General features: G+C 46.6%; 2 protein-coding genes, 4 long non-coding RNA genes and 1 pseudogene across 13 annotated transcripts in view; 3 read left to right on the top strand and 4 right to left on the bottom strand.

The window, feature by feature from the left end:
* The first annotated feature begins 22701 nt into the window (after positions 1-22701).
* On the top strand, positions 22702-213024 carry HDAC7 (histone deacetylase 7). Of its 5 annotated transcripts, XM_081898110.1 has the most exons (26): positions 22702-22789; positions 92818-92892; positions 153577-153785; positions 155275-155365; positions 167594-167696; positions 170461-170576; positions 171516-171638; positions 172956-173065; positions 176830-176952; positions 177681-177864; positions 179455-179666; positions 180805-181002; positions 182704-182926; positions 183529-183662; positions 186379-186499; positions 187049-187098; positions 190202-190309; positions 192644-192699; positions 193922-194009; positions 194449-194568; positions 199263-199360; positions 205180-205298; positions 205955-206088; positions 210406-210490; positions 210952-211084; positions 211994-213024. In XM_081898110.1, exons 1-26 carry the CDS (start codon positions 22771-22773, stop codon positions 212034-212036), a joined length of 3075 nt encoding a protein of 1024 aa, XP_081754236.1. In that variant the 5' UTR covers positions 22702-22770; the 3' UTR covers positions 212037-213024. The 5 variants fall into 5 exon arrangements, with proteins under 5 accessions (XP_081754236.1, XP_081754237.1, XP_081754235.1 ...); XM_081898111.1 differs by lacking the exon at positions 92818-92892 and having other exon boundaries at positions 22716-22789; XM_081898109.1 differs by lacking the exon at positions 22702-22789 and having other exon boundaries at positions 92491-92892.
* LOC309362594 lies at positions 55974-62640 on the bottom strand. The gene is made up of 2 exons (XR_014165019.1): positions 62501-62640; positions 55974-56092 (listed from the first exon to the last, which is right to left on the bottom strand). It is a non-coding gene; the product is annotated as an uncharacterized lncRNA (long non-coding RNA).
* On the bottom strand, positions 167369-169598 carry LOC309362598. 2 transcript variants are annotated; one of them, XR_014165024.1, is made up of 2 exons: positions 169480-169598; positions 167369-167661 (listed from the first exon to the last, which is right to left on the bottom strand). It is a non-coding gene; the product is annotated as an uncharacterized lncRNA (long non-coding RNA). The 2 variants fall into 2 exon arrangements; XR_014165025.1 differs by lacking the exon at positions 169480-169598 and adding an exon at positions 168648-169214.
* Positions 213025-218377: 5353 nt separating the features above from the next.
* On the bottom strand, positions 218378-241433 carry LOC309362571 (twist-related protein 2 pseudogene; annotated as a pseudogene). The gene is made up of 2 exons (XR_014173433.1): positions 240684-241433; positions 218378-221345 (listed from the first exon to the last, which is right to left on the bottom strand). The product of XR_014173433.1 is annotated as a twist-related protein 2 pseudogene (transcript).
* Positions 233532-263901, top strand: LOC309362591. Of its 2 annotated transcripts, XR_014165014.1 has the most exons (4): positions 233532-233597; positions 236321-236437; positions 255573-255689; positions 263880-263901. It is a non-coding gene; the product is annotated as an uncharacterized lncRNA (long non-coding RNA). The 2 variants fall into 2 exon arrangements; XR_014165015.1 differs by lacking the exon at positions 255573-255689.
* On the top strand, positions 263897-264942 carry LOC309362597. Its single transcript, XR_014165023.1, has 3 exons — positions 263897-263929; positions 264039-264130; positions 264705-264942. It is a non-coding gene; the product is annotated as an uncharacterized lncRNA (long non-coding RNA).
* A 7035-nt stretch (positions 264943-271977) lies between these two features.
* SLC48A1 (solute carrier family 48 member 1) overlaps positions 271978-287559 on the bottom strand; it is a 15947-nt gene continuing 365 nt past the window's right edge. Inside the window, exons 2-3 of the mRNA XM_081898214.1 lie at positions 276696-276863; positions 271978-275317 (exon numbers count right to left, since the gene is read on the bottom strand). Coding sequence (XP_081754340.1) covers positions 275181-275317; positions 276696-276863 — 305 coding nt within the window. The 3' untranslated portion in view covers positions 271978-275180. The remainder of the gene's footprint in view (positions 275318-276695; positions 276864-287559) is intronic.

Genomic DNA, 287559 nt, shown 5'->3' on the forward strand with positions numbered 1-287559 from the left:
GTCACAACAAAAGCCTTTGAGCGAGGCTTCCTGCTGGGAGAAAAGAGTTTTTTGTTTTGTTTGGCCAAAGTCCTATCCAGAAAAGGGAAATGCTCTCTGTGTCATTGGTTTATCTGAGATTCCTGTCTTTGTGGCCCAGGATCTCAACAATCCCTGGCTTTGCTAAGTCCCATTTCTTTTCTGGATTCACTTATACACACAAACGGAATAATCATCATCATCATCACAATACCACAAAGCAACTATGCAAAGCCTGAGTAAGGGCTGTTGCAATCCTCCAGTGTCCTTGTGCCAAATCCCCAAACCCAGGAATGGAAATTCACTTAAGGCTCCGGCATTCTCTCGAAAGGAGCCAGCCAAATAAATTGCGATCCTCCTTGCCAGCTCATATGTTCCCCTATAATCCCACATACATTAGCTGCCACTTTTATCATCACAAACTACACCACAGTCATTTGCTCTGATCAGGCCTCTAAATCAGAGAGTTCAACCAAAAGAGCTTCCCAGAGTCAAGAGCTGAAGCTGCCCAGTACCCAAGGCCTGGGGCGTCTGAGGCAGAAAACCTCACAAGCAACTGTCCCAGGGAGTAAAAGGAGTAAAAAGGAGAAAGTTAAATAAAGAATGATCTATTTGCTACCTTTTCTGCATACTCAAAATCAGCTGCATTGAGGGGGTCACAAGGAATGACAGAGGGATTTATCAAATTTTATTTGGCAGGGGGGGAAACCCAAAATAAAGCATAAATTATTAACTGATATTAAGGATAGAGGGGGGCTTTGCATTGCCAGACTTGAAACTTTACTATGAAGCATCCTGCCTATGTTGGATAAAAGAGTGGATAATCTTGCAGAATACAGATTTATTGAATTTGGAGGGATGGGACAATAGATTTGGATGGCATGCTTACATAGGCTATGAAAAAGTCAAAGTACACAGGAGCTTTCTGAATCATATGATAAGGAAATCATTATATACAGTGTGGGATAGGTGTAAAAACCTATTAGAACAAAAAACACCTTGGTGGTTATACCCCTAGAGGCAATTTCAGTAAAGAGGAAAAATATGGGGGGGGGGGGACTAGGCAACCTATAAAGAAATATTAGAGGAGGAAGAAAACCAATTAAAATAGAGAAAGTTTGAAGAAATCAGACATCATTTCATGGATTGGCTGCAGTACCATCAAATAAATGACATTTTAAAATTAGATAGAAGAAAAAGATTTGCGACAGAAGTTTTAAGGTTGGGAAAAGACTTAATACAAAATGAAAGGAAACTATCTAGAATGTATAGACTCCTGCTAGATTGGGAAGTAAAAGAGGAAGAATTCAAGGAAGCAGTGATTAAATGGTCAAAGGATTTTGGGTATACCATTCAGATGGATGCTTGGGGAAAATTATGGACTAAATTTCTAAAGTTTATTGTTTGTTACACACTAAAGGTAAACTTCATGAAAATGTTTTATAGATGGCGCATGACCCCCAGCAAATTGGCAAAAATGTACAAAACAAATTTAAACGTATGCTGGAGGTGCAAACAGGCTGAGGGAACAATGTAACACATGTGGTGAGGAATTTTCAATTTTTTTCAAACATTTGCAATAAGAGAAGGGTAGTCCTGTACACAACAGCAGCAGCGAGAATGTTGATTGCTAAGGACTGGAAGGGAGAGAAAACTCCAACAAGAGAAGAATGGCAGATAAAACTCTTTGAGTATTTGGAACTTGCAAAGATGACAGAAATAATCAGGAATCAAATAAACGAAAAGTTTATAAATGAGTGGGAGCGCTATAGAGGGTACTTTAAAAAACATTGCTCCCAAATAAAATCTTTAGTGTGCTTCATTTAATTTTTGCAAATTGCATGAAAGATGGATAATGTATTTTATTTGATGATGGTGATTGATATGGTGAAAAAGGATGCAGTTAAAAAAGAAAGAAAGATCCTGCAGTGAAGTAGACGCAAGTCACATTAGAAAAGTAGATGATTATTTATTTATGATTGAAAGTTACAGAGATACATGGTGTTGAATATTTTTAATAAGTAGAGGTGTTTCTTCATGATTTTTTCTTTTCTGTACTCTATGATATTTGTTGATGATGAATGGAATAGATGTAATATCTAATGCAACCAATAAAGAGCCATGACGAGAGAGAGAGAGAGAGAGAGAGAGAGAGAGAGAGAGAGAGAGAGTGAGTCACCTCACCCTGCCAAACAGTAGAGCTGGACTCGTCCACCTTCCCCCCACACTGAATCAACAAGAAGTTGGTGTTTCCTTGGCAGGGGGTTGGACTCGATGGCCCTTGTGGTCTCTTCCAACTCTATGATTCTATGATTCTAAGTTGCATGATGCAGCAAATGTGTTGTGTCACATAAGCTTCTGTGAGCCAAAGACCACATTATCTGGGGTTGCCATACGCCCGGAATTTCCCAGACACAGCTGGAATACTGCAGTCGGAAGCCATGTCTGGGCAGAAATAGCTAAAACTGTCTGGGGAAATCCAGACATATGGCAGCTGATGTCAGGAGTCTACATTTTGGAGAATTTTCTTAAAACTAGCTCCATTTTTCACTTTTTGAAATATGACAACCCTACATCATCAGATGCATGAAATGGTCTCAAACAAGTACAGTAGGTGTGGCAAGTGGAGCCAAAATAAAACTTAACCATTCGTTTTGGTGTTGTTTTTATAAAGGAGACCAGAGTATCATGCAATGCAAGGAATATTGGTCTGGTATGTCACAATCCTATTGGGAGCATACAGCATTCATGCATCCAATCACATGAGCGCAAGATCCTATCAGTACAGGTGCCACCCACACCAATGAGCTACTGGCATGAATAGACAGAACAAGATCCACAGGGTAATCCAGTGTTTCCTAACCTTTTCCCAAACATGGCCCTCTTCTGATCTTGTTTCTTTCCTGTGCCCCTCATGGGTGTAGCTAAGGGGGGGGGCAGCTCCTCCCCATAACTACAAATCAATAAAAATCAATACAAATATGAGGTTCTGCCCTCCCTAACAAAAATCCTGGCTACGTTCATGCTCCCCCCATCCTACCAGTAGAAAGGTAGCCATATAAATGTTTTGTTTTTTTGTAAATAGAACGTTTTATTTATAATTTTAATACGATTACTTAAAATGATAGGACCATAGTGAAATATTGTTGAAGCAGAAAAACATAGGATCATGGAGCTGGAAGGGACCCCGAGGGGCCATCTTCCTAGTCCAACCCCCTGCAATGGTGGAAACTCAGCTAAAGCATCCAAGACAGGTGGCCATTCAACCTCTGCTTAGAAACCTCCAAGGAAGGAGAGTCCAGAATCTCCTGAGGGAGATCCATCTTCCATGTATTATAAAAAGTAAACAGCACTTATTTGACCCCAGTTATTTGACACAGCGGGGGAAATCTACAGATACAGCCCAAAAGTGCACAGGGAGTTCTGTATGTAAGGGAGAATTTTAAAAAGCAAGTGGTCCTCGCTGACCTGGTGCAAAAAGACTTTGTCATCCGGAGGAGCCCTGGCTGCCTACATTAAACACTATAGCCCCCCACACCCTCACCTGGGAGTAAGGCCCATTGAAACTCACTGAACAAAAATGGAAGCTGAACCCGGGGACGGCAATACAAGGGGGGGGTAATGATGTAGTGAAGACATTCTGTAAAAAGTGAGTAAACAGAGTGCTGTTATTACCCAGAACGTATCCAGTGCATAAACAATCAGAAGAAGTCCTGCCAATAATAATAAAAGAGGCAACATTTGTGTCAGGAGCAGAGGGATTTTGACAGAGCTATTTGTGGAATTGCTCAGAAACCCCACGCTGCCCAGTCAATGAAGCCCTAAAAGATGCAGCGCAGCCACACAGAGCACTTTCCCAAGCCTTCGAGCTCTCTTGATCACATATGGATGTCTCAGAATTGTTGGCACACTTCCACACTACCTAAAAGTGTGATTCTCAGAGAATATAGGATTATTAGAAAAGTTTGTCAATTGTGTGGGTGTTTCCCTCAAACGCAGCAACGAGGCCAAAACTTTTTTTAAAAGAGCAGGCCCAGAACACAAATTTCCCCAGCTCCTAATGGCCAGGTGCGTTCAGAGGAGAGCTCCCTTGCCTTGAAACTCTTTCTCTGCTTGTACTTTAAGACAAGAATATTGCAAACCTATGTGCATTTATCCTAGTAAGCACGCTAAAGCTGGTAGCCATTGCTCCTATGTAGCATCACAGAATTGTAGATTTGGAAGAGACCCCAAGGGTAATCTGGTCTAGCCCCCCTCCCCCCACTGCAGTGCAGGAATCTCTATGCCCAACATGGGGCTTGAACCCACATCCCTGAGATTAAGAGTTTCATGCTCTACCAATGCTCAGAAGAGAGTTTGTTTTATCATTTATGTATTTTATTATATTTATATCCCTCCGCTTTCTACCAAGGATGTTGAATGGCAGAGAATGACTAGCCCAAGGCTATAATCCTATACTCACTCACTTGGGAGCACTGCAGTTGATGGGGCTTATTTTAAAATAGGCATGTATATACCGTATTTTTTGTCCCATAAGACACACAGGCCCATAGGACGCACCTAGTTTTTTGGGGGGGAAATAAAGGAAAAAAAATTCCCTTTATTTCCCCCCCCCCAAACCAGGTCGGGAATCCAAACCAGGTCGGGGAACACCGGTATGGCGGCGCTCCGCCTCCCTGCTGTCCCCCGAGCTTGTGGGGCCCCGAGCACGCTTCTCCCCAGCGCCAGCCTCCAAACCAGGTCAAGGAACAGCGGGATGGGGGCGCTGCACCTCCCTGCTGTCCCCCGAGCTTGTGGGGCTGCCCGATGTCTGCCCAAAGCGCAGGGCGCTCTGCTTCAGTGCGCCCCGCGCTCCGTGCAGCAGGCTGCTTTCCGCAGCCTAGGGAGCCCTGTGGGAACTCCCGCAGGCTCCCCAGGCTTGCGGATAGCTTCCTGAAGCCTGGAGAGCGAGAGGGGTCGGTGCGCACCGACCCCTCTCACTCTCCAAGCTTCAGCGAAAGCCTGTATTCGCCCCATAGGATGCACACAGATTTCCCCTTCATTTTTGGAGGGGAAAGAGTGCGTCCTATAGGGCGAAAAATGCGGTAATTGTTTTGGTTTGCAGGGTCAGTCAGGATGACATCTGTGGATCCCTTCCAGGCCTTTGATCCTATATCCAGTGAGGTTAGAATCTACACTGAATGGATCAGACAAGTCTCTTTGTAAGATACTGGCCAGTTAAGAGCTTCCATTTACATGTCCAAAGAGGGTTCTCCATTGCCATACAGACCAAGGGTGGGCCTTTTCTCACCTTACCTGGCTGGTTGCCACATCATCCTTGGCTGGAGAACAACAGGTGAAAAAGCTTCATGCCAGAGGAGGGATGTGAACCCAAGTCCTCTCCTGTTCTAGCCAAACACTCCACTAAATCACCCTTACAATAGCAATTACAAGTTGAGTGATTTAACCCCCTACCCTAGATTAAATTGTAGTTGATTTGACTAACATTTGTTGGGAATCCCAACTGGAGAGAAGGTTGTTGCACTCCTGTCCTGCTTGTGTGCTTCCTCCAAGCACTGCGAGGGCAGGATGGTGCACGAGATCAATGCCTGGCCTGACACAGCAAGGCTCTTCTTATTTTCTTAAGTTAGAACTTTTTAAAAGGAGTATGTCACTCACAGAACAGTGTGTTGCAGTTGGTCAAGGAAATTCAAAATTTGGGGAGAAAAATCAGGTGTGGCCCCAGATCATGCTTTGCCAGCGTGCAAGCAATTGAATCATGACGGGATCTGTGGGTGCATAGAGCCATCTGCTTGGTTTCATTTGGGTGACAAGGAGCAGGGAAGGGGGTTAGCAAAGAGGGAAGGAAAGAGAAATAAATGGAAAGAAAGGGCTGCCCCTGCCCACCTTTGGCCCCACCCACTTTTTACTCCAGCCCCAACCGGGAAGATGGCTAAATCCCAACCCTAGGATAGGTAGCTGTTCAGGTGGGGTCCTGCCCTAGCTAAGCAAAAGACCCACAACCGAGCAGATGAGGCCAATGCAGGGGTCAGCAGCCTTTTTCAGCCATGGGCACGTTCACTATGTTTTGAAGGGAAAAAATGAACGAATTCCTGTGCCCCAAAAATAACCCAGAGATGCATTTTAAATAAAAGCACACATTCTACTCATGTCAAAACACGCTGATTCCTGGACCATCCGTGGACCGGATTGAGAAGGTGAATGAGCCACATCCAGCCCACGGGCCTTAGGTTGCCTACCCCTGGGCCAAAGCCCTGAGTATGTGGGTCAGGGAGATGTCCCAAATCTTGCTTACTCCACCAAGGAAAAGATTATTGTGCATTAGCTTCATAGAGGCTCGCTTATGTCATTCCTTTTGCAGGGGGTGGGGATGAGCCTCCCATTTTAGGACTTGGGTGCTCAATGAGTGATCCTCAGCCTAGTCATCTAGGCAACATGCTGCTTCCATGCTAGATGCCCCAGGCAGCATTGTAGGGACTCACAGACACCCTGGAAAGGAGGGTGGTGTGCAAAGAACCCAGACAATTATTTCATACTCCAAATATTCATAATTGCCAATTCGATTCTGGGTTGAAGGGAGTTTGCTGCTCAACACTATTATTCATCATTACTTAAAACAAAGGAACTGAAGTGTATGTCAATTATTTTTTCAGACCATCTGCCTGACCCAGAAAGTTGAAATTTAGGACACATGTTAACCAAGATGCCACAATTACTCAGCGGAGTGCAGGGGAGGTCTGAAACTGGGGTGCTTTGGGCATCATATGGTCAGAAGGCAAGAACCAGAGCTTACTTCATTACAGAGGTCAACACAGTGAAAGCCAAGCCATATATGGGGCAGTAGGCACACTATTATGGGACGCAGGTGGCGCTGTGGGTTAAAGCCTCAGCGCCTAGGACTTGCCGATCGAAAGGTCGGCGGTTCGAATCCCTGCGGCGGGGTGCGCTCCCGCTGCTCGGTCCCAGCGCCTGCCAACCTAGCAGTTCGAAAGCACCTCCGGGTGCAAGTAGATAAATAGGAACCGCTTACCAGCGGGAAGGTAAACGGCGTTTCCGTGTGCGGCTCTGGCTCGCCAGAGCAGCGATGTCACGCTGGCCACGTGACCCGGAAGTGTCTCCGGACAGCGCTGGCCCCTGGCCTCTTAAGTGAGATGGGCGCACAACCCCAGAGTCTGTCAAGACTGGCCCGTACGGGCAGGGGTACCTTTACCTTTACCTTAGGCACACTATTTCCCCATTGTATGCTTGATGTCCTGAACCTCAGCATACCAGGAAATAAGTCTGATAGTGCACACAGTCCCAATGCTAGAGAGGAGTCAGGAAGTCCACTTGGCTCCGGTGGGGGGTTGCTCTGACGATGGCAGCAAGGGCTGGGGTGGCACAGCAGGCTCCATTCACCCTGCGCTCTGTGCCCTCCAGTGCCCACATGCCCCCCCAGGCACTTGCAAACCACTCAATGCTGCTGCCTGAGGTGAGTTCCAAAGTCACAATCTAGTGGTGTTCCCAAAGCAGCCAAGCCATGGTTCATTAATGGAGAAAGTTGAGCAGACACTGAGTCTCTGCCATGCTTCTCTTTTATCCTTCCCAATTTTGATTGATGCACCAGAGTTTGGAGGGAGAGGATATGAGCTGTAGCGATGAAGAAGACATCAATGTCAAGCCATAGCTTTTGTTTGTACAACAGGATCATCTTTGGCCCCATTTCTCCCCAGGCCTGTCATTCTGCCTGGCCCCTTCACAGCTTCTCTCTCCTGGCTTCTGAAATATATCTAGCTGTCCCAGAGCCAAAATTCATGGATGTTCTTCCCACAATGAAAAAGAAATACATAAGGTGCCTGGGTGGAGCCAGGAATTATTTTAGGGGGTGTCAGGCTTTATGTTGTGGGGGGGGGGGGCAAAACCAAGATATCTGTGACACAACTGAGTTCAGTATTTTTATTTATTTACTTGATTTAGTGGGGCAGCTGCCCCCCCCCCCGCACCCCCTGGCTACACCCATGATAAGGTATTGCATTCCCCCTCCCCTGGGAAGTGACTGGAGTGGGGAAGAGATGGGGTGTGGGAGAGAAAGTTGTTGCTCTTTCTCAGAGTATGCCCCCTCAAGCACCCCCAGTTTGACTCCCTGACAACTTGTTCAGTGACATCGCTCCTTTTGAAGAGCTGGCAGGTTGAAATGTCGTATCCGCCTCCTTCCCTCAACATCCATCCACCAGTAGATATGAATCAGACATTTAGTTTCAACCGGCAAGGTGCACAATATTTCACAGGGTTTTTCATAGCTACCACACTGAGAATTTTGGACAGGCAGTATTGAATGCACCAGTTAAAGAATAGGTCTCTCAGGAGGGATTTGTTGGCATCCCAGACCCAGGGACAGGCAAATATCAGGCTTGTTAGATCTACTTTGTTTTTCAAACCCTCACTCCCACTGCATGATCTACCAACCAGAGCCATACCAGACATTTAAAGCACATTGCTTCCCCCAAAGAATTGTGCCCTTCACAGTGCCACAGTTCCTAGAACCCTTCACAAGCTATGGTTCCTGGGATTCTATGGGAGAGTGGTATGTGCTTTGAATGTACTCCAAATGTATGGCAGCTTGTGAACTGGGTTCCTCCCTCAAGCTCACCCCCAATAATCTACCACAAGGAGTTCAGGTTCCCTCCTCCCCATTTTATTGCTGCAACAGCAGCCCTGTGAGTTAAGTTGGGCTCAGAAGGAGCAAGTGGCTCAGTGAGCTTCATAGCTAAGTGGGAATTGGAGCCTGTCCAATGCTCTGGCCACTCTGCCCCAGACTTGCAAAAATGAACGAATGATCAGGGCTCTCTGCCCACAGACCTTCCCAGCAGCCACAAGTCCTTAGCTATTTTTTATTTTAAGAGTTAGCAACCCTAATTCTAGAGCTCAGCTCACTGGCATAGCCATTGGGGATGGAGATCCTGTGGCTCTCAAGATGTTGTTGGATTACGAGTTCTATCATTCATACCACTGGCAGCCTGGCTGTGGCCAAGGCCTCCTCTTTACTCTGGCTTTTGACACCTGGGGGGGGGGAGAGGTTTTAGGATGCACCCTCTTTCTGTGACTGTAAGTTGTTTTCAACTGTTCTCATCATTGTGCTTTAAAACATCTGCAGGGCCACTCTCTGATTTAAGGCATTTCTTACTTGAAATTAAAGAGCTCAACGTTTGTTTGATTCCCTCTCCCTCCTCCCCCCTCCCCAACCCCACCCCTGCTGCCCCCTTCAACCTGGACCTTTATTCTCTGGTTGTCTCAAAAATGAGATGTTAAACGGACAAGCCACCTCCTTCTGCAGGAGCAGACTTCAGGTGTCAAAAGCCTGGAGAGAAAGAAGGCGCCAGCAGGCAGGCGCCGCACCTGCGAGTGACATGGGAACCGTGGTTTGCCTTTTGATCTGATAAGCACCCACACTGCAGGTGCAGAGCGGGAAAAGTGAGAGGCAGGCTTGGGGTTTTTGCATTTTCTCCCCCATGTAACTGCTTCCTGTCTCATTGCTTTCCTTTAACCCTCACAGCACCAAGCAGGTAAGGGATGTAGGCTGTACACTGCAGGGACTACAGGTCAGGGTTAAAAACGCAAGAACAAAGCTGTTGGAGCAGATGTGGGGCCATCTAGTCCAGAAGTCTCTTTCCACTCTTGGCTGACCAGATAAAGCCCACAGACAGGGCACAAAGGCAAACAGCCATTCCCAATGCTTTGTCCTCAGCATTTGGTATCAGGTATACTACCTTTGAGCAAGGAAGATCTATTTGGAATAGAATTATCCTCCAGCATTTTGTCCAATTTTTGTTTTATTTTGTTAAAGCCGTCTGGGCTAGAGGTGATCAGAAAATCTTGTGGCAGAAAATTCTACAAGCTAATTATTTATTTAGTTATTTTATTTCTTAAATTTGTACACCGCCCTTCATCCAACAACCTCAGGGCAGTTCACAGCATAAAAACAAAAGATAAAATGCAAAGTTCAAATAAGAACTTGTTTGTTTCTTCTTCTGAATCAACTGCATCTTTTGCCAACCTGGTGCCCTCTAGATATTCTGGACTACAACTCGGCTGGGGCTGTTTTGCAGGGGGTTGGAAGATGACCCTTTGGGTCCCTTCCAGCTCCACAGTTTCATGACTGGTGAAGCCTGATCTCCTGCCTATGAAGTCCTGCTGTCAGTGCCAGCATTGGGGGATGGGGGTTGGGGGGGAGGCTTTAGGCAAGACACCCTCAGCAGGTCCCATCCATCAGCCTATCCCCTTCTTGCCATTGTTGCTAGCTGTTGCTGCTCCTCTCCCTCACCACTTCTTGCCAGGTGCAGCCACTGAGCAAGCAGGTCCAGTGGTTAGCTCCTCCCCCCAGCTGTTGCTTGGTAGCAAGAGTGAGGGGCAAGTAAACAAGAGGTTGCAATGGAGAAGACCAAGTCCAGTGGGCTGAGTCTTCTCAATGGTGCCCCTGCTCAGATATGGGCCCTTGGCAGGTGCCCAACCAGACCAGGCTTTGATGCTGGCCCTGCCTGTTGTTTGCAATGAGAAACATTCCTCTCTATCGACTTTCTCCCCACCATTCATGATTTTGGAGATCTGTATCACCTCTACCCACTGGCCTGCTTCTTCTTTTCTTCCCAGATTGGGATATTTGCCAGGGCTGCTGTGAGGCAGAATGGCCTGGCGACGCAATCCTAGGCACGTTTGCTTAGAAATATGTCCCACTAACATCAGGGAAATTTGCCCCTCAGCAAGTAGGTTCAGCATTGCAGCCTTCCTATGTCTATGACCACTGTTTGAGCTTCTGGAATTGGTCAAGTGGTCATCCTAGCCTGAAGCCTTCAGATTCCTTCACCTCTCTTTGTGTGGGTGAGCAAGAATTGCCACTATTTTCCTGGCCCTGTTTCAAAACTTTTAATGGCAGCTTGAGACACAGAAATGTAGGAAGCATGAGAAGCATTTTCCAAAACGTAATGGGGTGGCCAGGTTGGTTTCTAGAGCCCACTTTGTGTATTGTTCCATCAGCCTTAGCCACACCCTGGTGTCATCTGCACCAGCTTCTAACTCATTTCCAGACACAATTCAAAGTGCTGGTTCTGACCTTAAAAGCACCAAATGGTTTGGGGACCAGGATGTTTGAAGGAGTCCCTCTTCCCACTGAATCCTGTCCACCCATTGTACTCAACATCAGAGGTTCTACTATGCATCCCACCACCATCAGAGGAATGATGGGCTGGGACCCAGTTTTTTCTTTTGCGGCACCAAAGTTACAGAACCTCCTCTGCACAGAGGCTTGGTGGGTGAGTTGTGAAGGCTGAATAACTTCTAGTGGTTTCATGTAGATGTTAAACAATATGAAAATAGGGAAAGATCTCAGAATTTGTGGCCCTCCAGATTTTTTTTTTGGGGGGGGGGGCTTCCAACTCCTATCAGCCCCAGCCAGCATTGCTAATGGTCAGGGATGATTGGAGTTGTAGTCCAACAACATTTGGAGGACTCCAAGCAAGCTTGCAAAGATCTATCATTTGCCCAATAATAATTGTTGGAAATGTAAGGAATCTGAAGGAACTTTCTACCATCTTTGGTGGACCTGCCCAAAGATTAAGGCCTACTGGGAAATGATCTATAATGAAATTAAGAAAGTGGACATTTGCAAAGAAACCGGAGGCTTTTCTCTTGGGTATGGTCGGCCAGTTGGTACCAAAGAAGGATAGAACATTTTTTATGTATGCAACTACAGCAGCAAGGATTCTTTTGGCAAAGTATTGGAAGATGCAAGAACTACCTACTCTGGAAGAGTGGCAGACAAAGGTGATTGACTTTATGGGACTGGCAGAGATGACTGGCAGAATCCGTGACCAGAGGAAAGAGACAGTGGAAGAGGACTGGAAAAAATTTAAAGTATATCTTAAAAACTGTTGTAAAATTGTGGACTGTTAAGATGCCAAGGGGTATGAAACAGAGAATCACAGCTGTAAATAAGAACGTTAAGTAAACTCTAAGAGACTCTATAAGAATCTGACTGAAGGGTTGCTAAGGGAATATCTTTTTTTAAATAAGAATGCAGTGAAAGGGAGGTATGGGGAAGTCATGTTTTATTTGTATTTTGTATGTTTTATGTGTGTCTTGTCTTTTTTGTTGTTGTGGAAATTAATAAAAATTATTTTAAAAAAAAAAACATTTGGAGGACTCCAGATTCCCCATCCCAGCCATCGGACAGTGGGGGGCAGTCTCCTGGTGACTATGGCTCTGCAGTAACCATCCAACCAACTCCCCAGGTTTCCCTCTTCATCTGCACACAGACACGGTCACCTTGCATATGTCAGTGCACAACTCAGAAGATTTTGTGGGTTGTTTTATTTGTTGGGGGAGCAGTCAAAAAGGCAGCAGCACAGGGCAAGCAGAAGCTGAATAAGAGAGAAAGAAAAGTCATTGAGAAGAAACACACTCAAAATATGCTGGGTACTTATGAAATGGTGGGGTAGAAAAGATACAGATGCACTGGGCAAAATAGAGGTGCCAGCTAATTGGCGGGGGAGGGGAGGCACTGAACCAACCAGGCTTGTTCCTGTACCTTTAAACAGCCACTTAAGATGTACAGACATCAGCAGGGGAGCATTGCAGATTTTCCCCTGCTGATATCTGCTTGCTTAAAGGTAAAGGTAAAGGTACCCCTGCCCGTACGGGCCAGTCTTGACAGACTCTGGGGTTGTGCGCCCATCTCACTTAAGAGGCCAGGGGCCAGCGCTGTCCGGAGACACTTCCGGGTCACGTGGCCAGTGTGACATCGCTGCATCTGGCGAGCCAGAGCCGCACACGGAAATGCCGTTTACCTTCCCGCTGGTAAGCGGTCCCTATTTATCTACTTGCACCCGGAGGTGCTTTCGAACTGCTAGGTTGGCAGGCGCTGGGACCGAGCAGCGGGAGCGCACCCCGCCGCAGGGATTCGAACCGCCGACCTTTCGATCGGCAAGTCCTAGGCGCTGAGGCTTTAACCCACAGCGCCACCTGCGTCCCAGATCTGCTTGCTTAGCTGCGGCTAAATGCCCACCTGCAGCAACAGGTAGAAAAGTTGGCAACCCTAACTTGAAACGAATGCTTCACAATATGCCATGGGTAAGACTAGCCGTTGTACTACTCACCAGTAGAAATCCAATGAGGGAGATCTAGTGCTCTGCCCTGGCCCATTTCCCAAGGCATACTTAAAAGACAAAGAAAATTTCTGGAACTCTGGTATGGCCTTTATGAAACACACCCAAGCGCACACTGTGGGAAACCATTTTTCCTTTGGGGTCTGTGGGGTGGGGGTGAGCATGGTGGTAATGCAAGGGTGGAGAGAATGAAGCCATCAGAGCCAAGCTGCCTCTCCCTGCTGAGTCTCTGTTTAGTTTGCAAAAGTCCATCCATTTCCAGCTTAGTGTGATTTCATAGAATTATAGAACTGTAGCATTGGAAGCCCCCCTTTTAGCATCAGGGTGTGGAGGCTCTGGCTGGCTCTCCCCTAAATCCCTAGGTGGAATCCTAATAAAGTCTCTTATTTTCATTTTCATTTTTTTAAAGCATCTGTGGACCGCTGTCTATTTCCTGAAGTCTGCTGGGCTTTCCCTATAGGGGGCATTTCTTCCCTCCCCTTTAGCAGCTGTTCCTCATTCAACCCCCCCTTCCTGTTTTGTTGGAATATTTGAATCTCCCCTCCAGGGGCTGCAACAGGAAAGGGGAGCAAACAGCTGCACATGTTCTTCGCAGCCTCCTCCTCATGCCCCTCTTTTTTTCCTATTTGGAGCGGCTATAAATAGCTCCAAGCAGACTGAAAAATCATGGATTGTAACTGGGGTTACTAGTCATAAAATGGAGATCAGCTGTTGCTGCCACACATTACAGCTGCTTCAGCTGCTTTGGAGCCAAGCTGTGTTTTGACAGAGGGTGCCAAGAGGTGCCAGGCAAATGCATTCTTGTGCCCCATAGAGCACATTGTTACAGAAAATAGGAGGGAGGAAAGTAACCAGGGGCAATAACATCAGCTGCAAACTTCTCAGATATGAAATAAGGCAGTTTACTTCAGTGTAAGCCACCCACACTGAAATCAGCAGGCTATGTTTTATTGATTTGATTTCTGTACCACTGCTTGTCATCTGTGATCCCAGGGCGGTTTACAAATACAGTTGCTTATTTAATTAACAGATTAAAGCCAAACAACAGAGGAACATTCATCAATTGCAACTGGCCAGAGCAAATCAACCACACCAAAAAACAGGCACACAGTAGAAAGCTGTGCCACTGCTGGGGGGGGCAGATGGGATCGTGGCCCCAGGTGCAAAATTCCGAAGGGGTGCAACCAGGTGTGTCCACAAAGGCATTGGCTGCCATGTGCTGCCCCAGGGAAGGTGGCAGAGCAGTCTGTTGGCTAGCTGCCGCTGCTGCCCAAGCATGTCCTGGCAGACCCTGTCCCCAGTTCCCTGTCTTTCACTGTCTGCTGCCTGCCAGCTGTCGGAGGTTCCAGGCCACACCAAGGCTGGTCCCCTTGCAAAATGGCCACTTGGTCAGTGCTTGCTCACTCTGTGCTTGGCACGCCAAGCTCTCCAGATGGCAGCAGGAGCAGCCCAGGCCCACGGTGAGCAGGCACAAATGGAGGGAGGTGGGCAAGGGGTGACCCCAGTCCTCTCCATGGATGTCAGGGGGTTCATTTGCCAAGGGCTGCATTGGCTGGCCGGGCTCCCCACTGTGGGCAGGTGGCACAGCATGTCCCCGCTTGGCTCTGGAGGGAGGGTGGTCTTGTGGCAGCAGCTTGCCTGCCCCAGGTGCCTGCAACCCATGCCATGCCACTGTGCCAGTGTCATGGCAGGAAGAAACACTCTGAAGAAAAGTGCATCTCATGAAGTGGACTTGAGTCCATGAGAGCTTATGCTGCAGTAACATGTGCTATTCTTTAAGTTGATGTTCATGCATGCAAGTTCTTTCGCAACATCCACAAAATGCCAACTGACAACTCCTCATTTAACCCTGATAATCCTAATCACCATCATTATCATTTGTAGTTTAACTTCTTAGTTGCTTGATCTCCAAGCATATGCATGGGTGAAAGCATGTTATAATATAAACACATTTACATGAAAACATGTCCAGTTCCTAAGATATGCACAAAGCAACCCTCAACAATAGCAGCAAGAGCTTTGTTTTTCTCCAAGTGAGTGGGCCTTTCTTACACATCGGATTTTCCACAGAAATGGTGCAATCTGGATTAAATCATAAAATAATACGGGGTGTCATTTTGATGAGGACTGTGCCGTGTGGGTATTGTGTAAAATTTGCCATGAATGAGCAGCGCGGGGTCCACAATAAACTGCCTTGTAGAAGTACGGTATGTGGGAGACATAGTGGAAGGACAGGGGTGGCGGATTGGGCACGCTGCAGGCCCCGTGGTGAGTGCTGCCCGACATTTTGTCACCCCCCTCAGTGGTGACACATGGGGCAGCCCGCCCCCACCTCCCCCCTTCCTCTGCCCCTGCTGCCGTACGTCCCGGGTATTGGCCACAAATGCCTTCAAACTTATCTCTACAATTTAATGTATGCCACTTCTCAGTGCCACAACTGCTTTGGAAATGTGTGTGTGTGTGTGTGTGTGTGTGTGTGTGTGTTAACACTTGCAAAGGCAGCTAAAGGAAGTTCACACATTCCTAGGCATCATATTTGTGTATGGTTATTATAATGAATGCCTGGGAGAGAAGCGGTGGTTTGGGTGCGTTGGCTCCGCCTACGTAGGCCCACTGCTTCCCTGCTGTAGGGTGGCTGAGTGGGAGGAGGCAGCCAGGCTCCGGAGGCCCTGCGGTGTGCCCTGCCCCTATGGGCGGCTCACACAGCCCCTGGGCACAGTGCCCTGGGTGCCCGAGTGGCTTCCTCTGCCACTGTATGGCGGTCAGCAGGTTGGATTTCAGAACTCGGCAAACCCTTTTGGTCTTTCCCTTGTCCAGCATTGGTTTCTCTGGCTCCACTGACCACTGGCATGTGGCCCACAGAAGGCTGCCCAGAAGGGAAAGTGGCCCTCAGTCTGAAAAAGGCTCCCGCCCCCATCCTTGATGAATCAGTGAGTCCTGATTTTGACCAGAGAGGGGCAAGGAGTTTAGAGGGCACAAATGAAATGAAATATAGGAAATGAAAAAAGAAGATATTAAAGATGGTCCTTTCTAACAATGGCAGCTGGTTTTGCTTTATGGGGGTTTCTTTTGTTGTCTGTTACATATCCCTTACCTTTTTCCCAGGGTAGAACTCAAAGTACCATACAGAGAATTCCTGACCCGTCCTCACGGACCAGATGCAGCCCTGCTAAGCTTCAGCAAAGGGGGTGCTTAATATATCTTCATACCAGCCCCTGGGACCTATTAGAACTTAACCTGTTGTGTCACAATGCTCTAGTTCTGCATCAACCACCACGTCCACCGCTTCACCTCATTGGCTGTTGAAACATCCCAAGAAGAAAGTTCTAGCAGACACTACAGAAGAGGAGCTGGATGTGTGATGTCATGCTTTGCATATAAGTAAACATGTGACCACGTTTACTCACATGAGTTTGGATTCTAAAAACGGCATCTGTGCTGAGGTTTTGGTGATAGGTAAACTGATTTATACTTAGTTGGTCAAAGGTAGACAAAAACAAATATTTTAAGCGGTTGATAGCTTAAATCACCAAATCTATCCAAATGAGATAGATTTGCAGATTTTTATAAGGTCTTAGAATTGCTTCCTCCCATCCCCTTGAGAAAGAACTTGGTAGTGCAGTGTGTATATCTGTTCTTACCTTCCTGCCAACTGTCTCTCTTAGACTCTAGGAGCGTCAATTTCTTGCCCTTGATTGTTCATCCCCAATAATACTGTGTGAGGTCCAACTGAGACAAGGCTCTTTGGCTGGAGATGATACAGAGCCTTGCTCACTGCCTGCCATCTGCAGCCCCTGGTGCCAGAACCCCAAACAAGAACTTCATTTCTGTCAGATTGGGTCAAACTCTTTATCATCTTGCCCTGTGACCAAGAACCAACCCCAGATGCAGGGTGGAGAAGCCACGCGATGCACTAATCTGCTGTGAATCAATCTGAAGTTTTTCCAGCCACAGGTAGCCTGCTTTGCTTGGCTGCTCCAGCCCTAGCTGGCTCCCCTGGAGTTGTTATCATCCCTTCTTTCAGTTACCATCCTGTGTCCAGATGATGTCGCTGCCAAGCCATTGTATTCCAGTGTTTTCCTCATTGCCCTTCCAGTTTTATTTATTTAAAGACCTAGTTTGTGGTGATTGTTCTGGCTTTGAATGCACTTGCAATGCCAGCCTTTCACGTGTGAGCTGGTAAAGAGCTATTGCCTTAGTTGGCCACTGCGAAAACAAAGTGTGAATTTGTAGACAGGACAAGGCCTTTTGGGTGGTAGACTGGTGGCTCCTGTTGCAGCTGAGAACATGACCGGTGATATTTGCTCTGCATCTATAGATCTATCTCCTTACGAATCTGCCTATTTTTTGTTGTCTTTGTTTTAAAAAGTCATCTAGGCTAGTGACCTTTCTCACATCTTTTGGTAGAAGAATGATAAGGTAACACTTGTTGGGGGTGGGGGGAGGGTAAGAGCATCCCATTGTCTGTCGTGAACCAAACAAAACGGCAGTGGCTCTTGATAAGGGAACCTCCCTGGGGTGGAAAGCGATATGCAGCTTCTTCCATGCGGTATTCATGGGGGACGCTCAAAGCTTCATTCATCAGCACAAAGTAGCCTGCGCTGGGGGGCGGAGTGGAAAGGCGGGGGAGGGGGGATTGTGGGCTCCATATTTAGCACTGCAGCTTCTGTTCTGTGCCTGATTGAATAGGCTTTTCTCCAATGCCCTTTTCCCATGAGAAGATCCAATGACCTGTCTGGGGTGGGGGAAGGGAATGCCAAAGACCTTGCTCTGCAGTACCAGGCCTCTTCACAGGAGTGACACCAGAAGTCGCAATGGCTTCTACAGCTAATAGTGATGACTGATAAAAGCAACCCTGTTTGGTCAGAGGTGGGATGCCAGTTACCGGGCAGAAAAGCCATAAGAGAGGACCTTGGCCTTCAAACTGTGCACCATGGCGAGTTGCCATTTTACATTTCCCACCATGTTCCAGAGTGCCTGGACATCATAGGGAATTTAAAATGTTGTTTGGCTGGACACTGCATGGAGGGCACAGCACACACCTGAGGAGTAGCAGTCCCTGTGGTTAAGTCTGCTGCAAGAGGGACCCACAGGAGGGGGCTTCCATGGAGGAAGCTATGGGCAAAGGCATTTTGGGTGGTGATTCCCCATTGGTGGAACTCTCTTCCTAAAGAGCCTGGCCTGGTGCTCAGCCTCCTGTCTCCTCAGCAACAGGTAAATATGTTTTTATTTGCCCTGCCCTTTTAACATTCTAATTTCAAATCTGACATTGGATTTCTTTAATTCTACTGACCCCTTTCATATGATTGCAAGAGCAGAGTTTTAGCTATCTTTGTAAGCTGTCCTGGCAGTAGCATAGGGAGCTGGGGCAGTCTGTTGAGTGCCATGGGGGTCTGTAGGGTGGCACGGTAATCCCTAATGTGGCAACTTTGATTTCCTTTAAAAAAAAAAAGCTCAAAAACTTTGATTTCCCAAGAAAAGCTCAAGAACTTTGGTCCCTGCCCCTCTGCAGCTATGCAGCTGCTGTGTCCTGGGAGATTTGTTGTAAATTGGAAGGCAGGATACTAAATATTTCTCACTCACAAATGATAGAATAAACAAATTAACTAATTGCAATACTTATCCTAGTTTCATTTCCTATATTATGTGATATAATGCTGGGTCCTGCAAATGCTTTAAAGCCAGACTGGGGAACCTCCAGACATTTAGATGTTGCTTGATGCTCATCTTTGTTGTCATCCATTGTCTCAGGAGTCCCTGGAGGAACTCCTGTGTGCCATTGGGGGTGAAGTCAAGCTGTTGGGCGGTTGCAGTGCCTGCTGTGGCTGTAGAGACCAATAGGGGAGAGGCATATTTTAGTGCAGCTGATGCAGATGAAGGTATCCAATTGTGCGGCTGCAGATGCACCATGGCCTTTCTCCTCTCTGCACTCATCCCAGCAGTCATTCCTCCTCTGGTTACTGCTATGAATGCACAACCTGACTGTCTGTCTCCAGGCACTGTGGTCCTCTGCAAGAGATTCCTATATGGCAGGGTTAATGTTGCCAGCCTTGCACGCCTTGTTTATAATGCAGAGTTGGTCTGCCTGAAGCCAGCTCCCTGTAGAACATGTCCTTTGGGGTCCTGTCATCTTCCACTCTGTGGACATGACCAAGCCAGTGCAGATGTTGCAGAGGAAGGAGTCTGAACATGCTGGGATCACCTGCTGACCATTAGCCATGCTGGCTTGGGAGTGGAATCCGACAACATCTGGAAGACCCATTTTCTTCATCCTTATTTTAACCCTCCCTCTTTCTCTCCCCCTCTCCTTCTATCTCACACATATACACATCATATACTTTTTTTCTTATTATTATTTGTAGCTGGTGCTGATTTCAATAAGTATAATCCTATAGACAAGGCAGGCACCTGGTCTAGATAGTTCCACTAACAGATGTCATATAAGTGAATATAATGCCAGCTATATTCTGGCTTAAACTGGAATTTATTTTTAAGTTATTCAGAAGGCAGTAACATCATGTTTTCCTCATGTATTAAATCCAGTAACACACGTATTCTAGCTTCCACACAGCCCTTCCAAATCACCAGCTTATTCCCAACACACATTATTGGGTCATCACAAATATTCCGAAACAAATGTGCAAGAGGACCAAATGTTTGCATTGCATGATGAGATCTGCCAGTCTTGTCTGCTTGCAGAGATTGTTGTTGCTGTTGTTGTTGCTGTGTTTCCAGATACCATATGACGTATGACGTTTCTAACTGAATCCATCCTAGGGCCCCAAATTATGTTGCTCTAACAGAGGCTCCCCCAACCTGGTGCCTCCAGATCTAGTTGGGATACAACTCATACCTTCCCTGGCCATATTTGTCAGGGCTGATGGGAGCTGAAGTCTGACCATTTCTGCAGGCTGGAGATGGTTTCTTCAATGGTCACATCTGCACCACATGCAGTGCGCATTTAAAGCATGTGAATCCCAGAAACTATAACTTACCCCTCACAGAGATACAATTGCCACCAGCCTTAACAAACTATAGTTCCCAGGATTATTTGGGGAAGCCACCGTGTGCTTTAAATGGGCATTGAATATGCTTTAAATGGCTGCGTAGGCTCAGTGATAAGAAATGCCAAGCCATAGACACAAAGATTAGGAAGCCCTTTGGGGTTGGCTGCTGTAGCAGAGAGAGCAGTATCAGATCTTCTTTAGTCCTCAAATCTCTTTACAAAAATCCTGGGGAATTGTATTTTGGCGAGAGTGGATGCTGAAAATTTTCTGTTATTGATGTCTCACAGAACTGCAGTTCCCAGAATTATCTGGGAAATGGGATTGGCTGAAGCAGTTCAAGTCTGTTGTGTGTAGAGAAGCCAAAGAACACAAAGGTAGTTTGTTTTTGTAGAGGCAAAAAGAATTGCGTGGCGAGTTCCCGCCCCCACCAGGATAAATAAAGACACCAGACACTGTATGTAAGGTTAATTGGGCGAATTAGGCCACAACTTTATTGAATTCAGGAATGAGAGGCATTGGCATAGGCATTGGTCCTAACGGCTATCCGGCTCCAACCCATTTGCTGGAGACACGGGGAAGGGTTAACCTTATATCGGGGGAGACTCCCGCGAGGCACGTCGACTAGGAGCTCCCCCGGGTCACCGCTCTGGGGCGTGCCTTTGGCCCACACCTCCATAGGCTTCGGACAGGGCCACGCCCCCCGGGGTCCTTTAACGGACCACCCTTCGCTCGCTGGGGGGAGGTGATGGCGTTCCTCCCCCACACACACATCGTCTTAACCCCTTCTTACCAATGCCTACCGCCAATGCCGAGAAGTTGTGACGAGTTGCTACGAGGTAGGCGAAAAACCAAAAGGCCCGAAATTGCCAATTGGGAAAAATTCCTACCATGCCCCATGCGGCGACAGACCGAAGTCCATAGCAATGTCAAATGAGTGCCTAAGCCTAAACCTACTTAAAGGGAGGGAGGGCGGGAAAAACGTGGGGGCGAGCCGGCGAAAAGAGGGCGAGCCCCCTCCGCGCCGGCCATAAATAGGGCAAGCCACGCCCCCCCGCCGACCAGCTGATTGGCCGGCTGGGGGGGGGGGCGGGCCAGACGGGGATTCCCCTGTTCTCGCGGGGGCAGGGGCCAGCCCCCGCTCGCATGGGTGGGCGTGACGCCCGCAACCCCACCTCCTGGGGCAGGCCCGGAAGTGGCTTTCCCAAATATCACCTGCATGTTTTTACTAAACTTTATTCTGTAAGAATGTAGGATGTGAAGAGTGTTGCCCTCTACCAATCTTAAAAGATGTGTGCAAAAAGCACAGTTGTGAAAATGCCATGTCACACCCAGACTTAGTTAAGATATTATTATTTCAGCTAGAAGTCGCAGGAACTCAAGTCTGGCCCCTCTCAGGTGGACGCCATTGCCACTATAAGAGTGCAAGGGTTCATGCTGAGTTCTGGCACCATTTCCCCCCTAGAAAAATAGCACTGATTGTTGTTGTTGTTATTATTACTACTACTACTACTAATAATAACATGGCACTTGTTATCCAAAGATCTCCAAGCAAAAACACATTTAAAAACAAAACATACATTATGCCACCAGAAAGAATACAAAACACCCCACAAATACACAAACACACAACATAATCATTTGTACTCTGCACCTAAATTCAGAAGAGTTCACCCAGGGACAGAGAAGCTGTTGACAAAAATTGCTCTGAGATTTTGAAGTTTGGTGGTGGGGACCTGCCTGGACCACAAACGTGTCCTTAGCACAAGTTTGGATTGGGCAGGGGTCCGTCTTGATGGGCTGTGCCGCTTGGGAATCCTTTTTTCTTTCTCCTTCAACATATGTGTATGTCTTTTATTAGCTATAAACTCTCTCGGATTCCATGTACCACATTGGTAACATTACGGTAACACATTGCTAACATTTGACTCACAAGATCTTGGAAGGATGGAAGTCGGGGAGAGAGAGAGAAAGGGAGACAGGAGGAGGGTGTGTCTGAAAAATGCTGTTCAGATTCTAATGCTCTCTTTCTCTTTCTCATTCCCCACGTCGCGGTTCTTAAAGAAACTATACCTCATTTTATTATTTTCACATTTATTTTTTTAGAAAGCGGAGTGGACTGTTGCATTGTTGTTCTCTGCCTTGTGTGTGACATGGTGCTTTTGAGAGGACATCTGCTGCCAAGGGAGGGGACCACAACAGCTTGGCTAACTTTTTTCTCTTCTGCAGGATCTCTCTCTCTCTCTCTTTGCCTCTTTTTCTCTCCGCCCCTTGTTCCCAGGGTAGAGTTGGCTGGCTGGTCTTTCTGAGTCTGATAAAGCATTTCCTTCCATTGTCATTCTATACGGCCTCTGGGCCTTTCTTTTCCCCAGCCCCTCCCCTTCTGCCTGCCTGCCCCTCTCTCCCTCTCTCTCTCTCTCTCATTCTCTGTGAACCTCGGTAAATCTTGTGGTTTAAGAAAACTGCCTCCTTCTTAAAAAGGGAGAGAGAGAGAGAGAGAGAGAGAGAGAGAGAGAGAGAGAGAGAGAGAGAGAGAGAGAGAGAGAGAGAGAGAGAAGTTATCTTCGAACGATGAGACGTTGCCTTCGAGGATTTTACTGAAAGCTCCCTGGATGCATGGACTCCACAGGGGTGAGTCGTTGAAGCTCACACAGGTTGCTTTATTTGCCTAAGAGAAGAAAACGGGAACAGGCAGCCTTGCGGGTAGCTGGCTGCTCTTGATGTTTTCTGTGCGTCTTGTCTTGTGACTTCCTACTTTCTCACATTAGGCAGACAGATGCGCCCAAAGGGTTGGTGGTGGAAACCACTAGCTGGTAAGCATGGCCTGACACTATGCTGCCCCTTGAACGTGGTGGGAGAGAAAGAACTCTGTGGCCTGGCTCCTGTGACAGGCCTGGCCATGCCATAGCTGCCTTCCACGCATGCCTTTGCAGCCAGACTCTGGATTTATGGATGTACATTCTTAAAACAAGTCAGCAGCGATTTCAGTCCCCAGCATGGATAAAATGGGCAAGGCACAGTATTGTCTAAGTTGTATTAACTCTTTGTTCAGCTAGCTTTTCTAGTCAGCATTGTCTGTTGTGGTAAATTGGCAGAGTTCTGAGTTACACAGAATGCTACTATTGGGAAGCATGGAAATAGAGTTAAATGCTTGGTGTTGTAACTGTTCCTTGAAGCACTGAATGCATTGCCCATTCTACCTGACTGAAAAGAAAGAGTTGCATGTGAAACGGTCCACGCCTTTAGGGTGAGTCTGGCGAATCTGTGGCCCTCCAGATGTTGCTGGACTACAACTTGCTGGGACTGATGGGAGTTGAAGGTTCTCCCCCTCTGCTTTAGTGAGCCAGCCTCTTTTGTGATTTACCCCTCTTTCAGTGGCACCCCAGCCTGCACAGGCAATGTGCTGCTGTTTTCCTCCTGGCCTTCTCTTCTTGCCCATCCTGAGTGTGAGCTGGAATGCTGTTGCAATGAGGATATCCTTCTGGAGACAAGGTGCCATCCTATCTAGAATTTTAAAGGGGATGATAACAAGGAAGGGAACTTTCAGGAGAGATCTTCAGGCTGGATGAAGGCAGGAAGTTAATAACTTTTAATGGGGCTATCTGTTTAGCCCATTTTAGTGTTGGCTAAGTTCTAAAATCTTCCTGGAAGTTTTAACTGTGTATTGACAAATGTATTTTTTTCTGACTGACGGTCGAATAAAAGGTTGATGATGATGAATAACTTTTAAGTATGATCAATATGTAGCCTGGCCCTGGGCACAGAGCCTTGGCAGCTGAGGCACAGCAGCAGGTGGGTTTGTCTAATGGGCAAGTGGATGGAGGCAGCGGGTGAGGAGCCTGTTGGAGGCAGGCTCTGTTTGCCCTCCACATGGGCTCCACACATGCCCCTGGCACATGCCCCTAACCCAGCTGCCTAGTCCATTGGGGGGGGCACAATACTTGCCCCATCACAGGCGCTAGCAAACTATGCTGTGCCACTGGCAGTAAGTCCAGCTAGGGTTGCAATCTATCCATTGAGTTCAAGGGGGCTTACTCACAAGAAACTGGGTGTACAATTGCCGCCTAATAGATCCAGAGCAGATCACTTTTTCCTCAGTGATGTGCTGTTTGCTCACTTTTGTTACCAGCTTCCTTCAAGAGCTTCTCATAGTTATTTGTTGCAATTGGCATGCATTGGGTTCAGGGTGTGATATTTGGTACAAGGGTTTCAGACAGTGAGGCAAAAGCAGCAAAGCAGGGAGACTGAGGAAGCACAAGGAGTTTTGTGAGTGGAACGAATTCTTAGGTTGCTTAGAAGCATGACTGTGTAAAAAAGAAGAAGAAGGAAAGGCATACATATTTACATTTCTGAGAGTGAGAGAGGAAGCATGGTTTGATGAGAATAAAGTTGCATCTGCACTGGCCAATTTAGCCAGTTCTGCTCTGGACTTGGCATTTGTGAACTGTACTAAAATAGACACACAGGTTAGGCCCCCGCAGAATGGAGGCGGGCAAATGTTGTCCCCATCTTAAAAAAAAGGGGGGGGGAGAAGACCCAGGTAACTACTGACCAGTGAGTTTAACATCGATACCAGGGAAGAACAGAGGGGGTTCTGAATCTGAATTCCATTTCTGAACATTTGAAAATGTTGTGTAAAAAATGGGTTTTTAATTTTTTTAATCAAATATTGTTGGTTAATAAAATATTCAACAACACTTTAGAAATCCAGTACTTTATATCCTTTACTTTTGAAAACATTTGAGTATTTTATATTTTTTAAAAAATAAAATAAAAAAGTACCAGGATGGAAATGAGAATTAGGTGAACATAAATGGTTGTTTATTTGTTCCTAAAACTGATTGAAGCGTTGCTTGAGAATTTCCCCCCATTTATTCCAGTCCTCCTAAATGTGCAAGCACTGCACGGGGTGAATGTGGAAGAGCTTGTAGCAAGTGGGAATTTTACTCCCGTGTGCATGCAGCCACTCAGGGCCTCTCCCTTTTTGATGCAGTCATCATGATTTAGGCTCACAGTAATACCAGGGCAGTTATTCCTGATCCCACTTTCAATGCTGTTTGTGCACATGTTCCATAGCTTCCTGCTGAAATCCTGTCTCTCTTTTATATTCCAAATGCTCCAGGTTTATTTTTCTGCCCACTTTTGTTGTGCTATAGCACAAGAGTGTCCCTCTGACAATAATGCTGCAACATTGGGAAAGCATCTCTGAGCAACCAATAAAGCAGAACAATGTGTCCATTTGCCGATGCAGTGCGATTGCATCAGTGGCATGTTGTAGCAAAAAACACCAGTCTGGAGAGGCACACCTGAGCAGCAGTGGTAAATGTTGCCTTTTTGTCATTCCTACACACGTTCACACATCCCTCTCCAGGCAAGCAGGATATTATTATGGGAGATCAATGATACATTCCAACCAGGCAAAAACACTCCATGATGGTGTGAGGCAGGGCCAGTAGCAGGTGGAGCTGGAAAGACGGTGTGGTCTTGACAGAGTCCTGAGGGCCAGATAGAGGGACTTGGAGGGGTGCATGTGGCCTCAGCCCAGAGGTTCCTTTTTTTTAATAAAATTTTTATTGGGTTTTCACATTTTATATAGACATACACACACATAGAAAGACAAAGACAAAACATGTATAATTTCATACCCTTACTTTCTTTACCTTCTTTCCTTGACTTCCCCCCACCCCCCTTCCTACATCCCAATTTCATTAATTAACTCAGCAAGTTCTTTTCCCTCATCCTTAAAATATTGTTGTAATTTTTAAGCTTAACTCTTTTTACTAGGCCAAATTTTACTTATCCAGTTTTCTTATACACATTAAATCCTTTTTCTAAGGTCGACCTAAGTTCTCTTCCACAAATTTCTCCCTTTTTATATTAAACCAAAAATCATAATAACCAAATACAAAAGTCATAAATTTTTACAATTCTGCTCTCCCCCTCCCTCTCTACCCCGGTTTCTGTCCCTTCCCAAACCAATGTCCTCAAAAAACAATTCCTAGCCCGGATTCCTCACATCCGAGGCCCTTAAGTCTCTGTTAGCCTCTCTCCGTCGGTTTTGTTGGTAATCCTTTTTGTTGGCCCTCAAGTTTCGAAGGAGTTCTATCACAAGCCCAGAGGTTCCTTATCCCTATCCTACTGCATGGAATAGGTTTTCTTGCAGCTTGACTTTTGTTATAAATGCCGTTTGAAGTCCAGTCCTTTCTATCTCTATATGTTCTCAGAAGCCTCACTCTGCAGTGCAGTCCTGCACAACTCACTCAGAAGCGCATCCCATTGCATTCAATAGGACTTCCTTCTAAATAAACCTTAAGTTGCAATCATGTTAATTTCCCTGTAGGGAACGTTCGACTAGAATCACATTGCTAAACTCATCAAACTGTACATGGGACTGTGACCTAAATCATGGCTGACTCTTCATATTGCTTCATTTCTAGTTTTCTTAGGCTAAGGATTGTCTTGTGACTTGTGAGATACCCTGCAACCTGGGGGCAACGAGGCAAGAAGCCTGTGGCAACCAGTCACTTTCCCTCCTAATGGAAAGGCCATAGCTCAGTGGTAGACCAAGTTCATTTTCTCCTGCTCTGGAGGGTAGGACCAATGGCTTCAAGTAACAAGAAAGGGGATTCCAGCTAACCATCAGGAATAACTTTCTGACAGTAAGAGCAGTTTGACAGTGGAATGGACTCCCTCAAGAGGTGGTGTACTCTTTTTGAGGTTCTTAAGCAGATGATGGGTGGCCATCTGTTATGGATGAATCTCTAGTTGAGATTCCTGCTTGCAGGGGGTTGGAGTAGATGACCCTTCCAGCTCCAGAGTCCCACGATTCTATGATTCTCTCTGCTTTGCATTCAGGAACAGCCAAGTTCAGTCTCTGGCATCTACAGGTAGGGCTGGGACTCTCCCTTGTCTGAAACCCTGGAGAGCCTGTGCCAGTTGGTGAGGACACTCTGGTAGCTTCCTGTGTCCCCTAGGCGTCAACTGCAGCATGGGGTTTTTTGTTTTTGCTGCGGCAGGAACCTGAGCAGCTTTTCCTGCAGTCCTGGAAAATTCTTTGGGGACTGACATCCTAGAAAGGAAACTGGACAAAGGGAGGAGGATGTTTACTTCTTTCTTTGTGGTGCATTTCCTGGTGGGCTCCCTGGCTTGATCTTGCTTTGTCCTTGAAGGAGGAGATCTGAGGCCCAGTTAAGAGGAAAGCAGCCCTTAGCAGGAGAAAGAAAGCCATAGACAGAAGGCTACACATGAGACAGTGGGGTGGGGTGGGGTGGGGTGGGGGCAGGGGCACTACCTGGCTGGTCCATTCTTATATATCCCATTGTTGTAGTGGATGGCTAGCTGAGAGGCAAATGTTGCATTACTCAAGGCATCTGGAGCTCATTGTTCAGGTCTGTATGCTCATAACAAAGGAATAGATCAGGGTTGGGGAACCTAAATGTGGCCCTTTGGAACTCTTTATCAGGCCCTTGGTACTCTCCCTAGGCTACACACCCTCCTCAGCCACATACCCTTACCAGCCTTTCTTCACACCCTCATCGAGTGCTGTGTCTTTGTACTCCATACCTGTCAAATGTCCCTATTTCCCCAGGACATTCATGGGATTACAGAAGCCATCCCAGCTTCTGATTTCATCCAAGAATGCCCTGTTTTCTCCGCTCCAGCACTGCCACTGCCAAGCGGAGGAGGAGGAGGAGGAGGAGGAGGTGGAGCCAGCACTTACGCTTAGCAGAGGAACTTTTGTAAAGCAGAACCCTTGTGTGCAAGGTGAGATGGGGCATTTCCCCACCAGAGCGTACATGTGCGCCGCTTATGCCGGCCCCTCTTTGCTGCTGCCAAAGCCACTGCTGCTGTTGTGGTGGTTTGAGGTGCAGTGCAAGTGGAGGAAGCAAGCAAAGAGGGAAGAGAGTGAGCAGTTGCCAGGTAGGGGCTAAAGCAGTGTAGGCAGCCAGCTGATTCACGCATCTTTGGGTGTCGTGCTCCTGCCCAAGCCAGCCGGCACACCAGCTGACACTTGTCCCATTTTCTGCTGGAAAACATTGGAGGGTATGGCACTCTGATAATGCCTCTTGCTTGCCTGCCTTGGGGATAGAAAGGGGGGGTGAGTTTGTGTGGCTCTACTGCAGATACTGCAGGCTACAGGCAGGTCTGCATCATACATGTAAAGTGCATGACTTTCCCCCAAAGAATCTTGGGATGTGTAGTTCCCGCCTCAAAGCTGCAATTTCCAGCATCCCTGGCGAAGTACAGCTCCCATAATCCTCTGGGGGAAAACCATGCACTTTAAATTTGGGTTGAATGTGCTTTCAATATATGTGTTGTTCTGTCCTCCAACTCCTATCATCCCTGACCTGGCTGGAGGCTGATGGAAATTGAAGTCCCTCAACATCTGGAGTGCCACAGCTGCAGGGCCACACGCCCCCCCCTCCTTAAAGCCTCTCCATGATTCCACTGAGAAGAATGATGTCAACATGAGATGCCACGTTGGTGATGCATTGCTTTATTTTATTTTATTAAGAAGATTTATAAACAGCTTGCTCAGAAATATCTCCAAGTGGTTGACATATTTAATTATATATAAAGCAGGAGTAAAATAGACACAAACCAATTAAAAACAATTGTACATAAAATCATGTTAAAGAAAAAGGTGAAGTTAATAAATATCTAAAACAGATGTCTTAGGTGGATAGCTTTCAGCTATGTCTTGATCACCCTACTGTTTTCTGTATACTTCCTGTGTTTTCCTGACTAGGAAAACCTGTGGGTTCTCCAGATGTTGTTGGAATACAATTCCCATCATCCCTGACCATTGGCCATGCTGTAAAACATCTGGAGGGCATCAGGTTGGTGAAGGCTGTGTTAATTTTTTGTGGTTTTCTTTTCAGTTTAGTAGGGCTGCCATACATCCAGATTTCCTGGACATTACCAGGATTTCAAAGGCAGAAATGACGCCGGGGGGGGGGAATTTCTGAAATGTGGCACTTAGGCAAGTCAATCGGATAATTGTGTTGGTGTTTTATCATTTTTGTAAAAAAAGCTCAACAGCTTTCAGGGTGTCCTGGTTTTTTAGACATGTTTTTAACCAACTACGAATTCTGACTTTTAAACAAATTTGGCAGTTAGGCCATAGGCACAAGGACTCAGCTGAGTTGGGTTTCTTTTCTGGTCAGTTGACAATCCAAGCTGAGAAGCAGACTGCAAAGATGCAAAATAAATTAGATTAAAAAGGAAGAGGAGGAGGAGGAGGAAGAGTTGTTAAACTGAATTTACTGTCTTCACAATCATGGACCCAAACTTATGTGAAGAAATGTGTCACATGTCCAAGGGATCACACAGAATTTCCCAAGACTTCTAGGTAAAAACTCACTCATTCTCGTGGTTCTTTGGAGCACCCCCTTGAAGCAAAATCAACGAAGAGTCATGACACCTTCCAGACTGCCAGATTTATCATGGACTTTCATGGACTTAATGCACCAGTGGAGTCCAGTCCACAAAAACAACTTATGACACAATAAATCTATCTTAAAGGTGCCGCAAGACTCCTGGTCACTTTTATTTACAGCAACAGGATAACAAGGCTGCCCCTCTGGAAGTGGTTACCCCTTGGAAGTATCCTGCTCTTTAATCTTCTCTCCTATCTCAGCTCCTGCAGCTGCTTGATTGTTTATGTTGCTCCTCTCTGAACCTCTGCCAGTTTATTTGCCTCTTGATAAAACAGTGCCCAGAACCAAATATTTATTGCAACCAAGCACTGACATAGAGCAATTTCCCCCCTCCCCTCTGATTATTCAGAATAAAAATGGAGTCCTTGAGAGCCTTGTGACGTGGGGAGCATCACAATATCTGACGTTTAAAATGGAAGCAGAGATATAACTCCCTCTGATTTCAGCAAGAGTGATTCTTCATTGAAAAATAAGCGTAGAATAGCAGTAATTGGGTTCTGCAGAACCTGGGGGTCACATCTGGCATCACAAATTGAGCAAGAGCCATCTTGAACCGGAGTGTTTGTGGAAGGGATGGTCTGAGCTTCTTTAGGTAAGAATTGTTAAGTATAATTGATATAATTTGCACAGAAATGAAAATATATGTGCATTAATGATGGCCTAAAATTGAAAATGGCTAAAGCTATATTGCAGAAGGTTTAACGTGGTTTTTCCATAGGGCTATATTAAAGCCAAGGAGAACAAAGCTCCTAAATGGGTTAATGAATACCTGTGGATTGTTTTCTGTTACTCTAAACTTTTGTAATCTTAGATCATGTGATGAAGGTATTGAGTTGCAAGTCTCTATTTTGAAGGGAGTTGCCTTTGAGTCTTTGTCTCCCAAACTTCATGGAGTGAGGATGTAAATGAAGAGAGAGTAAATAGTCTAAGGCAATGAAAGCTGGAATGCAGATTGTGGAGAGAGAGGAACCTTTGTTTATAGGGCTGTTTGGATTATTTCATATTTTCTAAGATACTGAGCCTGTGCACAAGATATTGTATGGATAATTTTGGATGTATCATTTGATGTTCCTGTTTTATTTTGAAGAGTTCTGCTAGTAAAATTTGAGTAATATTTTCATGGGTCTCTAGACAATGCTTCATTGTCAGTTGTTGGTTTTGTTTTGTTTTTTAAAAAATATTTTTCCAAAGTTTTAATACATACAAATTTATATTACCTTCATCTATCTGGTGTGTCTTTACTCCACCCCCTCCCATCTCTCCATGGTTTCCCAATTCCTCCTTGTCCTGCTGCATATCATTCTTTACCACCCTCTTTCACTCAGCTTAGTATCTAATTGTTTATTACTGCTGCTCACAGTTCAGGTCCTACTGGTAAATTTATCTCACTGTTACACTTCTTCGAATACTCTACAAAGGGTTTCCATTCCTCCCTTAACAGTGCCTCCTCTTGGTCCCTGCTTGTAATTCATGTACTAGTAACAGGGTCTTCTTATTTTAAAGTCAACAAATGCAAAAGTAGTTTCACATGAACCTGTTTGCTAAGGGTGAGTATTTTGTTATCCCTGGCTATAACCTGACACCTTGCCTCATGTCCCTTTCTATTGCCTGCTACAGAAAGAGTTGTGGCAACGTGCAGTGGCAGCAAGGCATTTGGGAAGACCATGCCCCACTCCCTTTTCAGAGTGGCCTTTTGGCAAAACTAGTTGCTGACCAAGGTGCTGGTTATTTGGGTAGCTCAAAGAGAAAATTATTTTGTGATGTGGGTGTAAACCTATATACACACTTACCTGGGGCTTACTTCTGAGTTGGCGTGTATGTTGATCTGCTAGTGTGTTGTTTGCTTAGCAGTGCAACTTTGCTATGTTAACAAAGATGGGTAATGTCCAGATCTGGAAACATAATCAGAGAATTGTAGAATTGGAAGGCACCCCAAGGGGAGGGGTGTTATGGGTCTGTTTTGTTTTGTTCTTGTTTTTATTATACATTTTGTGTTTTTACTTTGTATTTTAATGCTGTGAATCACCCTGAGATTTTCAAAAGAAGGGCAGTATACAAATTTAATTAAAAAATAAAATAAAACAAATTGATTGGTGGCCACCCAACCTTTGTTTGAAAACCACCAATGAATCATAGAATTATATAATGCTTTAGTTTCTTTTAAAGCTCAGAAAATAATTTTGAATTCCAGACAGTTCCCTCTTTCCCCAGGCTGGCTGGTTGGACTACATCTTCAGCCACTGCATCACAGCAATGGTGTTCAATTTTTGCATGGGCAAATATGGGAGCCCACTTGACCCAATTTGTGGGCATTTTGAGTGAGATCATGCAGAGGCCAGAGAGTCTGAGGGCTGCTTCATAGATCTTTAGCTATTAGTTGCCACAGTTTCCCAAGCATGAAGTAACTACGTATTATACACCTGGCGTGTGATGCTAGATAGGAGGGTCAGCCACGAGCGGGAAAGTAGTAGGACCCTGCTTGCATCTGTTACTTTTAGGAAGGGGGAAAACAACCATTTCAAAAGCGTGGGCCCTTCATATCTGATTGAATGTGCATGCATTTTTGTTTTCAGGTTATCCCCACCCAAGTGCCAATAGTCATGCATGAAAACAGCTCTTAAATTCAAGCATGGCAAAGGAAAAAGTTAGTGGTAAAACAGGCATACAAGAAAATATTTTGCAAAATGTAGTGGAAAGAGCTGAGAAAGATCAGATTCACTGATGACTTTGTAAAGTGTTTCCAAAGCAGTTTTGAAAATACCAGCAAAGAAAACACAACATTGCCTAGGAATTAGAACCTTAGTTTAGAGTCGTGATAAGATGTTTCAGGAATATGTTTTCAGAAAACCAAGTTTACAGACAGGTAGATCTTCAGTGAATGACAGATATTAGCATTTCTGTCCCTCTAATTTTTTACATGCATGACCCCCAGTTTAACCTAAGAATGGGAATCTTTTGTTTCATACAATCATAATAGGATTGTGTAGTTCATATGATATGTATTGATTGATAAAACAGCACTGACATAAAAGTGTTAAAGCCTTTGGCCTCATCTTTGCATGTAGCGAATGAGATGGCAGAATCTTGAGGGGGCCAAGTGGACTGTACCACTTCAGACTTCAGGAGAGGGATTGCCATTTTGGAATGCTCCTTCACATTAATAAGAAAAAAATCCCTGCATGTTTTTTTTAAAACAAAAAACCAAGAACTATAACTTTGGAGAGAGGTGCTCTAGCTGAGTTTGCTATAGTAGTTTTCTACTTGCAGGGAGAACCCCCCCCCCTTTTGAAAGCAGTAGTCTGAAAGTATTACATTCTGTCATCCACCTCAGTCATCTGCCATGTTATTACCACTTTTTCTGCTCCAAATATAGCTTAGACCCGTGCTTTTTTCTGGGGGGGGGGGGGACACAGGGGTATGCATACCCCTAAACATTTTGTGAATCTAAGTTTGGCATCATTGAGGGGCAGTATTTCACTAAGAGTAGGAAAATGAGAGTACCCCTAAACATATTTTTTTTTTAGAAAAAAGCACTGGCTTAGACTAATTCATTTTTCCCACCTGGAAAACAGCAAATAGTCTCTCTGGGACAGCAGGGGTTGGGGCGGTTTTTTGTTGAAATGAAAAGGGTTTGGCTGACCTATTGACTAGCACAGGGAATTAATGCTATACCCTTCTAGGATATAGCAGCCTCCCCCTCCCTTTTGATCCTTTGAATTAGGAACCCTGCTGCAGGCCTGGGTTAGGAGCTCTGCCAGTAGGTTGGAAAGAGCCTTGCAAACAAACCAGTTATGTCACCTAAAACTTGTATGGAACTTGAATTCAGAAGGTAAGCTTCATCAAATGACACAACAGAATGCAAGAATCAACCACAGGCTTAGCAAATTCCATGGACCATTCTTGGGGAGACCCTTGCCAAGCTTTATAAGAGCTTCAGGGGAGTGAAAGCAAACACCTCAATAGTTTTTCTGAATGTCACAAGTCTTCTGCCAGTAAGAAAACAGCTGTCTTGAAGTTCCTGGTACAGCACTTTTTTTTTGTTAATTACAATGAAGTCCTTCTGTATTCTATACTCGAAAGACAAGCAGCTGCATCTGTAACCACAAGAAGGCCAGGAGGTTAAGTGTCCAAATTCAGCTTCTCTATACGGAAGGCTTTCCAAAAATATTAAGCTGATAGCTTAACTTGGGTGTTACACAATGAGCTATTTATAAATGTATACATTTCTTATGTACATGCAGAGTTGGTACTGTGTTGGAGGCAGCTGAGGCTAACTGTTGTGGCAGTGGGAGCTGTGCCTGAAGTGGTGTGGTGGTGAAAACTGCTGAACACTCCAGCCTGAGGTTGACCATAGGAAGCCCAAGAGCAAGGGTAGCCAACAGGGGGCCATCCAGTCATTTTTGACTACAAATCCAATCAGCCCCAGCTAGCATAGCCAATGATCAGGAATAATGGGAGCTGTAGTTCAACAACATTGTTGGCTATCCCTCCCCCAGAGAGGCTCAGAAGTGGTTTCTGATCATTTTTTTAAACTAGAAGTGCCAAGGATAGGTCCTTGGACCTTCTCCTGGCAAAGCATGTGCCCTGCCACTGAGCCCTCTCACTTCTCAAGTCTTTCTTTAAGAGCTACTTCTGCAGAAGTAGAACCAGGTTATGGCGGAAAAGCATATGAAGCCACCACCTTGCTGAAGCGAAGCAGATCTGGGTCTGGTCAGTGACTGAATGGGTGTGACTGAAGCATATGCAAATAACTAACCGATCAACCCTGAACTGACCTTGGTCCACCAGGTTGACACCTTCCTAGTCCACAGACTTTCCTTCCCCCCTGTTCATTTCGTAATCTTGCCCACTCCTCACAACCCCATCTTGCTTGTCTAGCATGTGTAATAGCTTTTTTTCTGAGAAATGCCCATAACTCCAGAGTCTTCTGTACAACTGCTCAAAGCCAGCATTAAAAATAAATGCAAGCTAATAATAGCATTGGCAATTTATGCAAATGATCACTTGCAAATGAGGAGGTGGCTGCAGTTTGCTGGCACAATCTTAAAATAAACACACTAACGTTCTAAGCTCTGTACAAAAAAGGCTGGGGGAAGTGCCATTAATAGAAGTATTGAATGAGAGTGCCAGGAGGGCTGTTGCACCTCACCCTGTCTTAGCAGCTAAAAACAAACAAACACTCTACACATTACAGTCAAAAAAGAAAAAAAAAACAAGTCATGCATATAGAAAAGATTAATATGAACACCCACCCCACTCCCAGGATTCCAGTAAGCTTGAAGCATGCAGAATGTTGTGTCCAAGCAAGATCTCTAGTGGTGGAGCATATGCCTTGCATGCAGAACTGAATTGGGCTGTTGGTCCATCTAGCTCAGAACTGACTACATTGACTGGCAGCAACTGTGTAGTTCAGAGTCCTACCTAGATGGGGAATTCAACCAGGACCTTCTGCCTGCAGAGCAGGTGTCTGCCCCTGAGCTACATGACCCTTCCTTGGGGGGGACGGGACACGACCTGTTTGAAATTGCACTGCCACTTGACAGTTAGTTCAGACAGCCGTGTGCAAGGGACCATTGGTCTGACTCTGTATAAGGAAGCTTCATCTTATCTGCCCCAGGGAACTCTAGGAATTATAGCTCTGCGCCTGAGGGCCAAGGGATTGTTGTGAGAGAGTTCTCAGCTTCCACAACCTAGACTCTCCAGGGTTCTTTGGTATAAGCCATGACAGTTAACATCACATACAATCATAGAATCACAGAATCATAGAAAATGTAGAGTTGGAAGGGATCCCGAGGCTCATCTAGTCCAACCCCCTGCAATGCAGGAAGCTCAACGAAAGCATCCATGACAGATGGCTATTCAGCCTCTGCTGAAAAACCTCCAAGGAAGGAGAATCCACCACCTCTCATGGGAGTCTGTTCCACTGCCAAACAGCTCTTACTGTTAGAAAGTTTTTTTTTGAATGTTTAGTTGGAATCTCCTTTCTTGCAGCTTGAAGCTATTGCCTTGAGTCCTCCCCTCCAGAGCAGGAGAAAACAAGCAAGCTCTCTCTTCCATGTGACAAGCCTTAAGATATTTGAAGATGGCTATCGTATCTCCTCTCAGACCCCTCTTTTCCAGGCTAAGCATACTCAGCTCCTCCAAGCACTTCTCATAAGGCTTGGTTTCCAGACCCTTGATCATCTTGGTTGCCCTTCTCTGCACACGTTGCAGCTTGGCAACATCCTTCTTAAATTGTGATACCCAGAACTGGACACAGTATTTCAGGTCTGACCAAGGCAGAATAGAGTGGTTCTTCCCTTGATCTGGAAACTATACTTTTGTTGATGCAGCATAGAATAGCATTAGCTTTTTTTGCTACTGCATCACACTACTGACTCATGTGAAGCTTGTGGTCCACCAAGACCCCTAGATCCCCCATCTTATAGTTGTGCAGCTTCTGCTGCTGCTGCTGCTGCTGCTTGTGCAGAACCTTACATTTGTTCCTGTTGAAATTAATTTTGTTTGTGCCCAGTTTTCCAATCTGCTAAATTCATATTGAATCTGGATTCTGTCATTGGTAGTGTTAGCGATCCCTCCCAGTTTGGGAGGGGGGTTGGACTAGACACTCCTCAGGGTCCGTTCCAACTCGACAGTTCTATGATTCCATAATTCTGTAATCTGCACATTTGATGAGCATCCCCTCAATTCCTTCATCCAAGTCATTTATAAAGATGATGAACAACAACAGGCCCAGGACAGATCCCTGCAGCACCCCACATGTCACTTTTTTCCAGGATGACGAGGAACCATTAATGAGTAGTACCCTTTGGGTTTGGTCAGGCAACCAGCTACAAATCTACCTAACAGTTACCTCGTCCAGCCCACATTTTACCAGCTTTTCTGCAAGAATATCATGGGGGATTTTGTCAAAAGCCTTACTGAAAGCAAGAGACAGAAGCATTCCCCTGATCCACCAAGCTTGTAACTCTATAAAAAGGAAAAGAAATGAGATTTGTCTGGCATGACTTGTTTTTAAGAACTGCATGCTGTTTTAGTATCATCCTTTTCTAATTGCTCCCAGACAAACCAGTTAATTATCTATTATAGTGACCTTCCCTGGTATCAGTGTCAAGCTTACGGGTCGGTAGTTACTTGGGTCTCCCCCCCCCTTTTTGAAGTTGGGGTCAAAATTTGCCTGCTTTCAGTCTGCAGGGACCTCACCTATTCTCCAGGAATTCTCAGAGATCATAGACAAAGACTTGGAGATTACATCTGCAAAATGGGTGCAGCTCATCAAGCCCTGGAAATTCGAGTTCATTTGAAGGACAACCTCTTTTCCTATCTTCGGTAAAAAGGGTCCCAAGTCAGTGCAAGCACATTCTTTGGGGGGGGGGGGGAGAATGTAACTCAGCAATAGAGCATGGAACCAGGGGGGGAAAGTTGTGTGTGTGCTTTAAATGGCATCAATTGTTTTTATCAAATGGCTGTTGTTGTTTTTTAAAATGGAACCTTTGACCCTCCAGGTGTTACTGAACTACAGCTCCCATTAGCCTTAGAAAGTGTGGCCAGGGTTGATGGGAGTTACAGTTGAACGGTTGAGTGTGTGTGTGTGTGTGTGTGTGTGTGTGAAGGGGAGAAAGAAAAACTTTCAGAAGCCAGAAAAGAAAAACAAGGAGGAAGTGGTCAGGAGGGAAGGAACTCTGATAGGATGGGATGCAAGGATTCAGGAGCGATTGTATGGATAGTACCCACTTGATCTTCACACACTTATCTGGGGTTGAGCGCCTGTATGACCACCAAGGCTGCCCTGGTGGTTTTGGTGCTGTAAGTCACCCTTTCCCAACTTGGCATCTCCTTAGATATTTTGCTGATGGGAGTTGTAATCCCAAACATCTGGAGGGGGCTGGGTTGGCGAAGGGGCTGTAAGATGAAGCAGCAGCAAAGAAAACAAACATGAAGGATTGTTCTCCTAACAGCACTACAAGCCTCCCACCCTCCCTCGTTTCCCCAGCAGTGGTGTTGACCTGGGCTGCAAGTGAGTCCTGGAGAGACTTTTGTGGCCCTTTTTGTTTGTTTAATCAAAGCTATGCTTGTTTTCTGATTGGAGGCGTCAGATAGGGCTCCGTGCTCTACAAGCAGGAAACAGGGACTTCCCGTTCACTCTCCTCATTGCAGGAAGTAGGGGCTGTGCTGCGTGTTCATTTTTCAAACAAGCCCTCCCTTCCCTCTCCCCATTATTATTATTGGGGGGGGGGAGTTTTCTATGTTTATGTGAGCATGTGTTGTTTTTATTTTCTCTTTCATCCACCGTGAACATGGTTTTGCATTATCAGGCTCCCCAAGGGAATGATAACTGATGACGACAACCAAATAAGCATTTGCGAGTCTTGGAGGGGTCATAGCAACTATCCCCAAATATTTACCGTCCCTCTGGAAACCTCCAGCTGAGATTTATGCCTCCAGTAGACAAGAAAGGCAAGAGGTCTGGAGTTTGCAGAGGTCTCTCTCTCTCCACCACCTCTAGGCTTCTGCATATGCCGAAGAACAAGACAAACACGGGAAGTAAGCAACAGTATCTTTCATTTGACCCACTAAGAGGAAGATGTCAAGGTTCTCCAGGGATTATTATCACAGGGTTGGGGAACCTGTGACCCTCCAGATGTTCCTGGTGGACTGCAGCTCTCATCATCCTTGACTGTTGGCCAAGTTGGCTGGTGAGCGCTGATGGGAGTTGGGAGCCCAGGAGCATCTGGAGGGCCACGGGTCCCATTCCCTCACCTACACAGTGCACTCAAAACCACAAATGAGGCTTAATGACTAAGAAACATATTATGGCATGAGCTTTCATGGATCACCGTCCACTTCATCAGATGCAGGAAGAAGTTCCATGAAAGCTTATTGTAATGGTTCTAGGGGTTCCTCGTGCGTAAGTTGCCGCCACTCCCGGCTAGGTTGCCTGGTTGAACCCTTTCTGTCTGGACAGCCTTTCACTTCGTGGTTGTCTCAGTTGCTGGCAGAATCCGTCAGTGGGCGTTTCTTGAACTTCTTCCAGCAAAGAAGTTCTTTGACGCCAAGTCTTCTCCTACTCTCCCTGCGCGGAAGTCTTCTTCTGTCTGTGGGCAGCGGAGTACCTGTGCTCTCCCCGCTGGTCTCCGGCGAGGAGTCCTGGAGCCTCCTCTACGATTCCCCCATCTGCCCCCCTTCTCCACTGGTGTTACGCTGATTTCCTTCCCCAGGAGATGGGCTGCCTCTCTCCCTACTGGGACCCTTTCCGGCATCCCTCTGGAGCCTTCCCTCCGCCTCTGGCTCCGATGGCAGTTCCCTGACACTTATATGCCGCAATCGGTTTGTTAATCTTTAAAGGTCTCTTTGCTGAAGTAGACTAGCATCTTCCCTCTGGAGAAAAACTTACAGTCAAGGGGATGTGTAGATGCTGAATGTAGAATTCAGCTTTATGGAAATCTCAACTTTCTTTCTTTTTGAGAAGCACATTTCTAAGCCTTCTGGCTACAAAGTTCTGCTTAAAAGCTCAAAAGCTAAATAGAGCCTCCATGTTTAGGGATGTACCTAGGGGTTGGCTGCGTTAGCCCATGTCAAAGGCACAAGACCAGGGGGGTGGAAAAATCTTACCTCTGACTTGGAGTGGCTAGGAGCCGACAAAGGCCACAAAAAGCAAACTTTTTGAGTTTCTTGTCCATGGTCCCTCCTGGCTTTGGAGGCGCCGATACAGCTCCTTGCCACGGGTGCAAGGGAGCCTAGGTATGTCTTTTTGGGGCGGCTGTGTTCTTCAGAATAGAATAACAGAATCATAGAGTTGGAAGAGACCACAAGGGCCATCGAGTCCAACCCCCTGCCAAGCAGGAAACACCATCAGAGCACTCCTGACATATGGTTGTCAAGCCTCTGCTTAAATACCTCCAAAGAAGGAGACTCCACCACACTCCTTGGCAGCAAATTCCACTGTCGAACAGCTCTTACTGTCAGGAAGTTCTTCCTAATGTTTAGGTGAGATCTTCTTTCTGGTAGTTTGGATCCATTGCTCCGTGTCCGCTTCTCTGGAGCAGCAGAAAACAATTCTCCCTCCTCTATGTGACATCCTTTTATATATTTGAACATGGCTATCATATCACCCCTTAACCTCCTCTTCTCCAGGCTAAACATGCCCAGCTCCCTTAGCCGTTCCTCATAAGGCATCGTTTCCAGGCCTTTGACCATTTTGGTTGCCCTCCTCTGGACACGTTCCAGTTTGTCAGTGTCCTTCTTGAACTGTGGTGCCCAGAACTGGACACAGTACTCCAGGTGAGGTCTGACCAGAGCAGAATACAGTGGCACTATTACTTCCCTTGATCTAGATGCTATACTCCTATTGATGCAGCCCAGAATTGCATTGGCTTTTTTAGCTGCCGCGTCACACTGTTGGCTCATGTCAAGTTTGTGGTCAACCAAGACTCCTAGATCCTTTTCACATGTACTGCTCTCAAGCCAGGTGTCACCCATCTTGTATTTGTGCCTCTCATTTTTTTTGCCTAAGTGCAATACTTTACATTTCTCCCTGTTAAAATTCATCTTGTTTGTTTTGGCCCAATTCTCTAATCTGTCAAGGTCGTTTTGAAGTGTGATCCTGTCCTCTGGGGTGCTAGCCACCCCTCCCAGTTTGGTGTCATCTGCAAATTTGATCAGGATGCCCTTGAGTCCATCATCCAAGTTGTTGATAAAGATGTTGAATAAGACCGGGCCCAAGACAGAACCCTGTGGCACCCCACTAGTCACTCTTCTCCAGGATGAAGAGGAACCATTGATGAGCACCCTTTGGGTTTGGTCAGTCAGCCAGTTACAAATCCACTGAGTGGTAGCATAGTCAAGACCGCATTTTACCAGCTTCTTTACAAGAATATCATGGGGCATAGACGACAGGAGAGGATTGTTGTTGCTTTCAAGTAAGCTTCTCAGAAGTATCTGGCATACCCTCCAACGTGGCCCAGAGGAAAATCGGTACACACATTCTCGGGGCTGTGCTCCCACATGAGTCATGTGACTCTTGTGAGAGCATGCCCCCCAATGGAATGTCCTGCTTAAATTGGGACAGTTGAGGTTGGCCAGTACTGGGAACAGAATTCTGGGCTAGATGGCTCTTAGTTCTCATCCAGCAATCCTTGGACTAGGGGTAAGGAGTCAGTTTGTGTCAATAATGTTTCCTAGTGGGTGGAGCCGGGGTTTGAATACCCTCCACAGATTCTTGCCCCTCCCCACATGCAATAAAACCCGGACAAATTGTGCAAAACACAAAATATTGCACAATAAATTACACAAATGAAATTGTGCAAGCCTGCTTGCTTTGCTTGCTTTGTGCAGGCCACAAAATCCAGACTTTCTTGATTTTGGTGCCCTGGGTGCACAGTTGTTGTTGTTGTTGTTGTTGTTGTTGTTATCATTGCAGATTTCACAAAGATTTCAGAATATAGTGCAAAACAGAGTCACTATTCAACTGTAGAAATAGTTTTTAGTGCCAGGGAGAGTCAAGTCCAGGAGATATGAGAGAGTACTTCTAAACATGTACAGAGTGCTTCCACTGAGTCACTTGAAGGGGGAAATGACATCTGTCTGGAGAGTTCAGACTAAATATAATTGTTGTCTGATATGGGAACCCAGGTCAGTGTGAAATCCCAGTGTGTGGTTTTAATTGTGGATATTGTGAGACTTTTGCATAACAATGACATGTGCCTCTCCCATTGCCCAAACGTAGGGATGGTCATACTGTGTTTGAGCTCACTCAGAAACCTCCATCTGTGCTGTGCTGTAATGACTCCTTTGATCCGGCAAGCCATTACTTAGTGTTGCAGTCATCATGCATGCATGTTGCAAGTGAGGAGCAGGCATGTGTGAATGCCGCTTGTCCTTCAGAGGTATCACCAGCAAATCTATGGTGGAAAGGTACCATTGGTTCTGTTTGCATAAAAATCAAACCATCAAGGACACATGATACATTTGCGGTACCTGTACATCAAAGTGCAACTGCTTAACACCGTCCACAAAAATGCTCGCCCACAAAAAACGTTTGCGTGTCTGGCTGCCCTTAGAATCCCCACATGAATCATTTGTGGTCTAAAAAGTGGTGGCGGAGGGAGGGGGACACACATATCAATTTTTAATATGTTTTTTTTCTGGTCGCTTCTAGGTAAATTTTACTCACTACAGGCAATCAGGTGAATGGTTACTTAAACGTCTGTGCTATGTTTCTTCTTAAACCAGCCAGCAGGACTATCAGTTGTAGTTCAGCAAGGTCTGGGGGGCAGAAGAGGTTTCCCACACCTGGTTTGACCCTTCCAAGGGACACTGTTCTGCTTTCCAACTTTTGGTGGTGGTCAGCCCAGCAGCAATGGGGAGGGCTTTCTCCCCCTCCCTTTCTGTGTGGGCAGAGTTGGGGCTGGGGAGTTTCCTGCCATTCTACTGGGGATTGAAGCCCCAAGATCCAACCCAAGACCTTTTTATTTTTTCCCTTCTGCATGAAGGGGGTGATCCTGGGGCAAGATGCACCAGAGCCAAACTTGGGTTTCTAAAGCAGATTCCGCTGACTCGCTGTAATCACCATGAGTCATGAAACTTGAGACCCTTTTGCATCACCCTTGCTCTGAATTGTTTAAACCTGCCCCATTCGGAGCCGGAGTGATTTTTTTGCCTGAGCAGGTTACACAGCTGGGGCTTCCTCGCCTTCAGGCTGTCCAAAGAAAATATCTATTGGGTTGCGTTTCGGCTGACCACATTCTCTCTCGCTTCTGAGGTGACTTCCACTCCTAGGCACCAGTTCTCTCTGGTGGCTGCCTTTTGGCAACATCACTAATGGTTGCTATGGGGAGCCATGATGGTTCAGAAACATGACCCAGCCTATGGTTTCATTCCACAAACGTACATAAAGGTGTGAGGGGGTAGGGGATGGTTTTCGTAGTACATTTTGTGATGGAGCAGCATAGCTAAGCTGGGGCACACTGGGGTTTAGCTCAGGATTGCAGGAAACCAGGACTCACCCATGGAATCTGTGAAGCAATTACTGTATTCCTAGAAAGCCTCTGAGCATGCAAAGTGTGCTTTCCCTTTAGTGCTGAGTACATAGGGATATGTTCCCCATTCCCATAACATCTGGAGGGCCACAGATTCCCCACCCCTGGCCTGTAGTACCTCAGCTAGTGCCTCTTGCAAGACATCTGCATGACTTTGCAAAGTCCCAAAGTGCTCCAGGGGAATGGGTTGTTCAGGGCTCATGGTGTGTTAGCAGGGGGCTCTTATTGCAAAACCAACTTGTAGATTGAACGTCATGGTAACAGCCCAGCTGCTCAGAATGGGCTTTGGCTGTCGAATGCCTCCCTCATGGGATGGGTGGAAACCTTCTTTCTCAGCGTGTTTTGGCCTAGGTTGGACAGAGTTTAGGAAACAAGCAGTTAGGAACAACCCTCTTCTTCTCCTTCTGCTTAGATGCTCATGAAAGTGCTCCCCTCTTACACAACAAATCTGAAAAGGTGCTAACTTGTGTGGCCTGTCCCATCTGGCAACTGGGCTGCTATCTCTCTTTCAGACCTTGTATCAAGAGTGGGAACAGTTTTTCCAAAAGGTGGCAAGCTGATCTCAAAAGGTCCAGTCAAATAACAATAAACTGGAAGAAGTGGACTCTCCTTCCTTGGAGGTTTTAAAGCAGAGTCTGAATGGCCATCTGTCATGGATGCTTCAGCTGAGAATCCTGCATTGCAGGGGGCTGGACAAGATGACCCTTTGATCCCGTCCAACTCTATGAAAACAGCCAATGCACACAATAGTGCTCCAACCCCTCTCACTTTGTTGTGCTTCCTGCATTCATGTACAAGATCGGTGCAAACCACAGTCCAGTGCAGGCTTCCTTGAGAGTAAGTCTCCCTGAAAGCAGTGGCATGTCTGGGTAAGCCTACAGGGGACCCCCTTGCAAGTTACCTGCATTAGGATCCAGAACAGTTTTGATGCATTTCAGTGGCCATTTGGAAAGAGATGTGCCTTTGGGACAGGGCACAGAATCACGACCCATTTCTAATGCATGCCAATGGTTATTTGGAAATACACAGCATTCTTACGTTGTTTCAGAAGGACTTGATGCATTCCAATGGTTGTTCTCTGTCATTTGTTTTAGTTGCATTCTCTCCTCCCCCCCCCCCCGCCGCCAACCCTCTTTCGCAGCATAAGATGCTAAATTGAAGGTTCATTTCAGCAGCAAGCTCATAATTGAATGAGCTGCATATGACACACAGATTGCAACATCATAAAACAAATAATAACTGGCATATTTTATATCATGTTTTCATTCATTGTCAGGTTAAAATAAGCCAGGTTTTTAAAAATAAATTATGCAGCATTATTGAAAGTTTATTGCAAACACACACATACACCCCCCCCATGCTCAGTTCCTTAGCATCCCTTCCCTCCCCACTCCCAACCTACCTTAAGCCAAGTATCTCTGGTTGTAGGATACTAGCTTAAAGAAAGAAAAAAAGGGTAGAATAAAGGGTTGATAACTGGCAAGGATGCCATGATAGATAGGGAGGGTGGGTGACTATCATGTCTACTCTACTTTTTGTACCCGTAGAGCAAATGTGGAGAACCTCAGAGCCCAAATGTGGTCTTCCAGTGGATGGAAATAGTGGGAAAGCAGTTTGGGGTTAAATGTTAGGAGAATGGTAAGAGTTGCTTGATGGGGAAACAAATTGCCTTGAGATGTGGTGGAATCCCCATCACCATTTAAGCAAGAGGTTGTACTAGATGCCCCCCCCATCTCTTCTAGCTCTATTCTGTGGTTCTCTTTAAAAACCAATCTAAAGAAGAGGGTGCCTATTGGCTTTCTGCATGAGTTACTGTACTGGGTGGGTCTCCTTTTAATCTGGCAGTATAGCCAGAACAGTGACTCATGCAGAAAGTGGGTTCCTGTGAGGGCAGGTAAAGACTCTAAAGGAAATCCTTTCCAGGGCAATTTATAAATCCAGTGATTTCATTTTTTTTTTTTAAAAAAGAGGGATGTATTTTGGGTATCAACAGTCTGAGAAGTGCTGAGATATGGCGCATGCAATATATCATCATCATCACCATCATTATTATCTGACCTTCACCATCAGGTCCCAGGGGTGGGTTGCAACAATTTGTATAGATATGCCAAGTGCATATATTTTGGAGGCAGCAGCTTCTCCGCCACTGCTCCCCACCAGATCTGCTGCAGTGCTGCTCTAGTTGTTATTTGCCCTTGTGAGCAGAAACCGTTGCCAGCCGTAGCTGAGAAACTGGCAAACTCCCAACAGAGCAGAGAGCAGATCAGCCTGCTTGTACTCTCTAGCACAAGGCGCACTATGGCGTGGGCGTTCGAGGGTTAAAAATAGACACCAGATTTTTTTTCCAGTTAGCAAATGTGGAGGAGGGAAAACAGAGCGCTCTTTATCAGACCCAGTGCTTCCCCTGAGAGATTCCGTACTTAGTCAGATCAGAGGAGTGAACATAGCTGTGTGTGTACGTGTTGTGTTTCAATTTTAGGACTGCGATGCGACAGATGTTTCATTGTGTGCTGGACAAAAAATTTCAGGGGCAGGAAGCAGAACTTCACTGGGGTGGGTGGAAGTAAGTTCACCCCATTTCAGGATCCAGCATGTCTTATAAAACATTCTCCACACCTATTCTTACCATCCACATTCAGAGAAAGAATACAGTACCATCGTGAGTGCAGAGTGTTTTAATGGCTAAAGGCAACTCATGCTGTTTGTGTACAATCCTAACATTTGCAGAATGGTGTCAGGGAGATGTGGCTTTGTAATGTAGGAATGTGGACGGGTCAAGGAGAAGAAGAAAGTTGATGCGGCTTATGAGCTTCTCAGAGATATCCAGGAATGGATGGATCAGTCTGTTTCTCGCACATGTCAGTTTTGTATCTGCCTGTCCCATCCCATTTCCACATTAATCTGTTAAAAACAATAAGAACATCTGTGTGTTCTCTCAAAATGCCAATTAAATAGATATATTATCTCAATGTATGCACTTTTTATTCTACCGTAATTTACTTTTTCAAAAAAAAATATTATTATTTTTTTAGCTGAAAACCAAATCACAAAATCTGGGGAATTGCAGCATTTGAAGGATGCTGAATATCTTGCCAGCTGCCAGTGCTTTAAACTACCATAGGCAGGTATTGTTGTTGTTATATTTAATTATGAATCACCTTTCATACAAATGTCAAGGTCATGGAAGTCATAGAATTGTGGAGCTGGAAGGCACCCTGAGGGTCACCTGGTCCAGCCCCTTGCAGTGCAGGGCTCTCAACACACGAGTCCCCATCCACCTGGAAAAGTGATTTACAACCACCAAATAAAAACAACTAATAACTAGTTTCAAAACAATTTTTAAAAATTGGGTTCAGAAGATTACAAATAAACACCACCACAGATACCTATAAATGGAAAAGGGGGGGCGGGAAAACATGGTCTTAAGAATGCATGGCTGTGGTACCCTCATGGGAGCTATAATCGTGTTTCCATATGTGAAGCCAAAATGGTTTTAAAATAAATGGTCAGATCAGTATATCCAGATTGGTGCTGAAACATTTAGCTCCAAATTCCAGATGTATCTGCTGGCAAACTATCTGACAGTATTCACCCTCCGGCCTGTCAAAAACCCTGAGCAGCAACCGTTGCCTGGACTTGTTCTTTGCTTTCTCTCTCTCTGCTGCTGCAAGAAGCTTCCTGATTGACTCAACATGCCCCACCGAAACGACTCAGCTCTATGTTTGTTCGCAACAACTGAATGGGGCTGTTAGTAATTAAAGCATATGGGCTTCCCAGAAAGTGGCTTAGACCGGATATCCTTCATCAAAATACCCTCGGCATCACTACCTAAAAATAACTGCAGCAGAACAGAAACTAAATAAACAAGAATGAGAAGAGAAGAGGAGGCCGGGAGCCAAGCAGCAAGAACTGGCTTCCTGGGAGAAGGGTGCGGCTCGCAGGGTGCCGCTGCTGACCCTGAAGAGAAGAGGGTTAAAATGGAGCGCAGAAAGGCTTTGAAATGTTGGTTTTAGGATGGCTGAGCGGCACCATTTGGCTTCAGGCACCATCATCTCTCAGGCGGGCACCACTTTGAGGAGTCTTGCAGTGTTTCCAAGGTCCCCCCAAGATTCCCTTAAACTGGGGTGGGGAACCTGGTGCCCTCCAGATGTTGTTGGACTCCAGCTCCCATCAGCCCCCTAGACAAAATGGCCAATGGTCTGGGATGATGGGAGCTGGAGTCATCGAATCATAGCGTTGGACGAGACCATGAGGGTCATCTGGTATGATTCCCCCCCAGTATTTATAAAACTTTATAAAAATTGTTTTGAAAACCAGTATAATGAAATGTCATGCTGCTCTTTGAACTGAGGGTGGGGAGTCTGTGGTCCTCCAAGTTTTGCTGGACTCCAGCTCCCATCAGGCCCCACCAACATGGGCAATGGCCAGGCACGATGGGCGTTGCAGTCCAGCAATATCTGGAGGGCCAAGGATCCCTATCCTTGCAGCACAGGGAAAACTTTTGACGGCTCAGCTTACACCTTCAGGAGTGAGGTGAGCAGCAGAACTTCTCACTTCTGTACAAGTAGATCTATGGAAGGTCCAGATGATATCCTCTTGTGGTTGGCCATCCCAGATACCTTTTGGTCATTTTGTTAGTTTGGCTTATGCCTCTGTGTGCTTCAGTAGTTTAGCAGTTTAGGTTGCAGCACACGACAACAGGGAAGGTGCTGTTCAATTTTATTTACTCCACTTGGTGCAGCATGTCTGAGCATGTGCAGGACACCTGATAGTACCGAGACACCCAAGCCTTCCGTGGTGCCATTAGCTTAATTAACCTACGAGCAGCCATGATAGAGGCTGGCCTCAGCATGCTTTGTGGACCCGTCTTAACAGATCAGTCATGGATGCTACAATAGGTAAGAGACCTGTAGGGAAAGAGAGAGGTTGTAATGGAAGGGGCCGGTGCTTTCTTTTCTAAAAATATGTTTAGAGGTACTCTCATTTTCCTGCTCATATTGAAATACTGCCCCTCAATGAGGCCAAACTTCAATTCACAAAATGTTTAGGGGTATGCGCACCTTCATCCCCCAGGAAAAAAGCTCTGGAAGGGGCCATGAGATTAACAGGCTGGAGGAGATTTGGGGAAAGAATGCATGGTCCTCAGCTTACTTCCCCTTCTTTCTGCAGAACATTGGGGGAGTTAAACAGACACACATAGGAATATAGTCAGGAGTGATTCATACTTTTGCTTTTTGCTCTCTGTCCTTTACTTGGGCTATGGTGTGTGTGAGAGAAGGGTGAGTGAAAGGACCACTCTGCTTGAGCTTTAGAAGACTGTGGTGTTCTAGATGGAATTATTATTTTAGGCAATAAAAATAAAAATCATCAGCCACACTGAAATGTTGTAAATCTTCCATATTAAAGTATGGAAGATAAATGTGTTGGCAGCTCTCTCTCTCTTTTAATTGTCTTTGCCTCGATAGTTCCCTTTTTGCATATTACATTTGTAAGGTGTATACATAAAGCTTTTAAAAATAACGCTAGCAGACCACTATGTAAGGCGTAGGAGAACAAGCAGTGCAGGTTCATCCATCAGAGGCAAGGTAGTAGCTGTGGCTCCCCAGTGAGTACAGTCTGGGCAAACCAGTGTGTCTGGTGTGCTGTCATGTGGGAACAGCCTGTGCCATGCAGCAGTTTAGCCAGCAACATTTTCCAGATCTGTGTGAAGATAAGCATCACTTGCTTAATTTCTGCAGGCCAGTTTGCTGTTAAAGGCACAGCAGCACGGTCAATGCATATGGGCAACCTTAGGAATTATAGTTGGGATGGAGTAGAAATTTTTTCCCTAGTGATGGCTAGCAGAGGAAAGACTGTAGCTCATTGGTAGAGCACCTGCTTTGCATGCAGAAGGTCCCAAGTTCAGGTCCTGGCATCTCCAGGTTGGTCTCCAAAAGACCCTATATGAAACACAGCAGAATTGCTACCAATCATTGTAGATCGCGGTCCTCAAATGGTGTTGGACTACGGCACCCATCAGTCTTGTCTGGTGGCTTTGGCTTTGGTGGCAGAGGCTGATGGGATTTTGAGTCCAACAGTGCCAAGATGGCCACAGATTCTCCATCCCTGGTGCAGACAGTACTGAACTAGATCTACTTGCTGACTATGATCATTGACCAGCGTAACCAAGGCAGTTTCAGGCCCATGATGAGGCCTGAAGGGATCCGAATGGTTTGCTTCTTCCAGGTGTGCCTGGAGTTGTTCAGCAACCATTTGCCTTGCAAGGTTTTAGCCTGTCAGAGGAGCTGTGATTGGAAAGTGAAGGACACAAGCTTTAAACAAACAGACAAACATTGACAGGTAATCCAGAGGGCAAAGAAGGAGGCTGTCAGCAGTAAGGCTGGGTGCTTCTGTCATTCTGAAACCAGCCTTGGCGATTATAGTGGCTCTCACACAATGCAGAATGCAGACCACAAGAGAAAACAAGATGAGATATAGACAGGGAGGGAAGGCCCCCTCAGATGGAGAGATGTACAGAATGCAGAGCAGACATGAAACATCCTATGCTGCTGACACGCACATGGGCACCAGCCACAGAAATAGCACTAGGTTTCTGTTTCTTGGTTCTTGGTTCCCCTGAATTGCTCTTTAACCAGTGCTGTCAGGCCTGACATTTTGGCTGCAGAGTTATCAACCAGTTTTCCTGTTACTATCCTATGCTCCAGTGTCTACCGAGAACACTGCCGGCTCCCTCAGCCTATAGAGTGGGATGAGTGCACAACCCCAGAGTTGTCCATGACTGGACTTACCGGTCAGGGGTCCCTTTACCGTTTAAAGACACCTGCTTTTTGGGAGAAAAGTGATAATAAACCTAGACAGCATATCAAAAAGCACAGACATTATCTTTTCGACAAAGATCTGTTTAGTTAAAGCTATGGTTTTCCCAGTAGTGATGTATGGAAGAGAGAGCTGGACCACATGCTTTTGAATTGTGGTGCTGGAGGAGACTCTTGAGACTGCAAGAAGTTCAAATCTATCCATTCTGAAGGAAATCAACCCTGAATGCTCACTGGAAGGACAGATCCTGAAGCTGAGGCTCCAATACTTTGGCCACCTCATGAGAAGAGAAGACTCTCTGGAAAAAACCTTTGAGGTTGGGTAAGATTGGGGGCACAAGGAGAAGGGGACAGCAGAGGACGAGATGGTTGGACAGTGTTATAGAAGCGACCAACATGAGTTTGACCAAACTGCGGGAGGCAGTGGAAGACAGGAGTGCCTGGCGTGCTCTGGTCCATGGGGTCATGAAGTGTCAGACACAACTAAACAACTCAACAACAACAACAACAACAACAACAAAGCAGAGGTATCTTTTTTCTCCTGGTTGTTTTTTTTAAGAATCCAAATTTATGTGGCACACCTTCAACATAGTGTTCCCAGGGTGCCTCACAAGAAATATAAAATACAATATGGCATAAACAAAATGTACCTGCAGATCAAACCCTGGTCCCAGGGTACCTATGATTCTATGATGCCTGTCTCTTTAAAACCCACTTGGCACAATGGTCTAGCATCCCCAATGCACAGGAGGCTATCTGTCACATTGTAAGCAGCCTCCATGCACACAAACTGAAATTCTGATAGTTCCACCAGGATTATACTGTAAATCTCTCAACTTTTCCTTTCAACTGAAAGTTGCTGAAAGATGTCAGTAGATTCTTTCTCTCTCCATATATCATGGGGGGGTGGGCAGCGGCTATTGGCATTCCCTCCAGATCCTGTTGGACTCCAACCCCAATTAGCCACAACCAAAGCATGAAATTCACACTTCTTAACACTTCTTGTTACTCAGTCTTCCAACCCAAATGTTGTGTATGCAAACATACATATTAAGGGGAAAGGATGCATTGGGGGAATGTTGTACTTTCCAAAATATGAGATGAACCACAATGCAGCTATCTTTTGAAATTCACACTTCTCCAAATTTTGCCATGCAGCTCTCCAACTTTATAATGAGTGCAAAAAAGCAGTATTGAGGAAAACAACGTGCAAAATGCATCCTGTTAGTAAAATCTTCTTGCAAATATGGCGAAATGACATGCAAAAATATTCACAATAGGGCAGGGATGGGGAAGCTGTGGGTCTTCCAGGTATTGTTGGAACTACAGCTCCCATCATCCATGACCTTTGGGCCATGTTGGCTGAGCCTGTAGTCCACTAGCACCTGGAGTTCTCCATCCATAGGAGAAACATATGCTAAAATGCTTACAGATTTTCATGAGGACTTTTTATGGTAGGTGGGGGTGTTGCAAAATGACACAGAAGAGTGAATGGAATTCCACAATGGAAAAGGGACCTCAAGGGCTGCATTCCAGTGATGGGCAGAGCCAAAGGGCCAAACATGGGCTACTGCACACATTCACTCATCTTTCTCAGTTCACCATCCAGGCAAGCAAAAGCCATTATCAGAGTTCAAAGACACATCCAAGTCAGGCAAGACCATTTGCAGTCCAAAGCAAGACCAGTGAGGAGGGGGGACTGGGAGTGTTTCAAGGGCCAGATAGAGGGACCCAAAGGGACACATTTGGCCCCTGGTCCTGAAGTTTCCCACCCCTGATTTAGCTACTGAGCTTCATTTTGACCTATTAAGTATGATTACAGATGACATGGGACAATTAGGATTTTAAAATGCGTAGCCCCATTTTTGCTTGTGAATTATGTGGCCAGATCCAGGCTGTGTCTAAACTGATTCTTATTGCTCTGACCACAAAATGTTGTTGTGCTGCTTTCCCCTATATGCTCTGCACAATCACCCATCCAGAAACTGAATATTGTCAAGGGTGTTTAAGAGGCAGCTATTCTATTTTTTACTAAAGAGATGTCTGCTATAGTTTCTCCTTCTATCAATGCCCTAGCTTTGGATAGTTGCAGTGATGGCTTTGGTTGGCTAGCGCTGTGGCCAAAATATCACGAGCCAGGGAGCTATACTACCTTCCATTTTAGCAGCTAGAAAGACCTGGTGCATATTGGCTCATTGGTCAGGAACTTAGAGAAGTGTGGAACAGGGAATGAGAAGGCTTTATGCAACCTAAACATTTGAAAATTGCTTTAAAATCTATACTGGAGGTTCCGTAGAGCTGAAATTGATTTAGCAAAAATTATTACTTTGAGCATATTGGACTCCACATTGTTTGTATAGAAATATAATATAATATACATAATTTATTATTTATACCCCACCCATCTGGCTGGGTTTCCCGGATGGATGCTCTGAAAGTCTTGTTGAGGCACACGGTGAGGGCTTGTTCAGGGATACGTTCCTTATGTCCTGAAGTTGTAACTCGCATCAATTTTGGACTGATGAAGTTAGGCTCTGAGGCCAGGGCATGTGCGTCAGGATGTCAGGATGCCACACACCCTGGGCGCCCATAAACTGGGGCCCAAATCGGCTCCCCTGCCTCCCACCTGCTGCTTCAGCTTCTGCCTCTGATTCTGAACTTCTCTCTGCCACGGAGTCTCCTAGCTCATTAAGCCCTGTTAACTCCTTGGCACCTGACACTCCCTTTTCCCAGTCTCCTCCCTCTGACCGCTCATTGCTGTCCCACCCCCACTTCCCGGGTTCTGAGCCTTCTACCCTTGGGGGTTCCCCAGCTGGTTCCTCCCACTATTCCTCTGTGTCCAGCCAGTCCATGAGAGCTAGTATCTACCCCCCAATAAATCACACCTATCTATCTTCTATTCAAACAAGCAAAAGCCTTTATCAAAATTCACGGACACATTCTGGCCAGGCAGAAACTCCCAAGGAGGGTGTGAAGCAAGTCCCATCTGGGATGTGACTTTGGAAGAGGTTGTGTGGCTGTGGAGGGTATACAGCCTGGGGACAGCACCCAGGGAGGCCACATTTGGCCCCTAAGCCAGAGCTTCCCTACCCCCTGGAATACAGGATGGAGCCGGCCAAGCCAAGTCTTGTTTACAGCAGTCCTAAGCTAGGCACACACAGCCCATTATGTGCAGCAGTGAGCAAGACTGGAACAAACTTGAGCTGCTGCCCCCACTGCTTGCTGGAATTTTTGCTACTTTTCCTTTTTTGTTATTTTATTGCCTGGTTGCCAGACAGAATTGGACTCTCAACATGTTTGGCAGCTACATGGCTCACAACCAATGAAATGATCTGCATCTCTCAGAAAGTGGACTTGTGTCAGTCCCACCCTCTGCCTGAGACAGCTGGCCGTACCGCTCTGATAGCTTTTCATTTGGCAGGTTTTTGGTTGATCTGCTTTTCCTTGGCAGAAAGGTGGGAGGATGGAGTTGGGCTATTGAGACAGGCAGGAAATGTGTGCAGGTGTCTGACTTTCCAAAAGCTGAACAAGTGGGGCCTCAGGACCAATTTGGCATTCAGAGGGGTGCCTTTTAATGTGTGGGCGCTGAGCAGGGAGTGAAAATCACAAGTAGTAATAATAAGTTGTGTAAATTTTTTCAGGGATTTTTCAAAAAACTGGACCCTAGACCGTGAGACCTCAAATACTGACCCTGGGTGTGTCAGTGGGGGGTGGGGGGCAGAGAGAGAAGCATATGCAGATCCAGCTATTGCATTTGCTGCTGCATCGCATGAGCTACAAGAGACATTTCCATCTGTGGTGTCTTGAGTACCAAACAGTACTCTGGAAACACTGCAGGACAAGATGGGTGGTAGACACAGACCTGGGAATCCGAGTCTCGGTGGGAGAGGGGTGTGTGACTTGCAGTGAGGGGGGGGTCACAATTTCCCCCGCTTTTATATTGAAGCCCTCACCTTCCCCTTGAAAGTGACAACCATTCCAAGAGCAAAGTGGCTGGGAGGGAGGAGTTGATGGAAGGTGGCGGGAATGTATGAAGGGGGAGGATTAAGCACCCCCCACCAGCAACTTCTCACTCCCCTCATCACTTTGCAGCCATTTCTCCTGAGCCAAGTGTACTGTATTTCCACTTCCAGCAGGAGGTGCTCTCCTTCCATAACTGGCACCACACAAAGCCAGCATGGTGGAAATTGTTTTATAGAATTGTAGAGTTGGAAGGGGTCGCAAGGGCCATCTAGTCCAACCCCTGTGATGCAGGCATCTCAACACATGGTATCCCATCCAATTTGAAACCATACCTAGCCCTGCTTAGCTTTGCAAATTTGCTAGCAGTTTTCTTGCTACGCCACTGATGCGACTGTTGTCTCAAATTGGTGGCCGGTGGGGGGTGGAGGCTGCTGTGAATGCATTTTACGCTGAGATCTCATAAAGAACCTCAACAGTGCCTGTCTTATCCATGGTGAAACAGCTTGAACTCGGCACTTCAGATTCCAAAAGTGGATAGTGCTTTCTTCCTGCTAATACCTCTTGTGTCATTTCTAAAGAAGGGTGCTTTAATTTGAAGCAGGAGGTGAGGGGGCATCATTCTAACTTTGGGCTTCTGTGCTGCCCCAGACTATCAAGCTCCGATCTCACTTCTTGAAGGCATTTTCCTTCTCCTCTCTGCTGTCTCAGCCACAGGGAAGTTCAGTATCAGAAGATACTGGAATAAAAACCCAAGCACCATAAAACACTGTATACAGCCCAGAACTAAACCAGGAGTAGGTGGTGGACCAGCTGTATTAGCCACAACAGCTGCTTGGCTCAGCGAGGAGATCATCTGCTTTGCATGCAGAAAGTCCTGGGTTCAGTCCCCAGCATCTCCAGGTTGGGTTGGGAATGCCCTCAGTCTGAAACCCTGGAAAGCCGCTGCCAGTCAGTGTAGACAATACTGAGCGTGAGGGTCCTACATGGCACAAGGATCTGGGAACTCCACCTGACCTGATTTGGATGAGTCTTGAGTCAAATCAAGTAATTAATTAAGACGAAGGGCTTGTGGCATTCCCATGGACTCTTTGCTGCCCATGACCTGTTGCAAATGCTGAGCTAGTGGCTTGCTCAGCACCCAAGTCCCCTTCTGCGGGCATTGTTGCTGTTGTTTAGTCGTTTAGTCATGTCCGACTCTTCATGACCCCCTGGACCAGAGCACGCCAGGCCCTCCTGTCTTCCACTGCCTCCCACACTTTGGCCAAACTCATGCTGGTAGCTTCGAGAACACTGTCCAACCATCTCGTCCTCTGTCGTCCCCTTCTCCTTGTGCCCTCCATCTTTCCCAACATCAGGGTCTTTTCCAGGGAGTCTTCTCTTCTCATGAGGTGGCCAAAGTATTGGAGCCTCAGCTTCACAATCTGTCCTTCCAGTGAGCACTCAGGGCTGATTTCCTTCAGAATGGAGAGGTTTGATCTTCTTGCAGTCCATGGTACTCAAGAGTCTCCTCCAGCACCATAATTCAAAAGCAGCAATTCTTCGGCAATCAGCCTTCTTTATGGTCTGCGGGCATATTGATCCTTTTAAAGTCTACCAGTTTTATACTGGTTTCACTGTTATGGCTCACACTACAGAATCCCGGAAAGTGCAGTTTTCCGGTGTGTGTGTGTGTGTGTGTCATAGCTCAGTGGTAGAGCAGCTTCCTTGCATGCAGATGGTCCCAAGTTCTCTGCCTGCCGTCTCAAGGTAGGACTGGGAGAGAAACAGACCTGAAACTGCAGAGAGCCTCGGCAAGTCCGTGTAGATAGTAGATGGGTTGGTGGCCTTCCTATATTCCAAAATCCACTCAAATCACACCATGTGACATTTTCCACAGCAGAAGCTGTGGAAGCTCAGGATCGGTGACCTGGGTCTGCACTAAGTAACAGCCAAGATGGTCTCTGGCCTCTTCAGCTTTTGTAGCTGGAGTCAGTCAGGGCCCCTTCCTCCCAGGGAAAGGCTCATGGGGGTCAGGAGAACCCCTGTGGGGGGAGGAAGGGGATCATTCATGCACCATAGTGTGACGTTGAATTCCCCTCACTGAATCATTTCCCCACATCTGCTACGTGATCTTTTTATCCAAAGATGTCAAGGATTGTACTTGAGAGCTCTGGTCTCTTCAACTTTGCGTACAAGCCAAGTGTTGAATAAATGCTATAACATCTTTTAATCTTGCAGAACTTAGCCGTCCAAGTGGGTGGATTTATTGATTTATTTTCTTGCGGCCCATGGAGTAAGCCTTGACTTTTCACATTGTACCCAGTCGATCACTGCTTCGTGGCAAAGATTGTGCAATTCCACGTAGTCCTTTAAATTCCTTTCTGGGATATTTTCAATGTTACCTCAGTGAAACATTATGTGAAAGTGCAAAATCAGTTTATATAAAGCGAGCAAAAACTTTGGCGAGAAGTGACTACTCAGGAGCTGGTGCTCCTCATCAGTTCTTGGAAGAAATCTTTTGGAGGAGACTGAAGTGTTGGTAGTTGCTTTGGCTCCTCCAAATGAAAGATGCAGACCAGAATAAATATCCACATATTTATTGGATGAAGTGTTTGCTTCCAAGGTCATGGACATGTTGAGCTGTTCTTCTGCAGTTCTTGAGCTGTTTAACTCACTTTGTGCGGCAGAAGGGATACAGAGCTGTGGTAGATAGAAAGGGTGGAAGAGCTCTGATGGGCTTATAGGTTGGGATGCAGCCAAACTGTCAGAGTTTGTCTCAGGGCCAGCCTTACTATTAGACAGAGTGAGATGACTGCAACAGACGGCTGGTTTTGGGTTCCAAGAAAGGGCAGCAAGTTGTTATTTGTCCATCATCATCGTCATCATCATCATCATCATCACAATATTATCCTTTCCAATGTGTGAGATGGATGTTGTTGTTTTGGACACTTAACACAACCTGGGCATGACAGTGCTGGTTTTACACCTGTTGTGTGTCCTCAGTATCTGGCAGTCAGGGATATACAAACTTTGGATATGGAAATTCCACTTGGCTCTCATAGCTGATAGTTATTGATAGACCTCCCCTCCTCCACAGATTTGTGAAATAAATCTTTTTAAAGAGAACTATGTCATTTCTCAAAAGTGAGTGGAATGGGTCTTACTCTTAGGTAATTGTGTGGGATTACAACCTTATCCCATGGTTGTCTCCAGATCTTGTGTCAGTGAGTTCCATATGTTTGTATGTGTGTGCTTGTGAAAAAAATACTTCCTCTTGTCAATTTTCATTGGATGGGCCTAAAGAGAACCGCACGCTATATGGCTAAGGGTGTCACTTTCCCTGGGGAGATCAATGTTCAAATCCCTGTTCAGTGGTGAATGTTGGTCAATAACACTAAGTCAGCTCTAGCATTGCTGTGCAGAGGAAGTGGGAGAGAAGGACTGTATATACAGTGGTACCTCAGGTTACAGACGCTTCAGGTTACATATGCTTCAGGTTACAGACTCCACCAACCCAGAAATAGTACCTTGCCTTGGGTTAAGAACTTTGTTTCAGGATGAGAACAGAAATCGTGTGGTGGCGCCTCAGCAGCAGGAGGCCCCATTAGCTAAAGTGGTACCTCAGGTTAAGAACAGTTTCAGGTTCAGAACGGACCTCCAGAATGAATTAAGTTCTTAACCCGAGGTACCACTGTACTGCCTTGAGCTCCTCAGAGGAAAAGACAGAGGTGCAATAAAATAAATAAATATACTGGGATGGGGCGGGTGCCTGCCTCTCTTTATACCATTCATAATTTTATAGGAACTATACATGCTCCCCCTAGGCTTCAATTCTGTGCACACTAACCTGTGAATAAGTCCCATTGAAATCAATGGGTCTTACTTCTGAGTAGAACGACCACCTATCAGGGATGGGGTAGCAGCAGATTCCCTGTATTGACAGGGCGTCGGACTGAATGACCTTTTAGGTCTTCTCTAACTCAGGGATTGTATTATTTTCCCCTTAAACAAAGGAACCCCACATGCCTTTGCTTTGTTTCATGTGACAGCTAGTCCAAGACCTTGAAGCCAGGGGTATTCCTCCTATAGCATCTGATTAAAGCTTCAGGCTGGTTCACATATAGAGCCGCCATGTGAAAGGATGACTTTCAAGTGTGAATGAGCCATTGCAGATGGAAAACCACAGAGGCATCATTGGCATCACCCCATGCCAACCTCAAGCAAACCCTTTTTCAGCTCAATCGCTTTACACCTTCAGCTGTCAGTCACCATCAAGGATTGAGTAATCTGGTGACTGTGAAGCAGCTCCCTGTTTCATTTCTCGCTCTCCCTGCTGCCCCCAGAAGCTGGATAACCTCCTAATAGGGTCAGTTTCCTTATGCACAAATAGCGCTGAAAACATGCTGAAATTATTTGTCATATCTGTTCATTTACTTTTTACTTTTTACTTACTTGGACTACTGCAATGCGCTCTACGTGGGGCTACCTTTGAAGGTGACTCGGAAACTACAGCTAATCCAGAATGCGGCGGCTAGACTGGTGACTGGGGGCGGCCGCCGAGACCACATAACACCGGTCTTGAAAGACCTACATTGGCTCCCAGTACGTTTCCGAGCACAATTCAAAGTGTTGGTGTTGACCTTTGAAGCTCTAAATGGCCTCGAATTTTGTTAGGGGGGGCAGAACCTCAGCCATCTATGTCTTTTTACTGATTTAGGGGTGGGGCAGTATCCCCCTGGCCCCCCCTTGACTACGCCCATGCCTGCAAGTCTGCTGGTGCTTCTTGTGCTGGGTGGTGGTGCATGAGCAAGTGGCAACTTTCAGCATACCCTACTTTACCCTTTCATAGATCAATTTGCTTGAAATGTGGCGGGATAGAGGAGCCCTGTGGGGGCTAATGTAAGCCCCCTTCCCCACAACTACTTATTTTTAGACATCCTGATTTATGGGTAACCATTTCAGACCAACTATATTATTGATTTTGATTTTGAAACAACAACAATAATATAGTTATATGGTTGCATCCTGCCTTGTTATTTTCAAAGGAAATACATAATTTCCAGTTGACATCTGCAAACTCATCTGATTCAGCACAGAGCCTTCTGCTGAGTCGCTGAGTATTCTGCGAAGGAAGCAGCGCCCAGCGGGTCACGGCAGAAAGCGAACATGACTGAGGGGTCACAGAGCGAGTCAGTTTTTCCCCTTACGCAGAGGAAAGAAGAATGCTTTCTGTCTCAGAAACCGTAGAAGAAAACCACTGAATATATTTTTTTAAGTACAAGCTTGAATGTGTGGTTAATAAAATTCATTTTTATTCATAATTTATTAGGTTGTTTTTTGCTACTTTGAAGTGCATTTTGAAGTCTTCTCCACCGTTCAGAAGACGTCATTGACATAGTATTACTATTCCCATTCTCTTTTTTTCATTATTACTTTAAATAGCAGTAAATGTGCTAGAGCTCCACCCTTTACATATCTCATTTCTGTATTAAATAGTTTCATGTGAACTACATTGTAGAGAAGCCATTTGAAATCCACTCCTTAGTCCAGCAAGCCAATCTTTATTTCAAGGTTTTTATTCTGCAAGGTTTGAACTTGTCAAGTGTTATCCTGTGTTGTGCGTCCTACCTGCTGATGCAGTGCTACGTTTCAGGGATGAGGGACCTGTGACCTTCCAGATTTTTCTGGACTAGAACTTGTGCCGTGATGGGTGATGCTGGTCAGGGCAGACAGGAATCCAATGACTGGTCAGCCACAGGTTCTCTCCCTGCTCTTTTGGAACAGAGTTAGTATTAAAGTGGTGCTTCCATGCGGCCCTTGTTATTCAAAGAGGAGAAAGGGTTCTCTCTCAGGCAATATTTGCTGGCTGTTGATGATAGCAGATGAAAACCAGTGCCCAGTGAGGTCCAGTGTTTTATTTTTCTGCAGAAAAAAAAATCTGTTTTGTGAGTTCATTAGTAGCACTGAATCGATGCCAACTGCAAATAACTAGGCAAGCTTGATGCCACCTACAGTTGTTAGGCAAGCTTTTGGCTTCGTTGTCTACATGCAAGTAAAATAGTCAGCTAAAGTAGATCACTCTCTAAGGCAGGTATCCAGAACCTGAAGCCTGTTTGGGACTACAACTCCCATCATCCTTGACCATTGGCCAGGGCTGACAGGAGTTGGAGCCCGGCAACCTTTATATATAAATTCAGTAAATAATACAGTGGTACCTCGGGTTACATACGCTTCAGGTTACAGACGCTTCAGGTTACATACGCTTCAGGTTACATGCGCTTCATGTTACACACTCTGCTAACCCACAAATAGTACTTCAGGGTAAGAACTTTGCTTCAGGATGAGAACAGAAATCGTGCAGCGGCAGCACGGTGGCAGCAGGAGGCCCCATAAGCTAAAGTGGTGCTTCAGGTTAAGAACAGTTTCAGGTTAAGAACGGACCTCCAGAACGAATTAAGTACTTAACCTGAGGTACCACTGTACTACTATGCCCTTTTATAATGTGTGTGTTTTTGGGGGAGTTGTTGGGTTGTTTTTATGTTTATTCTGTATTTTGTGGTTTTATATCTTGATTTTATTCTGTTAACCACCTTAAGACCCCTGGCTACCTTATCCCTAATCTGCACAGGAAACTTTTCTTCATTTCAAAATTTTCAGTGTCAGTGGTTTGTCTCGCCTAAAACTATATTGGAAGGCACTTTGATTCAAAGCCTAGTTTTGTCAGTCTGTCAAAGCTGCTGAAAGATTTCTGTTGAGAGAGGATTGTCTTTTTCTTTTGCGTTTAGGGCTAGACTTTCCTGTGTGCTTGACTCCGTACCCCTGCAGTCCTTGCTCAGGATGTTATTGTTGTTGGCATACATTAGCATTCAGAGACAATGGAGTGCGCCTCCAGAGGTGAAGTGTGCCCTTCAATTTCCATCCCACCAATTAATTAGAGTGGGGATCATAAGGGGTAGTGACTTAATCTACATATGAATGTTATTATGGTTTGCCTTCTTGAAAACACAGAATTGAAGAGTTGGAAGGGACCATGAGGGTCGTCTCATCCAACCCCCTGCAAGGCAGGAATCTCAGTGAGATCATATATGTTACCTTAAATTTAAAGCATGGTTGATGCCAACCCCATATTGTGGCAGTGCCTGGTTTAGGGGTGGGGAGCCTCTGTCCCTCCAAATGCCATTGGACTCCAATTCCCATCATCCTCAGCCAGCGTGGCTTAATAGTCAGGGATGATGGGAGCTGCAGTTCATTACCAATTGGAGGGCCACCAGTTCCCCCCTCTTGGTCTAGTCAAAGCAGCACCTATCTGCGCCCAAAAACAGCAGCCAGTGAAGCAGGAGATGACTGCAATGACATCACATTGCACAGCTGCTGCACTGACATGTTTTTGGGGCCAACAGAGTTTGCTTGTGCTGTGTCAGTCATGACGGAGGCAGCACATAGTTTGGCCTTTAGTTTTGGCAAGTAAAGCTAAGAAATGGTTAAAGGGATTGAAAACGTTTAGGTATTGAGCAGAGCTTACGAGAATGCAAATAACAGCTTAAAGGATTTTGTATAAATGTTTTTGATAGCTACATTTTTACAGCTTGTGTATTTTCATTTATCTGTTTTGGTTATTTTTAAGTATCTGGCAAGGGGAAGAGGGAGCCCATAAAGTGTAGCGAATAATCCATTGCTGGACTGGTGCCAAGGAAGCTGGTGAGCCTCTCAGACTCAAAACTCACAGCTTAATTGGCAGGCAAATTTTAAGCTGCAATTAAAGCTTTAGCTGATTCATCTACCAATTAAACGGATCCAAAGTATGTAACACTAGAAAAACAGATGGATGTTTAGCCAAAGATTACATGCTTAAAGTAGGGCAATAGGGATCATAGCCAAGTCTTGGCTTCCCCCCCAGATTACAAATATTATAAATTCATAAACGAGGCTCATAAATTCTCCATGACCATCTAACACATCGTCCTGAAATTTCAGAAAATGTCTCAATATCTAACCAGCTATTCATTGCTCTAAGGTGCCAACAAGCCAGTGTTGATGGGCTCCTGGATTCTGGGCTTGAGAATGTTTCTGTCATTTTTACTTTATTGTTACATTGCTCTGTTTATTCATTTCCCGGGAGCCAGGCGCTGTCAGGCCCCCTTGTCAGAGGCCGGAGAAACAAATGATTTGAGAGATGTGAAATGCCATTTGCACAGCTGTGATAAATATGCTACCTATAGGGCAGGGGTTGCCAATGTGGTTTCTCTCCAGATATTGGTGGAGTCCAGCTCTCCTCACCCCTCACCGTTGGCCATGCTGGCTGAGGCTGATGGGAGGGGTAGCCTGGCAGCATATGGAGACCAAGGTTGGGAAAGGCAGCTATAGAGTATCCCACCATGCCAAAATAGAAATTTCTTTTTGACGATAGGACTCTGTGGTATTTTTATAGTTTCCTGCTTCTGCAGATTTAAGCTGTGTTTCTATTTTTATTATTGGAATGACTAGTGGTTAAACAATACAATTGTCATTGGCATTGAGGAAGTTGCGTAGCAGCCTCCTTCAGAGGCGTTCCTGCATCTGGCCAGCCCACTGCCTTGAAAGAGGCTGGTAAATGGATGCAATGCCAGTCATAGGTAGGAACATGTCAAGAGCGAGCCAGCAGTAAATCACACCCTGAAAGTTAGAGTCAGCTCCTTATTAGAAAAAACATGATCAGCAGAGGAGTGCCACAGGCCTATTGAGCACAGCAACTCATCTCTGGCAGGTCTTGCCCCCATGAGGCAGTTGCAGAGACTCCCCACATCTCTGCCTCTTGGCCTCCCTCCTCTCCTCCTTCAGCTCCTGCCTCTGATTCTGGGCTTCTCTCTGCCACAGCCTAACCCAGCTCACTAAGCCCTGTTACCTCTTCAGCTTCTGACACCTCCTCCCCTATCTCTGAGTCTTCTTCCCTGATTGTTCCCCAGCTGCTTCCTCCCACCATTTCTCTACATCCAGCCAGTCCTTACATCCTATCCGTTTGAAGAGATCCCACAGATTGTGGCGGAAGCAGTTTGCACCCTTAAGTCTGCTCCGAAAGGTATGGCCTTGGGGGGCCAGTGATAAAAGTACCATAGCTGTAACCATATCTACCTGTATAACTTCATCAACAATGCCAAGTAGCCTTTTTCTCCAAGCAGATTTGCTGCTGTTTGTTTCCCCTCTTTTCCGTGGTTGAAGCATCTTTGTTGCTGTTTTTCTTGTAAGGGCTTGTTCCTATTTTGCATAAAGAATCTATCTTTTTTTTTAATATAATTTTTATTAGGTTTGTAATATTCAAAATTCAAATTGCAAATACATGTTTCCATAAATCTAATGGACTCCCCCCATCTTCCGATCACTGCATTCTCTGTAAATCCAAAACCTCAGCAATTTGTTAACTTATTTTAAACATAATAATATATCTTCCATTTTATCGTGATATCTGGTCTCTAAACATTTCAATCCAAATCCATTAATTTTTAGTTTCAACACAATAAAATTATTTCATTACACCACTTCTGTCTTGTTGTGCCTTATTTACCAATTCAAAAATTTACCGATACTGAAGCTGTACTTTCCTAGAAAGGAGCATTTTTTAACATTCATACAACTTATAATGCTTTTTCAAGTAGTCCTTAAATTTTCCCCAGACTTCCTCCGTTTCTTCTTCTCCCGAGTCTCGAATTCTGCCAGTCATTTCAGCCAGTTCCATATAGTCCATCAGCTGCGTCTGCCATTCTTCCAGTGTGGGTAGGTTTTGTGTCTTCCAGTGCTTTGCCATCAAGATCCTTGCTGCTGTAGTAGCGTACATAAAGAAAGTTCTATCTTTCTTGGCCACCCTCTGGTCTACCATGCCCAGGAGGAAGGCCTCCGGTTTCTTGGGTAAGGTGAGTCTAAGCACCTTAGACTGGGAAAGGTTATGGAACACCGGAATGAAATTCACGGCATGTACTGCCTTGAAGGAAAATATTATGAAAATGACATACCGGTGGTACATGACCCCAGTCAAGCTTGCAAAGATATATCACCTGTCTGATAATAAATGTTGGAAATGTAAAGAAGAGGAAGGGACATTTCTACACCTCTGGTGGACCTGCCCGAAGGTGAAGGCCTTCTGGGAGATGATACATAATGAACTAAAAAAGGTGCATAAAGAATCTATCATAGGGAAATGTAAATAGATACACTGCACAGCAAAGGCAGAAAAGGGACTGATCCTGGCCACAGAAGATCATGTAAGCAACCGCTGCATCATGTAGCAACCATTATGACGTCACAGTCTCCTGCTGTTAAGTCATCTGGCATAGTTGTAAAGATACGACTGGGGAGCCCAATTTAAAGCAAACAGCCCATACATTTCCTGATAAGTTGCTGTTTTTTGTGTAACCAATTGGATTTGGTTTGTCAGGGATGGGGAACCTTATTCAGTCTGAGGGCCATATTGCCTTGTGGACAACCTTGGAGGGGCCGCATGCCAGTGAAAGACGAAGCTAGAGGCAAAAATGGGTGGAGCAACAGGTGTGACTCCAAACTTTGCGCCATAATCTACGTTCCACCCACGCAAAAGCCGGAGGTTTCTACGCACACCCCTTTCCACCCAGGCAAGCAAGAGGCATCAAGAGAAACGCCTCCTGCACTCGTCACCTCACTGTGTGGGGCAGATACTTTCATCCTCTTTTGATGCAGCAGCTAAATCAAAGAAACAATCCAAAATCACCAATGGGAGGGCGCAAGAGGGTGCTTTTCAGTGCTGCTGAAAATGGTCAACAAAGCATGCACACCATGCACCCACCTGGGCTTCGGTCTCATCTGACCCCAGAGACAGGGCTGGCTGAGCTTGAGGCAAAACTGAGAATGCCTCCCCCCCGTTGCCCCCTTCTCCTCCACAGCCCCCCTCCTGCTCCGCAGCTGCTGCTGCCTGACACAACTGAAGGTGGCCGGGGATGCCAGAAAAGAGTGGGTGGTATTGTGTGGCAGGCAGTGGCGGCGGCAGCAGAGAAGGAGGCCAACAAGTGAAAGGGGGGCGGGCGGATCTGCCACCTGTCCCAGCTGTCCAGAGTTTGCCGCCTGAGGCAACCGCCTCACCATGCTTCATGGTTGGGCCATCCCTGCCCAGAAATAACCTACTAATGAAACAATCATTGGCATTTTCATGGGTGTGGCCACCACAGGTTTTGTTGGCTCTGGTTCATCTTGCTGGCCCTGACCTGGAGTGTGGCTGAAACAGAGGTGAGTGTCCCAGTCCAAGGGCCTGGGAGCTCCTGAGGTGGGAGTGCATTGAAGGCACCGGGAGTTCAGATGAGAGGGACGGGGCTAGGTTGCCCCGCATCTCTTTCCAGTTATTGGGCGTGTTTTTCACTTAATTTGGCAGGTCCACCTGCAGCTCTCCTTGGCTCTGCACCTTATATGTGTGTGTTTTCTATACTAGGAGAGGTCCACAGCCATCGCAATCCCTGAGAAGCAGAGGATGCATTGGAAATCCAGCATTTGCTCTTCATGCCTTTCCACCAGCATTTCATATCATACATGTCAGGACTCGTCAAGGTGCTCCTGAATGAACCTCTATTTAAATTTCCCATGACCAGGAAGTGGGACAAATGCATCTGAGAAAGCAGAGGACGCATTGGAAAATCAATCCACCTCTCCTCTCCTCATCCTTTCTTACCACCCCTTCTTTTGGCTCTGCCAGGTTATGCCTGAGAAATTATTTATCACATTCCCCGCCCCCAATTTTCCTCCAAGGAGTTTCAGGCATGGCATAAAACTTTAAGCTGTTTTACTCTCACAAAAACCTTATGAGACAGAAGAAGCTGAGGGGCCCACCCAGTCACTCATGCATTACCTCAAAGTCCCCCTTTCCCCAAGTTCCTGTACAAGTTTTGAGGGGATAAATTAAGAAGAAGAAGAAGAAGAAGAAGAAGAAGAAGAAGAAGAAGAAGAAGAAGAAGAAGAAGAAGAAGAAGAAGAAACCAATTGCAGAATTTTATCTGCAAATGTGTGTAGTCTGTGCTTTAATTTGGCACCTGGTTTGGCCTTCACTATGAGTATAGAGGTAATTTTAGATTTCAGGACATGAAGGGTATGTGATGACTTTTTTTGGGTCATTTTCTAGATTCACTCATCAAGTTAAGGACGGTTAGCAGCACTTGGAAGAAGGCTGTTATGTTGCCTAGGTCCATGCCTCAGTAAACCAGTTAGCCTAGAAGGGCGCAGGAAGCTGGTCAGTGGTCAAGGCAGTTGCAGACCCCTCAGCAGCAGCCAGTTTGTTTCACGTGTATGCTGCCCTTTCCCATCTGGCTCACGGTGGCATTCCAATTGCTCATTCTTAGACTGGTTTAGACGCAAGTGATTTTTTGCATCCTGCTTCTGCTCTGTTGCTGTTTGCCAGAATTTGTGGTTTTATAATCACATTTTCCTTTTTTCAAGGAGGGGGGGGGAATCGGGGGAAAAGAGAACATTTTTAAAAAACTGTATCCTGTTGCCGTGGGAAGGAGCTGCTTGAGTACCAGGGGAAAAGGTGACAGCAACAGACGTGTCTGGATGCTGGTGCCAAAAGCATCAGCGCCAAAGGCCAAAAAAATAAACCTGATGTCCTTTCCTTGCCTTCTCTCTTTCGCATGGGCACACAGTGCCCACTTGGAACAACGGCTTTTAAAGCAAGCATTTACACTGGCCTTCTCCAATCTGGTGCCATGCAGATGTCGCCGGACTACAACCCCCATCATCCCTAACTGGCTGGAACTGATGGGAGTTGTAGTGCAGCATCCAGATCAGGAGGAGCTGATGTGGTGCTTTTCGGGGTGCCCTGCAGAGATGTCAGCTCCAGCCAGCATGGCCAGCGGCAAGAGATGGTGTCGTCCAGCAAAATTCAGGGGTCACCACATTGGCTGACTCTGATCCAGAGGATGCCAGGATGGAGAGGGTTGATTTATAGAGGGGTGGAGACAGCCAGATCCTCCCGCTTCCTACACCCCCTGCCCTACTCTCTCCATAATGGGACTGGAGTTCAGCCTGTCTGGTTGGGGTGCGACCCACCGCCAAGGGCCATGAGGAAACTGGGGCAGCAGCACCAGGCATTGGATCTCCAGTTCCATCATGCTTCAGCTCAGCTGTGACAGGAAAGGCTTGTGCAAACTGCTTAGCAATCTTCCTTGTGTCTTGCCTCACAGCAATCCTGTGAGGTGGAACACTATTTTTCCTTTAAAAAATAATGACATAATGAATAAGACACAATGGCTTACTCAAGTAAATTTGCCGGTGGTAGATTTGTGATCTTGGACCTCCCATATTATTGCACATGCTCTGTTGGAGGCATTCATGCTGCCCCCAGCTACTACACTGCATAAATGCATCTCCTTTGTCACCAAAGTGCTGAGATATAAGCAGGATTTTATCATTAGAGCTACATTGTATTTTTTGAGGTTTGATTTTCCCTTTGGAAAATGATGCTTTGGAACACAGGGGGAGTTTTGTTCTAAACACCAGGACCCACCAGCAGCAGGGAGGGGAATCGCCTTTTCCTGTGAAATGGTACCCCTCCCTTGCCAAGAAAGTGGGAGAATTTGGCTGCACATAGCACTCTCCTTTAATGCATCTTCTGTTGCTTTCTAGAAGTCCAATCTACAGCAATACAGTGGTACCTCAGGTTACAGACGCTTCAGGTTACAGACTCCGCTAACCCAGAAATAGTACCTCGGGTTAAGAACTTTGCTTCAGGATGAGAACAGAAATCATGCTCCGGCGGTGCGGCAGCAGCAGGAGGCCCCATTAGCTAAAGTGGCGCTTCAGGTTAAGAACAGTTTCAGGTTAAGAACGGACCTCCGGAACGAATTAAGTACTTAACCTGAGGTACCACTATACTAGAGTATGGCAGGACCCATACTGCTGCTTCAGTCTCCTTTAAAGGAAACACACCCCTTGCTCTTGTGCTCATATGGGGAGGGGGTCCCCTGCCAGGATGCAAACTGGAGACCTCCTTACACACACACATTTCAGATCAGCCGTGCTTATGGAATGGGAGCAAATATTCCATTCCGCTCATGGAAGGAGAATTCCACTCTCGCAATTCCATTCACAAAAGGAGAATTCTGCTTGCAGGAGAATTCCACTCCTCCTGTTCACAGATTGGATGGAACCTTTGGACCCCAGCCGATAATGCGCTGCAGCTGAAACCTCCATTTGCCTCCTGATCCAGTCTGTACCTTGCTGGTGTCAGCAAAATATTTATGGGAATCTGGCTAGGTCTTCATGCTGCACATCTAGAACAAAGTTTGTTCACAGATGGGTTTTGCGTTGCAAATCAAGTGCACTGAAAAGTCCCAGGCTCCGTGTGTGTGTGAACCCTGTGGCTGCCAAACACACCCAGCCCTGCCCTGCCCTGCGTCCCTGCTCAGCAGAAGCGTGGCTTTCCCAGCTTCACTGGTGCAGTCTTGTGCAAGGCAGGGCATGAAACCGCTGGTCTGATTCCTCTCCCGAACCATGCATCAGCAGATAATAATAATTAAGGAGACAGAGGAAGATAGAGAACACCAGCTGTTCCTAACCATCCCAGCACTCAAGTCAGCAGGTTGTGGGCTGCCCACCAGTCTGACCGATCAACTTCTTTTCCTGAGCCGGGTGAGGAAAGCAACCCCCATGCTGGGGAACAGTCAGAAGCTGGAATAATAGAACAAGTGGGGAAACTGCTGGCAAGGAATGTTGAACAAATATGCTTATTTCCCCGCCCCTTTGCAGAAACACCCCGATTCGTAGCTTTTCAAAGTCCTTGAGCCATGAAGCTCACTTCACCGGCTGCATGCTCTTAAGTCTACCTTGCAGGTTTGTTGTGAAGATACCATGGAAACACCCTTGTGGGCACTGCCCTTAGTTCCTTGGAGGAAGGGCAAGATGCAAGTGTGATTAATAAGGGGGGGGGGCACACATGCGATTTCATAAATAAATGTGCTGTTGAAGATGGTTCGGAAGAGGACTTGGAATTGCTCAGTTGGTAGAGCAGGAGACTCTTAATCTCAGGGTTGTGGGTTTGAGCCCCACGTGAGGCAAAGGATTCCTTCACTGCAGGGAGTGGGACTAGATGACAGTTGTGGTGGCCCCTCCCAACTCTACAGTTCTGTGAGTCTATGATTCTGGTGTGAAGTGAGACTTGCCTGGGAAATGAATATATGCACAGCCTACATTGTTACATTGATTGCTGTAGTTGACAGTATGCTTCCGAGCCCACATCTGTTGTTACTAAAAGTTCTTCATAGCGCAGATCCTGCATATTTCACACTGTAATCTTATGAATGTCTATTCAAAAGTAATGTATACGCAGAGTTCAGAGTGTGTGTCTTAGATGCTGCTGCTCCCACTAGCAATTATGGCTGGTCATGTATTCAGGCCCTGCTTCAAGGCCCAGCTCCTTATGAGATGCAAGCCATCGTGGCCACAAGAGGGCTTTTTACACCTGTGCTGTGTAGTGGTTAGAGGGCTGGACTAGGGTTGGAGAATCCTGGGTTCAAATCCTCAGTCATGAAGCTTACTCTCAGCCTAACGTACCCTTCACAGGGTTGTTGTGAAGATACAAGGGTGCCTGTACAGAACCGTGCCTGAATACTTAGAAGAAAAGTGAAGGGTGTGGATTTAAAAAGGAAGAAATAAATACGTCAGTTGCCCCCAGGATGTGGAATGTCTGTGCCCCAGAAGTTAATAGTTCCTCCTGCTTCTTTGGCCTGTAAGCAGAGTTTGCAAGGCACATCTTTTCCATCCTGCCTTCAGTCCTGCTGGCTGGTCTTTGAAGATTTTTCAGAGCTATTTCTCTTGGATTTTATCGTTTGTTTAAATGTGCCTTAACATTTATTTCTTATAAGCTGCCTTGAGCCTTGGAAAGGTGGCATAGAAATATTGTAAATATATATACATATAAATATTATTTTTTCCCTGGGTTACTCTTGGAAAGTCCCTGGTTCTCAACACATGCTGGGGCCATGTCTAATGATAAACTTCTGGAGACTTTTGTGGTGTCTGCAGGGCATTGATCCAGCAGTGGCATCCTGGGATTCTGGCTCAGCGCCCTCACAAAAACTGGAGATCTGAAGGCTCCTTGTAGAAAAGCTTTGTTTGTTAACTTAAATCCAGTTCAAACTTTGAAACTCTACACACTAAGCCCCCCCCAAGAATTCTGGGGACTGCAGTTTGTTAAGGGTGCTGTGAATTGTAGCTCTGGGAGGAGGTGAACTACAGTTCCCATAATTCCTTTTGGGGGTGGCGGCAGGGCTGTGATTTAAAGTTATGCTGTGTACACAAAGGAAAGAATCAGTCCTGTAAACTTGCTTCTTCCAAGATTTGTAGCAAGCTATACGTGGGGAATGTGGTTGGTCAATGCATGAGAATGGGTCTTTGCCTGAGATTAGGGATAGGCAACGTGGTCTCCTCCGGATCTCGTTGGCCTGCCTAAGGATGTCAGCTGCATGGATGAGGGAAAGTCATGGGAGGCATCTCTTACTATGACAAATTTAGCTGACCTATATCTTTCTCTTTTATCTCTTTTATCTGGCAATCTTCCCGGTGCTTTAATCACATCAACCAGGAACTGTTCTCCTTCATAAGTGGAGGTGCAAAATGGCAGAGCTGAGGAGTGTATCTTCACAGGTTGACGAGCCCTGCAAATATGGTTCAGATCATAGCAAACTGAGTACTGTAGGGCTATACTATTTATAGCAGGGGTTGGCAAAGTTTTTGTGGCTTGGGCCAGTACACGGGCCCGCAGACACCGCGGTGGGCCGGAGTGCACACACATGCATGCCTGTGCAAACGCTATTTCCGGTGCTCCTTCTGGCACGGAGGAGGTGTGCGCAGCTTTCCATTGGCTGCAGGAGCTTCCTGCAGCCAATGGGAAGTCGGCCAGCATTGCGGAAGGCAGTCCCTGCTCTGCTCCACGCCGGTTTAGCACGGCGCACAGGAGCTGACCGAGCAGGCGGTGGGGGTCCCCAAGCAGGTGGCGGGGGTTCATGGGCCGGTTAAACGACCCCCACGGGCCACTTGTGGCCCCTGGGCCTTAGGTTGCCGACCCCTGATTTATAGCCTGAACCCTGGTAAATATTCCAAAGTAAATTTGTACATGTGTGTGAAGGTCATCCTGGTGATGGATCTGGTGATTGGCTTTGCACCTGACTCCTCCCACAAGCCACTATTTTGAACTGTGTTTTGCCTCTAGCTCAGTGGTTCTTAACCTTTTTGAGGGCCACACAGACCCCTTTCAGAATCAGATGAGGGGTATGGACCCTCTCCACAGAAAAATGCCCATCCATCTGTCCTGACAATGGAAGAGTGTGCCATTGGGGGTAAAGTCACTGTAATTGTTGGAGAGTTACAGTTCCTGCTGTGGCTGTAGAGACCGATACAGGAGAGACATGTCTTATTGCAGCTGGAGCAGAGGAAGGTATCTGGTTTCAGATGCACCATGGCATTTCTTCTCTCTGTTCTCCTCCTAGTGGTCTTTTGTCTTCTGGTCACTGCTGTGGATGTACAACCTGCCTGTCTGTCTCCAGGCACTGTGGTCATCTGCAAGGGATTCCCACATGGTGGGGTTGGTGTTGCCAGTCTTTGTGTCACAGTTTCAGACATCTTTGCAACACAGAGTTGGTCTGCCAATGGGCCTGGTGCCTGAGGCCAGTTCCCCATCAAGCAGATCCTTGGAGATCCTGCCATCTTCCATTCTGTGTGCATGACCCAACCAGTGTAGATGTTGCAGAGACAGAAGTGCAAACATGTGGGCTTCGGAGAGCACATTTTTGTTTGAGACTCTGTCCTACAATGTGATGCCCTAAATCTCCCTGACACAGTGCATATGAAAGGCATTGAGACATTGCTCCTGAGGGGGTGTTAAACACATACACAAAAGCTTTTGTATGAGGTTTTTTGTATTTGTTTCCTCCTGAAGCAAATCCATGGACCCCTGCATCTAGTTGGTGGACCTTGGAATCCTTTTTTTACAATTTTATTGAATGATTTTATGTTACAAAAAACAATACAGCCATACTACCACAGAATATAATTAAGAAATAAAAATTATATACATCGATATTTAGTTTATTTGTTATTTACCGTCTTATTTCCTCCCAAACATTGCATACAACAACACACATATGTGCAGACACCCACACCCCCACACCTCCACACAACATGATTATAGTGAAAGTAAATATTTCCCCCCCTTTTATCTTCCAAAATCTTTTCTTCAACTTTGACTTCCTGTCAAGTCCCTTTGCATATATTTTAGCTTACATTTGAATGTACACAAAACAATAAACCTTTCTATATATTTTTTCTAATACATTCCGAAAACATAATAAATCCTTAATTGTTGTCTACCTCCTTTTAGTTCCTTTATCACTCGAATGCTAGCACGGAGTCAAAACTATTATTGTAGTTTTGAACATATCTTCTATAACCATCCCATTTTTCCACAAATTTTTGCTTTGAGTTTCCTCTGAGTTTACTAGTCAGTTGAGCTGTCTCCACCAATTCCTGTAATTTGATTTACCAATCTGTTATTTTTGGAGCCTCGTGGACCTTCAAATCCTAGTAAAATCAATGAATCTATCAAAGTAGATCCTGCAAGCCTGAAATCTGTCCACAGCTGCCTTATACCATACCTCATTAGGTTCAGTTTTCCAAGGCTTTGCTGACGGAAAAGCCAATCTGTGGATCCATTTTACATCACCATTGACTGAGACTGACACCATAGCCTGGTTGCAGCAGCACCTACAGTATTATTATTATTATTATTATTATTATTATTATTATTATTATTATTAGAAATTATATACCACCCTATACACGGGGTCTCAGGGGGGTTCACAGAATTGAAACACTGATTGCCCATTCATCCTCTTCCTGACTGAAGGAGGGCACACTCTCCAGGTCTGCCCCCTACTTTGGTCTTAATCCAAGGGCAGAATTGGGTGCCAGCAAGCACATATTTCCCAACTGGACCGCCTCTTCTTTTCTCTTCATTTGCATCCCTGCTGTGGGTTGCAGCCTGGAGATTGCGCAATCCGCTGGGGTGAATCACATTCTATTTTTCCGGATGCTTTCTTTTGCAATCATGCTGTGAGCAAGGAAGGACTCGGATCTCAGCTCTTCCCCCAGCAGTGCCTTCCTTCCCCAGCTGGCGTTCTAAAAATGGCTTCCCCAAGCAGCCTTCCTTTGAGGTGTGGCGAGAAACCCACTTCTCGTGCCTTTCGAGGAGAGAAGAGGAACTCCATGCTTTGGAAACCTCTCACCAGAATAAACTGGTTTGGGTTCCAAAAATAATTTGTGGTGGTGCCCTGACAATGCATAGGGTGGAGAGTGGTTTTGTGGAGCAACGTCCTTCCTTCTCCACCAAGGGTTTAGATGCCAGAGCCACAGCAGTGAACAATTGTGCTGCTCATGGGCTCAAGAATGCTATTTTGTTGGTTTGTAATTTATATAGTACCCTTCATCCACAGATCACAGGATGGTTCACAACATAGAAAACACAAAATATGTAATAAAACAAAACAAACCAATAACCCCTCTTCCCTCACATTGAGCCAAGTTACAGTGAACCAGGCAGAGGGCCTTCTCGGTAGTGGCACCCGCCCTGTGGAACACCCTCCCACCAGATGTCAAAGAGAAAAACAACTACCAGACTTTTAGAACACATCTGAAGGCAGCCCTGTTTAGGGAAGCTTTTAATGTTTAATAGACATTATAGACATATATTTTAATATTTTGTTGGAAGCCGCCCAGAGTGGCTAGGGCAGTGTTTCCCAACCGGTGTTCCGCGGCACACTACTGTGCCGTCAGACATTGGCTGGTGTGCCGTGGGAGGGAGGCGGGCGAGTCGGGCGGTGAGAGGCGGCGGCGGCGAGGATCCGCGTCGAGCCGGGGGTGGCTCCGCGGTGGTGGTGCCGAGCGGCGGGGCAGCGCGTGCAAAAGGGAGGAGCGCGAGACAGCGGAGGAGGAGGAGGCCGGCATGTCCGGGCAGCAGCAGCAACAACAGCAGCAGCAACTCCCGGCGACGGCTCCTCAAGCCCCGCCGCCGCCCCCTCCTCCGCCCGCTATCGCCGCCACCACCACAACAGCCGCCGCCGCCTCAGTTGCCGCCGTCCCTCAGTCCCTCGCTCTGCTGCCTCCTCCCACCCCCAAAGCTTGGAGGTTCCCCGGCAAGGGGGAGGGAAAAAACTTTCACTTTCGTGCGTCCCTCCCGGCGTGACGCTGCGCGCTGACGTCACGGGGCGGGGCTTTAATGGTGGTGTGCCGTGAGATTTTTTTTCAGTAAACAGGTGTGCCGTTGCCCAAAAAAGTTTGGGAAACACTGGGCTAGGGAAACCCAGCCAGATGGGCTGGGGTATAAATAAATTCTTATTCTTAAGAATGTTACTCAGTCAAACGCCTGGTTGAGGATAAAAGTTTTCGCCTGATGCCTAAAGATATGTAATGAAGATTTGTAATGAAGGCACCCGATGAGCCTTCCTGGGGAGAACATTCCACCAATGGGAAGCTACCACAGAAAAGGCCCTTCTTGTGTTTCCACCCTCTGGAGCTCTCCTGGAGGAGGCCCACGAAGAAGGCCCAGTGGGTGATCCCGGCATCAGGGTGGGTTCATAAGGGGAGAGGTTTGAGGTATTGTGGTCCTGAGCCATTTAAGGCCTTGTAGGTCAAAACCAGCACTTTGAATTGGGTCCAGAAACTAATTGGCAGGCAGTGCAGTTGGGCCGCGATTCGTTATATGCTTAAACTGTCTTGAGCATATAGTTTCCAAACCCTCTTCAGAAGCAGCTGTCTGTTTAATGTGTTACAGGAATCTAAACTAGAGGTTGCCAGAGCACAGATGCTGTAAGTTAGGCCATCCCTGTCCAGATAGGGGTGCAGCTGAGTCCTGCCAAGGATTACGGGTAGATGTTCTGCGACCGCAGGGAGGCACTTAACCAGCCAGGTTTTCCTTTGCATTAAGTTACAGCAAGCCCAAGTTATTTATTTTGTTAAATGTCTATCCTGCCCTTCCAAGAGTTCAGCACAATGGTGCCTCGTGGCACAGCTTTGGTGGACGTTATCGAGCCAGCAGGAGGCCAGAGCCAGTGACAGGAAGAGCCACCTAAGGCTCCATTTACACTGTACATTTACACCACTAAACAATCCTGGCTTCCCCCAAAGAATCCTCGCAACTGTGACCTGTTTAGGGTGCTGAGAGTTATTAGGAGAGCCCTTTTCCTCTCCCAGAGCTGCAGTTCCCAGAGTTTCCTGGGAAGAGGGAACGACCATGCTGGGAATTGTAGCTTTGCGGGGCAAATAAGGGTCTGGGGCAAGGGGGAAGCCATGACCGTTACAGTGGTACAGTACTGCTTTGAATGTATGGTAACAGATGCGGCCTAGTTTTGTCCCCGTCCTCTTCATGCTGAGTTCTGCAAGGGGCAGTGGCAAGACTGAGGCTGCCGCAGGGAAACTGACAGGCAATGCCACTCCCAGAGAAGAGAGGAGACAGGCAGATGGGTGGTGGCGGCTGAGGACAGGTTGAGGTTGGTGGGGCAGTGCCCTGCTTGTTCTGATGGAGCAGCATCAGAGGCAGATTGGGGGAGTGCTACTGGTTGGCCCACCCTGGGCACTGAGCCGAGAGTGCACAGCAGTTGGTGCCACAACAGTGACTTAGAATGGAATGCGAGAGGCGGGGGGGGGGGGACCCAGGGCGCAGCTGAAATTTGAAAGCCCAAAGTACGCCACTAGCAGCTCCCCAGGCTCAGTGTGAAGAACACGGTCTATCACTCCCACCACTACCACTTTCCACTTTATGCTCTTTGTTGGCTCTGCTGCCACATTCTGTGCCAGCCAAGCCCCAAAGGCCTTCCAAAGGTCTCATGCCAGGGGTGAGTAGTGTCAGGGTCACAGGAGCATGCAGGTGGGCACAGTTCAAAGATGGAGATAACTCTTCATTAGCAAAACACAACCTCCGCAGACTTGGTTGAGTGTCAGGCCTAAGGAGCAGAACACCTCATTCCCAGTGGCCTTCATGAAAATCAGTTGCCAAGACTGAAAATCCCTGCCTCCTCACAACAGTCTATGTCTCCTCCTTTCCAGGGCTTTCCCCAAGCAATTGGAGATGGTGCCTGCCTGCAACCAACCTCTCCTCCGCCCTTTTCATATTACTTCTGGTTCTGGGGGACAAGCGGAGAGGGGAGGTTGTTGCAGCAGGAGGGGGAAACACCTGTTACTCTTCACCAGCCTGACTCCTCTCTGCCTCTTGGCCTCCCTCATCCCACTCTCCTGCTTGAGCTTCTGCCTCTGATTCTAGACTTCTGTCTGCCACAGACTCTCCCAGCTCACCAAGCCCCATTACCTCTTCAGCTTCTGCCACCTCCTCCTCCAGTCTTCTCCCTCTTCTGCCTCTGACCACTCATTGTTGTCCCACCACCCCTTCCGGGCTCTGAGCCTTCTTCCCTGGGGGCTCCCCAGCTGGTTCCTCCCACTATTCCTCTGCGTCCAGCCAGTCCACGACGTCCAGAGACTAATGTGAATTTTCCTTGTGTACAGTAGGCCAGTTCCTACACATGCTCACACCCTCTTTATCTTCCGCCAAGGCAAGCAAGAGGCACTATCAGGATTCAGGAGCACATTCTAGCTGCAAAAACTTGGAGCGGTGAAGCAGGGTGAGGGATGGGGAGAGTTCTAAGAGCCAGCTCTAGAGGCTGGGGGGGGGGCTGCATTCGGACCTTGGGCCTGAGGTCCCCCCCCCCAACATGCAGGCTCTTACCACACGGGATCTGAAGGCACAAGATGGTGCAGCAACTGTGATGAAGCTCAGCTGGGGATGGGAGATTGCATGGGAACCCCCTGTCCATTGCCCTGCCTGGAGTTCCACAGAGGAAAGATGGGATAGAGAGATGTACTCAATAAATAATTATGGGGAGAGCTTCTCCTGTTAAGTTTTTGTATGTCACACCACTGTGAACTGCACATGCGATCCTGTCAGGAGGAGGATAAAAAGTTGGCAGTCCTAGTCAAGGGAGCTTGCTCTGAACTTCTGTGTGATTGTTGTGTGTTTCTACCTTGGTTATTTATGAGTGCAGCTTCCAAGGCTGGGGGGGGGGGCACATCCACATTCAACCTTTTGCTAGAGTGTGGCTCTGGTAAACGGGGATAGTTTGCACAGGCGGGGAAGATCATTCACTTGCCCTGACACTGTGGGTTCTGGCAGGTTACGATTGCCAAGACACCCGGAGCAGAGATGAGAAACAAACATATAACAAGGAAACAGGGCCAGCAGGGGCTTCAGGGACTTCAGTGTGCAGGCACAGCTGCAACCAGAGCTTCGGTCTTGGTGCAAAAATAGTGTCTTTGAGGTGCAAACTCAAGGGCTGGAGCCATTTACCACTGGAGACCCATCAGGCATAGGCTGGGGTGAACTGCCTGTGCAAGTACAAGTCACATCTACACCATACATCTGAAACACATTTAAAGCGCATTTGGCCTTCCACAATCCTGAGAACTGTAGTTTGTTCAGGGTGGTGGGAATTGGAGGGGCAAACTATAGTTCCCAGGATTCCTTAGGAGAAGTCATGTGCTGTGAATGCATGGGGTAGGTGTGGCAGGGATTCTAAATTTTAAGGGAAGAAATCTAGGGTACAAATGGAATGATAAAAGCAATTCAGATGCTTAAAGTGCTTTACAGGCATTACCTAGTTGGAGTATTTGCAACAGCTCTGTTGGAAACCAATGTGCTGTCATTGTTAAACAGTGTCCAATGAGGAACTGGGAGGCCAGGATTCAAATTCTCCCACTGGGCCACGAAACCCCCTCTCAGCCTAACCTACCTCACAGGGTTGTTGTGAGGATAAAAAGGGGAGGAAGACAATTACATGCACCTTGGAGGAATGGAAGAAAGAAGAATGATCCCCCATGCTGCAGGTGGAGGGGCGGGGAGGTGAGTGAGTGAGAGTGAGAGACTTCACAAGGGCCATCTAGTGACTTCATAGCACATTTGAATTGGGGAGGCCCTGATCTGCAACTCCATCTCTTAGCCATTATGCTCCGCACAGCCCTGTGATGTTTGTGGCAAAACTATAATTGGCGCTGGGAGTGTCTTGCTGCTGAAAGCAAGGGTGAGGCTAGCCATGTTTAAATGCTAATTGTAGCGGTTAAGGTCATTTCTTAATGGTACACAAATGTAGCTTGAAGGAGGAAGGGCCGAGTGGGACTTGTGCCTCTCGCGCTCTCCCTCTGTCTCTTTGTGTGTTGACTTTTCTGTGAACGATCCATTGGCCATAAAATAAAAAAGTTGCCATGCCATGGTTTATATTGTTTGGGGCACGAGGAGTATGTTAACATTTCCGTCAGTAAATGATGTAGAAAGTAGGTCAGAGAGGCCCCTAACTATAACCAGACTCTTTCAGAGGAACGGCACTGCTGCTGCTGCACCCAGCTGGTTCTTTCACTTTAATTTCCAACGTAGCTGTCAGGGTTTCTGGGAGAGAGGAGGAGATGACAGAGGAGACGGAGAGCGAGTGGGAGGAGGGGCAGAAGGATGAGGAAGAAGATGACGGAATTCTGAGGGAATCCACGAGTCTGAGCAGCGAGTCAGAGGATTCTCAAAAGGGGGTTACCTTAATCAAGCAAAGGGGAGGAGAAGGGAGAAGCGGAGAGGAGCCCAGTGGAAGACAGAGGAAGCAAGAGACGTCTCAGCCGGAACGGAGTAAAGGGGGTGGAGTCGTCAGCCTCTCGGAGGGAGCAGGATTAGGAGAGAACAGAGAGAGGGGGTTGGAGCAGGGTGTTCAGCCGGAAAGGGTGGAGAGCAGAGCAGGGGGTGGTGTAGCGGTCGAAAGAAAGGTCAGCAGCAACGTACGCGCGCCAAGTTCAAGCGTAGAGGCGCGCGGAAGTGGAGAGAGCTCAGGGGAGGAGCCCGGCCCTAAAGCCAGAAAGAGGGGGGAAGAGGCAGCAGAGGATTCAGCCTCAGGCGAGTCACGGAGAGAGGGAACCCAGGGGGGCAGGAAGACCCTGCGGAAAAGAAAGGAGAGGAAGAGGTGGTCTAGAGCCAGGCTATTAAGTTGGTGCGGAAGAGGGGAGGAGTCAGAGGGGACTTCAGCGGTCTAACGTGGCAGACGTACGGCCACAATGCTGAACTGTATGAGAAGCAGAAATCTTCAATAAACTTTTCCTGTAAATAAGCTGCAACGGAGTGAGGTCTCTTGTGAGCTGGGACCAGATCCGGGTGGCCGTGACAGTAAGTCCCCTCTCTGAAAGCAAAAATTTTTTTTTGCGAAGCTCACGAACGGGAGCAGCCATGAGCGCTGAGGAGCAGCTGGTTGCATTGCGGAATCAGGTTACCGCTCTCACATCGGCAGTCATTGCTTCGCAGAAGAAGAATGACGACTTGGAGAAGACGTGCCAGGATTTGCAGGCAAGGTGGGAGCGCGCGGACAAGGCGGGGGCCCCAGGATCCAGAGCGGAGGGCATTGCGCTTGGACGGAGGGGGGGTGCCCTAGTTCCGCATTTTAATGGCAACTTGCAAGACTATCCCAATTTCAGAGCGGACGTTGTATATGCACTGCACTTACTCCGTCACGATTTTAAAGATGAGGAGGAGAGAGTGGGGTTCATTGTTTCGCACCTGCATGGGGAGGCCAGGGCTTGGCTACGCAATTTGTGGCGCGAAGATGGACCGGCCCGTCGCGATTCAACTGCGTTCATCAAAGCGATGGATTCTTGTTTTCAATCCTCTGTGGATGTGGACATTGCGCGCCGTCAAATGCACGGGCTGAGGCAGGGGAAAGCGACTGTGCGCCAATACCACTCTAAATTTTTTGCATTGCTCACCGCCTTAGATTGGCCAAAGGACAGTAAACCGGTCAGAGATCTTTTTTGGGAGGGATTGAGCCCCCCCATCAAGGATGAGATCGCTAGGGGGGACAGACCCCAGACCCTAGAAGACGTGGTGCAACGGGCTTTAGCTCTTGGAATTCGACATGAGGGGCGTCCGTGGCATGAGGAGGACGGGCCCCAAGCGCGTGCGCAAGCAAGGACTCTCCCTTTTGGGCACAGGGACTTCAGCCGTGCGCACCCCTCGCCAATGGGGAAGGACAGAGAGGAGCCAATGGAGATTGGTGGTGCTAGGGCTCAGAAGCCATCCCAGAGCCCTGTCCCTGGTGCAGCCAAAGCGAAGCCTCCTAGAGGAACCAGGAAGTGTTACATCTGTGACAGTGCGCACCATATGGCGAAAGAGTGCCCCCAGAGGCTCCAGAAGCACACTGCAGCGCTGGCAACTGTAACAGCAGAGGTGCAACCAGGGGAGCAGCTTCAGGGAAACGACAGTGCCTGGCTGGAAGCAGAGCTACTGGGGCTCAGCCAGGCGGATCTGTAGACAAGCCCCCAGCATCACTGCAGAGCGTGGACCCTTTGCCTCCCAAACCGGCAGTTCTGCTCACAGCAACACTCCAGTTGCCTGATGGGAGACTCCTTGAGGTTCCAATAACGATCGATTCGGGAAGCAACGCCGACTTCATGGGACTGCAGTTCGTTAAGCAGCACAACATGGCGCTCCTGCCTGCAACGACGCCTCTGAACGTGGTCACGGTGGACGGCAGGAAGTTGCTGGGGGGGCAAGTGGTGCAGCAAACCCCTCCCATGATGATGCAGATTGGCAACCATCGAGAGCTTATTAGTTTCAATGTCACCCACTTATCGGACACACCCATCGTGTTAGGCATGAGTTGGCTGGAGAGGCACAGTCCCGCGGTTGCGTGGTACCAGAGGCAGATCAACTTTTGTTCATCGTATTGTGCTCAGCATTGCTTTCAGACCGATCAGGGAGGAGAAGCTGAGCAGCCATTGCATCTGAGTATGGTGCAAACAGTGCCTCACAAGTACCAGGACTTCTTGGAGGTTTTCTGTGAGAAGGAAGCTGACAAGTTGCCGCCTCATAGACCTTACGACTGCGCGATTGATTTAGTGCCAGGGGCGCAATTGCCTGCTGCCAAGCTGTACTCCATGTCGGAGGACGAAATGCAAGAGCTTCGGGAGTTCATAGACCATAACCTCAAGCGCGGTTTCATCCAGGAATCTAAAGCAGCGGGAGGCAGCCCTGTTTTCTTTGTGAAGAAGAAGGACACGCCCCAAAAAAGGCTTATAGTGGATTACAGGTTCATCAACAGCTTGACTAAGCCCAAAGCTTTCCCCATGCCCAAGATTGACGACCTTTTAGCGACCGTCAGGAGGGGCAAGATTTTCACCAAGCTGGACCTACGTGGAGCTTACAATCTCATCCGCATCCGGAAAGGAGATGAGTGGAAGACCGCCATGTTCACCCCTCTGGGCACATACGAATACAGAGTCATGCCTTTCGGCCTCCAAAATGGCAGCCACGTTTTTCAAGCATTTATGCACCACGTGCTAGCAGGTCTCCTCTACAAAAAGTGTGTCTGCTTTCTCGACGATATCCTGATTTTCTCGGAATCGCCGGAGGATCACGATAAGGACGTGAGGGAGGTCCTGCAGAGGCTGAAGGAACACAGGCTGTACGCCAAGTTGGAAAAGTGCCAGTTTGATGTCAGAGAGGTTGATTTCCTTGGCTACAAGTTGTCCGACGAGGGACTGGCCATGGACAGGGCTAAGGTTCAAGCGCTGTTGGACTGGAAAAGCCCTCGAAATCGGAAAGAGGTCCAGAGGTTCATCGGCTTTGCCAATTTTTACCGCAAGTTTATTAAAGGTTTTGCGAACGCGACGGCGGCGATCACTGACACCCTCAGTTCCAAGAAGAAGAAGTTCGTCTGGACCGAACAAGCGGAGCGGTCCTTCCGGACGCTTAAGGGTCTTTTCGCCTCCGAAGAGCAGCTGCTCCACGTGAATCCCGGCAGACCCATGCGGGTAGAGACCGATGCGTCGGATAGAGCGGTTGGGGCCGTTCTTTTGCAAGAGGATTCACAAGGCAACTGGCGACCGGGTGCGTTCTACTCCCGGAAGCTCAGCAAGACGGAGCGCAATTATACCATATGGGACAGGGAGTTGTTGGCCATTCATGCAGCTTTCAAAGCGTGGCGACACTTCTTAATAGGAGCCAAGCACACGGTGCAGGTCCGCACGGATCACAAGAACTTAGAGTATTGGCGGACGGCTAAGTTGCAGACCCAGCGACACATGCGCTGGGCGGAGTTCTTTGCGGACTTCGACTTCAAAATAGAATACATCCCAGGAGACTCCAATGTTATTGCAGACGCGCTGTCCCGAAAGCCGCAATACTTGGAGGAAGCAGCTCCAATCGCAGCAAAGCACATTTTCGCACCGCAGGCGTGGACGTGCGCTACCATCGCAGTCGACCTGGACGCGGTGCGACGCGCGTTGCAAAGGGATCAGTTTGCACAGTCTAAGATGGAGGAGCTACGCGGAGGGTCGCGACACAACGATGAGTTTCAATTACAAGATGGACTTTTGACTCGTAAGGGTGCCCTTTACGTGCCCACCGACGATCTTCGAGCCAAGGTTCTGCAACAGTTGCATGACGCCCCTAGTGCAGGCCATTTCGGCAAAGAAAAGACGATGGAGTTGGTGGCTAGAGACTTTTGGTGGCCCCAGATGAGAGGAGAGGTGGCGGACTACGTCGCCAGGTGTGATATCTGCCAGAGGTCCAAACCAGTGCACCAGAAGCAGGCGGGATTGCTAGAACCGCTGGAGACACCGCAGCAACCATGGGAGAGGGTAGCGTTGGACTTTGTTACAGACCTGCCCAGCTCCAGAGGTAAGACGGCGGTGTTAGTGGTGGTGGACTTGTTCACCAAGATGGCGCACTTCATCCCTTGTGCCAAGGTGGCGACGGCAGAACAGACCGCAAAGCTCTTCATCGATCACGTCTTCAGAGTGCATGGACTTCCGCAGTCCGTCTTGTCCGACAGGGGGCGCCAGTTTGTTTCCACTTTCTGGCGAAAGCTTCTGGGCATCTTGCACGTCAAAATCAACCTGACATCGGCGAGGCATCCACAAACCAACGGTCAAGCGGAGAGGGTCAACGCGATCATGCAGCAGTACCTGCGGTGCTACGCCAACCAGCGACCTGCGGCGTGGGTGGACTATCTGCCGATGGCTGAATTCGCCTACAACAACACGAAACACGCTTCCACCGGGGTGACGCCTTTCTTCGCGAACAATGGCCGTCATCCCAGAACCTTCCCGAGATTTGCGGCACCAGGAGGGGGGGGGCCTCAAGATGCCGACCAGTTTGCAGCGGAGTTGCAAGAGGTGCACGAGGAGCTGCGGAGACATTTGGAGCTGGCAAAACAGGCGTATAAGGTGCAGGCCGATAAGCACAGGAGGGCGGGAGAGGACATCCAGGTTGGGGACTGGGTGTGGTTAGCAGCCCACGCGATGCCGGCCAGGTCATTGGCCAAGAAGAAGTTAGGACACAGGCAGCTAGGGCCATATCAAGTTGAGGCTAAGATCAATCCGGTGGCTTTTCGTATAGCCCTTCCGGAAGGTTCCAGGGTGCACCCGGTCTTTCATAGGTCGGTGCTCACTCCCTACAAAACCCCACACAGGTTTCAAGAGTCAGGAGCACCCCCAGAGCCACGTAGGAGGGCGCCTGAGAGGGGGGAATCGCCAAGACCAGAACCTCTTAACGAGGTCACAGAGATACTGGACTCGAGATGGGGGGAGGAGGGAGTTGAATATTTTCTCGCCAGGGAGGGCACACCAGCCGCTGCTAATAGTTGGGTGCCAGGCTACGAGTTAGACGAACCCCTTTTGAAAGAAGAGTTCCATGCACTTTTCCCACATAGACCCATGCCAGCTGAGTACTTTGATGACTGGCTTTTCACACCCACATTGTCAGATAGCACGTTCAGGGGTTTCTCTTCCCCCGAGGGAAGAACACCAGAATCAAGCCCGCCCAGGGGATCGTGCTCGGGGGTGGACACGGAAACCCCTTATTGGTGGGAGGAGCAGCCAGAGGAGGAATGGCGTAAGAGGTGGCTGATAGGTCCTTGGCGGGCAGCACCGGAGGAAGTAGCGATGGAAGCAGAGACTGAGAAGCATTTGGGGGAAGAACCCGACTTCGAATACACTTACACAGAACTGCCAGCAGAGAACATTGACGTAGACGACCTGTATCCTGAGCCTACCCCCGAAGAGCCGCAGTTTCCACAACCGGTCCCCGGCGAGCGGGAGGGGGGAAGGGGGGGCTTCGAGGGGGGGATGGATGTCAGGGTTTCTGGGAGAGAGGAGGAGATGACAGAGGAGACGGAGAGCGAGTGGGAGGAGGGGCAGAAGGATGAGGAAGAAGATGACGGAATTCTGAGGGAATCCACGAGTCTGAGCAGCGAGTCAGAGGATTCTCAAAAGGGGGTTACCTTAATCAAGCAAAGGGGAGGAGAAGGGAGAAGCGGAGAGGAGCCCAGTGGAAGACAGAGGAAGCAAGAGACGTCTCAGCCGGAACGGAGTAAAGGGGGTGGAGTCGTCAGCCTCTCGGAGGGAGCAGGATTAGGAGAGAACAGAGAGAGGGGGTTGGAGCAGGGTGTTCAGCCGGAAAGGGTGGAGAGCAGAGCAGGGGGTGGTGTAGCGGTCGAAAGAAAGGTCAGCAGCAACGTACGCGCGCCAAGTTCAAGCGTAGAGGCGCGCGGAAGTGGAGAGAGCTCAGGGGAGGAGCCCGGCCCTAAAGCCAGAAAGAGGGGGGAAGAGGCAGCAGAGGATTCAGCCTCAGGCGAGTCACGGAGAGAGGGAACCCAGGGGGGCAGGAAGACCCTGCGGAAAAGAAAGGAGAGGAAGAGGTGGTCTAGAGCCAGGCTATTAAGTTGGTGCGGAAGAGGGGAGGAGTCAGAGGGGACTTCAGCGGTCTAACGTGGCAGACGTACGGCCACAATGCTGAACTGTATGAGAAGCAGAAATCTTCAATAAACTTTTCCTGTAAATAAGCTGCAACGGAGTGAGGTCTCTTGTGAGCTGGGACCAGATCCGGGTGGCCGTGACAGTAGCATTTCTGTCCCTCCTGTTGGAGGAAAGAGACAATCCTTTTTAAAAAGAAAAGAAAAAAAGTCAAAGGCAGCATGGTAGAAAGTGGTGCTTCCCGTGGTGCTCATTTCTTTACTGCCATCTTTAGCTGAAACAATTTTGCAGGGTTGTTGCTTTTTTAAAAAGCACTGTGAAAATCTGAGAACAGACAACTGTTTTTAAGAATGCAGAGAAAGTGGTTGGCAGATGGCTCCACTTCCTGTATTTTTGTTTGCCTGCTGGTCAAACAGGTTCTGTAGGTTTTAAAACAACAAAAACCTGCAAAGCTTGTTTTCCAGAGATAAAACTGTAAAGGTACCTTGTACATTAGGAGCACTGACCTCTTCTTCCAAGCTACCTACAAATCTCAGGTGGGGAGAAAAAACACCCTGTCATCTGTTTCCAAACATAGTGGGAAACTGGTTTGGATGGTTGAAAGAGAGTCAGACTGTGGGCATCAAGGAGTCTGTCACATCACCTTCACCCCTCTGAAAAAGCACCCAGCCCTTCACTTCTGCGGAGTTCCCAGAATGGAGGGGTAATTATCGTAAATACTAGTCCTCTGTGATGTGACCATGTCTCCAGGCTGTCCCTTTGTACTGGGCTTTTCAAGTGTGTGTTTGTGTTTAAATCAATGTAAAGTCATTTAAAGCAAACATCTCTCCTGTACCACTAGGAGACAGAGCCATAGGATTGGGGCTGGGAAGGGGGTCTCTGCATTCCCCTTGAGCAGAAGATGGGCCAAACTGTAACTCTCCTGAAAGAAGTAGAAAGAGGTGCATTTTGATCCATTTCAGCAGAGCAGTTGCTCACAGTCTTGTTTATTTGGAATCAAATGTAGGACACACATGCACTGCCGGCAACCTTTGCTTCTTTCTGGTTTTGATTTAGTTTGGGTGAATCCAGTTGCTTAGGTGCTGCTTTCCTTCTGCTCACTGCAGAGCTGCCTTCCTGAAGGAGGAAGCCTGTGTTTCCCCAGCATTTCTTTTATAGTTACCCCAGAACTTTCAAGCATTTAACTTGGGCACATTCAGATTTATGTGTGTGACAATAAAACAACAAAACAAAACAGGGAGGGGTTCCAGGGGAAATGACAGTTGGCAATCCCAGCTGCCACTGAACCCATACACGCGATTTTGGTTTTAGGAAGGATCTGTGGAACATGACCCCCACCCAAATTGCTGGCTTACAGAGCCATCCCTCTGTGCTTCTGCATGAGTCACCAGTTACTTCCAGGCAACCTGTTTACCGAGCATTCATCCTGATTATATTTACACATAGCTTGTGGAGAGGTTTGACGCTATCAGCCATTTATTGTGCATTTATTCTCATTTGTTTGCAGGGAGGTTAAAGAATGTTGCCTCAAGCACCCCACATTTTCAGGTGCACTCACTGTCACTTTCCTTGGCCAGAAAAAAACAAAGTCTGATGGTGTGGGAGCAGGTTTGTTTTGTCCCACTGAGAGCTGCGTGTGCAAAGCAACAGGCAGGGCAGTAATGACATGGGGGAAGCAGTGTCTCTGTTGCATCCCACTTTGATGTGTGACTTCAGTCTCCAGGACAGATTGAGATGGATACTACCTGCCCATTTGGGGTGACAATGCTGCCTCCCTTACCTGCCTCCTGGTGTGAATAGATTCTGCATGTGGCCAAGAGAAGGGAGGGGAACATACTAAAAAAGGTAAAGGTACCCCTGACCGTTAGGACATACTAAGGGCAAACCTTTATTTCTCCTCTGAGGAAGCAGGTGGTTTTCTTCTTGAACTTCCATGCAGATTATTGAACATCCTCAAGGACTACATACAATCCCTGAGCCACAGTTTGGTCCTTCCATTAGACCAGCCTTGTTGCCTTTCAGATGTTGCTGGGCTGCAGCTCCCTTCATCGCTGAGCATTGGCCATGCTGACCAGGGTAGATGGGAGCTGTACTCCAAAACATCTGGAGGTACCATGTTGGGGAAAGCTGAATTAGACCATGGAGGTGGAGGCCTACAAATAGGTTTCTGGGTTGAGGAAAGGGAGTCTTTTAGGAGTCTGCTGAAGAGGGAAATTTTACCTGGTGTATCCCTTAGAAAGGCAGATCCTGTATATGCATTCTCTTTTGTGGACCCAGTTGCTTCTCATCTGCTGGCTTGAGCCAGGACGATCTCTTCCAGTCAATGGGGACGTTGAAGGAGACACTGAAGAGAAAAGCCCATGTGCATCCTTGCAGAGGGAGTCAGTGGGTTTCTTTCTTTCTGTGCTGTTCCTTCTTTGGAAAAGGGAAGTGCAATCCAGGGGCCAGGGAAACCTCATGCAATTCTGTTTGTTAGAAATGCAGTTCCTGGTCTTTTAGAAGAAGCTGAGTTGAAGCTGGTCTATGTGTCACATCCCTCTGGAGCAAGAAGCTGGAAATTGCCTTTGCCTGATGGCTTCTCCACTTTGTCACCATAAAGGGTGGCTTGGTGGATCATCACATGGTTCATTGGTGTCTCAAGTATGGGAAACCCCCACATCAGGCAGTAGAACCACAAGAAAGACCATAATTCAGTGGTAGAGCGTATGAGGGTGAATGAGTGTCCATATTATAGCAAGTGCTACTCTGGAACTGACTGAGCTATTCCTACATTGCAGAATGTAGCCTCGAATATCTGTAAAGCCATGTGAGCCACACCTTTATTCTAAGCAACTATTGGGGGGCAGGAGTTTCCTACCTCCTTCACACCTGGGTCATCTATACCATGTTCACTCTGAGTGACCTTGTGGCACTTGCTAGGACCTTAGCATCTTGGGACTTCTTTTTCAGTTTCACATGAATGAATTCTCTTGATTTGTACAACACATTTCCCCCACTTCCATGATAGTCATGCTCCCTGGTATATATTTTCTTGTAATGATAATCCAATTAAGCTACCTTTTTTGTGTCTTGTTTTTGTCTTGTGGGTATAAATAGCCGCATGAGAGCGGCTTGTGCTAATTTTATGCCTCTTCCCTTGCTGACGTAGTTTTTGGTTTTGGTTTTGATGAGCTGGTCCATATCAAATGTCAGAGAAGCAGCCACTTGAAAGGAAGTGTAGCTCGTAACTGAGTCCCCTGGAGACCAGGCGCAGGAAATGACAGCAGTGAAATGAAACACCTCCAGCCTCACTCTCATCTGGATATATGACAGCCTTGTAAATAAACTCAACAAAGGTACCAACCAGCCTACAAACAAACAAACAAACAAACTGGGGGGGTGGGGGTGGCTCCTGCAGGCAGTTCACTGCATTTCTATGCTGGATATAGAAGAGGGGGTTTATCTCTTCCGGCATCCTGATTAGTTTCTGTGTGGAGTGCAGGGGAGGTAAGGAGTCATCTGTTCCTGCTCCTCCAGTCCTCCCACTAACCTGCATGGAATTTCTGGTTGCTTACCACTTCCAGGCTAGTGCTTAAATGCAAGGTTGGCAGTGATCCAGCAGGACTCTTCTCATGTACTTAAATTTTGAAAGTTTCCTCCGACTACAATAGTTTCCTTTTGCTGATGTTTTCTCTCTAGCAACTGGAGTCTGGAACGGGAGATAAAATCCAGCTATACCTGACTCTGAAGAGAAACTCTTCGCTCAACAATCTTACCTGAAATTGAAACATTTGAACTGGGGTAATAACCATTAAATTGCCAGTACCAAGTAGGGTGGGCAGATGCAAAAAGCAGATGGGGATTTAATAGCTGACAAACTACATCTGCTAAAAATCCCTTCTCTTATGCCACTCTTACAAGCACGCGAGTCCTCTCCTCTTTTGTATCTTTGCACCCGGATTTGGCCATTGAGGTTCATTACCTTGAGTAGGTAGGGTTGCCAGAGAGAGTACACTGGGGTCTTTCCCATTGTTCTGTGATATACTAAATGTGGATGCTAATTCTCACCAGCCCAACCCAGCATGGCAAATGGTCTGGGATAACGGAATTTGTAGACCAGCAACATCTGGAGGACACCACATGAGCTTTCCATGGCATATACCTTTGAAAGAGCAGAGGAAATGGAAGATAACCCACCCAGTTTCTCCATGCACCTCTGTCCTGCCCCATCCTCTGTACATTACTTTTGCCAATAGGGAAGGAGCAATACAAAAGCTCTAGTAGAGGAAGAGGGCTGGAGAAGCTATTGCTTCAACATGTCTCACTTCCAGAAGAATTTTGCAAAACTGTTTTGCAAGGTGTCTGTGTTGAGCTGGCAGTTCAATGAGTGCTGAGATGTTCATATTTGAACAATGATCCAGCTCTATTGATAACCCTTTTTGGTAAGGGAGTTGACCTTTCACCTGCTAAGATGGGGATCTAGCCCTCAAGGGACCTTTTACATATCTCTTGCCTAGACATATCCTTCTGCATCACCCTGATGCTGGTTTTGATTCAAATACCTGGAATAACACACATACATAGACACGCACACACACACACAGCCTCTGTGTTTGAATAACAGTCCCAGATCTAGCCGAACTAAAACAATTTTGTTTGCCAATGAAGTGGCAAACTCATCACATAAGGCAGGCAGTGACTCAACCGCTGGGTAAAGGCTGGCCGGTCCCTTTCTTGAGATGCCAGGTGATGACTCAGCTGCTGGGTAAATTCACTTCTTGGGACTGCTTTACTTTATCACACTTTGTAAATGCAGTGGCATTAAAGAGAACCCATAAGAAAATGCAATTAATGGAGAGTGTGCTAAAAGAATAGTCCCTTTTACTTTATCTAGAGAGCACCAAAGTTTTGTGACAGAGTGCACAGACTTTCCCTAGGGCTCCGTGAAGTGGAACTGGTGCCTTTTCTCATTTTCTACAGCAGAAGTGAGGAACCTGTGCCCCACCCCCAGCCACGGCTGCAGAACTCCAATTCCCATCATTAAGTATCACCAATAGTTAGGGACAAGAGGAGTTGTTGTAGTCAGCATTGTTTTGGTAAAGGTTTGTTGTTCCTAAGAAAAACAGATATGCATCATATACCTGAGAGTCGGCCTCACTCAATATGATGAGCTTCTTTCTGAGCAAATGTGTATCAGACTGCCATCTTGGAGGCTTGCTTTGGGCAGGCAGAGTGGTTCTGCAGCAGTTTCTTATTAGCCCTCTGCCTGCATCCTAAAACAGCAAAACCCTGTTTGGTGCTGTTTGGTGAGGAAGGAGAAAATTGATGATGATCATCTGACAGCCACCAGCTTTATTTATTTATTTTCCACAACAGTTCCTCAATAGAGGCAGTTCTGCTGGAGCGGGAAGAACCTGGGATTTCAGAAGTGCACCTTTAAAAGTTCATAGCCAGCTTTAAAGTGCCCTCCACTGCTGGTCCCTTGGTTGGGGGTGGACATATTTTTGGATGCTTGCACAGGTGTCAGAAATGCTAGTTATGGCACTGGTAGTAACAGAGAGAACTGGAGGCCAAGGGTGTGGCTTGCAGCATGCGGAGTATTGGGCAGGGTAGGAGATGGAGAAGAGGGGCTGTCTTGCTAAACACCTTCTTCCAGGGATACCAAATGCATGAAACTTTCAAGTTTTCATTCTGGCAACCATGAGGGCTGTAAACTGAAAGAAGCAAAGAGATTTTATCAAGAATCTGGGACCGGTAAAAATGTATATACAGTGTTACCTTCTGGCGACCAACACCAACATTTCTGGCTCACAAGCCTGCAGCTCCCCTCACCCTCTTTAAGAATGGGTTTAGTGAGTAAAGTCACAGCTGTAGTTCCTCCATTCTCCAATAAACAGGATTTCAAAAAATAAAAATGGTGTAGGGGCATTATGGAATAGAGAATGACATTTATTGTGTTCGTCCATCAACCGTAGTAGAAGTTTACTCAGGGAGCTCCAAAGGGTAAAGAGAAGTATTGCTACCATTCCACCCATAAAACTGTCCATTCCGCCACAGCCTCTGTCTCACAAGGCACCACAAATTGATTCCTTTCTCTCTCTCTTTAATGTACTATCTATTTATTTGAGTTATATACTGCCCTTTGTCAAAAGAACTCAGGGCAGTTCGCAAGATAAAAACATGAGATAAAAGCACAAGTAGTTAAAACAGAAACAACAAAAGAATACCCCCAAACTTATTTAAAATGCTGTAGAATATTAATAATTACTCTTTCCCCTTCCTGGGTACATAACACAGCAATCTCTCTTTATTAATGCTCAAAATCATACTTTGATTAAGCATAGACTGATCTCTCACAAAGATATCTCGATCCAATTAGGTGTTGTAGTTTTAAAAAAAGAAGAACAACAACTTGGGATATTATCCTTTTGGTAATAAAGGAATGAGAAATGTGAATTAACAATAGGATACTAAGGAAACAGTCCTTCTTCCCCCCCCCCCCAATGCTGTGCTAGTTCTCATCTCTTCAAGGCTGCCTTCCTAAGCATAAAGTGGAAGTAAATGCCATTAAAAACAAGTTTACGCAGTTCATGCACAGTTACCTGTTACTAAGCCCTATGGAATTTAGCAGGACTTACTTCTGAGTAAGTGTGCTATCAGTCACATTTAATTTACATTGAAAACAATGGGATTTAAATCATTATTAAGCATTTGCCTGGGACCCATGTCTGCCCCTCGAGTTCAGTGGGGCACCTCATTGGGTCTCCCCCTCCCTAGGTAAGCAGAGTGTGGCTCAGACTTGCATGTTTCCTTTCCTTGGAATGTGTGGGGAAAGGTAAAAGACTTCTATCAGTCTTGACCCTCCAGGTGTTTCAACTGCAGCTCACATTAACCCAGCCAGCAATCCAAAATATCTGGAGAGCACCAGTTTGGGGGAGGTTGCCTCACCTGTATACTTTGTTAAAGCAACGCCTGTTTTGTGTTGTTGTTTTTTTTAAAAAAATATTTTTATTTTAAACAAGGGAATAGAAACAACACAGGTATTGTAAAAAGTTTATGACATTTGTGGGGGGAAAGGCTAAATGCAGACTTGCATAACCAAAGAAATAACTTTAGATTTACTTGAGGGAGAAAGATGGGGGGGGAGGGTAAACAAGGTATCAACATGCCATACACAAAACGAAGGCTGAAGCAAGTCTGTGAGGGCACCAAGTTGGGAGTATGTATTATTATTATTATTATTATTATTATTATTATTATTATTATTATACTGCCCTATACCCAGAGGTCTCAGGGAGATTTACAGAATAAAATCAGAATATAAACCCACAAAATACATGACCAAAATAAAAACAACCCAGCTATAACCCAATATTCTTCACTGACTCCTCATTCCCTGGCAGGGAGGGGCTTTCTTTTGTCATTCACATCAGGTAGCCAAATGTCTTGGTCGGACTTGGGTTGCCATGTGTCCCCTTTTTCGTGGATAGAGTTGTCATAGGAATCCATAGTTAAACGTAAATGTGTCCTCTCTTTTGCTCTTCAGAATATGGCAACTCGAAATTCAATGAAATTAAATTCAGTTTGAGGCGGGTGTGGGAATCAGTGTGGGTTTTGGGTTGTATATAGTATCGAGTCATATCATACAGTATCCAAATAAATTTGGGTATATACAACCAGATACAGTATCCACGCCTCTCTCAGGAGCATTGGCTATTCTTCCGCAGTTCTCCTTGACGTGATGTTGTGAACAGGGAACAAACATGAAAGTTCAGAGAGGCTTCTTGATGCGTGTTTGTCTCAAATGAGACCTAATATGCATGAGATTACCCGGCTAAAGGCAAGTTCACAGCTGTCATTGGGATTGTACGTACTTCTGGTGCACATGTCAGAGACTCATATATAATAATATTTTGGGAATGATTCGTGTCCTTATGGAGCTGCTTACTTTTGTACTTTCTGGATCATATTCTAAAGTAGTTGGGTTAAATATTATCAATCAAGGAATCATCTTGCTTCTCCCCCCCCCCCCGTGTATTTCTTCTCAATAATTAATTCGGTGTGGCTCCAGCAAATTTGTATTCTAAAAGTCCGGCGACGGGGCTCCGGCACCAGATGGAGCGCTTGAACAGCAAACTTCCCGTCAGCCCGCCTCTGGGTTGCGCTTGCGCCAATCGCGAGCGCCCCTGCCGAACAATGCGGCTCCCCCCGCCCCTCCCGTGTGGGTTTCTTTCTTTCTCTTGCGCGCCCCCCCCCCCCGCCCGTTCGCCGGCTCCTCCCCCGCCGCCTTGGCTGCGCTCGCTGCCGTCGGGGGGTGTGAAGAGGGCAGGCGGGCGGGCGGGGAGACTCGGGGCCGGGCGCAGGTGGATCCGCCCGCGGCTGCCGAGGGATGGAGCGGGCCGGTGTCGCCGAGCGCCGCCGCTGAGCTCGACTTTCTCTCCGCCGCGAAGGACAAAAGCGTCGCGGGCTTGATGGCCGCGGGAGCAGCCGGCTGGCTGGTCCGCGCGGAGCCGTGGATGTGAGCTCCGCAGGCGGGCTCGACGGGGCTCAGCCGGCGGAAGGAGAGCCCCCCATGCCCGGACTGCACCCGGCGCTGGGCAGCAGCAGCAGCGCCACTCACGACGCCGATTCTCTTTTCTCCTCCGCAGATGGACTTAAAGGGCGAGCAGCAGGCGACCAGAAGGGCGTGAGCGCCGACGGCGACCGCGGCGCCTCCAGCCAAGGTAAGGCGCGAGCAGCGGCGCGCCGGGGGCGACTCTCCGGCCAGGGCGGGTCGGCCGGTTGCGCCCTGCAGGGCGGAGGGGTGCCGGCTGCCCGCGCGGCTGCGCTTGCGAAGGGCGCAAAGGGAGACGGGGCTTTGCCGGGGATGCGCGGCAGAAAGGGAAAGGAAGGAGGCGGCGTGGCCCGCAGAAGCTATTTTTTGCATCTCTCCCCCCCCCCCCCGCGTGACTCGGCCTGTGTGTGTGTGTGTGTGCGCGTGACAAGGCGAGGGACTTGGCCGGACCGCCCGCGAGAAAGAGAAAGGGGAGGCGGAGGCTTGACTTTCCTTTCTCTTTCTCCGCCGACGGGGGGCGGAGAGGCCGCGTGCTGTGCCGAGGGCGAGGTTTGTTGAGAGCCCGGGGCTGCAGTCCCAATGACGCGTGGACTGCGAGGGAAGACTCTCAGAAGTTACTGGGGCTTCCAATGAACTGCCCGTGTTCTCGTGGCTTCCTGGTGGTTCACCTCTTTCCCCACCCTCCGCCCCCCACCTTTAAGGCGCGCGATGTTGCCCGGAGTGTCATTGCGCCCCGTTACATGTTCTTTGGGTGCATGGCTTTGAGGTTGTTCATTGTGGCTTGGCTCACTGGCGTGAGTTGTCTAGATCCTTTTGCTTCCTCCCAATCCTCCTTCCCCAGTAATGTTCCTCTAGAATCCTAGAGCTGGAAAGGACCACAAGGGTTCATCTAGTCCAGGAGTCTTTGGTTCCTTGTGGGGCTCAAGCTCATAACCCTGAGATTAAGCATCACATACAGCAGATGGTATTTATAAAAATGTGTCTTGTGTTTTCAAAACGCTTTTATATATATATTGCTTGATTGCAAATCTCTCTCCTCGCCTCATTGCATTTATCTACCTGTGGACACAGACTAGTTTTCCCTAAATTGTTCTCAGGACCCTGCTTTTCAATTTATCTGAAATCTGCAGCTTAAATTGGGACATGGTGTGGCCTTTACACTCAGGAAAGGGTTGTACATCTCAGTGGTGGAGTATCTGCTTTGCATGCAGGCTCAATCCCTGGCGTCTCCAGGTAGGGCTGGGAATATCCCCTGCCTGAAACCCTGCACGGACACTATTAGTTAGATGGGCCAATGATCTGACTTGGTATGAGGCAGTTTCCTAGGTTCTCTGGGCCTTGGGGGCTTTTAAGGGCCAGGCCCCAGGTCTGCATGAAGACCTGGCCATCTATTCCTGGTTTCCACGAGGGAGCAGTGCTGCTTTGGCTGAAGCAATGGGTGGCACTAGTTGGCCTTTGGATGAGTTCCAGCTTGCTCGACACTGTTAATGAAGTGTAGCTTTAAAGCATCTGCACACCCACACACAGCCCAAGTTAGAAATGTCTGTGAGAAGCTATGGATGTAAAGAGATGGTTTGTGATGCGCTGGTGGTGCTCCTTTCATCCTCATTCACCATCCTTTTGGAGGTAAGAATCACTTGGGGACTTTCCAGTGTGCTCACAACAGGTCAAAGCAGCACAGCTTAGCTGTCTTCGCAGTCTTGAGGTGTCTGTCTGTCTGATTGTGCCTCAGGCCTTATCTACAGTTAACTTTTGCCACACACTTTCTGGGCACAGGTCCGTGCTTTCCCAGTCCACACTGGAGCGCTCTTCTTTTTGCCCTGGAGCTTTTGCCATGATAACTCACTCTTTAAAGCTGAAGGGCAACAAACAGCAATTCGAGTTTTCTGAGAATTGCAATTTGGTGCGATGCTGCAGTGAAGAGTGGATTTTTGTGGGGAAAGCTTCAGAGCCAAAATAGAGCACTCGGACCCGGAACTTGAAAGTGCAGGCTGTGCCTAGGAAGTGCAGAGGCAAAAGGTAAGTGTTGATAAGCTCATGGTCTTGTCCCTATACTTGATCTTATGACTTGGTGCAGATGAAAAGTCAACACACTTCAGGCTTTGGTAGTTAGTATGCACCTCTGAATGTGATACTTTGTTAGGTTGTTGTCATGGGACCTTGAGTGCAATCTGTTTGAAGTTTGTGAAATGGTCAGGAACAAGAGTCCTCAAAATGTGAGGAGGACCTCTCTTTCAGGATGTTAACCACACTGAGGGAGTGTGGTTGAGCAACAGACCTGGCGATGTTCAGTGGGCATGAGAACCCTTTTCTCATGTTATTTGCATTGTAGGGCAGGAATGAAGGAAAGTTTGACCCTCCAGATTCTGGTAGATTCCAGCTCCCATCATCCTCAATCATTGGCTGGGGCTGATAGGTTAGGGATCCAGCAACACCTGGAGGCCTGCAGGTTCTCCCTCTGTGCTGTGGGGTTGAGTGTAACTGCACCATTGGTGCTGTCTCTTGATGTTTATATATTCAATATGGACAAAAGGGGTGGATAGTTGTGATCAGCGGCTCATAGGAAACTACTATATCATGAGGTAAACCATTGGCCCATCTAGCAATCTAGCAACCTTCTCTGATGGGCAGGTACTTGGAGAGGCCAGAGTCTGAACCTGGGTTTTTTTGCATGCAAAGCAGATGCTCCACCATGGAGCTGTGGTTCTGTGTTAAGAACATGACTACTGTTGTGTAGGTGGTCCATGCAATCGTTACCTCTGAATGAGTGGGATCCTCAGTTATTTGTAGCATCCATAGATGAGCAGCTGCTCATGCATAGCCACCCTTTTGCTGAATGTGCAGTCCTCATAGGAACATAAGAAAAGCGTGGCTCGGTCAAGCCAATGGTCCATCTAGCCCAGCATTCTCTTCTCACAGCGGCCAACCAGATGCCATTAGGAAACTCACAAGCAGCACCTGAGTGCAAGAGCAACTCTCCCCTCTGGAGGTTTCCAGCAACTGGTATTCAGAAGCATTGCTGCCTACAGCCATGGACAGGCTTATGTGCACAGTCCCATTCTACTTTCTGCATGTGATCAAGGGCTTAAGGGACTTTGGTTTCTCTCCTTCCAGAGTCAGGATACACACATTTAAAGCTGGTGATCTCCAACAGGGCACCCATGGACACACAAGCTACCACAGAGGTCTTCCCTGATGCCCACAGGATTAATTCTCCTGCATCTCCCCCCTCCTCTTGAAAGAAGACATTGTGTTGGAGCCAGTAGAGTAAGTTGTGGTGTGCACTTGGTTGCAGGGTGTGTGCAGTGCACATGGGCTCCAAAAGGTTGGCAGCCCTGGTTCTAAGATATCTACTCTGGAAACTGGGTAGAAGATTTCAAGCACTTCCTGGCTGAGGTTGTACCATTCCCGTGCTTTTAGTGTTTCCATCTGACATGTAGAAGAAAAAACCAGAAAACGAGAGAGGTTGGAAATCCACTATTTTTCTCTTACATTATCAAACATTTTTAGGGTTTCAGTCCCACCAGACAGGTTTATCCTGGGTGTAGGTGTTGTTGACCTCTGTATCACTCTGACTTGTTTATATCTCTTAAGAACTCAAGGCTGTAATTTTATACTTAACACTTAACCTGGGAGTAAGCCCCACTGAACATGTGTAAGATTTTGCCTTTAATTTTGGAATGAAGTCAAATTCTAGAGTGTGCATTTGTGCTTTTCAGAGAAGAAAGAATTCCAGCAGGTGAGTTTCCTCCATCTCAGCAGCACTTGGGTGAGCCATGCCCCACCTAGAGATATTCTCGCCTCCCCCCCCCCCGCCAGCCTTGATATGCAATTCCTAAAGGTGCCGGATGAGCCCTCTACCATCTTTCTCACCAAATAAGATTTATGACTCCTCTCTTTTGAGGCCTTGCTCATCTTTGCCTGTTATCTCATCCTGATCTATACCATCCATATTTTGATTCAGGTTACTGGATCTATTTTGTGTTTTCTGGAGTCAAACGAGGGTTCAGGGACAGACCATAAGCAGCCTCCTGATGCATGCCATGCAGGACGGTGAAGAAAGGAGGGGGAATTGTAGTCCAGCAGAACTTGGAGGGCCGCAGGGTCCCATACCTGCTCTATCAGGTGTGAGTATCTCAACAGGCTTTTGACGAGCAGCATCAGACGAAACCATCTTTTCCACAGAGCTTTTAAACCCTTCTCATGAGTGGTGGTTGAGCTGGCTAGATGCAAAAAGGGGACAGGAGGCTCCTGCACTTTTAATAGTTATTTGGTAGAGGGGATTTTGGCGTGCAACAGTTAAAGGTGCTCCCTGTCCTTTCTTTGCACCATGGCAGATTTTTTTGCAAAGGTCTAGGATGTGGAGGGGGAAATGGCTGTGCAATTAAAATTTTAAGCACCCCAATTCCCTCTCAGCCCTGATTACAAGGTGAAGCAGCCTTTAGGTTGAGTTCCAACCTGTAGCTCCATCTCAAGTGTTCAAAGGATTTTGTGGGGGTTTTTTGGTACAGATCTGTTTGTCAACACATACCTTTGTCTTGATCAGCCCGTGCAGAGGAGAGGGCAGCCGGGTACACTTGCTTTGGGCCTCCGTGTGCTATGCTGACTAGGCAGTCCAACTAGGAGCTGGCTCCTTTTCGTTTGAGTTTATAACTTTATTCCTGGCTGGGCCTCAGACAAGATCTGTGTGCACCTGGTCCTCAGTGTATGGTGGTCCCAACCTCATTTCAGATTTGGGGTGTGTACCCACCCACCCCACTCACACATGAAAACAAAGACCACCACAGCCAATCACAAATGAACAGCCACATCCTAGGCCAACCCCAACCTCTCTCACCACCAAAGGAATACAAGTGAACAGCAGAGAACCTGCACAAGCAACGCTGACACAAAACCCCACTTATATTAAGTAAAATGGAAACATCACCACCCGACCCCACACCTACTCATCCCCCCCCCTCTTTTCCCCTATTCTTCCTAATGTCTCAACAAATGAAACTGATTTGTAAAAATGTTACATGGTAAAAATACGAGAGACAGACATTACATATACTTTTGTAAATCAAGAAAATCTTTAATAAAAATACATTTAAAAAAAGATTTGGGGTGTGTATGTGAGTGGTGCAGAAGCTCAGAAATCACCGCTGTTTAATTGTAATGTGTCAAAGCGATGATTGGAGGGCACATGATGTAGCAGTCTTACTGAAGCTAGCCAGGTCTGCGTCTGGTCTGTTGGCCATGCTGGCTGGGACTGATTAGAGTTGGAGTCCAACATTTGGAGGACCTGATCCAATTTGCTACGGAACTACTGACTTTGGGGGTGAGGCTGGTACTGGTTAAGGTTCCTTGCAGAGAGAGGCAACTAGATTTTGGCTTAGGAGTGCTTCCACATGCATTGAACTAGTCCATGTGCTGCTGTGGGTGGTGTTTTATTGCCAGAGTTCCAATGGGGAATTCCACTGCCATGGCGATTCCGTAAGGAAAATGCGTCAGAAGCTCCTGCTCAGTGTTGTGTCTGGTGTCTGTGATTGCCTTGTGGGACTTGCACTACAAGAAGCTCTGAGTCCTGCCTTTGCACATCATTGGTTCAGAAGGAACCTCTGGCGTGTACACACGTGACAGGACGATGGCAACCTAAATCTGCTGAATTCCGCAAAAGAGGTGCTGAAAATGGATGAAATGGTGGAAAACACTGCTCAACTTTCCTCTCTGTCATCATTTTATTTTGTGCTTGTATTAATAGCCAGACCTGTGAAATTCGTGTACTCTTCTGCTATTTGGGTGGGTGGGGCTGGGGGAACTGGCATACAGCTTTGCTGCTGAGCAACCTCTGCTTTCATCATGGGTACGTTTACATTTTTTGGAAAATGTTCAAGAGGCGTTTGCTGAAGTCTCAAGTGAGAGGAGGGTCAGTCAAAGCTTCTGGCATTCAGAGATTAGTCTCCTCTTTTCGCACTGGGGCGATGGCTTACTATTTATCTGCCTGTATGCCAGATAAGTGGAGGGGGAGATCTGCCTTGTTTCACAGGGAGCTTCAGCTAATCCGTGCTTCTTGCTCTGGGTCTACCACCCAGCCACACGCCTTCCTCTTCAAATATGCAGCTCAGGTGGTACAGCTGCTCCTGGATTGTACCATTTCAAACTGCTTGTTACCTTTTGGTGGGGTGGGAGAGACTATTAAATTCTTCCCTGTATTCAAAAAACAAACATCAAAAACTAGATGGCCTTGCTATCCTCATCTGCTTTCCTTACATAGGGTTTCCCTTTCCTCTCCGCTGCCCCATGGCAAAGCATTCAGGCATGTGATTTCCCCACCTGCAGTCACAAGTGGTACACGTCTTTCTTCCGCCTCAGTGTTGGAAGCTCAGATATGCAAGCCAGGTGCCCCGTGGCTCCTTAAACCAAGGTAAGACTTGCCAAAACAGGATGCCTAGTTGCCATTTTGGGGCAAGACAACACTAAAGTTTTATTTTCCAAATGATGGACTGACTGAGGTAGATTCTCAGTGAAACATCTTCCTAGTTCAGATGACAATCTTGAGCCAGGTTAAAAACAGGTCCACATATCCATTTCTTAATGGTGTCTGCTCCTGCTCTGGCTGCGCAGAAAAAGCATTCCAATTGTGCAGATAAAATATAACTGATGGAATTCTACATGATGGGGTATTGGTGTGTAAAAACAGTCAAGATCCAATGATCCCCCAGGTATGCACCTCCAGATGGTGGAGATGTCGGGCCCCACCCTGGTGCCCAGGCATCTTCACTCGGTCGCAAGTGTCGATAGGCAGGTGCAAAAATATGGCTAATTTCGAACACTGACCTCAGTTGTAGTTTCGGATCAATTTCACCCTATATTTTCTGTTTTTTCTTTCTTGTTCTCATAATTTGGGAACCTTTGAGCAACCTCCAACAACAGCCCTGTAAAGTAAGTCAGAATTATTATCCCTGCCCTGCCCTTTCCAGATGGGGGGGGCTGAGACTTAAGAAAGAATGGCTGACCTAAAGCCACCCCGTGTTTTCATGGCAAGATTTGTAGTTCAGGCTGCATATACACTATACATTTAAAGCACGAGGCTTTTATGAAAGAATCCTGGGAACTCCACAGAGCTAGAGTTCCCAGCATCCATAACAAACTACAATTCCCAAAATTCTTAGGGGGAACTCATGTTCTTTAAATATATGCTATACCAGCACTGATTTTTTTCCTGTAAACTGTACACTCAGTTCACTTGGGCCAATGAGGAGTTCCAGCTGTCCTGGCCAGTGCTTTGTGTGAAACCCAAGTATGTGCTCTAAAATGTGGTCCCAACGTCCTGTGCAATGTTCCTCAGCAGGCAGCCTATGTTTAAAGTGTTCTTTGTTTGTAGAATGTTTAGAAAAACATTGCTGTCTGTAACCCCTGACCTTTTCATTCCCTTAATCCTTGAACTTGCCATGCTCTGTCAGGCATGAGATCTCCCAACATTGGCAGTCTTTGCCCCAAAGTGACTACAGTTCATACAAAACAGAGGAAAGGGATGTATGATTCACCCTATTCCCCCCCAAAAAAAAACATGATCTGGTTTCAGAATTATGGTGCTAGGAACTGGGGTGCAATTGAAAAGGCTGTTTGCTGGTTGAAATAATAATTTTAATAAACTGTAGCCCCAGTGTAGAATCAGCTGAAATCATTGCTAGCTGTTTTCTTGTACTTTCAACATTCTTGCCTCTGCTTCACTGCCAAACCGTTCAGTGGCAAAGATTATTTCATAGCGACCTACCGGTACTGTATTTCCAAAGTTTTCTGCCTTCAAGCCTTGTTCTGCTAAGGGTTAAGGTGCTATTGGTCTGCTCCCACCCCTTTAAGGTGTGCTTGAGAATTTTCCAAGAACCATTAGAAGCTGGGCATCTGGGTTCCAGCAGCTATTTATAGCCTGGATAATAGATCAGAAAGCCACCTGAGCCTGCCAGCTGCCTTTCTGCTGGGTTTTATTTGAATGCTCTTCAGAGGCAACAGAGTGCATAACAAACAGTCACTCCAAAAAAACTCCTGCAGGCAGTTCCTGGTAGAGCAAGTGAGCAGGCTTGGCAAATGGACACTGTAAAGCGAGGAAGTGGCTTTGGGGGGCAGCTGGGGAGCTTCTTTCACTGGGCATCTAGAAACACATAATTCCAGATATGGATATTTTGGGGACGGGGAGGGGGACACACATGCATGCAAATATTGGGAATAAATTGAAATATTTTCAGCTTGACACTATAGGCCAGGCTTCTGGGCAAAGAGTCAAAGCTGCCTTTTCACATACACAAATTTCGTGCTTCAGCAGCCTTTTGATTCCAAACACAGGGGAAAATGTGCATTTCTGGAAATTCTAGATGCATGGTGATACATCTTTGTTTTGATGTTTTAAAACTGGGCCACTGTCTTAGTCACAGCCCTCCACTGTGTGGACCACCCTGACTGGCCCCCATTCTCCAGGTGGAGTCCCAGCCTCACCAGGGCTGAAAGCTGGAGGACATGCAGATAACCTTTAAACTAGGGGTCAGCAACCTTTTTCAGCCACTGTCCCTCAGACCTTGTGGTGGGCTAGACTATATGGGGGGGGGGGGAATGAATGAATTCCTATGCCCCACAAATAACCCAGAGATGCATTTTAAATAAAAGCACACATTCTGCTCATGTAAAAACACACTGATTCCCGGACCATCCATGGGCCGGATTGAGAAGGCGATTGGGCCACATCCGGTCCACGGGCCTTAGGTTGCCTACCCCTCCTTTAAACCTTTTGTGGCAAGAGGCAAAGTCTGCCTGGAGGCTCCTGCCTCCTCCCTCTCATCCCCCCCCCTTTGTGGGCCGTAAGTCAGGCTTGAGGAACTTTAGGCCTGGGAGCTGAATGTGGCCCTCCAGACCTTATAACTCTTCTCAGAAGCTAGTCAATTATACAAAGGTAAAAATTCATGTTAGTGGCTTAGCCTAAGTCTGCCCCCTGCCCAACCTCCTCCCCCCCCCGCCCAGTGTGTGACTCTCGGGAGGAGTGCATCCTTTGGGCTTAGAAAGGTTGGCCATCTCATTTGGAGCAGCTAGAAAACACAGAGGAAAACATCCGTCCCTTGATTATTGGACTGCTAGTGGGAGGCAACAGATTGCTTCTAGTAGTTGGGCCATGGGGCTTCCAGTCCGAGGTTTCTGTGTGTCCTGTGTGCTGCTTCACTGTGCCCCTTCTGATCATGCAGGTCTATCCACTTCCAAGCTGATGCACTTGTGGAATCAGGCCCTAGTCATTGGTGGTGGTTTTCGCCTTTTAGGATTCCTGAAGTCTTGCTGCATGAGATGTGGGATTTGAAATGGTGCATTGAATACTATATCCTGAGAATTCCAGCTTTCAAAGAAGAGCAGTTTTACTTTCTTTCTTAGCTGAAGAATTCCAAACTGTTGTACTTTCCACACGTACAATCTCCACAGTGTGTGTGTGTCTCAAAGAGTGTCTATTCTGTGAAGGCCCTTCTGGAGCCTCTGAGATGCATGTTGCACATGCTCTCCTCCCCACATCCTGTTTCAGCATTCCTCTTTTACGCTCCAAGCGTGCCAGTCCTGGATACATGAAATTTCATGGACGGCATCTATTCTTAGCCCACCAGCTAGTTGAGTAAGTCACGTTGCCCAACAGCAGTCATGAGTTCAAGACTTTTGAGGGTGGGGAAGGGAAGCGAGATAAGAATAACAGCTGTAAACATAGAGAAGGGGGAGAGGAACATGACTGATTCCAGCCCAGATGTTTTAAATTCATGACCATCTAGCTCATTTGACAGGAGAGCTATAAATTACGGGGTTGTGTCTCTATTAACGGAGTCTGTTTGAGAGAGGAATTTTGTAGAGTTCTCTAACTTCTATAGCTGCAGCAAGAGGTACTTTAATGCTGGATGCTCTCCCCTCCAGACTCCATGCAAAGCGTGTTCCCACCTCTACTCTGACCTTTATTTCTGGCCATTCTGACAGTATTAAGCAACAAACAGCATGTCTTTTGTAGTAGCCATTGTGACCTAGTGGTTCAATAGGGATGGGGAAACCTGTGTGTGTGTCCACCCTGATATTGTTGGGACTCTGTTGACCCAGACAAGCATGGACAGTGGTCAAAGATGATGGGACGTGCAGTCCAGAACAATCAGGGCTAGTGTCATGTGGAGGCCTGGGTTCAACTTTCTTCCTTGGTGGCCTTGGGCCACTCATGTGCTCTCAGCCTAACCAACCTCTTAGGGTTGTTGTGAGGATCGGAAGAGAGCCTTGTATGCCCCTCTGAACAACTTGCAGGAAGGCTGGGATAGAAAGGCAGCCTATGTATCCAGATCAATAGAGGGGAATGCATGGACCATGCTTGCTTACCCCTTCCTGCCATCATCTAAACTGTGGCCTAAAAGGTAGGCAGAGCTGCCCCTCTGTTTTCTGTGTGTTTTGACATGAGCCTCCACCCCCTTAAACACGCAACACACATAATTCTAGCCGGAGCTTCTGTTGCAATCTAAACCTAGAGCTGCTGCTGGGAAACTGTTCCCCTCCTCCTCCACTGCCCCCCCTTCTTCTCCCCAAAGGCACAAGCTGCTGATTGCCCCTACCAGCTCCTCGTGACTCTAAATGGGAGGAAAGTGCCTATTACTCTGCAAATGTCTCATCTGTGATTTGGAAAGGGATGATGGAAAAGTGCCAGACCTGCAGTTTAAAGTAGTGAGGCTTTACTGAGGACTTGGAGCACTCTCTGTGCAGTGACAAAGCTGCATGCTGGGGGCGGGGGCATGGCACGCCACCCGTGGGGATGTGGCGTGAGTCCTGGGGGTGTGGCATGCCGCCCGCTGGGGCATGGCACTAGCACAATGGGGGGTGCACGGTGTGTGTCTGGGGGGTGGCCGTGATGGTACCCCTCCTCCCCGATGGTGCCGGGGGCATGTGCTCCCCCCACCTGCCCCCGTTCCTCCACCAATGACTCTGTGGGGATGGTGTGAGCCAGACTTGTCTTTCACCCTCATTTCCTCAGTGTGCAAAATTGACACGTGGGAGAGTGCTTTCTCCAGATATCATGGACCCCTGTCAACCCAATGTGGTCAGAGAGCAGGTGATGGGAGCTGTAGTCGCAGATTAAGGAACAATGTTGGATGTGGAGCTGGGCAGTGCAGGCTCAAATCCTCTTTCCAGCATGGAACAGATGTGGTAGCCTTGTCAACCATTGTGGATCTTCCAAATCTCCTAATAATCCTCCAAGCAACTCCTGGGCTGCATGTGGCAGAGTTTCCATGTGGATTTTTTATTAGCTGACCCAGAATGTCAAGCTGGTTGGTTTTGTTTGTTTGTTTTTTGCTGTGTGGTGAAACTGGTCCTCAGTAACGGTCCCTGGGACAGTTAGGGCTTGCATAACAAGTGCACACCTCTTAGCTTGCTCCCAGTGCCAGCACACCTGATGTATATGCAAAGGTAAGCATGAGTGACAAGGCTCCAGCCCAGCCCTTGTGCCTTTCTGTCGAGCGAGTGGCTTCTGTCCCAGCTGTGTGGGTGATGCAAATCTCTCCTTTGCTGCAATCAGATGAGGCGAGTGATAATGGCTTGGTGTGTGGAAGAGGAAGGGCAGGTTCCAGGATGGAACCTGTGGGATGCTATCTCTCCGCCCACGTCAAGACATTTGCCACCTGTGCTGATCTCCTCCCACAGTTGTGACTGGTCCATGCTGTGTGGGAACTTCTTTTTTTAGGTCTTTTGCTGTTTCCCTGTTGTTTTGCAGCCTGACAGGGCAGACTTCCCCACCCCCACCTGCACCCAAAGAATGCATGAGAGCAAAGCAAGGCTAGAGGGAGGACGACAACACAGGCATTGCTAACTTCTCTTCAAAGATGAAGAAATGGCAAATTCTGTGCAGAGTTGCCAGGAGTGTGTTGAAATCTCAGGTCGCATAGTGCATAAACTATGTATAAGTGCCAGGGACTCTTACTACCTTCTTATTTCTGATTGGATATAAGGCCCTAGCACTGGGCACGATCCAGACAAAAGTTAAGAGCTGAAGTCCACTTGCAGATGAGTCTGCCTTATACTTGCCTACTGTTATCTACACTGATTAGCAATGGTTCTCTGGGATTTCTGAGCAGAGGTCTTTCTTTCCCATCATTTTGTACCAGCTCTTTCCAACTAGAGATGCTCAGGATTCAACCTGCTCTGGTTTGTCCCTGATATTCAGCAGGTGCTTCCCTGTGGAAATCAATAGCACTTTTTAAAAGGGGCCGTGTTTGGGCTAGACTGCTGCCACTGTTAACTGTTAACAATTCCTGTTTTGTCCTTGTGTTGCAGTGTTTTTTTAATCTCAGGTGTAGGAGGCTTGTGAGGGAAGCAAATAACCAGGCAATAGGTTTTTGCCGCTTCTGTTGATCACACTCTGCCCAGCTGTAGCAATGCCAGCTCCTGAATGGGAACTCCATGCATGTGATTTTACAGTTCTGCAACCACATCACAGTCTTTTTCTGAATGTCATCTACCATGCCACAGGTTCTATCTTTTGTGCCTTCTAGCTGTACTGGCACATGTGTAGAGAGCGAGAGAGCCTTTGGTTATCTTTATCGCATCTAGCACAGAGCTTTCCAAACTGTGTGTCGCGACACGTTTGTGTGTCGGCTCCAGTGTGTAGGTGTGTTGAGCGAATGCTCCCTACACTCCTCCCAGGGCTGGAAAGCGGTTACTTTAACCTCCAGTTTGCTAGTAAAACTGATTTACTGTGTTGCGAAATGATGCATGTCTAAAAAGTGTGTCACCAACATGAAACGTTTGGAAAGCTCTGATCTAGCAGTTACATTGGGGATCGCTGCTGGTTGACTGTACACTAATGCACAAAGCATGGGAAATAAACAAGATGAGCTTGAGCTCTTGGTACAGCAAACTAAATATGACATAATAGGCATCACTGAAACCTGATGGGATAAATCCCACGATTGGAATGTAATAATGGAAGGATACAATCTATTTCAGAGAAACAGACCAGACAAGAAAGGAGGAGGAATGGTGTTATATGTCAGGGATGTGTATACCTGTGAAGAGATCCAAGATTTAGAACCTCAAAGCCAAAGTGAGAGCATTTGAGTCAAAATTAAGGGAGAGAAGAATAAAAGTGACCTCATTGTGGGAGTTTACTATAGACCCCCAAGCCAAATGGAGGACATACATGATGCCTTCCTGGAACAGCTGGCCAAGCATGCAAAAGGAAGGGAGATAGTAGTAATGGGGGACTCAATTACCCGGATATTTGTTGGATGTCAAACTCAGCCAAGAGCATAAGGTCAAACAGATTCCTCACTGGCCTTGCAGACAACTTCTTTATCCAGAAAGTGGGAGAAGCAACAAGAGGAACAGCCATTTTAGATCTGGTCCTAACCAATGTTGATGACCTGGTTAGTGGGGTAGAAGTGGAAGGATCATTAGGCGCCAAGCATACTAGGACTCAATTTCTTGACTTTAAGAAAGCCGACTTCATAAAACTTAGGGAAGTGCTGGGTGAGATCCCATGGACACTAATACTAAAAGGAAAGGGAGTTCATGATGGCTGGGAGTTTGTTAAGAGGGAGATAGTAAAAGCACAACTTCAGGCAATACCAATGAGACGGAAACATGGAAGGTGCCTAAAGAAGCCAGGGTGGCTATCTAAAGAACTTTTAACTGAGTTAAGATTAAAAAAGGAAATGTACAAAAATGGAAAAGGGGGGAAACCACCAAAGAGGAATTCAAACAAATAGCCAGCATGTGTAGACACAAAGTCAGAAAAGCTAAAGCACAGAATGAACTCAGGCTTGCTAGAGAGGTTAAAGCAACAAAAAAGGCTTTTATGGGTATGTTCGTAGCGAAAGGAAGAACAAAGAAACAGTGGGGTCACTCAGAGGAGAAGATGGTGAAATGCAAACAGGGGACACAGAAAGGGCTGAACTCCTCAATGCCTTCTTTGCCTCAGTCTTCTCCGATAAAGAAAACAATGCCCGACCTGAAGAATTTGGAGCAAATGATTCAGCAGAGGAAACACAGCCCAGAATAACTAAGGAGATAGTACAAGAATACTTGGCTAGTTTAGATGTATTCAAGTCTCCAGGGCCAGATGAACTGCATCCAAGAGTATTAAAAGAACTGGCAGATGTGATCTCAGAACCACTGGCAGTCATCTTTGAGAATTCCTGGAGAACAGGCGAAGTCCTGGCAGACTGGAGGAGGGCAAATGTTGTCCTTTTTTCAAAAAGGGGGAAAGAGAGGACCCAAATAATTACCGCCCAGTCAGTCTGACATCAATACCAGGGAAGATTCTGGAGCAGATCTTTAAGCAAACAGTCTGTGAGCACCTAGAAAGGAATGCTGTGATCACCAATAGTCAGCATGGATTTCTGAAAAATAAGTCATGTCAGACAAACCTGATCTCGTTTTTTGACAGAATTACAAGCCTGGTAGATGAAGGGAACACAGTGGATGTAGCCTACCTTGATTTCAGCAAGGCATTTGACAAGGTGCCCCATGATATTCTTGTAAAGAAGCTGGTAAAATGCGGTCTTGACTATGCTACCACTCAGTGGATTTGTAACTGGCTGACTGACCGAACCCAAAGGGTGCTCATCAATGGTTCCTCATCATCCTGGAGAAGAGTGACTAGTGGGGTGCCACAGGGTTCTGTCTTGGGCCCGGTCTTATTCAACATCTTTATCAACGACTTGGATGATGGACTCAAGGGCATCCTGATCAAATTTGCAGATGACACCAAACTGGGAGCGGTGGCTAACACCCCAGAGGACAGGATCACACTTCAAAACGACCTTGACAGATTAGAGAACTGGGCCAAAACAAACAAGATGAATTTTAACAGGGAGAAATGTAAAGTATTGCACTTGGGCAAAAAAAAATGAGAGGCACAAATACAAGATGGGTGACACCTGGCTTGAGAGCAGTACATGTGAAAAGGATCTAGGAGTCTTGGTTGACCACAAACTTGACATGAGCCAACAGTGTGACGCGACAGCTAAAAAAGCCAATGCAATTCTGGGCTGCATCAATAGGAGTATAGCATCTAGATCAAGGGAAGTAATAGTGCCACTGTATTCTGCTCTGGTCAGACCTCACCTGGAGTACTGTGTCCAGTTCCGGGCACCACAGTTCAAGAAGGACACTGACAAACTGGAACGTGTCCAGAGGAGGGCAACCAAAATGGTCAAAGGCCTGGAAACGATGCCTTATGAGGAACGGCTAAGGGAGCTGGGCATGTTTAGCCTGGAGAAGAGGAGGTTAAGGGGTGATATTCTAGCCATGTTCAAATATATAAAAGGATGTCACATAGAGGAGGGAGAAAGGTTGTTTTTTGCTGCTCCAGAGAAGCGGACACGGAGCAATGGATCCAAACTACAAGAAAGAAGATTCCACCTAAACATTAGGAAGAACTTCCTGACAGTAAGAGCTGTTCGACAGTGGAATTTGCTGCCAAGGAGTGTGGTGGAGTCTCCTTCTTTGGAAGTCTTTAAGCAGAGGCTTGACAACCATATGTCAGGAATGCTCTCTGATGGTGTTTCCTGCTTGGCAGGGGGTTGGACTCGATGGCCCTTGTGGTCTCTTCCAACTCTATGATTCTATGATTCTAAGTAGATAAGTTATTTTATCGTTGCCTATTACAGTGGTACCTCAGTTTTCGAACAGCTTAGTTCCCAAACAACAACACTGCAAACCCGGAAGTAGGTGTTCGAACTTTGCCTCGGAAGCCAAACGTGCTCCTGAGCTTCCATTTTCACTGCTGCACAGCTCATTTGAGTCCCCAACATAGTAATTAAGGCTTTTTTCATCCTGTTTTACCCTTGTGCAGCTAATTTAAGTCCCCCCCCCTCATAATTAAAGCCTTCCGTTTCTTACTGCAGTGTTCTGAGGTGATGTTTGGTGCTTTTGTTTTTGCGATTTTTTGCATTTTTGTTTGTGGGGCTTTTTCATTTTTGTGACTGTGGCTTGTTTTTTGTTTTGTGATTGATTGATTGAGTGAGTGAGTGAGTGAGTGACTGCGGAAATGGACAAAAGCCCCTCATCCAAACAATGGCAATCATCAGCTTTTCCTTGGCACAGCTTTTCCAGCTTTTCCTTGGCACAGAATTGTTAATTGATTGATTTTAGGACAAAGTTTTCACAGTCCAGACAAGGAGGGTGGTTGTAATCAGTTTGTAGCTTCAGTCTTCAAGCTTCAGAAAATTGATTGGGTGTAACCAATAAACCAAAGCTTTGATTAAAGTTTAAAATTTTATCTTGATTGATTGGCATTTATAAAGCAAGAGAGAACTGTGAAATTTATGATTCCTGAAGGACATTTTTTCTGCTTTGCAGAGCACACCTTGAGCCAGATTTTATGAAAAGGAATAATTTAGATTGCTTTTCTTTCTGCTTTGGTCCAAAACCAGCAGATGTGTATGCCTTTTGCTGATCGTACTTTGAACTGTTATTATTATTGTGACCACCTTCTGCACAATGTACAATAAAGATATCAGAAAACAACAGAAATATTTAAAACAGAAAGCATGCAAAATAGACTCAGGGCTGGGGAACCTTTAGCCCTCAAAATGTTGTTAGACTGCAGCTTCCATTGGCACCAGCCAACATGGTCCGTGGTCTGGGTTGATGTAGTTCAGTTGCATCTAGAGGGCCTCAGATTCTTCATCTCTACGATAAAAAGGTAAAGGTAAAGGTACCCCTGCCCGTACGGGCCAGTCTTGACAGACTCTGGGGTTGTGCGCCCATCTCACTTAAGAGGCCAGGGGCCAGCGCTGTCCGGAGACACTTCCGGGTCACGTGGCCAGCGTGACATCGCTGCTCTGGCGAGCCAGAGCCGCACACGGAAACGCCGTTTACCTTCCCGCTGGTAAGCGGTCCCTATTTATCTACTTGCACCCAGAGGTGCTTTCGAACTGCTAGGTTGGCAGGCGCTGGGACCGAGCAGCGGGAGCGCACCCCACCGCAGGGATTCGAACCGCCGACCTTTCGATCGGCAAGTCCTAGGCGATGAGGCTTTAACCCACAGCGCCACCTGCGTCCCCATCTCTACGATACACAGTGTCAGAAACTCAGATACAGAAGCTCAGTGCCAAATGGCTCCTAAACCAAAGTTACAGTCACCGAAACAGAATGTCTAGTTGCACACTGGACCTAAGAGTTTTTAATGTTGTTCTTAATGCTATAACGACAGCTCTACAAACTTGTGTTTCCCCCCAAAGGATTGACTGACTATGATTGATTCTCAGTTAAGCATCTGGCTAGTTAGAGGACAACCCTGAGCTCGGTTAAGAACTCTGAGAACTTAAAGAAGAAAAGCCACTTGATCCAGGGGCCATCCACATATATATTATTCTCTACCTTCCTCTTTTTCTTAATGTTGACACAGACCATTTATAACATAGAAATATTATTCACAACTGTGAGCAGGGCAGTGGGGTGGGGTAAGTGAAGACAAGCTCCAATAATTAACTACAGTGTACACTGCTCCTGCTTAAATCATGTCCTTCTAGCTCCAAGGGGGTACTTTTTGCCGAACATGAGAACATGATATGGGCAATCCAGCAATGGAGTCAGGGATGGGGAACCTTTGACCCTCAGATGCTGCTGCACTCCAGCTCCAATCATCCTTGATCTGGGGCTGATGGGAGCTGGAGTGCAACACCAGCGGGGGGAGGGCAGTGCTGCAGGCCTTTATTGCTTTGAGGCTGGATCAGTACTTGATCAAAATGCAAATATTTCATCTGTGAACTGCCCTAACAACTAGTCAGGAGTGCTGGGGGCAGCGGGGAGAACATCAGCTTTTGTAGACATTAAAAATGAACTGCTAGTTAGGTATAACAATATGAACTGATCCAACATCTGCATAGCGTGTACCTGACCTCATACCAAGGGTTTTGCCTAATAGGAAGAGAGGTGATGTTATCGCTGTGTGCTGCGTTGGTAAGTCATGGTTGGAATACTTTCGTTCAGTAAAATTATGATGTTGACAAGTTGAAAAGGATTAAGAGGAAAGCTATGAGGAAGATCAAGTATCCTGAAGAGGAAAAGCCAAAAGCAGCGGATATGCTTGTTCTGGAGAGATAAGATTAAGGAGAGAGATGTTGACTTGCTGTTGTTTAAAAAATCAAAAACAAAACTCAAGTATTTAAAGAAGAATGTAAGAAAGGGGGAAAATAGGAGAATAGGAAGTTAAAGGGTTTAGATTATTGGATGGGTGAAAGCAGATTTAGAGTAAACATAAAGAGATTTGGGCAGGTTCGCGGGGAAGAGGAGTAGAGAGAAATCATGACTATATAAGAGCAATTCAATGAGTTGTGGAATCTCCTTCCTTGGAAATGTTCAAAGAGAAGTTAAGATAGATGTCTGTTAAGGATGAGTTTTGGGTGTAGGCCGGCCTGTCTTTCTGGCATAGCTTTAACCAGAACGGGTTGTGATAGCCCAGCCAGTGATGCTTCAAGCATAGAATGACAGGAGGTCTCAGGTAGAAGGTCTGGGACAGACTTAGAACCTGCGTTTGAGGACATTGCTGCTTTGGTGGGTCATTGACTAGGTGGGTCATTGATTTAACTAGATGGACCCCTCATCATGCACAGTGGAAGGTAATGCCTTGATGTGTGTCCTTCGCCCAGACAAGCTGTTCGCCAGATCCTCCACTGCTTATTTCAAGCTGCAGTAGAGGGCCCAGCGAGCAGCCCTTCTTACTCAATGCAGCATCAAGCAGTTCTAGGTTTTGCTTTTGTTTTTTGGCTTTCTTGAGGTCAGGACCCCTTTGTCCTTGGCAGCTCCTCTCATCATTATCTCAGTTCTGGTCCTGAAAGAAGCATCATTAACTTCCCTCTCCCTGTTCCCAGGCCAGTGGACAGGGGCCCCAGTGCTGGCAGGACAGTGGGTTCGTTCCTAAGTGGGAGATGTCCAAGAACATATCTGCACGCTTGGTTCCTGCCAGGGCATCTGCAAGGGGACCCCAGGCATCAATTTGCCTTCTTGTCTGCTGTGTCCTTTTCTGATCTCCATGTGGCATGAGAGGTGCAGCCTTCTTTGCAACCGAGTATTGGTTTCCTATCCTGTCCCTTCTTCCAAGTCAAATCAAGGCAGAGGTTTCAGAAAAGGCTGTGAAGTGCATTTGAAGCATTTCCAAGTATGTGTGTGTGTTGGCATTATTATTTCCCGCCCGTGTTTGCAATGGGGGATCTTCTGCATTCAAAGCGTGCCCTCTTCTGCTGAGCTACGGTATAAGGTATGGCATCCATACAGGAGCCTCATGATCAACAGCAAGGCTGTTCTTCACCATGGAGCTTCAGGTCCACGCTTCCTTGCTAAACTGGTGAACTTAAGCAGTAGGCACGGTTTAAACAGCTAGACAGTGAATATGATGATACTCCTATTTTTATTGATATTTATTTACTTAAAGCTTTTATAGCTTGTGCTTTAGCTAAAAAGGCTCTCAGAGCAGCTTACAAAAGTCAGTGCTAAGACAGTGCCTGCCTTCATGCTCATGATTTAAAAAGATATGACACTTAAGGAAAAAGGGCTAGGAGGAAGGAGGGAAAAGTAAACTCAAGCACATGCTCTTAAAGTTACAGTGTATAAACCTTTGAAAAAAGAGACATACCAAAAGCCATGTGTATCACATTTGGGAGAGCCAACATGTTTTGGGGGCATATGCCATAAGAATACTCTCCAAATTTCTCTTTTAAAGGCTTTTATTTGTTTATATTTTTTAATAATGTGTATCTGTCAAAATCTCAGAAACCATCTTGAGGTGGCCTAGACCCAAGTTCACCACACTTCCCAGGTCAGTGTCCACACTAGCTATTCAAACTTAGAACTCTTAAACTATATATTTTTTATCAATGCAAGCATTGCAAACATTGTCAGAGTCCACTTCCAAGTTGGTTCACCCCCACTAGCTCCTCAGCTTGTGTTTGCTGTGTTAGTGGAATGAAGTGTTGCACAAATGAATTCCTCTTGTGTTTGTTTGATTGGTTGGTTGATTTTAAAGAGTATCTAGCTCTCTGTAACTCCTAAATTGTGTGCTCCTTAATGAAAAATGAAATCTTTGTAGCTTCCTGTGACTCTGAAATACCCACACAGAGAGGAGGTTGCCCAATGCATCTCTGCAAAAGATTTGGTCTCTCCTCGTTCCAATCAACCTTGGGCTAGAATAAATCATCTATTTCTGCAGCATCTATTTTTATACTGTAGTGTTCATTTTCTCTTGAGACAAAAACACAGCAGAATCATTGGCTCTCTGAAGATGCTGCCTGTGTCCTTGCCATGAGTTGAGCCATTGGGTTTCCTCTCTTCCGGTCAGGAAGGACACTGTGGGGTCCTCTGAGGTCGGGTGCAGAGGTGGTGCTGATTCTCACCCTTACACTCTTGCAAGGCAGAGAAAACTGGCCCTCCAGTCTTGCTGGGTTACAGCTCCCATCGGCACCAGCCAGCATGGCCAATGGTCAGGGCTGGTGGGAGTTGTAGTCCAACAACCTCTGGAGGGCACCAGGTTAGAAAGGCTGACCTACTGCAGTCTTGAGTGGGAGGGTGCTGAGGAGGATTTTCCATGATAAGAGGATAGGTGCCATTGTTTTGCATGTCTCTATGAGTAAGAGAAGCAGAATGAAAGATGCAAAGTGGCAAGTATATGGAAATTGGCGTGGGTTGTGCAGTGTAGAACAATTGCAGAGTTGTAACTTTATTGGCAACAGATTAGGATGGCCTCTGTGACCTCAGATGATGATTCTTCTTTGCCTTAAAATTCAAGGTTTATATGTGAGTTTTCAGTATTCGCACATACAAATCCTATTCTAAGAGGCAAACATCAGGTGATAAACATAAGAAGGATGTAGTTGGATCAGGCCCAAGGCCCATCCAGTCTAGTGTCCTGTTCTCACAATGGCCAACTGGGTGTGCCTAAGGAAGCCCGCAAGCAGGACCAAAACTCTTTGGAAGTGGGCTGCCTGCGACAGAGGAGAGGAAACACCATGGCTCAGTAGTGCAGCCCAATCAACCTTGGGCTAGAATAAATCATCTATTTCTGCAGCATCTATTTTTATACTGTAGTGTTCATTTTCTCTTGAGACAAAAACACAGCAGAATCATTGGCTCTCTGAAGATGCTGCCTGTGTCCTTGCCATGAGTTGAGCCATTGGGTTTCCTCTCTTCCGGTCAGGAAGGACACTGTGGGGTCCTCTGAGGTCGGGTGCAGAGGTGGTGCTGATTCTCACCCTTACACTCTTGCAAGGCAGAGAAAACTGGCCCTCCAGTCTTGCTGGGTTACAGCTCCCATCGGCACCAGCCAGCATGGCCAATGGTCAGGGCTGGTGGGAGTTGTAGTCCAACAACCTCTGGAGGGCACCAGGTTAGAAAGGCTGACCTACTGCAGTCTTGAGTGGGAGGGTGCTGAGGAGGATTTTCCATGATAAGAGGATAGGTGCCATTGTTTTGCATGTCTCTATGAGTAAGAGAAGCAGAATGAAAGATGCAAAGTGGCAAGTATATGGAAATTGGCGTGGGTTGTGCAGTGTAGAACAATTGCAGAGTTGTAACTTTATTGGCAACAGATTAGGATGGCCTCTGTGACCTCAGATGATGATTCTTCTTTGCCTTAAAATTCAAGGTTTATATGTGAGTTTTCAGTATTCGCACATACAAATCCTATTCTAAGAGGCAAACATCAGGTGATAAACATAAGAAGGATGTAGTTGGATCAGGCCCAAGGCCCATCCAGTCTAGTGTCCTGTTCTCACAATGGCCAACTGGGTGTGCCTAAGGAAGCCCGCAAGCAGGACCAAAACTCTTTGGAAGTGGGCTGCCTGCGACAGAGGAGAGGAAACACCATGGCTCAGTAGTGCAGCGTGGGGGGTGCAGGGGGGGGGCGGCCGCACTGGGCGCAACATCTGGGGGTTAGGGTTAGGGGGCGCAAATCCACGGGTTAGGGGGCGCAAATTACTTGCCTTGCCCCGGGTGCTGACAACCCCCGCTATGCCACTGCCATGGCTTGTAGCCATTGGCAGCCTGTGATGCTCTTGTTGGACTCCAACTCCCATGGCAAATTGTAGTCCAGCAACATCTGGAGGGCCACAGGTTCCCCACCCTGATCTATATATGGGGAAATAGGGAGATATGTATCCAAAATCTTTCTCTTGGAGGGCTGAGGCTCAAGATCCAGTGGAAAAACATGACTGGGCAGTGCATATGAGTGTGTTAGCATGCCAGCTTCTTTCACCTTCAGTGTAGTCTCTGTGTTAACTCAAAAGCAAGAATGTAGGCCTATGCCAACCCATCATCTGCACTGGGGCATTGACTGAGCCTGCACCAAGCCACTAATTTATGCAGTGTGGACATGGAAGTGTGGCTGGACTGAGGAAGAACTGGGATAGTCTTGGTGGCTTTGGGTGTTCAGAAATCTCTGCTGCATAGGATTATGGGGTTTCAGGGGTTGGGGGTTGGGAAGGCTTAATATAGTTAATATGTATTTCATAATTTCATAATTTCATAGACCACAAATATATAATTTTTTCAAGTTGTGTAGAGCATGTTTAAAAACAGTACCAAGTATGGAATAACTAAGATAAAAGCCACCAATTTGAAAGACCTATAATGAAAGACAGCATTGCTATAAAATAAAAGGGGTCAGAACCAGCAAGTAGTTGTTGTTGTTGATGATGATGATGATAATAACAAGTCAGCAAATTTGGAAGAGTAAATCACAAAATGACACACATCATTGAAGGAGGGGTGGGGGATGCTCTCCAGATGTTGTAGGACCACAACTCCCTCATTTTTTGGTCTTGATGTTATATCATCGTGAACCACCCTGGCTGGTATAGAAATGTTTGAAAATAAAATAGCAATCCTAGAGAGGGAGCGCACGTTTCTTGAAATGCACTGCTTTTTTGCAGCTGAACATTGAATGTATCCAAAGCCAACTTTACAACTTGTTGAGACTGTCCCACATTCCACTGGAATGTCTTTCCCCTTTCCTTTCTGATATAAAGGAGAGGAAGAGGAGACTATATATTCCAAGCTGTGCGAGAGTACTTAGGCCAGGGGTCTGCAACCCGCGGCTCTGGAGCTGCATGTGGCTCTTTTACACCTTTGCCGCGGCTCCGGGGCAGATACTAGCAAGGGGAGGAGGCGCATTGTGTGCCCTGACACTCCCCACTGTGGCGGGCGCTGTACTGGCTGTGACGTCGCATGGGGGCGGTGCGTGCGTTAGTCACGCTCCCTCCCAACGTCACCTTCCCACCCGCCCGCCCGCCCGCTACATTGTAAGGGGCATGTGCTATGGTCACTGCATTGAAAGGGGGCATGTACGCTGGTCACTGTTTTGAAGGGGAGTGAAGAACACACACACACACACACACACACAAAGGTAACTTGTTAATTTAACGTTTATTTCTATGAGGAGGAGTAATTCTGAGGGGTCAAAGAAATAATTTTAAAAAGTGACAAAAAAGTTATTTTTATAATGACGAGTTTTGCAGTTCCCAGTTTTTTTTTCCTTCGGAAACGGGTCCAAGGATCTCTTTTTGTCTTAAAGGTTGCAGACCCCTGACTTAGGCCGTCTTTGGCAGTTGTTATAAATAGACCAAATGGATTTTCGTCAATGGTGGGTTTAATTCACGCTGAGTGGCTGAGCGGATCTGCTCTTGGAGGCTCCTCCAGGATTGCAGTGTTCCAGTTGTGCATCCTCAGAAGGGGCTGCTGCTTCCTCTGCCCACAATAGCTGGAAATGAGAGGATCCTGGGTAAACGGGGGGAGGGGGAAGCACCCAAACCACTTCCTGCCAGACTCCCCAAAGAGACATTCCTTTCCCTGCTTAGTTTAGACAAGTTCAGAAACAAATGTGTTGGCCGGGGGGGGGGGGAGCTGCTTGGGGTGAGAGAAGGAATGATTTTGCCAGATGGGCCGAGGACAGCAGCTTTGCCGGGAGCTGGTGGTCTGAGCACCGTTGTCCGCTTTGCCTAGGCAGTGGAGCCTCAGGAGCCAGCTTAGGCTTTGGAGGTGTGCAGATTTTTGCCAGCTGCAGACTGGGGGACGGGGCAGAAGCAGCAGCATGTGCTGGGAATTTGGTGCCTTACCAAGTTTGGCTTCTGGCATGGGGGCTGAGAATGTGGAGATGAGAGTGTGAAATGCGGCATTTAGCACACCAGCCACTTGCTCCAGCGGTGCTTCTTTGCCCACCTGCCTGCCCCCATAACTTAGAATAGTGTTTCTCGTCCTTTTATCTTTTAAAATTATTATTATTATTATTAATTGCCAACAGAAGGTGTAGGTGAAGGCTGCAGTGATCTGCAAGTGGGATTTGGTAACAACCTAGAGCTGATTTCTTCCAAATACATGCTGTTCTTTTTCTTTATTCACAGCTGCCCATTCCAACCCAAAGCTTCCAGCTGTGCTTAAAAAGGGAGGGAATCCTGGCTGCTTAGATTTGGATTGCTGGACTCAGCAGTCTCAAACAAACTGGACTGGGGAGGCCAGTCCCTGCCCCACCCACACATGCAGCAACTGCTTGCAGACTCTTTACAGCACAGTTCTATGCATGCTTACTTGGAAATAAGCTCCACTTCGTTCAGTGGGGTTCAGGGCTGTCTTAAGCATAGGCAGCACCAGGGTACAAAGATCTGCCCGGTGCCCCAACCGGGCGGAGCTGGCCACCTCAGTGCCTCGCTGGCTCGGTCGCCCCCAAACTCGCAACAGAAGAGCCCACTGCGGCACTCCGACAACGGGCAGGCTCTTCCCCGGACTCTCGGTCTGGCACCCCTGAGACCCCGGTGCCCAGGTGCACCGCACCCCTAGCGCCTATGAGTAAGATGGCCCTGGTGGGGTTTCTTCCCAAATAAATGTGCATAGGATTACTGTTCTAGACAGGCCCAGCTCATGCTAAGGCCCTTTCAGTTAAGTTATATACAAGCATTCTACCCACAGCATTACACTTGGGCTAGTGCTCTTCGGGGTCATGGGATGGGGAGATGAACTCTGCTTTTGTTTGCAGTGGGAGACGCACTAATTAGGGCAGGATGAATGAGGTTTCTGCAGGGGGCGGAGCACATAGCCAGTAAGATCTCTCTCTCCCACTCCATTTAAATCAAGACATTTCTTAAAATGGGGACAGTTTTGGTCAGGGCCAGTGGATGCGGCTGGATTAGATCAGCCTTGACTAACCTGGCATGCTCCAGATATCTCTTGACTACAGCTCCCATCGTCCCTGACTACTTCCTGTTTTGGCTGGGCTTAGTGGGATTTGGAGTCCAAAACCCTGGAAAGCAGTAGTTTGGAGGAAAGCCAGGTTAGATGGTGGCTGGTGTGAAACATGTGTGTGTGGGGGGGATTTTGGATGGTTGCAAGATGTGCTCCTGCAATTATGGAGATTAATATGTGTAACGGGAGAGAAAATAATCACAGAGGTGCATGTTTTAATGGCGCAAGCATGGTGGGTGGGGGAAGCTGTCACTATTTGTTTATTTGCATCCACAGATGCCTAATCACTTGCTCAACCACATTCCATTCAGGACTTCCAACAAGCAAGGGCCCCACTAGCTGAGAGAAGAATTGCATTTTCCCAGTGACAAAATACTAGGATCTGAATGCTGGAGAAAGGGATTTATTTTTTTCCAAATGGAGGCTGTGGATTCTTTTGGTATTGCTTGTTGCACAGAAACACCATGGAGATGCCCCTGAACCCCGTTCAGTCCCATTCCATGCAGGAATCGCAGTAGCTTTGAACAGCCAGCCAGTGTTGCATTTTCCAGGGTACAGAATGCTGCACTTCTGAGGAGCTGGCAGATGTGGTGGTTTGAATCCAGCGTAAGTTGGTTGTCTTTGGATTGCATTGAAATCAGTGTGAAAAGTTAGCTAGTTAGGTTGGTATCCAATTTTGTATCCCTGCACAGGAAATAATAATCTCATGAGATTGTGGAATTAGTACTATTACAGGTGCCACAGAAAATCCCTTCCGTCTTTGTAAGAAGAACTCAATTGCACTTTGGAACTCCCTGCCTGTTGAGGTCAAGCAGGCACCTTCTCTGTGTTCTTTTCAGCACTTAGTAAAAACGTTCTAGTTCAGACAAGCCTGCCTGCCCAGATGTTTAGAAGTTGATGTGAGTTTTAATTTGTTTTTGTCTATTTTTTTATGCTCTAAATCATTGTGATTTTTTTAAAGTGAAAATTTAGTTTTAACTTTTTTGTAAACAGCTTTGAGGTTTTTTTCTCCATTAAGCAGTCAATGAATTTTATGAATTTTTTTAAAAATGCTTTTTATTGGTTTTCCAAAACAAAATTAAATAAAACATATACTCTTACATTCAACATTTTTGTATCTTCTTATTTACCATGCGCATTATCGCGCCCGGACTTCCTTCCTTCCCTACTTCGGCTTTCACAATTAGCATCCTCTCTTACAGATTCTTATTTACACTCTGTCCACGTCAAAAGATTTATATTAACCCTGCTACAGTCTTTAAGCTTCTACAGTTATTCTGTATGTACTCAACAAATTTACTCTACTCCTCTTCAAACTTTGTTACTTTTTGGTTCCGAATCTTATAGGTCATTTTCGCCAATTCTATGTATTCAAACATTTTCGTCTGCCACTCCATTAAAGTTGGGATTTCCTGGGTTTTCCATTTTTGAGCCACTAGAATCCTAGCGGTGGTCACGGCGTGCATAAATAATTTATGATCTTCTTTTCTTAATTTATCCCCTATTATCCGTAGCAAAAAAGCCTCTGGTTTCTTTGGGAAGGTGTATTTAAAAAGTTTTTTCATTTCGTTATAAATCATGTCCCAGAATTTTTTCATTTTTTCACATGTCCACCACATGTGAAAAAAGTCACCATCTTTTAATTTACACTTCCAACAAGCTTTGTTACTCACGCTGTAAATTTTTGCTAGTTTAACCGGAGTGATATACCACCGGTACATCATTTTCATTAAATTTTCTTTTAAAGTAGAACACGCCGTAAACCTCACACCTTCATTCCATAATTTTACCCAGTTATCATAATCAATATTATATCCAAAATCGACTGCCCATTTTATCATAACTTCTTTTGTGAGTTTGTAAATTTTATGAAATAAATTCTTGAGAAGCTAGGATGACTGTGCAACTTTGAAGCACAGAAGTCTGTTGCTCCATAAGCTGATCAGGCTCAGTGGTTCTTACTCCTAGGTAGTGGTACATGTGGTTATAGTCACATGTACCACTGCTTTTTTTCTTAAAAAAATGTTTAGGGGCACTTTCATTTTCCTACTCATATTGAAATAGTGCCCCTAAATGAAGCTAAACTTAGTTTCACAAAATATTTAGGGGTATGTGTACCCCTGCATACACCCCAGAAAAAAGCACTGGTTATAGCAGGGGAGGGGAACTTGTGGCCCTCCAGATGTTGTTGAGCTACAGCTGACCATTGGCTGTGTTGCTTGAAGCTCATGGGGCTGGATTCCCCATCCCTGGATTGCAGCCTTAGGCCTCAGCCAGGCTGCCGAGAGATTTCCTTGATTTTTGCCTTTAGCTATGAGTAAGTTCAAAAGGGACGCAGGTGGCGCTGTGGGTTAAAGCCTCAGCGCCTAGGACTTGCCGATCGAAAGGTCGGCGGTTCGAATCCCTGCGGCGGGGGGCGCTCCCGCTGCTCGGTCCCAGCGCCTGCCAACCTAGCAGTTCGAAAGCACCTCCGGGTGCAAGTAGATAAATAGGGACCGCTTTCTAGTGGGAAGGTAAACGGCGTTTCCGTGTGCGGCTCTGGCTCGCCAGAGCAGCGATGTCACGCTGGCCACGTGACCCGGAAGTGTCTCCGGACAGCGCTGGCCCCTGGCCTCTTAAGTGAGATGGGCGCACAACCCCAGAGTCTGTCAAGACTGGCCCGTACGGGCAGGGGTACCTTTACCTTTACCTATGAGTAAGTTCCCAATGAGATGTTGGGAGGTGGCGGAAGGGGGCTTGCTCCAAAATGACCATTGCCAGCAGCATCTCTCCCTTGCATTTCCCAGAAGAGCGCCTAGAGTTAATCATTCAGATCCTCAGGGGCTTGAGGGGAGGAGGCAGGAAAGAGATGCAGCAAACAAGCAGCAGAGACAGTGAAAAAAGTGGGGGTTGCTGGGAAGGGAGTGTGTAAACACAGCCGCAAAAGCAAGGAGGGCCTGGGGGGTGGAGGAGAGGAGGAGGAGGAGGAGGACACAGAGAATGTGGTCCTCCACTGAAGAATGGGACAGGCATTCAGGTGGCCAAGTGTCCTGCAATGAACAGTCCTCTGCTTGAAGGTGTTCTGCCTTTGATGGGCAGCTTCTGGTCCACATCTGGTTTGAGGATCAGGAGCCATAAAAAGGCCCAAGTTACCCATCGCCCCTTGGCATGCATTGCATTTCTGCTTAATTTACAGTGATGATTTCCAAATGTGCACCAAACCATATAAATTCGGTTGCGCAAAGCAATGCAAATGGGTGTCCTCTTTAATCCTGTGATGCATTTCCTTGTGTAAGTCAGCCACTTTTGCAGGCATGCTTCCTGCAGGTAAAGATTTGGAGAGTTCCTTTGTCAAACTCAGTTTTCCTGGTCTTTCCTCACCTGGCCACCCCACATCCTGTACAGGCTCTGCCTGCCTTCTTGGCCTACTTTCCCCACTGGACTTTCAAACTCCTGAGCTCCTGCCCTGTGGGGGCTCTTGCTTTTCAGTCAGCCACTTTGGCCTCCCATTTAGAACCTGCAAATAGGTTTGGCCACTCCTATCTTGAAAGGGGCTAGAGGGCCAAGCCTACCAGTGGGACCAGCCTTGGATTTCGCTAACGTTACCTTGGCGCCCAGGAGTTTCTCTGTCAGGAGGAAGTTTCCAGGGAATCTCACCTCCCTCCCTTTAAAACCACTCAGTGGATTTGTAACTGGCTGACTGACCGAACCCAAAGGGTGCTCATCAATGGTTCCTCTTCATCCTGGAGAAGAGTGACTAGTGGGGTGCCACAGGGTTCTGTCTTGGGCCTGGTCTTATTCAACATCTTTATCAACAACTTGGATGATGGACTCAAGGGCATCCTGATCAAATTTGCAGATGACACCAAACTGGGAGGGGTGGCTAACACCCCAGAGGACAGGATCACACTTCAAAACGACCTTGACAGATTAGAGAACTGGGCCAAAACAAACAAGATGAATTTTAACAGGGAGAAATGTAAAGTATTGCACTTGGGCAAAAAAAAATGAGAGGCACAAATACAAGATGGGTGACACCTGGCTTGAGAGCAGTACATGTGAAAAGGATCTAGGAGTCTTGGTTGACCACAAACTTGACATGAGCCAACAGTGTGACGCGGCAGCTAAAAAAGCCAATGCAATTCTGGGCTGCATCAATAGGAGTATATAGCATCTAGATCAAGGGAAGTAATAGTGCCACTGTATTCTGCTCTGGTCAGACCTCACCTGGAGTACTGTGTCCAGTTCTGGGCACCACAGTTCAAGACGGACACTGACAAACTGGAACGTGTCCAGAGGAGGGCAACCAAAATGGTCAAAGGCGTGGAAACGATGCCTTATGAGGAACGGCTAAGGGAGCTGGGCATGTTTAGCCTGGAGAAGAGGAGGTTAAGGGGTGATATTCTAGCCATGTTCAAATATATAAAAGGATGTCACATAGAGGAGGGAGAAAGGTTGTTTTCTGCTGCTCCAGAGAAGCGGACACGGAGCAATGGATCCAAACTACAAGAAAGAAGATTCCACCTAAACATTAGGAAGAACTTCCTGACAGTAAGAGCTGTTCGACAGTGGAATTTGCTGCCAAGGAGTGTGGTGGAGTCTCCTTCTTTGGAGGTCTTTAAGCAGAGGCTTGACAACCATATGTCAGGAGTGCTCTGATGGTGTTTCCTGCTTGGCAGGAGGTTGGACTCGATGGCCCTTGTTGTCTCTTCCAACTCTATGATTCTATGAAAAAGCAACAAGTTTTTATCCCTGACAGTTGTGAAGATGTGCTTGAAAAAGACTCTGGGCTCTGCCCAATAAAATCTTTAAAAACAAAACAAAACAATGACCATGTTGTGATCAGCATGAGTTATACAGGTCATAAATTTAGTTGTTATAAGATTTGCGCATCTGTGGAATTCACTATTTCTTTTTAAACACTGCACTCCCTCTCTCCAAATCACACTGTGATACCATTTTCCACAATGCACCCTGAGCATAAAGAATGTTTGACAGACCTACAGATATGTAGGGGGTGGTGTGAGATTTGGGCTAGAGAAACATCGTCCAGAGGTGGTGGCGGTGGTGGAAAATTACTGTTATAAACACAGCAGGTTATATCTTGGAATCCCACCTCTTAAGACCAGCTCCTTGTTGCAAAATTCTTACAAGGAAGGGCGCAGTCCCTGTGTAGGTCATGAGATGCTCAGACACACACAGGTACTGGCACCCCCCATTTTGCACATGGGTTACGTTCTGGGTCATTGTCCAATTTGGCGGAGTGTGTGGCAGCCCATCTCTGCCATGCCACACCCTCTTGCGCGTCCGGAAATGGCCCTTGCATGTACGTTCACACTTTCCTTGAACACATTCAAAACTGTAGTGTATAAAAAGTGTCTAATGAACGCTTCAAACAACACAACAGACAAGTTTGATACAGATCCTGGTAGATCCTGTTGTAACAGTGTTAGTGATTAAACATGCCCCCCCCCAAAAAAAAAAGAAAGAAAGAGAAAGAAAGATTTAGAATTCTTATAGCAAAGCTTTTCAACTTCTTCCTTCATGCAGGTGAAATCTGAAACATTTTGCTATAAGAATTTGAAGTGCCTTTTCCATTATAAAATAAATGTGTGTGTGTGTGTGTGTGCAAGCACACAGGGTATCCTTGTGACCCAGTCAAAGGATGCTTAGGGCTGGTTTTCATTCCCTGATGACTGTAGTGAATAGAGCACAATGGCTATGATGCCACCAACAGAGCATTCATGTCTCCCCCATTGTACTGGCCCAGGGTTTGGGTGGCATAGCAAACCAAGCTTGACTTCACTGCATTTTCCTCCTGTCCGCACCAGGGGATGTGTGATCAGGCTGCATGTACCAATGTAGTGCTTATTCATGGTAAACTAGCAGCTTATTCTGACATGTGAATGTGAGCAGTCCTTTTCAATGGAATACGTTCACACATTCAGCTGCCGCCAAGTGTAAAGAAATGAAGCAGTGTTCCTGCATGGGTGAGCCAGCCCTTGGAAATTGGGTTTGAGAGCAGGACCAGCCCAATGGTCTGAAGAGTTACTGGGGAAGGTGATGGATTTTTGGGGGTGCCACTGTCCATCTTGAAAGGTATCTCTTCTCTCTTCCCCTCTCCACTTTTATCACATGCAGTGTAACCAACAGTATCCAAGATTAACATTTGTTTGTTTCACCAAGTTTCATTTGCTGTACTCTTCCAAGCAATCTGAGGGGTGAAGGGTAAGGATATCTCTCAAAACATGCCCTGTAATGGCAAGAGGAGGCCACCTTGTTTTGGAGGAAGGGGGGCAGGAGTCAACTTCTGTAGCAACCACTCATACGTCTCAGCAGCTGCAACCCTTGTTTGAATCCCTGCTTTAATGTTAGCAAGATTCTTAAGAACTGATTGGATTACCCGTCCCTTATTATTCCATTGCAAGCCTGCACATAGATACTGGAACTTCAGACCAATCATGCAGCCTTTCAAGATCTGCTGACAGAGCAGTGATCAGGGTATGTGCTTTTTTAAAAAAATGTATCTAGCCAAATGCCGTTTATAATTCATGATCTGAGGATCATCTGCCAGAACTGCTGATCTCCATGGAAGCTGCAGTGCTATGTGTTATTATTGGCTTTGCTGCTCTGATGTCACAGAAACGCTTCTCAACTTTAAGGCAGGGGCTGGGATAACTTGAAGTCTAAAGACTCAGTGAGTTCCTTTTGGTACACCCCATTCAGTGCAGTGCTATTCAGAAGTAAGCCCCCTGGGGCTTATGACCAGACTAATTGGGTACAAGAGTACAGGGGTCAGCAAACTTTTTCAGCAGGGAGCTGGTCTACTGTCCCTTAAAACTTGTGGGGGGCCAGACTATATTTTTTTTTGGGGGGGGTAGAATGAATTCCTATGCCCGACAAATAACCCACAGATGCATTTTTAAATAAAAGGACACATTCTACTCATGTAAAAACACGCTAATTTCCAGACCGTCTGCGGGCCAGATTTAGAAGGGGATTGGACCGGATCTGGCCCCTGGGCCTTAGTTTGCCTACCCATGGGTTAAGCTATCTAAATTTGACTGCAGGTCAGTTGAGCTGCATTAGATGGAGCCTTTCACTGAAGCAGGTAGAAGCCAAATTCTCTTTGCTTCTTAGTGCATTGATACATAAGGTGTTTTGTTTTGTCCCTGATGCAAACGAACTATTTTCTCTATATCTAGCCACTCATAGCAGTTCACAATGGCATTTTGTCAGTGATGAGGCCCATTGTGTTGAACCTGAAGGGTTTCAAATCCCTGAACCAGTTGTTACCTTTCTGCCAGATGTATTTGAAATGGTTGCTTAAAAAATGGAAATCTGATAGTCCCCATGCTTCTCCCCAGCTTCATGTAGAAGAATAAAATACATTATCTGGAAATACTACCAGCTTCGGCACACATGCAAAATGCAGCACTGTGGGCAGATAAGACTGTTACTACTTAATTTCCCCAAATGTGGAAGTGTGACAAAAGATACAAGATTTAAAGAGAAAGTCACAGCCTGCATTGTGGCCCAGGCTTCCTCCTAGCTTTGCAGTTCACATGATGGATGCATTCACAGTCAGCCTGCATCTTACTTGGGGGTTCAGGTCGAATGGTAATGTATATATGTGAAAAGGTTGCTACCCATGGAGCCACCCATGTCTGGCCAGCCTGCCGTCTATAAGGTGGCCAGAGAGGAGGAGGGCACCCCTACCAGTCACAGAGCTGGCACCTCAAGTGGGTCTAGCCCAGGAAGCAAGGCTGAGAGCTTGGAACCTCTTTTTGCACAGGGTAACCCCAAGGGGGTGCAGCATGCAGAAAGCCTTTAATCTCTCCGTGCCTGTACTGCATGACAGCTCCAGGACTGGAAGGGCTTTTCTCATGAGATCTCATGGTACAAGCTGACTTTGCACGAGGTCTTGCCCACGCATAGTTGGAATCCTGCACACACCATGCGGCCGTACTGTGCCAGCAAATCAAATGTTTGGTTCAGCACTTTGCCTTTGTTCATGCACACTCCTCGAGATGCTGCTGCCTACGCTATATATTCATTTCCAGTGCTACATATATTTTCAGTCATTGATCCAGTCATTCATCACCTCATGTAATTTAAAAAAATGTGAGTTTGTTTTAAAAGTTGTTGGTGAATCAGTACCATAATTGAATTACTCCCCCAAAACTGAGGAACAGGGGTGAGTCTTTTTTTTTTTAAGGAGTTTTCTGGTCTCACTTTGGTTGACCCTTTGGCCGGCCCTCACAGCCCTTTACTTCATCAAATCTGGCCCTCTTTGAAAAAAGTTTGGACACCACTGATCTACATGGATTAGTTGCCCACTGGCCTCTCTATCTCAGTGTAAGGCATTGTGCACACCACACATATAAAACACATGGCTTTCCCCAAAGAATCCTGGGAACTCTAGGTTACCCCCTTGCAGAGCTGCAATTCCCAGCACTCTGAACAAACTATAGTTCCCAGGGGTCTTTGCCGGAAGCCATCTGCTTTAAATATGTGGTATGGATGCAGCCCAGGATGCTGATGGCCTTTTTCCCTCTTGAAAGGGTGGGCAAGGGTAGAGAAGCAGCTCTCATGTAATTTGCAAATTCTTCTCTAGCTGTTCACCTTAGTGGCAATGGTTACTCACCGCAGAAGAGTAGGCGAGTAGCTATTTACAAGCTTGCCTTAATGGGGAGTTCTGACATTGCTCTCAAGAACTGAAGAGAACTGAAACTTTCTAATGAGTTTAAAGCCAGAAGTGGAAATTCCATGATGTTAGCTGAGCCTAGAGGTGTTCCTTTGATTAAAATCTCAATATTCAAGCGGTAAAGGGTAGCTGGTTAGTGCTGAGGTCACTGCACTTGAGAAAGTTACGGCCCTAGGCAGGGCTTTTAGCCTACTTTTCCACCTCAGTTCATTGTACAGCGTTTACACCAGCCATGTGCCTCGAAATCTTAATCTGAACAATAGATTCCCGTCTGCTTGGATTGGAATAGTTTCACAAATAGATGTTTGTTTGTTTTTAAAATTAGTTCCTGGACCATAAACACAGAGCAGGTGGTTAATAGCAGAACTGGAACTTGCCTGAACTTGGGAGATGACTGAGATCATTCATAGCTTGGAAGAAAGGTAATTTCTGTGGAATAGTCATCTGGAAAGCAGCCACACACAAGGACAGGATCAACCCCCGTGCTAACTGTGCTGTCGATTAAGGCTGTGTCTACTTCCTGCATCAGGGATGGGGAAAGTAAGGCCCTCCAGTTCCCATCCACCCTGGTCAGCATGTCGGATGATCAGGGATGGCAGGTGTGCTGTCCAGCAGCATCTCAACACTTCCCCTGTACGGAGACCGAGAGCCTGGTTCAATTTAAGGGAGCTTTCTGTGTTCCCAAGAGGCACTGCTGGACATTTCACAGGAACGTAAGAAGCTGCCTTGCACCAAAGCACCTCTCCATGGTTTAAGACAGGAGTAATTTCTCTGAATACACTGGGGGTTGAATCTGGGACCTTCTGCATGCAAAGTCAGTGCTTCTGCATTGAACCATGGCCTTCTTCCCTGTAGCTCACAATGCTTGTGTATACAGCAGCAGCATAAAGAGTTTTTGCAGGCGATGTGTTGGCGGTTCCCAGCGCGGCCTATGAGTCTAATAATAAAAATAAAAATAAATTTATTATTTATTCCCCACTCATCTGGCTGGGTTTCCCCAGCCACTCTGGGTGACTTCCAACAAAATACAACAAAACATCAGACATTAAAAACTTCCCTGAACAGGGCTGCCTTCAGATGTCTTCTAAAAGTCAGATAGTTGTTTATTCCCTTGACATCTGATGGGAGGGTGTTCCACAGGTTGGGCACCACTACCAAGAAAGCCCTCTGCCTCGTTCCTTGTAACCTCATTTCTCACAATGAGGGAACCGCCAGAAGGCCCTTGGAGCTGGACCTCAGTGTCCGGGCTGAACTATGGGGGTGGAGATGCTCCTTCAGGTATACTGGGCCAAGGCCATTTAGGGCTTTAAAGGTCAGCACCAATTGTGCTCGGAAGCATACTGGTAGCCAATGTAGGTCTTTCAAGATCGGTGTTATGTGGCCTCGGCAGCTGCTCCCAGTCACCAGTCTAGCTGCTGCATTCTGGATTAGTTGTAGTTTCCGGGTCACCTTCAAAGGTAGCCCCATGTAGTCCAAGCAGGTGATAACCAGAGCATGCACCACTCTTGTGAGACAGTCTGTGGGCAGGTACTTACAGCTTGCGTACCAGATGGAGCTGGTAGACATAGAATTGAACTGTGCCTCCATGGACAGCTGTGAGTCCAAAATGACTCCCAGGCTGCACACCTGGTCCTTCAGGGGCATGGTTGCCCCATTCAGGACCAAAGAGTCATACACACACACACACACACACACACACACACACTGTCCCCCCAAAACAGTACTTCTGTCTTGTCAGGATTCAACCTCAATCCATTAACTGCCATCCATCCTCCAACTGCCTCCAGACTCTCACACAGGACCTTCACCGCCTTCACTGATTCTGATTTAAAAGAGGAGTAGATGAAAATACTGATGAACACCCAGCCCACCCCCCCCCCCCGATAATCTCTCCCAGCGGCTTCATATAGATGTTAAAAAGCATGGGGGAGAGGACAGAACCCTGAGGCACCCCACAAGAGAGAGCCCAGGGGTCTGAACACTCATCCCCCAACACCACTTTCTGGACATGGCCCAGGAGGAAGGAGCGGAACCATTGTAACCCAGGGAGGGTGGGATACAAAAAATTTTAAAAATTATTATTATTATTCTTTATAACAGTGCTCCCAGCTCCTCTAGATGACATCATCCTCTAGAAGGATGTCATGGTTGATGGTATCAAAGGCAGCTAAGAGATCCAGCAGAACTAGGAAACAACTTTCACCTTTGTCCCTAGCCCACCGGAGATCATTGACCAGTGTGGCCAAGGCAGTTTCAGTCCAATGGTGAGGCTGCCTGAATCCTGATTGGAAGGGATCCAAATGGTCCACATCCTCCAGGTGTACCTAGAGTTGTTCAGCAACCACCCGCTCAATCACCTTGCCCAAGAATGGAAAATTTGTGACTGGGTGATAGTTGGCCATATTGGCTGGGTCCAAAGATGTATTTTTAAGAATCAGTTTAATAAATGCCTGTTTCAGTGGATCTGGGAAGGCTCCCTCACAGAGGGAAGCATTCAACCCCCCCGCCCCCCGTGGAGCCCATTGCCCAGCCCTGCCCAGCTCGCTTTTATAAGCCAGGATGGGCAAGGATTAAGAACACAGGTGGTTGGTTTCACTCATCCAAGCAGCCTGTCCACATCCTCTGAGGTAACAGGAATTGATTTCATGCAACTTGACTAGACAAGACTCTAGCACTCTCCCGCCCCTGCTCCCCTAGCATCCCTATGATTGCTTGATTAAAAATGTCTTTAATTGGGTTGAAGCTTGAAAAGGAGCCCCTCGTGTTCCAAGGAGCTGCTGTTTATGGGGTAGAACCCAATGGATTCTTAGAGTAGTGCCAATGAAGTCAATGGATATCAGGCTCAACTCTGCATATGACTAATGTTGGATGTTGCCCATTGTTATTATTTTATTCTGCTCTTCCTTATTGACTTTGTAAATGTGATGTTGACCTTCGGGCTCAAATTAAGTCATGGCAAAATCTCTTCCCCAGCTCTTCCAAACAGCCGCTGGCTGTGAAAGGCAGGGATCTCTGAAGCAGCCACTACCACCTCTGTGTGGCCTTCTCTCTGACGCAAGCAGCACGTCTGCCTGGGCGCAGCTGCAGTGTCCGGAGCCTGGGCTGTGAGGTCCCTGTGGTGCTGTTTGCTGCCTTCACGTTGGGAGGGAGGATGAGCTAATTCAGCAAAAATGTGCCCCCTTCCATTTGGGGAACTGCTTCCAGCACAAAGAATGAATACATTTGTTCCTGACAGCAGAGTCATCCATGTGCGATTGCAACACCCTGTGTTTCCAATTAATGCACTCGATTTGTCCTGGGTGCTTCTAAAAGAGGGGGCGAGGTGGGGGGGGGGAGTTAGGCCTTGTAGCACGGAGATAGTGCTGGCAAAGGATCCACTTTGGAATGCACACAGGGCTGGCAGGAGTGGGATGGAGCAGCCTCAACATGTTGGATCCACACAGCCTTGTAACATTTTGTGCGGGATGTGCGTCACTGCAGTGCCCTTTGGCGAGGGGCATGGCAGGGTGGGCGGTGCACATGCCGCATGTGCCAGCAGTGGGCTTGGCACTCTCCTTCTGCCTGCCATGGGAAATGCTGGGACCCTGGGCTTTTTATTTCACCATGCTCCTCAGGGTGGGGAAAATGTGTGCAAGTTTTATTTTTTCCTCTTTTTTCCTCCCCCCCCCCCTTGGAAAGTATCTGCAGATGCTGAATTTGGCCAAACTTCCTTAGTGCTGCAATGTGGCTTTCCTCTTTCCTCCCCATCATACTCTTCAGTGCTGGCAGGGCTCCAAAGACCTGTGTCTTAATATCTGTGTGTTCCAAAAATGGCAGACTCTTTTTGAGGAAGCCTTCCTAACTCTCTCTCCCTCTCCCTCTGTGTGTGTGTGTGTGTAAACATCCTGATGTCATTATCCTGTTACATCACCCCCCCTTCCAGTACCAGCAGCATCCGATTGCGTGGAGGAAGGGTGGAGAAGCACTTGGTGGCGTCAAGGGCACTGCGCAAGTGAGGGCCTGGGGCTTCCTGGAATTTCTGTAGCTGCACTCACTGACCTAATATTTCTCCCCTTCATCCAAAGTCCACAGGACAGTTCACAAAATAAAAATACAAAATCATACAATTATAGAGCCATCATCTACTCGGTCGCTTCATTATGGGGAGAGACAGTCCTTGAGGCATTGCAGTCCCGAGCCATTTAAGACTTTATAGGTCAAAACCAGCACTTTTATTGGGGGCTGGAGTGCCCACCCACCAAAGTGTTAGGTTTCCCCTGCCGCTGACCCCCTATTTCCTCCCACCCCCAGTTTATTTTGCTAGTGCAGTGGTAGCAAAGCTCTGAGAAAGCTCTTCTTTCTGTGCAATGGAAGCTGTGCACAAGGGCTAGGGCATTGTGGCCTGGACACCAAGTCCCATCAGCCTCAGCCAGAACAGCCAATGGCCAGGGATGGTGGGGGTCATGGTCCAGAAGCATCTGGAGAGTTGCAGATTGACCCCTCCCCCATTTTTTACTAAGGGTTGAGAGTATACGAAGAATGGACCATGCTTTGGTACAGAAGTTCCTCCTGGCTGGCTGGCTGTGTGCATGAGCCAGGGACCTGGTCAGCAGGGAGAGGCTGTGTGTGACTGAGCCAAATAAGCAAAAGCCTCTGCTGTGCATGTGTGCGTTTGTGTGCCTCTGTGTGTACGGACACACATACCCCACTCTGCATTGCAGCTGGTCTGACTCTTGCAGGTCCATCTGCCAAGACACAGCTTCCGCCGCTGCCAATTATGATTTTGCCTTTTGTGGAAGGGGAAGGTGGGGCTTTCCTCATCCATTTCAGTGAATAGATATCCAACGTATAGCAAAGTTTTTGAGAGCTGAGTGGGAGGGCAGGTCAGACTGAATCCCCATGAGCCAAGCACATGCTCTCTCTGAATGGCTGTGGAAGTCCCTCCCCCTTGGGGCCGGAGATTGTGCAAGGCAGCTCCTCGGCTTAGATCTGGACATTCCTTTTGTCTCCTGTGTTGTTTTCTGTGCAAACAAGCATTGAAATTGGATCAGGATTGGAGCTGGGGAGCGTCCCTGCTGGGTGGAGAGCGCTGCCGCAGTGCCAGAGCCAATGCAAACGTTCTCATGGAAAGTGATGTCAGCAGCCGTCACTACTCCGGTGCAAAGTCCGGGCCTCACCCTTGTCCCAAATCTTTTTATTTTTCTTTCTTTTTGGGGGGATTGGGGGAGATGAAGGGGGTGCTGGCTGCAGAAGGTTAAAACAGCTCCAGAAGGCATGTCAGCCAAGCTACCTTCCAATTTGATAAAATCCAAGGTGGCCTTAGGTGAAATATCTCCACCAATTTGATAAAATCCAAGGTGGCCTTAGGTGAAATATCTCCACCAATTTGATAAAATCCAAGGTGGCCTTAGGTGAAATATCTCCATTTCACCTCTGCCAGGAAGAAGAACCCCAAAATTTGAAAAGCTTTCCCCTGTGAGGCAGTTCACACGTGCCATGGAGAGTCCCTGGAGGAAGTAGGATTGAGTGGGGGCCACAGCATTCTGCAGGTGGGGGGAATGTATATTGAAGGGCATGTCTGCACGGTGCTATGTTTCTCTGAGTATAATGCTGATGGGCTGGCCCCTGCGACCGTCACAAAGGTGCCCCCCCCAGCCCAAATTTCAGAGCACTTTTTAAAGTGTAAAATGAAAGCAGGGGAAGTGCTGAACAAATATTTGAGCATATAAACATGTACTGCTTCCTGAGCATGGGAGTTGGCAGAGGATCATAAGGCTGTATGCAGTGCTTTTTTCCAGTGCAGTTCTGGCCCCTCTCAGGTGGGTGCCATTGTGGGCTGGCACTCCCCCCGCCCACTTCTTGCATTTACATACTTCTGAGAAGCCAAAAGCAAACATTTCAAGTCAAAAGGGAAGCTGGCCAGCGTGTGCGAGTCTACCCTTTTTTTAGATCTATGTTTTTTGTTGGACAGTTATGACCCTCATCCCCCAGCAACTGTTAAATTTTGAACTAAAGCAGTAATCAAGCTTTTGGCTTTTAAACCAGTGGAGAATAGGCAGTTGGAGAGTAAGTGACTGCAAGACAGGTGAGGAAGAGTCTTCAGGAATGTGCAACAGTGATTGAATCTGAATCTGGAGTAATTAATTTTTGTCGTTTGCCCCCCCCCCTTTTGAGCCGAGAACTTTGTAAAATACTTTCCAGAACTCACCTTGAAGTTGTTGCTAGAGCAGTATATGCTCCATTTCACTTCAAAAAAGGAGACTGGATGAGATCTTCAAGTGTCCATAGACTGGGGTTCACAAAGCGATTGTTGGTTATGAGAATGGAATGTTGCTATAAGCATCTTTCTGTTGGGCCGAGAGTTAACATAGCAGCATTTAAAGAACCCTCACATTGGTTGGCTGGTTGGTTTATTTATTTGTTTGTTTATTTCATCAATGTATAGACTGCTCAACATGCTAGTTTCCAAACAGTGTACAACGAAGGTTTAGAAGAGAAACGATAGAGAAAATCAGTTAAAATTAACCATAGAATCAGAAACTGTAAGCACACTGTACCTAAGAGTTTTTAATGTTGTTCTTAATGCTATAACCCACCCTGGGACCTTATAATGAAGGCTGGGTGATAAATGAAATAAAAATAATAGATAATAAAAAGGGTCAAGTCAGCACTGAAGTACACAATCATAGAGTCGAGAGGAACCTCCAAAGGACATCTAGACCAGCCCCCTACTGATTCATGAAATGTATTGCTGCAGCATCCTTGACAGTTGAATGAAAGCTATTACAGGACTTTTTCATACATATTTGATGCTGGACAAGTAACTTGACAACACCATTCGTAGCTTGGTAGCTTTTTGGATCCCTGGGTCTCAATGTATCTGGATCCCTCTTCCCTCTTTAAACAGACACCAAGCTTCCAGGGTCTACCTTGCTTTCTTTTTAACTAGCACCTCAAGGTCCATCCAACAAAGGAGAGCTGGGTTGCAAAACACTGACGAGGTCACAGAGCCCATAGCTGATTGCACCCCATCACAAGCTACCCACTGGGATGACCTGTATGCACAAGTCCCAATCTGCTGATCAGAGATTACGACACAGCCTTGTCTGAGTGTGGATACAACCCCTGTGACTGAGAAGCAATTGGCAATTGCCTGAACTACTGCAAACCACCCTGCTATCCCAACAGATCCTGACCTGCCTCCTGTCTTGAGAGTTTTCAGTTATTGTTATTTTTCTAATTTTCATTGCCGCCTGGTTCATTTCATCTAATCCTGCCAGTCTTTGTTCCTGGTGCATCTGGTGTCATTCCACAGGGCTCTCCCTCTCTCCTAAGAATGAGCAGGCAAGGCGCACAAAAGCACTTCTCTTCCCTCTCCCTCCCTGCTTCTGCATTGACGTCGGGGAGAACTACCTCTGCCGTCACTGGCTCTGTCCCGGAATGGCATCTCCACTCCCCCCCCCCTCCCCAGGAGGCCTCCTGCCAAGGATTTCGAGAAAGCAGAGAAAGCCATTAAGGAAGCCTCCTGGAGCTTCAAAAGAGGAAATAGTAGAAGGGGGGGTGAATCTGGATGAGCTGCCTTTTCTGATCTGCCCAGAGATCAGTATTCATTAACACATCTGTGTATTTGCCTAACAACTCTTATGGTAGCAAAGGGAAGTGGCTATAAATACTTTCAAGACTGCAGGGCTGTCAACTCTGCTTCTCTTACACTTTTGTAAGTCTGGCTGTTTTCTAACGGGGGTTCCTAAAAAAATGTTTTCTAACCCAGATTCCTTAAAAAACAAGGCCCAATTATTCTTCTTATTACTTATTACATTTATATGCCACCCTTCATCTGTAGATCTCTGTGTAATTCGCAACATTTAATTACAATATAAAAACAACAAAATACTGTACATAATAAAAATAAGAACTACAACAAAGCAACAAACAAGCCTCCATAATGGACTGGATGAGAGCCAACAAACTGAAGCTCAATCCGATGAGACTGAGGCCCTGTTACTGGGCTGTTCCCTAGACCAGGTCGATGGGAGGCTGCCTGCTTTTTTGATAGGGCTACAGTCCCTCTGAAGGAGCTGGTGCACAGCTTTGGGGCCCTTCTGGATCCATTATTGCTGCTTGAGGCTCAGGTGACCTCAGAGGCATGGAGTGCCTTCCATCGGCTTGGTGGCCCGGCTGTGCCCCTATCTGCACAGATTATTTCAGATCATACATACACACACAGTTAAAGGCCAAAAGAACAACCTATAAAGTCTTGCTTGCTTGCTTGCTGTTCTTTAGATTCTGATTTGTAAAATGAGCCAGCAAGAGACAGCTTACGCTCTGGCACATGTTGTCTTGCCGGCAGAGTTTGCTAGATTTTGGTTCTGCTGCTTTACTTTGGAAAGAATCATTCTGTTGCCTCATTGGACTCTTCCATGTACTGCTCCAGGCCAACAGCCCATCTAGTTCCTTGTAATGACTGACAGTGGCTCTGCAGGGTTTCACGAAGGAGTCTTTCCCTGCCCTACCTGGCAATGTCAGGGATGGAACCTGGGACTTGGTGCAGGCAAAGCAGATGTTCTGCCACTGAGCTACAGCCCTTAAAGAAATGGCCAGGCAGAAAGAAATGGCCACTGGGCGGGGGAGAGAAGCTTTTTGCCTAAAGAGCTGCAGAAGAGGCTCTCAGTTCTCTTCCAAGGAGTGGCCAGCTCTGCTCCACTGAAGTTCCTCCTCAAGCTGGGAACTCCCTAAGGGCCTCCTTCCTTCCCCACGCAATAAATCGGGAATCTGAGGACTTGCCAAGCACTGGCACTTCGTGCTGTCTTCTGCTCTAGGTATCTACTATCTGAGTCAGACTGTTAGCCCAGAGGGTAGTCCTAGTGTGGACCAGAGGGTAGTCCTAGTGTGGGACTGACAAAGATGTGTGGTGGGCTGTAGGATGCCCTAACTCAGTACGGAGGGCTAGGGAGCCACTACCAGCCAGTGCAGAGCAGCAGTGGGGAGGGAACCTGAGGCTCTCCAGAGGTCCTTGGACTCCCATCTTCCTCAGCCATTGGCCATGTTGGCTTGGACTGGTGGGAGTTGGAGTCCACCAACACTTGGGCTCCCAGGTCTAGGCAGGAGTCTCTCAGCCCTGCCTGGAGATGCCAGGGATTGAAAACCCAGGACCTTTGGCATGCAGAGATTGTGCACTGTGACTGGCTTATGGTGTCATGTAGTCCATCTCAAGAGTTCATGCCATGGTTGTGTCATCACACAAGCATGATATGCCAGTCTCTCCTGAGCAGACAGGATGGAGGGATTTGCAGATCTGTGTCAAAAGCCCACCTGGTAAGGGATCTAGCGGGGCTGTTGGCAGGGCCAACACACTCTGTTCTGCCGCCATAGGTGGAAATGATTTTCTATGCTTCCAATGGCCCCAGAACTAGTTGTTGCTGCATTTCATCTTTAAAAGTTTTGATTGTTTTGATTTACAAGACAAAATCCAGCTTTTCCATCTGAAGACACACAAAGCTGGCTTATAGAAGTGGAAGTTCAATAAAACCATCAGAACAGCTGAACGCAGTTGCCATGCGGTAACATCCTATGTTAGCCATACTTAGCAGACCCATTGAAATACAGTGGGTTTATCTGTTTTTTGCATTTATATGCCACCTTTTCTCTTTAAGGAGCTCAAGGTGGGGTGCATGTTTCTCCCCCTCATTTCATTCCCACAACAACCCTGTGAGGTAGGTTAAGGTGAGGGGCACTGACCTGCCCAAGGTCACCCAGGAAACTTCATGACCAGGTGGGGATTCGAACCCTGGTCCCACAGGTCCCAACCTGACACTCCAACCACTGTGCCACGCTAGCTCCTGACTTGTGTTACTCAAGTCCATTGACTTGAATAGGTTTGTTCTGAGTGTGACTTAGCTGGATAAGCAAACCATTAAAAAACAGCAGTGGCTAAAACCAGATCTTAAACAGCAGGTTAAAAGGCAATCACAGCACAGCATAATGTTTTGGGGAATGGGGGAACCCTCACAGATTAAAGGCATGCTAAGATAAATTGGCCAATTTCAGCAGTTGAGCTCTACAGTAGGAGGAGTTATGTGGATTGCAACCTCAGCACAATAGGTGTGTGTGTGCCTTTTAATTATTTACTTTGATGATTTGGAGTGATGAGAGTTAATAATACAATTCTCACAGCTTGAAAACCAAGAGCACCCCAGGCAGAAGCCACAGTAGTTGGCTGTGGTTGTTGGTGATGTTGCAATACAGTGGTACCTTGGGTTACATATGCTTCAGGTTACAGGCGCTTCAGGTTACAGACTCCGCTAACCCAGAAATATTACCTCGGGTTAAGAACTTTGCTTCAGGATGAGAACAGAAATTGTGCTACACTGGCGGTGCGGCAGCAGCGGGAGGCCCCATTAGCTAAAGTGGTGCTTCAGGTTAAGAACAGTTTCAGGTTAATAACGGACCTCCAGAATGCATTAAGTACTTAACCCGTGGTACCACTGTAGTAGTTTGGGGCAAAAGAGATTCTGCTCCCTACCCCCCCCCACCACCACCGGCACCTCCAAGTTGCAGCACATTCACCCAAACTTTTGCAAGGTGCAGAAAAAGTGGCCATTCACAAGGATGCTCAGATGGGTACCCGAGGCCAGCTGGCAGACCCCATCTGGAACTTTGAGTGGGGGATTCTGCTGTGATTAAGCAGAACAGCAGAACTCTAAAACCAGGAGGAAGGCAAACAAATGGCAAGTTATCATGTTGCACAGAAGTTGCCCACAGAAGCGCATTGCACTTCAAGCAACAAGCCACAAATGTAGTACCTTTTGCTGAATCAACTATGGACAGTGTGCAGGTTTTTCAGTTTGCAGAAAACCTCGCTGTTGGAGAGTTCTGTGTAAGCTGAAAATCTATGCAGTGTTTGCGAAGCCTCAATCCTGCCTTCATTTGTGGTTTATTGTTGCCTCTTTCTTTCTTTTGATTTTATAAAAGAAATATAAAGAAAGGTGTGAACTCTGTAACTCCCAAGTGATTTAACAGAGTTGTTTCCTAGGTGTTTGAAGATATGCTGTGCGTCAGTGGCATACACAAAGACAGATACCAGTGAAGGCATCCTTCCCATTTCAGGGGGTTGGACTAGATGACCCTTGGGTCCCTTCCAGCGCTACAGTTCTATGATTCTAAACCCCCAAATAATGTGATCCCTTCCCATAAGGCAGGGAAGTGATTTTTCTGTGGCAGCTCAACAACATAGACTTAGATTCATAGCCTGGGACATGCCTATTTTCAAGAACTCCTTTCTCATTTCAGATGCAAGATCTCCCCTTCTTGGTCCTGCTCAGCTCCTTTGGGAACCTCACAGTGAGGCACTGCAGGTGACAGCTCCTGACAGAGCTGACTTCCGTCACCCTCTTGCTCCATCCCTCAAGGTGCTCCATCCAGCTTCTTTTAGCTTTCCCGAGGGAAGCAGCAAGTCTGTTGGGAAAGGCAAGAGAAGGTGGTTTGAACTGCTTTAGAGCAAGATGGAAGCCAAGGCGGGAAAGCAGTAGAAAGCTGGTGGGCTGGTTCAAAAGATTTCGTAGGCTAATCATGGGCCACCTTTTCCATGCCCCATTGCAGTCTCCCTCACAACAACCCTGTGAGGTAGGTAGGGCTGAGAGGCCGAGTCAGGATTCGAACCATAGTCTCCTAGGTCCTAGTCCTGCACTCTCACCACCATGCTTTGGGTGGTGCCCTTTGTCCTGAGGTCACACAGCGAGGTATTCTTTGGGATTTCCCCCTTCCTTTGCAACTCCTTAGCAAAGCTTGGAGCTTCATAATTTCATAACAATGTGAGATCCTTTATTTGATAGGTTTGTGTGTGTCTTTTGTGGTTGCATACTTTTAGAATGTTATTTTGCTGGTATGGTTGTTGGTTGAAGCTGTGTTTTGACTGCTCATTAAATTAAATGTTGGGCTCTCATTTAGCAGGGTGGGCCAAATGCTAAAATACATGAAAATGTAAATATCCTTGCACCGGCGGAAGAGGTTGCCCTTTTCTCTTTGGCAAGTCTTCTTCTCTGCAGCCGATCATGTCAGCAGCTGTCTATGCAAATAGCAGGGCTGTAACTGGTTCCTCTAAGGGAAGCTCATGTTATGTTTTTGAGAAATGCTGCTACATGCATTATAGCTGCCCTGTGCAGGCCCTATATGAAAACAAGAGAAAGTTGGGAAGTACGCCTGCAAGGGGCTATAGTCAAGGTCTAAAAAAACAAATGCTCAGAAGGGGGAGAAGAAACATGACCGTGTGAGGCCATAGGGAAGGGACCTTCAGAAAGCAAAACAAAGCAAAGCAAATATTTTGTAAAAAGAAAATGTGCTATAACACAGTCTTTTCCCAACCTGTGGCCTTCCAGGTGTCACTGGGCTCCAAGTCCCATCAGCCCAGCCAGCATGACCTGCAGTCAGGGATGTTGTAGTCCCCAACGTGGAGGATGCTGGGGCTGCTTCCAGACCACCTGTTTATTCAGCATATATCCTGATACGTTTGCAGAGAGGTTAGCGGTTGGCGGTTGGCTATTTAGTGAGCATTCATTTCAGTTTGTTTTTAGGTAGGTTAGATGACGTGGTGTGAAAGCAAGTTCTATCTCATACTTTGCATCACTTTCTTTATCTCAAAAAGCCTGGTTGGTTGGTTTTGGAGAACCTGATTTAGTTGCACAAGAGCTCCAAATGAGCCCTAACTGAATGGGCCAGTATGTGACTGAATCCTATATTTGATTTGATTTGATTTGGCCAGTATGTGACTGAATCCTATGCAAACACAGTGGCAGTCCAGAAGTGCCCTCAGCTATTGAATGGGCAGCCTGTGACACATTAGGATAAGAGCAGTGTGGACGTTATAGCGCCTCCTACTGGCCCACCTGGTGCTGCGATGTTGCTTGCCACTGGTTCAGGAGGCTGTAGTCAAAGCACTAAGACACAAAGGGCCAGGGGCAGGTGGTGCATATGTATTGCAGCACACTCTATTTAAGTCTTTAAACATTTATTTGTTTTAAATATTTCACATTCCTCCATATGATCCAGTGGCTAAGATTCTTGGTTTTCACCCAGGCAGCCTGAGCCTGATTCCCAGTACAATTGTACCTAGGAAGTCGAATGGAATCCATTCTGGAAGTCCGTTCAACTTCCAAAGCATTTGGTTTGGTTCAGAAACCAAAGTGTGGCTTCTGATTGTAGGAAGCTCCTGCAGCCAATTGGAAGCCACAGAAGCCTCATTGGACGTTCAGCTTCCAAAAATAGTTCGCAAACCAGAACAGTCACTTCCGGGTTTGTGGCGTTCAGGGGCCCAGACGTTTGAGAACCAAGCTGTTCAAAAACCAAGGTAAAACTGTATAGGAAAGGTTGAATTTTGGAGGGAGTCACAGCGCAGTGGTGGAATATTGTCTTCCAGTTCGGTCCTCAGCATCTCTAGGTAGGGCTGGGAATGAAACCCTAGAGAGTGACTGCCTGTCCATGTTGACCAGCCTTTCTCAACCTTGGTCCCCAGGTGTTGCTGGACTACCTCCCATCATCCCTAACTAGCAGCACCTGAGATTAGTAGTTCAACAACATCTGGGGACCCAAGGTTGAGAAAGCCTGGTCTAGACAAAACTGAACTAAATGGACCAAAGGCCTGTTTATCCATTATTCTATTACTATTTTTGAAAAGTTATATTCTGACACATGCCACAAAAGTGCTCTCAGGGCAGGTAAAGACCATGTTAAAAAAACAACAACAGTTTTACACAGAACATAATTGTGTTTGTGTTCTGTTTAATCTTAAAATTTTTCAAACCTTCAACCTCCCCGCGCAAATGCAAATGTTAGCCAGAATAAAACAGGGAGTGAGCTAGTCAAATCTTAAGGGAGGGGAGATTTCATAAGGTCCATGGTGAGAATAGGCAGGCTGGAAGAATCCCATCTTTGTATATATTTCTATATGAAATAACCTTATCTGCACCTCTGATGTGCAGCTTCAAACTTAAGTCATCCAGCAGATTTCATACTTCTGCAAATGTTTTGATGCGGCTCTTGGCAGTTTAAAAGTGCTGAAGCAAGGATTTAAATAGCTATTGTGACAGAAGCAATGTGGAAAGGACAGGAAGTCATAGGTTGATAAAGAAAATTTAATGTCAGAGAGTTTGTAGCTTTTTTTTGTTGGTGTTGGTGTGATGTTTGACAATTTTGAGTTATAGATAATAATGAATGAACGTTTATGTTGTACAGATGTGTTGATGAACAATAAAGCAGAAAAGAAACAGCAAAGAAAGAAAAAGAAAATGTTTATTTACATACTATTAATGCACAAATGGAACAGCACTGAACCACGAGTAAAAACATGCAGAAGTGATGTAGAACACAAATAGACAGATTCATCTATAACTGCTTGTGACAGCTTCGCTCGCTGCTTCTGCCAGTGTAACTTCAGTGCAGGTACTCAGAGCAAAGTCTCCTTCAAAGAACCAAAAGCACCATGTGAGCTGGTTTCTGACGGGAGGAGGAGTGCCCTGACTTATACTGAATGAAGCCTTTTTAGGGGTTTAGAATTCAAACCAGGAGTACCTAACCCCCAGGACAGTCCCATGTGGCAGCACCAGTTTCCCCTGTACCGCTTCTGGGGTCAGGCTTGGCAGACAGGAGTCAAAGCCACTGCAGAAGATCCCACCATCACCAGGTGAGGTTGGGACTTTTCCATCTGAAACCCCCAAGAGCTGTTGGCTGTCAGTGTAAACAAGGCATGGGGAACCTTTGGCTCTCCAGATGTTGCTGAACTACAGCTCCCATAATCCTTAGTCTTGCTGATTGGGGCTGATGGGAGTTGTCCTTCAACAACATCTGGAGGACCAAAGGTTCCCCACACCTGGCATGAGCAGTCCTAAGCTAGGTGGCCTAATGGTAGAGTAAAGGAGCTTTTTACTTTCCTGGGTAATGGCACCCCCAACACCTAATCTAACCAGAGAGCCTAGAAGGATACTGCATTCAGTGGCATCAAAAGCAGCCCAGAGGACCTGGGAAGATCAACAGGGCAATGTTCTCCCTGTCTGTCTTTCTTGCACCAGGGTAGCTAAGGCAGCTTCAGTACCAAAACTGGGCCTGAAGCCAAACTGATAACAATCTGAACAACTCGTTTCATTCAGACATGTCTGGAGCTGTACTCGCCACCACATAATCAAATCACCTGCCCAGAATTGTTACATTAGAGATTGCCCGGTAATTGTTCAGATCAAGGGAGCCCAATTATTGCTTTGAAGATCTCACAAATTTCTCCTTCAAATGGGAAGGAATTAGCTGCTGCCCGCCCTTGCCCCTGCTCCCCAAATGAAGCGAGGCACTGATCATCCTGGATCACCCCAGCCAACCACTCCTCACTAGCAAAGACCAGCAGCCAGGAGGAACCTGGGTCAGGTTCTTGAGGGGTTGGCTGGAACATTCCAGGTGCCCTGCTCACATCCTTAGGTGCCAACAGTTGTGAAATCAATCCAATGCAACAAGTGACTTCTCACAATCAGCCTAAGGTTCGGAACATACCTGCTGTGCCTGCTTCCTCCCCACTTTTCCTGTAAGCAAGGATGAGCACAGAGTGGTCTCATGTACTACCTTTATGGGGCATGTGCATACAGTGAGTTGGCATAGATAGCATAGCAAACAAGCACCTCATCTTCTTGCTCCTTCCTAGCAGGTTCCTTGATGTATGCAGATTTATCAATGGCTTTCTAAAGTGAAGTACCTGATCCTGGCTTGCTCAGCTAAACAGCTCTCCACCCCAAGCTGATGGCAGCCCACTAGCTGCATACAGTATTATGGCTTTCTGGACACTTGATAACAGCCCACATACTTTTGCAGCTCCTATGCATGCTCCGAAAACCCCCCAAAATATATTATTATTGGGCCACACAGTGGGTGGCTATTGGCTGACAGGCCAGCTCTCCTGGCCTGTTCCTGTGTCTTTAGAAACAGCAGAATTTGGCTGGTGAAGCTTTTCATCGCATGGAATGGAAGGGTGGAGGAATGTGTGTCTGACGAGCAGTTCTTACCTCCTGAAGTTTTCAAGCCAGCCTGTGGTTAAAGACACAGGAGCAGAGTACAGTACAGAAGCTGACAACCCTAAACTCTTTGGGACCTGCAGAGATCTCCAGTTGGGCAGGATTGGTTGGCTTGTGATCCACCACCCACCCACTTACCCTGCCTTGCTCCGGTCATAAATCCCTGCCCACTTGTTCTGCCCATGCAGATCACCTTACGCTTCTGGCCTCAGGATGCTGGCAGTTTCCCCTGGAAAGGTTGGAATAGACTGAAAACTGGGAGCACTTTGCTGGGTGTGATTAAAATCAGCTGGCCGCCTTGCCAACCCTCAGGTAGGCAGGCTATAAGGAAACTGAACCAGGGAACTTGGCTGGCATCCTTTCCCTTTTCATAAAGGATAATGCCTTTGATCCTTTACCATTAAAACTTAGCCAACCGGTTTTTTTGCTTCTGCCTTTGTTCCTTGCCAGTTCTGCTGCCAACTGGCCGGGGCAGGGGGGCGGGGCGAGGCGAGGCTTGTTCCTGTATCTTTTGCAGGAGCTCAACATAGAGATAACAGCAGGGGGATATTTTCACAGAATAGAGATAAACATGATCACCTTCTAACATGAAATTGACATGAAATCAAAATCAACTGTGGCTGATTTTGGATTTGGATCTGCAGACCCACCTACCCCTGAGCGTTTTTGTAATAGGCAAAGTAACAGAAAAAATGCACTGGAAAGTGTGGAATAATGTTTGCTAGATGCAACGTCATCTAACCTCCCTGCAAGCATATAAGAGTGAATGCTCAGCAAATAGCTGGTAATCATCTAATCATGCAGGTTGGGAGCTCAAAGCCAGGGGGGATAAACATCAATGATTGATTTTTATTATAAAAATAATAATCAGATTTTTAAATTTTAAATTGGATTTTGTTTATTTAAATTGGATTTGGTTGATTTAAATCGGATTTCTTAAAAATAAAATGCTTTTGGATGAAACGTCTTTCTAAAGATAGTTTTCTATTTTTACATTAGAATCCAAAGGCTATTCATCAGGAAATAAGGATTTTTAAAAAATTATGTAGCATGAGGCTTTATATGCAATGTTTATTTTTTTGGGTAACTGATTTTCATTAATCCATTCACAATGTCATGCTCTTCCAGAGGTTTCTGTAAGATTATTTGGGGCAGTTTTTCTAATGAGATTATCACAGATGCTTGTTTTTGCAGTTCTTAAAAGTGTAAATTTGTGCCTACAGAGATTGCATGCCTTTTCTTCACAGGAAAAAAATGTTATAAAATAAAAATACAGAGTTGAGAGGAAAAACCTTAATCCCATCATTCCTTTGCAAATTTACATACAACAGAATCAACCCCTTAAATGCTAAGTTCCAAGAGGTTCAATGAATAAAATGTTTGGAGTGGGATAGATCTGCACGAGTAGCTAAGTGTGAAGCAGTAAAAATGAAAGCGCAACCTTGTGAGCAGAATACTCCACAAGTCTTGGGATCTTTGTGTAATGATTGTTCATGTCTGTGTAACTCGGATTTGAGGCACTTCAGGGCTGGCAGCCTCTTCCCAATCCCACTGGGTCTCAGCAACTGCACTCACCCTTAACTGTACAGAATAGGCACCTGAATGTAAAAGCAAAACTACTCTGAAAAATTATTATTCCTAAAATGAAACCTTTGTCTTGTTGTAAATATTAAAATTATACCCTCAACAATGAGTCTGTCTGTAAAAAAAAAAATTAAATCAAGTCTTACTGACTAGTAATCAAATCAAATCCACTCTGCTCAAAGCACAGGTTGTCTGGCAGTGAGCAGGGAGAGTGAAAGGCACGCAGAGCTGTTAAATGCTACAGCCAGGGATCTCCAGATTGTTGGTGGAGGGTGTTTGTTGAGGCAGGATGTGAGCCCCATTTCACCCAGGTTGGGCACACTCACCACACATGCATTTGTGTATACACACATACACACAGAGAGAGAGAGACAGAGACAGAGACAGGCTGGGAGCCTCGATGGCACCCCTCTGGAGGCTTCCCAGGGCAACAAAAAAAAAGAAAAAGAAAAAAGCAAGCTCCCCCTCCCCCATAGCTACAGCTCTGCTTTATGCCTGCAACAGTTTGGAGCTTCTTTTTTTTTTTTGAAAGACTGCCTACAACCTTATGAGCCTACCAGGCCTTGAGCTCATCTTCACACACCATCTTCTCAAGCCTGCCTTCCAGAACAGTCGAGGTTCAGAAGCAGCAGAGACAGGATGGTGACCCCTGGTTCCTTCCACTTCAGAGTCTTTGGCCAAGCAACAAAATCGCACACGTGTCCGACACAGCAGTACCTAAGAAGATGGGCTATGGTCCATCCTTCTCCCATAGACATAGAATCGGAGAATCGTAGAGTTGGACAGGACCCTGAAGATCATCTAGTTATGATGCCCTGCAGGAATATGCAGCTGTGCCACACCAGGATCGACTCTGCAACCTTGGCATTATCAGCACCATGCTCTACGCAGGGAAGCTACATCATCTGGCTGGCCCTTGGGAGAACAGAAGGGCCATTGGCCTGACCCAGCAGGGCTCTTCTTGCATCCTGGCAAGCCGGACTTCTGTGTGGTTCTGATCCTAGGTTTTATTTGTTTCGTGTGCTGGTGTGCATTTTAATTGTATTTAATGACTATATGCTGTTTTGGGAGAGCTTCCCCAGAAAGGCAGTTGTCTAAGCAAATAAATGCTGTATTACTTGCTGGAGTGGGGTTATGGCGCACGCAGTGCCCTGGTCCAAACCATTCCATTTCTTTTCTGTTAACTTATGGATTTAAAAGCTTTCAATTAAACAAATATCAAAGCAGTGTACAACAAGCAGTAATAAAAATCAGCTGAAACCTTTATAAACATTAAAATGATAAAGCAGACAAGGGCGACAATAAACAAAAAGCATTAAAAGTATAGTAAGATCGTTTGAGTTTAGCCAGGCAATTTTGCTTAAACTCTTAAGGAGAGCCTATAGAACATGAATATTGAAACTCGAACCCTTAAAGGCTCTGAAAAGCCTCGGTAGCACAACAAATGGCTGACCAAGCCCTCTCCCCCACAGTGATGGCTTAGCGTTGGGTGCCATAAGTCTCTGATGTGAGCATAAGATGGCACATTGATGGTGCACATGTGCACAAATACCTATGCCCCTCCAGGTATTGCTGAACTCACACCAGCCCCTGCAGGAGCTAGGGGTGGTGGGAGTTGTGGTTTGGCCAGGGGTTCCCCACACCTGGTGCAGAGCAAGGGGCACATTCTCTCTCACACGGAGAGATGTGTTCTTGCAATGGGGCTGGTGCGCCTTTTGAACAAGCTGCCTTGCTGCATCCAGCCCAGAGTGAACTTCCAGCCCAACCAGTTGGGAGATCCACCCCTACTTATGCAAATGGCCGTTAATAGGACAGAGGCACTTGTTTTGCCTTTGATCTTTGTTCTGCTTCCCTTGGCACTGCTGCCGCATCCTCCCTGTGCTGATGTAATCAGCTTGCAGTCGGAACCCATTGCATCCTCCAGGGGGAAGCGACGTCTCCCTTTCCCTTTCCCAAGGTGCTTGGCTCTTCTCTCCCTGACTAGGCAAGGTAGCGCTCTAGGCAGAAACCTCCCTTGCTCGGGCTGTTGCCAAGGCTTTGGGCTCAGCCCTTTTTGACAGCGTCTGTCCTGCTGCCAAAGCCACAGCCCCACAACTTGGGGGCCAGGCCTTTTTCCGTGTGCATGGAAACACATGCCGCTTTCTCCAACGGCCGCTGGGAGCTGTTTGAAAGGAAACCACCTTCCCCAACACACCTACCCAGCCACGGCAGCAGTGGAATGCCTGCTCTCCCCAACCTGGTGCCTCCAGGAAGACAGCTGCCACCTGCTGTGCCACTGGGGCAGGTGGGAGTTGTGCTTCAAAACATTCGGAAGACACTGGCTGCCGAAAGGCTGGGAGGAAAGGATCTGAACTTTGGGGGCTTCTTTTTGGTGATCGCTGCAGCCCTAGGAGAGTCAGTGGAGAGATCTCACATCTGAGTTAGCCAAGCAAAACCCACTTGGCGTATTAAAGAGTGTGCCTGTCGCCATCTGTTGGGTGGGGAGCAAAACCGGCTCCTGCCCCTGATGATCCCAAAGTCTGAAGTGAAAGTCAGAATTATGGCTGTTTTGCACTTGCCCCACAGAACAGATAGGGGTCCTTCGGAAAACAGAACTACTCTGGATTGCTTGGGGACCCTTTGTTGTTGTTGAGCTCCACTGTCCCTCAAGTAATCTGCCAGGGTGTGTTGGTGAACAGGGGTGGACTTTGGGATTTCAGATTTCAGCAGCAGCACCTTTTGAGAGGGCAAAATCTGGCAAACAAACCCGCCCCTACCTCTTGGCTTCCATTCTGCTCAGTTCACTGCATCATAGTTGTGGCACCCTGTGGCACCCCCTCGGCCCAACACCCAGTACAAGGGAACTGGTCATGCTGCCCTATATCCGGCTCTATTTGAATCCCAGTGGGTGGAGCCCGTGGAGAACAGGGGCTAGAGACAGGTGGGTCCAGGGTCAAAAGAGGGAGGGACCAGAGGGGGGAAACGTGGACCTTCACCATCTTCCCTCTCTCTCTGTGCCACCCCTTTGCTGTTGCATCACCCATGCTCCCCAATCTGCATGAAATCAGCCAAGGGCTGCAAGTTGCCCACGCCCAAGCGATGGCTTTTATCTAACAGCCCACTCCAGAAATGAGAGCTACCTGGATGGTGGAAGCAGAACCAAGCAGAACTCCTGGGTAGCCACATATTTCAATTGAGATGACCTGTGACTGTCCAGGTGTTATTGGACTCCCAACTTGCACTATCCCCAGCAGCCAGCATGGCCAATCGTCAGGGATGATGGGAACTGTAGTCTTTCAGCATCCAGAGGACTTCAGCTTCCCCACCTCCGGTTTAGAAAAATTCATGCTAAAGCAGAGCATCCATGTTTGGAGGTAGTATGCCTCTGAATTCCAGACGTCAGGAGAAAATGCAGAAGGCAGTTCTTCTATTCCCCAGAAGTAAGGCACACTTTCCTGAAAAACTCCTACAGAAGGACCATTCATAGCCAGGGAAACAGGTGTGGAGATGAATTTGGGTCACCAAAGCCCCCCCCCCACCTGCAGGCAGCGTGGTGTGCTTTATGAGTCTTTTCCCAGGCACTGCAGACATTTTCTCATACTCTTTCCTATGGCCTTAGGGCCTTAGAAACTTAGTTTTTGAGAAAGAAAGAAAGAAAGAAAGAAAGAAAGAAAGAAAGAAAGAAAGATCACACAGAATACACATGCAGGGGAAGTGGGAGCAGGAGAGGCTTTGCTGCTGCCTCCACATGGCATGACGCCCCGAGAAAAGACAGTAGGGATGTAAAACGGACTTCCAGAAGTCTGACTCGCTTCCAGAGATTATGTATACCCGGCTGCCCGGCCCTGGCCTTGGGGCAGCAGCTGTTGTTGGGAGAATCTGTGGGAGGGCGATAATGCCTCATTAAACCACCCACAGCAGCACCCAGCTCAGCAAAATAGAAGCACATACCTGACGAAAGAAGTCATCTGCGTAACAGTTGTTGGGAAAGATTGGGAGATGAAAGAGGTAGAAGTTTGTGTTCCTGCGCTCCAGGGATGGTGCTTCTCTTAATTCCCCAAAAACAACTGTGGCTTTTTTGCCCATGGGGTGAGCCCAGGACAGTTTATATGTTTAACAAATGGCAAAGCCTTTCCTGTACAGTGCTATTTCAGGCAAGCATGTGCCTTTATGGAAAAGGGGTGTTCGCACATAGAGAACTTGTCAGGGAGAACTAGCAGAACTCTTCTTGCTGACTTTCTAGTTTCTCTGGCTGGTGAGAAGGGTGCTGGCACCTGCACCCAAACCCTAATGCTATGCCAGATCACCGGCAGGGCAACCCTGTGCCTTGTCTTCTCAGAAGTAGGTCCCGTTGGGAAAAAAGGGGTGGGTGGGAAGTAGGTCCCATTGACTTCAGTGGCACTTGCCACCAAGAAAGTGTTCCTAGGACAGCTTCCTTGTCGACTTGTCTGTTCTCTTCAAGACCCTGTGAGGTTTTGATCCTGCAGCGTTATGATGTGCTGGCAATGATTTAAATGCTGCAGCAACTCTCATGAGGCACAAATGTTTGGCCGCGTTTTTTAGCAGCGCTTAGAAAACACCCGTCCGCAGGCTTGATGGGCATCGGGGTGGCAATGGAAGCTGCTAATAGCAGCTGGCAGAGGGCACCATTAATCTGAGAATGTCACAGCACTCTCAGCAGGGTCTGGTTAATGAGACCCTGGCAGAGCATTAAAAGTAAATAAACTAGCAAGCAAGAAGTGGTTTGGGCCAAGCTGAATTCAGGGCTGAAATAATGAGCAAATGTGACCTTCCCCAGGGACTTGACCTCAGGAGGCTGCCCAGGTTGGCCTTTGGAAGAAGAGGCCATAGTTGCAGCCCATTTGGAGGCAGTGTCTCTTGCTACCAGGATCCTGACCCAGTGTTCTCCTCTTCTGCTTTCTGGATGTGCATGAAGCTGCCTGTTGGACTTACTTAAGTGAGCCTATTCTTCCATCTGCCTCATGGGTAGGCAAACTAAGGCCTGGGGGCCAGATCTGGCCCAATCGCCTTCTCAATCCGGCCCGCAGACAGTCCAGGAATCAGCGTGTTTTTACATGAGTAGAATGTGTCCTTTTATTTAAAATGCGTCTCTGGGTTATTTGTGGGGCAAAGGAATTCATTCATTATTTTTTTTCCAAAATATAGCCTGGCCCCCCACAAGGTCTGAGAGACAGTGGACTGGCCCCCTGCTGAAAAAGTTTGCTGACCCCTTCCTCATCTGGCCCCAGAACTCCTTAGCTATCTGAGATGGTTTATAAACTCTGCAGCTTCTGCTGCTGATCTCCACAAAGGAAGATCTGTGGCTCAAGAGCAGAGTGTGTGCATTGCTTGCAAAAGGTCCCATGCTCCAGCCCCAGTTAAGACCAGGAGAGAGGGCCTGCCGTGTGGACAACATTGAGGGCAAGATGTGCCAATGGTGTGATTTGGGAGAAGGCAGCGAGGTAGAGGATGGATGGCAGAGGAGCGAAGGCAGAAGCATGTTTCTCTACAGATTAACCACGGTGTGCAGCCATCAGAAAACAGGCAAGCAAAGGAGATGCCATCCGCACTGCAGGGGTTGGACTAGATGACCCTCAGGGTCCCTTCCAACTCTACAATTCTATGATATGTGGGCTTGTGTTTTGTTTTCCCTCATACAAATGAATAGCATCCATTCAGGGGAGAAATCAAAACTCCGGGATACTGTTTTTTGGGGTGGGGAACTAAGCCTGTCCTCTGCCCTAGAACGAGATGTAGGATTTGTCACCTGCCCAGCTGCTTCTCAGAGTTGAAGCTTGTTGTGTTTCTGCATGAGTCACTGTTGGGAACCTTCCTCCTCTGGATTGGAAATAGGCTGTGCTGGATCAGTGACTCGTGCAGAGATGCAGCAAGCAACCCACTTTGTGGGAAGCCATTCCTTAATTCATTTCTCGTGTTCCACTTTTCTAAGCCTATTTATCCTGTTGGCCTGACACACGGAAGGAAGTTTGGAATAAGTTAACAAAGACAGCAGCCTCTAGCCAGCCCTGCTTCTTGGGCTGGGGTGTTCCTGCTTCCCTTCCTGCAAGTGCCCTATGGCCTGCTTCTCCTATTCTGATCCAACTGGAGGTGGTTGGGGTGTGTGTGTGTGTTTTCATATTGGCTCTCCTCCCAAGGATCAGTTTAACACCAAAAAATGTCAGATCATGTTATATGCTACAAAAGCAAGCAATTCGCTAGCTGTCAGGGTGGTTTTGGTGGGCTTGTTCGTAAGTGTCTGGAGGGAGAGGATGCGATTAGTGGTTTTGATTTTCAGGGGTGGAATCTTAAGCTGGCTTCCTTTTGAGGCTGCTTGATAGCTAGTTGGGAGTTTCTATAAAGAAGCGCAGCATAACCAGGGCTAAGTACACTCTGCCATCTCTTCACTGCCACCCACAATCCACAGTCTGTGCCAAACCGACCCAGATTCTGCCCCCGGAAAATGCCTGTTCATGCCAAATTGAAACTAATACGCAGATAACCTGGGAGGGGACAGGGAATGATATATATCACTCACTCCTGTCAAGCTACCTCCTGAATTGTAAGTTAGCACCAGTCAAGGTGTGCAACTTTTCCTGAACGATCTCCACACCTGTGAAGACTGGATTTTAAAATGAAAGCAGAGGCTTCCAGGATGCTGTCTTCTGCGCCAAATATTGAATATTCTGTGGCATGATACATTCAAACATGCACAGAATGTACTTGACTCTAAATGCAGCCAACTGCCCTGGTTTTGTTTTTGTTTTTTGGGTTTAAAATTAATCAGACTAGTCCCTTGCCCAAACCAAGCCTCTTGTTGATTTCATTGGGATTTGAGCACAACTGGTTTTCAGTGGATCAGCACCACTAGAATGGCTTTGGGATCTGGATTACATTGAATTTTGCATGGAAACAGAATTGCAGCATGGATTATTCTGTTACTTGGAGTTAACTGAAGCGGATACAATGCACAATGATTCTAGTCCTCAATGTGGCTGCTTTGACTGACTGGCTAGCTGTCAGATAGATTTCTAAGCCTCCTTTCAGCTGGCGTTCCAAGCTGGCCAGAGGCAGTTTTGTTTGGGAAAGGCAGCGTCTGCCACGGGGTCTGGTCTTTCTGATACCAGGTATTATTCTGTGGCCAGGAGGGCTCTTTGCTCTCCCTTGCAGGCTCCTGGTCATGCTTCCCTACCTACCTGCATCTTCTCTTTGCCTTACACCACATGTCTCTTCCGCAGCATGAACAAACCTGCCCCTTCATTGTGGACATCAGCTAAGGCCCTGCTCTGGGTGCTGCCAGCTTTGGGAGTTAGGTGGGGGCTACTGAGGAAATGGCCTCCTACGGCAGTGACCTGATTGTGGAATAGAGTACTGTCCCCAGAGATCTTCATTTGGCAACTACATCACTATCCTTTAGACACCCAGTGAATACCATTTTGTTCCCAGGGGCTTTTGGGGAATCATAACGTCATCTCTCTGGCATTACTGCCTGTTTTGCTGGTGGTGGGTCTGTTGCTGGAGGGATTTATGTGGAGGCTGGACATCCATCTGTTAGAGATGGTCCGGCTCTGAATTTCCTTCATCAAGGAGGGGGCAGGACTAGTTTAGGGGAAGGGAACCCTTTTAGAGGGAGCGCTGAGGGACACATTCCCCCAGTGGAAAGCTGGCAGTAGGGCGGGGCAGCAATGTCGGGGGGGGGACCAGACACACCCAGATACTCAGTCATACATGAAAAGCTATTTTTCGTGGAAACAGAGACATATATTTAATTCTTAGGAACTCTGCTCAGGTTTTACCTTTCATTATCTCCATATACTTAAATTGGGGGGGGGGTGGCTAAGGTAAATCTCATGAGCACCATTTTCTGGTTCAAAAAGCAGAAACACTGGACAAATGCAAATAGCATCAAGGCCTTATAGCTATTCAAACTTTGAAACGCAATTGCAACAATTGAACTTTCATGCTTGCACTTACAAGTACATGGACAGGTTTTGCATGTTGGCAAACCTACCTCTCTGCTCAGACATTTCCACCTCTGCTTTGATCACCTTCCAGCAGATCTTCTTGCAGAAGAAGGAGCTGCCACTGGGCAATTTGCATGTTCTCCAAGTCCCTTAATGCCCTAGCTCAGGAGTGGGGAACCTGTGGCCCTCCAGATGAAGCTGCTCTACAACTCTCATCAGCCCTAGCAAACATGGTGATGGAAGCTGTAGCTCAGCAGCATCTGAAGGGCCAAATGCTCTCTGGTGAACAGTTGATGAGAGAGATGCTCCACCCCTCGACTAGATGGCCTGCCAGATGTGTTAGTGCAGACATGTCCAACCGGTCGATTGTGGGTGTGATTCTGGTCAATGGTGGGATTAGATAAAGTGGGCAAGGAATATTGCTGCCCCCCAGCGCTGGGTCCCTCCATTGCCGCAGCAGGGAAGGCCAGGCCGGGTGGCAAGTGCAAGGAATGTCGCCCAGCCCAGCCTTCACTGGGGTCCTTGGTCCCTTTGGCAATGGGAGGGAAGGAGGGTGGGGAGGGGCAGGTGCTTGAGCCGGGGGAGATAAGCTGACTGGCTGCTCAGAGAGAGAACTTTTGCCTCCTTTCCCTCCCCCCTTTCCCTCCCCCCTCCCACGTCCAGTTAGCCACCTCCTTCCACACACGCACCTGGCGCATGCTCCTTGTTCCTCCAGTGACAATGGGTAGGTCACTGCCAGTTTTTTGTCCTGGTAGTAGATCGCAGTCTCTTGGAAGTTGGACATGTCTGTGTTAGTGTATTTGGTAGTATTTGGCAATTGCTTTATTTTGCATTGTTAGTCACCTTGAATACCTTGCAGTGGAAAGGTGGGGAATAAACATGTTAAATACATATAAACCTCCTGGTGTGCCGGAAGGTGTTGAACTGCAACGCCGATCATTCCTATTTGCTGCCCTGGGTGGGGCTGATGGGACTTGTAACCTGAAAACATCTGGAGGGTGCCAGGTTGGAGAAGTCTGCTCCAGAATGCTAACCACTGTTTTGTGGTGGGCATTGAAAGCGATTACTGGTAGATGTGAGCCAGTTGTCTTTTGGAGAAGCCTGTTCAGCATTCCAGAACTTTTCACTGAGGAAGCTTTGCCAGGCTTCCTAGAAATGCCACCATTCCTTGGAACTCCGATTGCAAGCCACTGCTTTGAAACAGCGTGCTTCAACCTTGGGGCTGCAGGTGCTGTTGGACTGCAACTGGGGATGATGGGAGTTGTAGTCCAGCCACATCTGAATGGCCCCAGGCTGGGGGAAAGTTTATCTAAGGCATACAGCTTAGTTGAGTAAAAGCTCCAAGTGGCACAAACGGCAAAACCTAATAGAATCTGTGATGGGCACATACTGATCAGTGCATTTTCCTGTCATTTCCACAGCCGCCGTGAAGCTCTGCGTCTCCTTGCGGGTCCCCCAGACCATCCCCATGGACCTGCGGATTGGACAGCGTCTCGCCAAACCTGGCCCTGACACTGCCTTGCTGGCCTTGAAGCAGACGCAGCAGCTGCAACACCAGCTCTTCCTGGCCAGTTTGCACCCCCGACTGGAGTACCAGCAAGTGGAGCAACTCAGCCACCAGCACCTGCGGGTCAGTATCCTGCACTTTCTCAGGGTTGGGCGAGGGAAGCAGGTGATGCATACATATACTGCCCCAAAGAGCAGTTAGTCTCCAGTCAGCTTTGCCTCAGTTGCCTTCCTGATGCTTCTCATGGGGCGTCTTTGGCAGAAGAGCCCCTTTTGTACTTCTGTAGCAAACATTGTTAGGAAACATTGTTTCACGCATATGGACTTCATTGAGCCATGCCTCCGACATTGCAGGGGGTTGGACTGGATGACCCTTGAGGGCCCCTTCCAGCTCTACAATTCTATGAAAGAACTGTGGTGCTATAGGGGACTCTCCATAATCCCAGGAGCTGCTTCTGCTGCTCTTCCGTCTGATCAAGGGGCCACCAAGTTCTCTAGCCTGCCTCATCTGCTTACTTGGTTCCACAGACAGGACATGCAGTTTCCTCAAGTTATACCTATATACCCAAAGCAAATTTTGTACCATTGAACGTTGGCAACTGGAGCCCTGTCATCTGGTAGTTGTCTGTGACCTTCCTTCCCCAAATGATGCAAAGTGTTCGTGGGCATTTTTTGCCATGGATGGAGAAGGTACCAGCAGTAGCATGTTGGCAAAGCTCAGCTTCTGTGAGGAATGTCAGATGGGAGACAGTCACCCCAGACTGGGTGTCACCCCAGACAGGATGTGAGGACAGGAAGAGAAGGGGTTAACAAGGCAATGGCAGGTGAGTGGGGTGACCTAATTGCATATAAGAACTGGAAGGGAGGGGAGCAATGAAAGGGGGTAGGAGATTGAAAGACGGAAACCTAAAGGGAGTATGGGTCCAGTCACCAGGGGCAGAGTGCATGCTTTAGCTGCAGTTCCAGGATCAGTCCCTGGTATTCCAGTTAAAGAAACAAGTAGAAGGAGATCCTGAAGAGCAGGTGCCATTTAGGGTAGAAAGATCCAGACTCAGCGGACACATAGGCTGGACACATAGGTTGGGTCTGCCTTGGCCGCAGCCCCTGAAAGTGAGTCGGGTTGGCAGAGGGAAGGAGTTTGGATGCTTCATGCTCCTTTGGAGCCCTGGAGTGTTTTGACTCACAACTAATGCCTGAGATCACACTTACGGGGGGGGGGGGGAATCTTGCCTCCTCAGCAGTCTCCTGGGTGTGCCATTGATCCCTGGTGCTGGGAACCGAGGTGTCTCAGACTCGGGTGTCAGACTCCAGGTGGGTCATTTCGCACAAAGCTTTCTTCCTGAAGAGGAAGAACACGAACACATACGATCACAGGAGGCTGCCTTCTGCCGAGCCAGGAAATTGGTCCATTGGGCTCAGGGTTGGCTCCACTGGCTGGCAGCACCTCTCCAAGGTCTCTGGCAGGGCACATGTCCAGCCCTACCTGGTGATGCTGAGGATTGAACCAGGGACCTTCTGCATGCAAAGCACATGCTCTTCCTCTGGTCCATGGCCCCTCCCTTGGACTCCATCCTTGATATGCTCATCAAACCTCGTCTTCTCTGCATTTGCAGGTGTCGATGGAGCCACCGCCTCAGGATCCCGTGCCTGGGAAGCAGGAACAGGAGCTGCGGCTGCTCTTGAATAAAGACAAAAGCAAACGCAGTAAGAGCCACTCACTTTCTCCTTCCCCCACGTCCCCCTGACTGGAGTGCCCACGGTTCCTTCCTTGCTGTTTCATAATCTTGTGTCACCTACTCTTTTCTACCTGCTATGTGACATGATGTATCTGGCAATGGCGACTGGCACCCATTGGACTGGTAGGGCAAGAGGCCAGTAGGCCAAGCACAGGGTGGATCCAGAGCCAGTCAGAGCCAATCACAGGCAGAGCCAACTGATTCTCGGTTTGTCTTCCTGGCTCAGTTCCACAAGGGGCAAGGAGGAAGCTGGCAGCCGGTGCTGCCCACTAGATTGGTCGTAAGTAAGAAGGTGGCGACTGGCTGAGGACAAAATGAGGCTTTTGCTGATGCTGCTGTTACATTTATTACCCGCCCTTCACCAGCTGGTCCCAGGGTAGGTTGCAACAATTAAGGAAGTTTAAATGCTTTACAGGAACAGGGTGAGCCCTGAAGACACACATCTCAGTTCTTGAAAGGGTAGGGCAAAGAGGTCTGCAGCATTCATGAAGAAGCCAGACGTACCTCTGTGGGGAGGGAATTCCACAGCTTAGGGGCTACCACGAAAACATGCCCTCTCCCTCCTCACATCCCAAACTTCTTTGGGAGGTGCAACGACCAAGCGGGTCTTCTCTGGTAAGCTTAACCCCCAGGACGATCTGTAGGAAAGGAGGCAGCCTTTCAGATATTTGGGGCTGAAGTCACTTTGAACACTAATGTGAGAGCCTTGAATTGGCTCTGGAAACAAACTGCCAGCCTGTACATTTTTTTAAAGAATAGGTTATATGAATTCTGAAGGCAACCCCAGCCAAGAATCTGGCCATTGGTGGGACAGTGCCCCATTTGCCCTAATGGATTATCCTCCATTGGTACTCAAGGTGGGAATCTGGTCCCACATTTACAGTGCAAGCCTGTACATGTCTACTGTAAAATAAACTATACTAAGGGCTCGTCCACACTTCTGTTTGTCATGCTGCTTTCCCCCAGAAAAAAACACACTCTTTACTGCTGAATTGGAACAAATGGCAACCATATTTTCCTGCAGATTTCCGTTCATCCTGCTTCAGCAATAAAGAGCATATTTTTCAGGGGAATGCTGTGGGGCAAATGCAAAACCACTTGGACCCAGGCTTAGAAACTGGGACACTGAGAAAACCACTGGGACCCAATGCTTTCAAGGCAAGGAGCAAGCAGAAGTGTGGAGGAGCCCTGAGTTCAGTAGACTAAATTCCCTAGTAAGGGTGTATAGGAGTGTCGGTTTAGAGATATAAACATTATGATTTATTGCAGACACAAAGGGGAAATGGTTTAAATTTGTAAACAAAAATTCACGTCTTGAGAATTGTTTGCAATATTTGACTCTAGGTAAACTTGGGAATAATATATAGAGATGCTTTCAATATCTATCATTTCTTAAATTATTATTGTTTCTTCTGTGAAAAGTTCATATTCCCTGTTGTGTATAACTGTAGATATGGCAGTATGTTTAAAAATCATATTATTGAATGTCTGTGTGAAGAAATGGATGCATCAGACAGGGAACTGTTAAGTCATTTGCAAATAATAATGTACAATGGATGCATAACCCTGATTGATGTCTTCATAGAGAGACGTCTGATATGCTTTTGAATGAAAACTCAACACACTGTTAGTTCGGTAGCAGATACAATTATAAACACAGGATGCATAACAATAGTATGAATCCAGTTTGCCCACCCCCTGCAAAAATAAAATAAAATCAACATTCTCTTTTGCAGATAAATGCCCCAAACACGAAATACCAGTAAGTAGTAAGGTGCAAATACCCATAAACGTAAAAGGAGAGCTTTCACAAATCCTAACCATATGTGAAAGATGTTATTGTGCTGATAGCGAAACATAAATTCAATATCTACTGAAAGTATAAAGACTCAACAGATTTAAAACATGAGTATTACATTCAATCTCAGTTGTATCTCATGCCTATGAAGTAAAAAATGGTAAAGGACCCCTGGAGGGTTAGAATCATAGAATCATAGAGTTGGAAGAGACCACAAGGGCCATCGAGTCCAACCCCCTGCCAAGCAGGAAACACCATCAGAGCACTCCTGACATATGGTTGTCAAGCCTTTGCTTAAGACCTCCAAAGAAGGAGACTCCACCACACTCCTTGGCAGCAAATTCCACTGTCAAACAGCTCTTACTGTCAGGAAGTTCTTCCTAATGTTTAGGTGGAATCTTCTTTCTGGTAGTTTGGATCCATTGCTCCGTGTCCGCTTCTCTGGAGCAGCAGAAAACAATTCTCCCTCCTCTATGTGACATCCTTTTATATATTTGAACATGGCTATCATATCACCCCTTAACCTCCTCTTCTCCAGGCTAAACATGCCCAGCTCCCTTAGCCGTTCCTCATAAGGCATCGTTTCCAGGCCTTTGACCATTTTGGTTGCCCTCCTCTGGACACGTTCCAGTTTGTCAGTGTCCTTCTTGAACTGTGGTGCCCGGAACTGGACACAGTACTCCAGGTGAGGTCTGACCAGAGCAGAATACAGTGGCACTATTACTTCCCTTGATCTAGATGCTATACTCCTATTGATGCAGCCCAGAAATGCATTGGCGTCACACTGTTGGCTCATGTCAAGTTTGTGGTCAACCAAGACTCCTAGATCCTTTTCACATGCACTGCTCTCAAGCCAGGTGTCACCCATCTTGTATTTGTGCCTCTCATTTTTTTTTGCCCAAGTGCAATACTTTACATTTCTCCCTGTTAAAATTCATCTTGTTTGTTTTGGCCCAGTTCTCTAATCTGTCAAGGTCGTTTTGAAGTGTGATCCTGTCCTCTGGGGTGTTAGCCACCCCTCCCAGTTTGGTGTCATCTGCAAATTTGATCAGGATGCCCTTGAGTCCATCATCCAAGTCGTTGATAAAGATGTTGAATAAGACCGGGCCCAAGACAGAACCCTGGGGCACCCCACTATTCACTGGGTTAAGTCCAGTCAAACTTGACTATGGGGTTGCGGCACTCATCTCGCTTTCAGGCTGGCATTTTGTCTGCAGATATCTTTCCAAGTCATGTGGCCAGCATGACTAAACCATGACGGAAACAAGAGCTCATGGAAACGCCATTTACCTTCCCACCACAATGGTACCTATTTTTCTACTAGCAGTGGTCTGCTTTCGAACTGCTGGGTTGGCAGAAACTGGGACAGAGTGACAGGAGCTCACCCCATTGTGGGGCTTTGAGCTGCCGACCTTCTGATTGGCAAGCCCAAGAGGCTCAGTGGTTTAGTGCCTATGAAAGCTAATGGCGCAATCAGGGTTGGATCCTGATGGTGTTAGTTACACTTTCCATTGAAACCATTGACATGACCAACTTTTCACAATGACTTCAGTGAAACCTGAGTGTAACCACTTTGTTTAGATGCGGCTACTGTTTCTTTAAGTTACCACAATACTCCTTGTTGTTTTCATTGTGACATACCATAAATTGTCAAAAAGATTCACAAGGCAATTCGGAAGGCTTTAACATAACGTTATGTGAGATTTTGGGGGGGGCCCTCAGGACATTGGATGTAGTTTTCTGTCCCCCTCCTCATTTACTTGTGTTGGGATCTAACTGACCCCATTTCCCTTTTCATTAACCCCTTAAATGTACTTATGGTACACATCCAAAGCAGGGAGAAGTGAAACACCTCAAAAATTAACCCCCTTAAAAATTGAGAGAATTAATGAAATATGAAATTCCTACAGGTGGGTGGGAATTTTAGATCTTTTGTATAATCCTTGGGGTTAAGCTGCAACTACAAATGCAGAGGAAGGTTAAACCAGGAAACGGGGAAATGAAAAATAAGCAAACCGCCCTCCTTTTCCTCCAGTGTTGTTTTTCTCAGACCCTCCTATCGCTAATTCCATCTCTTCCTGTCTGCCTGGCATGCAGGAGTCATGATAAGGCTGCCTGAACATTGCGCTAGATGTCTGCTGCTTCCCCCCCACCTTTTTTAACGTATGGATATTGTAACAGAGCAAAAATCCCACAAGTGTTGAGAAACTTGCCTGCTTTGGCAATAGTCGTTTGCTGCCTGCAGTGATGATGTGAGGCAGATATAGCTCCCATCTGTGTTGTGTTACTCCAGCATCACAGAGCTTGCCTAGGAACAGGTGTGGGTGTGTCAGTGCAGCACAAAATTAGAAGAGGCTTCACGGCATGCAAAAATGTTTGCTGGCTGAGTGTCCCCCCCCCCACCTCCTTTGGCCACTAACAGATGCAGTTTTGTAAGATGCAGGACATTTCCATGTAACCAGCGTGTTCCATTGGGCACATTCGTCAGGGATGCAGATGGACCAGTCAAACCTAAGCTTCTTCAGCAAGGTGATGAGGGAGCCGAAAGGGTGAACTTGCTCCCGCAAAATCATCAGTAAGAAAACACTAGATCTCATTGTGTTTTGAACCAAGCTGCTTCTCAACAGCAGGTATTAAAAACAGTGGGAAGAGTGGTCTCTTCAGCAGTCACCCTTAAGCAACCATTAAGAAAAGCACAGAATTCAGAGGCTCCCTGCACACATGAATTCTCATGCTCCTAGGAAGGGCCATAGCTGAGTGGTAGACTTCATGCTTTGTGTACAGAAGATCCCAGATTCAATCCCAAACACCTCCAGGTGGGGGTGGGGTGGGGGAGACAGACAGTAGACTTTGTCAGACCTTTGCTGAGCTCCTGGAGAGTACAGGCATTAAATGTGTCACTAGCGGTCATGACAGTGATATTTGTTTATTTCATAGCAAAAACAGGAGTAGTGATTTCCTTTGGGACCACAGCAAAGGGAAAGGGGAGATTCAACCCTTTCCTCCACAACTTCAATCGCAATGGCAACCCCTCTGTGTACTGCAATTAGTGATAGGGGGAAAGCTTCCATTGGTCCTAAAGGGACCTTTTCCCATCGCTAATTGCAGTGCATGGAGGGAGAGGGTGTCATTGGGATCATAGCTGTGGAGGAAAGGGTTAAACCTCCCTCCCCCCCCCATGCTGTGGTCCTGATGGGAAAACACCAACAATCAAAGGACTGAAGTGTGGAAAGGGACCACAAGGATCATCTAGTCCAACTCCCTACAATGCTGGGATATGCAGCTGGCCCCAAGGGGATCGAACCCACAATCTTTTTTTTTTTTATAATAATATTTATTAAAATTTTGTTTAGACAGTAAAGAACATACAGAATAACATATAATTTTCCAATATCCACATTTCATTCCCCTCCTTGGACTTCCTCACAACTCTCGTTCCTGCATTCCCAAATCTTAAATTTTCCAGCAATTTATTAACTTGTTTCAATTCTTATAATATAATTTTCCAATATTATATTCCTAATTTTAGATAATTTAGATCACAGTTTTAAAGACTTAGTTTTAACATAGTATTTATCCAAAATTTGTCTTTTCTTTTAATTACTTTTAAGTTCATATTCCTTTTAGCTAGTTTATTGGTACCATGTTGTTGCTAATCTTACATCTTTCTTAACATTCATACAATTTGCAATGTTTTTGTAAATAGTCCTTAAATTTCTTCCAGTCCTCCTCCACAAGTTCTTCTCCCAGGTCTCGGATTCTGCCAGTCATTTCTGCCAATTCCATATAGTCCATCAGTTGCATCTGCCATTCTTCCAGTGTGGGCAAATCTTGGGTTTTCCAGTATTTAGCAATGAGTATCCTCGCTGCTGTTGTAGCACGAACCCACAATCTTGGCATTATCAGCACCATGCTGTAGCCAGCTGAGCTAACTTGGTTGGGAGCGATTTGTTTTGTAGCATGTGCAGTTAGGAACTCTGTGTACATGGCACTGCAAACTAAAACTTTCCAAAACTTAACAGAGGTTTTTTGGTCACTTTCAGGAACCCAGATTAAGCACCAAGAGAAGCTGAATTGAATGACTCGTATAAATTTGCATTGATTTAGCAGATCTTGGCCCGACTGCACTGGCTGCCAATTAGTTTCTGGGTCAAATTCAAAGTGTTGCTTTTGACCTATAAAGCCTTAAACGGCACAGGACTGCAATACCTGAAGGACTCCTCTCCCCTTGTAAACTGTCCCGGACTCTGCTTTCATGGCCTGAGGCCCTTCTCTGTGTGGCTCCTCCAAGACAGGTCCAGAGGGTGGCAAGACGAGAATGGGCCTTCTTTATAGTGGCTCCCCAGTTGTGGAATGCTTCATTATATATATTTTAAGTGCCAGGCAAAAACCTCTCTCTTCAACCTGGCCTTTGGCTGATTAATATTCTACAGCCTTATAAATCTTTCTGTGGGGAGGCATGGGGTTGTTTTGCTGTTTTGTTTTTACTTATTTTCATGGTTTTTATCCTGTATTTTACCCTGTGAACCACCCCAAGATCTTATGATGGAGGGTGGTATATAAATCTAATACATAAATAAAAATAAAATAAAATTTGCAAATATCAGCTTATTTGGCATACTTCTGTTTCTGCCAAAGAAAGCAGCAGAACTGTTCAGGGCACAGAGGCACAAATGCAAACAGGTAGATTTATTTTTATTTTTATTTAGCTGCTTTAAAGTACAGCTGCCCCCATTTGGTGATTTCTGCCTTCACAGTGTGATTAAATGAAACCACACATTGCATTTTTAGGCGCACGCCTACCTATTTAATATACACTTAAAAAGGCATAGCGTGAGTCTATTGTGTGTCTTCCCAAATAGCTGTATCATACAGAAATGTCTGTCAGATGCCTAGGATTGGATGGCACATTAACAGACCCAGGTTGTCCCTTGTATGTGTGAAAGCAGCCATGAGAATCCAGGACTCTTTCGTTCTGTGTACTGCTGCTCCATGTGGTGAACTATGGGAACTACAGCTTAGAGCCGCTTCCTTGGCAGTAAGTATTCTAAGGATCAGGCCTGGCCCTGCCCACCGTGGCTGGCCTTTGGGCAGTTCTAGACAGGAAGAAGGCCTGTAAAAGGCTTCCTGTTTCAACTCAGGAGCTGCCAGAGAAGTAAAGCCTTTGTTTCTGAGTGTGCTGTCTCCTTCTGCCCCTCAGTTTACAGCCACAGTCTTGATGCAAGAGCACAGCGCACATGACGGTACCCAGCCTTCTCCATCTTGGTCCCTGCCAGCTCTTTCAGACTACAGCTCCCATCATCACTGATCATTGGCCATGCTGGCTACTGCTGATGGGTGTCATAATCCAAAACATCTGAGGAGCACCAGGCTGCGGAGACCTGGCATAGTCTATGACACATGTTAAATTTGGGAGCACAGGAGAAATGGGTGACCAGCATCAGCATCCTGCTAGGCACCTGCTAAGCTCAGTCAGCACCTTCCTGGAGCACTTTGTGTTCATGCCTGCACTTCCCTCGTGGCATATAGTTGTCCAGGCGATACAAGCAATCATGGGGCAGGCTGATGCTCCATGAAATAGGGTGTGTCACGGTGCGTACTTGAGCAGTGTTGCAGCCCGCCGTGAAGCACAGCAGTGCAAGGAAATAAATAAGCTGTGTAACTCGCCCTCGTTACCCCAAGACAGGATATCCTGTGTCTCAAGCATTCCTGGCAGATGCCTACCCAACTGTGCCATGAAACTTCCCAGCCAAGAGATTCTATAGCTTCCTCCATTTGGTGATTTACTCCATTGCTGGACTGCTTTAGCTCATGGCTGGTGTGTTCCTGGAATGGCACAATGGCCACTTCCCATGGCTTTCTCCTGTGATGTTCCAGTGAAGAAGGAATCCTGGAATCATGGGATGAGGTAGATCATGGCTCTCAGGTTTGGAGGTTTGGAGCTGCTGCCATTGGTAGTATCCACGTGCTGCACCCATCCCACATGATTCCCAGCTTCCCAAACTGCGTAGGATCGAGACCCAAGAAGAAGCAACCACAGCACTCCAGAAATGTGTGAACCAGGCTGAAGAGCAGCCTAGTAGCAGAGAAAACTGCATGGGTTGGGTGCTGGAATCTCCTTGCTAGGCAGGTTTGGGAGCCTACCTGCAGGAATGCTCTAGCCCAGGAGCAAAGAACATGTGGCACTCCAGATGCTGCTGGACTAGAACTCCCATCATCCTTGACCATGCTTGCTGGGGCTGATGGGAGATGGAGTTGAACAAAATCTAGAGGGCCAAGGATCCACAGTCCCTGCTTTTGATACAGAATATCAGAGTTAACTGCAGGGACGCGGGTGGCGCTGTGGGTAAAAGCCTCAGCGCCTAGGGCTTGCTGATCGAAAGGTCGGCGGTTCGAATCCCTGCGGCGGGGTGCGCTCCCGTTGCTCGGTCCCAGCGCCTGCCAACCTAGCAGTTCGAAAGCACTCTCGGGTGCAAGTAGATAAATAGGGACCGCTTACCAGCGGGAAGGTAAATGGCGTTTCCGTGTGCAGCTCTGGCTCGCCAGAGCAGCAATGTCACGCTGGCCACGTGACCCGGAAGTGTCTTCGGACAGCGCTGGCCCCTGGCCTCTTGAGTGAGATGGGCGCACAACCCCAGAGTCTGGCAAGACTGGCCCGTACGGGCAGGGGTACCTTTACCTTTTTATCAGAGTTAACTGGGACAAACTACATGTCCCATTTGATGACTCACATCTTGGTGATTCACCTCCACAGTTGTGCTGCTGGCAAGGTAGGGAGCTAGTGGCATTTCTTAATCTTTAGCCTGGTTGTATCTTCCTGTAAGTCTGACTCCAGCTTCTTTACATCCCCAGTGGGTGGAATGAACAATTCGCCCCATGCACTTTCTGGCATCCTTCGAAGGACTGGCCCATAATTCTCTTTTGAGGGCTGCATTCTCCGGGGGGGGGGGCAGGGCTGATCTGTCAGGGGCTGCATGCTGGCGCTCCATTGTGTCTCTTTCTGCTACCCCTCCTCTGCTCCTTGCCACTCACATGAAATTTCATCCAAGGGCCACATGAAGCCCACTCCCTGCTGTAATTCAGTGTAACTGGATGCCAGTAGTGTGGAAAAGGCCATGAGGGACAGCACTCCTGTATTTATCCTGTATTTTATTCTGTCAACCGCCTGGAGATCTTATGATGAAGGGTGGTATATAAATCAAATAAATCAATAAATTAATAAAAAAATAAGCTGAAGTGAGTGTATGGATGGGGCCTGTGAGTTGACCGGCAGGACTATTTGGAAGCAGATGGATGAGTTTGGTGCTTGATCAGGAAAGGAAAAGGGTGGATGGCTCTGCCTCAGTAGCCAGCTAATTTAGGTCTCTTGCAGTTCTAAGATATTTAGGTGGTCCATGTCAGTAGCAACCAGGGGCACCCAATTTCTCATATGTTAACCCTTCCTGCCATCTAGCGTCCAGCTCTAGAGCTGCACCTTCCCTGTTTCACTGGTTTCTGTTTTCCCTTCCTTCAAATCACCTGTTGTTTGAAGCTTCTTCTCCCTTAGTCTCAGCCCATGTGATGCACTGCTTAATGGTCCGAGTGAGCTGCATTGCTCTTGCATTGTATCTGAAGAAGTGTGCATGCACACGAAAGCTGTATCTGTGTGTATCTGAAGAAGTGTGCATGCACACGAAAGCTCATACCAAGAACTAACTTAGTTGGTCTTTAAGGTGCTACTGGAAGGAATTTTTTTTGTTTTGACTATGGCAGACCAACACGGCTACCTATCTGTAACTGCTCTTGCATTGTAAGTGTGTTCAACCCCACAGATTCTAAAATGAAGAGCAGCTGCATCTCCCACCATTTCCTAGAATACGTCTTCATACGCATTGTGGTAGCCAAGTATCATCAGGAGAGAAAGCTTCTGAGGTCTGGAGCCTGCACCATTTGAACATTGTAATCTCAAATGTTTTTCAGACCAAGGAGTGACTCAGAAAGTTACACCCAGCTGTTGTTCTTTTCAGATAATAACACTCAAAGCAGCCCTGCAGATCATAGGATCTGCATAAAATCCTGAGATTTTTCAAAATTAGAACAATGGGCTGGCTTGCACCCGTTTCTTCCTGGATAGATACAACTCTCCTATTTTATTTTATTTTTATTTATTGAATTTATATACCTGGGGGTCTGGTGTTTGTGTGTGTGCATCATACACAGCATAAATTATAGTAGAGAAAGAAAAATACACATTGTAGAGTCCAATCCTATATGTTGCTACTCAGAAAGAAGTCCCACTGAGTTGGCATAGGCTTGCCGCCATCTCATTGTATTAATAAAAAGCATTTGGTAGTGACAGTATAGGTAGATGAAAGGATACAATATTAATCTGAAATCCCTGTCTTTAGCTGAGGATTGCAGACTTACTCTGTTGTAAATGGAATTTCTTATCTAGTGTGGCTGTAATGTTCTTGCACTGATTATTTTTTAAAAAATCAAAAATGAAACTTAAAAAAATCCATACATGCCTGCTGGTTCAGTAGTGCACCTGTTTCACACATAGGGAACTGAGGCTGAGACGGTGACCTAGGCAGTCCTTGGCTAGAAGGAATGTGAACTTCAGCCCCTTGGCCCATCCATAGCACTCTGCTGGGGTGGTTTTATAGTGATTGGAAGCAGCCTACCTTCTGGCTTGCACTCACACCTCTTGGGTCTGCTGAGAGTCACCCCTGGGAATTCCTCTCAGTCACTTCCAATGCTGTGTCAGCACTTTGGAGGTGGTGCTGTGCCCCAGAATAACACAGCAGAGTTCCGATACTGGAAACAGCAATCTGGTTCTTGGGGAGGCACAGGAAGGGTGACCTCATCCAAGTTCTGAGCGTGTTTTCCCTTAAAGCAGTGTTTCTCAAACTTAGGTCCCCAGCTGTTGTTGGACCACAACTCCCATCATCTCTGACCACTGGTCCTGCTAGCCAGTGCTCCCCCCCCCCGGGTACTCAAGAGTATGCAGTGCCAGCACCTCATTTTTGTTGTTAAAATTGTGGCACTTACTGTAACAACTTCATGATGAGTACCAGCACCCATTTTTCTAGAAAACAAGCATTGCTGCTAGCTAGGGATGATGGGAGTTGTAGTCAATTGGGACCCAAGTTTGGAAAACATTGCCTTAAGAACATAAATGTTCTAGTCCAACATTTCATTCTCACAGTATCCAACCAGATGTCTGTAGGAAACCTTCAAGCAATTCTACATAACATAAAAGTGCTCTAAGGTGCATGTGAGAGTGTGTGCTTTCATCCTGCTCCTTGATCTCTCATAGGTGTTCATGGAGAAGCAGCACAGCTCTTGCTGTGCCTCCCACAAACCTGCACTTCTTTGAACAGTGATGATGATCAAAGCAGGGTAGCTCCTGCACACAGCTGGCAACTCTTCTCTCTGATCATTATGATGTGCAAAGTAGGCATCTCTGCAGCTCTAGGTCGGAGTGCCCCCCTTCTGCCCCCAATGCCACACCCCCTGGAGTCATGCAATGAACAGTTGAGGGCTGTGAGGAGCTTGACCCTTATTCTGCTGGGCCCCACAGAGCAGGGTGGCTTTGCATTTGAGAAAAGGCCAAAGCTTTTGGAGCTTCTTACTTTTTTGGGGGGGGTGTTTTCATGGCAGACACAGTGGAAAGTTTTGTGAATGGTGAGGATATGGGGGGGGATTGTGGTACACGTTGGGGCTGTTCAATGAAGGAGGTTGGCAGAAATTGGTTTGGACAAAGCTGCTGCTGAGTGGTGGAGCCCATGCTGTGCAAGAAGATATTGAGTCCAGTCAATGGCATCTCCAGGTAGAACCAGAACAAGATGGTTCACCTTTGGCCATCTAGATATGGCTGGACCATAAACTCTCCCTGACCATTGACCATTCTGGCTGGGGCTGATGGGAGTTGGAGTCTAACAACATCCAGAGATGCACAGGTTCCCCATCCTTGGTATATATACAATACTGTGGTAGGTGGGCCCATTGGTCTGAGTTGAATTAAGATGACTTCCTATGACAAAGAGAAAAAACTTGGTGCGTTGCTAACTTTTGCAACTTACTATCACCACATTATGAGGATTAAAGGGGGGAACATTTGCCTTCATGTCCTACCAAATGTCTCTTTTGAAAAGCGAGAATGGCAAGCTGCTTCTTTTAAAGCACACACTCTTCTTAAGTGAATCCATTCTTTAATTACTTATTGAAAAATGTTAGCATGCATTTTGAGTTTAATCAAATTCCCAGTGATTTGCTACCAGTGGGTTGATACAGCTTCAGGGGCTGTGGCTTTTGCTGAAAGGAGCTGAAGCCCAATTCCGATGGGTGGCAGGTCCTAAAGACGGCTCTGAGCTGTGTCTCGGTGGCATCGTCTCATGACGGTTTTTTGCTCAACAGGTGCTGTAGCGAGTATGGTTGTGAAGCAGAAGCTGGCTGAGGTCATCCTGAAGAAACAGCAGGCCGCTCTGGAAAGGACCAATGCACCAGTCATTACATACAGGTGATCTGGTTGTAGATGCATATGGGTCAATACATACATGTATGCTGGCTGTGTCCTATGCCAGGTCTCGGTTCTTGTTAAAGCCCAAACCCCAAAGAATGTAAAGCAGGGATGGCTTGGCTATTGATCTCCAGCTGGTTGGGTTGATTTTATACACTGGGTTTCACCCTGATTTGTGAGCGCCCTTGATTTACACCATTTTCACACACAACATATGCTCATATCATTTTCTGCACCCATACTATGAACATTAAACCTCCATTGGGTAGAATGGACATTCTGGATGAAGAAGACAATCCTGCATGCTCCTGGTCCTTGGGCAAGGCCCACTGAACAAAAGCCATATTCAGGCTCTGTTCTGTGTTTAAGCAGCTTGTGGACAGTGTGTGTTCCACACCCTTCTTGAGCTGCTCCACCCTGACCTTCCCACGGTTGGGAACCCTGAATTATCAGAGTTCCCAGTCATGAGGAATAATCTTAAAAAATCCCCTTCAGAGCTCCCGGCTCAAGCAGGGAAGTCAGAGGGTAGAGGGTGGGGCTGGTGCACATGCCCATATGCTGCCCCCCAACACAAGTTGCTTAAATATAGTGGTTGTATTTCCACGTAAACATGCATAGGATCCTGCTTCACATTTTGGTGCTGTGTTATTTTTCATGCACTTGGTTTTACATCTCCATAATCCTTCACCTGCTTTCTGTGGGTGTTTGGTGTGCTGGCAAAACTGAGCCAGTTCACACACCCCTGCGATCATGATTAGCCTGTCTGGTATTACACCTCCCACCTCCCAAGCTCTGGCTCTTGGCACACCATTGCCTTGCCTGGGCACATCTCCAGTGACCTGCTTTCACTTCTATTATTACACCCTGTGACAGTGTAGTTGGCCCATTTACATTACCAGCAATCAGGGTTATGTCACAAAAGAAGTGCCGGCCATATACATGCATACATACCCTGTGAGTGCCTGTCATTTCTCATGGTCCTGGTCAGGAAGGTTCACGTGGAAAAAGGACTTCTGCTCCTTCTGATCTTGCCCATGGACACCATCAGAAACATCCATACTATTCCACTCATCCCAAATATTTTCTTTTTAAAATGTTTTATTTTTTGGAATGGGGGTACCAGGGTTTATGAGGCGGGTATTGCCTGCTTTTTTGTTTTGTTTTGGGGTGTTTGTAGATGTGTTGCCTCTTGCCAGCACCACCAGTTTTTCTTGGGTGAAAGAAATTATATGGTGCCCACAACAGTTGCTTAGTCTGGAGACACATTTCCAGATGTATCTCCAGACCCAAAAAGAATGGTGTTTTTTTTTGCTGTGCTAGCTGCTCTCCACATCTGGAAGAAAGAAAACCTGGGGTAGTCCGTCAACCTGATGTCCTCCAGATGTTTTGGATTACAGTGCCATCAGTTCCAGCCAGCATGGCCAGTGGTCACAGATGATGGGAGCTGTAGTCCAGCAACATCTAGAAGCCACCAGGTTGGAGAAGACTGCTCTGCCGGTGAGTGAGTGGCAGGACTCAGGGGGCATATGTACTTAAGTTTTATGCATGCTAGTGCAGGAGTAATCCTCTTGAACTCAGTGGGCTTTGATCCTGAGTCCAGCTGCAGAGATCCCTGTAGTGCTTTTTCTAAGTGCTCAAAGTCAGCCTTAGCAACAGTTCTGTATGACAGACCAGGATTCTCATCTCCTTGTTGCAGGTGAAGGGCTGAGGCTGAGAGATAGTGGCTAAGGCTGGAGAAGCACTGTTGTATGGAAGCGAGTTTAAAGTGGTGTGATAGAAGTACCATTGCTGATGTCATCCACACAAATCTCTTTTCCCCACTTCCTTCTCCAGTCAAACATGTTTGACAGGTTTTCAGAATGCACTGCCCAAACCTGCAAGACCTGTTTACCCTCCAAACCGATAAAGTCATGTCAGCCAAGTTTTTCACAAGAGCATGATGTCATAACTAGAAAGAATGCTGAAAAATTCTGCATAATTTAATTTGGTCTTCCATTCTGTAGTGCTCCGTGACGTTGCATCTAAAGCTTTTAAGTCAGAGAGAATGTGTGGAAGGTTTTGGTTTGGGATGATAGAAGTATGAGAATTGAGTCAAAGGTTGCTGACCTATATCCCAAGTAGGTCTAATAAATCTGAGGCACTGATCACATGGAGAGCCCTAAACCACCCAGCTTTCACAAATCAAATAGAATGTCATTAGTTTGCACAGAAGTATGAAAGTGTAAGCCAGCCTTAGCCAACATAGTGCCCATCAGTCCCTGCCAGTGCTGGCTGGGGATGATGGGAGTTGAAGTCCAAATAGACTGGAATGTGCCAAGTTGGCGAAGGCTGTTGTAAGTCATTGGGAATAAGACCCGTTTTGACTGTCACTTCCCATGCAATGTCGTTGGAGATAGGAAGGAAGAGTGCTGTGTCTGAAGTGTCCTTTCTTGGATGCAAGAGTGACATTAGCTGCTCCTGGATGGATGAACTTTGCGGGGGGGGGGGGGCACACACGAGCCAAGCTCAGTGGTAGAGAAAACGCTTTGTATACAAAAGGTGATACCTCAGTCCCCAGCATCTCTGGCTCTGAGGGGTATAAATACTTTACAGGTAAATGTGCAATACCAGATTTGACACAGCAACTGTCTGGCTCCAGCCATAGTTCACAGCTGAGGTGAGATTTGAAGTGCAGACTTCCTTCCTGGTTGCTCATTCCCTTAACCACAATGTGGCTCAGGTCAAACCAAGTCAGCAGCAAAGCTCTCTCTTCTCCTCCATGCAGATCTTTGGAACCGATGGAACATGAAGGCCCATCCAACCCTGCCCTCCCCAGTTTCTTCCCTCCTGTCTCCAACAGCTCTGGAGACTCCCCAGAGCACTTTCCACTGAGGAAAACAGGTGAGGAGGAAGAGCAGTGCCAGAGAGCAGTTTTGTAGGGTTTGTCAGGTGAAGCAGGGAGAAGAAGGAGGACAGGGCTGCCAGCCTTGGTCTGATTTGCAGAAACCTGGTTTTCCTGACCTGGAGAGGAATGTAATCAACGGCTTACCTGTGAGGCACACACATGGCTGCTGGGTTAATCATTCAACCATTCATATTTTTGTCTGCTGCTTTTCCACACACACAAACAGATTATGCTCAAAGTGGCTTACAAAGAAGAAAACAGGGCTGTCCAAAAACAATGTCATAATTAGGGAGACTCAAGGGTAACAGGCAGGAAGCATTAGAGAAATTCTAGCTGCATTGGAAGTATAGAACAATCGAGGGAAAGCCTGGAAGTCTCTTAAGATGTGTGTGCACCAGCAACGTTTCATGCAGTCTCATGCAGGCTAGCTTCAGAGGGGGAGATGAGGAGCAGGGCCTTGCCACCACCTCTGCTGAGAGGGCAGATGGCCTCCTCACCCCTTCAGTCTAGTAGTAATGATAAGGGTGATGACAGTAAGAACTGTAGAGATAGAAGGGACCCCAGGGGTCATCTAGTTCAGCCCCTGCAATGCGGGAATCTCAGCTAAAGCATCCATGTCAGATGACCATCCAATGTGAGATGAGAAGTGGGATTGTGCTGTGTGCAGATGTTGCCTATCACCTTATTCATTCAATTCCACCTTATGGCATACATTTGGATTCTCTGCCTCAGGGACTAGCAGAGGTCCTGAGTTTTGGGCTGGCCTTGGTTCCACCAGCCCTGCATCTTCCCCATTCTGGAGTTGGGGAGCTTCTCTTCCCCAACCTTTGTGCTGAGCCTGCCTTGCCAGAGCAAAGACTCACTGCCCAGTGCACTTCCTGACCTCCAGCTGTCAAATATGGTGGTTCTCACCTTCTTTCCTGAATTTGCTTCAGCGTCTGAACCCAACCTGAAGTTGCGCTACAAGACAAAGAAGGCCGGCGAGCGGCGCAAAAACCCACTGACACGCAAGGAGAGTGCACCCCCTTCCTTGAAGAGGCGCCCGGCAGAAGCCATTGGTAAGAGTTTGGTGGGTGTGGTCTTGCTATGGAGCATCCATTGCCATGAGGATGCTCCGGGGTTCCAAGGATTAACTGCCATTGTTGGGAATGCAGCGGGACCATAGTTTGTGACACAGCTGAGCTAAGAATGAGCTTATTTGTGAGTCAGCTGAGATGAGCCCATTTGAAACAGAGGTCTGAGGAGCTTGCTCGCCCCAAGCTTAGCTTCCCCCTTCGTTTCAGTGCCAGTGTATATGGGAGCTCCTGATACTTCCACTGTGTATAGCTGACAGGTCACAAGCTATGCAGGCTTGCCTTACAACAGTCCAGTGTGGTTGTGGTCAGAGTTATCCAGTACAAATAATGAGTGTGGATCCTGGTGTCTCCCATAAGGGAGAAGTATCAAATTTATTATTATTTATTAAATTTAATTATTATTTATTAGAGTTATTCCCTGCCACTTCCATCCAAGGATCACAGGGTGTTTTACGACAAAAGTATACAACATAGTAGCAAGCAAAAACAATAACCCCCACAACACAGTTATTTTTATTTATTAAATGAAAAGCTCAGTGGAACCCGAAAGATGGCAAAAGTGCCTCCCCCCATAAGAAAATAATCCTGTAAGGCGGGGGGGGGGGAGACCTAAAGGAAAAAAAAACCTAACCCCAAGGAGGACTGAGCTATGAAATACTGTTGGGGTTTGGATACAAACCTGGGAATCTGGGACAGAATGAAGTATTCTGGGAAAAGAAATGGCTTATAAGATGGAAAGGTTGTGTACTTCATGCGGCTGGGTAGAGGTATCACATATCATGTGCATCTGTTTGCACGGGGGAATGACACTTCCTGAATTTATACTGTTCTGGTTAAAACAATTTTACTTGTTTGATAATTGTAACTCTTCCACGTTTTTATAATTGCATACCATATTGTCGTAACCCACCCTGGGATGGTATGATAAAAGGTGAGTAAGAAATCTTTAAAATAAACAAAATAGATCCTGCTTAACTTCATGGTGAACCTGCATGATTGGGTCACCATACCTGTGTGGCATGAACCAAGGATGAGAAACCTGTCCCCCTTCAATTACCACTCCCATCATCGCTGACCATTGGGCATGCTGGCTGGGGCTGATGGGAGCTGAGAGTCACACAAAGTCTGGTGGACCACAGGTTCCCCATACCTGATCATGACTGCATCCAAGACTTACGGCATTCCTCCAGTAATCCTCAAGTCTCCCATGACTGTGTACCTGAGCATTCTCTTTCCCCTTCCTTTGCTTGTCCTGGTCTTGCTGTAGACAAAGCCGTTCATGTTCTTTCTCACCTGCAGATTCATCTCCCAGCAGCAGCAGCACCCCAGTGTCTGGGTGCAGTTCACCCAATGACAGCCTGGTGCCAGAGCACGGAGCCCTGCCGGCCGCGCCAGGCCTTGCACAAGAGGTATGGACCCTGTAGGACTGGAGACTTGGGATGATCCCCATGGAGTCTGTGATTGAATCATAGAATCATAGAGTTGGAAGAGACCACAAGGGCCATCGAGTCCAACCCCCTGCCAAGCAGGAAACACCAGCAGAACACTCCTGACATATGGTTGTCAAGCCTCTGCTTAAAGACCTCCAAAGAAGGAGACTCCACCACACTCCTTGGCAGCAAATTCCACTGTCAAACAGCTCTTACTGTCAGGAAGTTCTTCCTAATGTTTAGGTGGAATCTTCTTTCTTGTAGTTTGGACCCATTGCTCCATGTCCGCTTCTCTGGAGCAGCAAAAAACAACTTGGCCTGTGGGATCAGTAAGCCAAGAAAACCTGCACGAAGAGCAGGTTTCTTAGGCCTGCTCTGCACCCACTCACCTACCCAACACTTGCTTCCACCTACCAGGATCACACAAAGAGGCAGTTGTGTCTTGTAACACACAAACACCTTTCCACCTGCCTTTTGATCATATTAATTCTAGTAAGAATGGCTCCGTTTCACTCCCTTATGAGCCCCTTCTCCTCACACAAAAGCTAACAATCTTCTAAGTTTTACAACATTCACCCTATAATTGAGGGTTATTTGCACTACGATTTGGCAAATTTTAAGTCCATTGCAAAAAATGTCCTTTTCACCATTGTGCCTCTTCCAGCAGGCCCATTTGCTAAGCTGTTCTTTTCTGTCTGGTTTTATCTACTGCTTTTTTCTTTCTTTTTAAAAGAAATCTTTCTTCTTCTTCTTCTTCTTCTTCTTCTTCTTCTTCTTCTTCTTCTTCTTCTTCTTCTTCTTCTTCTTCTCCTTCTCCTCCTCCTCCTCCTCCTCCTCCCTCCTCCTCCTCCTCCTCTTATTTTGAAGAAGGGCCATAACTCAGTTGATGAGCATATATTTAAAAGCAGAAGGTCTCCCATTCAGTCCCCTGCATCTTCAGGCAGGGTGCGGCAAAGAGTCCCTGCCTGAAACCCAGCAAAGCCCCTGCCTTTCAGCTGTAGAATTGTAGACAATACTGAGTTATGTAGACCAACCTGTGGTGCCATTCCATTTAAGGCAGTTTCCTATGTTAATAAGTTATTGCCAATGGTATTTTTGTGATTGTAGAGGCCCTTTCTTAGAAAATTGGGGCAGAAAGACGTAAATATGTCAACTTTCTTCTGCTTTTGCGACACCAAAGTGGTTGAAAAGTGGAGAGTTGTAAAGTGAGTAAATGTGTTGCTGCACATACAGTTGGATACACATTCCCATACGCAAACATGTCATTGTGCAGATCCCTTCTCTTTTGCTGGTTTTCCTTTGTAATATGTGGTGGAATCAGGGTGAACGGGCATCAATGGGTGGACTCGAGATTCAAACAAGATCAAAGCCAGAATCTGCCAGCAACATCTGCTGAGGATGTCCTGGAGACGGAGGATTCTGGGAAGTGTTCTCACAGGCACACATGATTTATGCAGATGGGAAGGACCAGCCGGTCTGTCAGAGGGTCTACATAACCTGAGCAGATCTCCCAGAATCCTCTCCACCATGCAGTGGTTCTATGGCAGAAAAGCAACAATGGAGTTGCTTGGCGACAGGTCATGCGTCCCCTTGAGCCCAGAAGCTTGAAAGTCACTGAAGTTGATTAATTCTCTCTTTTTTTAAATGATATTTATTAGATTTTCAACAATATAACAAAGGTAAAACAATCACACAAAAACAACAAACACAAAGAAAAAAAGAAAAAAGACAAAACATTACATAAAAATCAAATACACTTCAATAATGTATCTTTCTTTAGCTTAGTTCTTTGGCTTCCTCTCACCTCCCTTTTTTTGTATTCTGCTTCAATTTGATATTTTAGCAAATCCTTTCCATCTTTCCAAATTTTTACATATATATAACATACTTTCCTTAACCTTACTGACTTTAAATTCTTAACTTATAAGTACATAACTTTTTCCACAAACTTCTGCTTAAACCTATGGATACCTATCCACCATTATCCAATTTCTCTTACAACCTGTTTTACTTTAAAATAATTTTTAAATTTTATAACACTTTATAACTTTGTAGCACATTTCAATAAAAACTTTAAATTTCCCAAACCTCTCCCCACAACTCCTCCCCTGGACACCAAAAAATAAAATAAAAATTACCAGTCCTTTCCGTTGATGGCCGCAAACTCATTAGTCCGGGAACCTAATGTCAGAGGCTCTTGGGTCCCCCCTAAACCCTTTCCGGCAGTTTTGTTCATCCTCTTTAATTGTCAAGAACCCCTCTCTGTGGGATCCCATTCTCACGTGATAGCTGCTGCATCTGAACCCTTCAACCCAATTTTCAAATTTGTATTTTAAGAGATCTTTCCAAAAATATTTCCCAGTGCATCTAAATCTGGTAGCCCCAACCCCTTCATACATTTCCAAACACATATTCATCTTCCAACAATCCAAAGAACCCTGCATAATGGCATCCTTCCATCCTTTCAGTTCAAACTGAGGGCCAACCATTACAGTCTGGCCTGTACCACAGTCCGTCGTATATGATCTCAACTTGTGGTCCACAAACAAATTTGATTTATAGTCCTCAGTTAAGTTAAATTTTCCCTCTTCTTCTTGCCCCGACTCATCGTCCAGCACCAGTTCTTCCTCTTCTTCCAGTTTTTCTTCTTCCAGTTTTCCTTTTGACACCAATTGTGATAACAAAATCGATTCCTGGAGTTCCACTTTTCTGTGGAGTTCCTCCAACAAAAAAATTGTTCTTAACAATGCATTCAACATTGCTTCCGAGAACTGCATTTTGAGTATTTGAAGGTCAAACTGTAAATTCCAGACTTGTTTATCTGCAACTCTCAATTGTACATGCCACAGTTTCAAATTCCCCCACTAGAGGGATACAGTTTCCGACAGTAACATTCTAAGAAACCTCTCAGCTTATAAATATGAAGACATAACATTGTTGCGTACGCCATCTTTGAATCAGAAGGGTAGAGGGAATTATGTATATTTTCCATTAATTTTCAAAAGTCCACCTGTCAAAAGTTCTTGAGAAAAAAAAATCCTTAACATCAGACTGCTCATTCCCAGGTTTGAGCTGTAAGGTTCCCGATCTCAGAGCTTTATCAAGTTCAAAGTCTCCCCCTTCTTCTTCGAAAGAAAAAAAAAGGGGGGGAAGTTTCTTCAAAACAGTGGATATTTAGATCTTTAAATCAAAGTTTCAGAGATTTTAGCCTGTAGTCTCTTTGCTTTAGTCTATTTACAAAGCAGGAGGCGGACTTCCTGTTTAGAACTTCCCGCTGTAGCTCCAAATTAGAATTTGAATGGATGTAATTTCCCAGAGTTAGATAGTCTTTAACAGGTTCTTAATTATCTTTCAAGTTGTTCTACTCACGGGTAGTTGTTGCTAATCCAATTGGTTACAGGAAAAAAGTTGGCGCTCTCCGGTCACGGCTATGCGGCTTCGCTCCGTGAGGAAGCGATCACCTCGCAGCACCGTGCCACTCTCTCCTCTCCGCTCCGAAAAACCTCCCAAAAAAGGGGGGTTTCCTTACGGAGGGAGGGGGCGCTGAAGGTGCCAGCCGAGTCACCACGTCACAGGCTTCTCCCGCCTGTGTTTTAAAACAGTCCCCGCTTTCGCCGTAGCGGTCAGGACCCGAACTCACGGAGCTCGTCCCTCGGAGATCCGAGGGGCGCAGCCATGATCCGTTGGCACCAACCCGGAAGTCTGAAATTGATTGATTCTCCCACCCACTGTCTTTAATGCAGACACCCCTTGCTCAGCGCCTGAGAATGCAGGAGAGCTCGTTGGCTCAGTTTGCTCTTCAGACCACTGGCTCCCTCCCAGCACTCACCCTTGGACTTCCGACCACTTCTGCAGCGTCTGCCAGGGTATGTCTAGAGGGGCTTTGCCGAGGGGACAAGCATGATAGAAGCTTCTGGAGTCATCTGGGTTGGTTGCAGTGGGAAACAGAAAGCTGAGCTAGATGGTCTGTGGCTCAGCGGTAGAGCATCTGCTTTGCATGCAGAAGGTTTAGTCCCTGGCATCTCCAGGCTGGGGGAGGGGAAACCCCACCTGAATCCCTGGTGAGCTGCTGCTGGTCAGTGCAGACAAGGCTGAGCTAGATGGACCAATGGTTAAATCAGCTTCCTGTGTTCCTCTCTAGGCCTTGGCCTGATCCAGCTGGGCTCCTCTCCTGTGTACCTGGGACTGTTTCTAGAGTACCAGGCATTGTCAAGGGGCAAGTGATCTGGGGGTGGTATTCTGCTGTGGTTTACTCAGAGTAGACCCACTGAAACCAGTGGGCATGAGTAAGTTAGGCCCATTGATTTCAGCTGAGGGCTGGTCTGGATGCCCCTCGGGCTCTCTTCCAACTCTACAGTTCTCTGAGTAGCAAACTCAGATTCTCTCCTGAAGAAAAGCTTCAGTGACAGTATTTTTATGCGGCAGAATCTCCTTGCTTCCCTCTGCAATCTCCTTTCTGCCCACCCCCTGATCTGAACTAATCCCTTGTACCTCACCTGTTTTGCACCCACCTCATCGCTTTGAGAACTTTGTGACCAGGTTCAGGACTCAGGGAGGTGCTCTTGATCCACCGTCTCCAATTCTCTCTCTCTAGGGCGATGGAGATCACCGGACACACCCAGGCCTTGCTCACAAGGTGCCTGTCCTGACTAGCACTCATGCGCCCGTATTCCTGCCAGCCAGCTTGGAGCAACATGAGCCTGGGAACCCACTGTCCACTCGGCTGCAGCCTGTTATAATCTTGGAGCCCTCTCTCCCCCATTCTCCTCTTGTGACAGGTGCGTACCAGCCCCTCACTTTGGGGCAATAAGGCAAGGAAGGGTCTTACTTAATAAGATACTGCGTGTTTGCATAAGATATGCGTGTTTGCATAGACAAAAGAGAACTGTGTTCAGTATTCCTCAAAGGGTAATTGAAGATGAGCAAGATGCGAGGGAGAAAAAAATAGCACAGCATGATGGGTTTTGTAGTGTTTATAGCAGGTTCTGTAGCAGCAGAGGGATTCTTGGGAGAAGAATGCTCTAGGCTGATAACGTTCATACTGAACAAGCAGGTTATATATATGTTTTTGCACTTGTCAGTTCCTCATTTTGCTGCTTTGATGATCATCACAAATACCACAATAACCATCATGCTATGTCCTTCATTGTCCCCCTTACATCTTGGCCTTCGGACAAGATTGTGCCACAAAACCCTTTGTAATTAAATGCCATGCAGAGAGGCAGCTCACACTGCATTATTGCAAGAACATTTGTTTTGATTGCCCCACACGACATCTTAGGGGAAGGAGGAAGAAGAGGAACTGTGGTCCCCGCTTAAGTGTTCTCTCGGTTAGTTTCTGTTTGCACTGAGCAGTGCTTTGGAGTCACAAGACTCTGTTTACATTCCACACATTCCATACTGTTGGAAGTCTCACGGGAGACGGATGTGACGTTACTGGTTTCCTGTTCCTTTGCTTCAGTTGCTCTCTGCTCTCGCAGAGAGAGGATGTACTTTTCTTTGCTGTCTGTGTAGTTAGAAATAAAACTCCTAGCATGTAGCTCATACTATCTCATCCTTCCGCATGCTGCTGGAAACTGCTGAGTGGGGGTTGTGCCTGGAGCCTTATCAGAAGCTCAGGTCGTCAATCACGTCGAGGGCGATTCCGAAGGACTCGGCCAGAGGAGGATGAGCTTTTATCAGCTCGGTCAAACAGAGATCCCGACACTCTCAGGCAGCTCCTTCCCTCTGCCCCATACATAGAATGAGGGAAAGAGGAGAACATCATGGACGGGTTTTCCAGACTAACCTTGCAGCGTCTGAATTCTGCCGCCCCAGCTAGCCACCTGGGCTGTGACAGCTGTGAATGTGCCTCACTTATCACTGCTCCTCTAGATTTTTTAAGCAGCAGATAGAAGCAGATTTCTGGCATTTAAAAAAAAAAATCTAAGGATTTTGCTCCTTCACAATTTGGAGTAGGTTATCAGAACAGAATTCAGGAATTTGTTCTTGTTTTTTCTTCCATTCTTTTATTATTATTATTGCAGCCTGTGATGAGTGAGGCAAAAGCCCCTTCCAGGCCACTTTGACATTTCTAAGGATTCAGCAGAAACTGTTTGCCTGTTTTCTTGCTGCGTTGTTGTTGTTGTTGTTGTTATTTTAATATCGTGGGATGGAAACGTGAAAATGGAGGAACTATCACAAAGTGATTCTTAACTCGCTTTGCTGCATTTCCTTCCCGCTTGTGCTGTGAACGCAGAGCCTGCTTTAGCTGGAAATGTACACTGGGTTTTTAACATTTCACTCTCCCACTTTCCCACCTATGGGAACAATACTGACAAGCGATGTATTCCAGATTATATTCTTAGCTTCTCTTCTTTCCTTTGCAGTTCCAGGACTGGGAACGGTCCCTTTCCACTTCAGCCGCTCCCAGCTGCTTCCCCCAGAGCGATTGTCGATGCCTACGCCCCACAAGCCCTTGGGAAGGACACGCTCGGAGCCTCTGCCGTCCAGCCCCAGAGCTGTCCAGCAACAGCTGGCCTACCAGCAGCACCATGCGCTCTTCTTGGAGAGGCTGAAGCAGCAGACCCAGCTGGGCAAGGCAGGCTCTTCTCTGGTCCCCTCCAGATGGGGAAGGGCTGGGTTCAGTTGTGAAGCAGGGCTGGGAATGTGCCCTGCCAGAAACCTGGGAGAATTGCTGCCATTCATACATATATACATGCACGCATTTGTATGCTGCCTTTCCACAGTTACAACCATGCTCAAGGTGCTAGCATGATTACAAATGTAACAAAAGTAGCCCTAACTAATAAAAGACATCAAAAAGTACACAATTTCCACACAAATCATAACATCTAAAATAAAGTTACAAACAAAATTATTGTCAATAACCCTCTAAACAATCCTCCAGCCCAAGAGTCATCCAGCAGCCTCAGCTTCTGCAGCCGGAGTCAGTCTGGGTCCTACCGTCCAAGGCCAGGTGGGAAAAGGCCTGCAAGGCAGGCAGCAGATCTTCCAGGACTCACAGCCAAGAGCAGTGTGGACAGTGCTGAGCTAGGTGGAGTGCTGGTCCCACTGCATATAAAGCAGCTCTCTGTGTCCCTGTGTTGAGGGGGCCGCTGACATAAACAACCTCTAGGCAGCATTCCTTGTGTGCTGGCGTGGTAATGCAAGGCAGGGGTGGGGCATGCTGTAACCCCAGCATCCAAGGTTCTGTTTTTGTCTTGGCTGTGAGTCCTGGAAGACCTGCTCTCTGACCTGGGAGGAAACGGTCCTGACTGACTCCAGCTACAAAAGCTGAGGCTGCAGAACAAACTCTTGGGCTGGGGGGTTGCTTAGGCAGTTTATTGTGGGGAGGGGTGGTTGCTGTTGATTTTTGTATCTTTACTTTGGATTTTATGATTTATGTGGAAATGGTTCTGTTTGGTTGTGTGCTTGTTGGCGTTTTGTTTATGAGCACTTTTGCTATGTAATTTTTAATCTATTGTAAGCCGCCTTGAGCATCATTTTAACTTTGGAAAGGCAGCATACAATAAAATGATTATTTCCCTCGTCTAACAAGCTCTTGAGGAAAGGTGCCTGGCCATTCATCGGTATGCAATGCATTTCAGATACAGGGTGCAGAACAGGAAAACACAGCCAAACTGCCTATGTTTGCAGAACCAGTGAAGTTTGTGGGGTTGGTTATTTTGAGCCTGCGTAGCCCAGATTTACTCGGTCTTCTCTCCCTCCCACCCCAGCGCATGGCCAAGTCCAGCGAGAAACCTCGGCTGCAGCAGATCCCCTCTTCAGAAGACATGGAGGCAGAGGCAGGAGAAGATCCCAGCGACCCGGCCCAGGCCCAGGCAGAGCCTTTGCCAGCAGGGGGAAGCAGCAGCAAAGAGACAGAAAGTCGCTCCCGGTTGGGTCAGCCTCAGGAGGAGCATGTCCTTCAGCAGGTACTGGAAGAGAGCAAAAGGGACACACGGATAGGGGACACACACACAATGCTTTCTGCATTTCAAAATGCTATGTCAGCAATATGCTATGTCCCAATCCTCAGGTTTGGGAAGATCCATAGCTCACTGGATGAGCATCAGGTTTGCATGCAGAAGGTTCCCCCACCTGCTCAATCCCCAACATCTCAGCTATAAAGGCTGGGAGAGAACCCTGTCGGAAAGAGATGATGTTGAGCCACTGCCGACCCGTGTAGACCGTACTGAGCTGGATGGACCAATGGTCCCCCTCAGCATAAGTCAGCTCCCTGGGTTATTGCTCCCAGCACCCTACAGTTTAGTTGAGATTGCTGCATTGCCAGGAGTTGGACTAGATGACCCTCGGGGTCCCTTCCAGCTCTACAATTCTGTGACTCTGGTCCTTTTTAAATGTTCCTGATTTCGCTATGTAAGTCCATACATGCAGGAAACAGCAGTGATCTTTGGCTAATAGTAAAATATTTTGTGGCCTCTCTTTAAGCTTCCTGACTCCAAGGGGTCAGGAATTACCCTTTTTCCCCTGAGGTCATTTTCTGCTTAACACCTTCCTGTCTCAAAAACCCAGATTCTTTAGCCCAGTTTGCCAAATGGGATACACCAACATTAGAATGCAACCGCAAAATAAAAACTCCTAATTAAAAATGTGAACACACACATGCTATCTATGCATATGTATATTGGAAAACACTCTCCAGAGAGGCTTGCCTGGTGCCTTCGTTACAGTGGTACCTCTGGTTGCGAATGGGATCCGTTCCAGAGGCGCATTCGCAACATGAGCAGAACGCAACCCGCGTCTGAGCGTGTGTGCGGGACGCAATTCGCCACTTTTCCGCATGCACGTGATGTCATTTTGCATGTCTGTGCATGCGTGAGCAGCAAAGCCCAGAAATAACCCTTTCTGGTACTTCCGGGTTGCCATGGGACACAACCTGAAAGCGCTCAACCTGAAGCAAATATAACATGAGGTATGACTGTATATATCTTTTGGCTCCAGGCGAAAGCTTTCCTCTAAAACCAGGCCCTTGACCTTAAACTATCTGTGAGACTTTTAGAAGTGGGTGGGGGTGTTTTTACTGTATTTCTTTTTCCTCTGGGTTTTAATGTATCTATGTAGGGTTTTTCATTTGTGTGCTTGGTTAGCTCATTGTAAATTGCTTTGGGCTTCCTTGGGCAAGTTAAAGTGACTAACAAATAAATTATATATAATTTCACAAGGAAAAAAATTACCACTTGAAAAAGAAAACATTTCCATACCCTGAACAAGGGCAAATGCAACAAGTCGTTGGAGGCCTCCACAGGTCCACATTCCCAAGAGGAAGAAATAGAAACAAATTCTTAAAAGCACACTATGGTTCTCTAAAAATAAGAAAACACTTCCGCAACACTCACAAACCAGCAAAATAGGGTGACGTTGTTTCTGTGCTCCATCAGTATAACTAGACAACGGCACCCCAGAAACACTTTCCTTGGCCAGCCTCTGCTTTTGGTGAACCAAAGGGACTCTGCCTATGCAGGGCAGAAGCACTAGAGGGCAGCAGCTACCCAGGTGCGAACTCCGCGTCGCTCTGAAGGCAGGTATCCCCACAGCTGCGCTTCAAGAGGAGTAGCAGGGGACATGAGGGGGTTCCCTGTTTGACATGGTGCCTCTCTTAATTTGGTCAACAGGCCCAGTACGTCTGGGAGCAGCAACAGCGCATGCAGCAGCAGCTGCTGCGGAGGCATCCTGACTCCCTGCTTGCCTCGGCAAGCCGCGGCTCCCACCGGCCGCTCTCCAGAGCTCATTCGTCACCTGCCCCTGCCACTCCATCCCACCTGAGCCAGGACACATCTTCCAAGGCAATCCCCTTGCCGGTGCAAGAGCAGTCGAACAAGCCTCGCTTCACCACAGGTAACGCAACAGCTTTCACACACAAGCCAAGGACTCCCTACAAGAGGAGTGGGAACGTGTGGCCCTCCAGATGCTTTTGGACTCCAGCTCCCATCAGCCCCAGCCGACATGGCCCAATAGTCAGGGGAGAGGGTATTTGTAACCACTGCTTTGGTGTTGTTGTTTTCCGCATTAGCAGCACTGAAGTGACTTCTCTGGGGCTGTGCTGCCCAGGCAACTAGACCACAGGGGAAGTCCCCACCTCACTGAGGGTTTGAGACCCATTGGCTCCCCTCACCTGGTTTACCTGGCCAGTTGAAGCCATTCCCGGGATTGTGACCACTGTCACATGCTGACAACTTCTAGGAGCCACAGGTGGGAGCTGAGTGCAGGATGGGAAGCAAAGGGGGACAGAAGAACCAGGACATGTTCCCCACCAGAGAGTTTATTTACATTAGTAATTATTGCAGTTCCTAATTCCACACCTGCAGTCCATACTGCATTCTGGAAGAGCTGTGCCACATGGTTCCTGTATGCTCGAGTTGGTTTTCCAGTGCTCACCAAGCCCAGAGAGTGTTGCAGCTTTGTGAGTGACCTGGGTGCTGCTTTTCTTTTCGTTGCAGGCATCGTGTATGACTCAGTCATGTTGAAGCACCAGTGCTCGTGTGGTGACAACAGCAACCACCCTGAACATGCTGGCCGCATCCAGAGCATCTGGTCTCGCCTGCAAGAACGTGGCCTACGCAGTCAGTGTGAGGTAGGAGGCAGTGCAGGTCCAGGGTAATGAGCTGAGGGTGTGAGACTGTTTTGCTGTAGCTTTTGGAAGTCTGAGATGGGAAGTTTGCACGAAATTTGCATACATGCATACCCTCCAAATTCTGTGTTCTGAACACTTTCTTCAAACAAAGCATCCAGGGATATATTTGCTTGGCTTTTCATAATATATTCTGCTTCCTTTTCATTTTTAGCTCATTGGGATACCTTTATCTATGCAAGGAAGGAGGTGGCAGAGAGGAGTAGAAGAAAGGGAATTTTCTGCAACCACAAGTGCTAGAGTTGAAACATATAATTTGCCACAGTGCCTATTAACTCCTCTTATGACCAGTATTTTTACTTTTGGTACATCTGGGAGCAGGGCATTTCTCTTATCTTTGGATGAAGGAGTGGCCCTTGTGTTCCAAGTGGTTAGAAAATTTAGAGTAACTGTTCTTGAAACTATAGCCAGGAAACACCACTGGTTGCCTGTTGCACTTTCAGGTGCTCATAGAAGATCACGGTGAAAGTAATAAGATGATGAAGAGCGAGGAGTGTGTGTGTGTGTGTTTTCAAGTTTCTATTGTATGCTGAAGAAGTAACCCCCTTTCCAGTTTAAATTGAAAGAGAGACCTTCAGCCGTGCATGTGGCTGCAGTAGAAACTTCAAAGACACGCTGGACATGTGCTCAGCTCTCCCCACTAATCTCATGTGGCTTTGTTAGCTCATGGTCCCAACAAAGAAATGCATCTGTTGAGTTTAATTTGGCAGCTGCTTAATCATGCTTTCTTATGGTGGCTGAGAAGTCTGGAAATAGGACAGAGCACAGAGAACCAGCAAACCCAAATTGTGATTGTCATCTCAACAAGGTGCATTTCTAAAGTATAAACATATATGCATTTTATAGCAATTCAGCAAGGGTTGCCAACTTTTTACCAGCCTTTGTAGCTCTGCATTTAACAGCCACTTAATCTGCATACCTTTACAGGTGATATCTACACACTGTGAAAATATTCTCACCTTCTGATTTCTGCATATATAGCCACAGTGAAAGACACAGGAGAAGGCTCAGCCACTTCTTTTCCTGATCATTTGTCTATCCTCCAGTTTTTAACCCAAAATAACCTCAGGAATTGTAGTTTGGTGAGAGTGATGAGAATTCTCCAGTAGAGAACTGTAGCCTTCCACACAGAACTACATTTCCCAATGTGGTGTAGTGCTTAGAGTGTCGGACTAGGACCTGGCAGACCAGGGTTCAAATCTCCATTCAGTCATGCAGCTCACTGGGTGACCTTGGGCCAATCACTGTCTCTTAGCCTAACCTACCCCAAAGGGCTGTTGTGAGGATAAAATGGAGAGGGGATGGAAGTACATATGTCACCACCTTGAACTCCTTGGAGATAAGGTGGGGGCCAACTACTAAATAAAATCTATAGGAGCCTGGCATGTTTAGTGTTTTTTAAAGTGAGCTTTTATTAGTTTAAACTTTTATAAAGGTAAAGGTAATGGGACCCCTGACCATTAGGCCCAGTCGCAGACAACTCTGGGGTTGTGCTGCTCATCTCGCTTTATTGGCCAAGGGAGCCCTTTTATAGAATGGGCCAAAAAACAAGCTGCAAAATAAAAAAGTGTGTATTTTCCTGAATCTACCCTCTTCCTCCCCAATTCCCCAACAAGCCTGTGTTTGAGTGTGTGTGTTTGAGTGTGTGTGGGGGGGAGAGAATACTATAAGAGGAGAGGAAAGGAGGAAAGTTTTTGAGGCCCTCAACCCAAGATGAAAGACAGAAAAACCTGCTCTTCACAGAGAAACAATCATAGGACAACAGGGCCCCTGGATCCCCAGTGCTGTCCTTGTTCCCTTCCCCACCCATGCTAGCTGACAGCACTTATTCTAACCAGTGACTAAGATGCCCTTCAGAAAAGAAAACAGTAAAACAATGCATATTTCCGCAGTTAAAATGTTTGTTCCCCAACGTGCACGTAAAATAATTATGAGTGTCGCAGGATGGCCCTGTTAATTCAAAAGTTGTTGACTCACTGAGCAGCAAAGCATTCTCAGCTCTGTAAATCCTATCCTGCAAGTGAACACTGCCACATTTTCTGAAGACGCCTGCTTTGCAGATGCTGGGCAGATGTGTGTTTCACCAAAGCGTTCACACATTTTTGGGAAATTTATGAGCAGCCATTTTTCTTTTGGAACAATTGGATTCCCTGTGTAGATCCTTTTTCTTTGCTCCCCTCTTTACCTGGCAACTGCAAGGCAGGCTTTAGAACAGTCCGGGAAACCTCAGGTCTGGGTGCCAAACATACCTCCCACTTAAGAATCAAACATGACTGGCTCAGTCACTCTGAGGTTGCTAGGCAATTGCAGTTTACTTTTTCCATGCCTTTGAACCAGGGGAAAAACATCTAGCCAAGGTTGAAACATGGTGGCATCTTGGCAGGTGAAGTGGCAGCAGAAGAGGAGGACTTAAGAACTCATTGAGTGTGGGGAGGTAGCTGGGAAGAGCCTGAGATGAAGAACAAGGCCGGCACGCTGCTCATTTGAACAGCACTTGCATGTGGCAAAATTCCCCTGCATGGATTGCGCCCCTTGCGTCAGAACCACCTAGACCTCTGCTCTGATTGGCACTCCAGATCTTCTTCCTTGGGGGACCTCTTTGCCTGCCGCTGGCCCTTGTGCTCCCTTGACTTAATACAGCCACTTGTGTCTCTGCCAGTGTCTGCGGGGGCGCAAGGCCACTCTGGAGGAGCTGCAGTCCGTCCACACGGAGCGCCACGTGCTGCTGTATGGCACCAACCCCCTCAGCCGCCTGAAGCTGGACAACGGGAAGCTAGCAGGTAGGAGCCAAGGCATGCCACCCCTCGCCCCCAACCCAAGACTGAGAGGAAACAAAGAGGCCTGTAGTCAGAAGCTGTGCTCTAAACTGATGTTTTGCAATGCACTTATGCACATAAAAGGGACACAGGTGGCGCTGTGGGTTAAAGCCTCAGCGCCTAGGACTTGCTGATCGAAAGGTCGGCGGTTCGAATCCCTGCTGCGGGGTGCGCTCCCGCTGCTCGGTCCCAGCGCCTGCCAACCTAGCAGTTCGAAAGCACCTCCGGGTGCAAGTAGATAAATAGGGACCGCTTACCAGCGGGAAGGTAAACGGTGTTTCCGTGTGCAGCTCTGGCTCACCAGAGCAGTGATGTCACACTGGCCATGTGACCCGGAAGTGTCTCCGGACAGCGCTGGCCCCTGGCCTCTTGAGTGAGATGGGCTCACAACCCCAGAGTCTGTCAAGACTGGCCCGTACGGGCAGGGGTACCTTTACCTTTACCTTTTACTATGCACATAAAATGCTCACCTGCACCCTCAGTCCCTTTCATCTTCTCTCTTTTCTCTCACAGGAATCCTTTCCCAGCGGATGTTTGTCATGCTCCCCTGTGGTGGGGTTGGGGTAAGCTTCTTCCCTATCAAACCAGATTCTTCTCATCAAAGATGCCCTCCCAAACCTTGCCTCGCCCAGTGAGGGGCTCTCCCTTCTGAAGTCAGCTTGTGTGCTAGGCTGGCACAAAATGGAGGAGGCATTCAACTGGGATACACAAGGCTGGGTGGGTGTCGGGGGACAGCTTGAAAGTTTAAGTTGCAGTGACTTCTGGCCTGCAGCTACTCCTCCCTGGGATAGGCAATGATGTAAGCAAGAGTGGCCAGTGGGGATTGGAAGGGGGGTGACAGTGGGGGGGACCCATGCTTCACCAATGCACTGGCTCCTCATTGCATCCACATGGCGCCAGCCTCCCCTGTCTCCTGTCCCCGCCAGCTGTTCCTTGATGCAACATCAGCGCAGGCAAGAGGAGGATATGACTAAGGGGGTGACGCAATCCTTAGGCTTTGTCAAAGGAATGGGGGGTATATATTCCTGTCCTGTTCTTTCTCATTCTGGCTGTCCCTGTCTCTGACTACAGAGGATCAAGAGTCCTTCCCCAGCCCTTGTTATGTGGCTGCCCACCACTCCCAGCCACCCTTGCTCACCAGCAAGCCTTTCCTCACCAAGAAGCTCTTGCTTTGAGGTGGCCTCTCTCTGGCTCAAGGGAACAGGCCAGTGAAGAGAGCCCCCTTCCCTTGGGCTTCTCTTTGTGGTCAGCCACTTACCTCCTTCTTCCTGCGCCTGCCGTGGACCTCTTTCCAACATCCTGGCTGGGGTGGGAGGGGTAAACAGGTAAAGTGGAGGTGCCCCATAAACCATCCCACAGAGAGTCAAATGGCCTCCACCCCAACCGGAATCCCCCCTGGTGTGTTCTGGCTCCAGCACTGTGCCTTGGCAGCATCTTGCCACCGGATAAAGCAGGTTCCAGTAAGCCTTTGCTACACACAGACAGGGTTCGCCAGAACATTGTGAGGTCACAATGACATTGTTGGTGACACCAGATCCCACACGAGCTGCCTCTGGGCATCTGCAACAGGGCCTGGTGATCACCCTGTAATCCATATGCAGAGCCTGAAGATATCCAGAACACCAGCCAGAGCTTTTGGTGGGATCTGGGTGGATGTCCTTTAAAATCTGATTCAGCCAAAACATTTCTGAAGCAGGACCAAGAGGTTCAGCCCATCCTAGACAAGGCTCCCTTCTTCCATATGCTCTCCCCATCGCCACCTCACTGCCAGCACTGGTAGGGTGACTGAGTGCAGAAAAGGACAGGCTCCCCAGAACTTGGTGCAGAAGAAGGCATTTCACCAGATATCATTCACCTGACATGCTACTCCTGGTGAAGCTCTGGCTTCTACACAGCAATTGTCCATTTTTTCAGCTTGCCACCCTGCTTCAAAGGCCTGCTTCTCGCTAAAGTCTTAAACTGGTGCTGCCCCACTTCAGACTGCAGATGTGGTGGGAAGGGGGGTCCTCACATGGCAGGATGCTCCTCTGTACATTTGTCAGCATAGAAAACTAGATGCCAAGACAAGGCTGTTCCATGACATCTAGTGTACTACGTAGGACAGGTTTGCATTATTTTTATTTGGTTTTTTTGTGGGGGGGGAGGATTTTACCAGGTGAGCCTCCTCTGAAATGGTACAGCCTGTGCATGTGCTTACCATCTCTGTTAGAACTAGGCCTTATGCTTGCAACTTCCAGAAATCAATAGCTTTAAGGGGGTGCTCTATGTGATCATCCACACATCACCTACGTCTTCAAATGCACATATATTTCCATTGTGGCTGCCTCTTCAGCTTTGGAGCTCAAACCTAGAGCTCCCCCCACCCACAGAAATTGCTGAAGGTTTTGACAGACTTAATGATTCTGTTGTGCCTGTTTTAGCAATGTGCTAGATGCTGTATGATTTTTAATTGCATTTTTATTGCTTCTTTTGTTCCTTACATTGTATTTTATTGCATTACAAAATGAGTCCCATAAAATATGAGAAATAAAAGAAGCAATGAAAAAACAATTACAAAATTAACATGAGTATTAAATGCGGACACACCGTGGGCCACCTGAGTGAAGCTTGCAGACTGCGGGTGGCTCCCTGGTCACAGTTTGGGAGCCCCCTCATTGCCTCTGGGGTGGGAATAGGGATAGTTTGGGGGGGATCTTCCCCATCCCTCCTTCTCTCTGTCTCTTGTGTCCCCCCTCCCTCTGGGCACTCTGCCACGCTCACTTTTGTTCATGGCCTTCTTGCGTGCCTCTTCTGTTTTCTGTTTTTGTTTTTTTCTCGCTCTCTTTTCCAGGATGCTGCCTCCCAGCCCAGCCCTGTTCTCCTTCTCTTTAACCTCTTGCGCGCTCTTTCTCTTGGGCCTCTCTGTACCTTCATCCCTCTTCCTTCCCCTTGTCCTTACGGATGGGCCTTGGCTCCTCTCCCCCCCCCCACCCCCCTGCACCCGGAGAGAAAGAGAGGGAGAGCGAGAGAAGCGCGCCCGGAGCAGTCAGGCAGAAGGGGGGTTCTGCTCACACATGGAGTTGATCAGAAGAGAATCTCTGAGGTTTTCCGGCTCTTACTTTGCCGATGACGTGATCCTGATCAAACCAAGATGTTTGTTTTTGAAAAAAAAAATCAAATAGAATCAAGAAGGTAAAAAGAATGGGTTCTTCCTGCCCCTACTTTGTTGCCTAGAGGGGGTTGTGCTGGGCAAGTCGAGCCCCACTGGAATGCAGCCTGGGGGGAGGATGGTGTTAAGTCTGAGGGAAGCCCACAAAAACTTTGATTTGTTGGGGACCACATTTCCATGGTTAATCATGAATGAGCACTTGTTGCATGCAAAGTGCTGAGCGATTCTTATTTGCCCTCACAACAGCCCTGTGAGGCAGATTCCTTGAAAATGCCTATTTTACAGGCAGAGAACTAAGGTTGAAAGGTATCCTAGGCCGTTCAGTGAGCTCTGAGCTTAGTTGATGTTTGAATCCAGACCTCCTTGGTCCAAAGTTAAAGGTCTGCCCTGGGGGGATCTTTCCAGTGCTTTTATAGCCCTGTGTGCTCCTATCCTGCCATTGTGTGATCTGGGATTAGATGGGGGCCCTTCACCAAGGCGCTGTGGGCTAACTTCTCTTCATTTACTCCTGCGTCCAGGTGGACAGCGACACCATCTGGAACGAGCTGCACTCCAGCAATGCGGCACGCTGGGCAGCTGGCAGTGTCACAGAACTGGCCTTCAAAGTGGCCAGCAGGCAGCTCAAGGTAAGAGGATGGCAGGGAGGCAGGGCAGCCCTCCTTCCACGAAGGAGCACGTGTCTCTGCAGATTCTGTGGCAGAATCTCTGAGTAGAATTGCACAGAATTTCAACAAACCTCTCCACAGCCCTGTCTACTTTTGTCCTTTTCTTTCTTTTTGCTGCCACCACCCAAATTGTCAGAGTGCTAAGAGGGGGAGAAAAAAATTGCAGGTGTTGGGTGAGGCCCCCAAACCAGCCAGGTGTATAGGGCCAAGGTCTCTACAGTTTGTAGGCTCTGAGTTCATAGCAGAGAAATACACTTCTGGAAGTGGCTTGGAAAAAGGCATGGAGATGATTCCCGCAAATGCATAGACAGGCTATTTGTATTCTTTGTCCTCAGCATCTCATATTTCTTTGGGTGATATCCATCATTAGTCATATGCAGAGCAGACCCATTGGAATCTGGGCCTTTAGGTCCACTGATTAGAGTGGATCAACTCTGGTTATGACCCATGTTGGCTATAACCCTTCCTTCCTTCCTTCCTCTTTCTTTCTTTCTTTCTTTCTTTCTTTCTTTCTTTCTTTCTTTCTTTCTTTCTTTCTTTCTTTCTTTCTTTCTTTCTTTGTGTCTAGTCCTCCTTGTTGCATGGGGTGGAGGGTGGATTGAGGAATGCCTTTCTATAGCTAGTCCTTCATCCATTCTGTCTCCAGTTTCACTGTCAGATATTCCAAGCCATTTAATAAACCAGGAATCTGAAAAGCTGATGCAAAACTCAGCAGATGTGTGGAAATAGATGTGATTTGCGATCTGATGAGGCTGATTAGAGTTTCTCAAAAGTTTTGATTTGTTATGGTGCAGAACACACACGCATCTGAAGAGAGGGGAGACTGTTCCAGTAGACTTGCTGTGAGAAATTACTGCTATTAGGAACTTACAGCAAGGTCTTGCTCAAAAATCACATCCTGCAGTGAAGTCACAATGGCAGCTGGGAGGAGGAGTGCCTTTTCTGTAGTGGCCCCAAGGCTTTGGCATAAACTTCAGAGGAGGTGTAGCAATGTTTCCTTTTGCTGGGTTTTCAGTTGGGGGGGGGCATTTCTATTCACAGACATTTGGCAATTGCACCAGGGACATTTTAATTAAGGCTAATCTGAATGTTTACCTATTTCCATTTTCAGGCTGAATTTCTCTCTCTCTCTCTCTTGATGAGGGAAAATGCCCGCCCAAAAAAAACCAACAAATCCCACCCCTTAATGGACAGCTTTTTCAAGCCTATTCACTGCTGTTCGTTTCCCTTCTCATTGCCTACTTTTGGCACATCCTGCCCCCAGTAGAGTGAACCCAGTCACTCAGGGCAAACATAATGGGTGTGATGGTGTCACATTTAAGTACTGATGACATCACCAAGGGCAAACAAAATCAGCTGAGAGTGAGGGCAAACATTTAAATGTTTAGCTTTAAGCCTCAAAGTGGTATATGTCTGTCAGTATTAAATTGTGTTTACATGAGTTTGCTGTTATTTCCTTTAGATGTATAGTTTGATGGAGTGAGCAGTGTTGTAATTGACTTGTGTCCCATTGGAAATCAGTGGGACTCACCTTAGTCACGACTCAGTTTTCACCTGGACTTAAATGGGAACTGAGTTAAGCGCTTCTTTGTCTAACCATTTCAGTGGAATAGTCAAGCACAGGTTTAAGTCTTTCCCACCAAAATCGGCCAGATCTTACCCAAAGGAACAGCCTTCTTAGTATGTTGCTTCAAAAAAACCAAAGAAGAGTGATATGACATCTTTAAGGCCAACTCATTTATTGGGGTGGGGTGGGGTTCTAACACACAAACAAACACACCAAACCTCATTTATTCTGTTTGGGGGCCAAAGCCTATCTTGTCAGATGCTAGAAATAGTCACCTAAGTGACAGAGAGAAGAGCTTCGCTTTGGCTGTGATGTGCCTATGAAATGTAATGAATACAGTAAGTGCAGTAACTAGATCTAAAGAATAATGAGACCAAGGCAAAAGAAAAAGAAAGAAAGAAAGAAAGAAAGAAAGAAAGAAAGAAAGAAAGAAAGAAAGAAAGAAAGAAAGAAAGAAAGAAAACAGAAGAAAGTCCAGTTATTTAACTTGCCGTCACATATATTCAGACATGATTCGAAACAAGTAGAAGTCAAAAACCACTTCACTTATGATTACTCATCCAATATCTATGATTTGATACTCGGACCTTTAAAATATCCTTGAAGCACTTGTTTTATTTTAAGCAATGTAGATATTAGTAATGACAGCAACAGTAATAGCAATGATGCCGCAATGCTGTTTATCAAACCAGTCACCCAGTTTTTGTTTTTTATAATGTTTTTTGCAGAATGGCTTTGCTGTTGTACGACCTCCTGGACACCATGCAGACCCCTCAACTGCAATGTAAGGACTGCACCTCTCGGGGAGGAATTCACTGTTGTGCTGTTATGATAGTTCCATCTGCACAAGCATTTCTGCTTGCCAGACAGAACAACCCCCACTCTCCTCCCCCCATGCTCATTAAGGGTTTCTCCCAGAACCACGTTTGGATTTGGATTTGATTTGATATCCCGCCTTTCACTCCCTTTAAGGAGTCTCAAAGCGGCTAACATTCTCCTTTCCCTTCCTCCCCCACAACAAACACTCTGTGAGGTGAGTGGGGCTGAGAGACTTCAAAGAAGTGTGACTGGCCCAAGGTCACCCAGCAGCTGCATGTGGAGGAGCGGAGACTCAAACCCGGTTCTCCAGATTACGAGACTACCGCTCTTAACCACTACACCACACTGGCTCTCAACACCAGTTGTGCTAACTGGAGGTTTTGTGCAGCTTGCAATAGCTTGCCCTTTGTCCAATCTGGCCCTTTGTCCTCTCCTTCCTGCGTCAAAGCTTTTCATCCTAATGAGAAGGTGCCCTTTGAGCCCATCATCCCAGTGCTCCAGACTTTGCACCATTTCCCAGTTGCAATCCAGGCACCATTTGAGATGCTAGTCTTAACCTATAGAAAGTGGTAAAAGTCTTGGCCTGTACAAGAAACAACGGCACTTGAAGGATTCACCCTGGTGCGGACATTTGAGTTGCATCACTTCAGTGCACAGCACCTGTTGGCTCTCAGCTCAGCACATGAAAAGATTCCAGTGAAAAGCATGGTGTCTGAGACAATGTGAAAGGTTTGCATGTGGTGTCTGACCCCTGGTTGCTCATTCACACATGCATGGCACCACCTGATGCTGCAGCTGTGAAGCGATGAGCATGATGTTGGAGCCAGAGGAATTCTGAGCTCAGGCTTTGGCAAGTCTCCAGGAGAAAACAGTTTTCTGGTGGCAAGGGGGTCAAAAATGTGTCCTTGTGATGCACTTTTGTGGAGTCCAAAAGAGGTGCACAAATGGAATAGCACAACAGATTTCATCACCTTTGCTGCCTGTGATCTGGTCCTCTTGAGGAATGTCAAAATTCGGTCCATATTATAAGACTTGCCTTTGACAAGGGACAGGGAGTGGTCCATTCCATGGAGGCAACAGTACACAAGGGAGGACCTTGGGTGCCCCAGGTGTGGGGGGTGGGGGAGTACCCCAGGGCACTGTCTGTCTTGGATGCTGACCTTCTTGCCTTCACCCTTCCTTGCCAGGGGCTTCTGCTTCTTCAATTCAGTGGCGATTGCAGCCAGGCAGCTTCAGCAGAAAGGGAAAATCAGCAAGATTCTTATCATAGACTGGGTGAGTCTCCATCCACCAAGCTGGTCTTTCTCCCTCTTCCCAGACTGCAAGTTGGTTTCCCATGATTCTTGCAGGGATGTAGAATGCAAGCTTAGGGTTCAGCAACCAGGCGAGGCAGTGAGAGTAGATGGCCAGCAGCTTCCCACTCCCACCCCTACAGAACGAGGTACATCCACCATCCTCTTTCTGTAATTTTCATTGGATGCTGAAGATGCATCTCTTTACACACCTGGCCTTTAACCCCTGAGGTATTTATTTTAGGGCACCACCCTGGTGTCTGCATTGTAATCTGTTTAAACTGTTTTTAATATTGCATTTTTAAATTGTTGTAACCCATTCCGTGACTTTGTAGTGGAGAGCGGATCAGAAATCTAATCAGTAATAATAATAATAACAGCATTCTCTCACATTGTCTTGCCCTCTTCCTGCTCCTCCTCAGGATGTTCACCATGGCAATGGGACTCAGCAAGTGTTCTACAGGGACCCAAATGTCCTCTACATGTCTTTGCATCGCCATGATGATGGCAACTTCTTCCCTGGAAGCGGAGCAGCCGAGGAGGTGAGCTTTTGTTGAATGGTTCTCTTCTTCACAACCCTGGAAAGACAGCCTCTTGTTAGGGGAAAGTGGGTAGGAGATAGGACAGGTTGGGGGAAACCTGTGGCCCTCCAGATGCTGTTGGATTGCAGCTCCTATCATCCCTGACTATTCACCATGTGAGCTGGGGGTGATGAGAGCCAGCAACATCTGGAGGGACACAGGGTCTGCATCCCTGAGGCAGGAGGCATCTCAGAATTGAGGAATGCAAGCCAAGCAACATTGTTTTATAGCCAGTGTGGCTATAAAATCAAAATCAAATAGTGATTTTTTGCTTCTGGAGACCTGACTTCAAATCCTGACTTAGCAGCTTTGGGTCGAATCCTGTGTAGTGCTAAAGTGAACGCCCTGTGGGACATAATTGGGAGAAGAATAGGGTAAAGAGTAAACCCTACACAAGAGTTCCTAAGATGGTTGGATGGTGCCTTGTACGCCTCCTTCCTGTAACTCCTGCAGCCAAACTGGTGACAAACATCTTTCTCTGCTTCCCTGTGGACCACATCACTGAGGCTTAGAGTGGGGTTTGTCACCTGGGCAGCCCAGGACCTCCAGACACACTGCCCAGGCTTGCATCCCCGAGAGGTCACTTTGGTGCCGCTAATGCAGTGAAAACAATGCAGGAGGTGGCAGTTACGAGTTGCCAGTCTCAGCAGCCACAGCAGGAGCTGTGATTCTCTAGTGGTTTGACTTCACCCCTGGAGGCACACTCCATTGTCTCTCGAGACAGACAGATGCCAACAGCAAAGCTAAAGCAAACATTTCTTTGGTGCAAGGATTTCTACCTGTGCAAAGGAATGTTCTCCCTCTCTCCTCCCTCTGCCCACATGCCCTCTAAAAATCTGTTCAAGTAAGCAGATTTGGGGAGAGTGTGGGGTATGAAGAGGAGAGAGGGGAAGCCCCATTTCACAAGTGCTGTCAGGTCTCATCATGCACTCACCATGTGACCGTGAATGGATTGCTACATCACAAGGGCCCAGGAATGATAGGTGTTTGGTGCCTCCACCAAGAAAAAGAAAGAAAAGAATATGGGTGATGCAAATGTATCTTTTTGTTTGTCCACAAAAGTCAGCAGGTTTGCATCATCCACCAGATCCCTGAAATAAAACTAGCCCAGGAATTGACTGATCCATTCAAACTGATAAACAGAACCCAGTACTCTCTCTCACTGCTTCTTTATGATTGCCCAGTCACAATATTGCGGAAATGGGAGGTGGCAGAGCTGGCAGAATGTTCCCTTCTGCTGGAGTCAAACAACATCCCTCTCATAAAAGCACAGGACCCTCCCAGAGACAAGGCCTACCAACCTCATGCTCTCTTATCTCCATGGCCCACAGCCCTCAAGCCTCTGTTTATTCTACCTGCCCTTCCTTTAAGTTTCTCTGTTTCTCCCCTTTTCTTTCAGCCACCCTTCCTCTGAGCACTCTGACCTATAATTTCTCTACCTTCTAAGGTCTCTTCCCAACCAGCTTCCCAGAACTTAGTCTTACACAGGTAGTTCAGTTTTCCCACAGTTTTTATCCTGACTGACCAACTTTCTTCCCTGAGCAACTGGGGCATTGGTGGACACATCAGCTCAAGCAGTCAGGAGGTTATACTGCCTGAAGTGCAATGCAGTATGAATAAGCCCTTGGAAACCTACCAGGATTTAAGCAGTGGCTGCTTCCAGTATTTACATACCACTTTCACCCATATTCACAAGGTTTTAAATGACAAAAATTCCCAGTTAGGAGCATAAGTGCCCTCTTTGAAGGAAAGCATTCTCAAGGGAGAACTCCTTATGGCAACACTGGAGAGCTCTAGCAGGAGATGGTGGGGATTCCTGCAAGCCAAGGGTTGGGGAGAGTCGGCCGAACTCCCTTTGTCATTTCAAATCCATCATGTTTTACAACCTGCTTTCAAAGGGGCTTAGCGCTGAGAGTGGCCAGAACTATAGTTGCCTCCCATCTGGTTCTCATCTTTCTCTGTGAGCAGGAGATATCAAAGGGGCTGAGGGATTGTTTATGATGCTGTGCGAATCCCTGTGAGACTGTGGCGTATCACCCGAGGCTCCCCTCCCTGCGCTTTATGAGCTGTTTCCCCCTCCTTCATCTGCCCCACTGTCTATTTTGATGTTGCAGCTCTGCCGAGACTCAGGACTGGAGCAGAATTCTCAGGGCCTCTGGTATGGGTCCCTCCCCCCCTCCTCCCTCCCAACTAGCTTACAAGTTAAGATATAGATGTGCAGAACTACAGGCAACAACCGTTTGGTGGGGGGGGGGTATTTCTGACCCTCGCGTGTGTCAATGCCCCCGCCCCTGTTATGCCCCCTTTTCTGGCCATTTCTGGGTTGTGCTGATGTACAATGTTAATTGGACATGCATAAATTTGTTTTCTGTACACCAGATATTATCTCCTCCCTCCCACCCACCCACTGCCCCCATCACCCATTCCCATTTGATTTGGTTTGATTACCCTTGCTACCATGGAAAAAGGCCACTGCTCTGGCCCCTCCTGCAAAATTCCTGTCCTGTCCTGTCACCTGGTTGCATCCCAAAGATGATGAAGGCTATGGAGCAAACTCCAACAGCTGGCATGCAACTCAAAGTTCTACAAGGACCATTGAAATACATGTAATAAAAGTTAGTATATGCCAGTCCTGCTGTAGGCTATGCTTGCTCTCTGTTTACAGCAATAAAAAGCCATATTTGGGGACCTAAGTTACCTCCAGGGTCAGCGGGCATCTGCCTCTGAATATCACTTGGGAGTGGTATTCACATTCTCCTCACAGGGAGGAGAATGCTGTTGCCCTCATGTCCTGCTTGTGGTCTTCCCATGGGGACGTCAGGTTGGCCAGGGTGGAAAACAGGGTGCTGCATGAGCCTTTGGTTGGCTCCAGCAGGGGCTGCTCTTACATTCTTTTGACCTGCTTTGGACTTGCATTTTCATTTGGCATTATGGTGTGTGGTGCAAGCATTTAGACACACGCACACAAATGCACATGACCATGCCCACAGACAAGCCCCAAACTCTCTGCGGTATCACCAATGGCAGATGAGCACTCAAGTTTTGAGATAATTCTTGATTTAGCTGGCAACGTAGAACTGGGGCCCACCGTGCAGAGGGGTAAAGAAGTCAGCGTGCTTCCTGTACGTGGAGCTGCAGCTTGGAAGAAGTAGCTAATCCTCTGCTCACATTCTTAACGTATCACACCACATGAGCATATTTCAGAAAGGAACAACTGCCCATTCTATGTGTCAAAAACTTCTATTGCTTTTCTGAAACACTTTTGTATGTGAATTTGGCCTCACAGCTATGAGCTGTTCCCCTTACAAATCTTTTCGGGCTCCAAAATTATTTGGGAGATGCCTTACTCTGGATCTCATGTGCAGTGCCAAAAGGGCAGGATCTTCTGAAAGGTGACACGGCAGTCCTGGACAAAGATCCATCAAGCCACATTAAAATTACAGTGGTACCTCGGGTTACATACGCTTCAGGTTACAGACGCTTCAGGTTACAGACTCCGCTAACCCAGAAATATTACCTTGGGTTAAGAACTTTGCTTCAGGATGAGAACAGAACTCGTGCAGCAGCAGCAGGAGGCCCCATTAGCTAAAGTGGTGCTTCAGGTTAAGAACAGTTTCAGGTTAAGAACAGACCTCCACAATGAATTAAGTACTTAACCTGAGGTACCACTGTACTGCTTTAGCAGCAATGTGAAAACCTTTCATTGTGGTGATAGGATCCTGGATCCCCTGACATTACTTACAAGTACTCAATCGTTTTTTGATTTCTTACAATCTGGGGGTTTTATTTTAAAAAACTTCTTTTGTGCATTGCATTCAGTACATGTTTAGAAAGACACATTAATACATTTAAGAAATGGATATATATTGTCATCACCATGAGGCTGTTTCCTCTAGTGAGTCTTAAAATGCCACTGTCTCCCCATCCATCATGCAGCACAGAAAAGAGCCAATTTTAATTTGAACTAGGAAAATGCTACGAAAACAACTTGCTTATCCCCAATATTTTTCCTCTAGACATTGCTGGACTACAGTTCCCATCATCCCTGACCATTGACTGTGGTGCTAGCTGGGGCTGATGGGAGTTGAAGTCCAACAACTTATAAAGACACCCCCGCCCCCAGATTGGAGAAGCTGCCTGTGGTTCGTCACCAGTCCCTCTCCTTCCCAAAGAAAAACACAGCACCTGGGGTCTCCTGTCCTGAGAAGTTGTGGATTTGCTTTGTACTTTAAAGAACATTTTTAGAAGTTTACATTTGGACCTCCATCTTGCAAGCCACTGTGATATGATCACACAGAAGCAAAGTATATTTAAAAACTGATTCAAGGACACATCTCCAAGTTACATTGTTTGTGCTGCTCTTTTTCCTGCTATTGTAAGCAGTTCCATAGATACCCAGTGTTGATGAGAGTGTATCCAATTTGCCCGGGTCTTCTGAGCATGTTATCTAGTACATCAAGAAACCCAGTGTGGCCACCATGGAGCATTCAGTTTCTCCTGCTTCTCTCATCACAGCTGAATGCAGGGGGGTGGGGGGCGAAGCTGAAGTCTGACTCCTCCCTGATTCTTTTTAAAATAAAAGCTCCCTTTGTATGGCTCAGATGGGCCAGAAGAACACACTGCATAAGGAGCCTCTGTGTTGTTTTCTCTTTTAGGTGGGCTCTGGTGCTGGAGAGGGCTTCACCGTCAACGTTGCTTGGACAGGTGGCCTCGACCCACCCATGGGGGACCCCGAGTACTTAGCTGCTTTCCGGTAGGCCCCCCCTTCATGCCAGACTTCCTGTGGCTCCCACAGCTTTAACACCAGTAGAGTCTTCTTGTATTAACCTTTTGGTTGCATTTGGAACAAGTGGAGGATTCAGGGTCCCTCCAGACATCCTTTTTATTGTGCATATATGATGATTTGTGCTCATGATATTATCAGGGTGGTTATATGTGATCACACTTCAATAACGCTTTTGCCTACAAAAGCTTTGGGGTGGACATACTGTTTCATTTCCAATCTGTGCATGCCCTCTAGCTTCCTGCTGAAATCCTGTGACTTTTTATACCATTTACATTTGAGTTTATTTGTTTTCTCCCACGTTCATTGAACCATAGTGCAGTAATGCCCCTCCAGGCAGCAATTATGTCGTAACTTTGGGGAAGAAACACAGAACATTAAAGAAAGCAGGCTGATGTGTGGACTGTCCAGTGTAAATCCACTACTAATTCATTATCATTGTGTCAATGATGTGTTACAAAACACACACATACACACCACCAGTCTGGAGTTCTCCAGTCTCACAGTTCTGTTTCTCTTTGAGAAGCATTCTCTTCTTATTCACTACTGGTGGCTTAATGAAACATTGTTCTTCATTTATTTAAAATATTTGTTCTGCACCCTTCATCGCAAAGCAATCTAGACAGAGAGATATTAACTAATACACACACACAAGTGTTGCACCACAACCAGGATACGAAAGCACAATGACAACAGATTCAGGCCACTTCTAGCTTGTCACTGTTTTGCAAGTGGATTCCAGTTCCATACTGGCAAATTCAGGTTGCACTTTTAAAGTGGATTTGGCAATCTAATCCACTCCCAACCACCAAAATCAGGTGTCCCCAAACTAAGGCCCGCAGGCTGGATAAGGCCCGAGGGACTCATTTATCCAGCCCGCGGCGACCACTGCCACCCACTCTTACCGGTGCTGCGCTGCACAGCTGCACACTTCGGGGTCAGAGGAGCACCGGAAATAGCTTGTGCGCATGCGCAAGCGTTATTTGCGCATGCGCACGCATTAATCCTGGGGCACATCCAGCTTGGAGGAGGCCCGTGCACATGCACACAAGCTATTTCTGGTGCTCCTCCGAACCGGAAGTGCACTGGAAATAGTGTGTGTGCACGCGTATGGGCACGTGCTCTCTGGCCCGCCATGCAATCGGCGCTGGAGACCCTGGCCCAAGGCGCAGTAAGTTTGCTGAGCCCTGCCCAAAATGGACCTTTTTTGGTAAGGAATGTGATTGTGGGGAAAGCACTGGAAAGTGCAGGATAACTATTGTTCGACAAAGCACCATATAACCTCCCTGCAAACAAATCAGGATGGATGCTCTACAGACAGGTTGTCCAGAAGTGACCTCAGGCATTAGTACCCATTAAGCACCTGGTCGGAAGCATATGTCTTTACCTGGCATCTAAAACTGATCAGGGTTGCCCGAAGCCCTATTTCAGAAGGGGGCGGGAATTCCACATTTGAGGTGCCAAGAAGACCCTCCCTTGGATTGCCACATGGTGAGCCTCCAAAGGTCAACTTCTGTTCTGAGTTTACAATTTAAGTTGGGAGGGAGAAGGTATGGTAGGAGATGAGATCAGAAAAGAAGACCAAACATTATTCCAGTACGCAACGGTAGCTGCTAGGATATTGTTAGCGCAAAATTGGAAAAACCCCAACACTCCAACTGTCAGAGAATGGCAAACCAAATTATTTGAGTACATAGAACTAGCCAAGATGACACAGAAAATCAGACATCAGAAAAATATAAAATTTATTAATGATTGGAACAAATTTACAACATATACAGAAGCAAATTTAGGAAACATTAAAATCACAGTAGGTGAAATATAAAACCTGCGACGTAAAGATTTAGTGAAATAAACTGCAGAGAGATATGGGGTCTGAACAGCCCAATCTGAGATGGAGGGAAGTCAATTACTGTTTTTAAAATAGAGTCGTTTGTAAATTGTTTGTGTGTTAGTTTATGGTCTTTTCTTTTTGGTGTTTCCTTTTTTGTTTGTGTGTTGTTATGTTTGTATCTCTAATGTTTTATGTCTTTTTTTGTGTATCGAAGAAATCAATAAAAAGATATTAAAAAAAATAAATAAGTTGGGAGGGAGAAACAGAAGAACGAGGAAACAGGCACGAGAGAGTAGCACATTCTAAATTCAATGTGCTCTGCAGAACCTGAGCTGATCCTTGCAAAATCTCAGCTCCTATATTTGTTCTACAGCTGTGCTGTTAGAAATTTTCAGTTTCAGATTCTGCACACAGTCTCAGCTTCTTCACTACCTAGCTAAGTAGGAGATACCTCAATCCGATCTGAGAAACTTAGTAGAATGAAAGCTTCAGTCTGCCCTTTTGACTTTACAACATGGCAATATGAACTGTTTGAATATGGTTACTGGTTTTATATTATCTGAAGGAATGCAGAGTTGCCTGGTTTTCTTTTTATTTTCATCACGAGGGGGGGAGTGGGGGTTGGTGGGCGGGGAGAACTTCAGAGTCAGGAAAGGAAGCCTTAAGGCTGCAATATTGAGTGTACATACTTGGAAGCGACTCTCATGGAATCCAGTGGGACTTACTTCCAAGCAAACATGATTAAACCTAGGACCAGGCTGTAAATTTCTCTTTCCTGCATTGTCAAAAAGTTGCACGCACACCTCTGCTGACAGCTCCAGCACTTCCCCCAACACACACTCCTCAGGCCCTGGCCCCCATCTCTGGCTGCCCCCTAGCAAGCCATCTGGAATCCTTAAGCCAAGACCCAAAGTTCTGTTTGGCCCCTTCTCACATTTGCTCTGTGGCATTTGCTTTGCTGCAGTGTGGCTTCTCCTGCCAGCCCCTCCCATACCATTGACCATGGTAGCTTGCAACCTCCAGCAACATCTAGAGAGTCCCACATGGACTAGCCCTGCTGTGGCGGCAATGTCAAAAACATGGTCCCAGTTTCTGAGAGATTTTGGACTTCCCATGTAATAACTGCAACAATTCTAATTTTTTGTACTTTTGGAATATTCAAAGCCCTTTGCAGACATTGTCTTGTTATAGTTATTACAACAGCTCTGTAAGATAGACCCATACTCTTATCCCTGTATTTTCAAAGGAATAGGGTCTGGGGCTCCAAGAGTGTGGCTACCCAGTGACTTAATAGGAAAGGCAAAAGTGAGACCTTCCTGATTCATAACTCAGCCACTTGTGGCCAAGCAAGACCTGATGTGTTTCACACAATTAGCACCTGTGTTAATTATGTGAGAAAAGTATATAGCATGCACACAGCACATACAGGGTAAGGAAATTTTTAACACTTCCCACTCCCACAGTGTTCCCAATCCAGATCACTCACACACACCATACCTGCTCTTTGCACTGTGTCTGACCTGGATGGAAGCTCTCCTTACAATGCAAATAAGCTAGCAAACATAGGCAGGCTGATCAGGGTCTGGAGCATAGAGAGGAACAAGGGATTAAAGCCCCCCATGCCCAACTTTGTGATGCAGTCTGGATCAGGGTCTCCATAGGTGCTATTTCAAAAAACACTCACCCAATTGTGTGACTAATGTCACGTGTGGTTTGGCCTTTAGCTGCTACTCTCCACTAGCTGTCAGTTACCTTCTCAGTGTGAGAAGGAGTTGCTCCTCAGTGGGGAGAGGGACAAGGGGTCCTCAGGCCTCTTCTTAGCCACGTGGCCAGAGCCTGCACTTCCAGGATTCCGTCCCCATGAATGAGGCTGAAATTGCTTGGCACAACCCCAGTTTGGAATCACAAACCCAATACGTGCCAAGCTTGGGCTTTGGAAAAAGGCCGCCCTCCCACAGCTGCCCAGCATATGTGCTTTGATTGCACTTAAAAGGGCTCTATAAATAGTTTTCCCCCACCCTCACTGTACACAGAAATGCAGCTCCCAGGCCCTATGGATATCATGCCTCTTTTGAGTTGCTTGGCAAGCATGACCCAGCTGATGGATGGGCCTTTGGAGTAGGCTGGGATTTCATCCCAGCGGGCAAGATTGCAGGCCTGCTGAACTTTCTGTATGAGAGCTGGGAAAAGCTTGCGCCACGGAGCATCTAAAAAGGAACTCAATCCTGAGCCAACTTAGCCTTGGCGTTGGTGGGAACGGGTCCAGGCCCGTGAGCTCTCGTCATTTCACAGGCAGCGCTACAGAACAGCCTCCTGATGCAAACAAGGGCTCTGGGTTGCTTTCATCCCAAGGCGACTGGCAAGGGTTTAGAAGTGGTCCCAGAAAGCAAGTCTGGCAACGCAGGGCTGAGAAACAGCTCGCCTCTGGCAGAGTGTCAAGGGGAAGGGAGGGAGGCTGAGCTCAAAACATCTGAGAAACACTGAAAGAGAAGAGGAGCAGGGAGAGAGAAGCCATAGGCCACCGGGTCCATGTCATACCACAGAAACTCAGGAAAGAAAGATAGCAAAAAGTAGACGATCGAACTGGGCACAGCTGGAGAAAGAGAAGTTCTAGCCCTTAATTTGCTAAATTGAGCTTTGGAAAATGCACAAACAATGGCTGCCAATGTCTCTGATGCAAGAGAGGGTGTTGAACATTGGCCAAGCTATCCATGTTGCTGAACCACATTCAGAAAATAAAAATCCTCAGAGTCCTGTTCATTTATTCATGTTTGGAGGGTGTTCTGGTTTGGGGGGAGTGTTTTGGACTGCTTGTTTGCTTAGGAGATGCAGCTACAGTCTCCTCTGAAAGACCTATGCTAGGTTGGAGAGTGCATCTCAACCCTCTCCCCCCCAGACATTTTCCTGCCCTCTCCTGCTTTATGGAAAGAAAACATTGGTTCATTAGCCATGGAAGAAAAGCTTCAGGAAAAGTTTTAGGACAGAAATGCACACTTACTTGCGTCAGATTTTCAAGGGCCTTCCTGGAGGTGCTCTGTCAACATTTGGTCAGCTTTTTCTTGTCCGTCATAGTCAGCGGGGCAGTATACTGTATTACATTTAACGGTTATATGGTGAAAACACTTCAATACATGTCCCCTTTTCCTATTTCAACTGTCCCTTTTATTTTTTGTTTGTCTGGTACTTCAACTGCATTGCTCAAAATCTGTGATAAAAACCTCCTGTTTCATTTTGTCCAAAAAGAAGCAGGCATTCTGTTACTGAGCTATGACCCTTCCATAATTACTTTATAAAGCAGCACCTTGGGGTAAAAATTCTATATGGCCCATTGTCTTCTGTTGATTGGTCTTAATATTTCATAGAAGATTGTATGTCTGTGCCTTGTGTTCTGTGGTTTGCTTTATTTATAGTCCACTTTCCGTCCATAATAGGATTGAGGATTGAATTCATGGGGTTCCCAGGTGAACCCCCACTTAGTCAGGGACCAGACCCCGACCCTCTTAACTTCAGCAAAGTGGCTGAATGATCAGGTGCCTTCAGGCCATGCCATGTGTAGGTTCTTATTCTTCCACGTGACTTGCAAAAATCAGAACGAATTATTGCAGAGAGGAAGGAAGGAAGGAAGGAAGGAAGGAAGGAAGGAAGGAAGGAAGGAAGGAAGGAAGGAAGGAAGGAAGGAAGGAAGGAAGGAAGGAAGGAATATGGATAGTCTCGAGCAGAAGTATAATGCATCATAAAAGCACACACAGTTCTGTGCCTTACACACTGAAGGCAGGTCATGAATTTCCATTGCAGAATTTTTGGTAGGGGTTTGATGCAGAATTCTGCACCATCCTTACAGCTAGAGTGTGTTCTGCTTTACTCTGGGAGCAGAAGCCCAGGAGCATTGAGTGTGCTAGCCCAGTGCCAGTGATGCTAGCCAACCTAGACTGTTGTTGTTTTCCCTCCTCTGCAGGACCGTTGTGATGCCGATAGCCCATGAGTTCTCTCCGGATGTGGTCCTGGTGTCTGCAGGCTTTGATGCAGCTGATGGCCATCCGCCGCCACTGGGAGGCTACAAGGTCTCAGCCAAATGTAAGGCTGCTGACAGACTGAAAAACTCATCCTTCTTTCCAGATAATTAGAAATCTGCCTCCATCACCTAAGACTGATTGGGGGTCCAGGTTCGGTCAGTGGTGTATCTGAAGAAACAGGACCCACAGGGTAGCTAAGCAGGGAAAGCGCTCTTTACAGTATCAGGACTTCAGAGTCTGTAATGGAATCTGGGTTCCCAACTAGTTTGTCCTAAAAAAGGCCAGAAAAGGAATCCATCAATTCAGTTATATCCAGAAAGTGTTTAAAGGTAGGGGCATTTATGTCTGCTTAGCACTCCACTCAAAAACTTCAGTAAGATTACTTGCTGGCGGGGTGCCAAGTACGGATTTAGTGCACTTAGTGACCCATTGATCATTATGTCCACATCAGCCTGGTCTGACTACAGATGTCACTCCTTCTTGGGGAAGGAAGCATTGCAGTGCTTGCCTTATGAATCAGCCACATCCACTTTATAACTGGGAAGAAGGTTCAGAGAAAGTGGGGTGCTGGGGGGGCAGAAAGGGTGAGAGAGAAGTGTGGAATGTCTGGGTGTGTTCAAGAGGACAGCGTGGGACATCTTCCATTTACAGGGAGGGCGCTCTTTTCTGTGAGGGCCATAAAGTTTAATTCTCCCATTTCCTTTGGCTTCCCTCCAGGTTTTGGCTACATGACCCGGCAGCTGATGAGTGTGGCTGGAGGTGCTCTTGTCCTTGCCCTGGAAGGGGGCCATGATCTGACTGCCATCTGCGATGCCTCAGAGGCCTGTGTCTCTGTCCTGCTGGGCAATGAGGTGAGTGGAGCCCATCCTTAGCAGAATCAAGGACAGCCTCCGGGGATTAGAATGATATATTTAGGTAACTGCCAGTGCTTTTTACTGGGGATACCCAAGGGTATGCAAGACCAGACCATTTCTCCCCAAATGCTAAAAGTGTGGCACTTAATATAACAACTTCATGGTGAGTTCCAGCACCTACACACACACACACACACACACAAAAGCACTGGTAACTGCCATCTATGTACAGGCTACAACTGATTATTGCCATCATGTGTGCGTACACAGCACCAAACCCAGAACTGACCCAAAATGTCACTCAACACGTCATGAAATGGGTGGTACAGGAATGAAGCAGGACATGCACAGGGGCCAGGAATGAAACCCCCATGCGAAATTGCCCTCGACTGTGTATAGCACTTTACAAAAAACCCCAGGTGTAATAGGACCCAATCTCACGAGGCTCACAATCTAAAATAGAAACAGAAAAACTGGCAGTGCCAGGGATCCAACCTGAGACCTTCTGTAAGCCAAACAGGTGATATCACCACTCAGATGTGGCCACTCCACAAATTTATTTCTTCCAGCCAGGTCTGGCCCAAGACATTTTGGCACCTGAGGCAAACCACAGAATGATGCAGGACCAATGGTCAAGGACGATGGGAGCTGTAGTCCAGCAACAGCTGGGGACCAAAGTCTGGGAAACGCTGCCTTATCAGGGATGGAAAACCACAGGCTCTTGCCCTTGGTACTTCCCCCAGCCCTCACAGGAGCTGATCTGTACTTGCTTGGGTGGTTTTGTCCAACTGGATGGGTCCACGCACCAAGACAGCTCTGAGGAACTCTGTTGCCCGATTGGCCTTGTCTTTGTTAGGAAATATCCTAACATCCTCCCCCTTTCCGGGGGAGACCCCCTTTTAAGGTTGTTAACAGAGAACAACTAAAGGTTTACGTACAGAGGTTGCAATTGGGTTGAACCACAGGTACTACAGGTTACACGGAAAGGGGGAGGATGTTAGGATATTTCCGTTCCACCTTAAAAGGGAGCAGGCTTGTGAGTCACAGAGTCTGCGTATTTCCTGTTCACAGGTTGTTTATGTTTGCTATCGCTTTCGTTTTCTCTCTCTGTGCCTGAATACGCTAGCAGGCGGTCATGCTTTTCTTTGTTCTGTCCAACATCGAATAAACTTGTAAATATGCTCTCCTGCTGTGCAACTTTTGCTGTGTGAATTCTGCTGAAAGGGTGTGCACCAGCCTAAGAATGTGGCAATCTGTTTCTGAGGCTTCGTGTCGCTAATTGCTGATACTGCATGTCTACGGGGGATCGATGGATGTCCGGAGTCCGGCTGGAGGCAGTGACGGTCGATGTCTCCCTGGCAGTATCCCAACAGTCTTTACTGCAGCCTGCCCTGCCCTGGAGTCTTCCTCTGACTTTGCTACCAGGCACCAGAGGGCAGCATTTCAAACTGCCTCCTGCTCTCCGTCAGTGCTGCAGACAGGTCCTCCCCTTGTCTCTTCAGCCTGAGACAAGTGATCTGGTCACCCAAGAAAGTCTTTTGCCACCAAGCCACTCGGTCTTCCTCTCAAGTCTAGCACAAACCAACATGGACCCAGCCTCCAACCCACAGGAATAGATTGGCCCCAACTCAATAGCACCTGGCCATTTATACCCTTCTTGTGGTCCCTCTTAGCCCAGCACCAGCCAATCACACAGTCCAAATGAAAATTCTAGGCCTGTAGTCACCAACCAGAACATCCCTCTTTTGCTACTGAGATATGCATCTCCACCCCTTCTGACTTTCACCTGACCAGGCAGAACCATAGAATTGTAGAGTGGGAAGGGTCATCTAGTCCAACCCTCTGCAATGCAGGAATCTCTCTTTTTTAAAAGTATTTTTTACTAACCGGCCAATCAAATCAAATTAAATCACATCACATAAATTCCGAATTACAAAGCCGAATTTTAAATTTTGTTGGGGGGACCCATATTTCAAGATCCGAAGGGGGATTCTGATCATCTTCTTGCTACTGCGTTCATGTCCAAATCAATCCAAATCAGTCCAAACAGAGTTCATAATTCTATCCAGTCTTATCTTGCTGTTTCCACATCACATCTTGCTCATATATTTTCTCTTTTTTCTTTATGATCTCTTCTGATAGTCTCCTTAAGCCGATAAACAGCAATAATAATCCTATGTGAATTTTCCATTCTTCCAGTCCTCAAATCGAGATGGTTTCCATATATCATCACCTTCATAGATAACATCGCTCTTTCCATCATTGATCTCATAAAACTGTTGCTCTTAAGTCCCACTGAGGAGTTTCAGCCACAATATAAAAACAGCTCTATTTCTCTCTTTCTCCTCCCAGACTCAAGACCTCCGACAGAACTTCCCAATATGGCAACGGCATTTTTAACTGCGTTATTCCAAAGCTCTTATACATTCCACGCTCTTCTTAAAACATACTTTGGTTCGAAAGTTTATCTCCACACAGCCTTAAATCCACAGCTTAAGTCCTTAAAATGACAATTCTGACTCGTGAGGGGAGGGGATTTTTGTTTAATCACATAAGGAAAGAAAGGAAAGGTTTTCCCCCTCCCCCATCAGTCATTTGCCATACCATATCTTGGCGTATCTTCTCATGTTTTATTCTTGTCTTGTTTTGTCAGAGATCTCTTCTGTTAGCAGTCTTTACTCCCCCTTCTTCCTTGAGATATGTGCATTCCTTCATCCAAATTGTTTCTTTTGAAGTCCTTGCAGCTAGTGGGACGGCGTCCAGGAGCGCCGGAATCCCACAGGAGGGCTTTGTGCCTAGTGCCCCCATCCCCACAAATTTGGGGGTGGTATAGGGCACAGCAGGCAAGGGCAGTCCCCCCCCCACCATCCTGGGGGGGGGGTAGGGAGGCTAATTACTCCCATCATAGCCTCCAAATTACCTCGTGTGGGTCGGAGAGATGTTATTGTCAGCCATCTTCCGATGCGCCCCCTAGTGCCCCCCCCGCAATGCAGGAATCTCAGCTAAAGCATCCATGACAGGTGGCTGTCCAACCTCTGCTTAAAAACCTCCAAGGAAGGAGAGCCAACCACCTCCCAAAGGAGTCAGTTCCACTGTCAAACAGCTTTTACCATCACAAAGTTCTTCCTGATGTTTAGTCAGAATCTCCTCTCTTGTAACTTGAATCCATTGAATCCTTGAAACAAGTTTACACCCTCTTCCATGGGACAGCCCTTGAGTTATTAGAATAGGGCTATCATACCACCTCTCAGTCTCTTCTTTTCCAGGCTAAACATACACAGCTCCTTCAACCATTCCTCTTAAGGCTTGGTTTCCAGACCCTTGATTATCTTGGCCCTCCTCTGAGCACATTCCAACTTCCCCCATCACACACTTTACAATACAAATGGCAGACCACCTTGCACCATACTCATTAAAACACAGATTAAACAAGCAGGATTATTTTCTACACCTTCTACAAGGGAATGTTGCCTTCAGGCTGAAAACCCCTTGCTCTGTATGGAAAAACAGTTTTTGTAAAACAGTTGCCTGCAAGCATCCTTTTTTCTTCTCTGAGGGTTCCTCCACACTTCACATTTCTGAGCACAATTCAAAGTGTTGGTGCTGACCTTTAAAGCCCTAAACGGCCTCGGTCCAGTATACTTGAAGGAGCGTCTCCACCCCCATCGTTCTGCCTGGACACTGAGGTCCAGCGCCAAGGGCCTTCTGGTTGTTCCCTCCCTGTGAGAAGCCAAGTTACAGGAAACCAGGCAGAGGGCCTTCTTGGTAGTGGCACCCACCCTGTGGAACGCCCTCCCACCAGATGTCAAAGAGAAAAACAACTACCAGACTTTTAGAAGACATCTGAAGGCAGCCCTGTTTAGGGAAGCTTTTAATGTCTAATAGACTATTGTATTTTAATATTCTGTTGGAAGCCACCCAGAGTGGCTGGGGAAACCCAGCCAGATGGGCAGGATATAAATAATAATTTTTTATTATTATTATTTCAATTGTTCCATGTTTTCTAGGCACAGGTCCAAGCGATTTTGCCTTGGCCCCTCTGCTTTCCCTCAGAAAACCCCTCTTTAGTGAGTGCTAAATTGGAACAATCAGCACTCCACAGAAAACCCGATTGTCATTTCTGATTCATCACTAGACTGTGAGTTTTCCCAGGGGAAAATGGTGGGGCAAGCTGAGGTGTGGATAAGCCCCGAGTCCATCTCCATGCAGTTGGACATGTGGATAAAGCTCACTGTGAGGACCTGCTTGTGTGCAAACCATTCCTAGCACAGTCTGAGAATGACAGTCACATCCCAGCCTGTTTTGTTCCCACAGCTGGAGCCTCTCCCCGAGGAAACCCTGCAGCAGAAGCCCAGTGACAACGCGGTGCGCTCCCTGGAGGCAGTGATCCGGGTACAAAGTAAGTGTGGTGAAGGCCCTTCCTTCCTGCACAGCAGGCTGTCAGGCGTGTGGGAAGGGTGGGCTAACAGGCAGCAGCTAGTTCTGTCATTTGCCTTTTCCTTGGTATCTCAGAGTTCAAAAGGAAAGGCTTTGCTTCCCTTTTCCTCAAGACCACAGCAGGAGAGAGAAAAGGTTAAATTCCCTTTCCACGCCTGTTCTGGTGCCATTGCAACACACCAATAGCTTGTTGTTTAAAAACCTGCACATGAAACGCAAAGGTGTATTTACCATCCAGTCTTGTTTTGCCCTGAGTTGCCACAGGCTGCCATCACAACTCAGCTGGGAGCAGCATCCTGAGGTTGTGGAGTTGGGTCAACAGGTTCTGACCCTCAAAGAAGCTCCTGTGCACCATTTTCGGTGCTTGACTGAGTACTGGCCAGTGGGGACAAGCCAGGCACTGATCCTGCTCTTCTGTTTCAGGCCAGTACTGGAGCTCTGTGCGGCGCTTTGCCCCCACTGTGGCCTATTCATTCCTGGAAGCGCAACATCATGACACAGAAGAGGTGGAGACGGTGACAGCACTGGCCTCACTTTCCGTAATGGCAGAGAAAAGGTGAGTTATGCCTTCTTGGACTATGAAAGCGGTTTCAGGGGTGAAAGTCGGTTTTGCAGGCAAACTGTGCACGCATGCACACATACAGCTATAAATATGGCTGCTACAACATTTAATTCAAAAGATAACCACTTGAAAGTAGGGAAGAAGCAAAATTTCCCAAATGCAAATCCTACTGGAGCTCATGTACCCTTCTGGGACACGCTGGGAATTCCATCAGACTTTTTTTTTAGGAACGGCTGAAATGCATTTGTTTGCAGGAGGAAACATTTCAAAGCGGCCATCCAGTGAGGATTGCAGCATCTGTTTCAGTGGAGGCTCACACTTTGAAGAGACAGCCACCACTTTTAGAAAGAGCCAGGGTGATATATTAGATGAGAACATTTGATTTAAATCTGGGAAACTTGGGTTCATGTGCGCACTTCTCTATGAACCCACTGGGTGGCCTCACATCCAGTCTGTCTCTCAGGGTTGTTGTGAGGACAGAATGCAAATATGGTCAATAAATAGATTGGTGGGCCCAAGTTCATGATAACTTTATTCCACACCTCCAACAAGAAACAGCTTATCTTTTGACACTCCATATTTGGGGCTGGAAGTGAATTTACTCCTAGTTCAGGTTGTGTGTTGATCCTCAGCTGTTCACAAATTATGCAGCACAGACAATATATGCTGTCCCACCCCAACCAAGAGGTCTGTTTTTGCTGCATTCTGCACCTTCTGAACAGTCTTCAAGAACTGTCCCATAAAGTGTGTGTTGCGGCAGTCAATCCTTGAGGTTACACATGCGCATATGATGGTTGCCAGGTGACCCGCACAATCTCAACATTCTCCAGTAGAGAACCCTGGCTCTTTAGCCACCTGTGATTTTACAAAGGTATTATCCTAACTGATTTCCTTTGCTTTTAGGCGGCAGGATGAGCCAATGGAAGAAGAGCCCATGAACCAGTGAAGGCTTGCTTCATCCTCCTACAGGAACACAGCTTACTTTGTGGCTTCTGACTCATATCACAGCCCAGGCTCCTGCCGGCCATGCAGCCCATGTTCCCCTGGAAAACGGACTAAAAGTTCAGGCAGAGACTCTGTAGAAAGGGCCTGTGGCAGGTGGCCAGGATTAATTGGTGACTCTGGGAGCTGCCTCATGTGGAACTCCACAGGGCAAGCAGCGGTCGCAAACCTGAAGTCCTCTCTGGAATCGTCTTGGGTTGAAAATCTGACATCACAAAGGGTTCCCAGTGGGACACAGGGGGCTAGATGCAGAACTTGAGAGTTTGCTCTGACGTTGGGGTGGTGCCTTTTCCCCTCCAGAACCAAAGACACCCCCCCTGCCGCCCACCACCACTTGGAAGGAGCCTGCTGAGGAGGAGCCAAGATGCTATTTCCCTTCCTTTCTCTAAGCAAGACATCGTTACCTTATGGTGCCCCATCATCACAGGAGCTGGGTTTTGCAAGGGGAGAATTTTCAGAAGAAGACATTTGGATGTCAAACAGCTCCTGTTAACCACTGTCCCAAACTTACCCTTTTTGTCTAGGACCTTCCTAAGTTGCACTATATACAGATCATACAGACACACACTTTGTCTACCTTCCATAGAACTTTGTGGGGAGCAATTGCACCTCCTTGTGGACTCAAAGCCCTTGGTCCACTGTTTCACCATCATTAAGGCGCTATGTAAATACACAACCCTATGGTGCTTGCAGCTGGTTTGTTTCTCCCTGATTCGTGAAAACAAGCAGCCTTATTCCAAAAAGCAAACTTGGGGTGGGGGTAGAATGGAAAACATGAGTGAGGAATTTGTCCTCTGTTATCCCAACCAATATGCAGACTTTGGATTCTTGTAAATCTAATTTGTTTGGGTTTTTTTTCCATGTTCCTTTTGTTTGTTTGAAAGACACAGGCTTCTAGTCCTTATGTTTTAAAATGTGCAGATGCTCCATTATTCAGATGAGCAGTGTTTCTATTCCACATAGCTGCTTTATGGTTTTATGGGATGGTAGATAATTCTCACCTGTAAAGGGCTGCTACTGACACAGCAAAATTTCTATGAAAAGGCATGTCGTCTTCATGCAGATTGACATGTGACTATTCTGCACACTTCTGTTTTGCTGTGTGTACAAGCAGTCTACGTATATTGGAAAGCTGCAGTCAGTTGGTTTTGGGCACCCATGGAAATGATCCCAATGCCATTTTTTCCTACGCTGAGGAAAATTGCCCTGTTCAATGGAGCCGCAACCCATTGTCAGTGGCCAGATTTGAGAGATGGGTGGTTGCAACACTGCAGGGTGGTCTGGCTAAGGAATGGGGGTGGAGGGAGGATACAGTGTACAGACAGACCATGTATAGAAACCGTTGGATCTCAACCAACCAGTAAATTCAGCCTTTGCTGCAGCCCATGCATGTTGCTTCTTGTAGCCCAAAGCTGGACCATTCTTCCATGTGTCTGAGCTCTGCTTCCATTTCTCAAACAACGGCACAACTAGAACCAGCCCTACCAGAAAGAAGGGCAAAGCAACCTGCTTTAGGCAGCACCATGAGAGGTAGATCCTGGGTGGGTGAAGGCAGGAATTGGTGTCCAGACCTTCTACTAAATCAGACCCTAGGTTCGTCCAGCTCAGTGGTGTCTAGCATTTCAGGCAGAGTTCTCTCCCAGCCCCACTTGGAGATGTTGAGGCTGGAGCTTAATGCCTTGGGCCTGCAGACCAGATGCTCTACCACTGCTGAGCTACGTATGGCCCTTCCACTGGTGCGGAGGGGGAAAATATTATTGAGATGCTATTGAGCTCTGTTTCAGGCAGCACTGAACACAATACACTAGCCTTATCCAAGATTGGTACTGGCACGGAGTCACTTCCTTCAGGACTTGCTGCAGTCATGCTGTAATGACAACCTGCTGGTCTGAACAAGTTTTCTCTACCTCCTTTCTCCACACTGCACTGAGACAGCCTGCGTCATTCAGAAACACAGGATGCTACAAAAATCGGAGTCTTGTGCCACCTTAAAGCAGGGTTTCAGTCTTAGGACTGCATTTGCTCATAGGAAATCTGCCAGGGAGGCAAAAGCAGTCCAAGCAAATGGATATGATTCTTTCCTTGGTGTGGTAGTCTACATTCCAACAAAAGTCAGAGGTTTCTCCATTCACACACACCTGTCTACAGTCAGGCAAATGAGACATTACCATAGTTTATAGATGCATCCCAACCAGCGGAAAAGAACTTGAGGCAGGGCATGGAGCAATCTGGAGAGGGGTGTGGTCTGAGGAGGAGGCATGGCCTGTGGATCTGCATTTGGCCCCCAAACTGGAGGTTCCACACAGCTGCAAATGAAGTTTGTTGCGGTTTGGACTTCTTTGACTTCAGCTTCCTCCATCAAATGCATGAATGGTAATTCTCGGTTGGCAAGTGTGTATACAGATACATGTGTGAAGCAGGGGTGGTGAACCCCTTTTTGGACAGAGGGCTGCCCACAACCTTTGCCGACCCTCCAAGGGCAGCATACCAGCAGTGGGTGTGGGTAAATGTCACTGCACACAAAGGCCCCCCTCCTTGACTGATCCAATGTGTTTTGGAGCTCTGGAAAATCAAGGAATAAAACATGCAAAGCCTCCCTGAGTACAGCACAGAAGGCTTCCCTGCTGCACACAGTTCAGGGGAAGATGCAGAGGGCGATGGAGACAAGGATGGGGAGGGAGGCTGGCACACCTGCGCATGCTCCCCCATCATCACACATTGACAAGTCCTCCTCAAAATGCGTGAACAGGGCTGGTGGCTCCTCCACAACCTGCAGTAGGGTGACTAGGTAAAAAAAGACCCAGGGCTCCTGCATCTTTAACAGAGGTATAGAAAAGGGGACTTTGGCAGGAATATCCTTGCACAGCATTTTTATTTATAGCTGCCCTAACCAGCCCCAACAGCCATTAGGCGGTTTGCTGATTTGTTGAAGCAGATCTGCAGAGTTGAAAGTATGAGAAATGGGCTGAGTGCTCCGTCCCAGGTGTGGTGGTGACAGTAGCAGTGCTGGTGCTGAGGGTGGTGGCTTCTGGAGCTCTGCCCAAAAAGTGGGTAGATTTTCTTACTGAGGCTCTGGAACGCTGCTCTTTTCCAGCAGCAGGTATTGATCAGTGGTGCCTATGGGAGTCAGCACACATCTTGCTAAAAAGGAAGGGTGCTGGGCATGGGCGTAACCAGGATTTATGTTGGGGAGCAGGTTTTGGGGGTGGGGCAGAACCAAGTTATCTGCAATTCAATTGGTTAGTTAAGTAATTTTTATTTACTTACTTATTTAGAGGGGCAGCTCTCTCTCTCTCTCTCTCTCTCTCTCTCTCACACACACACACACACACACACACACACACTCACACACACACCTCCTCCAGGCAATGCTCAAGGTGCTGAGTCCTCCATTGTGAAGTCATCTTGTGCTGATCTACCTCACCTCCGGTCATAGCAGGGGCCACCACAAAGAAAGGCTTGTTGCACTGCCTAGTTTCATGGCACAATGAGATGGTTTCTTCCTTCCAGGGACTGAACTTGCCTGATCAAAGCAAGACTGGGAAAGTGAGCTTCCTGGCTAGTGGAATTGGCAAGGGTGATTGGGTCTCCTGGGACTTCCTAGGGCCAGACAGAGCATGCATGTGCAAATGTGCTAAACCGTTGACTCACTGATTACCAGTCTGGAATCAGACTCTCTAAGCAGGGAGAGGTCACAAGGTTTAGGTGAGTGTTTTGTTTGGGGTGGGTTGAGGTATGCCAGACCTTATTAAAGAGTCCTGCTGCTGGATAAGTGGGAAAAGGAGAGGCTGCTTCAGCCTTTGGAGGAAGGGACGAGAGAGCTGCAACAGGAAGTCAGATGACAAGAGTGCGGAGACATTTAATTACTTCCAGACGTGGCGGCGATGTTGTTACACATATTAGGATGCAGGACTGACTCACGCTCGCAGGGGTATCGGGATCGTTAGGGTGCTGGCTGCAACATGAGCCAGAAAGCCAGAATGTTAAGCACTAAAATTCCCTGATTACTAAGAAAGTCTGAGAAATGGAGCATTTTTGACACCCAGAGGTCAAACTCTCTCCATCATCATAGAAGGCGCTCCAACACAAAGCCACTTGCAGGAGGAAATGCTGGTTTATGGGAGTTCCAGGGCCCCTTTCACACACTTCACATTCCTGCCAGCCTTGGAAAGTGGGTTGTTCTTTTTTCTCATTGCACCATTATGAGATTCCAGGGTTCTGGGAAGTTGTAGCTTTGTGAGGGGCAAGCTGGGGTCCCCATGGTTCTTTGGGGAGGTCATGTCTTTGAGTATGAACCTGCGGGTGAAAGGAAGATGCAAAGAGTTGATTTCTATTAACGATTGTGACTGTGGACCCAGGGTGCTATTATTTTTTACAGTGGTACCTCAGGTTAAGAATTTAATTTGTTCTGGAGATTCGTTCTTAACCTGAAACTGTTCTTAACCTGAGGTACCACTTTAGCTAATGGGGCCTCCCGCTGCTGCCACTGCGCGATTTCTGTTCTCATCCTGAAGCAAAGTTCTGAACCCGAGGTACTATTTCTGGGTTAGCAGAGTCTGTAACCTGAAGCATCTGTAACCTGAAGCGTCTGTAACCCAAGGTACCACTGTATTCTTACTTACTGAGTTTATATACTGCCCTATACCTGCAGGTCTCAGGGTGGTTCACACAGTGCTACTCTTGATTAATGCCTAATATGTTCAGCTCTCTTCACACTCACAGGTTAACAAAAACCCTTTGAAAGAACACACACACACACACACACACCCCACTGTGAAATCAGGAAGCTGGCACTGTGAAGATACACAGCAACACCTGACACCCAGGATTGCAGGTTTTGCTATTTATTAACATTATGTTGTGATTCTTGAAAATCCCACACGTACCACCAGCAGTACAAATGGACAAATAACCTCCATAGTTTATTCATGGTCTAGTAATCCCACCCATTTCTCTATAACCATAATTGCTCAGGCCAGAGGTTTTTGCCTGCCATTTTAGTAGGCATCTTTTAACTGGAGATTCTGGGCATTTAACCTGCGACCTTATTTGTGCCAAGCATATGCTCTGTGACTCTTGAATGATGGCTTCTCCCAACTGAGGGGTGTATGTTTGTTACACTTTTAGGGGAACAGACAGGTGATTCCATGTCATCAGGGGTTCTCCATTTGTGGAGGGGGACTTCCCCAGGGAGGTTTCTTTATAACTCTTCCCAGTTAGCATCTTCTCTGGGGAGACAGATAAATGCCAGCTAGGGTTGCCACCTTTGTATCTCTCAGATCTGATCTGAACGATAAGAAGACATTCTATAGGTGCAGTATGACAAGGTTGGACCTCAGTTTTCAAGCTACCTGCTCTCAGTCACGCCCATTGAATGCGGCTACACTCGGCCTCTTTCCCTCAACTCCTGTCTTTCCCTCCAGGCTTCACAACATCCCTTCTTTCCAGATACCACCCCATTCTGTTGATAAAAATCACCCCTGGCAATGGGCTGTTTAGTTTTCCAGGAACCTCATCAGCCTAGCTTCCTAGGGGGAAACAATATCTGATGGATTTCTGCTTATGCAGCTATTGACATCCTACAGCTTGTGTGTGCTGCTGCAGGTGGGCAGCAGGGGCTGCTTTGAGTCCAGCAGCACCTGGGGGCTGTTCCACATACCTAAATCTGCCCCCCTCCCAGATGCTTAGCATCTCCTGTGCCTGCTTTTTTGCTGCAAGAGGCTAACACAGCAGCCCTTCTGGGAACTGATCGCATGTTACCATTCATTCTTTCCTTTTCACATATACCACCCTCTCTCCCCACCCCAAACCCAACTCTCTCTAGGTACATTTGTGCAAGCCCTGATCTCAGGCCATAAGCCCATTTTTCCATCTCAAAAGGTAGCCTTGCAGCAAGATGTAGCTACAGCCCACTTAGTGGTGGATGGGGCTCAAAAGTTAAGTGAGATGTGTTTGATTGGTGCAATCTACTCTGAGGTCACAATGGCCTCAATCCATGAAGTGAACTGCTGGGGAAGGATGCTGTGCTCTTGCCTAGGCTTAGTAGAGGAGATGAGAAGAGACAGTAGGAAGCAAGCTTCTCTTAAGAGCTCTTCTAGGAAAACAGACTTGGGGAAATGGAGGCAGCAAGTCCCTCAGTTTTGCAGCATCCTGCTGAATGATGAAAAGTTGCTCAAGGAAGGTGAGTGTCAAGACTGACTTTTGTGGAATATTGGAGCTGTGTTTTAGATTCTGACAGATTTGTGAATTGGGTTGCTCATATACAATACAATAATATACAAAACAATACATTAATGTTTGTATTGTGTAGAGTGGGGAAGAGGTGATGCCAGGCTAGGTTCACATCCACACTGCACATCTAAAGCCTGGAACTGTATAGCTAGTAAAATTTGTGACCAAAGGGTTGCCAGCATTATTATTGGCAGTCCCTGTACCTTAAGTAGCAACTCATCGTGCAGATATTTAGCACTTTGTTTTCAAACCAGGAACAGCTCTCCTTGCTTTCCCTCTAAGTTCCAGGCTCCTGCTGAACTTTTTAAAATGTTTGCTTAACTTCAGCAGTTAAAGGCAGATGAGCAGGAGCAGTTCAGAAAGCTGACAGCCTTGTTGGTAAGGCTCTCTAAAAACATTCTTACTACAAAATCACATGTTATATTGGGTGGAGGATGTTGGCTTGTTTTTGAATCCTGGAAAATATATTAGTCTTATCTGCAAACAAGGGCACCATCATAGCTTTTATTGTGTTTTGAAGTGCTTGAGATTTAGCAAGATCCAAAAGCCCTTAATTGGTGGTGGGGGGGGGGTTAAACAATTGCAAAACAACTTTTTTAAAAAGTCTCCCTCTGTATGTATGTTTATACATCTATAGCATTATCATAGCAGAATAATTACAAAGTACGTCCTTCCTGCCATTTGCAAAGGGATTTATGCCCTTTGAATGTCTTTCTAGGGACCCATATAACCATACATAACAATAGTCATTTGTCTTGTAGAATCAGGGAACTGTTCAAAGATACAGGTGCTTTGTGTTCTTTGAAACAGGAGGCTAGGGTTGCCAGCTGTTTTAACACCCTCTTCAGCTGTGCCTGTATAGCAGTTGGATCTGCAGGCATGAGCCAGCAATGTTCCAGCTGGCAGTGAAAAGCTTCCCATTCTGGTTTTTGCAGATAATCAAGCAGCTTCTAAAGGCAAGAGCAGGTGACTCCCTTCCCTCCTCCTCCTCCTATCTGGGAACGGGAACTGTCTGCCTGCTTCCCACACCTCTCTAAATCAGGAGTGGAGAACCTTTGGCCCTCCAGAGGCTGCTGAACTACAACTCCCACCAGCTCCAGTAAGCATGGTCAGTAGCCAGGGCTACTGCTCTCTATGGTATATGTTCCAGTGGTCACCTCTGGCCTCATCCCTTTTGCAAGCCCCCAGTTTATGTACCAGAATTCAGTAGGTAGCTTACAAGCAAGGGCTCGGCAGTTATTCTGCCCCCTGTGAAGCAATTCAAAGAACGTGTCAGTTACATTTAGTGAGGAAGTGTCATTTTCCAGCCTTAAGCCACCCAACAAGGGGAATGATGGGATATTAGCACAGTCGCCAAGGAACCCTGGCAAAGAGAGAATGTAGAAAGCTGCCTTGGACCAGTCAGGCCATTTTCCAAGGACTATCAACTCTGCAGGATCTTGGTGGAGAGGGGTTTCTTCCACCACCCTCAGTTTCCTGATCCTTCTACCTGGAGATGCCAGAGACTGAGTCTGCGACCAGAGCCGGCCCAAGACGTTTTGGCACCTGAGGCATACCACAAAATGGCGCCCACCTCCTTGTCAGTAGTGAGTGAAGATCTACATCAGGAACAAGGGTGGCAGGAGGCCAGCAGCACCTCCTCTTTGCCCAGAGGCCACTGTAGATGCAACATGGGGAGGACTGTCAAGGAGGCAGCAGATCTGGCCTTGAAAGAGTGTGCCACATCTGTCGCTGTCACATGGCAGCAGGCAATGCATTCCTTGGAGGCCGGATGTCTGGGACATTGTTTGCAAAGTATCATCATCATCATCATCATCATCATCAGGACTTCTATACCACCCTTTATCATAAGATCTCAGGGCAGTTCACATCATGTGCTCCACCACTGAGTTGCAGTCTCTCAATGAAGGCCTTGCATCCTTTGCAATCCACTGTGTTCAGAAAAAAATGAGTATGTCTGAAGTATAAATTTGGGTTTGTTTTATAGGCTACTTTAAGATTAAGGGCTCACCCAGTCCCACAGTTCCTGGGAATTGTGGTTTGGTGCGGGTTCTCAGAATTCTCACAGAACTACATTCTATGAGTCCCTCAGTTCCCAGGGTTCCCTGGGGAGACAGAATGACCACTGCACCACTTACTGAGCCTGTGCTGCTGATAGATACACACCCACCCACCCCAGAAGCATTTGGTTTCTCTCATTTCCCAACACCATATGGTGACCATTTAGCAGCGGTGAGTAGCTGTGTTAGGCAATAGCAAGGTGTGCTTATCCCAATGAGACTTGGGCCAGAATGGGCCATTGTGGGATCACTAGAAGGGGCAAGCTGACCTCAATGGAGGAAGCTGGGTTTCACCAGGCCAGGGCAGGTCCTGCTTTTTAGGGGCAGGATTTAGCCTTGAATCATAAACTAGCACCACCAAAAGTGTAATGCTCCTGAGCATGTACAGAATATGTTTTTTTCTGGCAGCGGAATAACCATAACCCCATTGGGAGAAGAGGGAGTGAGGCTTTTAGAGCTCAAGTCCTTGTTGAAGGAGGGTGACAGGAGATCACCTCAAGAGGATTTAAGTCATTCCTGTTGTTTTGGGTCCTAGTGGATAGCTGGAGGGGAGCAGGTGGAAATAACCTCCCAGGAAGCAGAAAGCTATTGAAAATAAAACAATTATTCTTAAAACCTGCAAATTCAAAAATAAATTAGCTCATCGAAAGAGTTCTAGATATACATTTTGAGATCAGCTTGTTACAAGCAAAAGCAGTCTGGGCCTGCTTTGAGTCACTGCCTCGCTTATGTCTGCAGTTCTTCCCAGAGTAATGGTGGAAAGTCTGGATTCTCCATCCTAGATCTCAGCTGGGCTCTCTTCTCCCCAAGAGGATGGTGATCACATTTGGTCTCGTTTTTGAGCTGGTGATGGAGAATCATACAGAGTATATGCCCTGAGTTTCTCTGGAGAAGAGTTTCTCTGTTGCTGCTCTTGGGTGAGGCAGAAGCGTGTTACCTGCTGGCCACCTTCCTGAATGGACCTGGAGAAACAAAACCCACAAAAAGAAATCAGTGGCAAACTCAAACTGACAACTTACAGGGGGTATTTGTATGGGAGAGGAACAAACAGCCTGGCCTACAGTATTTATACTGGATGCAACAAGTACTATCACCATGGCTCCCCCCTGCTAAGCAGAACGGATGAGGCCATCTGGGTGCCTGGGCGTTCGTCTCTCAGCAAGTAGCTCATTGCATGGTAAACAAGTTTCTAGCCTAGCCACTACTGCAATGGGAGATGGCAGGATTGAATGCACTCAACCCGGCACATAGAAAACCAGTATGTCATGAAGGGTAAGCTACAACTCTTACCACAATGTGCTAGATTTCTCTGTGCACGGAGGCATTAAAAAATTCATTTGTGCCCTGGTTCATTTTTGTCAATGCCATTATTGTTGGTTGGTATGCTATATATTGCTTTGAAAGTCCTTTGGGCAGAGCTGTATTAAGAAATGCAATGTATAATAATAAAATTCCCTGTCTCCAGTCTGAAGTGATAACAATCAACTGAACAGGTTAAACTATCAGCTGTTTGTTCAGGGTAATCTCAGGAGGTTAAGCCCAAACCTTCAAGGATGTTGACATATGGAAGACACTGGCCTGGCCTGAAGGTCTTCCTCCTTTTTGCTTCTGTTGGAAACCTTTAACGTCTAAAAGTTGCACCTTCTGATTGGCCGGGCTGGCTCATATTTAGTGCCTCTCTTTCCCCCAGTCCTCTCCAGGGCCTGTTCTCCAAAGGAAATTAAATGCATAAAACCCCTTTGAGATGAGAGAGCTGATCCTTTTGAACTGCATTTCCTTATTATTTAAATGAAAGCAGCTGAAAACCACCATCCTTCCAGGGATCACAAACCAGATGAGGAATATATATATATATATATATATATATATATATATATATATATAGATCAGCAAGTCTTTGTAACTCTCTCTTGCTTTAAAGATTTATCTGCTCCTAATGAGTGCTAAGTACCTACAGTCCAGCTCTTTATGTTACAGGAATACTCCACTCTCCAAGTTACATGTAGCACTAATGCATTGCGTAAAGCGATCATCAAAGGTCCCTACACGCCACCACACTCCCACACCGGGTCTGGGGTGGCAGGGCTGCCACTTATGTTAAGTGAAAGGGGCGAAGCTCAGAAGTCGTCCTTGCTTGCCTCCTCTTGAGCTCCTCTTAGGAACCACCATCCTCATGGGCAGACCTATACCATTAGGCAAAGTGAGGAGTCCCTGGCTATTGCTGGACTACAGCTCCCATCAGCCCTGACCACTGGTCCTGCTAGCTAAGGGTCTGAGGGTTGGAGTCCAGCAATGGAATACAACAAAGCGTATTGAAAACAGCCATCAGAGACAGGTAAAACATCAGAGTAAAAGCATCCTGTTGCAATGTTTGTTTGTTTGTTTGTTTGTTTGTTTATTGCATGTTGGCTAATGGGCCAAAAGTAGAGAAAAGGGAGGATCAGACATTCTGAACCTTTTGGGAGCTGCATGGAGAAAGGATTTCAGCAGCTGTGCCTGCCAGGCCTGCCGGAGGGTCAGCGTCTACACAGCACCCTCATCCAAATGCCACCCTCTTTTATTTTCCAGTTTAATCTTGGTTAACTGTTTCCACTGAAAATCTGATTAAGTAAAATCTTGCTGGCTGAAGGTAACTAGAAGTGGGGCTAGCCAGATCTCTCTTGGCCCGGACTTGTGGAGCCTGGGATTGTAGCCACAGAGAAGGCCCCCGGCACCATAAATCATCAGCACCTTAAATTACTTGGACTAAATCATCAGCATAGCCACATCACATTAAATTACTTGGATTTTCTTTTCACACTTTCAATGCCTGCTCCTCCCCATTTTCCCCTCTTGTGTCCCTCCTGGAATGCAAGGAAGGAGGAGGAATGGACCAGCTGATGAGCTGCTAAGGCGGTCAACTTTCAAGCATGCCAGTTGGGGCTGAACTACACATGACAGCCTTGGCTGGGTCTGACGCCCTAAAAGCACAGTTGAGTGTTTCTCCTGCCATTGGTGTGAAAGGCAACAATGCATTTTTAAATGTTCTTATACTGTCATTGTGCATCTTGTGAGTGGAAGTAACTGAGGCACAATACCGCTTCCTGCCGTTTTTACAGGGGTGTCTGCATTTGGGAATGAGAACAGCTTCCTGCTTCCTTTCTCTTTCATTTATCTCCATACGTATAGAACACTTCCAGAGGAACTGTTTGTGGAGCATTCGTCCTGATTTGTTTGCAGGGACAAGGGAAGTTATTTCATGAACATTCATTCTGGTTTGCTTGTTTGGGAAGGTTGGATGAAGTTGCGTCAAAGCAAGCGTTGCCTCACACTTGCCAGTGCATTTCCGTCCATCAATTTCCTTACCACAAAACTCCCATTTTAGTGGAAGTGGGTTTGTTGAGCAAGACCTCCCAATAAACTATAATTGTGCAACCTGAATTCGCTGGTGTGTGATTGGATCCCTTCTGGAAAGAGTGGCAGTGCCCCTACCCCAATCTCTCTCGCTTTTTCGTCTTTTCCTCCCCCAACAAACTAACATAGGAAAACCTTGTCAGTTTTCACCAGTTTCTCCACCTACACCTCTTCTGCTTTCTACTGAAACTGGCAAGTTTAGGGGAAACAATATGGATTTCCCTGATGCCAGTTTCCCTCAAAGTCTTCCTCTCTGCTTTCTCATGAAATTGATCAGGCTTTCCTCAGCCTTGTCAGCTTCACTGCAGAGCTCTGTGTGTGTGAATGGAAGTGTTGGAGCAGGCTAGAAGGATACCTTTTAGGGTTGTTTCCAAGCTTAGATGCAGACATAGGAGCCAACTCTAGGGGCTGTAGGGCTTTGGCCCTCACAATGAAATATTTGAGGGGGTTGGGCCCCCACAAAGTTTATGGGCATTCCCATTGAAATCATGTGCGTGTACTGCATCATGTGATTGATTATGCAGGGCGGGGCTTACCTGGGCCCCCACAATATTTTATTCAAGTTGGCACCCCTGGATGCAGGACAGTGTGAGCCAAGTTCCCACCCAGGGAAAGGGAATGTGATGACACCTGAAGGCGGGAACAGCATAACTTCTGGAAGGGGCCATGCACATTATCTGATGCAGGGGAGAGGGTATTCCAAAGTGCTTTTAAATGCATTTGTGGCTTTTGGCTGATGCTGCCTCTGTGGGCTTTTCCAAAACTACAAAGCAGTGGCTTTTTTCACCCTGACAACTGAATTCAGGCACACTTAAAAGTGGTGCCAATAGGCCACCAGTGGCAGCAGCATATTTGGAGCGCATCTCCTTTAGCCTTTAGAAGATCTAAAATTGCAGGCAGAGGAGATCCACATGTGTTTGTTCTCTCTTGCATTTTCAAACCAACTCAGCATTTTGACTCAGAAACAAAGTTTAAAATACAGGTTGTAAAAAAGAAGAAAGCAACAAGATCACTAAGAAGGGAAAGGAAGTTGAGGAGAAGTTTGGTTCTCCATAGTCGTAGGGAATATTTAAGTTTCTGTCTGTCTGATGTGATCAGAAGCTCTTGTTGTACTTGCAGCAGCTTGAGATGCAGTCGGTTGAGTAAAGCTTTTCACACCGTGAGATAAGCATTTGTCTCTGCTGGTGTCTCTTTCAGAGACACAGTTACAGTGACCTTTTTGAAACGGCCATCCTGCTGCTCATCACATCAGTGGTCACCGTGGGTGGGCGGTGTCCCATCAGAGCAGTGAACTTGCGCAAGGTTGTTGCTCCAACATTAAGCTGCTTGCGTAAGTAATCCATTCATGTCAGCAGGGGCTTTGAGCAAGTGGGATGCGGGCAGATCGTTGGGATGGATTCACTGCTTAAATGTTTTGCAGAGTTTTCTCAAATCTCTTGGAGCTGAGACGTCGGATGAAATAAATGAGTGTGCACACCATATGATGCCTCTAGTCGTGGGACGCTTGCTCGTCCCTGAATCTAAGGCTGTTGAAACTAGGAAGCAGTTGGGCAGAAATCCTTCTTTTGTTGTTTCCCCAGCTAACTATGTCGTCCTAGCAGGTGTTTAAAAGTTGGCACAGAAGGTGCCCTCTGGGTCTCAGTTGGCAGGGGATTCCATAGCACTGGGCCAATGATGCCAAAGGCTCAGTTTCTTGTTGCTCTCAAGTGAGTGCCACCACTCAGGGAATGGCCAATGATCCTCCTCAAGATGATCTTAGTAATCGAGCTGGGGTACAGGGTTCAGGTGATCCCTAAGGTACCCTAAGTCGGGGCTTTGTAAATTAAAACAAGTAGCTTGAACCTGGCTTGATAGTAAAGGGGCAGCGAGTGCACTTGACACTTGTTTCAGAACCAAAAGAGTCCAGTGCAGTTAAAATTTCAAAAAAAGCAAAAAAAAAACCCTCCACCTAAAAAAATGCCACTAGCCCCAAAACACTGGATCACAGTGTACACAAGTACAATTATAGTTGATTGGAGCTGTTGCACAACAAATCGATTTTCCCAAAGATGGGAAATTGGTGAGGAAATGCACAGGATCACACTTGCTTTGCTATAAAAACCACCTAACTTCCCTGAAAAGAAATTCAAAGGAATGCTCATTAAATAGCCAAAAGCTCAATAAACGGGGTTTCTGAAAGCACCTGCTGTAAGCAGCCGACTCTTTAAAGATGATTCTGAGACGGCAGAACCTGTTTGCATTGTCTGTCTACTTTGCTAGGTTTTTTTTCTTCTAATTGCTGTTGTTTTCGCTAGTGAGATCCCGCTATTATATCCTGCTCTTATGTATTTTATTTTTGGACTTTTACTATCTTGTTTTGTTGAAATCTTTTACATTTCATATTTTAGCGTTTTATGATTGTTTGCCACTTTAGGTTAAAGTGCAATATGTGTGTGGGGGGGGGGGGTTTAAAAGCATGTTTCCCCACCACCACCCTCAGATCTTTTGAATAATTGTTTTGGGGTGGGGGATAAAACCCGTTAAGAGTTTTCTTAATGAGAGGCACATTTCCCCCCATCCTCCTTCATTACATATGATATATTGATTGATTGATTTTTAGGAGCTGCAGTTAACAAAGCTGGGGGGGGCAGAAAAGGTTGGGTGGTAGTTTTCGGGGGGGGGTAGATGCTGTGGTTTTCCTTTTGGCCTGGGAGCTCTGCAATGCTGGTGCCCTGGACCAGCCCACCTCAGAGATGAAAAATCTGGACAGTTCTTGGAAAGAGGAACAAATGTGCCCCTCTGACATTAAGGCCCGGGGTGTGTGTGTGTCCAGGGGAAAATGCTTTTCCTGGGGGGGGGGGATTGGCAGACGGAAAAATAAAAAAAAATTATTAACAACCCTTCAATAATGCCAACCTTCAGGGAGGGGGTTGTTGGGGTGGTAGCACGGGGGGGGGAGGGGGTTACACACCCACGCCATTTGCCAAGAGCCTGATCACTCCCTTCCCGTGAATGCCATTAAACAAGAAACAATGTAGACAAGTGAAAATCAATCATGCATTGGAACACATGGAATAGTTTGGCCTTATGTGTAGCAATAACTCACACCTTCCTGCTTTCAAAAGCGAAATGCTTGGGATGAGAGAACGATGCACCAGCCAAGATTTTTTTAAAAGCTCATCCTGGAAACCCCTCTCCCTTTTAATCTCTTTGCAAGATTTAACAAGGCCAAAGTCCCCTCTCCCCACAAAGAAACCCAAGCCAGCATTTACTGAAAACAGGCCTGGCTCTTCCCCTCTCAGTCGTCCACATCATGCTCTTTCTCCGTCAGCCCTGACGTGTTTGGGGTTTTTTGGAGATAAGTCCCAAGAGGGACAGGGCTGCAGTGTAGCTCTCCATCCTTTGCTGGTATGGTGGTCACTCAAAGCCCCACCCCAAAATGACCCTACGGTGGCTGTCTTCCAGTGCCACAGCTCTGATTCAAATCTCTCTGCACCCTCAAAGATCCTGCAGACCATGTCTGCTTTTCATAAGAATAAAATCAGATGGGTATTCTTTCCACTCCACCATAATGCAGCTGTTGAACAAGCGATTCTAACAGTGCAATTTTAGGCATGGATTCTTGGGACTCTCTAGTTCTTAAAAAATAATAAAATAAAATCTAGTCTTGTGGCCCTGAAGGTTGAGCAATGAACGAGGAAGTTCTTGGTTTAAATTGTCTCTTCCATAAACTTACTGGGTTCTCCTAAGCAGTTCATTTATTTTTATTTTTTTATAATAATTTTTATTGGTTTTTCCAAATATTTTCCATCATAACATCAATCTTATAAATAAATAAATAAAAACATTTGGCTATATAAGTCTAGAACGTCCCTCCTCCTCGACTAATGGTTTTCCAACTTAATCTCTAATATGCATTTTATTCTTATTAATATTACTATTAGATCCTAATCTTAAATAAACAATTTGTAAATTGCATTTAGTAATAAATGATAATTTAAGCCTACAAATCTTCTTGTAACCCTATTAGCGATGTCAGTTGTTTACAGTCATCTTTCAAATACAACATAATTTTGTTCCAGTCTTTCAAGAAATTCTGGTCCTACTGGTTCCAAATTTTCCCAGTCACTTTTGCCAATTCGGCATAGTCCATTAATTTCATCTGCCACTCTTCTTTCAATGGTATCTCTTCCTGTTTCCATCATTGGGCTAATAATTCTCACTGCAGTTGTAGCATATAAGAATAATGTTTGATTCTGTCTGTGTGCTTCTCTACCTACAATTCCTAAGAGGAAGGCTTCTGGTTCTCCTAAGCAGTTTGAGGATGATGGTACTGGTCAACCTTACATGGTTGTTAGGAAGCATCTAATGCATCTGCGCAGTGGCAGACCTGCATTTTTTGGGCCCTGGAACTTGAGTTGTCATGGGGGCCCCTTAGCAACCAACAAGGTTCTCTTCTTCAATGGGGTTGTTGCATGACAGATCACCACACTTTTACAACATCTGTGCTCCTGACTCTCAAACTCTGGGATTGTTGAAATATATACAACAACAAAAACCAATTTGAGTGGTGCTACTTCATGTGGATGAAGGTCGTTTCTGGGGCTCCTCCAGGCAGAGGCGTAGCATGGGCAAGTCTGTTTCACCATCACCCCAGGCGCAGGGGTTTTTTGGGAGGGGGTATTCCTCACAGTGTCATCCAGCTGGAGAGTGGGGGAGAAGGACGCAACAGGCACGCACCCTGCCAGCCCCCACTATTTTTGCGAGTCTTGCAAAGTGGTGCTGGGCTTGTAGGGCGCCGTGAGTGCACTCCTCAAAGCAGGGTGGCACTGGCTGGGCAGGCAGTGCAGTACAGTGCGGCCCCACTTAGCTCCGGTGGGTGGGGATCGTTCCAGCAGTGCGCCCTCCCCCCACAAGGCAGTTCCCGCACCTGGCACACACGTGCCTGCCCTGGGTGCCAGCAAAGAATGCTCCCCCACTGCCTCTAGGACCAGGGGCCCTGAAGCTTTAAGCTTCATTCATTTCATAGGAGATCTGTGAAGTGCTCTGAGCACTTTGAAGCACAGTGGGAGGGCTAAATATGATGAGCTGAAGTGGAACAGACATTCAAGTAAAACGTGCCGTGTTGAGCTGACATGTATGACCGACAGCCATTCCCTCTTCTCTCCCCCCTGCCTCCCTGTCCCAGTAGCCCTGGGAACTGTAGCTTAGAGGGGGCTTGGGATTAGCACAGCACCCTAATGAAACCACAATGGGGCGCAGGGAAGAAACCTTAGTAGCTAAACTGGTATAAAAAGTAGCAGTGTGGACGTGCTACAATCTGGGCTGGGAGATGCTCGCTGTTTGCCAAGCTCCCTGTTCTCCACCCCACTCTGCCACCACCTGCTTTTGCACAATCTTTCCAACAGAGCAGCCATTTTGCTGTGCTTCTCTGCCTATTGTCCAGAGACTATCCCACCCTTAAACTGATCATCTAATCCATTGGTCCTTTTTTCTCTGGGCTTCCCTTTCAGAATAATAATAAAAAAATAGTTGGTGCTGCACTGAATTTTTTATTGTTAACAAAAACAAACAACCAGCAGTGCATGATTTATAGCACAGAACCCAACTACTTTATAATAAGATCACAGGACAACCAGAAAGTATAAAACAATGCAGCTACAGAGGAACATGAATCATTCCCAAAATATAATTATAAACAAGCCTCTTGCAATAAGTATGTATACAAACTCAGTGAGAGGAGTGAGCGTGTTTTTGCTGTGTAATCTCATTTACATTTGGGTCTTACTTGAGACAAACAAACTCTCTCCTCAACAGAAAGAGAAAGAAGCCTTTCTCTTTTCCAGTCTTTCATATTTGTCCAAGTTGAACATCCCTGTTCACAACAATATGGAGAACTGTAGAAGAATAGCCAATGCTCTTGCTCTCATTTTGAAAAAGTAAGCCTTGGTCTTTCTGACTGGGGCTGATGGGAGGTGGAGTCCTGCAACATCTGGAGAGCAAGATGTTCCCCATCCCTGATGTAGATGGACCATAAGCCCTCTGGACACAGACTTCACATGTTCCATGCGCTGCACCGACCCTTGCCACAGGCTTGCCACTTCATTGCCCTTTAATATGTTGATTTAAAAAGAGAGAAAAGGTAGCTGTGGCCCTGCCTCTTCCTTCCGTGGCCCTTTTGCTTGCCCCTTCGTGGGGAGCAGGTGCCTGAGGGAGGGAGATGCTGAGTACACAGGCCATGGGAATGTATCCTAGTTGTGTTGTGCTTCTTGCGTCTGGCTAGCTGCATCAGGAGGCAAGGAGACCTGCTGTGTCACCCAGGCCACATCCCTCCAGAATTAGCAAGCTAGGGCTGCTTGTATCTTAAGTCTAAACTTGCACAATGCATAGGAGGAGAGGGAGAGAGAGTGAAGAGAGAGATTAGTAGAGAATCCAGCATCTCCCTGTGGCTTGCCTGCCTAAAGATAAGTGATATGTGAATCAGGCCAGATTCTGGCCCCACTGTAAAGACTTGAATTGAGCTATACAGTAGTACCTTGGGTTACAAACTTAATTCGTTCCGGAGGTCCGTTCTAAACCTGAAACTGTTCTTAACCTGGGGAGCGCTTTTGCTGATGAGGTCTCCCGCTGCTGCCGTGCTGCCAGCACATGATTTCCGTTCTCATCCCGGTGCAAAGTTCTTAACCCAAGGACAGATCCTGAAGCTGAGGCTCCAAACTTTGGTCACCTCATGAGAAGAGAAGACTCCCTAGAAAAGACCCTGATGTTGGGAAAGATGGAGGGCACAAGGAGAAGGGGATGACAGAGGACGAGATGGCTGGACAGTGTTCTCAAAGCTACCACTATGAGTTTGACCAAACTGCGGGAGGCAGTGGAAGACAGGAGTGCCTGGCGTGCTCTGTTCCAGGGGGTCATGAAGAGTTGGACACGACTAAACAACAACAACAACACTACGTCTGGGTTAGCTGAGTTTGTAACCCAAGGTACCATTGTAGTTTGCTGGAACATTATCTGTGAAACTTGTTTTGAATGTCTGGGGACAACCTGGGAATTTATTAAGCATAATGACAAAACTTTCTGCCACCTGTGCACCTGGTGCCTTTCTTAAATTAACTGCAGCCTGCCCCACAGACGTAGGAAGCTGCCTTGTATCGCATCAGACCCACTGGTCTATTTAGTTCAGCGCTGTCCACACAGACTGGCAGGGGCTTTCCAGGGTTCCAGCCGAGGGATGAGTGGAATTTCACTTCAGAAGAAATGGGTTTTTGCCTTCAATCAAATGCGAACCCTGGAAAGGAGCCAGTGGTCACTTCCAGACAAAGCGAACGTTGAGTAATCTCTTCGATTTGCTTTCACGGAATTTGTGCAGACGTTATACAACATCACTGCCGAGTGGTTTTTATCTTACCACACAAAGTCCTACTTATTTCTTTACTGGAAATGGATCCGTTATGCAATAGCACTGTTTAGCCAATGTTATTTATTGCAACGTAGCCTTTTTCTTTTATGGTGAGTTATGAAGATGCATTCTTATTGCGCAAAGGGCGTTATCGGCATCTACTTGAATATATGTGTGATCCTGGCAGAAAGTGCTAAAGTCCAAAAGCACCCACTATCCTAGGTTTAACAACAACAGCAACAACACAACCCACTGAGAACCAAACCCAGATCTGAGAGGCTTTGGCTTCATCATACAGGGACAAGCCTATACTTCTCTAGGGTCTGAGTTATATAGCAGCCCCCTCCCCGGTGCTCCGTCATTATTTCTGAGCACCCTCTCATATACATGCTAATTCCTTCTGAGAACATAAATGGGGCATTGGCAGTTTCTGCCCTTTATTTTCATGGAATTCTTGCTTTTTAAAACATTTTTGGTAGCTTTGGGTGGCATGGGTGATATTAAGGATTGACAAATACGTCAGTTTTGTTTTGCCTCAATTTCTCATCTTTGCAACCTTAAATTCAGCTTTCCACATTCCGGCAGCCATTCGGTGAAAAAATTGTCAGCATTTTTGTGTGAAGTTCACCTAATATTATTGCAAGCAATTTCACCTAATGTAATGCATTTTTTGTGTGGTGTTTTCACAAATGTATGCATTTATGCACATTTCCCCTGAATATATGAATTTTGTACCCATTATTAGGTTGGGGAACTGCATTGCAAAATTCAGAAAAGTGCAAATTTCTTGTGTTTGGATTCAAGGACTGTGAATTAGGTAGTCTCTTATTAAAATGCAAACAATATAGAACTTCTCCCACATCCTAGTGGTATTAATATCTCATGGAATTCCCTACGCCATGTGCTTTTGTCCAGTCACCTTGTTTGTCAGGAGAAACCTTTTGAGCAGAGCCCTGTGCTCTTGATGTCCACTCCAAGATAATCGGGAGCAAGGTGTTGCAGCACCTGCCTTATGAAACACCTTTCCTACTTATATTAGGCAAGCACCAGCCGTGTTAAGCTTCAGACTCTTGCTTTGGTATTTTTCTTTTCGGAGGCTTTCCCTGAAATGTGACCTCAGAGCTATGTACTGTGATTCATTTTATTCTGAATTTCAGATAGGTGTTATGCAGCTAAATTTTGCTCAGGGTAGATCTACTGGAATTAAATGACCTTAAGTTTGTTATGCTCATCAGTTTCAAGGGGGTCTACTCTAAGTGACACTTGGTTGAATAGCACCAATTGTTGATAAGGTATGTCATATTCTCTTATTCAGAATCACTTTGATTCATAAACTTGGGTAATAATTAAAGTATGGGAAAGTGAGCATGTTTTTTGTGCATGTGCTGGGAGCATGCAGCAGGTGGGGGGAGAGTGTTGCAGGAAAACATTTACCGTATTTTTCGCTCTATAAGACGCACCAAACCACAAGACGCACCTAGTTTTTGGAGGAGAAAAACAAGAAAAAAAAATATTCTGAATCTCAGAAGCCAGAACAGCAAGAGGGATCGCTGCGCAGCGAAAGCAGCAATCCCTCTTGCTGTTCTGGCTTCTGGGATAGCTGCACAGCCTGCATTCGCTCCATAAGACACACAGACATTTCCCCTCCCTTTTTCGGAGGGAAAAAGTGAGTCTTATAGAGCAAAAAATACGGTAAGTCAAAATGATATTTGCCAGCCAAAAACTGATATGTGCTTCCTACATGCTTCAATGAAGCATTGGCACCATATGTGATCATGAAGGTTGGGAACTGACTTCCACCTAATCTGGGCCACCTACTATTTGCTTCCCTTCAGCAAGCAGGCTAAGAGTGGGGATGGAACTGGTCTTTGGAGATGCGTGCTGTAACCTGGCATGCATCTTCTGAGACACTTTCCACACACACATTCCCAATTTCCTTGGGATTGTAGTCCAGTTCTCAGTTTGAGGTTAAGATCCTGTGCACACTTTATTGGCATTAAGCTCCATTGAACACAATGGGACTTAACTTCTGAGTGAGCATGCAAACGATTGATTGCTCCATAAATAACTAAAGGAGAAGGAAAATCACCCTGTTGGTACACTAGAGCCTATTTGAGGGCAGTTTCTCCAGATTTCACCCCTTGATGATGCAACATACATTCAGTGAATCTCACCCCCTATAGACCCCAACTTGTATTTGTAAGGTTTGCACATTTTGGTTTTGGTTTTAAATCCAGTAGCAACAAATACTATGGTTAATCAAATTAGTACTCATCACAGCTGTTCAAATCTGTTCTAGGAAAGAACCATCATTTGTTGGAAGAGCACCAGCTTTGCCAGCAGAAGATCTCCACTTCAGCCATCTCCACGTAGGGCTGGGGGAAAAACCTCACCTGAGACTCTACCGCAGGGGTGCTGAACCCACAGTCTGCATATGGCCCAGGTATATATAAAGGTTGCAAAGCTACTTCTGGTGGCCTAGCAGCCCTTTCCCAAAATCAGGCACCTCCTTCTCTTTGTTCTTGCAAAGGTGCACCATCTCCCTCTGGTGCGGCACCATCCTCTTTCCTGTGTGCAAAAATCTTCTAGCAGCAGTGATGCTCCTGTTGCAGTGCTAAGCTAGGAGGAGGGGTTCCTCTCCTAGCCCAGCCCAGCGCAGTGATGAGGAGGACAGATGAGGTCTCTTGCTCTGTAGGGACTATTTTCTGAAGATCAAGAGACAGTGTTTCTGCTCCTCCCTTGATTTTCAGGGAACAGTGAGAGCTGCTAGAGGCAGTACTGAGCTAGATGTCAGGGTTTGGCCTAAAGGTACGTGAGGCAGACACCTGGCGGCAGCTAGGCAGGTCTGGATCTGTTTAGTACCTGAATGGGTGACCACCTGGGAGTCCAATGCAGGACACATTGAGTTCCATGATGAAAAGAGGCTGAGATATAAAGGCAGTAAATTTAAATAGATGGGCCAGTGGTCTGACTCAGTATAAATGTTCTGCATTGCAGGACTTCTCTAATCTTGTTCTGAAACATTCTCCCATGATGGAATGCAAGACTTGCTACATTTTGGAGGTGGCAGGGAAATGCTTTGCTTGCTCTTTCATTTTAATAGTGAGCACGGATGGGTTAGATGGCTCTGAATTTAGCTCACCGTGTATTGGTTTTGCTATTTTTGTTGCAATACAGCTTCATCTTTTGTTTTTTAAAACTGAAGTCATTTAGCTCCTTGTGCGCTCACTGCCATGAGTTGTTTGATTGGCAGGTTTAGAAATGGCAACAGTCCAGAGGAAAATAAATTAAGTGGGAAAATAAATGAGCAAAATGCCACTTAAACCAAAGGACCCAGGTGGTTAAATGGGAACCAGGTGGCAGGTGGTTCCACCAACTTTCCTCCTGAAAACATCTGAAACTCAAATGTAGTGCAGTGAATCTAGGGTGAGCCCAGGACCACAAGAAGCTGCCTTCTCCAAAGTCATACCGTTGGCCCATCTAGCTCAGTATTGTCTACACTAATTGGCAGCAGCTCTCCAGGATTTTGGATTGAGGTTTCTCCCAGCCGTACCAGGAAATGCCAGAAACTGAACATGGGACCTTTTGCGTGCAAAGCAGATGCTCCGTCTTTGCGCTACGGCTCTTCTGCTGCATGTGGCACAGCAAAGGAGCCACAGGACAAGTGGAGAAGGGGACACTGGGCATGCACTAATTCGGCAGTGCAGACAAGAAGTCCTAAAGCACGACCTTCGCAAGTGCCATTGAAGTGAATGGGTGCTTCAGTTGGGGAACCAGGCCTGTGGCATAATTACAGCTACTAGCACAGAAGTCTCCCACAGCTTGTGCAGCTCCAGCCTTTCTAACAGAATTTCAAGAGCAGAAAGAACCTATTTGCAGCATCCAGGAGCACAAAGTGCTCCAAGATTTCTTTGCCTAAAGTCTGATTAGGGGACTTCTCTTTATTTCCCCCTGTGCTTTGGATTTGTGAGAGTTGTTTGCACTGCAGAAAGGAAAAAGAGGAAATGTGTAGGGTAGTAATGCCTCTGATGTCTGCCCCAATCAGATGCTGCTTACTCGGGTAGCAATACAGATGGATCTGAGCAGGACTGAGGATTGTTCCTTATGCACTCACAGCCTGGCCAATGTTAGCTGCTACTTAAGCCCCATTGATTCTAATGGAAGGACTGAGCACATGGATCATGGAAGGGTTGCACATGGATTCTAATGGAAGGATTGAGCACATGGACCCCTGACCATTAGGTCCAGTCGTGACCAATTCTGGGGTTGCGACGTTCATCTCGCTTTACTGGCCGAGGGAGCCAGCATACAGCTTCCGGGTCATGTGGCCAGCAGGACTAAGCTGCTTCTGGCGAACCAGAGCAGCGCACGGAAACGCCTTTTACCTTCCCGCCAGAGCAGTACCTATTTATCTACTTGCACTTTGATGTGCTTTCGAACTGCTAGGTTGGCAGGAGCAGGGACTGAGCAACGGGAGCTCACCCCGTCATGGGGATTTGAACCGCCGACCTTCTGATTGGCAAGTCCTAGGCTCTGTGGTTTAACCCACAGCGCCACCCACGTCCCTATATCATGGGACTCACAGGCTACAAAAATCCAGTACGTGCTGTATATATTTGGAACTTACTGTAAGTACTTTGCGCTGGCTTGCAAGGTGCCCATGATCATTCTCAAGGTGCGAAGTGAGAATCAACCTAGAGAAAATGGACACCTCCATAGGCCATCAGTCTCGGGCTTGCATCAGTTCTAACTGTAGCCCAGCTGAGGGGTGTTGTCCTCCTGACTGAATGACCCCGGAGCTAATGTTACCCAGACTCATCCTGAAGGTTGAGGGGCCAAGGGGAAAGACTCTCAGGTTGGTTAGATCTCCCCCCCCCCCGCCATGCTTCAGCTCTCCTTCCTCCGGCAGCAGACAATATTTTTCCAACATATGGCAGAAAACGAAAACTGAATTCACTGTTGTCTAATAAAAGGGGGCTGAGCCGAAGGGGGGGGCGTCATGAGAGGTTATTGCCCTGTGGGAGAGAGTAGCCACAGGGTCAGAGATCAGGCTAGGTCTGATACACTTTCCTCTTTCCGGGTGATACTCTGCCTGCAGCAATCTCAAAGAGCAATCACCGTTTTCTTCGGCATTAATTGCCCTCTTTTCTTTTCATCCCATCCCAGGGGCTTAAGCCATGGACGGGACTTGCTAACCAAGAAGATTGTTCCAGCATGTGCAGAGCTGATCCTGGAGTGTGCGCTTTGGAATGTACACTTTTGCGGGTGATGCCACTGTCCGAGGTAAGATTTGGCATTTCCAGGGTTGCACCTACATGGTTCCGAAATTCCTTTGCAGGGTGATGCATCAAATTTGTTCCATTGACCCCGTTAGGAGGACAGGGCAAGCTACTTAATTCAATCATTTCTCATTATTTTGAAGAATTGATGCCATTTCCTGTTTTTACAAGCATTGATTTTGATATATATTTCTGCTTGCTAGTTTTCAATTTGAAATCAAATGTTCCCATTTTTATAAAGGTGTTGGTCAGCTGCTTTGGGGAGCAGCTGGTCCAGAAAAGCAGGCTATATACTGAAGAAGTCAACAGAATGATCGGAGGTGGACGGGGTTGTCTTTTAAAATGTCAAGCAGCATTCTGCAGAAACCTCTCCTCACTGGGGGGGGGGGGGGAGGGAGCCCAGACCTGCAAAATTGGAATACTGACTGTGGAGTTTGTAGCACAATTCTGTGCAGCTTCACTTGGAAGTAAGTCCCAATGAATTCCATGGGACTTAACTAACCATCTAAATGTGTGCAAGATTGCAGCCTTCATTTTTGAAAGCTTCCATCCTCTGCATGCTTACTTGGAGTTTTGGTAGCCCTAAAGTTCAGTGGAACTTAACTTTTGAGCAGGGGAGTATTTAGGAGGTGGCCTAGAGGGCCCATGTCTCGTGTCTTTTGCAGCAGACTTCGGATCTCCTGCCTCCCCTTTATAAAAAGAAATATATATTCACTTTCCCTATTTCATCCTGGTGAGACCTCTGCTCCTCACCTGCCATTGCAATTTATCAGAGGCATCTATCCATAGAAATCAGCATATGCAAATATTATGCAGAGTTGCGCCATGGGCCTCTGCCCCAAGTCTTTAAGCACTAGAAAGCAGATTTGTAAGGACTGGGCCACATGAATCCTGGCCTGCTTTCTTTTTTCATAAGGCATAGGAAGCTGCTCCCACAGAGAGAGACGCCTGGTCTGTCCAGCTCAAGCTCAGTACTCTTGGTACGGATTGCCAGTGGCTCTCCAGGTTTCTGACAGAATTATTTCCCAGCACGACCTAGAGATGCCAGGATTTGTACCTTGGGACCACCTGCACGCAAAGCAGATGCGCCATCACCACTAAGTTCTATCTCTTTCCCTACCCTAAGCTTTCTAGTCCTTATGGTTGGAAGACTATGCTTGCTGAACAAGAGTTCTGGCCACCAGAAGACTGGGCTTCCCTGCTCTGTCACACAGTTATTTGCATCACTTCATGATGTTTAGCAGGTTCGGGGAAATGTATGCAAAGGAAGAATAAAATGTAGGATAAATGATGCAAAAGAAGAGAGGTTGTGAAATTTTGCCCATATCTTATATGGGTCACATAATTATGCTTTCCTTGTTGCAGAATTTTGGGGTACGTTAGTGCAAGTTTCCTTTTTTTTGGTCTTGGCATCAGATACCTGTTTGATATGAATAAGTAACCTTATAACATTCTTAGTGGCATCCAGGACCAGATTCTTCAGTTTCTAAATGAGAGAAATCCAGGTTGGGGGGGGTGGCAGGGGAAGGGATCACAGCTAGTGAAATTCTTCCTTCCTGGAAACCCTTAAAGTCACAGCAGACTTGTCAGGGTGTCAAGCAATGTAGCCAACTAGGGGTGTCTAAAACCTGCCGCAGTACTTCTGTTTCCCCACATGCTGATTTACAATTATTCTGTTTTGCAATGCAGATCCGAATCTTTGTTCTGCAGTGCATTTCATGTGCATCTATTAACTGAGGTAGGCATATCTGTGCATCATGTTTCCTGTTCAAGAGCATAGAAGCCTTTCTCTCTCTGATTTGAATCATTGCTGTACATCCAATGTGTGTTTAGCTTGTTTGCACAACACCCTAAAAAAAGTTTGGGTGGCTGTGTGTGGATCTGATGGTAATAATCGCAAACTGGCTCCCTGAATATTCAGTCTATGAATTTACAGCAGGAAATTTGCAGTTTAATGCACCAAAACTGAACCAAGCATACCACGCAGCAAAGTGATGCAAGCTGCTTCAGACGGCTGAATTTTGGGTTTTTTTAAACCATGTCCAAAGGAACTCATTGCCCTCTGCAAGAAAAGAATAGATGAAGGCAGTAATTTATGTCCAAATGGTTCAGTAAGACTTTTAAAAATGTTGACCCTAACTGCAGAGGGAAGTGGGGTAGCATTTAAGGTTTACTTGAGGGAGCAAGGAGCGCATAAATATTTGTGGCATAAAAAATGATCAGACAACAGCAAATGTTGCTAGGTTTATCAAGGGTGCAGTGAGATTAAGGGCCACTATCTGAATGATAATCTTGGCCATTTGATTGCCCTTTTTACCCATTGCTGTCTTTTTTATTTGTATATATTTTATTTGTATATATTGCTTGCTTTATGTTGCTATGGCCGTTGGCTAATGCAAATAAAGTTTATCTTATCTTATCTTATCTTATCATCTTATCTTATCTAATGCCAAAAGTGTGGTTTTATTCTGAGGGAAGTATACATCATTTTCACACATAGAAATAATGATCAGGTGCCATTGTTATCCAGAGCAGGCACATGAACAGGCATCCAGGTGATTGGCTCTTTTTATCAACCTCCATTTCCAAGTCTGTGAAATGGGAACAGCAGAGCTGACTTCTCTTGCAGGAACATGAAAAGGGTGACAGATGGTTTGTGCATAATATACAAAAATCAGGATGCCTTTGCAAGTCATGTTATGAAGTGTGTTTGGGGCTCTGGTGTGCCTATTTGTCTCATTATGAATGTGTTTAATATGGAGGAGAATTGTGGGGGATTGAATGTACGTTTCAGTGAGTGTAGGTTTTATATTTCTGTTAGAAATGGATGAATGTAATGTGTCCCTGGTGAAAAATTTGTTGGCCTGCTTATAAAGGCGATGTGGAATGGGTCTGCCTTCCAAACACAAAATAAAGATAAAACATTGTATACAACATCAGTCGTACTCCAAACTGACTCATTGAAATCAGAAGGCACAATTTAGTCCTCTCGATTCATTTCAGTGGCTCTACTCTAAATATGACTGACGTTGGATTACAGCCTACAGCCAAAACAGAAAGCAATTGGTACTTAATTCCCTACAATCCAGCTCTTCATTTAAAAGGATAAAGGCATCTTCTGGGCCTGACCATCTCTGAATTTATCTGGATTTGTGGACAAGCCATTGGCAGGAATCGGTATCTGAATGGTGAAGTGAGACTTTACAAAAACGTTGGTCTCGGTGAGCTCTGCTTAGGCACCGGGGGGGGGGGGGGAGAGAGAGAGACTGTCTTGGGCTGGAACTGCATCAGGCGCAGAAAATGATACATATTTGTGGCATTTCTGCTTACATAAATACCATTTATAGAAATAAATGGTTCATGAAATTTGAATACACATGAACGTATAGGTTGAGCTTAATCAAACACATAAAAATGCCCTGCTCAAGCATGTCGGTTTCAGCTGAGATCCTGCACCTGCTTGGCATATCCAGCAGTTTGTGGTGGATTTTGCTACTGAAATCCAGGAACTGCTCAATTAGGAGGGTCAAATAAACAACAGCCCAGGCCTATTTCTAACAAAACAACAACCTAAGTTGCTGATCCAAGTTTACCCCCCCCCCCGGTCCCATGCAAAGTGCTGCACAGTCCTAAGCACCGTCTTTCGAATGCAAGTCCTACCAAATGCAGAGGGGCTTGCTTCCAGAGAAGTGTGCTTAGGATGCAGTTCTTGTATCCCTGTTCAATGTCTTTATGAAATGCCATGGGATTTTTTTTTAGTTTTTTTACAGGGGACAAATGACAGTGTGCACAATGTTTTATGCTGGTGTCTTAGAGAAAGGAGTCATTTGCCTGTAGTGTGGTTATTCCTTACCAGCTATCTTCTGGCAAGCAGGTCTGGGGACCAGAAGTGACTGTGGGATGAAAGAAAGGCATGTGTCCATTGGTTGTAGGAATGTGCCACTTTCAACTTCCACGTTGTCTCTGTGTAGTCTAAAACTGCTCAAATCTAAAGACTGTCAGGGTACCATGTTTTTTCAACCTTCTGACCAGAAAGCCCTTATGCCTAGTTGCAGATATCTGGCAGCTGGTTATGGTTGTTCACTGGTGATTGGAAAGATATTTTGCACATGCCCAAAGTTGTGTTTTTTTGCATGTGCACTGCAACTTTTTACAGTTAAAGAGCAGTCTGCAGCTAACCATGCCCTGGTCTTGGAACTCAGCCTAGAGAAGAAGTGCAAGGTAGGAGAAGAGCATGGAGCAGGACATACCTTCCCGGTGGGTCTCAGTGGGACGCTGACATGGACCAGGCCCCTTCCATCCTCCAGACGGAGAAGGCGTAGCTGAGCCTCTCGTGGGCCAGGTAGTTGCAGCTGGAGATCTTGTGGTCGAGCTCATCGCTCTGCAGAACCTGGTAGAGGAAGTCGATGTATCGCGCCGCCAGCTTGAGTGTCTGGATCTTGCTGAGCTTGTCGGAAGGCAGCGTGGGGATGATTTTGCGCAGTTCAGCGAAGGCATCGTTCAGCGACTGGGTGCGCTGGCGCTCCCGCACATTGGCAATCACCCGCTGCGTGTGCATGTCCTCGAAGGTCTGTGGCACGGGGCTGCGCTTGCTGCGCTTCCCCTGGGGCGAGGGGGCACTGCACTCCTGCAGGGGAGCCGAAGCCAAGGGTTTGCCTAGTTGGGTCCTCTTGCGCAGGCCTTTTTTGGGGACCCTCTCACTCTCCTCCTCGCTGGTCACCAAGCTCCCCTCCGGGGAATCTGGGCACATGCTTTCCTCTTTCATCCTTTGCGAATCTCCTTCCCTTCCCTCTCAGTAGACGCGGCAAGGACCTGGATCTAACAGGCCGTGGTGCATCCAAACCAAGGCGACCCGAGGTTCAAATGGGGTAACCTTAAGGGTGGGACCCTTCCAAAAAAAAAAAAGCCCCACGGCTTCCAGAGCGGCAAAGGCTTTCTGAGTTGCTCCAACCTTCAAGGATCTGCTTATTCACCCTCCTTTCCCTCCACCCTTCCTAAAGGGCTAAAGAGAGGAGGGGCGTTATGAAAATGTTGTTAATGCCCTTTACGGATAGGGTAAGGCGTTCCAGGGGAGGGGCCGTGCACAGACCAATGCAGCCCTCCACGATAATGCAAACATCAAGAGAGCTTATGGGTTCCAGATTGCCTTCCTTTCCTCTTCTCTTCTCCCCCAACATCCTCCCCCCCCCCAGCCCTTAGGCACAGATGCTCTAGCCAGCCGTTTGGATGCCAGAGGATGTTTCCCTCACCCACTGTAATTGACAAGGGTCTGCCGGGGCTGACCCCTGCCCACAACCTTGTCAACGAAGATTGCAGTTGTTGCATTGGGTTGGTGCCTTCGCTACTGATCAAAAGATAAATGGGGCAGCATTTGCTGCTGCTGGGTGGACTCTTTGGGGCTACTTACTGCAGTGCCACAAGCTTATAACGATGCAGGCTATTCTCAGGAGGAACAAATCGATATAGATATATCTGAGAGAGATGGGGTGTTTGCCATCTTGGTCACAGGGGATTAATAGTAGGTAAAGTGGTCCCTTCCCTGTGTCAACTTCTATTTACACAGGAACATACAGATTTTAGAGTTAAACCAAATGCTTTGGCAAAAAAAAGTCTGAAAATGTAGTTTTTTTCCCATTAGAGACACAAGCATTCCAACCCAACCCTATGCCTTTTTTCTCATAAATGTCCCAGGGTTGTCTCTGGGACTTGTAAACAGACTTACGGTACTCTTTACCAAGCATTCCTCTGCAGGTTTTCAGTCCCCATTTTGTTGAGATATCCCCACGTAAGTGAGCACAGGATTGCAGCCTTGCAGAGGAAATGTAAGAAGGGGTGGAGCCACTGCTGTTTCCAAAACCCGGCCAGCTTGTGTCAAGCAGCGCAGAAGGAGCAGGGACAGTTTTCATTGTCCCCCCCCCCCCAGCTGAGGGACCCAAGGTTTGGGCCACTTCCCTTAGCCTGATGTGTCTGCCTGGGGACTTTCCACTGGCTACGAGTTGTAAGCGATCGTCCAGGTTCCAGCTTCCTGCAAACCCCCTGCAATGAGACGGGCCTTGGGCAACTCCAGAGAGCTGGCGGATGGGGTAGGTGAAGGTGGGTGTGTTGGAATGGGTACCTTCCCAGAACTGGGGCGTGGGAGAGAACCCAGCAAGCCCTTACTGGGCCATGGCAAAGGATGACTTGGAAGCCTCTGTAACCTTACCAAGTCAGCACCTAGTACTCTGGCCCTAGTGCACCTCCACTGCAAGGCAATGCAAAATCACTTTTAATATGCATGTATTTCAACGAATCTCGCTCTCTCTTTGAGAGGTAGCAATCCTATATGGGGCTTTGTGGGACAGAATGTGGCAGATGTTTGGCATTTCAGAACATGACTCAGCACTGGGCAGGCCTCTTGTCTGGTTGCCTCTGGCAAGCATAAACCTAATCCAGGGGACCATGCAAGCCAAACTCCATTTGATTCTGTCAAGCCACAGATTTTGTCAAGCCACAGATAATTTAGCAGCTATGCTAATAAATCATTGTAGGTGTATGTCATCAGATGGGCTAACAAAACCTAGTGTGGACTAGTGACTCTGGGGGTTTGTCTTGTTTGGCAAGACTAGTGTGGGACATTGGGATCTTTGAAAGGGGTAAGCCATGACTGTTCAAGTGGTATAGGAGTGGGTGGTGTGGAGATGACTCCAGAAGGAGAAAGCAGGAGCAGCAGGAGAGAGGGAGCTGCCAGTGCTCAGCAGAGGGAGAGACGTATCACTGTCACTTTTGGCACAGCTCATATTCTCAAGTTCACTTTGCTACATTTCTCCATCCACTTGCATTATTAAAATTCACCAGCACAATGTGCATTTCTCCTTATCTTTTTGTGCAGTTTTGCTTAAAACAATACATTTTATATTACTTTCAGCAAGATGTGCATCTTAAAACACACTTTCCCCAAGTGTACACAATTTTGTTTGCAATTTTTTGGCTGGAGAAATACATTGCAAAATTCGGAAAAGTGTGAATTCTGAAGGATGGCTCTGTTCACAGTATATTTTTTGAGTTACAGATAGGTAGCCGTGTTGGTCTGCCATAGTCTATCTGAAGAAGTGTGCATGCACACGAAAGGTATCTGAAGAAGGTATCTGAAGAAGTGTGCATGCACACGAAAGCTCATACCAAGAACTGACTTAGTTGGTCTTTAAGGTGCTACTGGAAGGAATTTTTTTTGTTTTGAGTATATTTTTTGTTTGTTTGTTTGTTTATTAAATATTTATTGGTTTAAAATACAAAGATACAAACATATGTATGTTTGTATGTTCACAGTATTGTTTTGGAATGTAGATTATATTCAAATAAGAACCAAATCCTCCCTCCCCATTCAACTATTAATTCCAAATATATCTTTTTAAAAGCGGTTTCACCCATATGATTGCTCAAAGCAATGTTAATGGTGTCTCTGCAGTTTAAATTGTTAAAATATGTAGACCTTTTCCAGTCTTAAGAGGTGCAATGTATGGAAGCTGCATTTTCCTGCCTGAGGTTAGTGAATGATTTATGTTATTTCCGGGACCTTCAAGTTGGGAGGAAGTGCCTTTCGATGGCTGGCATTGCAATGCGTTCAAAGGAAGTGATTGGTGCTGTCAAAGCTGGGGAAGCCTGAGCCTGAGGGATCTGATTTTTGGGAATTCCAGTATGAACTGACCTCCCATCGTAATGTGGGATTAGTATGCCTCCCATACTAATGTGGATAAGTTAATGTTTTAATTATGTTTTCATGCACTGCAAACTGTCCATGAGACCTTTTTATGAAAGGACGGTAAGAGAGAGATATATATGTTGTTGTTGTTGTTGTTGTTCTTATTACTGTGGATCAGAATGGAGTTATTCTTCAGATTTTGCACATCTCCAAATTTTGCACTGCAGTTCTCGGAGTAAAAAATGCATCAAAACACATTTAGGAATACATCCAAGAAACTGAAATTCACTTATTTGTGTTTTTTCGTGGTGTTTTTTGTTTTTTAAGCAAAACAAAACACAGATCAATGTGGAACAATGTGGTTGTTGGCTATTAGTTAGCTAGTAATGTGCACAACCTTAGTGGGAGGTGGAGAGAAACAGCTTGGAAGATATCTGAGGTTTGCAGCTGACTGGAGGCTCCAAGCATATCCTTTGGGAGGAACTGATGTTGCTTTCACTACTATAACTGTTGGCCTGGGTGCTTTATTTTCCCTGTATTATCAGTGTTTCTGCTCATGCAGAAAGTACTACATTTTTAAAGGACATCACAAAACCCCACCATTACTTTCCAATGTGCTCTCCTTGCAAGAAAACTCCTGATCCGATTGCATTTGCCTCTGGAGCTTCCTCGGTGAACTGAGGATCCATGAAAAATGCCACTTCTTTATTTTCTTTTGACAAATAAAAACTTTATAAATGCCCCTCTCTTTTTTTAACAAAAAGGCTTTTGGATACCTTTGGGTTTTTGTTTTGTTTTTTACCAAGCATCATACAAATTTAGCTAGATTACAAATCAGAAAAACATGTCAGTTTTCAACAGAAGACAGGAAAAATGGGTTATGATTTCAAAACACTTCAGACAGATGGATGAGCATTGGACAACATCAGGAATTTTGTGGGCCAGACACCTTCCCCTTATATAGCTTTATTGCAACAGTGAGGAAGGTGACAGAGAGATTAATAATCTCTCAAGGGCTGAATGCAGAAGAAAGTTTGGGAAGTGGAAAGGAATTTAGAGAAAAAATGAAGGCTTTTTAATGGGTTCCTATTTTTGGTGTAATGATGAGTTAAACTTGGAATTTGCTCCCACCAACTTGGATGGCTTTAAAAAAAGAGTTGGCAAATTCATGGAGGATAAGGCAAACAATGGCTCCTAGTAGGGCTGGGCAATATATCAATATATCATCCAAAACTGATTTGAAGTCCATATCGTGATATTGGTTTCTTAATTTTTGACCTGGCAATGTATTGTGAATTATGTGTGTGTGTGTGTGCATGTGCGCTATGCAAAAATCACAATGTGGAAAAAGTCATGACAGACACTGTGATATATCAGTATATATTGCAATGTTTAGCTGGTCATCTATCACGATGTTGAAAACCGGGTATTGCCTAGCCGTAGCTCTTAGCCCCAATGGCTCTCCATATCTTATGTTCCCAAAATCCAAAGATCCATCAAAGCTACTCTGACTCTGTCTTCTTCTTAACTTTTCATTCTCAGAACTACAATTCCCATCATGCTGTATTCTCAGTTCACTCACCATTGAGCCAGTGTGGTGTAGTGGTTAAGAGCGGTGGACTTGTAATCTGGTGAACCGGGTTCGCATCCCTGCTCCTCCACATGCAACTGCTGGGTGACCTTGGACTAGTCACACTTCTTTGAAGTCTCTCAGCCCCACTTACCTCACAGGGTGTTTGTTGTGGGGGAGGAGAATGTTAGCCACTTTGAGACTCCTTTGGGTAGTGATAAAGTGGGATATCAAATCCAAACTCTTCTCTTCTTCTCACTACACCTTTGAGCAGTCCACGGTTTTTTTGCTCCCACCATCAGCTTCTCTTTCAAAAATAGCAACTGGACTGTGGCCAGCCAATGCCTTCCCCCCACCCCATCTTAGGGAACACCTATTTGCCCTCATACAGCAACAACCACCCACATCTGCAAAAAAGTTTGTCCTAGCAGATCTATTGCATTAAAGACTCTCATCCAGAAGTGGAAAGTAACAGAGGGAGCGCCTGATTGTGACGTAGGCCAGTGTGATGTGCCTGGAGCCACAACAAGCTTGGCCAGAACCAACTCAAAGCTGCATCCCATAATTTCACCCTCAGCCTTCAGCAGGGGCTTGTGAGACACCACAGCCAGAGCAGGAACAATCCTAGAGTCTGGAGTATATTTCAATGGGGAAACCTATGACCCTCCTGATACTGCTAGACTACAACTCTCATCATCCCTGATGATTTGCCATGCTGGCTGGGGCGAGTTGGAGTCCAACAGCTGAAGGGTCACAGGTTCCCCATCCCTGGTAGCGTGTCAGAGCAGTGTTCCTTCTTGCCTCTCATGTGCTCAGTAGACCAGAGCAGTGGCTTTTGCTATGTGCTAGAGAACCCTGGGCTTCCTCAGACACTCGTCAGGGGGGCTTTTGAATGAAAAGATCACTAATGGTGGAGAAGCTTCCCTGAAATGCATATGGGGGTCTGCTTGAGAGTCAAGCACAGGACTCGTCTCTCTGTTAGTATTGTGTTGCCTTCCAGAGTTTGTTAGACTCCAGATCACATCAGCCCCAGTCAGCAATGGTCAACAGTCAGGGATTATGGGAGTTGTAGTCCATCAACATTGGGAACCATGTTTGCTACTCCTGGGGCAGAGAAGGGAGAGCAAGGTGGCCCAATGATTCTACTTGGTATGGAGCAGCTTTGTATCTTTAAACTGCCCCCCCACTGCCACCTGCACCAAAAAAATGTTCAGCCTTCGCCCTTCTAAAGACATCCAAATCCATACCTTATGAGTGCAGGCTGTTTCTTTCACCAGAATACAAGAGTGATTTCTAATCAAGAAAATCAGGACATCCAGCAGTACCTGGCAGAGAGTCAGAAAATTATCTCTTAAGTGAACAAAACTGGCTAAATGCCTTGCACCAAGAAATTAAAGAAGACATAAATAGCCACTGCCTGGTGGGTGTGCGCATGTGTCCTTGTGTGTGTGCGTGCATACATGCTGGGGGAGGGGTTGTGGGCAGCAGATTTGGGTTTGCAGGTTTTTCTTATTATTCCTGCCGAAAAGTGGAAACATGTGTGGTGTGAATAAAAATGCAAAGCATCCGCTGGAACATGCTGTTGCTCCGGTAACCCCAGGGAACATGGGCATGCAGGATCCCGGGGAGGCGAGCTGTAAAGTCCCTTTGATCCTGGCGCCTGCAGCCCTGATCGATGATGGCCTCTCCGTTCATTTCCTTGTCACTGTGACATCTCCTCTATGGATCTCCCTCCCCCGCTGCTTCTCCTTTTTTGGAAATGGATGGGAACCTAAAAGACGCTGGCTAAAGCCGTGGTCCCCACCCCACCCCACCATGAGGCTAGAGCTGAGGAAGCTATGAAAGCTTAGCCTAGGCAGCGCAGGGGGATCCTGTGGTCCTCCCAGATGTTGCTGCACTCCAACGGCCATCAGACCAGACCATTGGCTATGCACGCTGGAACTGATGGGAGTTGGAGTCCAGCAATGTAATGAAGGTGCCTGGTTCCCCATCCCTGGTTCAGAGCGGAGGAAGGAGGGGCCCAAGCCACTGATGTTCCCTTACCCATTTGCAGAAACGGGGAAGCTGTGGTCACCGGACCATAGCTCCTATAGGGCTGAGGAGAGCTGGAATCCAACAATATTGGAAAGTTCGAAGGTTTCCCAGCCTTGCTGCTCTCCATGAGGACACTGTCTAGGGTGGTCTCACCTAGGTCTCACTTTCGACAAAGATAATAATTTTCAAGTAGGCAGTGACACCTGGAATTTCCAGGATTTTCAGTGAGCAGAGTTTCACTATGACTAGCATGAGCAGAATAAATTAAGAAAGATAAATATGAGTAATTTGCACTGTATTGCAAATCCAACTTTTCCTGGTGCAGAATTTTTAATTTATTTAGGTACATTGGGAAAAGATGAGCAATCTGAGCAAACAGTATTCCTTTGTATTGATTAACATTGTGCATTAGTTTCAAAAACAAATGCAAAAATCAACCAGAGGGTAGCTGGTGTCATACCTTCCAGATGCTTTGTTGTTGTTTGTTTTTACTTTTTATGTTTTTATTATATAGTTTTGTCTTATTTTATTGAATGGTTTTGTCTTATTTTGATGATATAGTGGTATATAAATATTTTTTGTAAATAAATAGACTATAATGCCCATTAGCTGCAGCTAGCATGGCCAAACACTGAGGATAATGTAGGCCAACCACATGAGAGGACACCCTGTCAGCTGCCCCAGAGGTAAAATAATGTAGAAATATTCATTTCAGAGACTTCCGGGTTAGCGCCATCGGTAATGGCGGAATTCCTCTGACCAAGAGGTATTTGCTCCGTGGGAACCGGGTCTGGCCGCCACGGCAAAGGCGGGGACCCCTCAAAAATCACAGGCGGGTGGAGCCTGTGAATGTGGGATTTGGCGGGCACCTTTTGCACCTCCCCTACTCACAGGGAAACCCGATTTCGGGGCTCCGGAGCGAAGTGGGGTGAGCAGCGCGGTGCTGTGAATCGACTGCTTTTTCCACGGAGCGAAGCCGCACAGCCGTTGCCGGAGAGCGCTGACTTTTTCCTGTGGACAATTGGATTCTAAAAGCAACTACCCATGAGTAAAACAAATTGGAAACTCTTAAAGGAAAAAAAGACTCAATTTGGTACTCTAGCGGGGAGGCATAAACAGGAAGTCCGCCTTCCGCTTTTGTAAATAGATCAAAGCAAAAAGGCTGCAAGCTAAAGTCTTGGAAAGCTGATCGGAAAGGACTAATTTCTCAACACCAAAAAATAGTAAATCCCCCCCTTGGAAGCAGGAGAAGAGGGGGGGTTGGACTATATATACCTGCAAGAGAGAGGGAAGGAAGCTAAAATTCCACCGCTCAGAACCTCGGAACGGGCTGCCAATAGGACAATAAGACTGCCGTACTGTGCACCGACTGTGAATAGATCATCCGCTGACAGCTAGCTCAGTAAGAGAGTTACATTGTTTTTAGCTGTCCCCTTCTGATCTTAAAAAGGAGGAAAAGTAACAGAAAATTGAAACTAACTTTCCTGCTTGAGCTGTGTTTTAAAAGACGTTATTTTGGATTAATATAAGTACGGATTGTAACTGTTTCCCCCTAGAGGAAGTTTCTGAAACTGTTACAAGAGCTGGTTCAGGGGAATTTTCCACTTGTAAGATAAAACTGTGGGACTGTGGGACTGACCTTGGACTTTTTAAGTGTTATGGCAGATGGGAAAGAAAAAGTAGATTCGTCACTCCCAGACAAAACAACAAGATCTGGGAAGTCTTGGCAGCGAAGAGCGTCAGCATCTGGTCCTTCTGCCTCACCTGCAGCTGTACTAACACAATCCAAAGCAAGAGGAATGTCATCAGAAGAAGCTCTAGCGATTGCATTAGGTAAGATAAATGAATCTTTGGAGCAGCTCAATAAGAAGGTAGATGCGACAAATGCGAAAGTGGATGCGACAAATGCGAAGGTGGACGCTGCAAATGCTAAAATCGATTTAAATACAGAAAGTATAAATAATTTGGGACAAACATAGAAACTATTCAGAAATTGATACAGGAATCTACTTCGATCCGACAGACTGCAGAGGAAGCCAGGGGAAAAGTTGCTGCCGTGGAAGTTAAGGTAACACAATTGGAAACAAAGAGAGTCCCAGATCTACAGAGGCAACTTGAGGACCACAAGTCGATGCTTTCTATGTTTGAGCTTAAGGAAAAACAGACGAATTTGAGGATCAGAGCTGTACCTGAATTGGAGAAGGATAGTTTGATAGACTTTCTCACACAGGAATTTGCAGAGTTTTGGGATTTGGATTTGGAACAAGAAGAATTTAAAATTGTGAGTGCCTTTAGACTGGGAAGAGGAGGGAAGAAGAATAGAGTAAGAGACTGTTTGATTACCCTCTGATCTAAAGAAGAGAGAGATAAAATTCTTGGTTGGCACTATCAGAAGACTTTGGTAATGCAGCAGTCAAGAGTGGAAATATTCAAAGATATCCCAAAACATCTTTTGGACCTTAGGTCCAATTATGGAGATCTGGTTGTCCTGCTGAGAAGGAACAGAATCATCTTCAGGTGGGAATTTCCCCAAGGCCTATCCTTCAGTTTTAAACAAAGGAAAATAAAAATAAGATCAGTTGAGGATAAAGAAAAGTTTCTGAGTAATTACGAAGAAGATCTACAGAAGGAACCTGGAAAAGAGCCAGGAGCATTGGACAGAAGATCACCAGATAGAGGACTAGAGCAAAAAGTATTGGACAGAAGATCACCAATAGTGGACATAGCAACACTATCCTTTGGACGGGACTGCCCAGGGAAAGTGATACCAACACCACCGACAGAACAAGAGCAAGCATTGGGTGCAGTTGGAGGAAAATCAAAGTAACTACACCATGGCACTGCAAGCATTAAGCTGGAATGTTAATAGACTGAACTCCCCGGAAAAAGGGCGAAAAGTCTTTTATTTATTAAAAAAAGAACAATTGTACTTGATTTGTCTACAAGAAACACATGTGATAAGGCTACACAGGAAGGTATTGAGCAATAAAAGATTGGGACATGAATTTATTTCATCAGACAAAGTTTAAAAAAGAGGAGTAGTACTTTATGCAAAGGAGAGCCTATCACCGAAATTTTTATTTAAAGATGACCAAGGAAGATTTGTTGCAATTGAAATCCAATCACAAGGAGAGAAATTTCTGATAGTAGGCATTTACCCACCAAACGAGGGAAAATCAGATTTTTTAAAAAAGTTACATGAGACTCTGATGGACTATATGGATTACAATATGATTCTGATGGGGGACATGAATGGAGTAGTGTCTACAAATATGGACAAGGCACAGAGACAGGTAGTTACTAAGGATGGTAGACTACCAAAAACTTTTTTCGATATGACTGACAATATGGATTTAGTTGACAGGGATTTAGTTGAGAGGGAACTTTCCAAAATGACATGGACAAGAATTGACTAAATTTGGGTAACTAGAGGACTGGCTCCGAAGACTAGAAAGGTGGAAATTTGCCCTAAAACTTGCTCCGACCACAATGCTGTGAAGATGGAAATGAAACTAACACCAATTGGTTCCTTCAGATGGAGGATGAATGACACTTTGTTTAGGAACGAAGAAGTGATTAAGAAGGCCCAAAAAACTTTGAGAGACTATTTTGAGATAAATATGAACACCACTGTTGAAAAAAGAGTAATTTGGGACGCAAGCAAAGCGGTTATGAGAGGATTTTTGATACAACAGAATGCAATTAAGAAGAGAGCTCAAAATGAGAAAAAAGACAAGATTTTGGAGAAAATAAAGGAAGGAGAGAAGAAACTGAGAGTGAAACCAAAGTCGCAGGAGATTCTGAAAGAGATAAAGTTATATCAAGTACAATATATCAAAATGATGAACCAGGAAATAGAATAGAAAATTAAACAGATGAGACAAAAGACATTTGGATCGGCAAATAAATGCGGAAAACTGCTGGCTTGCCAAATGAAAAAAAGACAAAAACTCAATACCATTACAAACTTGGAAGTGGAAGGAAAGAATATACAGAATCCAGTGGAGATCAGAAAATGCTTCCAGAGGTACTTTAAACAATTATATACACAGGAGACGCAGAAAGAAATGGACATTGATCGATTTTTGAAAACAAATGGATTACAAAAAATCTCTCAAGAAAATAAGCTAATGTTGAATTACAAAATAACCGAGCAGGAGGTAGAAGGGGCCATTCAGAACATGCAACTAGGCAAATCTCCAGGACCGGATGGTTTGACTTCAAGATATTATAGATCCCTGAAAGAATGGTTAGTACAACCCTTAAAGGAAGTCTGTAATGAAATATTGGAAGGGAAAAAGGCACCAGAGTCGTGGAAGGAAGCTTATATTACACTTATACTGAAAACAGAGTCTGAGAAGACACAGCTCAAGAACTACCGCCCCATATCTTTGCTCAATGTGGATTACAAAATTTTTGCAGATATTTTGACCAAAAGACTAAAAAAGGTACTAGTAGAAGAAATTCATAAAGATCAAGCAGGCTTACTCCCAGGTAGACATTTGTCTGACAATACGAGGAATATAATTAACATTTTAGAGAAACTACAAGTGAATATAACACCAAAGCAGTTTTGATATTTGTGGACGCAGAGATAGCCTTTGACAATATTTCCTGGAGTTTCATGAAGAAGAATTTACAGGGGATGGGGGTTGGTCAAGGTTTTGGGAACGGTATAGGTGCAATTTACTCAGAACAAAAGGCTAAATTAATTGTGAATAATGCAGTGACGGAAGAATTTAAGATAGAGAAAGGAACACGACAAGGTTGCCCAATCTCTCCATTGCTTTTTATATCGGTCCTGGACGTTCTCTTAAACATGATTAGAAGGGACCAATCGGTTAAAGGTATACAAGTCGGAGCTAAACAGTACAAATTGAAAGCATTTGCTGATGATCTGGTATTGACATTACAGGAGCCAGAATCTAGTACTAAAAGAGTACTGGAACTGATCCAAGAATTTGGACAAGTAGCGGGATTTAAGTTGAATAAGATGAAAACTAAGGTTTTAGAGAAAAATCTAACAGTGATTGAGAGAGATGTTTCAGAAGGAGACAGGATTAACACTGGTTAAGAAAGTGAAATACCTAGGGGTTAATATGACTGCCAAGAACGTGAATTTATTTAAGGATAATTATGAGAAATGTTGGATGGAAGTGAAAAAGGATTTAGAAATATGGTCAAATCTGAAGCTATCATTGCTAGGTCGAATTGCTGTGATAAAGATGAATGTATTGCCAAGGATGCTATTTTTGTTTCAAACATTGCAAATTGTAGATAAAATGGAGTGTTTCAAGAAGTGGCAGAGAGATATTTCTAGATTTGTCTGGCAGGGCAAGAAGCCTCAAATAAAATTTCAGATATTAACTGATGCTAAAGAAAGAGGTGGATTTGCCCTGCCAGACTTAAAACTTTATTATGAATCAGCCGCTTTTTGCTGGCTGAGAGAATGGCTGCTTCTTGAAAACACTGACGTGCTGGACTTAGAAGGTTTTAACAATGTATTTGGGTGGCATGCATATTTGTGGTATGATAAGGTCAAAGCACATAAAGCGTTTAAAAACCATATTGTCAGAAAAGCACTGTTTAATATCTGGATAAGATACAAGGACTTGCTTGAAAATAAAACCCCAAGGTGGTTGTCACCAATGGAAGCGAAGGCTCAGAAAAAGCTCAATATGGAGGCCAAATGGCCGAAATATTGGGAAATTTTGGAACAAGAGGGAGACAGATTAAAACTGCAGAGTTTTGAAAAACTAAAAAATAGAGTGTGAGATTGGCTTCATTATTACCAGATAATGGAGGCATATAATTTGGACAAAAAAATTGGCTTCCAGGTGGAAAAATCAAAATTGGAAACAGAACTGCTAGATCCCAAAATTAAGAACTTGTCAAGAATGTATAACTGTTGAAATGGAACACTCAGGATGAAACGGTGAAATCTGCTATGATTAAATGGGCACAAGATGTTGGACATAACATTATGATGGCTGACTGACAGTTATGGACCACAGGTATGAATTCACGGCATGTAATGCCTTTAGAGAGAATATTATGAAAATGATCTACAGGTGGTACATGACACCAGTCAAGCTTGCAAAAATTTATCATTTGCCCGATAATAAATGTTGGAAATGCAAAGAGACTGAAGGTACATTCTTTCACCTTTGGTGGACATGTCCAAGGATTAAGACTTTCTGGGAGATGATCTATAATGAAATGAAAAAGGTATTTAAATATACCTTTCTGAAGAAACCAAAGGCCTTTCTCCTGGGCATGGTCAGCCAATTGGTGCCAAAGAAGGATAGAATTTTCTTTATGTATGCTACAACAGCAGCATGAATACTTATTGCAAAGTACTGGAAGACACAAGATCTACCCACCCGGGAAGAATGGCAGATGAAGGTGATGGACTACATGGAACTGACGGAAATTACTGGCAGAATCCGAGACCAGGGAGAAGAGTCGGTGGAGGAAGATTGGAAGAAATTTAAAGACTATTTACAGAAACATTGTAAAATTAATGAATGTTAGAAGGATGTTAGAAGGAAATTATGTGGTTTTAGCAGAAATGTTATAAAGGATTAGGAAAAAACAGACTGTTAATTGGTGAAAGGAGGGAAAGTAAAGTTACATTATATTAAGATAAATTACAGGTCAAAAATTGGAAAAGATAGAAAGGATTTGCTGAAATAGTTAACCGAACTAGAATACAAAAATGGGAGGTGTGAGGAGGTCAAGGAAACAAACAAATGAAAGTTATGGGAAGATTTGCTGTGTTTTTTAATGGATTTTATTTTTCTGTTTTCTTCTTTTTCTCCCCCCCCCTTTTTTCCTTATTGTGATATGTTGTTTTGTTTTTGTTTAATATGGTGTTTTTACTTTTTCTTTTTGTAACCTTTAAAACTCTAATAAATATTATTTTTTAAAAATAGAAATATTCATTTCAATATGAAAGTAATGCAAAAACTGGAACAAAGATGGGTGCTCCATTTTAGTTTTTCATGAATTTCAGATAAAGCTTTGCCAAATATCCCAGGGTTTCATGGGACAATTCATCTTCCATGAAAGTGGGGGGATACTTTTTGAATTTGGGACATGAGTGAATTTTGAGAATTTTACACGAGTATTGGCCTTTCCTTTGGAAAAGAGGAGGCTGAGAGGAGATAGGATAGCCATCTTCAAATATCTCAAGGGTTGTCACATGGAAGATGGAGCCAGCTTGTTTTCTCCTGCCCTGGAGGGGAGGACTCAAACCAATGGCTTTAAGTTACAAGAAAGGAGATTCCAACTCAATAGCAGGAAAAAGCTTTCTGACAGTAAGAGCTGTTTGACGGTGGAACGGTCTCCCTTGGGAGGCTGTGGACTTTCCTTTCTTGGAGGTTTATAAGCAGAGGTTGGGGTCCCTTGGGGTCCCTTCCAATTCTACAATTCTGTGAACTTCATTCAACCAAACTGGCTCCTTTCAAGTACTGGGATAAGGTGATGCAGAAACCAGCCCTAAAAGAGTGAGCAGGAGATGCGTGCAAGGACTGCTTTGAACTCCATATGCGTCCAAGGTGCAGATGTGCTGTTCCTCCTTATGAGCATGTAAGGAAGATTTCCTGCCTTGGCTTTTTTCCGGGCTGCCTTCACTTTTTAAAAAGCCACTGAAAACATGTCCAGAGCAAAGTTCCAGATGCACTGCTTTTCTTCCTTGTCTTCTGAACCATTTGTTAAAGGCTGGGCAATGGCAGAGAGAGAGAGAGAGAGAGAGAGAGAGAGAGAGAGAGAGAGAGAGAGAGAGAGAGAGAGACCTTCCCCCCCCAACGCTTTCTCACCCTGCCGCCCCCCCCCCTCTCCTTCAACATCAAACAGGGTGAAAGTGGATGTGAATTTCCCTCTGGTAAAATCAGTAAAATCCGCTGCTCCTACAGCAAGGCAGCAGCGGTTCTGACTCCGAGACCCCAAGCAGTTTTTCTGCAAGAGATGGAGGTACGGCAAATCTTTTTAAAATGTGTATGTTCCATGCAACTTCTAAACAAAACAAAGCATGTCTGAGAGAAAAATTCTTGTCCAACCTTGTGCTAGAATTGTACTTGTTTCCTACATCAGAAAATGTGATCCCTGCCCTGCGGCATGAAGCAACAGAGTCCCCTCTTCTCATCCAGCTATCTTGATCTACTACGTGTGCTGACCAGGTCTAAGTGTGGCAAGGTTGCAGGTAGAGCATGAGGTGCGGAGGAGGGAGGCAAATCCAATGTTGGGCGCGAAGCTCACTGGATGAGTCGACATTTCCTAGCGCAGCCTGCCTCGCAGGGTTATTATGAAGTTAAAATGGGGGGATAGAACGTCTTGCTGTGCTTTGCCAACACCTTCCCAGACCACCTCTCCTATTGCTCAAGGCAGGTGACAATTCCCCCCCCCAAACCATAAGCTTTCAAAAGCCAGTTGTCAAACAGGAGGCAATAAAATGGCTAACTCAGCAGAATCAAGTCCACCACTGATAAACACCTGTAATGAACATGCAAAACAAATAAGCCTTGCATTTAACAAAAGCAGAAGAAAACACTCAGGAAGGAGAGGAAAAACCTTGCCATCCCGTGTTGCGGCTGCTGCTACCGAGGCATTTCTGCTTCTCCCAATTGCTGTTCTCATTTCTCCATGAAGCAGGGGCTGGCCCTCAGGGCCAAGCTAGGTGTGGCGTGCAAACTCTTGTTCTCAAACTTGACCACCGCTTTGTTTATAGAAAAACAGTTTTCAGGAGGAGGTGGTTAACAGCAGGGAAGTAGCAGAGTTAGGTCATCTTCGTTTACCTCCTCTTGTAAGAATTGCCTCTTTCTTGCTTTTAAAACCTGTATGTTTCTCCTCTTATTCTGGGGCTTTGGAATGGAATAGCAGATGTGACCCTATCCCTTCCTGTGTTTTATTTGGCTTGGTTTGCACAATATAGCAAGCCCAAAGGTGGCTTCTTGGGGCCACACAAATCTGCAGGCTCCCAGATAGTTTCTCATCGCTGCTTTGCTCCTCCCTGGTCCTTTTTGATGCCATCCTAAGTGCTAGACCCATCATCACTACACCTTTAAAGCAATACCAGACCACTTTAAGCAGCCATGGCTTCCCCTAAGAACAGTACGTATTTTGTTAAGGGTGCTGACAATTGTGAGGTGATCCCGATTCCCCTCACAAAACTACAGAGTTCCCTGGGAAGAGGGATTGACTGTTAAGCCACTCTGAGAATTTTAGCCTAACAATTTAGCGCTCATAACAAGCTCCACTTCCAGGGATTCTTTTAGGGAAGCCAAGGCTGTGCAAAGGGCTTTGATGCTGCTTTAAATGTGCAGTGCAATCGGGCTTTAAGTCAAGGTTTGGCTCAGTGTGCAATCCAAACTGGGATTCATGGTGAACAAATCCTGGCTACAGCTCAGAGTGAGGGGGAGATTTGGTTCAGTTCACATTTAAAAGTGAACTAATTTACTTAATCCACATCGGCTGAAACAATGTGCAAACTGAAACACAGCCATCCTTCATAATTCACACTTATCTGAATGTTGCAGTGCAGTGCTCCTGCTGAGTAATATGTTGAAAGGAAGAGATACTCCAGTTAAGTGTGCATGGAAATAACATTTAATTGGTGAAAATAATGTTTAAAAATGCATTACATTAGGGGAAATGGCTTTGCAAAAATGTGTATATTGGGCAAACTTGCATACACAAATGTGCATATTAGGAGAAATTAGCACTAAAATGCTGGTGGATTTTCATTTCATCTCAAGAAGGCACAAACTGATACACAAATGCAGAGGACAAAACTTAAGCTTGGGGAAAATGAGGAACCAAAATTGACAAATTCACCCATCCGTAGATACAGCTTGTGGTGAGCGAAGAGAAAGCTTAATTATGAGTCCCAGTTGAGGGTCTACTGTATTCTTTCGGGTGTGATAAGTTTTTAACTGCTTTAATGTTGTATTTTACATTGTTGTAACCTGCCCTCTTGGTGAAGGGTGGGTGAGAAATGTAAATAATAAGCGTCAGTATTATTCTCTTAAAATGTCAAATAACCACACACACTCCTTCCTCAGCACTGTGGTTCTAATGAGAATCAAGCACCATCTCACTGCCAACACACACACCCAAGGGCAAACATGTACAGGTGCTATTAAAAAATAAAACCTGGAGATCCAGTTCATGGATCTTCCGTGATACATCTAGTTGCCCGTCTGCAGGGAAGCATGAATGCGCCCCGTGAATTGCTCCACTGTTCATAGGAGGGGAATATGCCAAACAGCCACAAGGACTCTACTAAGTATAGAACAGGCAGTCAAGGAGTGTTGCCTGGATCCCATGGGGGCCTGCAGCTGCTGCCATGACCTCCCCCTTCACCCTCACAGTAGCTTATAGGCAAGGAGCTACCTTGGGTCACTACTGGCCACTGCTGGGCTAGCACTGGCCCATAGAAAAGCAAACAGCTCTGATGTTTGCACAGCTGAAATTGGCGCAAAGGCAACCCAGAGAAGGCAGGACGTCCCTGGAGTGCCAGCCCAGCACTACCTTTTGTTCTCTGGTTTGGTCAGGAGGGCAGGATGGAGGAGGAGGAGACTGGGAGTTGTGGGGGGAGCTGCCTAGGCTTGTGGGCCACCCCCTCTGTTAGCTTTCTCCAGCATCAGGGGAGAAAGACCAAGCCTGGTTCTAAAGACTAACCCACACATTCAGGGGGGAACATATGGCACATGCAGTCCGATTCTAAGACTGAGCCACTTCAGAAAATCCTCCCATGGAAAGCTTGTGTGAGAGGGCAAAATAGTCCAGTCTAGTCTCTGGGTGGGGGTGGTTTTTTTCCAAGTGGGAAAATAGACCATTTATCATTAGACTAGATTTTGGGGGTGGGATCCCTGATTGTTTGGACTGTGCTTAATCTGTTCATTTGCCAATCTGCTGTTTTGAACTAGCAGATGTTGCAGGTGTGGGCAGGTGTGAGGAAGCTTTGGCCCTCCTGATGTTGCTGAACTATAATTCCCATCAACCCTGGCAAGCATAGCCAGTGATTAGTGATGATGGGACTTGTATTTTTTTTTTATAAATATTTATTAAGGTTTTTAGGAAAAAAATACAATAATAATAAACATTATTGCTTTGTTTTAACAAAGATGATGGGACTTGTAGTTCAGCACCAAAGGTTCCCCACATCAGATCTAAGACAAGAGTGGGGAACCCCGGGCCAGAGAACCTAAAGTGGTCCTCCGGCCCTCTCTTTCTGTCCCTCAGGATTCTCCCCAACTATTCCCCCTCCCCAGGCCACACCGGCCCTTGCTTGCCTTGCTCTGCACGTCTCAGAGCTCAATAGTACTTTCTAGCTGGGCAAAAGCACTTTGGGGGGAGCCAAGCAGGACAGTGAGGGGACAGACAGGGTTGCATGTGGCCCAATGAGAGTTTCCAAGGGCCACACAGAGGGCGCTGGAGGGCCACATTGGTTTAGATGAAATTTCTACTATTTCCCTTCAAGCTTTGCTGAGGTAGCCTTGCTCTGCTGCCCCCCCCATGCCAAGTCCTCTGAGTGGGGTGCCTGGGCATCTGCCCCCAAGCCCCTGCAGGGCTGGTTGCTCAGAAAGTCCTTCCGCAAGGCATTTCCTTGCTAGCAGAGATTCCACCCCAGGAGGAAAGAAGCCAGGCCTGCTGCTCTGGCCGCTCTCCCTGCTTTCCTTCTCCCCACCAGGTTGGCCCCTGTTGGCATGTGGGCTGTGGCGGGTGGAGGGGGAGGGAGAAGCAAAGAGCGTCAGAGCCTGGGGCTGCAGGGGGGCGATTCCCCTTTGTCTGACAGAGAAAATAAGGTTCCATTTATTATGTGCGAGAGAGAAAGAGGGAGAGAAACATCAAAGGGAGACACTTCAAAGGCAACGTCTCCTTCCCTATTAACGCGTTCCACATTGCGCTCTTGTACGGGATCCAGGCGCACGACGCCTTGGGGAGGACAGCCGGCCACAGTGCCCCCTCCCGGAGCCTCAGGCATGCACTGAGACACAGGCAGGAATGGCCGGGGTTTGTCAGGTGGCTCAGCTGCCAGACGTACCTGGGTTGGCTTCCCAGTGTCATGGATGGATACCTGCCATTTTCAAAAGGTTGGTTCTTACTACATTGAACAGGTTATTAATCACCAAATTTATTTAACTTTTTAAAAGAACTTTTATTTTTTCAGATTTCTACTTTTTTAAATAAATAGAAGTGAGGTAAAGAAAATGCTTTCTGTTTTTGTAACCGGACTGTCAGACAACTTTGAAATGGAGTATATGCCACACAAAACCAGAGCTAACCATGACAGCGTCTTCAGCATTTAGCCTGCCAGTGCAGTAAAGTCACTTCCAGAAGGGCTGTTTTTAATGAGCGTTCAGATGGATTTGTGGGTGGAGAGGTGACACCACATCAGCTGTCTGATGAGCATTTTGCCCAGTTCCTTTGTGGGATGAAGAGACAGCCCTTGAGTCCAGAGCAAGTGTCATCTCCACACTTCCCAGGGGCGAGTGCATTTCCCCAGTCACTTTCCTCATCACAAAAGCTTCACAATATTTTGGGGTGAGTGAGTTTGGTTCAGAAGAACTCCAGATCAGCTTTAATCACCCATCTGATTTTTCTGGGATGGGATTGAATCGCACCCGAAATAGTGAGAGTCTGAAAGCACCGCAAGGGATATTTGTACTAAGATGTTGCAGAATGGAATCCTTTTGCTCAACACTCTTTGCAGTGCTATTTTTTCTAGAAAAAGAAGTGTGAGAACTCACCACGAACACCTCCCTTGTTCTCTTAGAATGACAACTGCATTCAGCTGAGAGGTGCCGGAACTGAGTTCCACCAAGTTCCAGCTGAAAAAGCCCTGCTTGCCAGCCAATGTATAATGTGCCCTGGTTTCGATGAGCCAAAATTTTGCTTTGTTCGTATTTTAAAAAACAAACAAACAGATTTATTACGAATTAATTCTCTATTTTGCATCTCTGCCTCCTGCACAGCTAGAATGGAAAAGCAGAAACGGTTGGTGGTATTCACCATATTTGCGCATCTGTGGTCACTTACTTTAACCCTTCAATTTCTCCATGTCTATCCAGTGGTCTGTAAACCAGGCACAAGGAAGTAAGAGGCTGATCGGTTGTGCAATGTGGTGCTGTACCACAAATGGGCAGAAAAGTAATATGATGCTCAAAGTGCTGTGTTCTGAAGGAAAGCTTTGATATTGCGCATGCATGAAAAATTCAGCCACAATTCAAATGCTTGGGAAATCAAGGAGTTTTGCACCTGGTGCTGGTAAGTCACATCTGGTTCTGAATTTCAGCAGGGTTGCTTGGTTCACCTGCCCACCAAAACAAGTTAAACCTTGTTTTGAGACACCAGCATACTATAAAGCTAAGTACAAAATAAAGATAGAACATAAATTAGTGCATATGCATGTACAAACCAAATACTCCTGTTCCTGGTCTTCTGAGAAGACAATGTATGGAGGAAAAGAATTTATACAGAAGTAGCAAGGAAGGAAGTGAGAGCTGGACCATAAAGAAGGCTGACCACCGAAAATTGATGCTTTTGAATTATGGTGCTGGAGGAGACTCTTGAGAGTCCCATGGACTGCAAGAAGATCAAACCTCTCCATTCTGAAGGAAATCAGCCCTGAGTGCTCACTGGAAGGACAGATCCTGAAGCTGAGGCTCCAAGACTTTGGCCACCTCATGAGAAGAGAAGACTCCCTTGAAAAGACACTGATGTTGGGAAAGATTGAGGGCACAAGAAGAAGGGGACGACAGAGGGTGAGATGGTTGGATAGTGTTCTCGAAGCAACAAACATGAGTCTGACCAAACTGTGGGAGGCAGTGAAAGACAGGAGTGCCTGGCATGCTCTGGTCCATGGGGTCAGGAGTCGGACACGACTAAACAACTAAACAACAACAAAAGCAAGGAAGGGGGGTGATGGGGAATCATTCTGACCCAGTTCCCAGACACTGACACTACAGTCTTGATACATCTTCCTTGGAAGCAAGTACTGTTGAAATCAATAGGCCTTACATCCAGGTTTGGACTCTGATGGTACATTCCATGGGAGTGTCTCAAACCCTATTGCTTTTTTGCCCATTTATATTGCCTTTGAAGTGTTGGGATTACATCATAAAGGCCAGGAATGGTTACAACTGTGGGGTATGGCATGTATTACTATCCTCATTGGGAGACTGAGACAACAGTGACCTGTTTCAAGCCATACGGTAGAATGGCCACTTACACAATGCCCAAGAGAGGACACAGATTTGTACGGAGTCTGCATGTGCAACTTGGTCGGTATAGATAGATATGCAATCCAAGGTAATAGAAATTCAATGCATCTCACTGCAGAGAGGAAGTTTGGGTGTGGCTGCCTGCTCAGTCTGCTGTCTAGGAGTTGCTAATGGTTGATGGGCAACTTCAAGGTCCCTCCCATCTTAAGATTCTTTATCTTTAGATCAGATTTGGGCTGGAAAGCTCTTCAGAGGGCTCTGCTCTGTACAGTAGCACGCAGGGGCACCCTACAACCCAGAAAGTTCATAGCCAAGTAGAAGTTTGAATCCAGCTCACAGTTGTAGCCACTTGTTGGCATCTGTCTCAAGAAACCATGGAGGGTGAAGTCAAACAATTGCATTTGCAGCCCTGAAGTGACCTCCCTGAGGCACAAGTTTGGACATTGTGTATGGAGGTCCTGGGCTGCCCAGATGTCAAGACCCCCCTCTCGACCTCGCTGATGTGGTCCAAGGGAAAGCAGAGCAAGATGTTTATCACCAGCTGGGCTGCCGCAGTTGCTGGCAGGAGACTTACAAGGTGCCAGCCTTAGGGACTCCACTCCAGATTTGTGTAGGTTTGACTCCTGAGACTTTTCTTCTCCCGAAAATTTCCTGCAAGGCAGCTGAGGTTTGGAATCAGAGTTTTCCTTCTCCTAGATGGGCTCCCTTCCCAGGTAGATGAGCCTCATCTGCCCCTCACTTTCCACTGCAGCAGGTGCAGAAACCATCTTTTTGACCATTGGACCTGCTGTTGGTCTCCTCTGCTCAATCTGCCAGAACCTGTTTTTGCATGCAAGGCAAGTTCCTAACTCACTGAGGGCATGAGTCTCATTGGCTCCCCTCACCTGGTTTAGCCGGCCAGTTGAAGGCATTCCTGGGGTGTGGTCACTACACTGCAGCTATTACACTTCACTACAGCTATTCTCCGTCACAAAGAACAGTGGCACTTAATATTTGTTTTGGACATCTCCAGACTCAGTATTTTGTGGGGAGGATTCAAGCACATACCAGGAAATTTAAGTTTATGCCATGAAAGTGGATGCTTTGTCACCCTAGCATGGCAAATCAGCTTTAAAGGAAACATAGCGTATTTTTTGCCCCATAGGACACACTTTTCCCCCTCCAAAAATGAAGAGGAAATGTGTGTGTGTCCTGTGGGGTGAATGCAGGCTTTTGCTGAAGCCTGGAGAGCGAGAGGGGTCGGTGCGCACCGATCCATCTCGCTCTCCAGGCTTCGCGCAGATCTCCGCAAGCCATGGGAGCCCGCGCCGGGCTCCCACGGCTTGCAGAGAGTTGCCTGCATGCCGAAGGCTGGGCGCGCTGAGCTCAGTGCGCCCAGACTTCGCGCAGCTCTCCGCAAGGCGCAGGAGCCCGGCACTGGGCTCCCATAGCTTGCGGAGAGTTGCCTGTTCTGGGGGCTGGGGTCAGGGGAAGCCCGGGCTTCCCCCGCCCCAGCCCCGTGCCTGGGGGGGGGGTAATTTTTTCCCCTTTAATTCCCCTGCAAAAAACTAGGTGCGCCTTATGGGACGGTGCATCCTATAGGGCAAAAAATATGGTACTTTATGCAGTCAGGAAAGTGACAGGAAAATGCATTGGAAAGGATGGAATGAATGGAGGCTGTTCATTGTTGTATAACTGCCCCCACAATCAAATCAGAGCAAATGCTCAATAAAAACTGGATACAATCTAACCTCCAAGTAAGCTTCATGCAGCCAAATTAGGATGAAATAAATAGGTCATGGGGATGAGCCCTTTACCTTTGCAAACTGCAACCACAGTTGCATTTCAACTTCATGCAAATGTGACACGTTTAAAAAGAACTTTGTCCGTGTAATAAAATGTATTCAGGAAGCAGGTTTCCACTTGGCATTAAACACTGTATACTTTTCCTTTTGTGCAGGTTGGGCACCAGATTATTGTGGTGAACAAACGAGCTGCTGCTATAGGCTGGTAAGTGCAGGATCCCCCCCAATCCAAAAGCATCTGTAGGTTATGGGCACAATCCTGGCAAAGGTAAACACATTTAAAAGGTGACTGTAGACTCTATCCTTTTTTGCAGGAGGGCATCAAGTACGTACCAGGAAAGTTAGATTTGCTGAATTAAAGTGGGTCAAACACCTTATTGCTCTATGGTTGTAGGGATATCGCGGAGTGGGGAGTGGGGTCCGGAGGGAGCACACTTCCCCACCAGCAGGCAGCCACGGTAGGCCTGCACGCGTGACCTTGGGGTGCAGGGAAACCCCACCCCAGACAAGCCACAGCTGTCTGTACATCGTTCCACCTCTGCCTGACCTTTCGCGATCTCAGCAGTTTGCGGTGTCCTGTCTGTAACCCTTTTCCATGAGACCTTTGTCTTCTACGTCATACACTGTGCAAGGGGAAAATGACGCTGTGGAACAGGTGCCAAAATAGCTTTGTATTACCCCACGATCTTGGTACGGAAGATGTGTAAAGGTCACAGCCCAAAAATGTATCTGACTAGCTTGCATATTTCGTCTCAATAAAAGGAGGCTCCACAGGAATGGTGGTAGCTCGCTCACTTCAGACCACCTGTGCGCAGCTCACATCATGATCAACACCTGTCTTGGGCCTTCACTTCAATGGTAATAAATCCACTTAAGAAAAGAAAAGAAAAGAAAAGAGAAAAGAAAAGAGAAAAGAAAAGAGAAAAGAAAAGAGAAAAGAAAAGAGAAAAGAAAAGAGAAAAGAAAAGAGAAAAGAAAAGAAAAGAAAAGAAAAGACTTTTTGCCTTTGGAAAAGAGATGGAGAAATGTGCAGAAAAGGGCAGAATGAACAAATAGCAAACACCCCACAAATAAATAAGCAGAAATGCTTTTTGTCATATAACTGCCCCATAAACAAATTAGAATGAATACTCAGTAAAGACTGTAATAGTGCAACCATCATGTAAAGCTTTCTGCCAGCAAATCAAGATATGCTGAATAAACAGGTTGTAAATTCCATTAATTTACCAGGAGAGTGTTTTGCAGATGCTTAGCAAGCCCTTCATACTCTTAAATTCTTACCTTTTATTTTTTTTATTTAACACGTACACACACAAACACACATTGCCTCTTCATTACAGTTTTAAAACTGATTCACAAACTAAACAAAAACAATAATCCAGCTGGACTGGATTAAGCTCTGTTTTCAGCCTGTATCTGTATCCGATCTGCATAAAATGAAACCTTAAGGAAGCAATCCTCTGCAAGACTTTCCTGGGAGTAAGCCACATTGAACATATTAGCATATCTTTCTGAGAAAAGCTGCATAGGACTGCCTGGTAAGAGTGGAAATCCTATGTGTGTTTACTAAGAAGCAACTCCGATCTCCAACTGTGTTTACTCTTAGGTAAGTGTGCATAGGCTATCAACCTTAGGTTTTTAAGACATCATTTAAAATATATGCATGAAGCAGGTATAAGCCTCAAGGAATTCCTGATGGGTGAAGAAAAATATGCTGTAGTGTGAAATTCTATTGGAAAAAATATTTTCCTCTTGCAAAAACTGCAATTAGTTTGGAGCGCCAATGGAGACAGTTCCTCTGTTCAGATCTTGTTGTGGCGCCTGCCCTCTTCTGGCTGTCTACGCATCGTCTGCCTTTTAAAAATAAATACAACCCCTACCTTCAAATCTTGCAAGGCCTTACGTGGAAGAGATTCAATAGAGCCAAAGGGGTAGAGACGTGTGCACAATACACTTCTTTTGTTTCTCATACTGTTGTTTTGGTCAGACAGGTTGTGCAGGTTTTCGATGTCAAATCCTATAAAACTTGTTAACAATGAGAATCACAGGCCACTTTCACATCATGCAGGGAGGGAGCCTTGAACTTGCCCATCAGCAGGCTGAGCAAGCACACACAGGCCACCAGGTCTCAGCCCTGCCCAGCAAAAACACTTAAGCAAAGTTTATGCAAATCGATGTCCTTATTTGCCCCTTTTTGGGGGCAGTGTGTAAGAGTGTTGTGTTCCTCATTTTCCTAAGGAGTGAGAGGTTCCACATCCACTCGCCATGCTGACTGGGCCTGATGGAGTCCAACCACATCTGGAAGGTGACAAGTTGGACAGCCAGCTAGCCCTTAGCCCTCTTCTAAAATGATTTCTATTGCTACCCGGGTTCTACCATAACCGGTCACTTTTCCATTGAAACTGAGCTGGATAAGCATATCAGCAAGGCAGCGACAGCGATGGCTCACCTCTCCGACAGTATGTGGGAGAGTGTGATGCTAGCATTCAATATCAAGAGAAAGGTCTACCTGACTGCATGTTTAGCACACTGTTTTATGGAAGTGAGCCATGGGCAACTTGCACCCACCAGGAGCAATACCTCAATGCCTTCCACATGTGCTGTGTCAGGAAGATTTTGGGCATCATGTGGCAGAACAGAGTCTCAGACAAAGATGTGCTCTTCCAAGCCTACATTCCGAGCAAGTTCACATTTCTGTCCCAGCCACATCAATGCTGGCTTGCTCATGTCCACAGAATGGAAGGTGGCAGGATGTGCTTTATGAGGAACTGGCCTCAGGCACCAGATCTGTTGGCAGGCCTCCCCTGCGTTACAAAGATGTCTGCAGATGCGACACAAAGGTTGGCAACATCAACCCTGACTGTGGGAACCCCTTGCAGTGTGTGGTGGCAGACAGGTTGCGCAGTGACCATAGCATTGACCAGAGGAGGAATGACCACTGGGAGGAGCAGAGAGAAGAAACTCTATGGTGCATCTGCAGCAGCAAAACTGGATGCCTTCATCCACCTCAGCTGCAATAAAACATGTCTCTCTCATATTGGTCTTTACAGCCATAGCAGGTGCTATAACTATGCAATTCTTTGTCTTTATCCCCGATGGAGCACTCTTCCATTGTCTCTCGAGACAGACAGATTGCAACAATAAGTTACCTAGAGCACGAATTTCTTGGCTTGGTCCCTGCACCCATCCCAGGGTAGCAGGCAATGAGTTCCAGTGGCTTCTCTCGCTCAAAACATTCAAGGAATATCTCCAACTATTCTCTAGTCATTGCAGTTCCATTAAAGAACCTTCAACCACCCACCCATTCCAAGACAGTAACATTCCTTTGCCAATCCCCCCAAAACTATGATCCAGCATCACTTTAAAGTGAATCCACAACAGTAGAAATATTGGGTCTTTGTGAGTGAGTAAGGCATCTCTCTCTGCATGTGTGCCTGTGTATTTGTGTGTTCTTGTGTTCCCAAACCTACACTTGCCAAATTAGACTTGGTGGAAGGATAAAAAAGGAAAGGAGGAGGATTTGCAATGGACATTGAAAGATTTAAACTTTTGCACTGTTTCCCCATGTGCAGTGCCTTTCTCATTCACTTTCCAATTCCAGTGATACCTCGGGTTAAGAACTTAATTCGTTCTGGAGGTCTGTTCTTAACCTGAAACTGTTCTTAACCTGAAACACCTGAAGCACCACTGCGAAGTCACAGCGCGATTTCTGTTCTCATCCTGAAGCATAGTTCTTAACCCGAGGTACTATTTCTGGGTTAGCGGAGTCTGTAACCTGAAGCGTATGTAACCTGAAGCATATGGAACCTGAAGCATATGGAACCCGAGGGAGCACTGTAAATAACACTGAGCATTGTATTTAATGGCAAGCAATTGCAGACTGTTGCAATGAATGACCCCTGCTGGCCAGTGCATTACATTGCACATGTATAAAGCAGTATGTTTTGGTAGCTGAGCAAATCCTCTTTTCCCGTCAGTCTAATACACTATTAATAGGTAAACTTGGGAACTGAAAATTGTGGCATTTAAATGTTTCATAGTGGTATATAATTGTGAGGGTGAAGGGTGGGTTAAGGGGTTCATATAGTGATAAGATTTGGGAAGAAAGAAAACAATACCTGAAGTTCATCTAGGATCTCTATTGTATATAAACCAGTGGTCCAAGTGAGGATGGGAACTAGTATGGCTGCTTGTCCTTCAGCACCACAGTCTGTTCTAATGTTATTTTGTTTTTATCTTGAATAGTTTTAAAACTTTAAAGTTAGTTGGCTCGGCATTTAATGCTAATTGTTACATAGAGGCAAGGAGCATATCTGTTTTACTTCTAAAGGTAAAGGTAAAGGTACCCCTGCCCGTACGGGCCAGTCTTGACAGACTCTGGGGTTGTGCGCCCATCTCACTTAAGAGGCCAGGGGCCAGCGCTGTCCGGAGACACTTCCGGGTCACATGGCCAGTGTGACATCGCTGCTCTGGCGAGCCAGAGCTGCACACGGAAGCGCCGTTTACCTTCCCGCTGGTAAGCGGTCCCTATTTATCTACTTGCACCCGGAGGTGCTTTCGAACTGCTAGGTTGGCAGGCGCTGGGACCGAGCAACGGGAGCGCACCCCGCAGCAGGGATTCGAACCGCCGACCTTTCGATCAGCAAGTCCTAGGCGCTGAGGCTTTAACCCACAGCGCCACCTGTGTCCCAGTTTTACTTCTATGTGGGGTGAAAAGCCATATATTTCAATTGAAGGCATATGGGAGATACTCTGCAGTTTGGACAGTTTTAACTTTGCGCGAGCACAAACCCATAGTGCTTCAGTTAAGGCATCCAGCGCTCCAGTGCCAAATTTAGTCCAGAAATCTTTGCTTGACTATTGTCCCGCTGTTGAATCCACCCATTTCTGCTCTCCATGCATTGAGGCCCCTTGGCAGGCAATAGTCAGCCACAGTGATGGGTGGATGATTCTTTTCCTCCAAGAAGGCCCAGATGTTCAAAAGCAGAGCGAACCGGGTGGGGGGTGGGAGAGAGACAGAATTCAGCTGAGCTCTTCCAAACTCACTCCGGTTGTAATTGGCTCCAGACTTCAGCTGGCTGCTGCAGAATTGCAGGGCCAGGGTGTTTAACCGCAGGGCTACAGAGCCTTGGCACATGTCCTGCTCCAGGAACTCTATCAAAGCCGAGAGGCCGTCCCAGCCCTTTGGATCCAAATTCATCCCAAATGTTCCAATTATCGAGGCCTCCCACCAGCATCTCTTGGCTTCTTGGCTCTGTGACAAAAATCCACAGATGAGGAGAAGCAAACATCCACGCCTCATCCTGTCAACGCGCCAAGACAGAGGCTGAGGCCTTGGAAACTTGACTTGAAACAGGGTCTGGCAGCATCTTCTAAACAAATGTTTCTCTCCCCCTCCCACCCAACACCACTTCCCAAGTATGGTGAAGTTGGACATCATGGTACACAAGCGGGGTGTGCCAGTTGCCTTTTTCTTGACCCTAGCCATGGAGTTGCATGGTGTGCCGTGTTCAGACAGTTTGTATTAACTATACCCCAAATTCCTGACTTGCCTCCCTCCCCCTATTCTTCTAGGAGCCTAGGAGAAACTGCTGCAGTCCTGCATTAAGGACCCTGTCAGGGGACAAAACGTAAACCCTTTGTGCTACTAGAAGTCAGAATGGGTTAATAAGAGTTGAAATGCCAATGCAGCCCCCCCCCCATTTTGTGGCAATTGAGGTTGGCAGCACAATCTTTGGGGGGGAGGTTTCCCCCTTCCCCCTTCACCATTTTCTAATGAAAATAGCCCCCCCCCCATCGGCAGCTAAGCTGTGGCTGCTCAGACATTGCTGGACTCCAACTCCCCTCAGCTGCAGGAAGCATGGCCCGTGGTCAGGGATGGTGGGAGTTGTAGTGCGGCAACATCTGGCAAGGGGGACAAGCTTCCACGTCACTTAGGGAAAGCTTTGGGGTACAGAAAAGGGAAATGGTGGAGGAGGAAAGAGCTAGCTAGCAGACACACCCCGGCACACACCATGAATCACACAAGCACCCCTCCCCACTGGTGCTTTTATAAAAAATTAAGAGTGATGTCCATCTGAGTGGGGGTGCTAGTGTAATCTCACTGTATACAAGTTGTACAAGTGACAATAAAGTATTTCAATTTCACTTATGGATCTCTATTATCTGATTCGGTTCAGCCCTTCACTTCAGCAAGAATGCTATGCCACACTCCTTCTGACCATGCCATTTTATTGCTTTAATGCTTTTGTGTAAGACAGAAGAAGAGTGTTGTTGGTCAGGGTTATGGTTGCCAGCTGCCTCGTGGAGAAAGGGGGGCTGAGAAAGAAATGGAAAGACCTCCTCGTGTATCTTTGTGGGACTGCACAAGCGGCCTGCTGGCAGATGATCTATGTCTCTTTCCTTAGCAAAAGAGAACATCTGCAAATACGTTACAACTCTCTAGAGCCTCCATGATTCAGGGGCCCATGCTCCTAGATTAAACTATTTGGAATAAATAACTCTTGCAGGCCAAAAGGCCAGGCAAACCGCATTAGTTACATTTGCATAGTTCTTCTCTCAGACACCTACCTGCCCTCCCCAGAATCCTTCTGTGCCCACTGCCGCTCCACATGGTGATCTGGTTTCCAATATCTGCCCTCAGTTAAATGGGCAGAAGCTCCTGCCATTGTTGCTGGACTCCAACTCCCATCATCCCTGACCATCGGGCATGCTGGCTGGGGCTGATGGGTGCTGGGAGTCCAACAGCCTCTGGAGCGCCATATGTTCCTAACCCTGACACGGGGAGCTTGGAAAATATGGGACTGTCCCACAGGATCAGGTTGATGTCATGGGTGGGATAACCCAATACTGCACAGCACAGTCTGAATTTTGATCTGCCTCCTGCCCCCATTGGCTGCTATTTTCTGGAATTTGAATTTATAACAAACAAACAAACACACACACACACGGCCAAACAATATATATAGTAACACTTCTAGTTAGACTTTGCAGACAAACTGCCAAACTGAGCCATCCTTTGTAGTTGGCGTCTTTTTAACAGTGCTCTGATCTGCAGGATTAGCAGGCGATCCCATTCCGCTCCATCTTGGGGCAAGTGTGATGCCTGATTTCTGCGTTCAAAGTGCTGTTGAAGGGAGCAGGTTCAGGTTTTTCTCTGCCTACCTGGCAACCCTACACTGGTATTGCTGTTAGCATTGCAGGTGTCAGTACACCCCACAGATGTCTTTGCTACATTGTAATTCAGCTTACTATGGGCTAGGGCTCTTTCAAGGCCCCCTCTGCACTGCCAAACCCTCAGCTGAAAAGCAAGCAATACATTGCTTAAGGATTTGCAGCGCAATCCTAACCATGTTTACTCAGAAGTAAATCCTATGAAATTTAGTGGGGCTTGCTTCCTGGTAAGTGAGTTTAGGATTGCAACCATTGAGAGAAAACTGTTACTCAGACTCAGGCACAGCAATTTGGTACAACAGAAGCAAAATATTAAGCCAATTGTATGCATGCTGCATTGAATTCCACCTGCTGTCCAGTTCTGAATAAGGAACACAATGAACATTTTAGCCCATGGCTCAGGTATGATCCAAGGCTGGGTGCCTGGCTGTGCTTTTCAATACACAATTGTGGGCAATGAGAAGCACAAACAGGATTTGCTTTGCAAAACTCACACATCAGCTTTGGAAAAGAACTTATAATGCCACCACAAAACAGCAAACTTTCCCCATCTTCTCTGCAAGTCTCTCGCAACATCTGCCCTACTGCCCACTGCAACTGAACACTGAAGTCCAGCTTCTTGCAACCTAACTAATGTGGGCTTGCAGCTAAGCATGGAGAGAAACCAGACCAGCCTGCCCCAACCCTGTGCCCTCCAGCTGGCTGTAGGGCATCAGGTTGAGGACAGCAGAACTAAAGGACTGGAAGCCCTCCACACCCACACCCCCTTCTTGTCATATCTGAGATTCTAAGCTCTTCAAAGGCTGTTTGAAGTTGTTCTGCTCCAATAAGAAAAAGGAATTTGTGTGAATTTACTGATGCCACGAGTTCCCTGCAGCCAAATCCACTGACGGCTTCAGACAGGTAACCAAGGCCATGTGTGTACTAGACCAGTTCTTACCAGGGGGGCAAAAACACCCTTCCTTGGCTCAGGAGCTCCTCAGCCACAGGGGCTTCTCCCTCCCTCTGCCTCTCTCTCTGTCTCACACCCCCCCACACACCCCGCTTGGCTTCCCTCTGCAAGAAATACAGTCAGACACCTTGTATTGTTTCCCCCCTTTATTTTTAACAAAAGTGGCATGTGGACAGTCTTCTCCCAGGCAAGCCGTTTGTGCACTGACTCCTCAATATCGCGCGCGCACACACAGAGGGGAGAACAAAACACACGCTGGTAAAAGTTATTTCCAAGGGCGGAAGCAGGGGAACAGAAAGCAGCCTATGAATTGTACTGCAAAAGCAGGGCAACATCACAAGGTCCCATCCCCTAATGAGCCGAGGGCCAAAGTTTCCATGGAGAGCAAAGGACAGAAAGTAGGGATGGCCAGTCTCAAGCCCTCCAGATACTGTTGGACTCCAGCTCCCACCATGCCTGGCCAGTGCCCATGCTGGCTGCAGCTGATGTGAGCTGGAGTCCAGCATCTGGAGAGCACCCTGTTGCCTGCCTACACCTGCATGCACTACAGATGGACCACCGACTTCCCCTGCTGGTGTGGCAGATTATTTTTCACCAGTGGCCAAGTCCTCTTTAGCTAGTCACCCGCTCTCTCATTATCCCTGCTTGCCCCTCATTCCATTAAATGGGCCACGAGGCAACAGGATTTGCCCTTTTGCTTCTCCTGCATTTGCAAATAGATAACAATAGGCAGCCACCAATTTTCTTCTGTGCTTCTCAAAGTTTCTTGTTTTCAGGAGGGGACAATCAGTGGACATCATCACGTGCTCCACATGGGGCTGCCATTGGAGATGGTTCAGAAACGTAAAGCTGGCAAAGAATGCCGCTCACCAGCTCCTGGTTGTGGGCAGGAAGTTGGAGCATCACACTTTGACTTGCTAGCTGCACCGCTTGCTTCTAGACCCAATTCAAATACATGGGATGAGTTCTAAAGTCCTAAATGGTTTGGGTCCGAGTTACCTTTACAAATAGCTGTGCCTGCATTAACCTGCCAGTCTCTTAAGATCTACTTCTGAGGCCATTAAGATGCCCATTTTAAAAACAATGAAGCTGTTACAAAGTGCAGGAGGCCGCATGAAGAATCCAGAATTCACTGAAAGGTGGGAAGAGTTGCTACATCTGTCTTCCTTGGGTCTCCAGGCATGTCGCATGGGAACTGCTTAGCATTCTTTCATAGGCCCAGATTTAGATCTGCAATAAGCTCACATTCAGTGGGTGAACAACTCCTGCATCTCCAAAGGGGACACTTGGTTCTCATCAAGTTGCTTCCAGGCAAACCAAGAAACCACAAGGGCCAGCCACCACTTAAATACCTGGGGAGCATCCAGTGTGCAGGGTCCACACACTCAGAGTATAAGGATGTAAAAAGTTTATAAAGAGTGGATCCATCCCTTAGTCACATTGTCAAGTTTAAGGTTATGTTAAGAAATCCGGGCCCTAGTTTGGATGAGACCCAGGTTACCAGACCCAAGCTGAGGGGTGCAGCTCTCTGTTTGAGAAGAGATGGGAAGCACTCAGCAAGCCCTCTGTGCCCAACGGAAAGATCAGCACTGCAAAGGGGAATGGTGTGAGCCGGGGGGGGGGGGGAGAAGAGAAATGGCGCCACAGAATCCGGTATTAGCAAACGGTTCTGGGTTAAGAATCATAGAATCATAGAGTTGGAAGAGACCACAAGGGCCATCGAGTCCAACCCCCTGCCAAGCAGGAAACACCATCAGAGCACTCTGAGCACAGTGGCAAACCCTCACAGGTGATCAGATGCAACGATTCAGATCCAAGTGACGCAGAGAGATTCCGAGAACCCATTCCTTCTTACAAGATCACACCCATTGCTTGAGAGCCACCTCTGCTCCTGGCCAGGCTTGATCTTAAAAGGTTAAGTGTTACAATAATAAAATGCAGATGTGATGCTATTTAATGCAACCACCAGTGGCTATCTTGGAATTCCTTTGTTGAAGTCCATTTTCAATTGATGGGGGGAGAGTTTCAGGGGGGCCCCAGTCACCGCTAGACTTCAGCACCCATAATTCCTGACCCCATACTGGCTGGGAGCTGTTGGGAGCTGAGTCCAAGACTTTTGGGGTGAAGGGGCACAGGGGTACCGCAGCCACCCCCAATCCTCAGGCATGAAACCTCCTCTTCCACTGACCCATCCACACACCCCCACGTGCAAGAACCAAGTGGCTAATTACGTATTTTGGTCCAAAGATATGTGTGAGTCACAGATGACACACTCAGAACTGACTGGAGCATTAGAGTCTAAATAAATGCTTTGTTTCTGCTTTATAATGTAGCAGTTTTAGACAATGGATACAAGGAAGACATTAGCAGCTGACCCTTAAAAGGGGGGCTGGGCTGTGGGGTTTGAAGGGTGTTTTATGTCACTTCCAAATTCCATAAGGCTAACCCTCAACAGCAGGGACATAGCTTCACCTGAACCAGGTATGGGGAACTCGTGGTCCACCTGTTGTTGCTGGACTACAACTCCCAGCATCCCTGCCCACTGGCCATGCTGGCTGAGGCAGTTGGGAGTTGGAGCCCAACAGCAGCTGAAGCACCACAACTTCCCCATCCCTGGTCTGAATCTCACTCTGAAACGTCAAACCCAACAATTTAAAAGGAGCCAGGAGAAGAACTGGGCAGGAGGACTATTTTGGGCACAAAACTCCCCACGTTCTTCCTGCCTCAAAAGCCATGAGCAACGGCAAGACGACAACGGAGTCAGGGCTTCTGTTCAAAATAGCTTCCTCTTAAAATGGATTTGTGCCTTGCGCTTATGAAAATACATCTCTCTGTGAAAGGAGTCCCTTGCTTTCTTCACCTCCTTGGGCCTTCACCACACACCCGGCAGGCGGCAACAAGACAACGTTTATGGGTGGCGATGGTGGCTCTGCCAGTTTCTTCAGCCTTCATGTTGTTCCCCACCACTCCAAAGTACAAGAGGGAAATGTATTGGGCCCAGGAGGACTTGGACCAGAACCTTGGGTCTTGCTGTGCACCTTGAACCATCCCTCCAAGCTGGAACACAACGCTGGTGAAAGTTAAAAACACACACATACGCACGAGACTGAGGGAGCAAGGCAGAGCGACAGGCTAAATGGAATAAGGGAGAGCGCCTATGGAAGCCAGCAGAGGGAGGGAAAGCAGAGGTGGACGCAGGCTCCTGCTCTCGGCCTCCTAGGGGTCGTCCTCCTTGCCAGCACCTTCCTGCCAGGGTCTGTCCAGAGGGGGGGGGCTCCCCTCCTCCCACGTGCCTCCTCTCCTTGCTGGAGTTTAAAAGTCTGGGTCCTTATTAGAAGTCACTGAGAATGCTGATGTCTGCAAACTCATTCCTGTACCGATGAGAGTACAAGCTGAGGAGGAAGGCCCACTTCCAGGAGATGAAGCTCCAGACACAGGACAGGTAGTAGCTCTTTGGGTCTTTCAGGGCTAAACAGAAGAACAAGCAGCATTAATAATGTTAAACAAAAGAGAGAGAGAACAGAGCCTCCCTTGCTCATTACTGAAGACTCCACTGGATGAGTTGCCACAACCAAAGGAAGCCAATGGAATAAATGCCTCCTAGGGGAATCACCAGGCAGGATGGACTTCAGCAGGGATGGGGAACCTGAGACCCTCCTGGTGATGCTTGGCTCCTGCTCCTTTCAGCTCCGGCCGGCACAGACAATAGTCAGGGGTGATGGGAGTTGCAGTAGCAGGATCCCTTTCCCTGCATTTTGGAAGGCCGGCACCTGAAGCTTCAGAAGCAAAAGCAAAGCTCCCCTTGGCTCCAAGTTGAAGCTAAAGTGGATCAGTGTGACGTGCCTCCAACTTCAAGGCAGGTTCCCTAACAAATTCCCCTCCCCAGTACACATGGAAACACTAAGTAATGCGAATGGGAATATATGACCTTCTCTTATGCTCAGTTGGACTCCTGCTAGTCCATCTCTCCCAGTATTGTCTATTCGTAACAGTAGCATCCATGTAGATCAGGCTGGTCCAATGCACAGCCCAAGGGCCACATGTGGCCTTCAACGCATTTTCTGGTGGCCCTCAGCATGCCACCTTCCGAAAGTTGGGCAGGTGAGACGCTGGGCTTTGGGAAGGCGGCACAAGGCTCTGACAGGGTCCTAGAGTCTTCCCTCCACCTTCCCAAAGCCCAGTTAGTGCTTTCCCAGCTTTGGAAATGAGGGAGGGAGGGCTCTAGGACCCTGCCAGAGCCTCGTGCCTCCTTCCCAAAGCCCAGAGCCTCATTTATCCACCTTTGGGTAGGCAGCATGGGGGTGCATGTCCAATTTTGGCCTTGCTCTCCCCAACTCCACAAGCAGGCAGTGTGGGTTCAAAATACTCTTGCAGCCCACTTGGTATAAAAAGTTGGGCTATCCTTCTGTAAATTCTTAGCCACAGAGACATTTTGGAGCCCTGCTCCCTAAGCTTCTTCTGGCTGGAAATACCCAGCTCAGAACCTGAGACATTCTGCATCCAAAGCAGCAGCTGTGGCTCATCCTTCTATCTTTTGCACATGCCAATTTGCCTTGGACCAAGCCAGTCTACTGACCCATCGAGCTGAGTGCAGCTTGCTCTTTCCAACAGCGAGTCGCCAAAGCCACAGGCAAAAGGTCCATTCCACCCCCACTGCTGCTGAGTGATCCTTTCAAGTGGAGATGCCAGAGACTGGACCTTCTGTGAGCAAAGCAAGTGTTCTGCCACTGAGGATTACGGATTGCAGAATACAGCATTTTCGGGGAGCAAAATTGTTTTGTTTTTGGGGCCACTCAGAACCTACTCAGCTCTTGCTATAGCCGAACAGCAAATGCCCCCAACTTACACTGATGCTGCGAGATGGCCAAGGCCAGGAATGTGCAGAAGCCCACCAGAGAGATGATGCCAAAGAGAACGCCGACAAAGAGGAAGAACCTCAAGCCTTTCAGCCACGTCCTCCAGTAATCCTGCACGTACATCACATGTGTGATCAGGGTCCAGAGAGCCAGCACCCCTGGGGGAGCAAAGAAGGAGAAGAATCAAGAGCAATGGCAACTCGAACTGCAGGGCAGATCATCCATCTCCACACAGGTCTTAGGCCAGGAGTGGGGAGACTGTGGCTGCTGCTGCTGGACTCCAAATCCCATCAGCCCTTGACCATTGGCTGTGCTGAGAATGATGGGAGTTGGAGTCAAGAAACAGCTGGAGGGCACTACACTGCCATTAAACAGAACAGAAAAGTCTGAGCAGGAATTCCCCCCCCCCAAAACCCACCAAACACCTATTGTGGTTCTCTTCTACAATAGGTAGTAGTAATAATAATAACAATAATTTTATTATTTCCCTAGCCACTCTGGGCGGCTTACAGCACATATAAAAACATAGTAAAACGTGAAACATTAAAAACTTCCCAATGCAGGGCTGCCCTCAGATGTCTTCTAAAAGTTGTGTAATTCTTCATCTCCTTGACATCTGAAGGGAAGGCGTTCCACAGGGTGGGTGCCACTACTGAGAAGGCCCTCTGCCTGGTTCCCTGTAGCTTCACTTTTTGCAGTGAGGGAATCAGCAGAAGACCTTCAGAGGAGGACCTCAGTGTCCAGGCTGAACGATGGGGGTGGAGATGCTCCTTCAGGTATACTGAGCTGAGGCTGTTTAGGGCTTTACAAGTCAGCACCAACACTGAATTGTGTTTGGAAACATAGTGGGAGCCAGTGAAGATCCTTTAGGACCGGTGTTATATGGTGCCGGCAGTCACTCCCAGTCACCAGTCTAGCTGCCATATTCTGGATTAGGGCACACCTTTAGATCTCACCACTTCAAATAAAATCAGGGAGAGGACACAGTGGAAGGAATGCCCTCCTGTGGTGAAAAACAGCGCTGCAGACACCCATCAGCACTGGGTGGGGGGGCGGGGGACTGAGTGCAAGATCTGCAGCTGTTTCAGGGATGTACTGAGGGATCAAACACAGGTTTGAAGACAAACCTATGTAAAAGTGCCTGAGCTTTGAGAAGCAGCATGGAGGTGATCAATGTTCCTAGAACCAGGTGTTTTTATCCTTACAAGAGGGGAAATTGAGGGGGGGGGGGGATCCACTTTTACCAGTTCAGCCAGCCAAAAGAGGTTACTCTGTCTGAAGGGCTTGTATTATGTGCACTGATGTGATTTTGGCATTGCATCTCTGGTGTTCAGACCAGGTGTATTCAGACCAGGGCTGGGGAACCTTTGGCCCTCCAGGTAACGTTGGACTCCAACTCCATCAGTCCAGCAACATCTGGAAAGACAGGGATCCCCCAGCCCTGGCATAATTGTTACACCCACCCCAAGCGGGAAGTCTAGCGTGGAAGGTGCCCCTGGAGATGCTGCTGGACTCCAAATCCCATCAGTCCTGCCCAGTGGCTGTGATGGCAACTGTAGTCCAAAGGAACTGGAGAGCACAAGGTTGGCAAGGGCTGTTCTGGAAGAGCCATGGGTGTGCAATAAGACAAGATTCCTGCAAGTTTTAAGGGGTGGGGAAACAGGAAGTTCAGCAGTGCTTTGCCAGCTCTGAAGAAGGGGAACTTCCCAGATTGCAGGTGCCGATTTCCACAGAGAGGCTACAGAAACATAGGCTTCTGAACACAAAGACCACCACAGCCAACCACAAATGAACAGCCACACCCTAGGCCAACCCCAACCTCTCTCACCACCAAAGGAACATAAGTGAACAGCAGAGAACCTGCACAAGCAACGCTGACACAAATCCCCACATATTAAGTAAAATAGAAACATCACCACCCGACCCCACCTCCACTCATCTTTCCCCCCTCCACCTCTTTCCCCCTATTCTTCCTCAACAAATGAAACCGATTTGTAAAAAAAAAAAGTTACCTGGGAAAAAAATATGAGAGAGAGAGAGACATTGCACACACCTTTGTAAATCAAGAAAATCTTTTTTTTTTAAGTACATTAAAAAATAATATTTGCAACATTGCTGACAAACCAAAAAAAGGAAAGAAAAGAAAAAGAAACAATCTTCTGGTCTACATTTAAAATAATATGGGTGGTTTTTTAAAAATGCAGGGTCATTCCAGAGGCTGCTTCTCTCAGCAGGAAGCGTGTGGGTCAGAGGCTCCTCCTCACGTGTCAGAAACTGATTCAGCACCCAAGGCTGCCTCCGTGTGTTAGGGGACACCTGACGCTGCACTTCCCCAAAACCATGACTTTGCAAAGGAATCTTTGGAAGGGAAGTCTTCATGGTGACTTGGCAGAAAATGCTGGGCAAAACGAGAACTCTGCACAGCAGCCTCCAAAATTGAATCAACCCTGACAAACTAGGCACAGGGTTGAAGGCACTACTAGTAACAGCATTAAAGACCTTTCCAGTTCTCCAACACTCAGATAAACAGGGTTTAGATTGGGGTTTAGGCTCTTTGTTCAGAGTGGTGGCAACCCTTCCCCTGCAAAACATCTGGAGTGTACAAATGCCTCCTCTGTGTCTTCCTGCTACCTGACTCCTGGGGACAACAAGCCATTGTGAGAAGGCTGTTCAGCTGAGCACGATCTATTTGGTCCAGATCCAGGACAAACAAACCCTTGGCAGGCTCAACTGGGCAGATCCACAATACAGTTGTTTTGAACTTTTTTGTGTTTCTTTTGGTCCTTTTCTGCATGCTGGAATGAGATAAGTGGCATCAGCAACTGCCTGGCTGGAAAGGAGGAGGAAGACATTCAAGGGAGGAACCATTCTGCAACCCAGCGCTGCCCCCTAGCCCTAAAGACAGTGATCCTTTTGGCCCACACCCATGCAGCCTTGCACCCGGACTCATTTCTTGGTAAAGTTTCGGCCTGCATTCCTGAAACAGAATGGAACAAGAAACGTTTGAGATCATTGCTCAAGACAGAAGCAGCCTTGCCTCCTTCACATTTTCATGCACCCTGCCAAAAACAACCTTTAAGATCATGCCTCCTGATAAATCTTTGCCCCTCTAGAAGCTCCAGCTGTCAAAGACACCCCCAATTTGAGCATCAACACTCCAGCAATAGCCTAATTTGAGCCCCAGGGCTCCTGCAATGCCCCCAATTCTCACCATGTGTTCCTGTCGGCAACTGTGGCTGTTAGAAATCACCAAAGCAGCCAGCTGGGTTAACAGCTTTGACTGCGTGAAGGCACCCTTTGGCACAGTGGTGGCTAAGAAGTGAGCCTGAAGGCAAAACTGAAAGGAGATTTCACACAGAACCTTCACCAATGTGGCATCAGGTTTGACGAGTAAGTCCTGGGAGTGATGAGATGCACGCAGTCTAACGCTGAAGCGCCATCCGGGAAGCCTCTTCTCCCACCCACACAGGGAGCATTTCTTTGCAGAGAATTTTACATATGAGCATATAAAGCAACCTTCTACTGGAGGCTGTTGGCAATTGGAGTCCAACTGCATCTACAGATTCCCCATTCAGTCTACATTGACTGCTAACAACTCTCCAAGGCCTCATTCCAGGTATTCCACAATGCCTAACATTTCTACAGTTGCACATGCTTGTTATACATTTAGGTCCCAAGTAGACAATATTTTCTGGTTTTACAGAATGCTGCCATCTACCTAACCAGGTGCTGCTGGGCTCCAAATCTCCTCCGTCCCAGCCAGCCTGACGTGTGGTCGGGGTGACTGGGTGACCTTGGGCTAGTTGCCATCTCTTAGCCTAACCTACCTCACAGAGTTGTTGTGAGATTGAAGTAGAGAAGAGGAGAGCCATGTACACCTTGAATTCCTTGGAAGACAAAGGTGCTACATAAATGTAATAATTAATAAAAGCACCTGGAAGGCCACAGGATGCCCATCCTTGACCCAATCCCTTGAATAACAGGAACCATCTTGCTACAAAACAAGCAGTGCTCAGGGAACAGGCCAGCTTGAAAGGAGTGTGCCCTGTACACACTGCAACCCCCCACTTTTGCACAGCACACACCATTGTTTGCTTCTCCCGTCTTTCACATCCACATTGAACTTTTGATCCACTTGTCTGGCAACGTCTCCCTTTGGAGAAGATCTTAATCCAAAGATCTTAATCCAAAGCCTTGCTTTATCCAATCGACTGAACTACCTGCCTGACTTAAAAATAGCAAAAAAAGCTTCTTAAGAATGAATGTCATCGTCCTGCTGCTTCATCCCAAGAATCAGGAGTGCGGCTTCCGCCTTCCAGGGCTCCACTCCCCAATTCAGTGGGGCACTTCCTTGAGATCTGAGGGGAGCTCCCATCGCATAATGTAGGCATGAGGAAACTGTGGCCTTTCCAGAGGAGACTGGACTCCTAATCCCTGGCCATTATGGAGCTATTCACACCACGTAGGTCTCAAAGCAGTGTACAATAATAAAAAAACACCCCATACAATATACATCATTTAAAACCTCAAGAATATAAAACCTCACAAACTAAAACAAAATGTAAAATATTTGAGGTGCATTCAGGGTGTGAAGACCTTCTGAAATAAGAGTTTTGATCAGAGTCTGAAACTGGGTGGGGGCAGCGCCTAGTTAGGTAGGATAATGTAAGTCAGCACACAGGTCAAGAGTCTTGGTTCTCATGGTCTTGCACTGCTTCAGGCTGCAGGAAAGGGCTCTGATGCTCCTTTACAAAATACACTCCTACCCAAAAGTCCTTTTCTATGTGGAAGGAATTTGCTTTGTATGGATCAGCATTCAGTCATGTGAGCTGCCATCAGCTGTCTGAAGGAGCACAGCTCCTGGATTTCCCCCTCAACCACTTACTTAGTTGATTAAAAGCAACTAAACTGCTTAATATTCTAAAATTGCTGAGCAGAAGGAAAAAGAAAGTGCAACCGTTTCATTAAAACAAGCTTCAGCATATCTGTAAACTACTGCGAGACTGAGCTGTAGAGAAGACATATGAACAAAAGAAGAGCCTGCTGGATCAGGCCAACCCTCTTCTCACTGTTGCCAAGCTGTGGGAAACCAGCAAGCAGGATCTGAGCACAAGAGCCCTCTTCCCTCCTGGGGTTTCTATTCTTGCTGCCTCCAACTGGGGAGGCAGAGAGCAAAGAGGTTTATTATGAGGAATCCTGTCTTTGCTGACTCTGGGAATGGATAATATTGAAAAAGGCAGATATAATAGATTTGGAAGGACATGAAAACAGATTTGGATGGCATGCATACTTATAGTATGAGAAAGCTAAGGTGCATAAAGGTTTTCAGAATCATCTAATAAGAAAATCAATCTTTCTGGTATGGGAAAAAGCCAAAAACACCTTGGTGGCTTTCCCCTTTAGAAGTAATATCTTTGAAAAAAGCAAATATGAGAATTAATTGGCTGACATATAGAGAGCTGGTGAAACTAAAAGATTATGAATAGATAAGGGATTTAATAATGGACTGGTTACAGTTTCACCAATTAAATGATATATTTAAGATAAATAAAAAGAAAGGTTTTAGTTGTGAATTATCAAGATTTCAAAAAGATTTGTTAGAAAATAATGTTAAATCATTATTTAAAATCATTAGTTAAAATGTATAGCTTGGTTTTTAGAGCGGCCCACAAAAAATGAACAGGTCAAGTCAGCAAAGTATTTGGGACATAATATTCAGATGGCAGATTGGGAAAGGTTATGGAAATCAGATTTGAAATTTACGGCACATTGTACACTGAAAGAAAATTATATGAAAATGATGTACCGGTGGTATTTGACTCCTACTAAGTTAGCAAAGGGATGCAGGCGGCACTGTGGGTTAAAACACAGAGTCTAGGACTTGCCAATTGGAAGGTCGGCGGTTCGAATCCCCGCCTCTGCACTGCCAAACCAACCCAAGCTTGATACAGGGTATAAGATTCCCCGTCTGGGCATAGCTCCCAGCTAAGGCACTCCACAGCCCAGAGGTTCAGCAGGAAGCTTTCACTTACAGCTCACAGCGTCTTAAGACAGAAGACTGCAACCGAGCAAAATTTACTTCCAACTGTCAGAATGCTAGACATGGCAGATGGGGAAAAGCTCATTAATGGGTGGGCTCTCCTGCATTCCCTATGGATTTTGCACAAAGTCACATTCATGTCATACATTTAAAGCACGGTGATGCCACCTTCCCCTCCCAAAAGAGTCTGGGAGCTGTGGTTTTTAAAGGGTGCTGTGAGTTGTTCGGAGAGCCCAGCTGCCCTCTCAGAACTACGATTTCCAGAGTGACTTACCAAACAATCCCTCTTCACAGGGAGCGCTGGAAAGTACAGTGATGTCAATGGCATCATTGTGCTTTAAATGTATGTTGTGAGCGTGGCTATAGTCACATTGCACACAGACATGCGCAGGCCTGTGGGATTCCCATCTCCAGTGAGGGCCAGAACACCCAGCCAGGATGAAGACATAAACTCCAGGATGGTGTCTAGATTTGCTTCTGGCCTTCTGCCTCCAAAAATCAAGTCTATACCTACCTGCATGCTGAGGTCCAAAAGTAGAGCAGGGGTGGGTGCTATTGGCCAGCAACGCCGTCATCCCTAACCACTGCTGATCAGGGCTGGTGTTCTAACAATATTTGGAGGGCCACGGGTTCTCGACTCAGAACACAACACGTTCTAATAGCTTGTAAGAATTAGTGGCGATATATAAGTAGCTGTTTATATATGACAAATGGTAGAGCTCATGCTTTGCATGCAGGTCTCCAACCTCAGTCTCAGGGTCAAAATAGATTTGAAGGATCTGGGGACTGGAAAAGGCAACAGCCCAACACCCTAAAGATTCGCTGTCAGTAACAATAGACAGTACAGTACAGTACCTTGGTTTACAACCATAATCCGTTCCAGAGGTGCGGTTGTAAACCAAAACAGGCTGTAACCCAAGGCACACTTTCGCCAATGGGGCCTCCCCCCCAAAATTGGTTGTAATAAAAATAAAAATGGGTTGTAATCCAAAAAAAGGGACACACACTTCCGGGTTTGACATGGTTGTAATCCAAAACGGTTATAATCCAAAGCGGTTGCAAACCAAGGTACCACTGTACTGCAGAAGATGGAACAGAGATCTGACTCTATATATACAGTCCTTCAATGGCTGTGCTCACTTCTCTCTGGTCGGGGACAGAGGGTGGCACTTGGGGGGAACTGTCATCTTGCCACTCCTTGGTGTGTGGAGTGCCGCAGGGTGCAATACTCTCCCCAATGCTTTTTAACATCTTTATGCGCCCCCTCGCCCAGCTTGTCCGGAGTTTTGGTTTGGGCTGCCATCAGTATGCTGATGACACCCAACTCTATCTGTTGATGGCCATCCTGACTCGGCCCCAGACACACTGATCAGATGTTTGGAAGCTGTGGCTGGATGGTTACGTGGGAGCCAGTTGAAGTTAAATCCTTTGAAGACAGAGGTCCTATGGCTGGGACGGGACGATATGGGATGGGGGGGCAACTCCCATCTCTTGCGGGGGCGCAATTAGTGCCAGCACTGTCCGTTAAGAGTTTGGATGTAATCTTTGACACCTCCCTTTCCATGGAGGCGCAGATTGCAGGTATAACAAAGGCAGCATTTTTTCATCTCCGCCAAGCTAAGCAGTTGGCTCCTTACCTCTCTCTCCCTGACCTAGCCACTGTGATCTACGCGACGGTCACCTCCAGACTTATTGTAACTCACTCTACATGGGGTTGCCCTTGAGACTGACCCAGAAACTCCAGCGGGTGCAGAATGCCGCGGTGAGACTCCTTACGGGGTCCTTGCCACGGGAGCACATTCACCCGGTGCTATACCAGCTGCACTAGCTCCCGATGCAGTACAGGATCAGGTTTAAGGTGCTGGTTTTAACCTTTAAAGCCCTATACAGCCTATGACCCTCGTACCTATGGGACCACCTCTCCTGGTATGTCCCACGGAGGACCTTACGGTCTTCAAACAAAAACATCTTGGAGGTCCCAAACAAAAACATCTTGGAGGGAGGTAAGACTGGCCTCAACCAGAGCCAGGGCTTTTTTGGTCAAGGCCCTGATCTGGTGGAATGTTCTGTCACGAGAGACTAGGGCCTGCAGGACTTGACATCTTTCCATGGGGCCTGCAAGACAGAGTTGTTCCACCAGGCCTTTGGCCAAGCCACAGTCTGACCCCCTCCTTTGGTAATCCTCATAGAACTCTAGCCCAATGGTTGCCATTAATTTGACTCTGAATTGATTTTAGAATGAATTGATTTTAGAATGTATTTCAATTAATTGATTTATGTAAACTGTGTTATTTTACTGTTGTTAGCTGCTCTGAGCCCGGCTTCAGCTGGGGAGGGTGGGATATAAATAAAAATTTATTATTATTATATAGGAGCTTCATATGTACTTAATAAAGAAATGAATATGGAGAAAAAAAGAAATGAACACGGCTGGCTAAATTCCTCAATCCTTTTAAATGTGTGGGTGGGAGGGGGTGGGGTGGGTGAGTGGGTGTGGGGGAGGTGTAGTGTTTTTATCTTGTATTTTTATGCTGTGAACCACCCTGAGATCTATGGGTGAAGGGTGGTGTACAAACTGGATAAATAAATAAAATGTAATTAAATGGCAGCTGCCTTTCCCCAAATAAACAAAGTCATCAATCCTTCAGAGACGACTGTCAAGTTTTTTCTATTACAATGCAATTTGTTTTACCGTGCTTCTCATTTAAGTTGGTAATATCCTTCCTAACAGGGTAATAAGGATCAGGTACTGAAAAACATTTCTAGGCTCCAAAGGCAGCACCTGAGTCATCCCTATCCCTTGCAGGACTGGTTATTCTGGTTCCCATTTTACAGACAGGATAGCCAAGGCCAAGGGATCAGTGTCACCAATGTCACAAATACAGATAGGTAGCCGTGTTGGTCTGCCATAGTCAAAACAAAAAAAATTCCTTCCAGTAGCACCTTAAAGACCAACTAAGTCAATTCTTGGTATGAGCTTTCGTGTGCATGCACACTTCTTCAGATACCTAAAGAATCTGAAGTATCTGAAGAAGTGTGCATGCACACGAAAGCTCATACCAAGAACTGACTTAGTTGGTCTTTAAGGTGCTACTGGAAGGAATTTTTTTTTTTGTTTTGACAATGTCACAAAGTCAGAGAAGCTGGGATTTGAACTTGTGCTCCTTCAAGTCCCAAATCTCTCTGGTTTAAAGCGGTTCATCATCAATGCTTTCAGAACCATGTTCAGAAATTCACTGGGGATAAAAGAAAGAAAGAAAATGAATATGATTCTCATGAAGGTGATAATGAGAGGGTGACAGTTGCCCTGACAACTACTACAGAAGTAGAAAAAGAAAGTAGCCAAAATCCCATCATGCCATGCTGTACCCTGACATGACCTGACAATTATACGAGACACACGGTTTTCTCCATGCTGCCTGCCTACAAGAGACGATTGTGATGCTGGACAAAGGGGAAGAATGTATTCAAAAAGGCATCAGGAAAATACATGCATTGCAAACCACAAACAGGCTGCATGCAACTGCACTTCTACATGCAGGGAGAAGAAGTCATGCTTAGAGTGGCCTTGAGTTCAACAGGTGCCAAGTGCTGAAATTCCGTTCTTTTAAGCCCTGTCTAAAAACTGCTACTTGGTAGTACAAAGCTGCTAACAATTTAATGCCAAAACCAAGCTATTTTTAAACATCAACATATCCATATTTTTGTAGAAGGTTGGATCCTAAATATTAGGTGCCCTGGTGGCTCTTTAAAGCCTAACAGCCAGTGAGATGCAGCAGTCTGAGTGTCAAACCAGGACCTGGCATACAAGGGTTCAAATCCCCATTCTGCCCAAGAGGTGATCTTGGGCCAGCCAGCATCTCTCAGCCATACCTACCTCACAGGGTTGTTGCAAGGACAAAATGAGGAGAGGGAGACTCACACACAGCACCTACAGCTTCTTGGAGGAAAGATGCAATATACAGTGGTACCTCAGGTTAAGCACTTAATTTGTTCCGGAGGTCCGTTCTTAATCTGAAACTGTTCTTATCCTGAAGCACCACTTTAGCTAATGGGGCCTCCTGCTGCTGCCGCATGATTTCTGTTCTCATCCTGAAGCAAAGTTCTTAACCCGAGGTACTATTTCCGGGTTAGCAGAGTCTGTAACCTGAAGCGTATGTAACCTGAGGTACCACAGTAAATGCAGTAATAAACAAAATAATTGTCTCCCCCTCCACGCACACAAATTATCATACTGCCTTTAGTCTGAAGTACTGTATATGTTAGAGTGCTGTTAATGGTTACAGGGATAAGCTAGGAGCTCTTTGGGCATCAATGGGCCAGTTGCTATCTCTTAGCCTTAGTCTTAGGGTTGCAAAGAATTAAAATGCCACTCTGAGCTGTTGGGGTAAGGTGGAGAAGTCTAACTAAGGACTGCAATATCCCAAGAACTGCTTCTCTCCATATAAATAGCATCCGAGTCCCTTCTTCAGATATAATAATAATAACAACCACAACAATTAAAAAACAGATTAGCTACAACTTGTCCCATTTATACTCACAACAAGGGCAACTGGTAAGTATTACAAGTAGAAAAAGCACTTAAAAGAATTCAAGTGACCTTTAGCACCCGGGGAAAGCACTGTAGAGAAACTAGGTTGTTGTTTTTAAGGCTCTCCGGTTGGGGCAGCGAAGGGGAAAGAAATCCAATGTGGATTGTCCCGCGAGGCCAGTTTGCAAATAACCCTCCTCTGGCTGCTCAGAAAGTTACGGTGGCCGAGAGTCCCCCAGGCCCCCTTCCAGCTGTGGCCCCGCCGTACAAAAGCGAACCCCCG

The sequence above is a fragment of the Podarcis melisellensis genome (genome assembly GCF_964234715.1).
Source record: "Podarcis melisellensis genome assembly, chromosome: 2".
In the NCBI taxonomy this organism is placed as follows: Eukaryota; Metazoa; Chordata; class Lepidosauria; order Squamata; family Lacertidae; genus Podarcis; species Podarcis melisellensis.

What these genes read in the sequence shown, in the direction of transcription:
- HDAC7 (XM_081898109.1), top strand. Translation starts at nt 92,742, where the DNA reads ATGCCCGGACTGCACCCGGCGCTGGGCAGCAGCAGCAGCGCCACTCAC. An exon ending in CCGCGGCGCCTCCAGCCAAG is followed by an intron (nt 92,893 to 153,576) that starts GTAAGGCGCGAG and finishes TCATTTCCACAG; the next exon opens with CCGCCGTGAAGCTCTGCGTC. An exon ending in GCCTACGCAGTCAGTGTGAG is followed by an intron (nt 183,663 to 186,378) that starts GTAGGAGGCAGT and finishes TGTCTCTGCCAG; the next exon opens with TGTCTGCGGGGGCGCAAGGC.